At 41.6% G+C, this 288358-nt stretch overlaps 2 protein-coding genes across 2 annotated transcripts; one reads left to right on the forward strand and one right to left on the reverse strand.

Annotated features, from left to right (window-relative positions):
- Window positions 1-106615: 106615 nt before the first annotated feature.
- Sh3bgrl2 (SH3 domain binding glutamate rich protein like 2) lies at window positions 106616-215855 on the reverse strand. The gene is made up of 6 exons (XM_051201206.1): window positions 215793-215855; window positions 207108-207230; window positions 159050-159427; window positions 127483-127668; window positions 111866-111946; window positions 106616-109121 (listed from the first exon to the last, which is right to left on the reverse strand). The coding sequence occupies exons 1-6, from the start codon at window positions 215853-215855 to the stop codon at window positions 109110-109112; spliced, it is 843 nt and encodes a 280-aa protein (XP_051057163.1). The 3' UTR covers window positions 106616-109109.
- Window positions 215856-250941: 35086 nt separating this feature from the next.
- Window positions 250942-278961, forward strand: Lca5 (lebercilin LCA5). The gene is made up of 7 exons (XM_051207891.1): window positions 250942-251183; window positions 254207-254736; window positions 271403-271540; window positions 272261-272357; window positions 273271-273413; window positions 274516-274645; window positions 276275-278961. Exons 1-7 carry the CDS (start codon window positions 250985-250987, stop codon window positions 277129-277131), a joined length of 2094 nt encoding a protein of 697 aa, XP_051063848.1. The 5' UTR covers window positions 250942-250984; the 3' UTR covers window positions 277132-278961.
- Window positions 278962-288358: the final 9397 nt, after the last annotated feature.

Consider the following 288358-nt stretch of genomic DNA (forward strand, 5'->3'; position numbering starts at 1 on the left):
AGACATGTAGCTGGAGTTCACAGTTTAGCTACCCTGATTCCTGCTCTAATACCTATGCTGCCACCTCTGAGGGCTCTCAGAAAGTGGTCAGGGTGAGCGTGTCTAGAAATGATTGGAAAGGCTGGATCCAGGGCTTGGCCAGCGGACCTTGCAGCAGTGCAGACCCATGCTCACGGGTGCTGCAAAGGACATATGTGTTTATCCTGAGCTACCCATTTCTCAGAGGCCAATGATCTATGCTGAGCCACACACACATCTGAAAAATGACCCTTGCAAACCTCCTGTGGCTGGGACAGGATGATGAGGGAGAAATGAGCATGTCAACGGCTCGAATCAGCTTCTTGTAGCAGGGCATCTTCCTGAGGTACCACCAGTTTTGAGTTTTGTGTATGACCTTCATTGTCCCCGTCCTCACCATGCTCATGGCTCTTCTCAGGGCAGACTCCTGCATATTACTTTAACACTGGGTTTTTTTTCCTCTCTGCTCAGTGAGCCTCTCAGGATCTAGAGGAGTGGTACCCAACCTGTGGACTACGAACCCTTCGTGGGCAAATATCACTTTCACGGGGATTACCCAAGATTCTGATACAATATAATTACAATATAATTCATAGCAGCAGCAAAATAAAAGTTATGAAGTAGCAACAAAATAATTTGTGGTTGGGGTGAGCACAACATGAGGAAACTGTATTAAAGGGTCGCAGCATTAGGAAGGTTGAGAACTGCTGATGCTTGTGGCATCACAGCATTTTTTTTTTTCTGGTGACAACATAGATACTGATGAGAGATAGTAAGGAGATAGTAAGGTGGACAGAATGACATGCTTCTTATTGAATAAACCTATGGAGAATTTTCAATGCACAATGAAATTGCAGCTTCGACTAACTGAGATCAGGAAGGCAGGAAGGTGGGCTGGAAATAGAGAATATCTCAGATGCTAAACATCTCAGGCTGTCCTATGTGTCAGACAGGGATAACAGCATCAAATCAATCATGGGGCTGCCTGCAACCTCCTCTTCTCATTCCTTGTTCTTTACTAGTGAGCTTGGAAACAGGGACACCGTTCTTTACTGATGTGCTGGAAGAGAGAGCAGGTCTTTCTTGAATTGCTGTACCTCAAAACAGCCTGTCAAATTGTGGTACATGAGCAAAAGACAACACTAAGGCATCTTGATGGCATGGATGGGGCACAAGTCTTCTAGTGGATCTCAGCTCTTCCAGCTTCTCCTGGCTAGGTAGTCTCTGTACCAGTGTCAAGTATCATACCCAGCACCCTTAGCATGCATTCCAACATCAAATGCTCTCTAGGAATCTCCCCGTCCTAGACTCTCCCTCAATTTGCTCATAAAAATCTTTAATTATAACGATTATTTTTAAAAATCTTAGAACCAATTATTGGCTAAGAAGACTGACACTAGGATTCATTTTGAGGAAACTCTACCCCCTCGACCCCAATCTTTGTCTGATGTATGATTCTAGCCAAACTAAAGACAGGCTTAATTTTGAGGCAACAGACACACTAACAACTCAGAAGCAGTCAACATAAGCTTCATCTTTCATTCATGTTCAGCCTCGGCTCCATCGGGGAGCTCTCTAAATCACATAGATTCCATCTTAGGCCCTAAGATGGCTGTGACCAGAAAAGGGAAGCTGTAGAGCTATGGGGGGGAACTCTGTGGTCTGCATAGATCCATAAGAGCCCACTAGCAGGAACTGAGTGCCCTCTACTAGCCCTAGGGAGCCCGGGGCATAAGTGTTCTTGGCGAACCTAGGAGGGAATGCCATCATGAACACCCAGGAGTGGCTGTGCTGTTTCTCTTTGATCTATTTCTCAAGGCTGTAGCTAATCCAGCTGCAGTTGCACAGTGAGAGGCATATTTATGGCCCAGCCCACATGGGTTGTACCAGTACCATTGCTTCACACAGTCTCATGATCAAACTCTTAAAACACTTCTAGAGCAGTCTTTCTCCAGGGTGATTTCCATTCTTAAGGAATATACAGTTGAAGCAGACACTCTGCTTCTTTCATGACACAGGTTTGTTGTGTAGCCCAGGCTAGTCTTAAACTTATAATCCTTCTGCTTCTGTGTCTAGAGATTTTAACCCAAAGAGCTTGTTCAGTTGTTTCTCAACAAAAGACAACTTTTTACTGAAATTGAATGATAAAATGTACTGTAGGGAGAAAAAACAACCAAGAATTTAAAATGTTTGTTTCCCGGATTGTAAGAAAAATTAGCATACTCTACTAAGAGTTGATAAAAGTAAGAACTACTGGCCTGAAACTCCTGCTTTGGAGGAACATGGCAGCAAGAATTTTCCTGAGAGAATGACTTTGTTGATGAATTAAGAACAGAAATTATGGAGGAAGAAATGATCTCCCAAGAAGAGACATTGTGCAGCTGTGTCCCTGGATGCCCTATCATTCAGGAAAGCTCCTTTTGTAGTCTGTGCTGGAGTTAGGAAATCTTGCTGACATTTCTATAGCACTTGTTTGTCTACAGTGACTTTTGCTTTATTAATCCCAGACTTTTTCAGCATTCTTGCCTAGAGAAATCCTACTCTGTTGACTACCAGCATCTCTGTGCAAGATGGGTCTTTTGACCCTAGATAATCATTCCACAGCATTGTCCTGTAGACCTATCTCATGGTATAATTCACTGTTTCATATTGCAATAGGGTTTTTGTTTTTTGTTTGTTTGGTTGGTTTCTCTCAGTCACATCTCTAGTTTAGTACCTGGCATCACACTTGGCAAAGAGAAGTTCTACAATGCTCATCAACTGTGTGACAGCTATAGGCATCATTGATACCCTGTCATGCCTCGGGTAGAGTGAACAGTATTGTGTTGTAGGAGTGTAAATTATAGTTATATGCACATGGGGTCATGTATAAGGGTACAGCACTGAGCCTATTAAAATAGTTCATGCATTAAGACATACAATATGTCTGAGGACTGTTTGTATTGGCAATTCCACAATAAAAGGGAAATTTGAGGTTCTCAGTTGCTGTGGTGGTTTGAATGAGAAGCCCTCACCATGGGATCATATATTTGCATGCTTAATCCCCAGCTGATGAACTGCTTGGAAGGAGTGGGGCGGGGTGTGTGTCCTTGTTGGAGGAAGTATGTCACAGGGAGTAGGCTTTGAGTAAAACTTTCAGCCACTGCTCCAGCACCATGCTTATCTGCCCTCACACTACCTGCCATGGTGAAATGGACTAACCCTCTGAAATTGTAAGCAGACCCCAAATAAATTAAATGCTTTCTTTTATAAGAGCCGCCTTTGTCATGGTGTCACTTCCCAGCGATTGCCTCATACAACCTGGCACACAGCATAGCCGTACCCCTTGTTTACTTCTGGACCATCTCCTAATACTTAAAACCAGACAATTTATAACTTCCTGTTAAGACACCTAACACAAGATTGTATCCTCAAATTGAGATAGTCAGTCTATAGTATGTTGGGTGCAAAATGAAGGACATTAAATTTTTTTCTGCCAAAGTTTTAAAGCTATATAATAAACTAGAATTTCAAGTAAATTTATTAATTTGAATTCTTTTTTTTTTTTCTGATTTGACACCTGTTTTAAATGTAAGGTAAGTATAGGCCTATTAAAAACAAAGAAAGGGGAGGAAGGAGAAGATTTTAATTGAATATTGCAGACTCTCACTCTACCATCCCCTTTTGTTATCAACAATGGTATTTTGTCATTTGTCAAGTTCCCGTGAATATATTTTTTCTTTTTATTCTATAAGTCAAAAAGGAAGTCTTCTTCAGGGCATACAGGGTAAGCTGTAATAACACATTTGATAGCTCTAAATAATTCTCTCTGTCAGTGCACACACAAGAGAATGTTATTCATGGGAAATTCTTTGTATGGGCCCTGAAAATAGCCAATAATTCAGCCTGTCAACTTTTGATAACTCCACATTTCAGTTCTACATGAAGAAATATAGGACAGAGTTTCAAAAGCGATGAATGAAGACGATAAACTCTCGTCGTTCTGGCAATGAGACCGCAAATGATTATAGAAACACTTGCTTCTAATCGTGTCATGCCAATTTATGTCTCAGCTGCCTGGTGCTAGATGTATTTGTCTAAGAATTAGATGATAATTTAACGACAACTTCAGAGCTCCAGACTCAATTTCAGGGACAACTGAATCTTGGGCCATCTGCTGAGTGACAATGCTTCTCACAGGATGCCTATACTTTCTTGTCTCCTCATTTTCGTACTTTCCAAGTTGAATCCTAAACACCTTTAGGTGTTTGAGGATGGGTCTTTGTATGACGCCTATATGTGCTAGAGTGGTTGTCACTTGCAATGGCTTTTGTTTGTCCTCTTCTTCCATGATTATTTCCTTCAAGTCTTTTGTGAGCTGCCCCCACACCACTTCCTGCAGAGTAGTAAGTACCCTTTGTTGGTGTGACTGAAATGACCCAGGTGTCCTCAGAGATCCCAGCCTTAGGAGACAGTGATTTGAAGCTCTGCAAAATTGCCAAATTAAATGCACAACTTGCATAGCTTGGATGATGCTCCCATCCCAAAAGGCTTCCAATTCCTGCTACCATGCTTTGGTGGTCCCTTGCTCTTTCCCAGCTTCAGCCACCCTCACACATATGGGAACATTCCTCTCCATGTAGGATACCTCTCCAAGGCACAGTTAAATTTTCAGGAACTGTGGGTGGGTTCATGTTTCTGTGTCCCCCCCCATCTTGTATTTCCTTCTTAGTCTAATCTCTAGTGTAATGCCAATGAATGCCATAGATGGTGGGTTCAACTACAGGTTCCTTGGAGGCTGGTGCTTATGCTATGTTTCACCACATCCAGACAACCTAGCATGGTGGTGGAATGTACTTAATCAATATCCTTGAATTTATTCTCAAATAACCAAAAAATTATGGACACCAGGATTAGTGAAATGTTATCTTGGACATTTCTTCTCAGATTTTGTAGATTCTTATTCTTTGTTTCTCTCTCTGTGTGTGTGTCTCTCTTTCTCTCTCCTCTCTCTCTCTCTCTCTCTCTCTCTCTCTCTCTCACACACACACACACACACACACACACACGGGGGGGTATCTCACTGTATAGCCCAAATTGGGCTTAAACTTGGACTCCGCTGCCTCTAACTCCTGAGTGCTGGGATTATAAGTGTATGGCACCACACACAGGTGGGTTTCTTCCACCTACTTCCCACTGAGCCAATTTTCTAGAAGTCAGTTCTGATGTAAATAGAAGGCCTTTCCCTGAAGGTCAAACACTATAGCTAGAACCACTGATGCTCTGGCTCACATTAATTTATATGTTTGACGTGAGTCCTACATGGTCACTCAGCATTGCACAGAGGTGATGGCTAGAGGTATATCATTCTGTGGTATTTCCATCTTATAACTACAGAGGAAGAACTTTATCTAAAGAGTAGATAATTGTAAAATACATTAATATTACTTTTATTTTGATGAATTATTTAATTGTAAATAATACATTATATAATTATTAGTTTGAAAAATGTCTGAGAATCTAGTACTTTTCTGGCACCGCACTAGAAAAGATTCCTTTACTCAAGATGCCTTCAGTACTCTCTCCTAGCTTCCTCTCCACCTAGCTTCCACTTGAGTCAGAAACCCTACAGCCATGCCTTGCCAGAATCTGCAAGCACATGTGTCCACTGTTTGATTGAAACCACTGTTACAAGTAGGTTTCCTGCCAGTCTGGTCCCACACAGAGACTCTGTATTTGATATAATGCTGTTGGCTAGTTACTAGTTTCTTATCAGCTTGCTTTGTCTTAAATATTAACCCATTTCTATCAATCTAAGTATTTCCACGTGGTCTCATCTTACAGGAGAGAGGGGCTGGCATTCTGCTCTCTCTGTTCTTCATCTTGAATCTCCTCCCTACCAATTCCTCGAATCCTCCTTGTCTCCTAGTCCCACCTATCTTGCTTTCCTATTGGCCAACAGTGCTTTATTCATTAACCAATAAGAGAAACATATTTACAGAATGGCATCTCCCATCAAACTGCTAACTGCTTTGCTTAATGGTAGTGAACTGCAAGAGTTTGTAAGAAACGGGAGATAAAGGTCCAGAAGGCCACAATGCTCTCTGTGTCCAGCAGACTGTCTGGCAGACTCTTCCATGAAGCAGGAACTCTGTAACAATGTCCATCTTCAATCAGCAGTCACTTTTCTGTGGGTCCTGCATGTCCTGTTTATACAGCATAAAGTCAAACAGTCCAGACAAGAGCAGTATCATGCCCAAATGGCTAGTCTTGCTATATTGAAAGTAAATTCCATAACGAGTTTCTTCAATGTCCATTTTCCTTTGTGACCCAAGTGGTGTTGCCAGGAGCAGTTGTGCCTCACTGTTAAGAAAAACCCTAAACCATTTTAAATGCCATATCCTGGAAGTCTTTGAAAGGTTTGAAGAATGCCTATCCATCTCAAATACATCTTTGTATATCTAGCAAACCTAACTCACTTAACTATAAGTTTTGACTATTATAGGTAACTTTCTACAATCTCTACTATATTACACATTACATTTTTAAATGAGCTATTTAAACACAATACCTAAACAAGAGGAGAAATATACACATCACAAAATTGACCTTAAATTTGTATTGATAAATGAAAATCCATTTCAAAACAAAGAATTTATTTCTATACCATAGTCCCCTTTCTATGAGGTTGTGATCATTAACCATTTATATCCAACCTCATTTAAATGAAAACAAATATTTATAGACAATGTTTGGAAATTTGAGTGTCATTCTTTCCAAACTGCTTCCTGCTGGTAGGGGACACTGTCTTGGGGATCCTAAGATGTAGAAATCCTGGCTGTAGTTGTCTGCAAGACTGCTTTGTCTCAGCTGTTTGAATGTTGGATCACCTGGGACACTGTTTCAGGAGGTCTTACTGATCAAACCATGTTAGTCTGGAAGGAATCCATAACTTTTCATTTTCTGTGGAAACAGAAATAGAAATTCTTTTCCCCAGTAACTTTTCCCTAGACTTAAATTTTGAAGTCAAAGCTTTTTTAAAATGTATAAATTGGATTAATCCAGCAGCATTTCTTTTAACAGTTGTTCCTATTTCCTCAATAGTCAAACAATACAAAGACAGCACAATATCATACTTGTGCTTTTCATCTTCATGTGGCTTTTTTTATTACTCTTTTCTATTTCTTCTTCTTTTTTTTTTTAATTTGTTGAGACAAGGTTTAAACTTTTGCCTGTCCTGGAATTAACTCTGTATACCAGGTTCACTTTGAAATCACAGAGATTTGCTTGCCTCTGCCTCCTGAGTGCTGGAATTAAAGGCATGAGCCACCACACTCAGCTACTCTCTTTCTATTTTTTTAAAACCACTTTATCCTGTACCTTTTTTTTCTCTCTCAAGCCCAAGTATATTTTAAAACAGACAGTAAACCTTTAGAGGTTTTCCTTAATCTGAATCTGTCTTTGCTATAAATCTTTATCTTTTTCTGGCCAAGAGTCTTTTATCTGCTAAACAACATTGTTAAAATTAAAGCCACAGCTATTTTTAGCCAAGATCTATCCAAGATGCTGGGTCTATCACCAGCAGTGAGAGCTGTGCTCATGGCCTTCGTCTACGCTGCCATCCAGCAGCATGCTGCTGGCTTGGAGATGTGATCACTGCCATTGCCAGCTGTGGTACACCCCATGCAATTGTTACCAGGGTTTGCCGCTTATGCTGAGTCAGGAAACCTCCCTTAAAGGAGGTGCAAAAATCTCTGCTTGTTTCTAGCAAAACAGAGTTCACCTGAGAAAAATGCTGCTACTGAGAAGACATGCTTGCCTCTGTTTTTTTTTTTTTTCTAAAATCCCCTTTTAAGCATTTGTCAAGTATTAAGTGGAAGTTCTTAGCCTGCTGTTTCTGTCCTCGCTGCACCTTTTAGAAGCTGCCCATCTGCACTTCCTGCCTACCCTAGTATTGTTATCTTCCTTCTCAGGCCTTTGATGAGGTTGAAGATTAGACTATCACAATTATTATTTTCTCTTCATAGATAGAAATATTAGTACTAGACTTAAGCTTTCCAGCTTAGGACAACTCTGTTGTAAATCTCTGTTGTCTTCACCCTGGGACTAGATATGTAGGTCTTAAGTTTGTATGTTCTTGATTTTCCTTTTCTTAGAGCATACTTGATATCCACTGTCTTTGTATATAGTTTTGTAGTCTTGTAAGTATATGACACATAAACAAATTCCTATTCCTCTATGCACCAAGAGTAGGAAACAGTTCTTCAGTCATCTCCTTGAAAACAGAAACAGCCATCAGACCATTTATAACTTGTGAGTCTTCATCAGTTGTAATCTTTGGACTCCAGATGCTCATCAATGTACTTTCTAAACTCTTTCTTGAATAGCTCAGTGTTGAGAACGTTCAATATTGACATGCTCCCAAGTTCGTTTCTGCATTTTGCCCAAGCATGCACATATACTTGGAGCGAGGCTGATCCCACTATAAGCAGTGGGAGCAAGTGTGTTTGGCTCAGGAAAGAACGGGTTGTGAGACTGCAGTGGAGGAAACTCTTCTGGAGAGAGGTTCTTTCTGGTTTTTAACAAAAGTTTTTATGGAGCTTCAGAGCGCCCTCTGCCCTTTCATAAGAGCACACATATCATTTCCTCTCCTGTTTTCTCTGTTCTTAAACACCTGACCCCACTTAGTTCACTTAATTAACAGTTCTCTAAATAGATTGCTTTCACCACCTTAAAGGTGAGACGCAGAGAGCCTGAGTCTCCTGGCAGAGTGGCGGAGGAGGTGTCACGTCACGTGCTTATGCTGGAGAAGTGGAACAGACTCAAGTGCAAATGACAGGCCAGAGGTGAGGGGAGAGGGGTAGGGAGGTGGTGAGGCCCCCTCCTCCACAACAGAAAGGCTGGTTGTAGGAAGCCTATGTGAGACTGCCAGCCAGGGATACAGATCCAGCCAGTTCAGAAACCAGAACAACTGACCATCTGACTATCTTACTGGAAAAAAAATTTTTTTTTTTTTTTGAGACAGGGTCTCTCTGTGTAGCTCTGGCTATCCTAGAAATAATTCACTCTGTCACTCTGTAGACCATGCTGGCCTCAAACTCACAGAGATCTCTCAACCTCTGCTGGGATTAAAAGAGTGTGCAACCACCACCTGGCCTTACTGGAAGTTTTTAAAGCAACTTTTCAGCTGGTTGACATGTAAGTGTCCAGCCCATGAGCATTGGAAGTATGAATTATATAGGCATTTTTCCCCAAGAAAAATCAAGTATGTCAACTGAGGATGACAAAAGCCTTCAAAGGTGCCTGTGGTAGCATAATCTTATCTATGGAACCAGCAGTAGGTTTCTAAGGATGCCGCTGCCCATGTTAATTCCTACGAAGCAGAGCAAGAGGGGCAAAGGTTTCTGGAGATCTTACTGAACTAGCTGGCCATGTGCTTTTGGAGAACAGTTACATATTTCATGCAGTTGATATAAATCACAGATTTGATAAACTATTTACATTCTCTCTCTATCTCATCCTTGACCAACAAGAGCCAATTGGAGGGGAAAAGAATATATTTTTAAAGGTCGATTCCACCATTGGAAAGACCATTGACCAACCTCTGGATGTGGCATTAAGATTCCTTGCTCTCATCATGGTGGTCTCTAAAAGCATGGTGGTAAGAGTGCTTCAGTTCTGACTCTTGCCCAGGGACAGGGCAGCCTGGGATGATTTAACCTCCAGTTATTTACTAGCCACCTGCGGCAGAACAAGTCTAATGCCGTATAAGGTATCACCACCTAAAACAAGCACAGAGCTTTGACTGGAAACAGAGAACAGTAACAACATGAAGACATGTGTTGCAATGTGGCCGAGAAGTACTGACTGGCTGAACAGCCCTGGGCTAAGAGCAGGGACTGTGGAAAATGGAGATCTTCACTTCATAGTGAAATAGTGGAATAGTAAAAGTGAGGTAGTTTCTTTTATGGTTTCTCAAAGCTGGGTGTCAGCCCAGAGAACAGCCTTGGTAGTCCCGAATACAAGACCCTCCATCTCTCTCCTTGCAGTCAGGAGGGTTCAGTCTTCCGTATCCTCTAGGTGAGTGGCTCTCAACCTTCCTAATGCTGCAACCTCTTTAGTACAGTTCCTCACATTGTGGTGACCACCAATCATAAAATTATTTCATTGCTACTTCATAAGTGAAATTTTGCTACTGTTATGAATCTTAATGTAAATATCTGATATTCAGGGTATCCGATAGGTGAACACCCCTCCAAGGGGGTTGCCACCCAGAGGTTAGTGCTGGTCTAGCTCTTAGCTTTCCTTCTGTTGCTTATTTTTGTCTTCTCAACAAAAATTAGCTTGGGTTTATCTTCATGTTTTACATCCTGTTTTTTATGCCCTTGAAGCCAAGCTTGGCTGTTGATGGATTTGTACTCTAAACGTATAATTGGATGCATGTGTGTGTTGGGGGGGAGAGATAAGCACAGCAGAGTTGGGGAGGCCAATAGAATAGGAGATAAGCAGGCATTAGTAGGCTCTAGTGTTTTCTGTTCACTTGTAGGTGACCCAAGCTGTCTCAAGGCACCTTTGAAAATGGTCATCAGATTTTATTTCTTACAGGATCGAGAAACAGAAACATTGTTTGTTTTTTTTTTTTTTTTTTTTTTTTTTTTTTTTTGGCTCACCAGTGGTTTTTCTTTCTGAATTAAGTCAATGTTTTAAGTTAGGAGATACACACAGAAAATTCAAGTGTCTGCAGTCTCCTGAAAAATCAGGAAGTCTGGGCCACAATCTCCTGGATCCCAATAAAGCCCTTTAAATGGGCAGAGTTCATCCAGTTCAAGACCATCCTCCCCATCCCACAGTGAATATTTGGTTCAGTCACACCTACCTGCCAAGCACTAAGAAGGATGCCACCTTAGAACTGCCTGGAGGTGTTTTCTTGGAGACTCTGCTAGTGGCTGTGAGATCCTGAGCAAGTTGCTTGTCTTCTGTGTAACTGTTTTGATATCTCTATAATGGAGATGAAAATAGATACCTATCTCTCAGTATTATGTGTTACATAGCAAAGTGTCTGACATGGGTGAGCGATAACAACAAATTTATTAATTACAGTATAAGTTGTGCATCCCTTATCTGAAATGCTTCCGATTTTTACATCTTTTCAAGTCTGAATATTCAAATTTGCTTAACTAATTCATGTGGTATATATAAGTGTAGTGGATGCACATGTGTGTTGGGGGGGGGATGTCCCTACCTGTAGAAGCATATATGGAAGACAGAGGAAGACTTCCTGTAGGTGTCTACCTTATTCTCTATCACTGAACCTAGAGCTGGGCTGGGAGTCAGCAAGCCACAGGCATCCTCTTGGTCCACCCTCTACAGTGCTGAGGGTATAGGATGTTACATGGATGCCAAGATCCTAACTCGGGACTTCCTTCTTAGCCAGTGTGCACCCTTACCCACCAAGCCACCCTTCTGGCCCCTTCAGTATTTGAATTTAAATAATGAGATATCTTGGATATGAAACCTGAGAATTCTTTCTGGAGAGCAGTTATTGAAATACCACACACAGCTGCAGTGTCTGCTTAGGAAGCTCCATGTTTTATAAACCTTGTTGCATGGAGGTATCCATCAGCCCGTCGGGTGCCCCTGGACCTGACAACACTTCAAGACAAAACAGAATTGACACTGAAAAAGGAAAAAAATGGATACTGAAAGCTGCACACATAGTGCCTGAATTGCAACCAAATGGCCCAAGGAAAACACCATTTCTGTGGCCAAATTCCTACCAATCCATTGATGGCCAGTGCACGTGCTCCTGGAGCAGTTTGAATGGTATTTACACATCTCTGTACAGTATGAGAGCAATTTAAGGATGCAGTTTTGTACATTAAATTAGGACCAATTTTGAATATTTCCCCCAGATTATTAAATGCGGCAATATTTAAATAAGATTGAAATAAGAAGAAAAATGACTCTGTAGTGGCTTCATGATAAGAAAACTCTCTCATCACAGTACAGGGAGATGTCTCTTGAACAAAGTGATGAGGTAAAGACGATGATAAAATGATTAAAATCAAATGAAGCAATGAAGATGACTGGGGATAAATAAGTAGATAAAGTTGTGCTGGGCTGAGCTAGTTTGCAGCCGTGATGGACTGAGCACTGTGAGCCTGGAACCAGGCTTTCCTTGGCCGTATCAGTGGAAAACAAACCCAAGCCAACTGGTATCCAAAGGGCACACAGAATCCCAGCATCATCTAAAGCCTGGTATTTTGGTGTATTTTCTTTCCTAATCCTTGTACATTTAACTGTAAATATGTTGAATACATTTTACGTCTAGTCAATTTTGTTAACAGTTTTACACTTTGGATTTTAAGAGTTAAAATGAAATCAAAACTTCTCCTAAAGTGTTCATAACACAATATTCTCCGTGAGAATTTAATATTCTATTATAATTGTTCTGAACTTCATCTTTAAATTAACTTGAGAATTTTGAAAAGGTGAAGAGACCTAAAGCCAAGAAATTTAAAAATTACTTTATATATGTTACCAAAGTCAAAGAATCTTGAAATGATCAAATAACTAATTTGATGGGGGTTTTATTTTTGTTGTTTTTTGTTTTGTTTTGTTTTTGTTTGTTTTGGTTTTTTTGTACATTTGTTAAGCTAGGGTGAAGTTAAAATAAGGAGACAGTGAAAATATGCAACACAGTAGCAACACACAGGGGTGCCTGAGTCAGTCAAGAAAAGGTAACTGAAGGTTTTTTGTTTGATTGATTGTTTGTTTGTTTTACGAGTCCTTTGGTTTTTGCCAGGATTTGGGTCCTGGAGTCCCAGCCTAGCTGTGTCCTGCCTCTCCCACCTCTCAGCCCCTCGTTGGTCTTGGCATGCTCACTAGCGGACATTCTGGCTTTGCTCTGTAGCCACAGTTCAAATGCCACTGGCTCAAGAAACTGTAGGTTTTACATTATGAATCGAGATGTGTTAGAAGCAGTAACCTTCAGAAGAAATCAGGGGAACGAATGGCCATCTTTTTCCCATCTCCTTTACAAATCAACTCTCGGAGTCTGCCATTTTCTTACAAGTTCAAGCTTTTGGAAATTAGGATAGCAGTTTATCTTGGTTAATGAGTAGTATTGGTTTAATATCTTTAAAAAATGTTAAGTGCATAGCACTTTGCAAGATTTGTTTTGTTTTGTAAGCAGAGATGCAAGTAGACTTCATGTCTATATACCTGGGTGTGTCTTTCATCACAGCCATCTTCCCTACAGCTTCAGCAAGTACTGGCCATCCAGGTCTACCTGGCAATGTCCCCACATCACAGTAATAGGAATATCAGTTTTGATGCCTGCTCATTACAAACCCCAGAATGCCCTTGTTTAACTAGTCTGCTGGCAAAGGGTTATATTCTGATTCTTTATTTTCCTTTGTTGCTAGCCACTAGATTTGTTTCTTAGCTTAATAAGATTCGGGAAACGGAATTAGAGAACAAGAGTTTTTCACATGTAGGACAGGCAAGAAGCATGCAGAGTGGAAGCAATTTAGACCCAATGCCCAATGAGGTGAGGAGCTGGGAGATCTGGGGGTGGCAGCCTTCTCTTTTCTCCATTGTTTATTTCTCAGATGAAGGAATCAATACACTCACATGGAATTGAAGTGGAATAATATGGCTCCCTCATTACATTCAGAATAGCCTCCTGAGGATTTGCCATTAAATACAGACCTTTTGTCCCATAAATAAAAATTAATCAGACTGTTCATCAGTTTCTCCACAAGTGTCTAATTTTTTTCTCAGAGCATTATCTTACACAGAAATAAAATGGTTTTCTAGTTCCTAAACTTACGATGTTCAGCAAAACTCCCAAAGTACTCACACACACACACACACACACACACACACACACACACACACACACACTTCCCCTTGAGCAATCTTTTTGACCAGTGCCCCTCCCCCACCTCACTTCCAGGCCCTCAAATATAAAGTCATTGATTTTCATCTCAGCAGGGACCAGGCACAGCAAATCTGTCTATCAGCTTTTCTCAGTTTTCCTGTTGAGTTAAAATTTCCCAGATTTAATGAAGTCGGTGACATTGTTGTGCTGGTATCTGAAATCTGAACAGATTATTTGTTTTGTATGATAATTCTGAACAATCTTAACTAATTATCAAAGTAAAATGGAACAAGAGAAAATTAAACATAAAATGAAAACCACTGGAGGTCATCCTTTGGTCTAGAGGTAACCTTGGTTAATGTGGCTATGTGTGTGCTTATAAGCTTTCCCCAAACTGCCTGAGATTTGAGCATGTGATATTGCACTGAGTATGGTTCATATCTGGATGGGATTTTGGTCAATGCCTTTTTTCCTTTAAGAGTTGTTTATTTCAGTTTTGTGAGTATGAATGTTTGAGTGCATGTATGTATGTGTAGTACATGCATGCTGTGTTTGTGGAAACTGGAAAAGGCTATCCATGGAGTTCCTGGAGCTATCCTTTTGATGGATATGAGTTCTCTGCCATGTGAATGCTGGGAGCAGAACATGGGTCCTCTGTAACAGCTGCCAGTCTTGACCACCAAGTCATCTCCTCAGCCCCAGATCAAGCACGTGTGTTTTCAGTTTCCCATGAGGCTGTTTACTTAGTTTGATTTACTACCAGACCCTTTACAACCCATCTTCCAGGTACAGAGGACCAGATGCTGTTAACAATTGCAGCATCTCCTCCTTCCAGGACCCAAGAATTCAGGATGGTTGCTAACATTCTGTATCCACCCGGTGGATCCCGCAGGACATAGACTGAGGAACTTACTTTTAGGGCTCTAAAAAAAGGGGTTACCTGGGTCCAAAAATTGGAAAATGAGCATAAGAGAGGCAATTGACCTTGAACTCATCTCTCTACATTTTATTCAAGATCATGGACCCAAGAGGAAGTGGGGTACTGTGTTTGTTACCTGTTCCGACTGAACTGTGTGATTACTGTCATGTTCTCTGACTTTTTTTTTTTTTTTTTTTTATCTTACTTCAAGATGAGGCTGAGCTCACTGGTGAATAGCACTCATCTCTCTTGCACAAGACTCAGGTTTGGTTCCAAGCACTCATGGTGGACAGCGCACAATTATCTGTAACCCCATTGTCGGGGGATCCTATGCCTACTCTTCTAGTCTCCACAGGCACCTGCACACATGTGCTGCTCAAAAACTCATGCAGGCACACACACAAATACACTTAAAGGTCAAAGAACAAGTGAAAGAGAGAATGGGTAGACAGAGCTCACACACTGCGCGTGTAGTGGGAACTCAGTTACACATATCTGCATCCAAAGCTTTATAGATTGCGTTTCTAATCCACTGCCACAGCTTAGAAGAAAAGGTCTTTGAGTCAGAATTTCCCTGGGACATTAATAGGGCTGAGCTAGTTCTAATGAGGGAAAACAAAATAAAACAAGGTTACCAAGGAGAAAAAACAAACAGCAACAACCCCCGCCCAAGAACTCAAATATGAACAACTGTAGGAAAGAGATAAAAAGTAAGCCAGGAATTGATGTCGTAAATGCACAGATGAGGTTTCTATAAATAAAGGTTTGGGAAACCAGGCTGGTGAGATGGGCTCAGGAAATAAAAGCACCTGCTGCCAATACCGCCAGGTCTCACATGGTGGACTGGGAAACTGGCTCCTGGAAGTTGTCCTCTGGTCTGGACAGGTGCTCAGCAGTGTGTGTGTACCCACACACTTACACACATAGGCACAAAATAAATTTTTAAAATGCAACAAACATGAATTAACAAGGATGAAACCAATGGACATGCTAAAGTGGATGGAGAAAAGCCCAGGAGGCCGAGAGAGGCTGGGAGTGGGTGAGGGAGTCCTCTGCAGGGAAGAGCACACGGATTGTCTGCTGCCAAATGGCCAGCTCTGGAAACACACAGGTGAGTATGGTTATATTTAGGAATATATGTGCAAATACATATGTGCATGTAATAACAACTGATTAAAAAAGAGGCCATGACTCTGAAAGAGCAAGAAAGGGTTAATGGGAAGGTTTGGATGAAGGAAAAGAGAGAAATGTAATTATATTATAATCTTAGAAATAAGAGAATGAGATAAAAACCAAATTGCAAGAGTTTTAAAGTTTACATTCCACTTGGTCATGTCTCTCATTAATTATTTTTCCTATTGTGTATTTGTCAATCTTGTATTTCTTTTTCCTACTGTGTGGGCGTTTTAATTAATAAATAGTCCTTTATCCTTTTATTTTCCATCACTGGTTTGGAAAGTACAAATTATGTTTCTAGTTTTCAGTGATTTCTCTTAAAATGTTTTGTGGAAATGCATTTAATAAAAGCCAATAGTTATTTAGTGAAAAACCACAAGGAAATCAAAGATAAATAAACAAATGGAATAATAGCCCATGCTTTACACACACAAATAAACAAACTTGAAATGAGTGAGCCCAAGGCATCTTAAAGTGTATGCTTAAAAGATTAACACCAAGGTTTACAAATTAATGGATCTAGAATTAATGTTCAATGAAGACATTAGCATTTCATTAAGAATTCTTCTTAATGTTCTACACAAGACAACTCTGAGTTCAAACAAATGCCAAAATATGCACCATTATTAATTTTTAAATATATTTTTAATTTATGTATGTAAGTGTTTGCCTATCTGATGCCCTAGCAGGCCATAAGGCAGTGTCAGATCCTCCAGAACTGAAGTTATAGAGGGTATAACTTATAATATAGACAGTTGTAAGCTGTCATGTGGGTGCTAGGGATCAAACCCAAGACCTCTGTAAGAGCAGCAAATCCTCTTAATTGCTGAGGCATCTCTCCAGCCCCTAAAGTTTTTAATTATTTTCAGAGCTTTATTTTATTTTTAAGTATGCTTGTGTGTGTGTGTGTGTGTGTGTGTGTGTGTGTGTGTGTATGAAAAAGAGAGAGAGAGGGAGAGAGAAAGAGGAGTGTGTGTGTGTAAAGATGACCTTGGAGGTACAGCCAGTTTGAGCCACCTGATGATATAGGTGATGGGAACTGAACTCTGGTCTTCCATGAGAGTATCAATCACTTAATTGCTCTCCAGGCCTGTCCAATTTTCTTATTAAAAGCATCATGGTCCAGCCCACTTAGAACTTTTTTGAAGTTCATAAAGACAATTCTTCATTTGTACAGCAGCTTCTGTGTTCATGTCACAGGAGTTGGGACAATTTTCTGTATGTGCACTTACTCTTCTCAGTTTATATCATGACCTGTGACATATGATAAAGAGTTTGTCTCCTTTGGAGTAGTGACACTAGCATTCACGAATTCACCTGTTACTTGTCAGCCAGGTGACCCCTTCCTCTGATTGTCAGAGCCCAGGTACACCTGGAAGGTTCTATTGTTGTTTAGCTTTGGGAAGATATTTTCTGCATGAAAATTTATGTGTCAAACCAAAATAAATTTTTTTCTAGATGTATTTTTAGTATGTATGTGGGTGTTTTGTCTGCATGGTTTGCACACCACAAGAGGGCATTGGGGCCCGTGGGGATACAGTTGTAGACAGTTGTGAGCCACCATGTGGATGCTGGAAATTGAATCCAGGACCTCTGGGTTCAATTCATCATATGTTTATATATGATAGCCAGAAGTTTTGGTTGAGTTCTTGACTTTGGTCTTGTGTCTGGGAACAGGTTTCTACTCTCTCTTGGTAGGACTTCTTGCCAATCTCTTTGCCCAAGTAATTCAGATCTGTAATGCTCAAAATTAGGTCCCTGGGATCCATCAGCTCCTGTCTCTGCCTAAAACCGATTACTTTGCACCTCATCTTGAATAATTAGTAGGCATGCTAAACCAAGTCTGTGCAAAACACAGTTTGTTACTATCCTTTCCACTCGACTTGCTTCTCCATCTGTTTATCTTAGCAAAAGGTACCACCCTTCACCCAGCTGCTCAAAACCAAAACCCCTGAGTGTCACCCATGATTCTGTTCTGTTCTTACTTCATCTACTATAAAGAAACCAGTACCTGAAATTAGCCTTAAGATATTCATTTTTCTCCATGTTGACTCCTACTGCCTTGACTTCCTTTGGCCATAGCTCCCTTCTTCCCTACTGACCCCCCCATTGTTTTTTGCTTTTTTCTATTAAGCAAACATATTCTTTTCAAAAATCAGATCATGTTCCATCTCTGCTATCATCTTCAATTGGCTCAAACTTTTGCCTTCACCATTTTTAGGAGGCTAGACTATTGTTAAAAGGCATTATAAAAAGCCTATTGAAGATGGATCTTTCCTCATAATGAACTTTGGACTCTACCATTTCCCCTTGTGATACTAGAAAGAGAATTATCAGCTTTCCCCCCTTAAAGTTTAAAATATTATAGGAAAGGAAGGAGGATGGAGGTATCAGGCTTTGTTGTGTCCCATTATAGGAATACTTCTCCCTCTTACACAAAAATATTAGAATCTGTGTTCTAGCTCCACCTCTGGGTGGAGACATACTATTTTAAGCTGCTTAAAACATTACATACTACTGTCCCCTCCCTGAAGAATTAGCATAACTAGGCGTATCAATGACATGACAGGAGATCACCCCTCAGAAAGAGCCTCAGGAACAGAAAGAACCAGAAACTTCCTGCTTTGCAGAGATATATTGATGCCAGACAGTTTTGCAATCAGGATTTGGGCATTGCTTGGTGCAGCTGTCATTTGGACCATACAAGAGGGTTTTTGAGAGCTGTTTGCCTTATGTCTCTTATTTGGAACTTAACAAAATGTGTTTTGGGTTACCCTGCTCCAATATCCCTAGGGGGAGGGGGTGAGAAGATGCAGCACCAATGACTCGGGCACTGGAAGTCAGTGAGCAACAGAACACGCTGAAGACTCATTTATTAAGGAAGTTAGACCTGCCTTTATTACCCCCCCAAGGTCCTATGGCTCAAGAGGATGACTTTGCTGCATTGTCCTTTCCTCATTGATGTCTCTGGGTCAGGTGTCTCTTCATCAGAAGTCTGTGTGCATAGAAGCAGGCTTGGCTCAGGGAGAAAGTGCCTGTCATGCATGCTCATGAGTGTTGGCCTGGGCACCAGGGGGGAACTACGGCTTGGGTAGGCTGGTTGCACTTTCTCCTACAAAAATTATGAATAATTTAAATAAAATAGTAATTTCTTCTATCAAGCAAAATAATGACCACTTTTGAAAAACAATGATTTGTGAGGCTACTTTCTCCAATGTATTTATGTCTTTCTTGACACTGCCCTGAGACAATATATGAAGTTCTCACAGGAATACTCCTCCTTTTGTTACTGAGAAATGGGGGCTGACTTCTGTGGATGCTTAGGCTTGTGTATAAAAGAACTTAGAAATGGACTCATGAGGAATCTCAAGGACCAGTTATTAGAGTTTGGAAGAAAAACACTAGACCAAAAAAGCTATAAATCCCTGTACTGTCTGGAGGGGGAAATTGGCCGGAGAGATGGGGGTAGAAAGAGAGAGATGCATGGCTATGGAGTAGAGCCCAGAAGTCAGCAAACAGCTATAGAAAGGGGGCTGCCCAAGGTCTTCAGAGAAAGAGTGAGAAAGTTCAGGGTCAGGAAAGCCTGCTTAGGTTCTTGTCCAGTGTAAGAAAGTGAGACAGAGAAGAAGAAAAAATGAGTTTTTTAAAAGTTACAACTCAGAAAAGTAAGCTTAGCTTTGAAGATCTGCAAGCAACTGTCCAAGGAAGGGGCTTCCCAGAAGGATCGACCCGTTTTCTCATTAAGAGAATAATTATTCCACCCACCTCCTTAGCGTATCTTCAGGTAGATTAACTTTTCTGAGGGGTGGTCTCCTGACCAAGTGATTGACAGGCCCAGCTGTATTCATTTTTTAAGGGAAGGTGCAATTCTATGTAATGTTTTGAGCAGCTTAAAATGCCATGTCTCCTCCCAGGATTTGGGGTAAAACTCAGACTCCATCTTTTTGAGTGGGAGGAAATAGTTTTGCTTTAGTGGGCCTCAACAAAGCCTAACAGCACTGTCTTTCCACACATCGCTTTAACTGCTAAGGAGGAGCATCCCTTTCTAGTGTTACCAAGGAAAAAGGTCGTGGAATCCAATACTGATTATAAGGAAGGGGTCCATCCCCAAATGTCTCCGAGCCTGCCAACGCCTGTCTAGCTGCCTAACATTTTGACAAACTCACACTGTTCCTATGCTCCATAATGACATATAAGTTCTAGACAGATGGCTAGGACCTCTCACAAGCCTCAGAGGTTATTCAATTTTGCTTTACCTTGTAAACTTTGTTACTTTTGAAACGCTGAGTATTTACAAGAAAAAAAAAAGATTTATAATACTTTTTAATCTTTTAATTTATGTAAAAGCTCCTATTTAAATTTATAAATATTTTCAAACAGTAGGTTCTAGGAAGTGCCCCCTTCCTTGTAAGCAAGAGTATAACTACAGTGGACAATAGAAAAGAAGGAAAGGAGGAAAGGCAAACTCTGACGTTAAGACTTCACCCCAAGTTCAGAAAATCCATGTCAACTGGGTTCGTCTTCAAAGAGGCATCTGAGGACTGGGGTCTGAGACTGAGGCGAAAGGAAGGCACAGGCACTCCACGGGGCCCAGTTTCTTCCTGCTCCTCTGCTTCTCTCGCAGCAGCGTGATGACTTGGTTTCCAGCCCATTCTTGGCTGAACTTGGATGACTTCCAAGGCGCACTGCGTTTTTACCACTGATTGTGTGCATGGAAAACAGCACACACCTCTTCCTCACCTATCCTGGTGACCTGCTAGTGGATCTTAGTGGCTGTCCCTGGGGGTCACTGCAGCCTGAGGGACCCAAGAAACTTCCGTTGCAGAGAAGTAATCCGGCCTCTTGACTGAAGCTCAGCTCCTGGTAAGCGCGCCATCTAGCGGTACAGGACAAGGTGTGATCCCCCCTCCCAGTTCCTTTATCTCTTGGAACCTCATTTCTTCATGAATAAAAAAAAAAATTATTATTTAAAGATTTTTTAAATGCAGCTTTTAGTACTTGTGAGGACTAAATTCCTAAAAGAACAGTAGCTGGGAAAACAAATGAATTCTTTATTGCTGGTCTGGCTTTTGTCACTGAATAAGTAACAATAAGCACTCTTACCGCTAGATGGCAATCATGTGACAAGAGGTAAGAAATAGTCTTTTAAGCAAGCAATTAAGAATTGGCAGTAGCACCCATTAACAGGTGCTGAAAAGTGTGGAGACCCGAGTCCAGTTCCTGCTGTCCAGAAACCAGACTGTGACCCTCTGATCAAAGCTTGGATCGATCTGGAAATAGTCTGGATTTCTTCAAGCGAAACTGAAGGCCAAGTTTGCATTTGGCTTAATATACTTTGTTCGTGCTATTCTATAAAGACAGTCTTCTGTTTTATAATAATTGTGACTGTAATCTCAAAGCTCCAAACTGCCCCCAAATTGCTGGCTGTTAATATACACCGTTTAAAAATACAGCTGCGCGAGGCATAATCCATTCATTTATTCCTAAATTGTAGCCACCGTGGGGGACCTGAAGGGGGTTCGTGTAATTTTGCAAGGTGATTAATGGGCCTGCAGAGACACTCGAGTTATATCCGACTTAAGAAATCCTCCTCTGGGGCATATAATTTGGAAACCTCACTATTTGAAAAAAAAAAAAAAAAGTCGTACAGAGAGCAAGCTTTAAAAGTATTTCTCGGTCATATAATTATGTCCTTAATGCTCAAAATAACTTGGAAAAGAAGCCACTTGGAAGACTCCAGGTCCAAAATATTAGCAATATCTGGGACACTGAACCCATTAGGAAATCATGATGTTTAGTTAGGTTTAAGGATGGACACGAGGACTCTGCATGAATTGAACCTTAAGGGCACAGTTGAAAGAGAAAAATGTGGTACAAGTTAGCATTCATATTGCATAGTTTGAGGAAATACTGTATTTTCTTAAAACAGGAGACCTTGTTACTCCAAAATTCTGCTTTGTGCTGTTTTAAGCTCATTTAATAGAAAGGCCCTTGTACACGGGGCTACCCAAGTCGTATACCAGGGCTGCCCACACATTCCTCATCTCGTGTCTGCACACTGGTCTTTATTTCTCAGCCTGCTCTTTTCTTGGGATAAATCCTCCTGGATTCTTACAACTGGAACATAGAGGTAAGGATTTGCAGGTGAGGTGCGGAGCTCTCCTAGAGTTCTCAGGGTTCCCTGCATCAGGCCTAAATCCAGGCTGGGCTTCACTGAGTGTCTCATGAAAGGTGATGGGTAGTCATTAAGTCACGCAGGTACTGAATGAGAACTGTTTTGTTTTTCTATTTCTATTATCTCTCCACCATTTAATACTTTTGAAATTATAGTTATTTTCATGCCTATGGGTGTTCTGCCTGTATTGGTCTGTATTGGCTTTGAATGTATCGGATCCCCTGGAACTGGCTTTACAGACAGCTGGGCACTAGAATGTGAACCCAGCAGTCTCTCAGGTGAAGAGACTGGGCTATGCTCAGCTGAGAACTGGCTTGCCCATTCTTGGTTCACAATCTCCTCAAATGAAGCCTTAGTTAGCAAAGATCTGCATACTAGTGGACGGACTGAGCCTTGTTATTCAGGGCAACAACTAAGATTTTCAGATTTTATGACCACCCAGGGAAAAGGACAGGTAGGATTGAGTTTCTGACTAATTCAAATGGAATGAAGGTGGCAGACAGATTTAATGTGATCTGAACTAAATCAAGTATTTCTTTCCTACCCAACTTGGAGCAGATGCCGCCTTGATAAACCAGAAATGCAGGTTTCTGGTTTATCACAAGCAGTCTGAATATGAACTGTCCCCTACAGGTTCACATGCTGAGTGATTGGTCCCAGCTGGTGGTGCTGTGTGTAAGAGGTGCTTGATAGGTCTCCAGTCTCACTCTCTCTTCTCCCTGTCCCTGCTTCCTGTCTCCTATGATGTGAAGTGAAGATGTTCCTCTAACGCGTGCTGTCATCATGAGGCCAAGGAACCAAGAGCTGAATCCCCAGAGATCATATGCTACATAAGCCCTTCCTCCCTGAGGCTGTTGCTTATGCCAAGTGTTTGGTCACAGTGATAAGATTAAGTAACACACACACACACAAAGAGCACACACCACACACACACACATACCCACAGAGAGCACATACTACATACACAGAGCACAGCACAGACACACACACACACATACCACATACACACAGAGAGCACATACCACACATACACAGAGCACATACCACACACATACATACCCACAGAGAGCACATACCTCATACACAGAGCACAGCACACACACACACACACACACACACACGGGGGGGGGGGGAGAGCACATACCACACACACAGAGAGCATGCACCATACACACATGCACACACACATGCCACACACTACACACACACACACTCTCTATTGATGCCTGTGACTTGAAACCAGGTCTGTTCCTGCCACAGCTCCATGTTCCCTTGAGAGGGCCAGGCAGGATTTCCAACTTGCTAGTTGTCCAGATATCTTCCTGCCCGGTAGACTCTGAATGTGAAGACTGAAGCCAGTCAGGCTGAAGGACACAAAGACTTCCTCTAATATTCTCATGGTTACATTTCGTCTCTGCACCTCGTTGCCATGCTGGAATGTGCTCCACTTCAGACATTGTTTTGTTGGTGTTCACAGGTTTTTACTCCTTACCACCATAGGTGCCATGCCCACACATCCTGCTGCATGCAAGTACTCTGTAAAACGATTTATTATTTTTAAATTGTGTATATATGCATTGTGAATGAGGGTTTGTGCATGTTAGTCCAGGTGTCGTGAAAGCCAGAGGTGTCAGATCACATGGAATTGGAGTTCTAGGTGGGTGTGAGGCACCCACTGTGGGTGCTGGACACTCATCTTCGGTCTTCAGCAAGACTCACCACAGCCATCTCTTCAGCTCTGCTGTCTGTGTGAACACTTGTGAGCTAGCTGACATTTGGTTTTCTTCAGCTGACTTTTTCTCACGGAAAGTCTGCCAGCTGGAAACATGTGTGAGCTGAGAATCTTTGTCCCATTTTCTACAAGTGCAAAGACTTCTGGGAGTATTCAGGCCACTGCTCCAAGGTGTTCAGTAGCCCATGCAGATTGCCCAGATACACCATCTTGAGTAAATGGGAGAAAATGTGAAGGACAATAAGTGAAAATTTACCAAGGCTTTCCTTTTGGGTGGAAATGGCTACACACATCGTGCAGTGCCCAGTGACCTAGACTACATCAGGGCTCTGTGTCCTCAGGGTTGGACACAGCATTCTGGAAGATAGAGAACTGTCAAGGATTAGCTTGTCTCTCAGAATCATAGTTCTGTCCAGGCCCCCTTGACACATCTCCTCCCCTTCTGCTCTTCTGCACTGGCAACTAGCTGGGATTCAGGGTCAGTCAAATTGTCTCCAAGCCTCGGGCAGGGCTGGACAGGCTTTGGGGAATCACAGGGAAATAAGTGTCACTGGAATTTGTCTTCCCAGACATCTGATTTCACTATGATTTTCATGCTTAACTTGTCATTGGGACAATAAAGCTATCTGGGACTATAAAACTCATCTGTAAAAGGCTCTGTCTTCCCTTAGTAAGTACAGGAGAAGAACTGCTCTCAGTCCTCCAAGAGAACCTCTACAACAGTGGTTCTCAACCTGTGGTCACGGCCCCTTTGAAGATGGAATGACCTCACAGGCATTGCATATCACATTCTAGCTTATCGGATGTTTACATTACGATTCATAACAGAACAAAAGCAGTTGTGAAGTGGCAACAAAATGATTTTATGGTTGCCAGTCAGCACAACATGAGAAACCTCATTAAATCAGGAAGGTTGAGGACCAGGGCTCTCCAGGGAGTCTACTGAAGTGCTTACATTCAGGACACTTGGTGTCATTCGAAACTATGTTGCAACACCAGGACATGCACTGTCTTCCCCCTGGACAAGGAGAGGCCCCGGGGCATCTCCTCAGAAGGCTTCGCACAGCAGCCCTCATTCTCAGGCCATTATGATGGCAGGAGGCCAAAGGAGGGGCCTGCACTTGCCACTGCAAAGAACCGTTAAATCTCTGACCTAGTTTCTGGAAATATTCAAGGAGAAAGCAGGGACACACAGGCCGGCTGCAGCTCACTTCAGTGAGCCCTCCTTTCTCTCCCCATTTCCTCGTAGCTGCATTTGTTTGAGCAGCAGGTGAGTGAAGCGCCTTTCAAAAGACAGTCATCTCGGAGGGAAGTCATCTGTTTTACATTAATTGTCCATTAGTCTCCAAGCCTCCATCCATTAACATCCTCAGCCACTCATTATGGATATTGTGCCCGGGTCCCGCTGTCAGCTTTTCAATGTGGGGCTGTTTTCCCACATCTGACTTAATTGCTCTAAGTGCCTGTTTCTTTGAGCGTGTACCAATTAATGCAGGCTTTCTTCTTGTGCTAGCTTGGACAGAAATGCTAAGGTGAGAAGGATATTTCAGCGGCTATTTACTCTGAATTATTAGACCTTGCCGCCTTAAGCTCCTACAGTGAGTATTTTGCATCCATAGCATGGTAGTTGCCTGACAGATTTCTAGGAACACTATTTTGTACGGACCTAGCTTTCGATCGTAAAAGGACTCTGTAGATATATAGTTCACCCACGTTATTATGATGAGGGGTTTGCATTCCCTTCGCCCCTGATTAATTTAAACATGTAATTTTTAAGTGCATGCGGCTCTCAGCACAACAGCTTGGATGAAATTGGTGTGGTGGATGGGGAAAAACAAAAAACAAAAAAAAAAAAAAAAAAAAAAAAAAAACCCGAAGCTTTAATCTTTAAAATTACGCTGCTGGGGTAGCAACACACTTTAATTGCTGTAGCTCATCTACCTCCAGCCCCATGGCTGCCTTTTGAAAAATAAAAACACATTTAAATGGAAGAGGATTAATTGAAAAAAAATATTAAAGGTAAAGAAAGAACTGTCGTGTTTCCAGAAAGTTTTTGTAGACATGGAGCCAAATGAAATTAATAGATTTCAGTCAGGTTGTCAGTCATGCCTTAAAAGCACTAGAAAGAAAATAATTCTGATTGATAAATCTTAAAATTTGTACCATATTACATATGTCGGTAGTGAATTTTGGATTTTTCAAATCAATCCTAAAAGTACTCTGTTAATATGGATTCCTTTCAAGATTTCATGATAATGAGTCTATGAAATCAGGCTTACATAGTAACATCTGACGTCGATTGAATTTGTTATGATTTTAAAACGTTGGTCAGGGTTTGGTTCCATCTTGTAAGTGAATTTGTTACTAAATGGCCCTGTTGGTATATGGGCAAATATTGTCCATTTGCTTGATTTTTCCCCCCTAATAAGCACTCCTCCTTCACATCCAAGTCATTAACGAAAGCTAATGCACCAGACTGCTTTGTTACATGATAAAGACAGAGTTTAGAGGGCTTTAGCTCTTGATAATTATTTGGAAAATATTCACTTTTGCCATAAAAATTATCTGGACCAAAAATGAGCAACCCCACTGGGAAACACTTGAAATAGGTCACCTCTGTCTCTGAGGCCCTTTGTCTTTTTTCCAACTGGTCCCTAACCTACTCCTGCCTTCTGACTGGGCCCAGTCCTGCAGTCCAGATTAAATGGCTCTGGTCAGTAAAAGGATGTACAAACAGCTGTTGAGATTAAAGATTTTGACCTTTTTGGCAAGGCCGTCATTATCTTCACTTCTTTTCCCCTTGAGAGTAGACAGTGTGTAGGATGTAGGGGTGTCATTGGAATCATCTTTCTCCACCCATGAGATCACATTAGTCCTCTTGATGAATCAGTCACCCTGATTACTTCCACAGGTGTTCTGCAACATGAACAGAGTTACCTCATCAGTGATTCCCTGGGGGAAATTCTGTGTTAGTCAAATTATAGATTGGTTTTGTTTCTTCAAAGTTCCTGTGACATCCCATCATAGCTTTTTTTTTTTTTCTTCTTCTTCTTCTTCTTCTTTCCAGAAAGAGAAACTAGGGAACTAGTATGATACAGTCCAGCAAATTCAAAGATAAACGCTGAGGACTGAAAAACCTCATTCACACCCATTCCCCTGGGCTACTTCTTAACCTTAGCTGGCATTTACAGTGCATGTGCCTTGATGACTGGGCTAGAGGTGATGCACCCACCACACCAACCAGGAGCAGAGGTAAGGGTGCTGTGCAGTTTCATCTTCACTCCAGGACCATCTTTGTCTCTGTCGCACTTACCCTGAACTAACAATCCTTCTGTATTTCTACTTCTGAGTTGACCACAGTGCCTTGGTTGAACATTTAGAACATTGCTGATACAAGAAGGATCTAGCCAGGGGGTTCTTTCTGGATTTGTATTTATAGGTTTGATCATGTACCTTTGCTAACTCCCAGTGTTATTGCATTAACTCCCTTGTGCTTATGGCTAGATTTGTCCCAATGCGCAGCAGACACACCCCAGGATGACTTGATGCATCCTCCCATAATCCCCTCACCACGTGCAAACTGTGATTTGCTTCTCACTGAGAATTATGGCAAAGATGATCTTATTGTTTACAGGAGAGATGGGAAGGGTTTTGTGGATATAATTACATTCCTTAATCAATGGACTTTTAAACAAAAGTCTACAGCAACAACAAAAGAGGCATCTTGCCTGTGTCTGGCCTAAATCACCCTTTAAAAAGGAGATCCTGGAGCTGGGCATTGGTGGCACATGCCTTTAGTCCCAGCACTCAGGAGGCAGAAGCAGGCAGATCTCTGTGAGTTTGAGGCCAGCCTGGTCTACAGAGCTAGTTCCAAGACAGGCTCCAAAGCAATACAGAGAAACCCTGTCTCAAAAAAACAAACCAAACCAAAAACAAAACAAAACAAAAAAACAAAAAGGAGATCCTGACCTTCCATAAAGCAAGCTGACTTTGTCCTAGGCTGTGTCAGAACTCAGCAGCCATGATGAAAAAATGGATTCTAACAACAACAGCACATCCAGTTAAGCCTCCAGGATGCTCACGGCCAGTTTCTTCTGAGCCTGACCCACAATGCAGGGAGACAATAGTAGTTTTGTAGTGTAATTGGTATTGTGTCACTATTTGTTATGTGGAGACAGGAAACTAACATACCAGCCTTTGCAATAAAGATGTTTGGTTTTATGACTCTGTCACTGTTGCATTATTCACACACGGAAATCATTATGCAAGAACTATGCACAAGGGGCTTCTTGTTCTCTGTAGCAAGAAAACTTGACCAACTTATGCCTCGGGTGCCAGATGTGACTTAATTGAGAAGCTCCACACTTCCTGTAGACTTTTTCTTTCATGTAACCTGAAGGGAAAGTCAATGTCTAGAACAAGTGAACAGCCTTGTCTCCATTCCCAAGTCTTCCTGCAATGCTGGAGTTACAGACACCTGTAACCAAGCCTGGCTTTTTATATAGGTCCTGAAGATTTGAACTCAGGCCCTCATGTTACACAGCAAGTGTTTTTATCTGATGACTTATCTTCCCACCTGCATATTCCATTTTGTATTTTCTAGCAAGATGAGTTTAGGAAATCATGAATATAATAATCCTGAAAAGCCATAACTCAAAAGCTTGATGAGGTCCTGAAGTAAATAAACTTATGTAACCTAAAATTTCCCTAACACAGTCAGCCAACAGCCACTGTTTTGTTCTTTATTTGTTTGTGCAAACAGTCTAGTAATGTCTAGAAGACTCTGGGCCAGATCATACTGGGGCTTTCAGCTCTGAGAAGGCTATACCCTTTAGGAAGGTGTCTTAGGTTTGTTTCTGATGTGGGTAACATTTGCTGACTGTTCTACAATATTGAAGTCTAAGGACCAGCAGACTAATGGAATTGCGTTGCTACATTCCCTGAGCTGCCTCTCTGTCCCCCGATTTCTTGTTAGTGAAGTAGCTCTTATCAAAATCAGGCCTGAAACTAGAATTCTGAAAGCAACTGCATTCAAATTTACAGTGTTATGGTACAGATGTTAAATGTCCCCAGAAGCCTGTGGTGCCATTGGGAGGTGGCGGTATCAGTGATACTGCATAATAAGGTGTGAGTCCTGCAGACATGCCTGAGAGAGCTGTGCTTGTCAAGAACAACACAACTCTGGCAGGCCCCAGAATCTCTCCTAGCTTCCTGTCACAGTCCCTGTCTTTTTTGATCAGTCTCCTAAGAAACCAATGTACATAATCACTATTTTATATAACTTGTGACTGTTTGAAGGTAGAAGTTATCTGCTTCATACACAGCACATTGAAGTGTGTATCTTGAGCTTTATAAATACCTCCCACTTACTAATAGCCCTTCCTTTTCTATAGTGAATGAAGGGCATGAGAAAATGAGTCTTTTGCCCTTGTTACTTCTTTAAAAATGCATTCATTTATTTTATGTATTTGTATGTATTTGATATCTTGTTTGCATGTATGTACATGTACCACTTTTGAGCCTGGTACACATAATGGTCTGGATAGGGTGCTGGGTCCCCTGGGACTGGAGTTATGGATGGTTGTTTGCTATCATGTAGGTGCTGGAGATTGAACCCATGTCTTCTGCAAGAGCAACACGTACTTTTAGCCACTGAGCCATCTCTCCAGTCCTCTTCCTTATTTCTTAATGATACAAATCCCAGCATCGGACATCCATCCCACACCAACACAACACCAAGAGAGGTTTTAGCTCAAGCGTGAGGGTTAAGTTCTGGTGTAACCAGACTGTACTCACCAGTTCTTTCTCATGATAGGGTTAGTGTTGAGCTTTTGACACTCTCTAGCCAATGGGACATGTTCTTACGGACAGCTTAGTACAGTGGCACTCATAGTAAAGTCCTTATTTCTGGAAAAACAAGCTTCAGAGGTTGTGCTCCTTTTGAGCACTCCTGTTTTGTCTGGGGAACCTGCAATCATCCTGTTTATATGAGAATGGCCTCATGACAGAACTGGTACCACTAAATGACAACAGAATTGAGCAGGGAGGACCCTACGTAGGTGGCATCACTGCACCAACATTCCTTGTAACTCAAGCCAACTTAACACAGTATGTCCTGTCTTTTGAAATGCAAATCTTTTCAACTGACAGATGCCACTGAAGCGCAGTTATGGCCATTATTTTCATCTCTGAGATACCGTGGATGTGCAGCAGTGACAGGAAGGTAAAACTACAGCCCTTTGCTCACAGCCCCACCGCCTGCTGAGTATTTCCTAATCAAGTAGCAGGTTTTGGAACAAAAAGAACATTCCACATTCCTCACTGAGGGGGAAAAACTTTTAGTTATTGCACTTGCATGGTATATGCATGACCAGAATTCCATTTGGGCTCATGTAAAGGTAGAGACTTTGTCTATGTCATGGACCCCTTCCATACCACATTGGAACACATGTTATCTCATTCAGTCAGGGCTTTCTTGTTGACTAATAGCCCTGCCTTTTCACTTAGAAGGAAAAAAAGGCATGAGAAAATGAATTCCTTGCCTCTAGATCAGTAAGGATTACCAAAAAAAAAAAAAAAAAAAAAAAAAGAGTGCATTCTAAAAATTTTTAAGTACTTTTAATTTACTTATTTTTGTTTCTTTTGAGGATGAGCCTAGACTGGCTTTGCCCAGATTGGTCTCAACCTCATGTGGACCCCCCTGCCTCAGTCTTCCAAATGCTGGAATTACAGACGTTAACCACCACATGTGACAATTTAATTGAGTTAGTCAATAAATAGGTTTATTATGTAGCCCAGACTGGCCTCAGACTTGTGAGTCCAGATAAGTAAGTGTGTGTGTGTGTGTGTGTGTGTGTGTGTGTGTGTGTGTGTTGTTGGAGCTCAAATCTAGCTCCCAGAGTGTTTAGGGCAAATGCTCTATCACGACCATTAGAGGCTGAGTGAGTAAAGAGTAGAAGAAACCCAGAAGTGTGAATTTCTCAAGGGCCTCTGAAGCTGCTGATGTACTTCTTCGACTGCTCAAACCCGGCTTTCCCAGGAAGGTCTCCCAGGCAACCAGACATCTCACTCACTGCCCACAGCCGGCATCAGAGAAAGATGGCTTTTCCTCCTTCTTCACTGTGAACAGCTCCCGGGTGCCTCTCCCTGGTCAAATCTACCCTGGAAAGAACATGGACAAACAACAGCGAAACAGGTTCCTAGTGATAGGGGCGGGAAGACCTTACCCCCCAGTGTGGAGCTTCCCATCTGTAATGGGGTTCTCTTTAAGGAAGGAAACCCAGGTTTCAAGGAGAAAGGGTGGGAACGAGACTTAAAAACAAAACAAAACAACAACAACAAAAAACAGATCAACAAATAAACGAACAAAAGGGCCACAGAAGCCACTATTTTTAACAGTGAGAGACCCCAGAGGGCACAAGCAGATACAAGGCTGCCACCTGTGGACTGTCATAGCAACTAGAACAAGGGATGCTACCTTTTTTTTATATATATAGTTCTTTGCTTATTGGTTGAATGCAGTGAAGAGATACACCCAATCAAGGCTAAGCTGGTCCTTGGTAAGCCTGGTAGTCCTCAGGAAAAGGCTTCTGGCTGGTCAGGGAGCTCACTCCTACCTACTCTGCTAACCAACAGCTGCTGGCAGGAGCTCGCTCCCGACTCCCCCACCAGAGCTCTGAGACTCTACTGTTCAATAGCTGCAAGACACAGCAAACCTGTTCCTGCCACTCACATCCTGACCTGCAGATTTGCTCTGCAAAGGACTGCCCTCAGCTGGCACCCAAAGCCCCTGCGGCGGCTTTCAGCTCTAACTCTTCCCACAGCTGTAACATTGCCCTGGAGCTTCCCGTTGCTACCACTGCTGCCGAGAGGTCAAACTTGTGTCACCTAAATCTCTCATGACTGACAATAAAGTACCTCCTGCCTGTTCTGTTTGCAGTCTGCCCACTCTGTTCTTGGAGAGGGTATGGACAAGAACATAGTCATGGAAAGACAATGTCTACCCAAGGTTTTACATGGTTTTCCTCTAAGTTAGAGAGAAAATTATTGATGGTATGTCACGATGTGGCTGTGTTGTCAACAGACTACCCAGGCCCTCTGCCCCTCCCATGTACAAATAGAAAAGATCACCCTGACCAAAAAAAAAAAAAAAAAAAAAAAAAAAAAGTGGAGTGTTTACTAGGCAGAAGGGGAGACTTTCCTCTATTAGTTATCACTACATAATGCACTCAGGCTCCTGTGATATGATGCTCCAGCCAGGTGAGGCAGCAGTCTCAGTGGAAGGCTGTTTGGAAGCCCAAGATCTGCTGAGGCTTGCTGAAACCTTCAGCTCTGAAAACCGAAGAGTGCAGTAAACACCTACACACTTGTTCACCACAGTATCAAGCACAGACTAAGACGACAGAAATGATCTCAACCGAAAAAAGCAGATATTTCACCCTTTGTGAATTAAGAGGGAATAAGTTATTCTGGAGCCGAGTGGCGATGCTTCTAAATGTACCCCCCCACACACACACACACAGACACGCTCTATGCTCCTAACGATTGTGGAGTTTGCAACTAGCCTTTCTGAGGTGGAGAGAGAACAGCTAATTGACCAAAGGCTAAATACGGCATGTCAGAACTCATGTGCTGTTTAGCTTGATTGCCATGATATTCAGGGAAGCCAGAAGCCTCTGTGGAAAAGGAGCCCTAGTAATGGCCTCAGCCATCTGAAGACCCTTCAAAATAGAAGTTCTGGACACTCGCTAGTTGCTTGTCACCCAGCAGCAAACATATCAGTGCCAAAGCCCTGGGAAGGCAGAAGCCCCTGACAGCACATTTGTGTACAGCATAAAACTTCATTTACCAGCCCCTGGTGTAATAACTGAGTCTGGGGAACAAGGGAAATATTCAAGTAGAGGAATAGTCAACAACTCATTTCCTCATCCCCCTCAAAAAATTAGTAGAGATGATGGATAAAGAACTTCCCTGTATTTATGGATTCAGCAGTAGGTTTAGAAGTAGCTAATGGCATCTGCTTCATAAATGAGGCCAAGCATATGGCCATACAGGTAAGCAGCTGGACAGCACTATAGCCAGGTCACATCAAATCTGGGCTCTGCTCATCAAGGCATCTGAGCTTTCTTACATCTGTGCAAAACTGTTTTGCTCAGCCAGCACCTTCCTCCATCCCTCCTGTATCTCTAGCACTATTGTGATTCCCTCTGCTGCCCTTCCCCCAGGAATAGAACAGGCCACCTCATGTGAGATGAGGCTGGTCTGTGCTTCTGTGCTCCCTAAGGAGTCCTGTCCTCCCAAGTTAACTCACATAAAATGACTCAGGCATCCTACAGCATTGTAGATCCTACACACCATCCACATGCCAGTTGCCAGGGCTCATTTGCTTGTATTAGATGATGAGGACCTGGCTGGGGTGGAGCCCAGTGATACAGCAGTTGCTTATTCCGTATGAACACACTGGTGCTCATACTATAGAGTAACAGATTAAAATGTGTCCCCTAGAGTTGCCACTTCAGGGCTCTCTGTCTATGATACCATTTTCTCTTTTGAGTAGAAGGGTTCTGTGCACAGAAACAAATGCTTCAGCACTGAAAGGCTCCGCGAAGTCTTGAGTTCAGTGAGTTGTCTACCTCTCAGGAAAAATCACTGAGAACACGACTGCACAGCGTCCTCACAATTCCGATGTGTGATGAATTGAATTGTGTATATCAGTCTCACACTTGCAAATGTTAAGTCTTCTTTTGCTGAAAGAGACCACTCTAAGTATGACTACAGGCTTTAAATGTACCAGCAAACATGTTTTATTTGTTGGGAAAATATTAGATCTGCCAAAAGAAGAAATTCAGTTGTGGCAAAAATAGTCATACAGTAACTGCTGTTTTTGACTATCAGTTACCTGCATTACTGTCATTGCTTTGACTTGTAAACATGCTGCTATGAGAATAGGCAAAAGTATGTATTTTTGTGTTATCCTGTCAGTGTTCACATCTGGCTGCTGGCATTTGGCATGTGCTCTGCAATGCTTTTAAGGCCAGGTTATTAATTGGGGCCCCGAATGAGTCAAATCTTACCACATAGTAACTATGTATTAAATACTGGTTGGCTTTATAATTCTCTCCCACTGTTCAAACAGGGGCCATTGTCCATGCTAATAACAAGATGACTAGCATAGTGCAAGGGCAACAACCATGCACACCTCTTCTGTGAGCTGCAATGACAAATACACTCATCAGTGTATTTGTGTGAAATGTGTGAAATGATCACAAGAGAATGTAGGTTGAGTGTCAGCTCCCTCAGTCACCACTTGCATGTTGGCCCTTCCCCTGGAAGGGGTCATGACTGAGAGCTGAAGAAGTCACAGACCAGGCACTATCCAGTGCTTTCATAAATGCATGGGGACTCTCACAACCAAGTCACTGTTGGTTACAAGGAACACAGGTGGCTGGAGCCTGAATCCTACACCCTTGAGGTGTTCCTGTGTGACCGACTTTAAGGGAATTATGCATCATCGCATCATCTCTGTTTTTCAGTTTTCTTCACTCACAAAAGGGGGCAACAATAACACCTAATGGGGTTGATCTATGAAAAATGGCTGGTGCCTGATTTAACACAGCATATGTTAAAGACTCATTACTACTTTATCTGTGAATAGTTCCCTCCACAAGAGTTCATGTGAGGAGAGAAGCCCATGAGTCATTTATTGCGGTAAATAAGGATCAGGATAAACAAATAGGCCGAATAGATGTTTATTCAGGGAGAAATAACTTACAACCTAGACAGATGAACACCAGGAAATTCAACCCGATCCTCTCCTGTCCGAGTCACGCCAGAAAGAGAGCGCCTTCCTGGCCCCCTCCGACCTCCTTCCTCAGGTCACCTCCGCCCATCGCTCCACCCCCCAATGGGCGTGGTCAGTGCTACAGAAGGACTACCTCACTACAGTCATTTTGAGGATAAAGTCTTCTACAGAGCACAAGACCCAGAATAAGAAAAAGAAAGGAGGAATACTTCAACTGTTTTGAACATTCTTTTCAGGGAGAGTAGGACTTGGCTTGAGCTTTTGCAAATGGAAGGGAGGTAAAGAGACAGAAAAGGAGAAGATCCAATGTTCTAAAAGGAATGGGGAGAGAGAGAGAGAATGAATTATGTTAAAGAAAGGGGATAAGAGAGTGGAACAAACACTAGCCAGAGAGAAGTAGGGAAATTATACTCAAGGGGATGAAGAAGCATAAACCAGGGTTCTGAACTTGTCTGTCTCTAGTGTTCTCCAAGGGGATCCAAAAGGATGCTGTAGTGCTGTGGTTCTCACTACGTGATGCAATTGTTATCACCTGGAGTGAGGTGAGGGGCAGACACTAAGGATGCAACCTAGGTAGGGCCTTGCTCCTAGTAGGCAATCGAACTATATTCCAGCCCTGAGATTGTATTTAGAAATGAGAACTCTTGGGCTCTATTCCAGTCAGACTCACTGCCTCAGAAGCTGTGGGGGTGGTCTTCTCCATGGGATTCTGATATACATACGAAATCTGAGGACCACTGACTGGTGCGGTGAATGCAAAATTCCATGTTCCTGCCTCATTCTTCCCACCTAGACAAATACTGTCATCTATGATAGCCTTAGCATGGGTGGTAGAAGTCAGCAGCCCAGACACATTTCCTATAGATGGAAGGGAAATCCCCAATGGATAAGCAGAGAGGAGAGAGCAAGTTCCTCCTCACCTCTCAGGAGCCTTTTAGGTATCCCATTCTCATGTCTGTAGTGGGATCTACAGGACTTATGCCTTTGCTATGCTGCAGAGCTGATCTTGGGCAGTAGACCCAGATGAAGGAGTCAGGCTGATATCTTTCATATGGAGTTTAGTAAGTACATAATTTTCTTTGAAGGTCTATTTAGGAAGTGTTATCACAGGAAACAATGAAATAATTTAGGTTATTTCAGAACAGAAATTTCTTCTGTACTATAGTCCCTAACCTAATTTAATCCACTTAAGAAATTGACACTGCAGTGATTTTTTTTTAACCATTCTGATTCCATCAGCCTCACTCACTGGCTTTCAGTCTTTATTAGATTCTGGGCTTCCATAGTTAGCCTAAGGAGGCCGGAGTGTGCTATTTGCTGCTAAGAGCAAACAAATGGCTCTTTGGTACAAAGAGGAATGTTTGAGAGAGGCAGAGAGGAGAGTACTAGCATGTTTGCTAATGTGCCCATGAACATGTTTTTGGAAAGACAGACAATGGAATGGATGAATTGAATTTGCTGACTCGCTTAAATCCCTTTATAGACTTGTTTGATAGGTGCATAAGAAATATAGACAAGTCTAAATTCAGCCACAAGTCCACTAATTCCAAAATAATTCCAGAGGATGTTAAACTTTTCCCCATTTTTTCTGATGCATGAAGTGTCTCATATTAGACACAGTTGCTTGTGTTTCATAAGAGCATAAGGACAGGGGCTGGGGGAGCCAAAGAATTGGGAAGCAATTTCTATTCCCATCACTTGGGTAGGTGAAGAAAATTAGTCTACAGTAGAAAGCATTCTCTCAAATTCCTAGAAGGAATCACAGACACTCTTGTGCTATCTTGCCCAACAGCCATTCATTTGTACAGCATGGAGATCTATACACATTGACAGACAAGAAATTAAAGCAGTCATCTGAAGCCAGACTCTGAAAGTCTTGATTTTCTATTTAAAATGCTGCCTAACAGGCAGGGGAGAATGTGAAGTTGTAATTTGTCAGTTAATGAAAATTGTAACTAGTATAGTACGTAGCCAGGGTATGTTTTTCTATTTAGGATGGGAAAATGAGAATATGGAGGAAAAGGTAGATAGAACTTTTTTTTCTTTTCAAAGAGGAAAAATGTATTTAGGTTCACAGATTTAGAACTTTCAACCCATGGTCCCCTGGCCTTCATAGCCTCAGCTCCATGACAAGGCAGGAGTATCCTGGGGGAATGATGAAGCAGGAAAACTTCTCACCCCATGACAGATGGAGGGGAAAGAAAGGCTGCTATATGATGCACCATCTACATTCTCTATCTAGGCTTCCCCTCCTAATAGCATCCACTAGCTAGGAATGCATCAATGACTGAATCCATTGATAAGATCAATACCTTTTTGATCCAATTATCTTACAGCAGTACCACCTGTGTAAGGGCAATCTTGCAACAAATAAGTCTTTAAAGATATTTTATATCCACACTATAACATTCTGTTCATATTTCCTTAAGAGTTATGTCCACTTCATAATGCAAAATGCACTATCCCCATAAGTTCCCTCCAAGGTTCATCATCATCAGCATTGCTCTAAAATCCAAGTTTAATGTGTCCTAACTCATAAGTATGAGGCTCTGTAAATTAAAAAGGCAAGTTATATGCTTGTCACATACAAGTATGAGGCAGGAGACTTCTTCCCATCTCAAAGGGAAGAATGGGAAACTAGCAAGTCAAAATGAGACCAATCATGGAAAACATTAAATCTTCAACCTTTAGTTCTGGTATCTAAGGTACATGCAGTAAAATGTGAGCTTCAAAGGGCTAAGGAAAAACCATCTCCACAGCTTTGTTTGGGCTGCCCCTGCCCTTTGTTTTCCATGTTCCTTGACAGACTTTCCACAGTTCTGGCTTCTCCTACTTGATGTAGTCTTCATTGCATCTTTAGCAATGTGAGGGTGAATCACCATCTCCCATATCGACCTCTAAGAAGGCGCCTGCTGGGATCCTGGCCCAAACACACATTACAAGCCCCTTAAGCCTTCTTTGGAATCTTAATGGAAGCTTCTCCAAGCCCTCAACTTCTGTTTTCTGGATTCTTGAAAAAACAGTACCACACAGATGGTACCAATGACTGCTAGCAACTCAGGTAACTGAATCCCTTGGATATAGTGACTTCAGAATGCCTGGGCTATAGAACATGGAGAAACACTTTCCTAGAAAGCCCTTTGCAACCAGGGCACCCTGAAGGTCTCTTCTCAAAACAAAGCATTTGAAATGAGTTACAAGTTTATACCTGGAGTATATAATGAGTAATGTCTAGTCAATTCCTGAGATGACCTCCAGCCACTGTTCCTTTTGTCTAAGGGCAAAGTGTTTGCCTCGTTTTAAAAATGATAATAATTTCTTCAGCTATCATACTTTTCTTAGTCCCAACTTAAAAATATATTATTGTGGGTGGATAGCAACTGCAGGTTTTTCAAATTTTTCCACTCTGCTTTGTGTGTGTGTGTTGGCAGCGGGGTTGGTTGGGGGGGGAAGTTCTAATTCCCACTATAAATCCTATTGAACAGGTGGCAATACCCATATCACACCCCGAATGATGGCATGCCTTGACATTTCCTCCACCAGATTAATTAATTTTCCACCTGTAAACTCAGACTCCCACAATCTCAGGATATGAACAAAATGTAGACATGACTTTTTTTTTTTTTCAGAGTATAACAGAAATGGATGCTAGTTCAACTCCTAATAGTCTTTGTTCCCACTGGAAAGCTCATGGGCAGTCATTATTGTCCACACGCTTGTCAGCATTCTAATCTTTTGAGCTAATACCAGAGCTGTCTAGTCTGCGAAGCCCTGCTTACAGCATTCTATCCCATGCTTCCACTTCCTCCCTAAATTCTTTCACAAGACAGTCAGTCCCTACAGCTTCTCAACCGTATTGTCAGACATAGTCAGGGCGCAGTCCCATTTCTCGGTATCCGTTTTCTGTGTTAGTACTTTTGTCACCATGACAAAATAAATTATGGAGAGAAGCATTCCTTTGGGTCTTGTTTTCAGAGCTGTTGGTTGACCAGCTGGCTCTATTGCTCTTAGGTCCCCTGCAAGACAGAAATATGATAAACAGGCACGGTGACAGAAAACTTGCTCACTTTGCGGCGGATAGAAGGAAGAGAGGAAGCATGGCCTTTTTGTTTTGTTCGTTTTCATGTTAATGTTTTGGTGTAGAAAACAGTAGGTTTCTATGGCATTTTCACTGTACTTTATATTATCCCTGTACAGCTCTCTATACCATCCTCCTTCCCGCTGGTTTCCCTCCTTACCACAGTAATTCTGTTTCTACTTCCATGTCATTTGTGTATTCCTGCATGTGTGTGCATGCTTCCATATGTAAGAGAAAATGTAATGTTTTGTCATGTTTAAGCCTCCTATGAAAGAAAACCTGTAACACTTGTCCTTTTGAATCTGGCTTATTTCACTTAACATAGTGATCTTCACTAGATGGGAGATGTCATTCTATAAGTATGTTTTTCATACTGGTTAATGAATAAAGCACTGTTGGCCAATAGGAAAGCAAGATAAGTGGGACTAGGAGACAAGGAGGATTCGAGGAAGTAGTGGGGAGGAGTCAGGATGAGGAGACTGGAGAGAACAGAGGTCCGGGCCCACTCTCCGGTAAGATGAGACCACGTGGAAATACTTAGATTAATAGAAATGGGTTAATACTTAAGACTGAGCTAGCCGATAAGAAACTAGTAACTGGCCAACAGCATTATATCAAATACAGAGTCTCTGTGTGTTATTTGGGGCTGGTGCCGTGGTGGGTCCAGGCCAGTGGAAAAACCTTACTCATAACATTCACTTCCTTCTTTTCCTTGCAATTGGTGTAATTCCATTCTTCTTCACAGCTGAATAAAGTTTCATTAGAGACAAAGCTTTTTTATTGTGGTGCTCATTTATGCATACCAGATCTGGCTAAAGGCCTAACTGTGTGAGGTCTGCTTTTTGACATTGACGCTTCTATGTCATAATGGTAATGGTTCTTGCTTTATTTTCTGGACACCTTGACTAGTCACTCAAAGACTATGGCAACAGTTGATTAAACAGCCTTTCAGTTCCCAGTCTTCCCTCATCCCTAGTTCATACAGTTTATACCTACTGGATCAGTTGTCCTAACAGTTCCTATGACCCTGTATTACCTTGAAGATGAATGGTATGACTATATATATATATATATATATATATATATATATGTATGTATGTATGTATGTATGTATGTATAATGTTTATATATGTGTTGTACAATCTCCCCAGAAAACTGGGGGTTTTCTATAGGAAGAATCACTCTGTGTCATAACTCTCAACTATACTATGCTTCTCACCTTGGTCCTATAGAATATTTAAAAATTAAACCCTGCTCATCACTGGAGTGAGTCGCGTCTCTAACTGCATTTCCTTTGTCTGCCTCACAGGACTTGAATGAAGTAGACTAGAAGACTCCAGGCCTAAAGAATTTTGTATTAGTTTGTTTTGCTGTTACCTTTCTCTATCTATGCCAAAGTTAGATGGGCAAACACTAAGTTTTTCTTTACATCCTAGCTTGGGCAGGAAGGAAAAGTCTTTCCTATCACTCTTATCAGTTCATGCTGAGCCTCTATAACAAAAGATGGTCACAGGAAAGAAATTAATAAATTTGTTTCATGTTTTATTTTTTTAAAGGAAAATCTAAGGAAACAATTAAGCTTGAGTGTTTCAGGTATGAAGTGGGTTTGATGAAGTGTGGACATTCTGAGAAGTATAATAAGATATAGTGTAGCAAAGTGGGAGAAATTTGACAAGACCTGTTTGCTTAGACTCCTTTCTGTGTCCCTTCATCTTCAGAAAAAAGAGTGCAGGATCCTCTTCCTGACTCTAATGAGGGAACTTTTCACCTTCCAGCAGTCATTAGTTGTCTGTAGTTTTTTGTGTAGGGGTTTGATCTACTGAAATTCCCCCTTTTTGTGTTAATATGTCTGTTGTAAGGTAATATTTTTGTACAATTTAAAGATGTATCTCTGCCAAGGCACCTTCTGATTTGTGTAATAAAGAGTTGAATGGCCAATAGCTAGGAAGGAGAGGAGAAGTGGGGCTTCCAGGCAGAGAAAGGAACTCTGGGAAGAAGAGAGGTGGGATTCACCAGCAAGATGTAGAGGAAATCGGATGTACAGAATGGAGGAGGGGTAATGAGCCATGTGGCAGAATATAGATTAATATAAATGGGTTAATTTAAGTTTTAAGAGCTAGTTGGGAACAATCCTAAGCTAAAGCCAAGCTTTCATAATTAATAAGTCGTTGAGTCATTATTCAGGAGCTGGCTGTCCAAAGAAAGCCCAACTACTTATGCCCATTGAAGTTGTTGTTTTGGTCTTGTTTATGCAGCCTTTTCTAGCAGACGCTGTTTCCCAGGGGTGAGCCCCTTATTGGTAGTCCAATGCAAAGTAGCCAATATTGAAATCATATACACACAAACAGCAAAAACAGAATCTAGTACTAATGAGTTAATAGACATGGTTTCTTGGACTTTGAACTAACAGTAAAACTGTGATGAAATCAATTCAAGTGAGAAATCTCTACAGCTTAGATATAAGGGAAAAGGTCTATGAATCAAGCCATAGTGTGTCTTCACTTTTGATTTACTTATCTTAATTATCAAATTATTCAACTAATAAATCTTGAGTACTACTATATATTGGATGTTCTGAGGACACAAATGTTTAATTCAATAATAACTCTTTTTCCAGATCACACATTTACCCAATCAAATGATGGGTTCTACAACATATCTTGGATAAACTGCTAAGAGAATTCAGCCTGGAGAGGGAGCTAGGAGAAAGAGAAGGGGAGGAGAGGGGAGTAGAGGGGAGGAGAGGAAAGCATTGGGACTAGGAAGATTGAGTCAGGGGAGGAATAGACAAGAGGGAAAAAAAAAAGGGAGAGATACCATAAAAGAGGGAGCCATTATAGATTTGAGGAGAAAACTGACTCTAGGCCCAGAGACCTACAAGACTGATCCCAACTAACAATTTGGGCAACAGTGGAAAGGCTACCATAAATGCCCTTCCCTTATAATGAGATTGATGACTAATTTATCCACCATCATAGAGCCCTCATCTAGTAGCTGATGGAAACAGAAGCAGACACCCACAGCTAAACACTGAGCCGAACTCCTGGAATCCAGATGCAGAGAGGGAGGACAAGACCAGGTTGCAGAAACACATAGAGACAGCTTGCCTGAACAAGAAGGAGCTAATAGTCCCCCAGACTGATAACTGGGACTGACTCAGACCCTCTGAACATGGGTCTTAGTTAGAAGGACTGGGCAGTCTAAGGGACCTCAGACAGTGGAACCAAGATGTATCCCTGGCACACAAAAGGACTTTGGGAGCACATTCCCCATGGAGGGATACTCCCTTAACCTAGAGGTAGGAAGGAGGGCCTAGTCTCTACCCCAAATGACTCGACAAATTTTGTTGATCCCTTCTGGAAGGCATCACCCTCCCTGTGGAGTGGGGGTGGGGTGGGGAATAGGAGGGTGGTCAGGAGGCATGGGAAGGAGGGAGGGAGGAAAGGAAGGAGAAGGAACTGGGAACTGGGATCGATATGTAAAATAAGGAAAATAAATTAAAAAAAAAAAGAATTTGGCCTTTGAACAATTAATTCCTTTTTTTTTTTTTTTTTTGCTTTGGAGACTGTTTTGGAACTAGCTTTGTAGACCAGGCTGGCCTTGAACTCACAGAGATCTGTCTGCCTCTGCCGAGTGCTGAGATTAAAGGCTTGTGCCACCAATGCCCAACCAATTAATTCTTCTTAACAAGGAAAGAGGTGTCAGGGAATAACTCATAAGAAGGAAAAACACAAACAAATTTGGAAGGATGAGCAGAAATTGTCCAATAAACATCACTGTCTTCCAACTCTATACTGATACAAGATTTCTTGAATTCCCATTAACCTTGACTGTATCACCGGTTTACAACCTCCTGCACTTTGCCCCAGTGACTTGTGACCTTACATTTGCACACAGTAAATAAAGCTATAACTTTGCTGATGGTTGGTAATGACCTTTATCCCCATTTTTCTCAAGACAGGAAGTCATAAGCCCTTGGGAATATTGCTTAATATTAATGTTTTGGGTTTTTGTTTTTAACTGAGGACTTTAAAATTTGGTGAATGTGAACCAAGAGGTGTGCTTGGTTACAACATAGCACCCATGTGAGTCTCAAATGCAAGGCTGCAGATAGATTATCTTCTCACAATGCATAGTCTTGAACAATATCTGGATACTTTGTGAATTTTAGAAAGTTATACAAAGCTTAAGATATTATTTTAAGGAAAAACTGTGATATTTTTGGTTGATCTGGAACTCATGATCCTTTTGCCTCAGTCTCCTGATTGACGGGATTATAGACACACACCACTATTCTTGGCTCCTCTGTGGCTGAGGCTAGGTTTAGAACTCACTATGGATCCCAGGCTATTCTCCTCTCTGTGCCGCTCAAGCTCTAGGATTACAGGCAAGGACCATCAAGCATGGATTTAAGGTTTCTTTCCTTAAGATTTTGTTAACTGTAAATATAAATAACATAATTCCTGGAAACTAGTACATTTCATTTGTAGATGTTGAAACATACAAGCTTAGCTTTGCTACACTTTGGAAGTATAAAATTGTGGTCTGTTCATTGTATAAGTCTGCTGTGGTCCAGCCAGGGAGAATCTATGCTTTAGAGCCACTTACCGGTGCAAAGAGACCAGCCCCCAATAGCAGATACCTTGCATGCCAAGTGCTCCCTCGTGAATGATGCTGCCACTAGGAAGCAACTCACATTCCACAAAGATCTTTGCTGGCTGCCACGAAATGTGGGCAACTTGATAATATAGACACACTGTGATACTGTAACTCTCTTTCAAAGTATGGGACACAAGGTCACATGACTGTGATCTTCTATTACTATTATGTAATGGGCTCTTCCTCCTCCCCTACAGTCCCTTTCTTTCTCTCTCTCTCTCTCTCTCTCTCTCTCTCTCTCTCTCTCTCTCTCTCTCTCTCAGCAAAGTAACATAAGTACAAATAATTATTTATTGATTTGTCAACTGTTCTAGTCAAAACAGACTGTCATGTGTTGTTTTTCTTGCCCCATTTGGAATTTAAATTTGTTAATTCTTTCAATTAAATCTGGGTCCTACAATATGTTTCTTGGACTCCATTTAGTTATTAGTGGAAAAATATGTTGTTATACAGCTGAATGAATTTATTGTTTTATAAACTTTGGTGTTTATTAATAAAGATTAACAACCATAATGAGGTAGTAATTTGGGGCTTTATTGAGACTATGCATTACACTTTTTTGTAGAAATGCTTGATTTTCCCTCTAGTATGGTTTAAGGTAAAACAAGAAACATAAAAATTTCACTTCTCAAATTACATTTAAGTGTTTTGTGAGGGCACGGGGACATAGACGCTCTTGATGCTGGTGCTGGTAGACTCTTTCTGAGTGGCAGCTGAACAAAATCATTCCAGATTTAAACTCTATAAAGTGTTAAGTAAGGCTAAAAAGGCAAGAGTGGAAATGAGACCATTGGGGTAGTCTGAACAGGGTAAGGGGAGGTGCATTCAAGACATATACTATTGGAGTCCAAGCAGGGTGAGAAGGGAGCTAGAGCCGGTGGACCGCGGTAACAGCTGCCCACTATAGGACATGAGAGTCCAATTGGAATGAGGAAGGCATCCATGGAGTGTGGAGGTACTTGGCAGGGTCCCAGAGTCAAGTAAGACAAGGGTGTCTTTGGGATTGACCCAGAACAAGGCTCAAAACCACACAGAAGTCAGGCAGGGAAGCATGGGCTTATAGTCCCAGTTCTGTAGTCTGTGAGGGGGAAGAGTAAGTGGGCCTGAGTCCATGGAGAGCCTTAACAACAACACCCCATCTCAAGTAAGTAAGCAAGAAGGAAGCAAATACAAGAGTGGACATTTTAAGGTTTCAGAGCCCTAGAAATGGTTTCTACACAGTCAGTAGGGAAATGTTAGCTGGATTGTGTAGAGAACAGTAGCATGCTGCAGGTTTTGATCACATTAGTAAACAAATGGAGGATACTGTGAGACATGGTTCTTATAGCTGAAGAATAAAGTTGTAGACACTGGAAGAAGCCAGAATAAACCTCATGTATTTGAACTGGAGTTTGGAATACTGCCGTGAACTCAGCATTTCAATTTTTTTTACCAATAGTTATAGGAATAAGTAAATGTAGAATTTACATGTGTGTAAATGTGTTGTGTGACAAAACTTTTCCTGGGGAGATTCAACACACATGTTTACTCACCCCAGATAGGGAGCCTATCATACACCCAAGTACAGATGCCACCAAAGTCCAACTTGGTGAACTATGAGTTTTATTTGAGTTAGTTACAGGAATATAGGTGACAGATGACTTACAGAAGCAGAAATGACTCAAAGACAGCTGTATCACTAAAATCCACCTCAGCGTGGGCAGCAGTTCATCAAAGCATGCAGCCAGCTCAATAGGTTAAAGAGTGTGCCTTCTAAGTGACTCCTGCCTAAACCTCTTCCAGGAAGTTCCACTGGTCTCTACCTCAGACTGAAAGAATGATCTGGCTAGTCCCACGAATCCTCAGATTGCAATACTAGACTGCTGCCTCTCTTCAACGTGGCTGTAGACTAAATCTCTCTTGAGACCCTTTGCTTCTTCCTTAGTCCTGGGATTAAAGTCATGTGATACTAAGTGCTGAGATCATCTTTGTGTGAGCTGTTTCTCTTTAGGACTGGATCAATTTCATGTAGTTCAGTGTGTCCTTGAACTAACAGGGATCCATCTGCTTGAGTTCTGGGATTAAAGAAGTATGTCACCTTTGCCTGCTCTATGGCTTGTGGCTAGCTTTGCATCCTGAATCCTCAGGCAAGCTTTATTAAATCAGAAATAATACATCATCACACTTTATAGCTTACTCCATCAGGGAAGGGGCCTAATGACTCTAGTCATTTTCAGGCACTTCCTGAAGCTACTTTGAATTCTTTACCTTCCTGCTAACAGGGCTCTGCCCCATGGAATGCTTCAATCTCTGAGGAAACTCACACAGCAGCACGTAAATGCATGCATGCATGTGTGTGTGTGCATACATGTACACTTGTCTATTTATAGATTCACCATCGATTCACTCTTTCTGTTCATTAAGAACTCAGAAAACCCTGCAATATAAGTAGCAATGATCATACCTAGCATGTAGATTGTGGCTTATAAATACCTTTCAGTACTAAAAGGACCAAAGATCATTATATAAATGGTGTCTGATCTGGGGCAAGAAGGTAGAAACCAAGCCTGAATTATCTTACTATGACAAAATCAAGAAGTGGTCAAAAATGAAAGTAGTGTATACAGAACACAATGGCATCTTGGGCAGGTTGAACAGGACTGGGGTAGCCAATATATTGAAATACGTTATAGGCTAGAGAGATGACTAAGTGGTTAAGAGCCCTTATAGCTCTTACAGAGGACTCAAAATTAGTTCTCAGCACCCACATGGCTACTTACAACTGCCTGTAGCTTCAGTTCTACGGGGTCTAATATGTTCTTCTGACCTCCTGGAGCTCCTTCATGCACATGATGCCCATAAGCTCACACGGGCATACACACACACACACACACACACACACACACTAAAGAAATGTAAAAATAATGAATTATAATCTACTGAATCCAGGAGTTTGTAGTGATATGAGTGAATGAATGAATGAATTTGAAGTTTGACAAAAAATGAAATAATGTATGATTTCAAAATACCTTCCCACAAAATCCTTATTAGTTACAGTGGGGAAAGAGTTGCTTTAGAATAAAGAGACATGATCTGTAGGGAGCCGTCCCAGCATTCTCCATTACAAAATGGCGCCTGCATCCGGCTGGCGTTGAGAGTAAACAAGTCAGTGCACGCACGCAGGTGCAGGGTGATTTTCCCTCCCTTGGCCTCTGCCTCTCCCGTGGCGTCATAAGGGCCGATAGGCTGTAGCCAATCAGGAGGTGACACGTCCGAGGTGAAGATTGTAAACCTATATAAGGGTTGGGTTTTGGATGTTTGGGGTCTCCACTCTGTAAGCTTATGCTCTCCCTCTCAAGATGCATTAAAGCTTTACTGCAGAAGGATCCTGAGTGTGCTGCGTCGTTCTTGCTGGCGAGACGGTAGCGCGGGACAATGATCAACATCCCTTAATCAGGCAAAGTTAGCAGAGTGACTGACAGCACAGGCTGAAATCATGTACCACCCGATAGGACCCAGAAACCACAGACAGGACTTCTGAAATGTGTGTAATGCTGCACCTTGACTCCAATTACAAGGCAATATCAGGTGAACCCCAGGCCAGAGACAATCTATCAAATAATCGACCTTTAATGCAGCAAGTTCACACAGGTGAAGAAGGCCCAAGGCACTCCATCATAAACAAGGCTAAAGAGAAAATTCACTGCACTCTGTGGCTCCAGCCTGAATCCTTTAGATATTTGGGGCATTTGAATCAATTCATGGAATGTGAGCTGAATGGTGCACCAAAGTTAACTTTCTTGTTTTGATGGCTATGTTTGTGGATAGGAAGGAGAATGTCTAATAAATACTTGGGGGCTGGAGCTGAAGCATCGTGTCAGCCACTCACTTTCATATGACTCGGTATGGAATCATTTGTCTATTCTGATTCTTTGTGTGACAATCAAAACTGTGTTCTATGGGACACTCCCGGTAACTGTGTATGGGTGCATGTGGGTGTGTGTATGTGATGGGCATGCATCCATGTTTACATGTGTGGGAACATGTGTGTGGTGGTCGGGGTACTCATGTATATATTCTCATCTGGAGACCCAAGGTTGACATTAAAAGTCTTCTTTAGTTCTCTGTCATCTCTCTGAGGAGGCAGACAGATCTCTGTCTCTCTGTCTCCTCTCTCTTTCTCTTTCTCTCTCTCTCTCTCATTCTTCTCTCTCCATTACTTCACATCCTTCCCTTACCCAATAAAAGTTCCTTCTGATGTGAAGGAGGAGGAGAAGTCTATTGACTGAGTCAGGGCCCCTCAGTTGAACACAGTGCTCACCAATAGGCTGGTCTGGCTGGCCAGCTTACTCTAGGGTTTCTGTCTGTTCTTTTCCAGCATTGAATATATCGACAGTCTCAGGACCCACATTGCATTTATGTGGGTTCTGGTGATCCAAACATTGGTTCTTACTGGGATAGGCAGCAAAAAATTTAACCACTGTGCCATCTTCCCAGACAATGGATTCCTGTTAATTGAGATATAAACTGAATCTCACATCATCTCCATTTGGCCTCTACTCTCTGTGTAGAGGAGCCAGGAATGCCTACACACCAGCTGGAAACCCAAAACATTCCCATACATCGCTCAGAGTGCCCAGGGAGACAAGGTTGGACTTAGATGGGGTCTGCCCCTTCAAAGAGGAACCCAACTTTGGGAAGTCAATGTTTTTTTAACATACCACACTGAAATAACCAGAAATGGGCATTAATTTTTAAGTTTCCTCTGAAATCCACAACATGAGGTTTTACGGTATGCAAAATTTAAAATAATCAGAATTCCTACCAATAAAGTGTTGATTTAAATAATCATGGCATGGTTCCAGGACAGAATACTGTACAGAATTTACATCTCCAGGGCAAACTTGCTTTCAGAATGTTACACTCTAGACCAGCCTCATTGCTGAGGAAGCCAGGCAGACAATAAGGCATGGGATAACCAAGTATATCAGGTGTGCTGTTTCTAGGTCAGCACAATAAGAAGTCCAGCTCCGTGCATCACCTATGACTTCCCCTCAGCAGCAACAACAGTGTTCATGCCTTCAGCTGAAGGAACGTGGCCTGGAATGAGAGCACCTGGGTTCCTGAGTCACCTCGTGGAGAAGAGATGTAGGGGATAGCCACCCTGTCCACAATAGCATTTGCATTATCATGGTATACAAAAACAAACTCTTTTTCCTTTTTTTTTTTTAATATGGGAATGGTGTACGTGTATGTATGCATGTTTGCATTATGAAGGTATACATGTGTATAGGCATATGGTGTGTGTGTGTGTGTGTGTGTGTGTGTGTGTGTGTGTGTGTGTGTGTACCTGAGCTTGATGTTGGGAATCTTCCAGATTCCTCTTCCACTGTATGTTTTGAAGCAAAGTCTCTCAGTCAAACCCAGAGCTCCCCTTGTATGAACAGTTTTACTAGCCAACTTGCTTTTAGGACCCTGACTCCATCTTGTGAGAATGGGATGACAGATGAGTGGGTCCCCACATCCACCTCCATCTACACAGCTTCTGGAGATGGAACTCTCGTCCTCTTGCTCTGGGGTCAGTTGCTTTAACTGCTGAGCCATCTTCCCTAGGACCCCCCAACTGAATGCAACTTGTAGTCGCCAGATGCCAAGGTTTATTTGTTACTCCTGTGTAGTTTTCCCAGCTGGCACACATAGTCACACTCACAAGGGTCCATTGAAAGCCAAATGCGAACAGAGGATACATTTCAGTGGTGGGCTTAGTGCTGATTTATTTATACCATTCATTTGGAAAAAGATTTACCGAGCCCATCAGCTCCTGCAGCACTGTAAAAATGGATCCAATGATGAGTGTGTGTTAGCATCCCCTGGGGAAGGCTTACAATTCTTTCATGGCAGAAGACACCAAGGGCAGTCAGTATACTCCATGTAAACGTTGAAGGAAAAAAAAAAAAAAAAAAAAAAAAAAAGACAAAAAAGGTTTTAAACATTGAGAAGAGAGATTTCTACGTTGGTGGCCCAAAGAAAGAGAAACGCCGAGGCCAGCCCCTTCATGCACCCCTTGCTGCGCGTATTTCATAGAATCGCAGAACCTCGTTTGTACCAAGGTTTAAAATCCAAAGCTGCAGAATGCCGTGTCGTGGTGGAGCAAACCCCGTTGTGAATGTAGTTTGAGAAAAGAGATTTCATTAGACTTTTAGGCCCTCCCCTCCCCAAAGTGTCGCCTGTGTTTAGGACTTGCTGCCTGTAATCTTTCTGCTCGATTTGCTGCATGAACGTTTGTTATTTTAGATCAAAGAAAACGGAGGAAGCCGCTCATCCACTTCCCCAGTGTCTCTCTCATTAAAAGTAATTATTTCCCCAGTTCAGTCCTCTTTGTTCACAGTCGCGTCCAGTGAGGAAACGGGTCTTAAGAAACCCAATTATGTCTGAGGCGGTTTCAGAATCCGATAAAAGGATTGGGGGCTGGGGCTTCAGAGCGGCCTGGCAGGGAAGAGCTTGGGATTTCCAGCACCCCGCCACATTAAGAATTCTGCTCTCTATGACTGGCTTGGAAAGCACTTGGCCTTAAATAGAGAAATTTTCTAGTTTTAATGTCTAAAGCTGAAAATAATGAATTCCATTAAAAACGAATGAACTCATTTTCTGTATTACTTTACAGAATATGATTTAATTACTGCACCAGCCAATGACGAATCACAATTCATTCTTGCTTTATTTAATGAATCTGTAAAAGACATTTAAGTGATTCCTTCACATTGAGGGATTTGATTCCCAGTTCATAATGGAACAAATATATCAATTATTACCAACCAAGTCCAATTAAAGGTTTCTATACAAATAATTTTACAGAAGGGATCCTAGAGTCTAGTCTAACATAATTTTTGCTACTTCCTTAATTATTTGTAGAAAATAAAATACAAAATAAAAAAAAGCTTTGTGTCTTGAAGACAAAAAAATAATGTGTTTAAAATTTTAAAGGAATAGTGAAAATTAAACATAAAACAAAAATACCAACCCATCTCTTACTTACAGAAAAGAGCATGTGGACCTTGGGTAGAATCTGAGTCCTAGAAGGCACTGGGCACAAAGTCCATGTTCCATTTTCTGTACTGACACATTTTCATGATTGCTACAGACACACGGTTTTGTGTTGCTTGCTGTTCACACACACCTGGAAAACAGCCATAGCTCCCTCCCTTGGATGTGGCTCTAAGAACTTGGCAACAGCCAATGCAAAGGACCAACCCTCTCCGCAGGAAGGGGATGAGCTAAGTCTGATTCTTGTTTACTTTTTAATGTTTTACTGTTACTTAAAGTTTATTATTTTCATGACCACAGGCTGTAAGTTTGAAACATAAGAGAAAATTCAGCCCACATAGAGCCAAATCATAAGTAGATGATGCCACTTAGCATCGGTGATGCCTAACTGTCTTTTTCAAGTGCAAGCACACAGAGTCAATACCATAAAAAACACAACTGGCTCTAAGACATTAGACCTACACCAACAGCATGAAGAATGGATATAGCCATGTAACATACATACTGTAACACTGAGGAATGTATTTGAATGAAAGATAAACGTCTGTACGATCTATCTCACCATCATAAAATGGAGGGTACAAGTATTACACTCAAATTCTGTAGTTATACGTTATAAGTACTTTATATTTTCCATGGTTTTCTTAAGTTAAAAAATGTTTGTTCTCTCAGTGCAAAAGAAAGACCAATTTACGAGTATTGCTTCATAGGGATGGAGTTTAGAGTGAAACTGTCTTGTTTACTAAAAGTACAAAAAAGCTAATAGTCAGGAAAGTCACTCTATCGCGGTAAATAAGGATCAGGATAAACAAATAGGCCGAATAGATGTTTATTCAGGGAGAAATAACTTACAACCTAGACAGATGAACACCAGGAAATTCAACCCGATCCTCTCCTGTCCGAGTCACGCCAGAAAGAGAGCGCCTTTCCTGGCCCCCTCCGACCTCCTTCCTCAGGTCACCTCCACCCATGGCTCCACCCCCCAATGGGCGTGGTCAGTGCCACAGAACTATCTCACTACATCACTCTATCTGAATGATATGTGGAATGGCTATGGTCGGGAACCACCATTTAAAGATTAAATGAATTAGGATATTTTGGTATTTATTTATAGGTTAGGCAGTACATTACTCTGATAAAGATGAATCAATATCACCTTGGCATGGTGACTCCAGAGAATTTTAATTAGTTTTGAGGGTACTTAAAAAAAAAAAAAAAAAAAAAAAAAGGTCTTGGTATCCATGTCATTCAGCACATCATGTCTAGAAAATAAATTGTTCTACAATGTTCAACCTCTTCACACCCTGGTCTAAATCCCACTTTTCTTCTAGGTCAGAATAACAGAAAATGAGCTTCTGATATAAGAAGAATGCTAATAACATGGAAAATTCTTTTTTTTCTACCTGACAATTAAAAAAGCAGTAAATGTTTTCTCTCTTGCTACTCTTATAGGTAAAAATGAGCAAGACAGAAGATGAACAGTTTTAGAGCAAAGGTGAACATGGACAATACAAGCCCCTTTCTTTTGCATTTACTGGAAGTTTTTAACCATTCAAATGGTTGAAGTGCCTTCTAGTTCTAGCTTTGAAGAAAGTTCAAGAATAAGCCTGTCCACAACTGAAAAGGGTAGTGGTACCATAAAGGCCGCAAGTCTGCCTTACCCTACCGCAAAGGCCGGAAATCTGCCTTACCCTGTTCTGATGGGTGTGTTTTGTGATTAAATTCTCTCCACTCTCCAGGATGAAAATGCACATTTACCAGCTTTGTTTGTAAGAAGCTGGGTTTGTAAACAGCAAACACAAAAAAAGGTATACGATGACCTGAACGTCTTTAAATCCTGAAGAAAATGGCTTTTGTTTTTTTCTTTTAAAATATATTTCCATGGCTGAGGAAATGGCTCAGTGGGCTCAGTGGTGTTTGCTGTGCAAGCATGAGGACCCAAGTCCAGATCGCGAACATTCTGGTAAAAAGCAGATATAGTAGCGTGGATCTGTAATCCCAGTGTTCTGTAGAAAGACAAGAGGAGAGGTCAGGACATTCCTGGAAACTAGCCTGAGGTACAGGGTGGTGAAGCACAGGAGACCCTGTCTCAAGCAAGGTAAAAGATGGAGACTGACATCAAAGGTGTCCTCTGAGCCCCACTTGTGCTATGGCATGAGAACATCCACACACACAAACATGCACCCTCATCATAAAATAAGAAAATGTAAATCTATTTCACATAGGAGGCTGTGGTGCTTTAACTCAAAATGGCCTCCCTTTAGGGAGTGGCGTTATTTGAAGGGATTAGGACATGTGACCTTGTGGGGTAGGTATGGCTTAGTTGGAGGAAGTGTGGCCCAGGGTGTGGGCTTTGAGGTTCCCAATGTTCCAACCAGGCCCAGTGTCACTCTCTTCCTGCTGCCTGCTGATGCAGATGTAGAGCTCTCGGCTACCTCTCCAGCACCATGATAGCCCGCACGATACGCTGCACGCCACCACGCTCTCCGCAGTGAGGACAATGGACTAAACCTCAGAAATATAAGCCAGCTCCAATTAAACACTCTGTTTTTATAAGAGTTGCTGTGGTCATGGTATCTCTTCACAGTGACAAAACCCTAGCTAAGACAGAGGCTTCCACAATTGCTTTTAAATTTTAATCTGATGCTATCATGGTTCAGTCAAATGCAATTTTTAGTAGAACAATTGAGCTGCACATGATATTCTCTTTGTAGCTAACGCTCAAGTTATACTGGAGTACAGCACAGTAGTAGAGTGCTTGAGTGTGCAAGAGACCCTAGGTTCAATTCCCAGTACTGCAAAAACAAACAAAACAAAACAAAAACAACAACAAAAACATACAGAGCTTCAACCAGCCAATATGCTGTGGCTATTAAAAAAAAAAAAAAAAAAAAAAAAAAAGCTGGATTCTTTCCCTCCTTAAAACCAGAGGGGAATACTGAAGACCTTAAGAATCCCACAGAATAATTCCAGAACAAGGGTAGTACTGGCTGATACTACTTCCTCTATTCCAGAAGGAATTAGCTTGGGTGTTGTAACTTTACAAGTCAATGTAGCAAAAAAACTAACAGTAAATGCATGCCAGAGCAGGGGCCCAGGTGAGAATGTGTTACTGCTTTTAGAGGAAAAATAAAATTTCCAATAGTTTTTTAAAAATCAATACTGCTATTGATGTTTTTAGGAATTAAAAAACTTATATTCTCATGCTTATAGGTGGTTATTTATTATTATTATTATTGTTGTTGTTGTTATATGTATGGGTGTTTTGCCTGTATGTATGTCTGTACAGCACTTGCATACAGAGCCTACAGAGGCCAGAGGAAAGCATCAGATGCCCTGGAACTGGAGTTCTGAGCCACCATGTGGGTGCTGGGAACTCATCAAGATCCTCTAGAAGAGCAGAACAGTGTGCTGGCCCATCTTTTTAACTCCTGACTGGTAGTTTTGATGTACGTGGTAAGTAGGCCATGTTCAGGAAGAAGCGTATTGTATTGTAGTCAAAGGACAAGAGAATTCTTCATGTTTTTGATAGCTCACAACAGCCAGTTCTAATCCTCTTTTCTTGATGATTCATCCTCTGCTTTTCTGTCACTCAGATTTCCTCCTTCCCATTAAAACATACCTTCCTCAAAACCAAACACTGAAGGTAGAGAAATTGCTTGAGTTAGTCTATGCATTAGTAATAGCAATAAAAGTTGCTGGATGGATCCCCAAACTTACCAGGAGCTTTTACTTTGGAGTCATTTGTCTGGGAAAGGCTGGAATCAACCACTCCATTTAAAATGATCAGAAGAGGGGCTTGAAGAGAATGCTCAGCAACTAAGAGCACTTGCTACTCTTGAAGAGGACCCAGATTCCATTCCTAGAAGCCTTATCAGGAGGCTTGAAACCTCCTGTAACTCCAGGTCTGGTGCCCTCTACTGGCCTCCTCAGGCACCTGCACACATATACTCCACGCACACATATATACACAAAGAAACTTTTTTAAAAGGAGGGGAACATAAGAATCCCATTTGTTGATAAACACTTTCTCAGATAGAGGGAACAGGTCTTGATGCTCTAACCTTTGGTGGCAGTACTGTGGTCCATCTTCAATCTAGCTGATGCATCTTCACACACATTTGTTTTAACAATCATCTTTCTGACAGCTCAAGGAAACTGGAGGAAGAGGATTTGCATTGCTGCCTTTTGCAATGTGGTAAAGGCATTTTGATGCAGCTAGCCTTCTGCTTGTACAGCTCATTAAGGTGTTCCTGTGCTTGCTGCTCTGGGTCAGGTCTTAGCTGGTGCTGGGATCATCTCTGGACTAACCATTCAAGGGGGACCAGCGCTCTCTATTAATTCTTGATTAAGTGAAAAAAATCCAAGACAGGATAATTCCTTTAAAAACTTCCCACAGTGCTTTGTGACACAGAATACCCAAAGGCAGATGAGCAAAGGGAGGCAACCTGTTTTCAGGAAGGTTCCATAAATGATGGTTCAGACCCAAATCCATTCACATCTTTATTGGTGTCTATGTAGATTTAGTTACTTTCCAGTTTTCTTCACAGGATACATCCTACAGTTTTCTCTTGGAAGGTGGTGCTGGGTCAGACATGGTTCTTTTCTCCAGTGTACAGCATGACAAAAACATGGCAACAGCAAAGTCATCCATCCCTGTCAAGCTTTCCATCAGGGGTTGGCAACACTCCACACTCTTCTAGGGGATTCCATGAGCACATAGAGATGAGTAACTCAGGTTCCAGTGTATCACCAGGTAAAAAGCCATCTGCTGAACTTAAACTGTCAACATTTGCAATGTGTTGGCCTTATTTTCAGAGTTTACAATATGTGGGGGCTTAGCTGCAGAGGCCTTGTTGGTGCAGACCACTGGAACCCTGAGATGTGAGTAGAGGAAATGCCAGGCTGTTGGTGGATTTTAAATTCCATTGGTGAGGATACAGTTGACTTGCTTGTCATTACACTTCCTCTACCTGATGTGTCCGTGCCTCATAGAAATTGCCTCATAGTTCCTTCATGAATGAGCAAATAATCAAGTAAGTGAGGATACAGGGGTTTTGTTGTTGTTATAGTTTTCCGGCATGCCATTGACAATATTTAGGAAAAAAATGAAAGAAACAGAAATAATCACATATATAAAAAAGACACGTTTTTCTTGGTGTGTGTGTGTGTATGGTGTATTTGTATGTCCATGAATACATGAACAGAGAGAGCAACAGCAGATGCCTTCCTCTACAATCTTGACCTTATTTCTTGAGACAATCTCTCATGGGAACTGGAGCTCATAGGTTGGCCAGACGGCAGGCTGCTGTGTCCCAGGGATCCCCTGTCTCTACCTCCCAGCAATGGCATTATAGGTTTGTGTTGCCACACTTGGCTTTTCACATGAGAGCTGGGGATCTGTGACTCAATTCCCCATACTTACCTAGCAAGTACTTTGCCCACTGAGTCCTCTCCAAACCCCCAAGTATTTAACTGCTATACACAGTTGAAACAAAAAAAAAAAAAAACTACAACATGAGGAAAGAATACTTATAGCTATTTAAAAGGAAAAAGATTTCAAACACAGTCCCAATTCTACAAAGAATTTTTCTAATCAGAGGAGAACCCAGGGAACAGAAAATATCAAAGTACTTCGCTGGATAACTGATAAAAGAAGAAAGCCACACAGTTAATTTCTAAAGGGAAAAAAGGAGACAATAGAGACATGCAAATGAAAATAACATGAGCTATTGCTCAGACCAATCAGATTGGGCTATTATGTATAGAGGCAATCCAGAAATATGGATCAAATTTCATGCTGAGCTGATTAGTTGATGTAGCCATTCTGCTTCTAGTCATTTGGCCTTAATTTTATCTTTATCTTAATTTAAATATTTGATTTAATCTTGAAATAATTACTTAGGCATATACATTTAGAAGAAACTAATAAAGCAAACCACCGGGGAGCCATCTGCTTGCATCAATCATTTGTGTTGCTTTTGCAAGTCATCCTGAGGCTTCTCTTTTTTTTTCTATTCCTGATTCTTTTCTTTTTTCCTTTGACCACAAATAAAGAGAGAGAGAAAGCTAATTGCAAGCCCTGATGGATGGTGGTGGAGGATGGTGGGTTAGTTGCTGTTTGCATTCCTTTAATCATGCTAATAATTCATGTTTACATTTCCACATTCTGTGGGAAAATTGGACCCATCAGTGCCTCTTCACTGAGATCGGACTAAGATCTCTTCTTTCAGTGCCTAGGGGAGATCCCCCACACCTCCCCCATGCCCTACCCCACTCCCCACTCCACCCCCACCTGGCACACACAAATGGTGCTGGTGATGGCCTCTTACAGCCAGCCAGAAAGGGGGGGAAATGAACATTCTGGAATCCAAGTACAGGCCACGCGAAGAAGGGAACACACATATCAGACAATACACGTATCAGGCAGCACATGTATTGGGCAGCACAAGTATCTTGACCCTTTTCTAACTTTGGAATGCTTTTTCCTCCCTCCCTCCCCCCTCCCTCTCTCCCTCCCTTCTTTCTTTCTTTCTGTCAGCCCAGGCTCTCCTTTTGTATAGACAGGGTTGTTGCCCTGCTGGCTCCCCTGCCTCAGCCACCCAAGCAGCTGGAATTACAGGCGTGTGCTCCCTTCCCTGGCTTTACTCTTACCTCAGGAAGCTCTGCTTTCTTGTTTGTCACAGGCAGCCTTGCAAATTATGTGATCAGTCCTGCTGAGGTGTTTTCTGTTTTGTGTTGTCTCTTTTCAGGAAGTGGTCCCCTCTTTCCTGTCCTTTCAATCAGCATTCTTACCCCTGAGGAGATTCATGGAACTGAGTAGTAGTTGAGTTCAGGTCCACAGCCAGATGGTGTTCCACGCTCTGTTCCAAGTATCCTGACATGATGACAAGCATCCCTATTCCTACCTCTCCTCCACCATGTGGGACTAGCTAAAGAAGGTGTTCAGGGTCCCACCACTGAGACTGGGAAGCCAGTGTTCAGTCCCTGGGCTGGTTCCTACAGCCTGTACTCCATCCACACTATTCCCCTAACACTCTTCTGAGGCCTAAAGGTGTAAAATGTAGACTTTCAGACACCGTGTTACTTACTGTTCCATGAAGCCAGCAAAGACCAACTCTGTGGGCCCTGAACTCTGCGATATTTACCCCCATTCTCTTTTCTACACATGGCTCATTCCACTTACCACCAGATTTCATGTTCTCTCTTTCTGTCAGACTTTCAGAGTTTGACATCTTGACCCTTTACCACAGTCACTCCAGCCCTAGCCACTGTCGTAGAAGGACAGCCCAGCCCTCTGTGGAACCAGGTCACCTTCCCAGTGTAGGTACCATTGGGTCTCCTGTCTGTCCAATGCTTCCCAACTCATCAAGGGAAAGTCCTTACTGTCTGTGGACAGCACAGTCCTCTACGACACAGCCTCAAGTCTCCCTTACCTCTTACCTTGTTAGTTATTTCTTTCCGTTGTTTTCCAGGACAAAACCAAACTTCTAGAAGCACTCTACTCCAGATATCCACTGATGCACCAACCATTGCTTTGTGCTCACAAGTTACTTTGCACAAAGAATTTTTATTAGCTTCTTTTCCTCTCAGGTGACAAGATACCCAAGAAAAGCAGCTTGGGGGGGGTTTACTTCAACTCATAGCTCCAGCGTGCAGCCCATCGTGGAAGGGAAGTCATGGCAGCAAGAACGTGACATTACAAATCATCTGGGGATATTACAAGCAATGATGGCCTCTGCTCCATTTCTTTCTGGACCCTACCCCATGGAACAATGCTGCCCACTGTTAGTGTGGGTCTTCCTACCACAATTAGCCTATTCTAGATTCTTCTCCACAAATAATGGCAAGAGGTTGGTTTTCACTGTGGTTTCAAATCCTGTCAAGTTGACAATCAGTATTAACTATAAAGGGCCTTTTCTGACAGTAATCTAAAACAGAGCCCACCTCCATTGCTGACTCCTTACCCAGCGATATTTTTCTGCCAGATCTCTGTGGTGTTAGATTAGTAAACTGAAGGCAACCACTGTGTCCTGACTCCTAGCTATCGGTTGCACTTAATACCTCAGGTTTAAATCTCACAGCTTGAATGTTCACTGAAGCACAACCTCAAATTTTTAAATACTCAATCACATTTATTTATTTATTTGGTTTTTCAAGACCAGGTTTCTCTGTAGTCTTGGAGCCTGTCCTGACTCACTCTGTAGACCAGGCTGTCCTTAAATACACAGAGATCTGCCTGCTTCTGCCTCCCTAGTGCTGGGATTAAGGTGGGTACCACAACTACTCAGCCTTCGATCATGTTTTTAAAGCTTATCTTCAGCCATAGAGCACCTGACTACTTTTGTAACCCTGCCAAGAGGTCACACTACAACTGTTTCTCAGGGATAAACCTAGATTCTACACTCTTGTGCGTTCTCTGATTCAGAGGTCATGTTCCTGAAATTCATTGTAGACTCCATAAGCATGCCTACTGACCTACCTCTCCTTTGCCCTGCCCCTTGCCCTAACCTCAGGGTAGCTTTGCCCTGTGAAGTCTCCTTTCAGATGTCACCAAGCTGTTGTGTTTCTTCCTATTTTAGGGTTTCTCTCACTGTGATGAAACATCACGGCCATAAGCAGCTTGAGACAGAGTTTATTTCACCTTACATTCTCAGGTCACATTCTGTTGTTACTGAGGGGAGTCAGGGCAAGAATTCAAGGCAGGAGCCTGGAGGCAGGAACTGAAGTAAAGGCCATACAGAAATGATGCTTGCCGGGCTGGTACCTCATGACTGATTCAGCTGGCTTTCTTATACAAGTCAGGACCACCTGCTTTGGCCTCCATGGAGCCTGTCACATCAGCTGTTAGTCAAATTCATCAAGAAAACACACTACAGACTTGCCTACAGGAAATCTGATGGAGGCCTTTCTCAACAGACATTCATCTTCTCAGATAATTTAGTTGTGTCAAGTTGGCAAACAAACAAAAACAGGATGGCACTGCCTCTATGGTCAGATTGTTAGCATAACCCTACAATATACACTCTTGACATCCTTTCTCTCTCCTTTTAAGTACCAAAGAGCAGGAATCTGTTCTGTGCACTGACACAGCCCTAACATCTGGAACACTGCTGCACATGCTAGAGCATACCTGATATAGACATCCACAGTTTATGATAGTTACAAGCAGGTTTTCCCTGCCGGTCTGGGCCCTCTGCCGCACCAGCCACAAATATAACACACAGAGACACTGTATTTGATATAAAGCTGTTGGTCTCTTACTAGTTTCTTATTGGCTAGCTCTGTCTTAAATATTAACCCATTTCTACTAATCTAAGTATTTCCACGTGGTCTTATCTTACTGGAGAGAGAGCCCAGCATACTATCCTGTAGGTTCTCCATCTTGAATCTCCTCCCTACTCCTTCCAGAATCTTCCTTGTCTCCTAGTCCTGCCTATCTTGCTTTCCTATTGGCCAACAGTGTTTTATTCATTAACCAATACGAGAAACATATTTACAGAATGACATCTCCCATCAAGCCCCAGGTTTCCCACAGTGTGAAAGTGATACACAGTCAGGAGACACTTCTTCAATGCCAAGTTTTGTTCTTCTTTCCGAATTGCAATAAGTACTGTCTTAAGGGAGATTGAGCAGCAGTAGAGAGCTGATGCTTGCAGAAGTCGCAACAGCAGGAGGAAAACACTGGGTACTCTCCAGTGTACTATAGTCCAAGAGATGCATGCCTGAATCAATGCTTTGTTATAAACAGGGCAGGCTGGAGAGATGGCTCAGTGGTTAAGGGCACTTTCTGTTCTTCCAAAGGACACAAGTTCAGGTCTCAATAACCGTACTGGGCAGATCTCAACTGCCTGTGACTGAAGCTCCAGGGGATCTGATGCCCTCTTCTGGCCTCTTTGGGCACCTACACACTTGTGGAACATGGTCATATAGACATACACACATACACATAAGCAAAATAAAAGACTTAATTAAAAAGTGAGTACAATGGGCTTTGCTTTAGATGACTTTCCCCCACTGCATGTTAATGAAAGTGCCCTCCCCACAGCTGTTTAAGGAAGACTCGGTGGATCTGTGAGGCTTGATATGACAAATGCAATTTAAACCCATAACTGTTCAGTCTGAAATGGGTTCATTGAGGTGTAAACCCTACCGTGAGTCAAGGAAACCTCGAATATATTCACTGTTGAAACAAATGAGTAACTGAATCATCTCTGTGCTTTACTTCCCTTCTCCCGGCAACATTTTTCTTTTTCCAAAAAGAAGTCCTATTTCACAAGATAGGAAAGTATTACACGGGAAAAGAAAGGGATCCTGAAATCAGGAAGCCACTCCCAGATAAGGAAGCTAGAGGAGTCTCTTACTTAGATTTCCACCCTGTACCTTCCCACTCCCAGCACGCCCTCCCTTAGATGCATGAGTCACCAGAAGAGACAGGGAGGCTGCATAAGTTATTCCTGCCACCCCTGGCCTGCTTTCAACCTCAGAAGACCCACACTGCCTCTCAATAAGACCCACACAGAACAGAGAGGTCTTGCACTCCTAGGGAACAATAGACTGTGCCCACGCTTAGAGAAGCGCAGTGTTGGTGAGGCCCTTGTGGGCACAGTTCTGTGTCCTGTGACATTGGCCAGCAGCCATGCATGCATTCTTGGCAGCCTTTAGAAGAGCATTGGATCCTGTTTTGTGCTCCTTGCTTGGCCACAGGTGTGTGTGGGAGGGAAAGGAAGGGTCAGGGGAGGAGGGGACAATCTTCTTGACCATTTTCCAGGGTTCCCTTCCTAGGCCACAGCGTTATTGTCACATTTTACTTAAGCCAGAGTATAGGAAAACCTGGCTTGCCCTCCGTGTCCTCTGGCTCTGCCAACTCCTGATAAACCTCTGTTCCTCTTCATCGAGACCTCCCAGTTCTTTCCACATTCCTAGTGCTCCAGGCCAGGTGATGACCAGTGCCTTCCCGTCTCCCCCAAGCTACCCTCTGCTACATAGGTGTCCACTGCTTGCCCATAGCTCTGCCCTTCTCTTCCCTCCCTCACTACTGTAGTTCTAGCATCCATAGGCTCTGGAAAGAGTCAGCACAAGGACCCTCCTGCTCACCTATATCCATCCTGGCTCCTACATGCTCACCCATACTCCAGCTGTCCCCTCTACCCAGGTGCTTACCACTCCATAGCACAGGACAAACCACACCACTTCCTTCAGGTCTCTGGTGTCTCTGGCCTTTGAGCTTAAATTTGAAGTGTCTTCCTCTCTGGCACTTTAAGTCACAACCCCCTTCCAGCCATATCTGCATTTTTCATCTTGATCTGTTTCTGTAGGACTTTACATCTAATCAATCACATTCATCCTTTGTCATTGGCCTTTCTCCTTAACTAGACTTTTTCTCAGAATCGTGTACTTTTCCCTCCTCTGTTATTTTTCAACAGAATGATGCTCAAGAAGTATCTATTTTATATGCTAATGTCACATGGTTCCTTGCACCAGGCTCAGCCAGGTGACCTCTCCCTCTGCGGGTTTCTTTGTTGCCTCCCTCACTTATTTATTCTCTTCCTCACTTTAAGGTCCGACGTCTGATTTTGCTTCTTGATACAAGTATGGAAGAATATTTGCCCCGGACCTCCAGAATTCTCTTTCCTGAGTCTTCAGGCTCCTCTGTCTCAGACGTGGAGACCCCGTGCCCTCCTCCTTCCAATGCTTACGATCTCTTTCCCCTGGTTTCTGAGGAGGGAAAGTGTAGTGGTTTTCTGATAGACTCATGAGCTCTGCGCCCTGAGGCAGACTCTGTTCTTTATCAGCAGAAATGAAGAGGCCTTCCTGCACTCCGAAACTGGAGAAAAGGGAAGAGCAAAGATGGCTCAGGGTGCTACTGATCAAGGCTAGAGGCACCGCACCACAGAGATTCCCAACGCCTGTCTGGGCCAGGGACAAAAGCTGGAGAGCTTAGAAGCAGGGAGCTCAGACATAGAAAGAGGCAGCTGCCGCCGTGGGTGGACATCAGGGAAGAGAGAGACTATGAGAAGAGCAAGCCAAGGTGAGGTTTTTTTGGGAAGGGGCAGGTTCCGAACCTATGGTTCCCACCTTCCTTACTGGAGTTTGTTGTGCCTTTGCAGCACCAACCAAGGTGTGTACGGTGGCAGCCACCACAGAATCAGCGCCACCTTGTGACCACCAAAGATGCTGCAGCAGAGGGGTTCCTGGTAGTTTGCTTGATCTAAGTAGACAGAAACATTCTCCTTGAAGGTTTGACAGAAGATGACAGTAGTTGTAGCTTAAGTAAATGCTATACTCTGAAATGCCACACACACATGCACGCACGCATGCACGCACGCACTCACGCATGCACACGTACACAGACAATGCCTGGCTGTGGTTGTGTTTACACACAGCTGTCTAGATCAGAGATGTTTTGTCTGTCATGTGATGGGATGCAGCAGAGGGATTTTGAGGAGGCTTTCCCTAAGCCGGACTCCCTTGCTTCTCACTCTCCTGCAGGGCCCACCATCGTCTGCTGAGGTGCGGTGACAAGTGACACCAGCTAAGCCGACTCTATTTTAATAAGTAGCTTGAGGTGACCAGCTGCTGGTGCTTCACTGTGACCTCGTTTCAGAGAGGCACTCCAAGCATTCTGTGATTTGTCAGTAAGATTAGCAAAACAGCTCAGGACAGAGTAGCACTGTGGGGCTTTGGCTCTTGGTTGGTTTAACTCACTAGGACTGTAGAGCAACTGAGTCATCATATCAAAAAGAAAATAAAATAAGCAAGCCAACAAAATCCATCCCAAACACATTTGAAAGAAACCAGTGCTGTCCTAAGTAGTTCAGCCAGGCATCATTTCAAAGATCTCTCTCTCTCTCTCTCTCTCTCTCTCTCTCTCTGTCTGTCTGTCTCTCTCTGTCTGTCTGTCTGTCTCTCTCTTCTGTGTGTGTCTGTGTCTCTCTCTTTCTATCTGTCTCTCTCTGTTTCTCTCTCTCTCTCTCTCTCTCTCTCTCTCTCTCTCTCACACACACACACACACACACACACACATGAATGAACCATCTGGCTTTGGGGGGCTATTAAGGGTGACATGGACTATTCCCAGAGCTGCCCAGGCAGCCACCGGCTGCATCCTCAGAGGACAAGAGGCTGTTTGGAGCAAAGGCCAGCTGCACTCACATTAAAATCCTTAGCACCTAGCCTGGCATGTCACAGGAACCCAATTATTGAATCAGCTGGTGAACGTATAAGCTATAAAATATGCTGTGTTTCTCAAGGGAAGATCAACAGAATCCATTTAGCTGGGTTCCTCGGTCTAAAATTGCCTAAAAGCCATTTTCTTAATTTCTATTTAAGTGTTCTTTGGATATCTAAACAAAGGGATTAAGTGGTTATTTAGTTGAGAACTTGGAGTTTTAAGTAAAACAGCTCAAGCTAGATATTTTTTCCTGACTGGCTCCGTTAGCTTCCCGACATGCATCTCTGTCCTTGTGTGTCTAATGAAGCCATGTTCACAGTTAATTAAAATGCAGTGTCTTTATGAAGAGCCAGGGCAATTTTCCTTATGTGTTATTTTCATTGCAAACTAGACAGGACAGGTTTGAATTTGTTCAGTGACAAATGTGAAATCAGGATCTTTTTGGTATCATCTTTAACCATTCCATGACCATGGCAAAAGAAAAAGCCAATATCCGGGACTAACAACATGGCTCAAGGGAAAAAGCTCTTGCTGCAAAGCTTTTTGATCCAGAGTCAATCCTAGGAACCCCATGGTGAAGGAAAGAACAGAACCAACTCTTGCAGACTACCATCTGACCTCCATGTATGTACTGTGGCATAAATAAATAAATAAATACTTGGATTGTTCATCTCTCCTCCACTCAGGAGGGAGGAAAGGCTGGAGATGAAGTTAATCTCTGGAAGGCTAACGATTTAAGCAACTGCCCTTGTGTAATGATTGCTTTATGAGAACTTATTTATTTATAAGACTTCTTTTCAGATGCAATGGTCTCTAAGAACACGATACGCTTTGGAAAATTCTAAACTATCATTTTTGAACTGGGAGGGGACCTTCCAGACTCTTGTCCCATCTGGAACATCCGATAAGACCTGGAGACCCAAGAATTAAAGTTCCCTGTCTGCCAAAAGACACCAAGGAAGAGGAGCAGCGGTGCACCGTCCAGGCCTTCCCTGCCATCTTCTGTACTCACCCACGACTGTCTTGGTAGAAGTTGTTACAGGTGTTCTTCTGTAAAATCTCCTCACCAACCAACCATGTGCCACAATTCAATCTCCATGCCCCCCATCCCATACCTACAAGGCCCTTCCTCAGGTTAGGACTCCGTCCGTTTACCTCCTTATTCATCAACTTGGTTTTCTCCTTTGGTTTTTAGAGTTGGATGCAGTTAGAAGCCACTACCCACAATAGGGTAGCTTGGCATCTCAGAACACAGCAGACCCTGAGGAGGGGTCACTCTTGCCCTCTCCCTCACTATTTGCTCCAAGCAAATCACACAACTCTCACAAAGAGGTACCAGCTCTATATCAGGGAAAAATATAAAAAAGCAGGGCTGAAAGCTCACTGGAAATCCTCTCTCTCCCTCTCTGTTCTCCCCTGAGCAAGTGAGCAGACTCTGCTGGAAAGACACACACCCTATATGCAGAGAAAAATGGCATCTGTGAAGACACAGGTTCCAAAAGCCTGGATGAACAGGACCTGTTTGTCATCTTCTGCACACACACCATTATATCATAGCCTTCTCCACGTCTCCATGTCTCTACACTCTTGATGGAGCTTCAGAACAAAAAAACAAATTTGAACTGGGGAGACAGCTTAATTTGTAAAGTCTTTGTCATGTAAACACAAAGACATGAGTTCAAATCCCAGAGTCCATGTTAAAAAGCTGGGCATGAAGGGGTGTGTTTGTAACCATCCCAGCATGGTAAAAGCAGGGGTAGGTGGACTCCTGGGCCAGCTGGCTGATCCAATTGGTCTATGAGGGATTCTGTTTCTGAAAATCAAGTTGTGTAGTTTATGAGGAAGTACACCATTAAGGATGTCAATGTCCTCTGATCTCCATTTGCATGCAAACACCCCCACCCTCCCCATGTAAATACACGTTTAAGGCTTTCATTTCCCTAGGAATGCTCCTTGTGATATAAAAACGTAAGTAAATATGTGGGCTTTTCTTTTGTCTTCTGTTTCGAATGCCTCAGCCATGAACCTAGTAGTGGGGGCGAAAAAAGGGATATTTTTCCGTTCTTGAGATTTCAGGTTAAGAATTTTTAGCTAGAGTGGACACACTGGTTTCCAGCTTCTTACACACTACAGTAAGAATCAGCACTTCTTCCTTTTGTGAGTGAATTTTACTGTATGTATGTAGTGTATTTTCTTTATCCTTTTATCAGCTGCTAGGCATCCTCTGGCTTCCAACATTTGACTACTGTTACTATTGCTACTATCATGAACATTTAAATTCAGTACAAGAAAACTGTATTGAGGTATTTTGGATATATACTTAGGAGACCTTGGGTTGTGTGACCCAATGAAGGCTTAGTGCCTTACTGGTATTTTAGCAGAGTTTTCATACATTTGTTTTTAAAATGTCTATATATTTTTGATAGAAAAAGGAGTAGTTACTAATTATGTATGCTGAAGGAAAATTCAATTCATTACAAATTATCTGGGAGCTGTGCGCACCACTCCAGCTGTGGAGAATCAGTTCTGCTCAGGAAAAAAAAAAAAAAAACAAGCCCTGGCTTCTCTGTGAAAATGGAGCCGTTTAAAATCATATGCAAATGTACACATTCCTGCAAGCGGATGGTTATTTACGTGCAAACAGTATGCATAGCCAGAGCTTTCCAGGAAGCAATCCATTTGCTATAGACTGCAAGACCATATCTCACACTTTTTTATATTTTTTTCAGCACTCTGCTTAAAGCTAGTTCTTCTTCAGTTGCCAGGTGACAATAACACGCAAACCCTTTAAATGAAACGCGATGCACAGACAGCACACTGTTAATTAAGTCATATCTGCATTTTTTGAAACCACTTTCATTCTCAGAGCAAGAGAACTCCAATGTGCCCATGCCCTCCCCCTAAGAGGGCATGAGCATGTCAATGCTTTTTCTTCTCTTCTTTGCCAGCAGATGCGGCTTCCATCCTGGCTATTGGAGTTACTGAGCATAACCACATGACAGGACATGTAGACTCCTGAGGGCTCAGCTGGAAAAAAAGCAAAATTAAAAGAACCAGGCTGTAGTTTCTGTGATGGAAGAAGGCAGACGCTGGGGTCTGCAAGTGAAGCTCACTCTGGGGAACACTCAGACAAGCCAGCATCCTGATACTAAGGTCCAAAGATGGGGAGGTTTACACATCTAAGAACATGTTTGATTTTGTTTGCTATTCCACTTTGTTTAAGATGCATAAAATTTGCTGTCCTTGTGTGTATGGGTGTGGGTGGGGTCAATTTGAAGTCCTCTTATCCTTCATCTCCTACCTTAATTTCCTCCTGAGAGTCATGGGGTCAGTGCACCTATTTTTATAATTCCTAATGCATTCTCAAGGAACATGGCTAGAATATTATTGTCTTCCTGCCTCTTTAAATTTGCATGAATGCTATGACCCATGTTTGTCTTGCTTTCTAGCTTTTCTGTCAACAAGGAAGTATGTTTTCTTCACTCAACATCGCTTTTGAATCTGAATGTCAGTTGTGAATGTTAAAAGGACATGTGGCTGCAGACACCTGAAGCCGTGAATGGCATCCGTGCACGGAAAGAAATTCTAGACAAGTAGTTTTTATTTGAACTCATTCTGAAGAATTCTCTGAGGCACTCTAGCCAGTCCAGTCCTTGGCACACCTGTAACTTTGGTCAGAATGTGGCACTATGCCAGTTCCTTTCATACACAGGTATGCCATCAAGCGCAGTGGCTATGCAAATCATCATGAAATAAGAAAACAGTGCCCTCTCTACATAAGCCCACAGACCTTGCCAATTCTCTTGCCTAGAGAATTAGTCCAGACCAGTGGGGCACCAAGTAGTGAACCAAGGAGAGGGTGATGATAGCGTCTCACCTGAAGGCAAAGGGCGATGAAGAGTCCGCAGAAAACCAAGTATGAATCAGTCTAATTTTTTTTATTATCACTATGTAGCAACAACTTTGTAAAACTTTTTTTCTACAAACATCCTTTGTTGGTCTATCATCTAAAGAGCTATTGTGTACTATTACCATGTACATTAGTGTTCCAACTTTTATTACATATTTGTTAATAAAAATGTATTCTTCATAATAACTACCTTAAAGAAATTTCCATTAATTAGCTCCCATCATACAAGGATTCACAGTACCTTTCTGTTTTGTTCTTCTGTCATTGTTGATATTGTTAATGTTTATTGTTGTTTTGTTGTGTTTTTTAGTCAGGGTCTCATGTAGGCCAGGTTGATACTGAATTCTTTATTCTTCTGCCTTCACTTGGTGAGTGCTAGGATTATAGGTGTGTATAACTTGTATTCTATATGAAAGATAAGTTCACAAAGAGTCTGGCCCTCACTGACGCCACTCTAAAGGCAGCAGGATCCAGGAGAATAAAGCAGATAATTGAGACAGACTACAGTCTCATATGATAGCCAACTCTATTCAGAAGCCCAGATCATTTATAGTCTGAGGGCTAAGATGGGTCATGAGTGAAGTCCTCATGAGTTCAAGCTGCACACAAGGACAAGCCACATGTGGCAAGAACAGGTTTGCCATAGAGGCATAAACATTTAACTGAACAACAACAGGAAGTAATAATGAGTAGGCTGAAATAAACTCACCCCTATCTGCTACACCTGTAAGGAACCCAAAAACACCCCAAGAGACTGACATCACCAGACTCCCGTTTTCTTTGGAGTGTTCTTAATATGCACTCCATTCCAGGACTGTGTTCTGACACCCTACCATTATGGATTGATTCTCCCTCCGGAACAGTAAGCCAAAATAAACATTCTTTAAAAAAAAAAAAAATATTTGGTTTAGACCTAACCACTGTGGTCTCTCTTTTAAACAGATTTGTAGAGAAAAGAAAAAGAAGAAATCTTCAATTCTGTTGTTCTGTTTGGCCACTGGGAGATTCTGTTTTTAAGAGAGTAAAACAGTGCAAAAATGTCAGACCTGGGTTTTTCAATTGGTCCATGCAAACTTATGAGGTTTTACTGAATTTGAGTAATTATTTTCCAGGAGTGAGTCCAACTAATTTTTAAAAATTGCAAACTAAAGGATAATTCAAGTAAAATGAACACTAAATCAGTGGTACTGTGCCAGGCACTTGCAACAAAACAAAACACAGTACTTAAGAATTTGTTTGGTCCACACTCTCCATGGCTTACTCACCAATCAAATGACAAAGTGGTCAGATACGCCCAGATAAGGCCAATAACGTTGAAATAAAGGACTCAGTTTTGAGTGCCTTCAGGATTTCTGGAAGACTGTCATAGGACTGGAGAAGAGACACTGAAACAGCCAAATGATGAGAGACAGGCACAGTAGTCTGTAGTGTTCAAACCTACAACAAAGCCACAGCTATGCAGGATGCATTTGTGTCAGACGAGTCAAAGGGCTCACAACCCTCATGCACACCTAACTAGACCTTCTTGCGCAGGTTCTGCACTTCAGGCCTAAGAAAGGGGCTGCTTTTCGTACAGCTCTTTTGGAAATTTGTGGAAAGTTTCCATTCATCTAATTCGTACTTTATTAGCAGGAAAAAGCCCGGCAGAACATGTTGGTAATAGTAAAAAGCTTGCCTCATTATGGAGCTGCACAATCCAGAGAAGTTTGAAAAGTCAATTGCAAAGCCCTCTCCAATCAAAACAACAATGGGAACCCAAGAGAATCACGGTAAAGTTCCTCTCTTTCTTTCGATGATGTTTTTCTTTTCTAATTTATCATATGTGTCAGTTTCAGCTGAGGCTGTTAAGCCACCCAAATATTTGTAAGCAGTCAAAATCAGGCTTGAAGAGTTAATAGTGAGGTAAGCCTTAAAACTATTTCATAAATATCAAGACACAGAAAATCTGAGCACTAATTGTGTCACATGCCATCAGGGAAACTAAAATCCCACCAAATGGCATCTGAGTACATTTTATCCACTGATTCATGTCCCCAGCTCCAAACAAGGCTTTTGAAATCAAACTTAGTAAAAAGTGTTTCTACATCAACCATGAGTGGACATGGGTTGACAAACCTGCCTATTGAACCACTGAAAATGGATATATGAAGAGCCATCGTGACAAACGAGAGCTTGAAGACGGAAGCTGCAATACACTCATTACTATACTGTTACTCATTAGTGTAACAGACTGATCTAAAGGCATAATTTTCCCCCATTTTTCAAAATGCAAAATGCTCATTAAAATTTCACAATATAGGACATTTTTCTTTTTCTGAAACTCTTTGTTAATTTTCTTTCTTTTTTGTTGATGTGATCATATTGCATACGTTGTCCACTGTTTATATGTTATTTCTGTCCATCATTGTGACTTCTTTCTGGACATGACAGTGGTGGTCCTTTTCTAAACACAAAACCATCTGGACACAGCTCACAAGCGTTTGCTTCTGGGGACAGTATCTGTGCATACCTGGATGGCAGGGACTATGCCAGTCCTTTCCCTGACTCCACCCACTTTTTGACCCTTTTTCCTGGAACAAAGCCATGCAGTATAACGCATTAGAAAACTAGAACTTTTAAGCAGGAGCAACTTTAAAATGTGCATACCACAATAGAAACATTTGATTTAGAAGGAGCACAGATATGTTTTATCAAGGTTTAAAATTTATTAATTTCCTCCCAGGCTGAAATAGTTGTGTTGAATACAGAGGAAGGGTAGGAAACAATAATGAATTTGTCTTCTACATTCTCTAGGTCAGCTTATAGGAAGGGGTACTGATTTTAGGGTGCCCCTCTCCTCATAACCTCTCCTCTTAAACCTGATCTTTTCCCTCATCCATCCTCCTTCCTGAACATCCTGTGTCAACCAGGATGCTTGCAGGAAAAACTGGCAAACTCTTAGACCAATGGTTCTCAATTTGTGGGTCATGACCCCTGGGAGTAGAATGACCTTTTCATAGGGGTTGCCTAAGATTGGCAGAAAACACCAATATTTATGATTCTTAACAGTATCAAATTTACAGTTATGAAATAGCAACAAAAATAATTATGGCTGGGGGTCACCATCACATGAGGAACTATATTAAAGGGTTTGCAGCATTAGGAAGGTTGCTAGACACGCCTCTAATCATTCTTTGTACTTAGTACCTTAAGTCTCAGATTCCAGTGAACAGGACAGATTTTTGATCAGCTTCCCATACCACACAGTTTAGAACAGCCAACATATCATCCTGGTATCATCTTCTGCTTCGTCTAATGGCCCCTGGTGGACATGGCTTTGTGGAAAGCAGTGATTTCAGGTCAGTAGATAATTTCAAATTTTTCTCTAATGACATTTTTTCTTTTTTTGTTTGTGTATGTGTATGTGCATGCATGTGGGTGGCTAGGGGTTGATGTCAGGTGTCTTCCTCAATTACAATCCACCTTATTTTTTGAGACAAGGGACAAGGTCTCTCTGTCCCTGATTCAGCTAGGCTGTCTGAGGAGCAAGCCCCATGGATCCTCCTGTCTTTGTCTTCCCAGGATTGGGATTCCAGTGTGCATCACATGCCCAGCTTTTTGAATGGGTGCTGGGAATCCAAACTCAAGTCTTCATATTTGCAAGGTAAGCACTTGACTAACAGAGCACAGATCAATCTTTCTGAGTTTCTAACAGCAATTTTATTTTTATTTATTTATTTATTTATTTATCTTTTGAGACAGGGTTTCTCTGTATTGCTTTGGCGCCAGTCCTGGAACTAGCTCTGTAGACCGGGCTGGTTTTGAACTCACAGAGATCCGCCTGCCTCTGCCTCTCGAGTGCTGGGACTAAAGGCATGCACCACTAACACTCAGCCCTCTAACAGCAAATTTTAAAAAGACTTCCTTTAAGTATCATGCAACCTTTGATTCAATTTAAAGTCTTACCATAGAATAGAGAGGACCTGTAAAAAAATAGGTGAATGGTATAACCTTAATGAACAATGGGTAAGACAAGATGAATTTACTGTTTATTTCCCAGCTAATGCAGTATCAGAGCAATGTCAGTAATCCATTGGGTGTGTCTTTGTTTTCAGCTAGAAAGATGGAATGGTGCTTATATGCACAGTACTACTTTGAAGCTATGTACTTATTAAATCAGGTTTGCAGACTTAAAACTCCACATCATAAACCCCTTCTGAAATGGTTCCAAATTGCTATTGGCAAGTCATACTCCAATTTCTTCATCTGCCTTTGCTTCCCTAGGCTAAGGAGTTTGAGGGTGACTTCGTATGGTCCCCTCTCAGGGAGAAGTCATCGAGGCAGCCCTGCAAATGAGCTGTGCCAGCTGTGTTCCTGTGCTGATGACCCAGAAGGAAGCCTGAGCAAATGGAAGCCTGCTCTCAGATTTCCCTTTCCTTCTGTTACTGCTGGCAATTTGGGCACATGAGATCAGGGAGTAGCTAGTTTGCTCTGTCTAAGCTGACCCTGCAATAAATGAAGGAAGGAGAGCGAGACACCATGAGACTCCTGTGGCTTTTGATTTGGAAGGAGGCTTAGGCTTTGTGTGATGGTTTCTTTATAACATACACTGCATGAAAAGAAAAACTGAAGGTCGTGTATATCTTCTTTCCATTTAAAGAGAGTGCTGGTTCTCATTTGCTGACACAGAAACAGGAAAATTAGTGAGGAGAATCCAATCGCGATGGCTGAGGCTCCCTCGGAGCATCTTAGACATTTTGCATCCTTTAAAAAGAGGCTATCTAGAGTTGATGGAGTGGGGACCTTAGAACATGTAGGGGACACAGCACAGTCCTCATTTACACAACAATGTCCTTTAACTTGAGCTCTACCCACAGCACAGGCCAGCTCCCTTTGCTCATTTCAGAACATCAGTTCTTTAGTGCATGCCCTGGAGGCTTCCTGATCTATACATCACAGACCCCTTGGATGGAATGCTTCAAAATCTGTTTTTAATCCCTTCCAACTGCCTTTGAAATTAATGCTTGCCCCAGTATAAAGAAACTATAGTGCTATTAATTAACTGATACATGCTATTACTGACACTGTTTTTCTTTTGTTACAGTTCAGACACTTGCATTAGTTTTCATTAATGTGTGGCTAGGGTAGTTGACTAAGCCACTACTGGATTCCATCCACATAAGCTGTCCATTTTTTTTCAAAACCAATGCTGGTCTTGGGTCACAGTGGTGGGAGGAGAGGATCTTAGTGCTTCATTGTTTGATTCTTTGATTAATTAGTGACTGAATAAGGCAGTGGTTCTCAACCTTCCTAACGCTTTGATAACCTCATGTGTGGTGACCCCAACCCATAAAGTTATTTTCATTGCTACTTCATAACTATAATCTTGTGACTGTTATGAATCACACTGTAAATATCTATGTTTTCTGACAGTCATGGGAGATCCTGTGTGAAAGGATTGTTTGACCCCAAAGGAGTTGAGCCTTACAGGTTGAGAACTGCTGGATTATAGGGCATGTATGGCTGGATGAGGCAATTACAGCCTTCCCTGGAGATGGTAAATGAACCCCTGTTGAAAAAGTTCTCTCTTCCCAGCCAGGCCTCTAAATTGGGACTACAGAGGACAGGCTCACGCTGTATGGAGATCAGTAGGGGGAGGTGACCAAGCACGGAAGACTTGAAAGTGGCAGAAAAAGAACTAAAAGCACAGTGATCTCCAGATCCCCCTGGCCTCATTCCAATTGTCACCTGGGAGGAGATGACTGCCGATCTGTGCAACGACTTACCTTTTCTTCCACTAAAAATCTTCCGTTATACTTTCTACAGTTTGAAGTTTTCAATATCATTTTTAAGCTCTTAGGGTTTTGTAACTTCTTTTTCAGTTGCATTAGTTGTGTTAGCTTTGGCAAGCTCATAGAAATGTTCAAGAGTCCCAGGGGAAAGATATACACCGGGCCTGTACCCTTTTCAGCCATCTTCTGCATTCACCCTGCACCCCTGGGAACAATGAATTTTTCCATCCCAATAGTTCTGCCTTTTCTAGAATGTTCTGTAAAGGGAACCATACAGCATGTGGCTTTTGGCACTGGACCCCTTCATTAAACACAGGGATTAGCAAACTTCTGTGATGGTCGAGTAGTAGATATGTCAGTGTTGAAGGACATATGGTTGCTTTTGCCTCTATTCAATTCTGTCATCACAGCATGAATGCAGTCACCAGCAATCTGTACATAGGTGTGGTGGGATTCAGCTCGCAAGACAAATAGTTTAGCAAGCCCTGGGTAAACACAAAGCAGTGGTGATCCATCCACATTTGACCTGGATGAAGTTTATTTCCTTGATGGCTGAATAATATCCTACACTATGGCTGTATTACTCGTGCTGTGGAATAACCCTTTGGTACACTGTGAATATGCATTACTCCCATTGGTTAATTAAAAGCTAACAGGCTGGTAGCCAAAGACAGAGGACTCTGGGAGGAGGAAGGGCAGAGATGCCAGCCATCCAGCCACTGGCCACCATGTCCTATTTGCACTTGTTTTGGATAGCAGTATCTAAGTTCCAATGAAAACACAGTAAGCTATTAACAATAGAGATATAGTACGGGACCAATAATGGGTTTCTTCAGGAAATCTGATGACAAAATTCCCAAACATTCAATACTCACCTGAATTTCCAACTGTCTCAGCTTCTCTGTCTCAAGAAACATCAAATAGCACAGGTAAGAGAGAGAGCAAGTCGAACTCTGTTGGCTTGATCCACAACACATCTTTCTCTAAAGTCCCAGCCTTCAAAGCACAAAGCAAGAGGGATGCTGGGTATCACCCCTGCAATCCCAGCACGGCAGGAGGTAATGACAGCAGGGTCCTGAGGCCTGAGCTATACAGTGAGACTTATATCTTGTCAAAACAAGTGGGGGAGGGGAGAGAGACAGACAGAGAGAGACAGTGGGAGAGGGAAAACTTCAGTCTTGTTCCTACCATTTAGTGATTGGGATACTTTTAATGATTTCCACTTGTTAAGTGAAGTCATGAACAACTTTTACCAGTTTCAATGTTCTATGAACACATAAGGAAGAAATTGAAAATAGACTGTAGTAAATGTGAAACCTGAGTAGGGACTAGGGGGTCATTCATCTGTTATAGCATTAAGCATATTAAGTAGGTAGATAACTTGACTTCCAATTTGTTAAAAAAAAAAAAAAAAAAAAAAAAAGCAATAATCACTGAGTAATTCACCCAGTACCTTGGAAAGTCAGTGGCTGTCCAAACTCAATTATGATTTGCAATTAAGTGAAAGCCCATGCTTGAATAACTCGGAGTTTATGACTGAGTTGGCACCTCTGTGCTGTGCCAAAAGTGAGACTGGGGAGTTGCAGATTTAAGGGCTGAGAACAGACTGCTATCCCTGGAATACGGAAGGGACTGCTAAAGGTTAAAAGCCCCTGCTAGAGAATTTCAAATTAAAAATCAGAAGAAAGTGGAAAATCAGCCCAATACTAGATAAGCACATAGAGAATTGTGAAATCCCCTAAGCTTCTGTAGGAAAAAATCAGAGAAGTCTGAGAAGTTGCAACAAATGGAGAATTACCAATACACAGCAATATGAACTTAAAGGTATTGGTTTTGTCCATTTCGGCTTCTCCTCTCCTTGCCCTCCATGCTTAAACACATGAAACATTATAGATAAATTTCATTATAAAGGTACATAGCTTGCCCCTTGAACTTCTGCAGTAAATAGTTATATCAACTCAGTCACATAACATACTCTGTTAGTTACTATTGAAAAATTGTTCAAACATCTATTTACACACCTTCCTTGTGGTGAATTTATATTGTTTACTGACAGGGTATTACCAACATTGATGGCTTGTTTGTATTTTCTATTTGCCTTTACTGTGACCCTGTTATTTCTTTCATTTTTTTCCTTTCCAATCCCAGATAGTTTAGAAGCTCTATATTGTATTTTACACAATGAACATTACCCTTAACTTTCTAGATATTGCACTATTTTCTTTTGTAAGTGCTTGAAGGTTTTTTAAGTATTTTCATCTTCATCTCTTGTAGGACACAAACCTTATAATAATGTAGCTATTCATTCAACATTTTATGTTGCTTTGTTGGTGGTTTTTCAAGATAGGGTTTCTGGGTAGCTTTGAGGCCTGTCCTGGGACTTGCTCTGTAGACCAAGCTGGCCTCAACCTCACAGAGTTCTGCCTGTCTCCAATTCCTGGGTGCTGTTATCAAAGATGTGAGCCCCCACCACCCAGCTCTTCTTTTATTTTTAAAAATTTGGTTTTAGATAGAAATTTTATTTCAACACACACTCGAGTATACACATACACACACACACACACACACACACACACACATAGAGATGCTCACACTCACACACACGTGGGGTTGGAGAGACAGCTCAATTGGTAAAGAACTTGCCATGTAATCATGAAGACTTGAGCAGCCCCTGGCACCTGTGCAAAAATTGTAAGCCCAACACTGGAGAGGTAGAGACAGAAATATTCCTGGAACTTTCTGGCCAGCTATCCCAACAGAATTGGCAAGCTCCAAATTCAGTGACAGAAGTTATCTCTAAATATAATGTGGAAACAGTTAAAGATAGCCAATGTCAACCTCTGAGTTCCACATGTACATGTTGGTAGGCACAAACACATACACATACAAAACTTGAAAAAGTGGTACTTATACATTCAGTGCATACTCAGTAACATTTTAAACATCTTTTTTTTATGACATTAATTTCCTATAATGCAGCCTTATAAATTAATGTATTTGTTTTATTTTTAGGGTTAAATATAGTTTGAAAGATTTTAAAATAATGTATTATCAATTCTTTGAGAATTTCATATACCTCCCCGATCTACTCTCTCCATTCTTACCCACTGAACTTGAGTTGCCGCCATTCCCCATTCCTTCTTTAAACACGTCTAGTCCAGTTTGTGCTGCCCACATAGGACTGGCAGTGGGGCTTTCCCTGGAGTGTGGTTGACTATCCATGGGTAACACCATGGAATAAAAATGACTGCACTCCCTCAAAACCTACTACATACCAACAGCTCCTCAGCCAGTGGTGGGATTGTTGTGCCTACATCCCTCCCACTCCATGCTGGTGCTTTGTTTGGCTTGAGCTTGAAGGTCTTGTGTATGCTACCATAATCACCATAAGTTCACGCATGCAACTGCCTTGGTGTATGCAGAAAACATTGTTTTCTTGGAGTCATCCTTTATCCCACCTCTGCATCTTATAGTCCGAATAGCTGTCCCATGTTCCAAGGAAATTACTGAGCTTTGGGGAGTGACTTCCCTCCTCCCTCCCTCCCTCCCTCCCTCTCTCTCTCTCTCTCTCTCTCTCTCTCTCTCTCTCTCTCTCTCTTTCTCACTCACTCACTCTCTCTCTCTCTCTCACACACACACACACAACACACCTCTCCCCCACCTCTCTCTCTCTCTGTGTGTGTGTGTGTGTGTGTGTGTGTGTGTGTGTGTAATAATGGGTAGACAATAACCCAATTAGACACCATATGCTAGTGAATAAAAAACAAAACCAAAGTAACAAACCAACCCAGTGCCAGGAAAGGTTACCTCTTTTTAGGTTGTTGGCCAGTGGGTCTATAAATTTTACAGGACATTGTCAAAGCTCTTGGTTACCCTCCAGAACTTGACAGCAAGACACCATTGCTGAAGACATTAAACACTTGAGCCATAGCACATGACTCCCTGGCAACTATATCTTGCCTAGCTAGCATTCATAGTGCTGGGAGAGGCTCTTCATACTACCAGAGAATAGTAGCCATCTGTCTTACTCAGTTGTGAACTGTGTTCTGACTTAGTCTAAGGCCTGTAAATGTTTTTAGCTTTAATCTAAAAATATCTTTTAATCCCAGCCTTCCATAACAATTTACCTAGACAGCAAAATTGGATAGTTATTGTCCCTTTAGTCTGTAAAGGATATTAGTGTTTCGCTCTCTGTTGTTTACTGTACCAGTGGCAGCTCAGTTGTCATCCTTTGTCACGATTCTAGCTATTTCTGAGTGTCCAGGGTATCTTAGTGTGCTAAGTACAAGATCTGACTCCTTTGAGACCTCATAACTACCCTGAGGTTGGGGTTCATGTTTCTGCTTGGTAGATGATGAAATCAGAACACCCAGGGTTGAATTTGTTTTTTTTTTTTTTTTTTTTTTTTAAGATTTATATTGTTTCCATCATATATGTATCTTTATGTCTACATGTGCAAATGAGTACCAGGTGCCCAGTGGAGGCCTGAGACACCAGATCCCCTTGAGGCGTAGTTAGGGGCAGTTGTGGGTTACCTGGCTTGTGTGCTGGGAAGCAAACTCAGGTCCTATGCAAGAGCAATGCATGCCCATAACCACTGAGCCATTGCTCTGCAGACAATGTCCATAGCATTTTGTGGCAGAACCAGAAGTTTGAATTAATCTTCCTGATGCTTGGTACTCTCAGGGTGCTTTGGAGCCAGCGAATCTCATTTTTCAGTTAGTTTACACATCCTCTGGCTTTCCACTATTCTGATTATTTTCATCAAACTCCTCTGTGGCAAGAGTTATGTGTGTAGTTGTAGAGATAGCACACTACAAAGTTCTGGGGAACCCCTTATTTTTTCATCTTAATTTCTGTCAATTCACCCAGGGACAATTTCATCAGTCATGAAAGAATTGTTTAAGTGAGGAAATTTCAACCACACATTTGTTAAGTAGCTGGTATATACCACCGCCTCAGGGATGAAGGTTGTTGCCGTATTAGTCTGTGAAGTGTTTCAGGTTGATCCCAGCTTCAGAACAATAAAGACAATAATAACACCTGCTCCCCCTGTGTCCTACTCAACTGTCTGAAGCAGATTCCTGCACATTCTTTAACATGATTGTCCCCTTTATTATGTCTGTGGCATGTCTGTGGAGGGGAGAGGTTCGTTTTTGTGATTATTAACTGATGTGAGAGAGCCCAGGCCACCATGGATGATGCAGTCCCTGGGCTGTGTGAGTCAAAAGAAACAAGCCAGTAAGCATCAGTAGTCCGTGGTTTCAGTTCCTGCCTCACCTTCCCTGGATTATGGACTATGATTTGTAAGCCAAGTGAACCCTTTTCTCCCCAAGCTGCTTTTGGCTGGGATGATTATCACAGCAACAGAAGGCAAACTAGGAAGGGACTTCACTCTCAAACTATAACATTCTCCATCACTAATTCTCCCATTTGCCTTGTCTGCCTGCATCTATGCATCCTGTGAGCCCTAGAGAATAGAGACCAGTTCTGTTCTGTCTGGGTAGCTATAGTTCTTAGGACAGGACTTGGCCCATTCTTGGGGCATTTGATTTTGTGGTTTTTTTTTTTGTTGTTGTTGTTTTGTTTTGTTTTTGCAAATAAACAATTAAAATAAGTACTTTCAGACACCTTTTATGAGGTTCGAAATTTTCAAGGCACTTTTATGACAGCACCTAACTTTTTACTTTCAAGTTCTCCCAAAACAGTAGATTCTCCATTAATATCTGTCAAATGAATAGGCAAAGAATTGACTTGTGAATGAGCTAGCAGGTCATAGAGAGGAAATACTGCACTACTTCCATATGTGGGGCCTAATAATAACTGCTGTCACTTTAAAATTTAATGTAGTTAGTTCCATGTGCAATCCCTACCTTTATTGGCACTTAAATCTATAAGCTCTCACACTTAATCCTTAAAATTAATGCAATGTAATAAGCTTAAAATCTGTCAAGGAATCAGAGTGAAAAGGTGTGAGAAACTATAATTCACCATGTTACATATTGATTTCATCATTTCTGACCCAGGAAAATAGAATCAATGTTTATGATGTTAGTTGATGAGGAGCGGTGGGGGTTAAATGGGCTTCAAGAGTATTCACGGGGGTGAGTGAAACAAAGGGATGCACTGGGCGAATTGCATCTCTCGTGAACTTGATTAAACCTGAGTGCATATGACTGAAACACTGTTGTGTGCAGGTTGAGTTGCCCTGAAGATATCTGTGCCTGGCGGGAGCAGCAGGCAGAGGCTTTCGCTACGCCGGGTGATTTCATTGCATATATACAGTTCCAGACAAATGCAACTGAAAGCACTTGGACTCTGGGCAGCACAACAGAGGCAGCCAGGGCATAAATGTCAAAATGGCTGTTTCAGAGAACCCTCACACAAGAAACAGTGGGCTTTGACAAGCACAGAGAAAGCAGCCACAGCATCAGGCAGTCCGTTAGGTTGTCAAGGCGAGAGTGGAGAGAATCCTGTCTCTTTGTTGGTTTTGCAAGCAGGCAAGGGAGAGGAAATATACACAGGTATTCAAGGAGAGGAAAATTGTAAGTGTGCTGTTTTCACAGCTGGTCTGAGTACACCATGTATTATGGAGGAATTTAAGAGCGTTGGGGGAGGTACTCCTGCATGATAGAAAATGTCAGCATGTGGTTATTTGTGTGTCCTACTTCCCTGCTCCATCCAGCAAATATTCGGAGTTCCTGCTGGGATACATAAAGGATGTAAAGGACACAAGTCAGATCTGGGCTCGGGGAACCTTGTTTGACTAAAATGCACATTACCATTATCAATTAGACTGCAGTTGGGAGCTACAGTAAGGAGCATTTGGTGCATTGCTCCACCCACCACCTTCAATAGAGTCCAGAGGGTTCTCAGCCATACAGACGGGATTCCAGCACTGTTGCTTTCACACAGACACTTATTCGTGAAGGGTTTAGTATCTTTGTTCATAGGAATGCAGTTTAAGAAAAATGAATCTTTCAAGTCCTTTCATTTAAGTATATATGTATTTTTAGCAAAGAGCAACATTGAAGGTGTTTTATTTAATGTTCACATTCAGAAATGTACTTACTTCCAAAGATCTTTATTAATTAATCTGGTGCTTTTTCACATAGTTTTGGAAATCTAGCTTTACTGATATAAAAACGGAGAAGCAAAGCAAACATTGCTAATATACTAACCACAATGGAAAGTTATTAACCAGGATTAATGGTTACAAATTTTACTTTCTGATGGCTGGACATACACTGCCAGGCAGGGGACCCCTTTTAACACAAGATCCTGGAAAAAACATCAAAAGGCCCTTGAAAATAGAAAAAAGGGAATATAGGAACTGGAGCTCTAAATCGTACACAGATTTGGGGGTTCAATGTGGGCCTTAGCCATATACAACTATGTAACACCTGTGTAGTTAGGTATGTCTTTTCCTAGGGCCTCAGGAGCAAATGTCTGTTTATCCCAGAAAACACCCTAATGACAGATCAAAGATACAGTTCCATCCTGGTGGTTATTCTTTAGGTATGGCAAAGCTCACAGATCAAGAGACAACTTCCACCGAAAGAAACAGATTTTTATATTAGGAGTATAGCTCAGTAGTAGAGCACTTGCCTGGAATGTACAAGACAAGTTCAATCCCCAGCATGAGGGCTGAAAAAGAGAATTAGTATTTTTGTGCTGGGACGAATATCTGATGTATTTAAGTTTGTCTTCCATGCCCCTGATTTGGACCTCAAGGCATATGTCTGTGTGATATGGTAATCATTTATTAAAAGAAACAAATAAGGTTGAAAGCAACCTTATAAAACAAATATCCACCATAAATGTTGGAATCAAGGTGGATATGGGTTGATCAATCTGTGTGAGGTGCTATTTGTTATCTGGCTGGCTCACCCGCTCAATAAAGCTCCATCCCTTGTAAAGCTCAAAGATTTCTTTAAAGAGTTCTTCATTCCTTCCCCTATGTGACACTTTCTCTGCTGTTCAATAAATACGGAGCAAAAACCTTTTGTCAGAGACATACATACAGAAACAGAGACAGACAGGTTCCCAAGACAGCACAGGCAGACACAAAGTCAGATTCCTATAACAGACAGATTACACAGACGGGGATGGCAGAAGACTCAGGAAGAGAGAAGTAGAGAATTCCAGTCTGGGCTTGCTCTTGGTAATGCTTTGATTTCTTTCCCTGAACATGACACTGACACATTTTGGGTACTGTGAGGTTATTACTAATGCATTTAGCCAACACAAAATGTCTCTGTAATTTAAGTGTCAATGTTCATGAAGTTTCCATTGGCACAGACAGAATGACTTCATTAGGTACCGTAATCACTACAACAGCAATGTTGGCCTGCTCAGGCAGGTACATCACCTGAAATGCTGAAAGTACCTGCATTCTGAACCTTACAGACAATGTTTGTCAGCCCTCATATGTGTCATTAATACAGAGTGAGTGGATTTGCATACTAGCTATTACAAATCATGGAGGCTTCTACTGGGCATTGCGGTATGACTCTGTTGTGGGAATCCAGGACACAGCAGGCTTAGAAGATGAAGTATAATGGGAGGAGGAGAGAATTACTCATCAGTGAAATGTCCTTTGCATCAAAATGTCCTCTGCATCAAATGTGCACTATTAAGTTTTTTTGTTTGTTTTTTGTTGTTGTTGTTGATGAAATTGAACAAATGAACAGAAAACTCTGTGAATTAAGATAATCATCTCACCATTCTGAGGACAGTTCAAATCAATTATTCTTCATATTTTAAAGTTATTTTGAAGTTCAAGTGCAAATCCATATGCAGTTGTTCGTAAGAGTGTGTGATATGAGTCCTACTGATCAAAAGTGTGCTTAAGTTGGGTGCGTATCATAGGCGACAAGATGAAGAGCAGTATTCCACTGTGGAGGCAGAAGGACAAGATTGCCCAAGGGTTATCACAGAGCAGCAGCCTGGACCAGGAACTCTCCCAACAGCAAGCACAGTCAAAGTATGAGAAACATTCAAGGGCATCTGCCCTGGATGCTCTCTACCTCCAGCCTGAGGAAAGAACCAGCCCTCTGCTGGTCAGCAGGCACATGTCCATCTCTATATGGAGTCATTGACCGCCAGATGCTGCAGGTCATTTGTACAATAACTGCTTACTTAGCACCTTTCATGGGAAGGAGACTCTGTATTCAAGCCACTGGGAAGGAAGACAGAAGGACAGAATTGTGGTTCCTCATCTCCAAATGTGTTACATCGCAGGGAGACAAATTATCAATGATAAGAAGCAACAACTAATAGAACTACTCAGAAAAGAAAGCTGAAATTCAGCTCAAGGAGTCAGGAACCACCCACCCCACCCCCTGCTGCCGCTTCCACCACCAAAGGAGGAGGAAGAAGGGCATCATGAGTGGGGAGTCTGGCAAGTTCAGCATAGGCTAGCAGACAGGCACATTCCTATCGTGGTTTAATAAGGGTCAGGATAAACAAATAGGCCGAATAGGAAGAAATAACTTACAACCTAGACAGATGAACACCAGCAAGTTCCACCGGATGCTCTCCTCTCTGCATCTCAAAAGCAAGAAAGTGCTCCCAGGCTCCTCCTGAGACCTAGTTCCACAGGTCACTTCCACCCCTAGCTCCACCCCCAATGGGCGTGGTCAGTGCCTTAGAAGCAGACAAAGTATCTCACTACACATTCCAAAGAATTAGATTGAAACACATGAGAATGAAGGGGGTGTGTGGAGGGGGTGGGATTAGGGATAAAGGCAGACAGGGAAGGCAGCCCTTGGGATGAGGGAAGTTTCTACAGGATGAACGTTTTGTCCATTAGACAATGAGTGTACACAGTGTGTTCAAATAAAGATGAAGAATAGTAAATTGATATTTATTTCAAAGCAACCAATAGCAGAACACAGGGCTGGATAATCACAGAGGAAACCAAAAAGTAGATGAGATGGTGTTCCTGTAGCAAAGACATGAGCAGTGAGAAACTGTACATCTTTGCCCTTACAAGATAAAATAGAATGTTTCTAATTGGCATACACATCATATAGAGCCCCAGAGAATAAACATGTTAAGGAACTAAAAGCAAAGATGGAAACTCAGCCAGTGCCATGAACTGGGCGCACATCACACCGTGGCCACACACTGGCTGCCATTGCTATGAAATGAGTGTCTGTGGCCCTCAAAGTGCACATGCTGAAATCCTTATGTCCAACAACAGTATAGGAGGCAGCTCTTGTGGGAGGTAATTAGGTCATGAGGATGAAGCCCTGATAGATGGGGTCTGTGCCTTTATAAGAGAGACCCCAAAGAACTGCCTTACCCCTTCCATTATTTGAGGACAAAGATGCCATCCATAAATCAGAAAGGGCTCTCACAGAAACCAAGACAACAGGTCATTTTGAAAATTTCAGCATCCACAACTGTGAGAAATAAACGTCTGTTGTTCGTAGGTTATCTAGCCTAAGGTATTTTGCTACAGCAGTGTGAATGAGCAAAGACACGCATTAGCCACAAATGGAAGAGAGGCTGAGCTTTGGGGTTGGTCTCTTAGTAATACTGCCCTCATTAATCACAGTCTTTCCTCCTTCCCTTCCATCCCCTTCCTTCACTTCTCCTAGTCCTTTCATTTCTTTCTTCTTTTTGTCCATGGGTAATATTGAAGAACAATCCTCAGAGCCCTGAACCCAGAGTTGGCAGTCATCAGGGCCATTTGCTGTCCACGTAAAGGTCCGTGGGCATCTACCCATATACATGTTACAAAGAGACAGGTAACTGCCATTTAGAAATGTCTCTAAAAAATAACTAATAGCAGGTAACACCTTCTTGATGTCACCCTTGAAAGCTAAGATTTTTTTTCATTCATTCAATGACCACATCTATGATTTTTGACTCACACAATAGAGAAAATTGGCTTCTTTTTTTTTTTTTTAAGCGAAATCGCAATCTTTTAGCTTTGTCAATGGACTGAGCACTAAATATGGATTCTATTCTAAGTCATGAAATCCTTAGTGATGTACCAAGCGTCTTTCATAACTACAGAAGTGACCCATGATTTAAGTAAAGTAAAAGGAGTCTGGGATGCATAGCCCAAAGCTCAGTGTTGTCTGTGCAGGCTTCCTGTCAGCACCAGCCAAAATGTGCTTATAGCTCATTTAAGAATAACACCTTAAAATAAAAAATAGAATAACATGTCTGGGGGCTTGGAAGACAGCTCAGCAGTTAAGAGCACTTGCTATTCTTGTGTAGGACTCTAGTTAGCTAGCTCCCAGTCCCCATGTCAGGAAACTCTTGACTGTCTTTAACTCCAGCTCCAGAGTGTCTGTGGGCACTCACACACGTATCATGTGTAAGTGCGCACGCATGCGTGTGCACACACACACATCTTAAAAAAGAATAACACTTCTTCTAGAGAAAAATAATTAAAAGCAGCCCTTGATTAAGATGACCCCTGGAGGCATAAAACAGAAAGTATCCATTATTGCATGATTAAAAAAAAAAAAAAAACTCTTGTAATAAACAAATGAATAAAATCTAATAAAAACTTCAAGCCAAGCTGAAGGTATAGATCTGGGGCATGAAGTAGTGCAGAATGGTCTCCATTCTGGATTCAATCCCAGCACCAAAACATGAAACAGCCACAAGGAAAACCTTGAAATGCTACTTGTTGGAGAACTTAATGAGTCTCCACGTGAAGAGATTCTGTACGGATGGTGAGAAGTAGGAACCTTCCAGCTTTATATTTCAGAAGATGCTCCTGGTTTTCTGCTCGTTAGTCCACAAATACACTAGTAACTAGGATGGCCAGATCCTGATAGCACTGATATGGAAACGCTGTCCTAGGTCAACTTTGATAGACTGGATGAATATACCTGTAGATGAAGTAAATCCTATGAAGAGTAAAGATGACAGTGATCCAATAGTGTAAGATTCATTTTGCCAACACACACACACACACACACACACACACACACACACAGAGAGAGAGAGAGAGAGAGAGAGAGAGAGAGAGAGAGAGAGAGAGAAGGAAAATGGATACAACCAGAAATAAAATTTAATTGGTTTGTTGGGGAAAGTAAACATAAAAGCTTTCCTACTAAAAACAAACAAAACTTCCAGGGTCAATGCTTTCTATTAAATTTGAATGTGATACTTTAGGCAATTAAAATTAGATTACAGAAAATTCTAGAACATGCTTCCAAAAGTAAGGAAAACAATAAAACTTTATAATAAAAGACAAATTACCACCTTGAAAAACTGCACCTTTCACATGAAAATTAAACACATTCAAATGTCGAAGTGCTTAAGGAGATTATTTTTAAGACTGTGATGCTCAGGTCAGTTATTGCAGTGAATACTAATAAATTGTGAATAGTTATTCTGGTGCTTTCTCCAACAGCATAAATTCAACACTGGCATAATGTGAAAGACAGAAAAGGAATAAAAACTCATAGGCTAAAAGCCAACTTTCTGAATCCAAATCAGAGAGCAAACATACATCTTTTTTCCGCTAGCCAAGCTAGTGGATGTGAGCAGTTATAAGGTCCAAACACAGGCCTTCATGTGAAAAGGAGTGCTTATGGGGGTAGTTGCTAGTTTTGATGACTCAACGTTTCTTTCTTCTTTCAGTTGAACTGCTCCTACTGAAATGCTTATTTTCAAGAAAGGAGGAATAAAGGCGCAGGTAGCAAAACTCAGTTGTGAAAGTATTCCAGTAGTTGGAACTGAAACGAATATAATTTATTGAATGTGCATCCTTTGCTTCAAAAGAAGACCAGCATGAAGGACAAGCTCAAGTAGCAAGTGTTTGGAAACAAATAAGAGGTCCATCTGGTGCTATCAGAGAATACGGCACCACTGCCCATCAGGATTTACAGCAGCATGGGCCATGTGGCTCCCTGGGCTGCAAGTGTTGACTCAGAGGTCATTGGTTTAGGAGCCTTTGCTCACTATGTCAAAAGAAAGCTTCTGGCAGAGATTAGACTGTTCCCTTGCACATCATTAAAATGGTGATTTTTAGCAGCAGAATACCCCAAGGTACACATTTGCCTTGAACCCTGGGAGCCCAAGTTCTAGGGCATTGAGAGAAGTGCCTGCAGGTACAAGATGTGCCATCTCCAAACACCAGCATCGCAGCGACACATCACCAAGGAGGCTTTGCTTTTTTGAGAAAATAGGCTGTTTGTACTTAGTTGAATTGATCAAGATAGTTTTCTAGTGTTCAGGAATGAGTTCAAATTTTATGAGACCTGGAGTTTATTCAAAATTAAGAAAACAAGATTAGACATGCTAACTTGAATCACTCTCAAGTCTTTCCCCATTTCGTTCATACTTGGCTACATTGGACTCACCTGTCTACCCCACCAGATATGGAATTCAATCTGTCTTTTTGCAGGATAAAGTGGACTTTAGAAAGAATTCTGTGGAAGGACTTTGGGATTTCTTTATTCCAAAAGGGAAATTTCAGCAAACTTTGAAGCCAAAGCAAACTTTGAAGACAAAGCTTCAAGGAGACAGACTATGAATCAGAGAGGAATGCAGTCTCATGTCAAGACAGGGCTTTTGAAGCCCTTGGCACAAAGTACACCTTGCCATTAACAACTGAAAAGGGAGGAGGAAAAAGAAAGGAGGAGGAGGGAGGGGCTGATGGGATGGCTCAGCAGGTAAAGGCACTTGCCCCTAGGCTTAGGACCTGAGTTCTCTGTATGCAGAACCCACACAGCAGAAGGAGAGAACTAAGTCTTGCAAGTTGTCCTCTGAGCTCTTTATACATGTATTGGAGCAGACACGTGAACATGTACACCCAGAGATATACACACACACACACACACACACACACTAAAACAAAGAAAAAGACAAAACAAAAAAGTTTATAATGTGTAATGCATAAAGTTATAAAAATGTCATGCTATGTAATCTTGCTTATATTCCAACCTGAGAGAACTTTTCTTTTGATGAGGCAAATGGAAGAACTGGTCTACATACTGATTGCAGGGAGGATTTCCCACAGAATAGGTATGGCGCTGGTGTTCTGTAATATAAGCCTTTCCTGTTTTTTACCCTTATCTGCCTCCATGGCAGCTGGCATTCAGATGGTCATGTCATGAGTCCTTTAGGCCCTGCATCATTGTGTCACTGATGTCACTGACATTGAGGGTTGGCACCACTGGCAAAGAGGGTATTCCTGAAGCTCACCATACCCGGGCAGTTACGATCCCAAGGCAGAAAATGATGGTGTGCCAGACAGTTCTTAAAGTATCCTCAATCCTCTTAGCTAAACTTGGCACACAGAAAACCCAACACTCGACGTAACAGAAATGGTGACAGAGGCAGTAGTCTTAGTTGATCTTGTAATTAATTTTATGCAAACGTGTTGCTGTAGTCTGGATCTTAAGAGACTCCTAAAGATCCATATGTTAAATGCTTGGTTTCCAGCCTGTGATGCCACTGAGAGGCAGCAGAACCTCTGGGAAGTGGGCCTAGTGGGAGGAAGTTAGTTCATTGGGGGCATGTCCCTGAAGGGGATATTAGGACGCTTTCCCCTCTTCCTCTTTCTTCTCTCTCCTTCCTAGACACCATGCCGTGAGCAGTTTCCTCTACCATAGGTTCCCCTATTATAGGCTCAAAGCAATGGGGCCACCTAACCATGAACTCACACCTCTGAGACTGTGAGCCAAGGTAAGTCTTTCCAGCTCATGCTATGTCAGGTCTTTTTCAGTGACAGAAAGAGGATCAAGACATTTAAGCTCACACAAGCACATTGTTAGGGCTCATCTGATAGTCTGGGAAGGGTCTACATAGATCAGGGGCCCTGGTGCTTTTAACTGTCTTGACTGCATTCACTTGGCCTAATTTGTTAAGAGTAAGGTTTTCCTGCCGGTCTGGTCCCGCCGGTCTCACCGCCATGCAAGCCCCAATTAACACACTGAGACTCTGTATTTGATATTATGCTGTTGGCCTGTTACTAGTTTCTTATCGGCTAGCTCTGTCTTAATTATTAACCCATTTCTATTAATCTAAGATGAGACCACATAGTCTCATCTTACTGGAAAGTGGGCCCGGACCTCTGCTCTCTCCAGTCTCTCCATGTTGACTCCTCCCTACTACTTCCTCGAATCCTCCTTGTCTCCTAGTCCTGCCTATCTTGCTTTCCTATTGGCCAACAGTGCTTTATTCATTAGCCAGTATGAGAAACATATTTACACAATGACATCTCCCATCATCTCCTCTTTTCTGTCTACATAAAAAGAAGGGTTTTAACCTTAACAAAGCAAAATATATAACACAACACTTATCAAGTAAAAATCACAGTTAACAATATTTAGTCCATTAACATTTAGCAAGATTTGAAGAAAATATTTCATCATCTATCCTATCTTTGTGTGTCTAAAGTCTATGTAACTTATCTTTAATCCTAACTAAGGAAAACTATAACCATAACTATCTGTCTTCAACTCCCTCAAAGACTACAGAAGGATAGTATATAAACTCTAGAAATGACAGAGGCAACTCACCGCCTGGTCAGTCACCCGAAGTTTCTCTACAAATTCCATCTTCAGCCTATAGGCCATAGTGTGTCTGGCAGACTCCTCAGCAAAGAAGGAAACTTTAAACTGCCCACCTGTATTGGCAGTCATTTTTTTGGTGTTCATCAGTGTTGTGAGTCATTTCTCCCTGAATAAACATCTATTCAGCCTATTTGTTTCTCCTGATCCTTATTAAACATCAATACTAGTAGTCATACATACCTTGGATTCTGTAGGATACTTGGCACAGTGGAACTGAGAGCAGAATGCTATTACTAAATATGAAGGACCTCTCCCAAGGTGTTCTGAACTAAAACCAAAGTTACATATGCTCAGAATAGCATGGGCAACTCAGAAACATTAAACTTCATTTAGTCATTTGAGTTGTGGTGCTACAATTTCAGGCAGACAAATTTGTGTAATCACTATGTTGGAAAAGGCATACTCAAGAAACTCCATGTAATCCCTTACCAGTTATTTCACAAAATATCTCTAGATAGTTTCAGGGCTGCTGTATTGTGTAAACCAGTGCAACTGGGCTGTCTAAGCATTTGCAGCCCACACTAGCTCAACCCAAGAGAGGGTGGTATGAGGATCCTCTGGGAGAGCTTTGTTAAGTCTCCTCTTCCTCCATCCCATTCCCTTCTGTTAAAAGGCCCCTGCTATGGACTTGCCATGGATAAAGGGGAGTAGAAAGAGAGAACACTGATGTGGTATCTATTTCAGTGACACCTACTATCTTAAAACTTTGTGGCTTTAAACAATAACATTTTATTATTATTATTATTATTGTTGTTGTTGTTGTTGTTATTTATGATTCTGTAAGCTAAGTTAGCAAGTTGGCTCAGCAGCCTTACATAGCATTGGTCTGGATCTCACATGTTGCTATATTTGCCAGGCTCAGCTAGAGGTTGGCTAAGCTTCACTGCATGGTCTATCATTATTGAACAGTCTGGCTCTAGGTTCTTTGAGTCCAGCTAGAGCCCAACAGGAGCCCAAGGAGTGAGAGCAGAACCTGGTGCTGTGCTTTGCAAGTGCTCCCTGACTCCCTGCCAGACACCAGCCTCTCTTACATATCCATTTGCTCAGCCCCCAGAGAGCACAGAAGATGTTGAGGATGAGCAGTTGCTTGCACTCCTAGACTAGGCCATGTGCAGTGGAGCAAACTGTGGTAGCCATGTAGCAGGGTGCAGTCTTTGGTGGGATCAGACTCCTAACTAAAACTGAACGAACCTGACTACACAAACACCCCCTCCCTCCTCATTGTGACAGACCTACTGATTCAAAATTCAAAATCAGATAGTAATTCAGAATATTTGTGCTTTCTAATTAGCATATCCTTTGTTAGAAATTAGGCAGTCTGTTCAAACAGGCAGGCAGATTATTTCTCGTGTCGCTCAGACCACCAATCAGACTGGAGGTATTAGATGATTTCAGTGTGAAGCCCTTCTGCAATGCCTGGAGGAAGCATCTGCCAAGTAGGCACGCAGCCGGGCTACAAGTCCGCACACTAAATCAACCCCACTGTACACAAACGGCAAGCTAAGACTGTCCATTCTCTAGGGGTTAAGAAAACAAAGAGAAATACATGACAGAGGCCACACAGAGCCCACGAAGCTTAAAATATTTATTATCTGGACCATTGCAGAGAAAGCATCAAGAGCCTTGAATCAACAGTAAATTATATGAGGGAAGACACTCAATTTTTTTCTTGTACAGTGTTTACAAACTGCATGTCACCAGTGACAGTGGGCTGTGACATTAACTTTCTGATGGAAATCAAGGTGGTACAACACCATTATCTCGACCAAAACTTAGACACTGAAAGCGTGACCTTCGGTGCCTTGGAACGTCTCTGTCTGTGGATAGATAGAGCCTTATATGCCGTCCTGTCCCTGACCCTGCTGACAGAAGCTTTGCTTCCTACAAAGTCTGATTAGGTCCAGGTTAGGATTTACAGGCTTCGGGTTATGATTAAATGAGGTCATTCAGGTGGATCTTAATCTAGTATAACTAAAGTCCTTACCAGAGGGATGACCATGTGAAGACCCAGGGAGAAGGTGCCATCTGCAAGCCAAGGAAAGGGTCTTGGAAGAAACCAACCCTGCTGACACCTTGCCCTCAGGGCTTTCAGAACATCAATATGCACAGATTTTAGAAATATGAGAAGGACTAAATAGGAAATGTCCATGAACGCTGTATAATGAAAGAATATTAATAATTAAATTATATAGTGTGTACTTAGTCTTATTTTCCATATGGCTCTTAGTAAAAAACAAAACAAAACAAAAAACCTGGACAGGTACTGGATGTATTAGCTCAGACTATCTGCATTACCCTACCAGGGTTCCTACTGGAGTCACTGACAAATTTTATTCTTTATTGCTCTTGGTCTGTAATGACTACTGTCTGTCTATTGTTACTGCTTCTGATCTGATGCTGTGATCTTCTCTTACACCATCATGTCCCAGACTTTGCACGAAGCTGTTTTTTCTAAGGTAGAATTTCACTTTGCTTTGATTTGCATGCTCAAAATGTCTCCAAATGGCTGATTTGATTACTGGTTTTGATGCAGTAGACGTCTGCCCTTTTCATCTGAGCAACCTAGCTTCCATCTCCAGGAAATAACCCTCCACTTTCTTTTAGGGAATCAGTTCTGGCCATCTGTCCCATGGAACAGGCACATGACACAGACTGGTGAAGGGTCTTCCCTGATGCTTGGTGCATGGTTCTTCGCTTTAACTACTGGGAAAACTTGGAGCCAGTTTTCATTCCATATAGAAGGTCCTCCCTGTGGGGCAAAGCTCAGCTATTCTTGGGCTTTCCATGAACTGCTGATGGGGTGATCTTCAGGCTAGGCCTTAATGTATGGGCTTAAGAGGTTGGAAGGTGGACTCAGCACCAGGTGAATGAAAGGAAAAAGGGAACTGTAAACATTGTTAAAGGACTGCATGCCACATATAAGAAGCCTCCCTGTAGGGCCAATAATGGAACTAAATCAATTAGTTGTCAATTAAAAGAAAATATTTCAAACATATTAATTTAGCGGACTTATTGTATATAATGAGTGAATAGAAATAAGGATTCCTACAAACACAGCAATTATTCTCTTAGTTTAATTTTAATAAAGAAAAAGTAGGAGGGCAAAATATCATGGGCATAAAAGGGTGTTTTCAAATCCAGGTTCATTGCATTCATAGCATTAGATTCATCTGGTCACTCGAATGTCTATGAGGGTTTGCCACTTGTCTGTGTCAAAATTTCCCCAAGCTTTGCTTGCTACATAGATATGAGCCCAAGAAGCAAATGGGTGGGTTTTCTTCCCCCAAGGTACAAAAAACAAACAACCCCCCCAAAGAAACCTTATTAAAAACAGCATTCTGTAGCCCAGAGAATAGGATAACTTTAAGACTATATTTAATTAAGACCTTGAAGCCCTTCTAGTCTCTAGTGCACTAGGAGATTATACTTAGGAATGAAATTCAAAGAGGAACAGGATTGTACAGAATGCTTCCAGCTCATGGCATAGCATGACTGAGAGGGTATTCGCTATCTAAGCCAACGGAAAGGCTTAACAGCACACACTCGCCATCAGGAAGCCTGTGCAAAGCCAGGATTGCTCTTAAGGATGCAGCCACTCCCCCATCAGCTATTCTAACATGCTCCTTTGCCTTCCTTCTGGAAACATGTTCACAGGTCTGCTAGTGCCTCTGCCTTCCATGTTCTGACACTTCACTTTCTTTTCTGGGTTCCTCTTGTTTCTGCTGGGCACATTAATGGGTCTATTTCATTTCTTTTTACTATTGCTGGACTTCAGGAAACTAAAGGATTTGACCTAAAACGTTTAGGAAGTCCAAGGTTGTGTCCTTGTGTTTGCTTGCCCTGACTTTTGGTTGACATTTCTCTCTCCCTTGGCTTTTCCTATGGTAGGTTTCTACTGGTTTCTCAGGTTGGCTTATACCTACTTTTCTGCCCTCTGGGACTTCCTGGGCAAATTCATTGCAGCCACTGGGATGCCAAGGGGAGAACTTGTCTGGTTATGCTAGTCATTTCACTGCTTCTCTAATGGAGACAAGTCTAAAAACAGCCTATTTCTCTACCTTGGCTAATGTTTGCGTGCCTTTCTTTCTCTTACTCCTGGAGAATAAACAAGGTTATCTCCATGGCCATGAGCACAGCTGAAGCCTTTATCCCTGAGGTAACTTTCTGACTGCTCTATAGACCTCTTCATCCTCATATCACCTCCACTCTGCCCCCACCACCATCACTGCCACCAGTTATCTCCTTAAAACACATACATGATTATTTGACACACTCAGTTTCAATCCGTCACTGTTTCCCTAAGCCAATAATAGTAATTCTCACATATTCACACAGGCTGGAATCACCCAAGAATCTTGTTAAAATAGGATTTTGACTGGCGTAGTATCCACAGGATGCTCTGGCCCTTGGACCACACTTGCAGGAGCCTGTGTTTAAAGATTCAAATCTCATACTATGAAATCCCAAGCTCCGTATGACAGTGTGTTCAGGACACACTGTTGCCTGCACTTGTTCTAAACCTTTATTCCATATTAGGCCTGTGCACATGGTACCATTGCTGACCGATGCCCTTCTCCTGGGAAACTCCCTTCTATGGATCATGATTTTAACTTTCAAATAACCTCCTTTAACAAGGTATTTCTGCCAGTCTGTCCATCACAAAACTGGGTTTAAAAGCCTTCCATATGTTTCTTATAGCACTGTTATTCTGAACATTTTTTGCTTTGTTTTGTTTTTGATGCATGCTAGTGGACCACTTTTGATGTAATCAGGATAGCAGAATGATTCACACACATTTGTCTCCCATGTAGCATGTAGTTGGTCTGTGGTTCCCTTAGGTGAACTGTATTAGTCAGTGTTCTCTCAAGGAATAGAACTGGTAAAATTAATATATAGGCCAAGAATTAGTATAATACAAAACTCAAGAACTTGGTAGTTGTTCAGTCCATGAGGCAGGATGTCTCAGCAGTTCCAATCTGGTACTGGATGCCTAGAGAGCTGCTGGCCATCATCCTCTCTTAGAATCCTGAAGAAGTAGGATTTAACTGCATCAAAGGAGTTCTTCATGATCAGGATCAATGAACTTTCCAATAAGAGCGTGCCAGATGGTGGTACACACCTTTAATCCCAGCACTTAGGAGGTAGAGACAGTCAGATTTCTGAGTTGCAGTCACTGTTCACCCCTCTTTCTTTGAGGAAAACTTCTCCACGGGCCATGGAGCAAAAGATCTACTAGATCAACAAACAGTTCAGTTCTGTGAGCCTTCCAGCCTTCTAGCCACATTTCTCATCCCTTTTGATACACACCACCTGTGGATTAGGCCACATTCGGAAGAATCAAATATATTCTCCACATTAGTAGAGAATAGAAGCTTCACAAGCTGTTCAGTGTGAAATGATTCAATAATATCACATTTGTTTCACATTTCTTAACAACTCACCTTTGGGTCTTTAGCGGGAGATTTTTTTCTTAATGAAAATCTCACTAAAGTTTTCATGAGACCAGTGGTGAAGAGAACAGAACTGTGTAAGAGCCTCATGAAAAGTATATTATACATCTTACTCTGAAAATGTTCTTTTAATGTTTTCATTGGCTCATCAGTTGCTTATCGTCATTCTAGCTTTATGGTTTTATCATTAGAAGTAGCTAATAAAGAGGTAGATTAAAATATATTTGAAATATTTGACTGTTTGGACAGGTTGTGCAATCTTCTACACAACTGGGATGTACAGTTTTTGTGAGAAATCATTCTCCTTCCCTTTTCTTTCTTCTCCCCTCCCCTCTCCCCTGAGGGAGAATAATCTCTCATAATATAGATAAACCTCATCAGCCACTTCCAGCAGGTGCTCTGTTTAAAAGCCGTTCATTTGGCTAAGACTTCCTAATCATTCAGACACTGAACTAATAGCCTTAGCAGAACTGACCAGTGATGGCATGTCCCGAGCCATCAAACCAGCTCCTGGTTCTCAATATGTACAATCTTTTCCTGCTGGAATTCTGATAGATTTGCAGGATCCACACCCTCCCTCCTTATGGCCAGGGAGATCATAGGGTTAGCACATCCAATGCTTGTGGTAAACAGGATAATGTCCTCTGCAGAGATGGTGTGGGAATGCCCCGTTTTACACTGGCAGCAGCAGGCTTGCCAGTGGAAGGTTCTGGAGACAAGAGGTTACGCTGGATTATTATGTGTGGTGACCCAAGGTAATCGCAGGGTACTTTCAAGAAGGAGGAGGAGTGTCTGAGCTAGAGGAAGAGATGGGAAGTGGCACATTAGTGTGTGAGATGCGACTGTCAACCAGGCAGCCTCACTGAGGGGCTGAGGAGACAAGGCAGCTCATTTTCTTCTGGACCCAACAGAAGTCACCCCATTTGACACTTGCCACCAGCCTGTTCAACCTCTAACCTGAATTCCACATGTATCTGAGTTTTAAACCACCACATCCAGATGGTTTTTCAGCTGCAGGGAACCACTGCAGTGTTCAATTAATGCTGCCATGCAGATTGCAACAGATCCTGTAGCCATCTTCTCTCCTTCCCCGTGTTGTAAGTCCTCTTCTTGAACAGCAAGTGAAGGACTGACCAAGGTAGCATGCAGGCTGACAGTGGCTCGGCTCTCAGCCTTCTGCTGGCCCAGCACTGGGGGCTGTGTGGCTTCCCCCAAAGCCTACATTGAAGATTTTCTATGCAAAGTGGTACAAGATCCAGTGGTTGGTGACATGGGAAATCTGACTTGTTCTGTGATTTAGATGCATTGACAGGGGATTTTGCAGGAGATAAACTTAGGCAGCCCTGCTGCACACAGTCTTGTCTCCCTCCTCCACAGGAACACACCCTCCTCCTGTCACAGCGTTTCCTGACCTTCATAGGTAAAGTACTGTGAAGATTTGCACACTGCAAAGGGCTTTTTAAAAGGCAGATTTCTCTGGATCGGCCATTTCAGGGCTCTTCTTTATTCTGGTTTTGATTAAAATTAAAAAGACTTGACTTGTATCCAGACACCAGGCCTCTAGGTGTCGCCACTGCCCAAGCCGTTGTTACACTGGCTGGGCACACACTGCTTTCTCAAGATTATCCTGTGTGTGTGTGTGTGTGTGTGTGTGTGTGTGTGTGTGTGTGTGACAGAACATTATCACTTTCTCCTTTTCTGTATAAAACTAAAGAGACTAAATAATATATATGGTTACCTGTAAATGTCATTCCTTTGTTCTATGTTCCTCCTTAGCAACTAGAAACCCAAGCTCTTTTTGTTAGACAGGTCTTGCAGATCTGTTCAAGTGGCTTCAAATTCTTAATGCTACTGCCTCAGGCTCCCAAATAGCTGAGATTGCAGGTATGTGCCACCATGCCAGCCTGGATTTATTATTTAAATGTCTCTTTATTAAAAGTATACCCATCCATATTCATACACGACTAGCTTTCCTTGTACAGAGTTCTTCAGGATTTTCTCTTCCACTAGCTTTATCTGCAGTTTTAGAAGCAGCTGTGAGTAGCTTTGTTTTTCAAGGTAGAGGAAAGTAGCAGACATTGAGGAGTGCATTAGAGATCTGGAGATGCCATGACCAAAAGGGATTCACAGGGATGCCCAGTCTAGGATTTTGTTCATTATAAATTATTTTGAAATAAGAGTACTACATAGAACTTAAAAGGCATTAGTTCTAATTTGGTTTCTATTTCTGTGACAAACACCATGACCCAAAGCAACCTGGGAAGAAAAGGTTGTACTTTATATGACAGCTTTCAGTCCCTCATGAAGGGAGGTCAGGTCAGGAACCTGGAGGCAGGAACCGAAGTAGATCTGTGGAGGAGAGCTGCACAGGGACTTGTGCCTCATAGCTCACTTGGCCTGCTTTCTCTACACCACACCGGCTCATCTGACCAATGGCAGTACTGACCTCAGTGGGCCAGGACCTCCCACAGCAGTCACCAATCAAGAAAACGTCTCACAGGTGTGGCTACCAGCCACTCTGATGGAGGCAATGTCTCAACTGAGGTTCCTTCTGCCCTGTGACTAGTTTGTGTCAAGTTGACAAAAACTGACTAGCATGGCCTTAGAAGAAGGATGAAGCCTGATGTAAGGAACAAGCCTGTCCCTTAGGACTGCCTTTCTTCCATATGATCAGACGCAGAGATGCTGTCTTCATTTTAAAATGTGGCACAGTTTTTCCAAAACTGGTGGCTGAGCATTTTCCCTTTTGATGTTAGCATTACTTAATGGCCAGGCGGTGGTGGCACACACCTTTAATCCTAGCACCCAGGAGGCAGAGACAGGTGCATCTCTGTGAGTTCGAGGCCAGCCTGGTTTACAGAGTGAATTCCAGGCCAGTCTCCAAAACTTAAGAGAAATCCTATCTCAAAACAACAATTAAAAAAAAGTATTTTAGCTGAGCAGTGGTGGCACACACCTCTAATCCCAGCACTTAGGAGACAGAGGCAAGTGGATTTCTGAGATCAAGGCCAACCTGGGGTCTCCAGAGGGAGTGAGTTCCAAGACAGCCAAGGGTACAGAGAAACTCTATCACAAAACAAAACAAAACAACTTAGAAAGTGCAGGTGTCCATGGCATCGGGGCATTGGATCTCCCTGGAGCTGGAGTTTCAGGAAGTGTGAGCTGCAGATGTAGAGAAGTAAATGTGTAGCGAACTGACTTTGGGTCTTTTGTAAGAACAGCTCTCCTACCTGGTGAGACATCTTTCTAGTTCCACACCATTGCCACACTGGTGTCACTCTTTTCACTTATGCAAGCTTTGTAGCTTAATGCTGCTGAAGGTCACACTTCATGGCCTAGGCCAACGCTAACACTGACTAAATCGTATGCCCATGCTGTTGAAAGAGACTTCTTGGCCTTCTCTCTGCATATTAGTAGAACTAAACTTGAGACAAATAGCTACTAAGATATGCATAACGATACACACATATATAGCCAATAATTATACTATATATACATCTCAATCAAAACATGAGAGCTTCCTCAACCTTGCATTTTACATATCTATGCAATCATTTCCCAACAGTTCTTGTTGTATGCAAAGCTGTTATTAGGCAAAGAACTTCACTTTGACTATAATCGCAGTTACTGGAAGACAAGAGAACATGCTGTTTTTACCATCCACCCACTTGTTCTACCTAAGAAAAATACTGAACAGCAGTCAGCTCATATATTAAGAGATACATCTAGTAACTGCTAAACTGCCAGGCTTCTGTTCTGGTGTGCTTCCACTAGCAATTTATATTCATTTCTGACTTTAGAACTGAGGCTAGTAAAAAACCCAGCAAGGCCAGAGTTTTGGTTTTTTTTTTTGTTTTGTTTTTTTGTTTTTTGTTTTTCTGGGCCAGAGGAACAACTCAAAAGTTGTTAGTGTCTAAACTGACTGGCTAGTTAGTAAGGATTACAAAATATGCATAAAACTAAATGAAATTTGATCATACTTAAAAGCTAGATTATACAGAAAAGTATCAGGATCTATTTGTACAGTAAAGACAGATAGCCTTTGTCAGCTATTGTAAAAAAAATAAAAAAATAAAAAAGATCAGGCTGTTTTGTTTGGTTAAATAATGTATTGCTGTATTGCTATACGGCTGACACTGTAGTTAATGTGTGAGAAATTCTGGGCTTTTGGACGAAGGTAGTCAGTTTCTAGAACCAACAGCAGTGCTAAGCATTGCCTTGTAGACATCCACATAATCCACACTCCAGAGCCTACTGATGCAGAGGACCTAGCATACATCCTCCCTAAAGCATCCTCTCTGAGGAAGACTGGCCTGTACAATGGTAAGAGAGAGCACCATAACAAGCCACCTTGGGAGTTACTTCTATGTGCCTATTGAGGTACAAAATGGTACTGGCATTCTGAATAGCAACCAGCAGATTGCCATTGCTATTACTCTTGACTTGGTTAATATGTCTTGATGGCACCCAAACCATCAAGGGACTCATGAACAAATCAAAACATAAACCAGGCATATACCGAGGCTCAAATACAGAGATGACAGTAGCATTGGTCAGGAATAAATATCCTGGGCCAGGCATCACTCAAAGCCAATTATGTTGTCAGTAAAATAATTTTTCTCTGACTTTGTACTTCATTGGTATTAATAAAAGAGGGTCTGTGGCAGGATCGCTGATCTAACCGTCTAACCATCCATCGACTTGATGGATTTCTTGAGAGTCAGGGTGCCTGTCATTACAGGAACTGGCACCTGCCATTCCCTCATGAGACCTGCTGGACCTTTCAGTTCAGGTATGATTTGTTTATTTGCTGCAGAAGTAGATGGGGAAGATTAGAACACACAAGTATGCCCAGGCATGTGCCCTAATAACCAGCCCCTTAGACATTACAGAAATACTGGGTTCTTCATGTTTCCTGTTTTGGAATTCAGAGACTAGGATAAGGCCAAAGCTCTAAAAACAAGTTAGTGCTTATCATGAATACCTGATTACATGAGAAAATTACATTTAAAATTTTATATACATATATCCTCATAGTATTTCCTTTTTTCCTACTTAAAATAAATATAGGTTGGATTTTGATTTGTAGCCCAACCTGACCTTGAACTTTTAATCCTCCTGCCCCAGCCTTCCAAGCTCTGGGAGCTCATGTGTGTGAACATACACAGGTTGAAATTAAATTTCAACAGCTTGATGAAACAGTGTACACAATCAAAATAAGGATTGATCAAGCCTGAACCAGAGTATCTTTTCCGGATATACTTGTATTTGCAACAGCCATTCCTCAGCTTAGTTAATTACTGAATCACTAGCTCTCCAATGAGGTCAACCAGCAAGGCATATGTATTCCCAATAAGACATTTTTACTTAAGTTACCCAGGTTTTACAGAACACCGGCAATCTCTTACCAAACACAGCTGACTCCAGATGACACTAAGAGATCCCTTTTATAGAAACCCCTTGATGACATGTCTTAGTTCCATTTATTTTATTTTAGTTCCCAATTCACTTTTCAATGGCTGCTCTGCGGCAACAGAATTCCATTAAGTACTGTCCTCTTGAAGAGTCACGGTGCTAGCTGGACTTCTCAGTAAAGGGTACTGGAAGGACACTGGTGAGAAGGGGCTCTCCTACTGTGACTGACTGCTGCACAGTAGGTCAGAAGTGTGGGCAGCTTGCACAATACACGGTCCGTTAGTGACCCCGCACCTTTGGCCTGACCTGTGGTAACCCCTTTGGCAGGGACACAGCTTGTGCTAGGCCTCCTTTTGGCAATACCGCCAGCTCCTTCTATAAGACCCTAGCTGTACTCCATGGATTGCTTCCTGCTTGCCCAGCAAACTTCCTGCCATTCAGGGAATGCAACTGGCTCTCTTCCAAAGGCATCTGAAGGGCAGCCTCCCTTCATGTTTTCCCTTCTTGGGTATTCTCCACCACTCCCAGGGGTTTCTTATATCTGACAGGCTTTTTTTAAATTTAATATATATTATATATATAAATATATAAAATATATTTTAAATCAGAGCTCAGCAATTCCTTATACTTGTCTAAATCACTATGTGATTCTTATCTCCTAATTGGTCTTAGACTAACATATTTCAAACTTATAGTTGTCTGCAGGAGGAAAAGAGGGATAAGGAATAAAAGTTTCAGTGATAAAGTAAGAAAAACTCGGACTTCTTAGTGCACTTCTTAGTGTACAGTGAATTATCAATCAGACCGTTGCATACACTAATACTGCACACATTTCATCTGACAGCCAGCTTTGTGAAAATTTATGGCCTGCAAGTGAAAAGAAGACACAAAAGTAATGGCTCTCTTAGTCAGAAAGCAGAACTAAGGAAAATTAAACACACTGGGGAAGCAACGTGTGAGATGTACAGCCACCACTTATACACCCAGGTAGGTTAGCAAAGGCACTAAGCGTTCTTTAACAACAGCGGGCAAACAGGGCATTCAGCCTGCTGCCAGCACACTCCACAAATGACCCTAGAAGAGTGGGGTCGGGTCTTTTGACTGATGCAACTGGGCATGAACTGGTGATTATGCTGTTATGGAAAAAGGAAAGGTTTGTCTGATTTTCCCCACCTTTCTCAGAAGTCTGACAACTTAAAGCCAAGGTACAAAACAAAACAAAAGAAGTCTTTAAAGACAGGCACATAGTGGCAGGAATGCTAACTTAGCATGTATAAAGCCCTGGCTGAACCATAGCCAGGTACACAGAAAAAAAGGAGAGAGGGAGGGAGGGAGAGGGAGATCTAGAACAGATTCTCAGGGTTTAGCTGAACAGCTCATTTGAAGTATTTTTTCCCTCTGCCATGTCATACAAATTACCACATGATACCAATCCCACAGGTAAATCACCAGAATGTAAATTATAACAACGTAATTGAAAATACTACCAACTAGAGTCACTAGTGAGCAGTTGTTATTAATGGAGAAAACAGACCATGACCAACATCTATCCTCTGCACTTGGCTGAAGGCTGTCTCCAAGATACGTAAGCATCAGCTGGGCAGCCTTCTTGTAGCTGCCTAGATTCCAGCAGATTTTGTTTGCACTAGTGCAGATGTAACTATTTGCACACTAGTGCTGCCTAGGAAAGCTGGTCACACTAGCCTCTGGTCACATTAGCCTCTCCTTCTCTGAGAGGCGCCATGGTGGCCTGGGCAAGTCATGCCTGGGGAAGGAGTTTCTTGCTTTTGTTCAGAAGTTGTTCACAACTGTGAATGTTGTAGTCATTTTAGCAGCTAAAATCCTGTTTGACAACCCACCTGTTGGGCAGGCGGACTAACCTGCCAATATTCAGTTCCTCGCCTATGTGCAGTGCTAGAGCACACCTGCTAGGGCACCTGAGTTTGGGTTGGGGAAGGGGTGTGGGGGAGGGGGGAACACCTGGTGGGGGGTGGGGGGGTGGGGAGAGGGAGCTGCAGCTGCACCAGGCTCCCAGATGGGAGAGCTGCTCTTTCACATCTGGTCACCCTCGATAACTGGTGCCCACATTTCCGAGAGCACATCAAGAGTGGTTTACCACAAAAATGGGAAGAGACAGAAGAAAGGGTACGCCTTCTTGCTGTCACACTGCTGGCCCTTCAGGGATGGCTGTTGTCCTTGGCATCCATCACGGAGCCAAGCTTTGGACTCTCCTAGACCCCCAATTATTAATATCTAGCTAGAGTACATGCTATGAAACAAATTGGTAGGGAGAAAAATCAGAGAAGTTAAACAGATAAAAGAAATGGGATAATAACATTAATACCACAAATCAGATTAGCCATAATGTTTACCTTGAACATGGTGCTCCCCCACTTAAGAAAGTGAAATCTTACACAAGTATGCAATTCATCCACAGGCAAATTCTGTGCCCTAAAGCAACAGAATTAGGAACCGAATGCAATGCAAATGACTGGCATCTCAACTAATTCACTCTCACTACAAGGAAGATTCCCAAAGTAATAAAAAGAAGAAAATCCTTCACTCAATTATTTTAATGGCATGAGTACTATAAGCTTACCTCAAAATTAGCATTCTAAGAGAATAGCAAAATGTTCTTTAAAACCCTAGGCAGCCTGTTTTAATCTTTGGCAATATGATCAGAAAGAGATGTTCAAAAGACAGAATATATATATGTATATCTTCCTTCCTTCCTTCCTTTCTTTCATGAGCTTTGGAGATAACTGAGGATTTGAGGGCTAAGTACCAGGAACATTTACCACAGTTCTGCAAATAATAGCTGGCACCTGTGTGCGTCACTACTTCCTCATTGAAAACAGAAAATACAAGACCTAGTTCAGACACTGGGCAACTCTAGACATGAGCGCTGTAAGATGGCGGGTGGAGGTGTTGGGGCTTTGGGACACAGGGGGAACAGATGTCTGGACAGAGATGTCAAGCATTCTGACAACCCACGGCACTGCTGGTGTCCAGAATAGACTCTCCCGTCACTACAAGTGCTTCAAGCTATGGGGGGGAGGCAGAATGAGAAAAGGTCATTTTGGCAGCTATATCAGAAATTTACATTCCCCAAAATGTTCGAATTTTCTTTCAGTATTATAAAGAAGGAATTTTAGGAAATATTTCTCCATCATAAATTCAAGCAAAAAGACTGATATAAAGCAGTGCTGTCGGCAGGAAAACCATGAAAACCACACATGTAATCTACAATAGCCCAGTGGCCACACTTACAGGTGCAAACGATCATCTTATTTTTCAACTTAATATATTCAGGATATTATTTTAATGTGTAACCAATACAAAATTGATTCATGAGTTCATTTAAATATTCATACTAGTGTAAAACCTGAAATATCTTTGCACTCAGACCATGTCACAAACCCAAGCGGGCACATTTCAGGGGCTCAGTGTTTCACGTGGCTCGCTGGGACAGTGGATGACACCATTCTGAACTGTACAGCTTCCCTCTGTGTGACGCGTACACAGACACTTGCTCTAAAGCTTCTTCAGAGGAAGGTTTGGTTATGATTTTATTATTACAGGGCCCCATGCTATGCTTAATAATGTAGTGGTCTGTTTTTATAATGAGTTCTTGAGTTTTATCCTATTCACTGTAACAAGCTTTGTTAATATAACACATTTGTTAATACACTTTAAGACATCAGTGTCCACAGCCTGTGTCCTGGTTCCTTGTAGTTCACCGCAGGTTCAGACTGTTGCCACTGTCATTTGCTGGTTTATGCTCAACATCACTTGGATCGTCTTTACTCAGCCTAGGGATTACCCAAGTCTGAGCCCAACTCCAATGCAAGCCCCTATGACTTAGCAAAGTTTTCTTTTTCCCCCTGTTCATTTGTTCTTTTAAGTGTCAAATCATGTTTGGCCCACTGGTACAGGCCCACTTTCTGTTGACATCCTAAGCAAACATTCACACATGATTATAAAGTCTGCATAAAGATTTCCTTCTGGTGAAATCTGGGAAAGCAAATGGAATGATAGCATTAATGACATTGATTTCCTGCCAAATAACAAACTGATGAGCCTCAAGACACTTTCAGAGAGGAATGCCTCCTAGAGCAGAGACGTCCCTGTGCACATCTCACGGCTAGTAGACAGGATATATCAGCACACTTGCCTTTATTTCCTGAAAACAGAATAATCACTCACATGCATTTCATATTGCTGGAAATAGCTTTAGAAGACTGTTTACTCCTGGATTCTCTTCACTTTAAGAGCTAACTCTTGTATTTTTTGGTTGTGAGCCTAGCCTTTAACAGCTGAGCCATCTCATGACCCCAACTAACAATCTGAACAACAGTGGAGTCCACCTTAAATGCCCTTCCCTGATAATGAGATAACTAACTTCTATGCCATCCTAGAACCTTCATGTAGTAGCTGTTGGAAACAGAAGCAGACACCCACAGCTAAACACTGAGCTGAAATCCTGGAATCCAGTGGCAGAGAGGGAGGAGTGATAAGCAAAGGGGTCAAGACCAGGCTACAGAAACCCAGAGACAGCTGACCTGAATAAGGGGGAGCTCATGGACCCCCAGACTGATAGCTGGGAAATCAGCATTGGACCGACTCAGATCTCCTGAACATGGGTTAGAAGGCCTGGGCAGTCTACAGGACCTTTGATAGTGGAACCAGGATGGATCCCTGGTGCAGGAATGGACTTTGGGAACACATTCCCCATGGAGGGATACTCTCTTAGCCTAGAGACAGGAGGGAGGGCCTAGACCCTACTCCAAATGACTTGACAAATTTTGTTGACCCCTCCTAGAAGGCCTCACCCTCTCTGTGGGGTGGGTAGGAATGGGGTGGGAGGGGTTTCAGGGGGCATGGGAGGGAGGAAGGGAATTGGGATTGATATGTAAGAATGTTAAAATATATTTAAATTTTAAAAAAATTATGCAAACTAAAAGAGCTAACTCATGGGTTAGAGGAATGCCTCGGTGGTAGAATGCTTACTTAGCATGTGGAAGGTCCTGGGTTTAATCCCCAATGATACAAACAGAACACTTAATACTAAAAACATACCTAAATATCCAAAAAGTTTGACACAGGAATCCCATAACAAACATTACAATTTACTACTGATTTTTTAAAAAGCCAAATCCATTTACACTATACACTTGGCACAAATCTGACTAACAATCACACAGATTGGTTCGGATCAGTAGTCCTAAAAATGTTAGCATTCTTGTAACTGGTACTATAGCTTGAGAAGCCCATCTGACTCCGTCCTTAAGGCTGGTGTGTGTTCTCACTGCACAGACAGCTCTCCGCTTACAGCCTGTACAAAAGAATCCTCAAGGCAATGGTCAATGGTCAGCAACTGGAGGAAAAAAAATAGATATTCATCTAGTAGAATAATTTTTAATAAAGTTCTCATTGCAATGGACATTAAAAGGAGGAAGCCAGAAAAAAAAAATAAAGGCTGTATCTGGTTTAGTTCTGTTTATTTTCTTTATGGATACATACATGGAGACAAACCACTGAAGGGTAGAAAGGCTTCGATTCACACAAATACAGGGCGAGGTTCCCTTTCTTCAATAGGGAAGAAGATAAAGCCAGGGAGGGGCACATGGGGTGCCTAGGAGGAAAGGCAATAAGGCAGGCAGCAGGCATATAGGGGTTATTATTATTACTCTTTATACTTCGGTAGATTATGTGTGTACCTGGGCATGTAGTCGCTGTATGTAGAAAATCTATAAAGTCAGGATGGTTTTAATAAGAAAAAAAACATTTACATCTCTGATGACAAGCTGCAGCCTCCAGTACTGACAACTTACCTGGCCTGCCACTGACTGCTGCTATACTTCTATTCCCCTCATCCTCCTGCTCACACAGGACCCATCACATTGTGAGGGCCTGATACGTGCTGCCACAAAAGACAGCCATGCTAATCTCGCCTGTTTGTCTAGAACCGGTGGAATTGGGGTCACACGCAGGCAGAGCTATTTGCTGATTTGGTTTCACGAGCTGACACATTTCTGCCTGCTCAGAGCTTGTCGCCTTTGACCGCTCCTCCACCCTCCATCAGTTGTTTCTTGGTGAGCTCAGCCTCAGCCCCTGCCTTCAGGAACATTTTCTTTTGCTTCCAAATGTGGCTCAAAGGGAGCCCAAGTGAGGGAAGTCATGAGTGTTTTGTGCAGCCAGTATGGGACAAACTACTAGAGTGGATAAGGTGTCCCTTCAAGGAGACCACAGAATATACCTAGACTAGCCTCAGCCCTGGTCTGCTGGCAGTGGGGGGGTGGTGGAGGTGGTGGAGTGGGGAGGTGGGTGTGTTTGCCTCCTAGTGTGCCCAGAAAAACATGTATCCTTCTCAAGTGAGTGGCTGTATGAGCTCTGTACTGGTAACAGTCAAACCCTTCATGGTCGGCAGCAGAAACAGAAAGGATCCAGACAATTCCAGAATCAAAGTTGGAAAACTTTGACTAGGAAGAAACAACTCCAGTTTGAGAATGCCATGTTTTCTGGAATTTATTCTCCTTCAGTGAAGAATATAAAATCTGAGATTCCCCCAATGCTTGAGAGACAAATACAAACAAGCTGAAATCAAAACAAGCACACAGGCTAAAGCAGACCCAGACACTCAGGGACAAATCTATATTAAAGTATTTCTAGAAAAAAACAAACAAACCCCACAAGAAAATCAAACAAACCAAACAAAACACAAAAAGCCTTTGGTACCTTTCAATAACAAAAGGAAAATATTTAGATGGTTAAATTCACACAATATAAAAATGTAAATGTTGGGTTAACTTTATAAAACCAAAAATTAAAAAAAAAAAAACCTAAAATATATTAGCATCTAAAGGCCAACTATCTTGTTTTTCTCCTTAGATTTTACTAAACCGCCAGGATTTGGCAAAGTATTTCCTGAACTAAATGGTCTGCAGGCACCTAGCAGTATGGCATTCCATGTTCTCCTGCCGTTAAAATGGCACATTTGGTTCTCAGCAGCTCAATTCTGCTGTCCCACACGGAAATCAACACTGCCTTGAAAGCCTCTGGCATTGCAGCCATGCTTGTACTTCTTGGCTAAGCTTTGAAGACGTTGGTGACCAAATCCAGAGACAGCCAATTAAGGGAACAAGAAGAACACTATTTCAGCCAAGTATGTAATCCTAGCACTTGGGAGGCAGAAGTTGGTTCCAGGTCCACATAGCAAGACTGTGTCTCCAGCAACAACCAACAGAAAGAGGGAAAGGAAGACAGAAGGAGGAAAATCATCGTCAGGCAGACTGGGAGGCATTTAAGTAAAGACGCAGAATGTGCTACACATACCACTGCCAGGCAACTCCATAGCCTGGGCTTCTACCACTAATCTCATGTCTTCTTAGCTGACTCTCCAGTGTTCCTGCAAAAGAATCATGGCAAGAAAATGCTATGTGACTGTGATAGTAATTCTAGGCACACCATCTGGTCAGTGTGTTTAACATGGTCATGGTAGGTACAACATGGCCAATCAAAAAGTTACATGACAAATCTTGGTAGCTCTCTGTGTCTCACAAGCATGATGTTGCTCCTACAATCCAAAACATGCTAAGACTTCACTTTGCCAAACTGGTTCTTGGCACTCGTTGGCAAAAATTGACTCAATCAATGTAAGCTGTGCTGACTTCATAATTCTTTAAATTGCTCTATTTAATAGAAATGTGTCTCGTTAGAAGACTCACAAACTCAAGCACAATATCCAGTTAGAAGAGAAAACAAACAAACAAACAAAAACCACAAAAAACCCTTGGAAGTCCCTGGGATTTATCAAATGGAATTTGACCTGGATCTTGTTTAATACCAACTAGCTCGTAATATCCATGACTTGACAAGCTTTCCCTGGAAAGAACATCTTGGGTTGAGATCTCAACTTCAGCATTCAAAACAAATATGCCACAGAACAGTCAATGTTGATCAAAGCTTGTGGTGGGGAGGTGGGGGGGGGTGGCAGAGAGGGCCACTAGTTTGCTCTTTCCATTTCTCAAACATTTCCTTCTCAGAGTCAGAGTGAAATGTCATATCATGTTGCTAAGGGCAGGTGATTTCACTCAGCCCCAAGTTTATCCCACTCAAGGCTAGCCCTGTTTGAGAACTGTTCAGTGTCCACCCAAAGGGAGCAGGGATTTTGTGTCTTAAGAATGACTCAGGACTACTGTCTACACAGCTCCTTTCTTGTCTCTGCTGTTCTGAGATCTCACTTGTACTCATACACACCCAAGAATGTGTGCCTGTGTTATTCTGAAGAGTCTGAGATTGTGAATTGGTCTGAATATGAACAAGGGGAATAAAGAGACAATGGTAAGACACTAGCTGGCAGTGCTGGTGTCTGTTTTTCCTTTCCATGGTACTGGAGCTGAGCACAACAGCTTGAGTGTGCTATGCAAGTATTGTACTGTTAAGCCCAGCCCCCGCAGCACTGATGCCTTCTATCATACTTCATGAACAGTTCACAAAATATATCTAACCAAGCACTTCCTTTCTCCAAAAATATAATCCCATTACAAAATAGAACAAGCAGCTGTTACTCAGGGGAGCTGCATTTAAAAATATATGTGCATGTGTGTGTAAGTAAACTACAAGAGCTGAAAATGCCTTTGCATATGGACAGAGCAAGCTTTCTATTAACTTACTATCTAAGTAGTGCACTTCCTAGTATTTCTCAAGCAGTCTTATGCATACAGTGAAACTTCCTCCTTTCAAGAGATAAAGAAGGAAATGTTTTCCATCAGCAATTCTTTCTATCCTGCAACTTGGCTATGATAGTGCATTATTGCAATGGTGGTTCTGGAAGCACCTGTTGTAGGAGCATGGAGAATTTATAGAGGTGAGGGTTTCTATAACAGAAAGGAGTCGAGAGCATCTAACTTCTCCAGCAGGTGTTATTACAAAGTACCAGAATAGTGGCATTTGTGATTCTGCAGTAAGAACCTTCAGTCTCCTTTGTCAACTTGCATTGTTTTTCTTCTTCCTGATTCAAAGATGTAACCATCCTGGCAAATGGGTTTCATGGATGTGATGCAGGCAGCATAAAGAGGAACGGAGTTATGCAATACTGGTGACCTCCAGTCATTAAAGAAGCAGACTACAGCAGGTGACATTACTTTCGGGTGATCCAGGCAACCGCAAACAGAGGAGGAAGTAAGATAACCCACCACCGGAGCCCTGATTAGCTTAGAACAATCATGCAGTCCCCATTATTCCAGTGTCCACCAAAAACAACTCTTCCAGGTCAAGCAAAGTTTCCGATTGTGCATGTGGCTTTGTCACAGTGATGCATCAGGTAAGCAGGTATGTGTTGAGTACCAGGGGTGCTCCAAATTGCAACTCCATCACCTTCTCTTTCTTCTAAGGTTCGGCCTATTAAACAGAACAGGGAGAAAGACACAGTTATTACGCTGTGTTGACCAGAAGATTTGCCTTTGGCAGTGTTTTGTTTTGTTCTTATGCTGGGAACAGAGATGGGGATGAGAAACCCTCTGTGGCTGACAGGAGCAAGTCCTGACTTTTAAGTCAGAGCCTCGATTTCAATCAGACCCATCCAACCTGCAAACACATCAGGAAAAGCCTCATTTCTCAGCAGTACCGAATCTCCTTCCTCTGAACACTGCTGTGGCCTCTCAGGGGCACAAAGAGGTGCTGGTTAAGGGTGAGGCTGGGTGAGTGACATCATCAGAATGGCCATGTCATGCATAAAGCATCATCATCCTAACTGTCCAGGTACCACTCTGTCTGTCCCTATGACCTAATTACACAAGTCTCACCAAGAAGCAAAGAGCATGTGGAACAATCAATTGTTATGCATTTTGGAAATCACTCCTAGTGGTAGGGACCTGGATGCAGAAATTTCTGTAACAGGATCTGCTTGGAGCCTGTTAGAATTAAATGAACTTTGTGCCTTTTTAACCTGAAAATTGCCGGTGATTGGGCCCCCTTTCCTCAGTCAGGGAGACAGCGTGGAAGCCAGTCACTGCTGACTCCTGTCACTCAGTTTTTCCTTCCTGGTACTTCATCTCTCCCAGATTAAGGGAAGTGGAAAACCTTAGTTTTACATTCTAGCAGATACACAATGTGCCGTGAGCCAGTGCGGCTGTTAGCCCTTCCTCCACTCTGTCCACTCTGGAGAGTAGCCCAGTCGAGCCAGGCCTGCCTGTGGCCATCAGTATACTCCACCTACTGCGGGAGGCAACTACAGATGCTAATGGGGCCTCTGTGCTTCCTGGCTTTGTCTTCTGTGTGTGCCTGCTGCAGGTGGTGGGAGAGAGGGCACGGTCACTTCTGCTTATCACATCTATGACCATTTTGTCCAAGCTGTCAACTGCGCTTTACATGAATGACAACCAGTGTGAAAAGTTACTGTTCTGGGCTAGGGCCTTGCTGCAGAACCCAGGATGACCTTTAATTTTCAATCCCCACTGCCCCTTCCACCTCTGCGGGTTAGCATTAACGGGGTGCTGTACTCTGCTCAGCTTTGCCAGTGCTGAGAATCAAACCTGGATGTCATGCATGCTAAGCAAGCCTGTAATGACTGAACGACAACCTCAGCCTCATTGTCTAATGGCAAAAAAGAAGGAGAAAAAAAAAAAAAAAAAAAAACAAAACAACAAACAGGTAAAAGCCTGCTACATATCCAAGGAATCTGTACCTTTGGAGGACATGAGACCAAGGATGGCAGGCACACAGCCTTTTCTATGAGACTTTTGACACAGACAATAGTTCCAACTGCCATCTGGTAACCCTTGTCCCAGTGTGCCCCCACCCCCACCCTGTCCCAGTTCTTTGAAGATAAATCTGGATTATTTAATATCTTTGGGTGAAATATTTCATACAAATAACCTAATTCTCCTAACAAATATTCAAACGTCTGACTTGTGTAAAAATAGCTTTAAGAACCCGTAAATACTTTCTGTGCAGGCGAGCCTCTGTAAGAAGCATGTGCACAGGAACCACCCACAACCCATCTGCAGGCTTGCTGATGCTAAAGCAAAGTGCATTTTCACAGCAGCTCTGCTCCCCAGGTGCTGCTGGAGGAGTTCTATTATCGAAGGCCTCCGCCTTCCTCCCACAGGTGCTCCAGAGACTGTACCTATCCCAGGCAGCCTCAAAGGACCTGCTACAAAGTTCCCATAATGCACTGTGGTTCAGCTGTGTTAAAAACAGACACTCCAGAATGAGACCCAACTTGAGTTAAGGCTCAATTACTGTGTTTATACAGACTGTAAAGATAAAATGGAAAAGTGTCACTGTGGTCAGTTCTGGGTAATGATTGTAATATTTTATTTTATACATATTTACACCTTTCCCATTTTAAAAAATAGGCCTAAGTTAATTTTCTAATCACACCACACACACACACACACACACACACACACACACACACACACACACACTAGAATTCTCTAGTCTCTGCAGTACACAGCTCCTGCAATTCACCCACGTATATCTGCCCATATGGGAATGCTATGCGCAACAGATAAATTTACACAAACAAATCTTATGCCACATTATTTAAGACATAAGGAAAGGAAGGCCCAGTGTTTGGGAGGTAGAGGCAGGAGGATCTCTGTGACTTCAAGGCTAGTTTGATCGCCATAATGAGTTCCAGAATAGAATAGACCCTGTCTCAAAACAAACAAATAACAAACAGCGATAAGGACAGGAGAAAGCTGTACATGTTCACTACAGATATAATATTTTTTTCAAATATTTTCAATCTGAGACCAAATCAATAACAAATGTTAGATCCAGACAGAGAGTAAAATGCAATGTGAATTTATAATTTAAATAGAAACCACCTACTTTTCTATCTTAAATTCCTCTTCCAAGTATAGTGTATAAATTAAAAGTAAACTAATATTCTGATTTAAAGAAGTTAAAAATTAGAGGGAGGAGTTTAAAGGAGTTAAACATTTTGTGTTTAACTCTACAGTCTGTATTTACCCGAGAGACTCAAAAGTTTAGGAGAGAAGATGTGCACCCTTCTCACCCACCCTTAAGTTCCACTCGAGCAAGCTAAGCTCTGAAGCACAGAGGGTTCACTACAGTGGCCACAGAAGCAGGAGTACAGAGGGTTAGCCTACCCTGACTACAGAAGGTTAACCTACCGTGGACGCTGGCCGAGGCTTCAGGCCTAAGAATGAAAAGACTGTGTTGCTCTCCTTTGATTCAAAAAAACTGTCATAATCCTAGAAAAAAGAAGAAGAGAAAATAAAACCAGTGAGCAACAGCAAACAATTATCTTAATAGTTAATGCTGTCAAAAAAAAAAAAAAAAAAAATCCTAACTGAAGTAAGAAAGCAAAGTATGATTGTTCTGTCAAGGTCAAGGAAGACCTACATGCAACGAGTGGGTTCAACGTGCTAGAGTTGAAAGGGCATACCCTTGTGTAAGAACACAGATGCCACGAGCTTTTTAATCCATAACTAGGACAGCATTAAAATTTGGCAGCAGAGATAAAGGAGCAATCACATTCCTTTCTCTTCATGTGTCAAACTGGAATTTATTTGCATGGACTGGCTTTTTACCTCAGATTATACTCTAGATGCTAATAAGGGAAGCCGCCTCTCAATGGCATGCTCGATACTTTGCTATCCAAGATTTAAAAACAAAACCAACCAAACACAAAACACTGGTCAACAGGAAAGTCACAGGTGTCTGCAGGTGTCAGTGTGTTAGAATTCGAAGGCTTCTATCCTGTCTTTGAAGTTTCCTGTGGACAGGCTCGGAGAAAAGAAATGCAGGGCGGTTCCTACCTAAGTGTGGCAGCTAGTAAAGTGGGAGAGTGGGCACCTGCCTCCCCTGCACGACCCTTGAACTTTATATGCTCTTTGCACTTTATATTGCTCTTTGTACAGTATCAGCCCAGGAGGAAATGGGACATGGACACACACATCCTGGTCACTGTGCACCATGAATTTCTCGCCAAAATGAACTCCTTGCCAAGCTGAACTGATGTTATCATAAATTTTAAATGCATCTGAAATCTAACTAGAAGTTTTGTTCTCATAAAGTGCCATTTGATTAAGAATGTGTGAGTTATCGTATTTGGTTCTGTGAACCTGTTATCAGCAGGTTGAGTCTGGTGGCCTTAAAGGTAACTGTGGCTCTGACCTGTAGTCATCCTGGCTTCAGGTTTACAGTAGCTACTCCTTCTGTCACTTATGGACCAAACCACGGAGTAACATGTTAAGTTAATAGTCTCATGGGTAAATAGAGTTTGCCCATGACAAGGACATTGAGAACAAGGACAGCGTAGGAAAGCAGGGAATTGGCAGGCCCTGGCACCATGTATTCTGGGGTTTGTATAATTTTCCCTTAAACACAAAGGAAACAGGTTTTGAAATGGGGAACAAAATGATCTCACTTCTTCTATAATAACACTCAATAGGCATGTGGAGAATGTCTCAGAAAAGGGGGAGCATTGGGAAAACTAGTTAAGAGGGTCCTTGGTGATTCAGACCAGGAATGGACCCAGTCAGGACCAGAGTAGAGGCAGTGGGCAGGGGCACAGGCAGAAGACACATCCCGAGAGCAGAAACTGATGGTTGGTTTGGGACTGGACATGCAGATGAGGGACAATGGAGAACTAAAGTGAGTCCGGCTTTATTTTGATGGGAATATTGGCAGAAAAGATTAGTGGGGGAAATTGGAGTTGACTTGAGCACGTTTGAGAATCATAAGACACCTGACTGAAGCAGATTTTCTTCTCCCAAGGCAGCTTTGGCTGTCTTAGAACTTAACTTTGCAGACCAGGCTGGCCTCGAACTCACAGAGACCCTCCTGCCTTTGCCTCCTACGTGCTGGGATTACAAGTGTGCTTGAAGAAGATCTTGATGGGGGGGGGGGGGTCAAAGGTTGCTAGTGGCAGTAGGACATTACACATTTTATTAAAAAGTTGCTCATCTAGAAAATATGAGCCAAACAATATAACACATAAGTCTACGTCTGTGCAAAATGCCCAGAACATGGCCACATAATTTGTTGCAAAGCTTTTTACTGGAAGGTAAGCACTGCTTCACTGTTCCAGGCTCAATGCCCCTGTCCAATGTGCATTCCCTCTGATAATCCACTGGCTACACACCTGCAGGCAGACAAGGGCAAGGGCTACATTACAGCTGGATTTAACCCAGTCAGTTATGTCACCCACTGCAGGAAATTCAATGTATCTGACTCTTTCTTTCTCCACCATGTCCTGCCTCTGCCCTGTCTACGTTCTTTTCTGAGGGCATCTCCTCTAATGGAATTCACTTCTAGCTCTGATCTCTGCTACGTTCAAGATCCATGCTGCAAGCTATTTAGCACAAGCAAACCCCAGTTCCTGATCTTCACTCTCCAATATGCACATCTCAGAAGATGGCCATACTCTAATGAGCACTGCATGTCTTCCAGAAGCACTGTATGTTTTATAGACATGAGCACTCCACACCTTACACACATGACCACTGCACACCCTAACAAGTGAGCACTGCATGTCCTAACAAATGAGTACTACACATCTTTCTTACACAAGTCAACAGTCCATGTCTTACACAAATCAGTACTGCATGTCTTGTATGAGGCATCACAGGTCTTTTCTTTTCCCACCACTTAATATCCCTGAAGCCTCCCAGTTCTCTGTATTTGTCTTCAGCAGCCTAACCCAAGCTGAACTTTTACCACAGCGACTCATTATCAGCCTTGCCCAATCCCACCTATTTATATCCAATGTTGAGGAGGACACATTGATTTTTGAGCAATGCAAATTTGACCCTATCACCCTGTGTTCACATCTTTTCTTGCAGACTTTGGGTGCTCATACAGTATAGCCTAGGATCCTCAACAGGGCCTTGAAGGCCCTGCATATCCTGACCCGCCCAGCCCTTCAGCAGGAGGATGAAGGGCCCTTTAGCCAAGCCTGCACGGACACTATTGACAGATTCATTTCTAGAAGACTGCTAAGAGATGTGCTTAGTCGTGGCCAGTGGTGGGCACAATACACGTCAGGGTCACAAACTTGGGTGGCCCTTGACATCTCCCCAGCTGTCTTCCTCGGATCACATGCTACTGAAGTCACTGCATCTACAGTCTCCTAGGAAATAATGGAGAAGCCACGAGAGCTGCCAGAAGCAGCTGAAGCTGTATCCAGGGGCAAGGCCCACTTGGGCTCTGCTATGGTTACAGGTGACTATTGGAAAAGCTGGCCTCTTTTTTCTGCTTTCCAAAGAGCTCAGTGGTAACATGGAAATATGATGCAAAACAGTAAAAGGGCTTACAATGAAACTTACTGTTTATAATCAGGTAATACTTGTAAGCCTCAAAAATGATCATAATTTCCCAAACCACAAATTTAAATGTAAAGCAAACTTTCATGCAATTTCCAATTAACACCTAAAAATATCTGTAGGCAGGGGAAAAAAAAAAAAACACGTAACATCAATAACCCATTTATCCACATTGAAATGAAGTTGTTCTTACAAGTGTACAAGTGTTAGTCACCAACAAAGGTATCTGCAAATGTCAGATATTTAGAAATCTCAGGGTAATTTTTTAATTTATAAAAAGAAAAAAATTCTCCTACACTATATTTCTTCACAAAAATAATAAGCATTATTTTATTCAATCAATGTTGAGCTCAATGCCATGTAGCTAAGGCTAGGGGGCTTCTGGTTAGACTCACCAAGACCTCAGACATTTTCATTAAAGTAATTCACCCCCAAGAGAAAGAGACACATATCGAAGTTAGGTTAATTATAAAAGCAGCCATTTAGTTAGGTTAATTATAATGTACAGCCATTGAAAACTCTATGTATTAGTATTCTGTATATGATATGTATAGGTGTGCAGGAGGTGTAGTCACACCATTGCATGGCAATGATCTGTATGCTCTGTATATGATATGTATAGGTGTGCAGGAGGTGTAGTCACACCATTGCATGGCACTTGGAGAAAGTCAGAGGGAGGACAGCTCTGGGAAGTCAGCTTCTGGGGACCACACTCTGGTGGTCAGGCCTATACGGTCATCAAGCTCTCTAGACATGCCCAGGCAGCCAACCAGCCCAGAAAGTCATTCTTTAAGTCAATGTCTGGCTAGTAACAGACACATATCGGATTATCAATAAAACCTAAGTCAAATAGGCAGATCAATTGTGTTTGTTAATTATTGACTGGTGTGTCATGTGTTAGCATTTTACCCATTTGAACAGTTTAAAAACATTTGCTTTCTGGCATCCCGCTGAATCCTAAATGTATACAAAACTAAATGTTTTGGTTGTATTTGGACAAAGTGAATTACTGAAAACTTGAAGTCTAGAACCTTTTAATATTCCATTCAGATTTAAGCTATATGCTATGAAAATCATTTAAGAGTAACACCATCGTAGAATTCTAAAAATAATTTCCTCTTAAAATATAGTTTCTTAATGACCATAGACCAAAATGTGTTCCAATAAGAGAAAAATAATTACTGTTTTCTTATCAACTGTGTTTCACTTGTGTGTGTGTGTGTGTGTGTGTGTGTGTGTGTGTGAGAGAGAGAGAGAGAGAGAGAGAGAGAGAGAGAGAGAATGTGTCCTCCCAAAGGTGAAGAGTATTACAGTTTACAAATCCATACAAGGCTTCTAAAACAGACCGACTGAATCCCCACAGTTGAAGGCACTCTTTGAAGCTGCTGTCTGTAAATGCATGTCTGCAGGCTGTACTGCATACTGCAGAAAAATCTGCTCTGTGACTTCAGGCTACAAAGATCAGTTCATACTAACTCTGCAAAGGACACAAACACAGAAATCATATTCAAGGTTAAAGTGCTGGGTTTCAACAGCCGGTACATTTTCATTACAGTTAAGACAAAGGATGGAATGGCAGTCATAGCTTCTAATGGCAGCTACAGAACAAAGTTTGGGCTTCACAGACCAAGCATAACCTGGCCCCTCTCATCCACCAAGAGAATAACTATCTAATGCCTTTAAAAGAAGAATAAAGCTAAGAAGCCATAGAGGTGTTTTAAGAAATGTGTGTGTGTGTGGGGGGGGAGACTGCCATTGCCTATACTTCTGTTTGCGTTCAAGTGAACTTGAAGTTGGAGACATTTATAGGCCCGTGATAAAATCTGCAGCAGGTAGCATTAACAATAGCCTCATTCTTCCACAAAGCCCAGGATGGACATTGCCCGTCTGCTCTGACTAGAGTACTATGGACTAAGCAGCCAGTGGAGACAAAGATCTTCAAGTTCTCTGCCTTTTCAGTGTTCCCATGAGAGCAGTTAGGAAAGCCCACAGCAGCTACTCTCAGAGGCTGTGGCCTCTCCTGGCTCAGCTAATGGCAAGTAAGTGACAGACCCATATTCTTTCCACATGCCAAAGGCACAGCTAAACAGAAGGCTGCTGGGAACACAATATACAGACAAGGAAATAGGCATGGGTCAAAGGAAAAGTTGGTTGGTCTGAATGGAAGACATTTTTAAAAATACAACTCTCAAAGGCAACTGGAGCTGCTGCTGCTGCTGCTGCTGCTGCCTAAGATGGACAGTAACTCCTGCTTCATTTTCTCTGGAGCCTGAGGGTAGCCTGTGAGCAGAATTTCTAGATGTTTGGACTAAGGACTATTAACGCTGTATTCTATTTTATGAAATCTTGGTATGGAAAGAAAAAGAAAAAAAAATAGTTTGCAGACCCAATCCTGGCAGGGAAGAGGGTAAGGGGTGAATATCTTAAAACAGTTTCACTTAGCAATTCCTATGTCAGACACTAAGGCTGCCCAGTTCTGAAATCATGTTTAATATTTCCGACCAAACTGGTTCAGTATACAGTGCAGGCACGTGCCTCACCTCCTGTCTTGGCTGGATGCCATGCGAAAGGAGATGGGGTAAGAACATGACAGAGTTATGCTTAAGAAGACATAGACCAGACCAGCAATAACATTTAATCAACACCTAAAATACAAATACGACTGGACTGGCAGAGAAAACCCGTGGTGGTGGTGGTGGGGAGGACTAAACCACAAAGAACACAGTGCTGAGGGAAAGAGGTGATGGCAAAGACCAAAGCGGTGAGAAGTATTTGCAAGGGCTCAGGCAGTCTGTCCATCCTGGTGCTGCTGAAGTTGGGATTCTCAGGGGAACACTGACTCCCACCTGCTGCAGGTCCTACCAAGGCTACAGAGGCCAGAAAGGCCAAGTGGTCACTCTTGACACAGGGATGGAAAGGCTTATCCCGAAAGGGCAACGCTGGCCTTCATTCTTTTGTAATTCTCTCTTTTGCTAGCAGTCCAGAGGGATCAACCCTCTACAATCTCCTTTGCTCTCCTACTCAAAGCAAACAGGCCTGTGCAAGTGGTGGTGGGGGGGGGCAGGGGAGATGGGGGTTGCCCAGCTCCTGAAAGAAAATGTAAAAAACCAACAGCCAGAATCAACCCTGGAAAGGAAAGGTATAGGCCACAGAAGAAAACCTTTATACCATGTTACTTCAAATCAAAATCCTTTACAAGATTTAAGACGCTGCATCCATAAAACAAGACATTATTTTTAAAAGAGAAAATAACAGCAAAGGGATCCTAGAAATTAAGTCTGATTGCTAAATAAAAAAATGTAGAAACAGAATGATGTAGATTTGGAAAAAAAAAATCCATTCAGCCAGTGACCTAGACAAGAAACTCAAGAATGCCATGCATCAAGATCAAGACATGCAATTAATTGTTTGTTTTTTGTTTTTTTTTTTAAAGGTAAACCACTGAACAAATGAAACTAAATCCTGCAAGAGATATGGAAACTTCCCCAAAGGAGGTAGACTGATTTTCACATTGAAAAGTCCTTCCAGTTGCTGAGCACAAGGTTCTTAGACTGCAGATTCCAGAACCCAGGACCAAAGAAACAACTAATGCAATGCCTTTGAGCAACAGAGTAAAGCCACCTAGTCCAGCAGACACAAACACCTCAGAAGTCAAGAAAGAAAGAAAACAAACAAACAAAAACCACGAAGTCTTGCAGAGAGTCAGGCCAACCTAAGAACAGGCTGCAGCACACAAAGTTCTTCCATCCAGAGCAGGGAACGCAGTAAAAGAAAACCAAACCAAACCAAACTAAACCAAAAACCTAAAAACCTATCTTGGTAGGATATAATTTTAAATCTGTGGCCAAGGAAACTATCCAGTAAGAATGAAAGTTAAAGGAAACAAAGCAAAAAACTAACAACATCAGAATCTTTTTTTATACAGAAGTCTATGCGAATACAAATATAAGAAAAAGAACATTCCTTGCGGTTTTGACAAAGAAGTGGGAGTGAGTGAGTGTGCAGCTTTCTTGGGAATATCCCTTGATGCTGACATCTGCATCGTTGTCTATAAGCTGAGGGGACTTACATATATAAGACAGGATTATAGGTCCTTCCCTGTGGCTGCTCAAACAGCTAAACAAATAGTATTTACAGAATTACATCCATCTAAGCCACATTTATGCAGCAGCTATAGCTGGAGAAGAGCAGGTAACAACCTTCAGAAGCATCTCGTGCAAATGTGTATTTATGCATCAAAACGGAGAAGGAACGAGAAACTATAAGAAAGCCAGTTTCCCTTCATCTTTCAGAGAAAAAATATAAACACCGTCCAAATCTGAAAATCGAAGACTATAGACGAGTAAAGCAGAAAGCAAGGAGGCCAAGCTTTGTGAGGAGGTGGCACCAGAAACAGGCTTTGATCTCTCAACGCTGACGTAAATGTGCCCTTCTTGTCGGCATGGCTTTACTTTCTTCATTGCCTTTAGTTGCAAATGGTGCAGAAGAATAAAATAAACAGAAAGGAAACCAGCTGCCTGGACATGAGTTCAGACAACTGCAACAAGGGTGGCCTCAAACCTCCAGGATGAAGGCTCTGGGCAGTCACAGCACGGTTCACCGTCTTCATGACAGTCACATCCCAGGGACTCATCACTGTACAGTTTTGAGGCAAACATCTCAGCGAGGTGAAAATGGGGGATTAAACATTTATAGACAGCAGAATAAACTATGGTTAGAAAAGAGGGAGCTGCAAGGAATACCAACACTGGCTGCTGAGAATCAAATCACACACCTTCTCCCCCTCTGCTTCCCACTAAATGTGGAAGGATATCACATAAGAATGTTTGCAGCCCAGCAGCTGATGAAGAACATTCTCTTTGATTAGGTAACTGGTCTTTCACACAGACGGTGCTGAAATACAACAGGATTTTAAACTATTATAAAGTTTCCCAGGAAAATATGTGTGAGACGGGTGAGCTTTTAATGGTGGCAATTCTAAGGGATTTCTCTGTAAAAGTTTACAGGTAGACTTGCTTTTAATGCATTGGGCTTTGAGCTGTATAAAATGGAAATGCAGCCTGGTCTTGCAGTGATACTGTACTTGAGAACCACCGTAGCTGAGGATATAGGTGTGTGCAGCTAGTCAGTCCAGGCTCACCTCCTTTTATAGGCAAGAAAAGGGAGGCAAGGGATAACATCCACACCAACTGCTGGACAGTGGAGGAACTTTCTGTTCCTCCAGAAAAACAGCTGAGCCAGGCTCAACCAGCCTTTGGTAGTTGTCACCTGGCGCCAATCGCTAATGCACTATGTGGGAAGGAGGCCACAGTGGGCCCCAAGTCATTCCTGAAACAAACTAGGAAATAGCTTATCACCCCTGATTGCTTAGCAATGTGCCCAATGCTTAGGCACACATTTGACATTATAAATACCAAAATACTAAAAGAGTGTAATAAAAAGTCAACACTTTTTAAACATGAATGACCTTTAAACTGTCTAATGGGAAAGGCCAGTTTGTCTTTCATTTAAGAAGACCACCGTCTGTATCTCAGGTGGGCTGTCCTGTGATGTTAAAACCTGACATGAACAAAGGACTTTACTCTTGAGTAACTAGAAGTGTTTTACACCCACTCCATATCTCCACTGTCCACTGATGCCTGACTGAGCAATGGCATCTGCAGCCAGACCTTGACAAATATGTCTTGACTACCAAATATTACATGTATTTCTTATTCTTTGATGGTTAATCCACACATCCATTACTGTGATGTGAATCCTAAATGAATTCCTAAGTGCTAGGGATTTTTGTTTTTTTAAGGAAAAACTAGAAATGAATTCAGCAAAGTCACATGACATAAAATCAGCACAAAAGGTCAGCTGCATTTGTACATAGGAGTCAGCTGCATTTCTATACAGCAAAAATGGAAGGCTGGTAAAGAAGGCTGAGAAGAATATAGTGTGTTTCCCAATGGACCTAGCCTGGAAGCTGAAGACTTGTACACTGAAAACTACAGCATGCAATGAGAGCAACACAGGAACTGCAAATCCCTGACTTCACAGACTGGAACACTTCATTTTGTTAAGGTTTGAATATTACCGTAAACTAGTAATGGAGTAAAATCCCTACTAAAATCCCAAAAGTAGTTTTTTTTTTTTTTTCCTCCCTAGAAATTACTGTGAAAGGTGCAGAAACAGCCAACACATTTAGAAAAAGATACTTCCTGAACAAACTATTTTGCAAAGCTGAGGTAATCAAAACAGTATGACATTGGTGGGAAGAAAAATTATATTAGCTATATTAGCTGGTGGCAAATAACAGAGGTAAAAAAGAAACCCTGAATATATGCTCTAAAGACAGAAACATGCCACTCAGTAGGGAAAGGATGGTTTCCTAAATAAGAGTACTAGAAAGACTGGGTGTCTTTGTGAAACAAAAGTAAAATTAGACCCCAACATTCCAGTACAGACAAAATTAGCTCAGAACAATAAAGGTCTAATTTAACCTATGACCCCAAACTATGGGCCACTGTAAGAAAGCCCGGGGAGGAACTATACATCTGTGCAGATGACAAATTCAAAAAACAGCCAATTGGTACATCAAAGTGGAAAACTTTCACTCACTGAAGAACACAATCAACAATGTGAAAAGGTAAAGTTGATAAGCAGATCAGGAACTGCTGAAGGACCATGATCCATAACACATAAAGAGTACCACCAACTCAACAACAATATCCAGTAATGACTGAAAGATAGGAAAAGGCATTGAACAGATGTTCCTCAAAAGAGAATCTGCAAATAGAGAGTATGGACAACATCAACAGTAAAGGATTCATAAGTGATGCAAATCAAATCCACAGTGGGGTTATCATCTCACATCCACAAGAATATTCACAATTAAAACTCACTAAAAATGAGACATGCTGGTAAGAATATGGAAAAGCTGGAGCTTCCTGGCACTATTGGTGTAATAGTTATGGAAAGGGGATTCTCTGGCTAGTCCCTAAAATAAATAAATAAAATAAATAAATAAATAAATAAATAAATCCAAAGCTACTATATAGTCTAGCAACCCCACTCCCAGTCGTTGACCAAAGCAGCTGAAAGCAGAATCTGAAAAGACTATTTGAGAGCTTGTGCTCATAGCAGCACTGTCAAAATGACATGGAGTAAACAAAACATGGGATATAAACATAATTTGATACAGCCTTTAGACAGGATGGTTTAACATGGGTGAACTTGGAGGACATTGCACCAAGTGAAAGAAGCCAGTCAGATACAAGCAAACACTGTATAATCCCACTTGCATAAGTGTTCTAACATAGCCAAATTCACAGACACAGAAGAATGGCAGTTACCAGGCCTAGAGGAGAGTCACAAAGAGGAGTTGCTGCCTAAGAGATTTAAAATTCCAATTCTGCAAGGCACAACATCCCAGGATCGAGTTCACAACAATGTGACTCAATTCAATAATGAACTGCACACCTTAAAATGTCTGATGGGGTACGTTTTATGTGTTTCACCACATACAAGAAAGTTTCTAACAGGGAACTTGTTAGAAATATATGTGATGATCTAAACCATCCGTGTGCCCACAGAGAGGGAAGAGATGAATGAATGAAAGGGAAATGTCCCCTTCTGTAGCGAGGCATGCTCATTTTAGTGCATTCCACACAGGTAGGTACAAGAAGAGAGAAAGGCTTAAAACATGAGGTCTAAACTTTCCAGAATCCAAAACAGACATTAGAACATATCAGAAGAGGTTGAGAGGTTCAGGAAGGCTAGGTCCCATTACCAGATTCCTGCCTCACAGTGAGATACTGAAGAGAACCAGGCTGGTTAACAGAGCTGCCTCAGTTTGGAGTCTTGGTTGCAAATACTTGACAAGGATGCTTGGCTGCTGGGAGGAATTTATGAACATGTAACACCAGCTGGGAGAAAACCCCATTACTGCTGGAGAAACAGTTTAAACACCAGGAGGAATTACCGAGCCTCAGCCACTAAGAACATTTTCAGGCCACACCCTAGGATTAGCTATAAAAGCCCCAGCTAAGCCAGGCCCCAATCCCTCCTACACAGACACTATTATAATGAGCCTTCAACCATTCCCATGTTTCTCCATCATTCCCTCAATTCCAGGGAGGAAGTAACTGTTGTGGGAGCTTGTTTGAACAGCTGGGAGTCCCAGGAGACAGGACATCCACACCCTAAACAGGGGAGGCACATGTCCACACTGGTTACCGTGGCTTAGGAGGTGCTCACTCTAGGTTTTATCCAGCTTAAAACAAAGTAGGGCATTGCCAAGTAATCCTGGCTACAGGCTCTAGACTGTTGAGATCCTGTCACTTGCCAACCAGATGAGACCTTCATAAACCACCACAGGGAAACAAGGGGCACACAAGAAGGTAGAGAGATGAAATGAAGCCCAGTGTCAGCTGCGTCTCTTATGCTCTGTTATTTGACCTTGGATAAGAACAGAATCATCTTTACCACTACTAGCTCCTAGGAGTCAGATGATAGACACTAGGCAACAGCTGCTGCCACCTCCACCTGGGACGTTTGTTGCTGAGGTGGAGGAGCAGTCATTGTTCTGGCACAGGTTAATCAAGATGGAAGCCAGCTCCCACACAGTCTACCTAAAGAAGGGCTTAGATATTGGAAAGAGGTGAAAGGAAGGATTAAGTTAACACTTTACATTCCAGTCTTTTATTCACCAGTACACACCCCTGTTCTAAACGCTGTGCCAGGACAGCAGCAATGTTACCTACCTCTTTTCTCTCAAAAGGTCAACAAAACAAGCAGTTTAAAACCAGAAACAGAAGCTCATTTTTGACACAGCTAGAAGCATCAACAACCTAAAGCTCAACGCAGGCAAGCGATGACTGCAGAGATGGGGATGGGTGTGAGCACAGAGAAGAGCGATGGATGGCATCGCCAGCAGAAGCCAGCCAAAGTGGATACACTGTGAAGGGCCTGAGCAGTGGCTATGAAGACTACATCAACAGCAGCTCGGTTCCCGAGGCGCCTCTCTCTCCTCAAAGGAGTTAGAAGGTATAATGAACAGACACGGCTTCTGGAAGCAAGAGCTCCACAAACGTGGACACTGAAGAGAGTGAGCTGGAAGGAGAGTTGATATAAAATGAAGACAGAGACTGTCCCACTCCCTCGCTCTGCTGGTTCAAAATCATTGTGAACAGGATGATGCTACCACAATGAGAGACTGAGGGGCCACTCTCTGATAGTGTCATCTGAGAAAAAAACCTACAGATGCTGCACCAGAACCCACAGGAAGTAGGCTGATGGCTGCCCTGTCATTCTACATCACGGCTCAGCAGGAAGCAACCTGTATTCACACACAGACACACAAGCAGCTTTCTATATATGAACAGAAAGGTTTGCATATGAACTAAGCACTGGGACATAAACAAACAAGCTGATGGGGGAGGGGGCGGAGCATGCACATATCAATCACAGACCCAGGAAGTGCAAGGCCCTCAGCCCAATCCAAGCACCAAGACACAAGAGAGAGGACAAGTAAAAGGAGGAGGAGGAAAAAAGAAAAAGAATGAGAGGGGGAGGGAGAGAGGGCAAAAAGGGAAGGGAGAAGGAAACAGGAGAGAGGAAGTGGGCAGCAGCAAGGAGGAAGGGAAAAGCAATCGGTGTAGACAAGGAAAAGGGTGCTACAAACAAAACTTCAAAGAAATTATACTGAGTGTCCTCACTGAGTTATGGCCTTGCACTCATAGCACAAGACATACCACTTAAAAGGGCGGGAAACCAAACAAAAAGGAGGTGTGTGTGAAACAATATACCCTAAAAAGATGAAGATAGAAACTAAAGAACCCTCCCTCAGAAAACACGAAGTTAAAGACCATAGAAAGAAAATATAAAAAAATATTACAAAGCCAATCTTAAAAGCCCAATGCCCAAGTGAATGGTCACTCGGAAAACTGGAACAAGGAGAAAGTTTTCAAAGGAAATACTACAAGAACATATAAGTCACACTTACAATCTCTTCAGCACTCAGTAATAAACTTTAGAAGATACTTATTTCACTGGTGACTCACCAAGCAACCTTGGATTGCACATGTGTGTAACAAACCTTCAAATATGGCATTGCAGAAACTGACAAACACCCACAGGACCCCAGAAATGACATTTGACATCTGAGTTACGTCCCTGGAAACCAGATGATAATGAATCAACAGTCACAATTCTTCCCCACCTAGAATTCTATGCCTAGAAATGACTCCACAAAAAAGCCAAACAAACGAAACAAAGGCCTTTTCATACCAGCAACATCACAGGGAAAGACAGCCACTCGATTTTGTGTTAGGCTTTCTGACATAGTATTTTACTGGGCTGGTGCAAAAAATAAAAAAAAAAAAAAAAAAATCACTGCAGTTTTTACAGTGCTACAATTTGTCATTTGATATTGAAACATATTTTTAAATAAGTGTGGTTATGTTATACATAACTTTAATGCCCATTTCTTCCTTCTTCTCTTTTGCTAATGGTTTATTATTGGATGTCTATTGTACTTGTATTATATAGACAAAAAGCAAATTCAGGTGATTTCTTCAGTTCAAAATGGATGATTAAGGAGTAGAGACAACTCCTAACACGGCAGACACATTTTTCCGGGAACTGCTAGTGAACAGACAGTTCGGTGATGTTTCAATCAAGCTTGAAGATAGGAAGCACAGGAAGACAGGAAGAGAGTGACCACAGGAGTTGACAATGACCAGTTGAAAGTGAGTGTTAAAGCTGATCCTCATATGATCACAGAGAGGTCAGTGTGGACCACTTGGCGGCCATTTGGCACTGAAGCACACAGGAAACAAGCAGATGCTCATGAACTGATCAGAGAAAGAAAAATGAGCCATTCCGACCCACTGTCCTCTCTCACTCTGAAATCACAACACACCAGCCGTTTCCTGGCTGAACTGTGGTGTGTAATGAAGTGGACTATACACCAGTGGTGCAGCCAGCTTAGCATTTTGACTGAAAAGCTCTAAAACAAGTTCCAAAGTCAAGGTTACAGCAGAAGGAAAGGGGCCACGGTCACTGTTCATGGTCTCTGTCCACCTGATCCACTACAGCAGAGTACTGTGGGGCCTTTACCCCTGAAAGGTAGCGCTGCAAACGGATGAGATGCATGGCGAGCTGCAAGGCTTTCCCACACTGTCCCCAGGCTGAAGGACCCCGCCACCTGCCACAACCAGTGCTTCAGAAGAACAGACTGAGCTCATCTGTCACATCAGCTTGACTCTCACCTACCAAGCATCACTTCAAGGACGCTGACAACTTCTTACAGGGAACGGCAGGGTAAGGGAAGTTTTCAGAGAATCCGCTGGATCCCGAGGACCAGACTGCTACATCACGGGAGGAGGCAAACATTTCTTACTGGGAAAAAGAGTCAGTTAAGTGGTTTTTGAGTAATAAAGATGTACTTGAGCTCCAGCCACAGCCCAGCTGGAGTGTAGCCCTGTGCACCTGAAGAAGGGAGGGACTCCTGGGACTATACTAAAAAACAGAATGGCAGCATACACCTGTAGTCCCACCACCTGGAGGTGGGCAAGATCAGGAGTTCAGTAGTTTAAGGATCAGAAGATGGAGGCTTAAGGCGGTAAGAAACTTCCCTCAGGTGCCACGGACAACACGAGGCAGACAAGTGTGATGGGTGCAGCTCATCACACTGCTGAGATGGCTGTGCACACACAACCTTTTGTTCTGGTTTCCCACTCTCTTCTATGCCCCTACAGCCACCAAACACACTATCCCTCCTTTCTCCACCCTAATGACAAGCCAGCCACTTACCAGCATCAGCACTGTAGCTCCTTGAGAGAGCTGCATTCCCAAAATAAACACCGTGTGTGGAGTTTAAAGCTGTGGTAAAAAACAAACCCCAACCTACTCTGTAGAAGGAAGTTTCTCAGATTTTTTTTGTCTTAACCTAAGAAATAAGGAAATAAGCTAAGCGGATAACTAGACAAAAACCAACTTCGATTTCTCATATACCACCCAGCAGGAAGTCACCAAAACAGGGCTTAACTATTCACAGCAATCCCTCTGTTGGTAATCTTTTTTGAATATGAATTCTGTTTTCTAATCAGCTATCCATGGGGAATAATGATTCAAGAATAATTACCTCTTCAGTCTGGCCCACAAATGTTTTAATGGAGAGACATGCTTAAAAAGTCAGAACACAACAAACACACCATACTCTCCCCTTCCAGGGCAACGAAAGGGACAGGATGAATGACTGACAGACACTCTTGAGCTCCCTTACACACTACACAGTTCTCCAGCAAGCCCGTCTGTGATGCTGAATTCCTAACTGCTCAGAGCTTCACCTTCTTCAAGGCCTATGACCCTGAAAGGTGCTGCAGGAAGCTACTGCCTTTACTGTGAAGGATGCAAACACACTCTGGGTTACCGTGCTACGGGTCACAAAGTGTGGGAGCAGTCCAGCCACTTACTCCACAGTATCGGTCGCCGTTAAATATCTGAGGTGGCAGAGGGTTGCCCTGCGCAGGCTTTTTCTCGGGGGGGATGTTCTTGTACATCCACTGCCTCTGTTCTTCTGACATGGTGATGTCCACTTCCTCGAACTCTATCTTGTTGGCTTCCAGAAATCTAACCACATCCTGCTGCTTCTTCTTGATCTAGACAGGAGATAAACAGAGAGAAATGTTTACCTGATGCAGTCAGCATGCATTTGCAGATTAACCCATTCTAGAATCCCCAGGGTCAGAGGGGATGCGCACAGCTGCCCTCACTGTACATCTAGGCGGCCAGGACTGAGCCAGCTCCATGCAGTGATTCCTACACCCAGACATCCCAGAAGGCTGACACTCCACTCCGACTGCCTGCCAAGGGCAGAGGATGGGGTGACAGGAGAGGCAAGACACTCACTTAGCTCTCTGCAAGCCATGGCCAGCCCCTGTCTCCCACCCTGCTAGAACGTGACATTTACATCAGTAAAGTTCCCCCTGCTCAGGACCATTTGTGAGCATGTCTATCTTGCCTGAGATGGACGCTTGGGTGACCAGTGAGGGCAGCATCTTCATTCCTCTCAGATATTCCACAGCTAGAATCACAACTGGGAAATAATCTGTCATCAGTTTGGTTTGCATGAGGAAATGCTGCTCCTCACTTCCAGGTGAGACTAACCCACAAGCATCTCTCAGTCTTAAGCCTTTTTATTCCTCTGACCCTCCAGGTTCCCTCCCCAGTCAATAGGGGTCAGGTGTGCTCCTCAGCAGGTTGAGTGGTATCAAATGTTAGCCACCTTCTCAATGTATGTATCCACTAATTTACGTGGAACACTAGTATTCAATGTCTTAAACACGGTGTGTTAAACATAAAACACATAAAACACGGTTGCCTTTTCTAAGTGACTGGAGAAGATGCATTTTGTAAAATGCAAAGAGTGAACAGCACAAAGCCTGAAGAACAAACGTTTGCTCACACAGATTCCCCACACCAAATACCTCTTAAAAAATCACCAGTGTATCTGACTCTGAGGTTGGCCAGCTGTAATATGCTGTAAGCAAATAGCTCTATCATTGGGTCCATAAATGCTAACAGGACAGTGAGGTTACACAGACAGATAAAATGCTGGCAAAACAGCACATCGCTAAGCTCAGGTGTGAGGATTTGAGAACTACTGTGTGGTGTTATAAATCCAAAAGATAATGACTTCTCGGTTTCTTCACTGAAACCATCTTTCATTTCTGAAAAGGGTGGCTGTTTTCCCTCACATTGGCTACATCATTTCAGAAAAGTGCTTATATTATCCTGAAACTTCAACTGGGGTGGGGGGAATTACTCATACTGCTTGAAAACTAAGATGATTTTATTGTTTCTGCCTTACAGTTAAGAATATTTCCCCAGTGTTCGATCAAGGTCTAACAGCTGATGTGCATTCTATTAAAACACTCAGTACCACCCCCTGCCTTATATCCTTCTTTTGTAACCCCCACCCCACCCCCCGCAGCCCTGAGGGACTATGCACACTTCTGGGCAGGCACACTCATGATCCAGCTTCTTGGTTACAAAAAGGTTCGTGCTTTGAGACCATAAAGCAGTGGCCTTTAATCCTATTAACTCAGGTGACTTATGCTAAAGTCCAGAAGACAGGAATAGAGCCCAACATCCTGAAAGAGACCTAACCCCCATATGTGGCCCCATAACTGATTGTCTGGGGTAGAGGAATAGGAGTGACAAAAAAAAAAAAAAAAAAAAAAAAGTAAAAGGTTTTGAACTCAAGAACCCAACATATGACTATGACGAAGCTGAGACGTTCCTGATAGCATTGACTCTTGAGGTCAATGTCATCACTGTGTGACTTCACTACGGCCTGGGTTGTGCTCTGGGGATGCTCTGTGAAGGCCATCATAGCACTAGACACCAACAGATGCTGCCTGGAGCACTTTGGCTGGACACTACTGTGTGTCATGAGTTGCAGCATTTTATATTCTGTTCAGGTAATGTACTTAGGCACATTATCATGTTGGTTTTTTTTTTTTTTTTTTTTCCTTCCCCTTTGGTCCATTTGTAACTTTTGCTGCTAGAACAGCACCCTGTGATGAACATTGAACTCCTGTCTCAGTCTGTTTGTTACAGTTGCTATAATGAAATGCCACAGACTGGGTGACTTATGAAAAAGGGGAGTTCCTTTCTCACCATTATGGAAGCTGTGAAGGCCAGGGTTAGAGCATTATGGAACAGGTATCTGGCCAGTGCCCCTTTCCTGGGTCACAGATGGAAGCCTTTCCTATGACTGCTCCCTGGGGTCTCATCATGAAGGTCACTAATCTCAACTCCCAAGAGCTTTCTCCTAATTCCATCACATTAGGCATCAGATTTAAACACACACATTTGAGGGGGACGCACGTAGTTAGACCACAGCGGCATCTTTGTAAGTGTTCCCAGTGTATCTCTCTATACCACTACAGGTTAAAGTCCTATGAGTCCTCCTGCCTCTGCCTCTGCCTCTGCCTCTTGAATGCACCCCACTGGCATGCACTAACACAACGGGCTCTATGGTGAAACTCAACTGTCAAACTGAACAGGTTCATAATGGACCCATGCTAACCTGCTTTCAACAAGGCCACAGCGGTTTACAGGTAGGACTATGAGTACTGTCCAGAGTGTCTAGGTCCCAACACCCTCCATCTTTATGTCCAAGGCCTCAAGGCTGTGAGAAAATGACTCGGAATACTAAAACTCGGGGATATCATTAATGCTGGCAATGCTCAGAAAAGAAGGGAGAGCTCCCAGGCAACAGTGATGACCCACAAAATGCTGTGTAGAATAAAAGGTAAGAGAGAGTGCCTTGGTTAGGGTTGTGTGCTGATGACACACCACGAACAATAGCAACCTGGGGTGAAAAGGGTTCATTTCACTCAGTTTTGTATGACAGTTAATCACCAAAGGCTCGAGGGCAGGAACTCATGCAGGGCAGGAACGTGGAGGCAGGAGCTGATGTAAAGGCCATGGAGGGGTGCCATTTACTGGTTTGTCCACCCTAATTTCTTAAAGAACCCAGAGGTGGCCCCACCTGCAATGGGCTGGACCCTCCCACATCAATTGCTAATTAAGAAAATGCCCTACAGGCTTGCCTACAGCCTGATCCTGATCGGATGGAGGTATTTCTCTGTAGGAAGGAGGTTCCTTCCTCTGGTGGCTGTAGTGTGTGTCAAACACCCACATAAAACTAACCAGCACAGACTGCACAGAGACGATCTGTATTTTTAAAGAGGCACAGCCAAGCTTGTGCTTCAAGGAGACAGATTTTGTACTGTGCAGCTTAAATACAAGCAGGAACAGAAACAGAAGCAGCTCTGTGTTAGAAACTGTTAACACAGTTCTGGAAAGATCTATGAGACTGATTAATAGGTTTAAAAAAGTGTAGATCAGGCTCATTTTTTAAAAACAAAAACAATGAAGAAAACTGGGAACATATTTGTTACATTGAAAAGAACTCTTGAAGGTCATGTAAGAAACTAACAGAAGTACTAGGCCACTGAGGACCAAATGAGGAGACCCGTGGGAAGTGGGGGTGGGGGCTGGAGATTAAAAACCCAGTGGGAGCCAGGGCTTTACTCTAAAATTTAAAAAGGTTAATGATTTAAAAAGTTAATGAGAGAAATATGTTTTAAGAGAAAGTCGGGAGTCACACAGAGAACTGCCTGAGGGAACAGGAAAGTGTCCCCAACTAACAGGAAGACAGCTCAAAGCCTGTTGTCACTGATCTCTAGATTACTTTCACTAACATGAAACGGGTTGAGGGAGACCACAGAAGGTTAGCCAACACTCCAGTGAGTTAACCGGGGAACTCTAACCACGGGACCATGTATCCCAGTGGACCATGTATCCCAGAGGATGTGACATGGGCTGCAGGAAGGAAGATGAGTAACAGCACACTGACTGTTTATAAGCTTTGGAGTGTGGTCTGGAACTTTGGAGCCCAGACTTGAATGGGAGGCAGGGCACAGTCTAATGGGTGGGCCCCAGGTGACAGCAGGATATTCTGGACAGGACCCTAGACTACAAATGTAAACAGCATTCGAGATCATTTCCTCCACAAGAAGCATTTTGTTCTCTCCAAGCTTCAAAGCACACCTTACGTACAGTATTTTTTTTTTTTTTTCTTTTCATTACTGGGGTTAACTGTGGGACCACAATCAGTGACTCCATCTATATCAATTCACCCACATGCAGCTCACACTTGTTTTTACCCAAACACACTTAGAAGCCATTGCACACAACAGCAATTTATCCATAACCAATCCCACCGAGAGTGCCCTTGCTCAGCTACTGAAACCGGTTCTTCCCAGCGTCTCTGGAGCAGGAAGTTATCCCCAACACAGTTCTGGAGACAAATCTGGTCACAAATTAGAGACAAACCCCAGCTAGGTGTGGCTGTGTGCGGGTGCCAGGTGCCAGCCCAGCACGCAGGGGGCTGAGAAAGGAGGACTGAGTGTTCTTCCTTGCAGAACTGCTGATGTGGGTAGCTGGGGATGCAGAAAGTCTTTCACAAGTGTGAAAACAAGCACCATCTGCTGGGAATGATGAAGAGGAAAGCAGGAGCCTCTGTCCCTGATGACATCTTACAGCTGCCACCCCAACCTTTTCTTTGCCCTGAACCTCCCTTATTCGACAAACAAGCCCCTAATATAATAAGGTAAGCCACTCAGCATTTGAGTGAGAGAGGGAAGAAGATTGTGGCAAATAATTTGAGGATAGACTGGTCTATATAAAGAATTCTAGGCTGGCCAGAACTACATGAGACTGTCTCAAAAAAAAAAAAAAAATCAAAATACCAAATAAATTTAATTTTTTGGCTCACTTTCTCAGTGAGCCCTCCTCACCCAGACATTCTAGAATTTTCTGTTTTTAACCAGACATTCTAGAATTTTCTACTCCCTTTCAAATCCTTCATTTTATTCTCTACAGCTGGCACTTGTTTTATGTCTGCACATTTGTTCCCCCACATGGAATAAAAACTCCCTAAAGAGGCAATTTTGCCTGTTCTGTCCACAGCAAGTCACATGATGCCCGGAACAGAGTGGACACGTGATGCACATTTGTTAATGAACACACAAAGTTTTCACAGGCAGCTGGAAGCAAACGCCTCAGAGTAGCAACATCAGCCCCTTGGGCATCAGCCCTCTCTGACCACATCTTTCATAATCCGCATGCATGTACTAGCTACTACATGCTACATACATCTGCTGTTTCTTTACAGCTGTTCTCACCTCTCTCCACAGTGCAGACTCTATAAGCACACAGGTGGTCCTCAGGGAGAATTTCCCTACTCAAGCTCTGTATAAGGAGAAGCTATTCAAACCAAAACAGCAATCAAGTTTAACTGAGTCAACCCAGTGAAATGTAGTCCAGACAGTCTGATTTCTCCATTTTCAAGCCATATAAATTTAGAGGCAGAGCATCAGGCTCTTCTACTTACCTGTAAACAGCTGCAATGATTTGAAGCAATCCAAACTCACTGCTTCTAACTGGCAATTACCGAAGAAGCCAGTCTTAACTACATAGCATTCCTACTGTTATACTTTTAAACTCAAGAACATAATCTGGATCTGCAGATTGATACTAACTGAAAATCAAGCATGTTTTGTTGTGCCTGCTTCTCACTGGTACCCTTGACTAGATTCCCCTTTTATTCCACATTTATTCCACAAATGCTTCTAGACTCTGAAGCAAACTCCTCAGACGTTAATGGACAGCAACCTTCCTAATGACTGCATGGCAAACCTTTCCCTTTCAGTTAGACACTCCCAGGTCTGCTGAGGACCCTACCACCTGCACCTCAGTGTTAACGACACAGCCCAGACAGCAACGCGCTGTCTGGACCTGTACTGCAGGCTTTGCTGATGGGCATGGTTATTAAATGACCCGGGGAAATCTAAGTGAACATGCTTGTGGCTTTCACAGGCCCCAGCAACCTCTAGGGAGTAGATCAGAAGACAGGCTAAATAAATCACTCTGTACTGAACTCAGGCTTAGACCTCCAAATACTTCCGTACCTCCACTCTCTTGTAGGGTCACTTCTTTCCCAGGAGGGTTGCTGGTTAATTCATACGGTTAAGCAGCCCTGTCAGAGCCAGTCCATAGGCTTCCAGACATGCCACCTCTTGCTTAAATTCCCAGTGCGCACAGCTGATGTGGGGCCTTGTAAATGAGGAGGCATAATCAATTTGAGTGATATGTGGGTTTTGTTTTTTAAATTGAGATTTAATATGTACAATTGTGGATAAGCAGGTTTAATTAGGGACAAACTGAGCACACATAGAGGACAGGGAGGAAACCTGGAGGTGGCAGGGCAGGCCCAGACTGGCCTGGTTGTAATGGGAGTCCTGTGGGGTGGGAGTCTTAGGAAAATTACTTAGCTTCTCTAACCCAGCCTCGGTTGCCTGAAGTGTGAGATGAGTCTAGGACCTCTGCTATGGGTTCCCTGGGGATTGAAGAGGGTGATACAGTTAAGACTGCTGGACTGGTTCTTTACTCAAGCACGCCTTGCTTTCTTCTCTTTACCCTAGACGTAACCATGTGCAAAACCATCAAGTGACTTCTAGATGCCTTCAAAGGCTGCAGGTATTTGATTTGATGAAACGGGTCTTTATTTCACCACCTTCCACGGTTCGAACACATAGCTTCCTTTCCCCTAGCCTGGATGGATGCTTGACTGATCAAGGTCTTTTTATGAATCTCATGTTGGAGTCAGGGCAGCAGGCTGGGAGAACACCCACTGCTGTGTGTTTGTAATGGTGCAGAGCCAGGAGAAAAAGAAGCACAGAAGAGAAACTAAAGCAGAATTTGACAAAAAAAAAAAAAAAAAAAAAGAAGGCTCTCAGCTCTGTGCTACAGCAGCAGACAGATTGTCAAACAAAACCTGATACAAACGTCACCCTTTTTTTTTACACAGAGGGGCTGGAAATTCACTTGTTTTCTAATCAAAACACTACTGTGTACTCATAAATAAAAAAAAAAAACTTACTCTGCAGCTATATCTCATGAATAAATAAAAGAATTTTAAGAATTTTTTCATTTTAACTATTTCAGTATCAAAAGTATGTTTTATTAACTTGTTATACACTACAGTAAGTTAAAAAAACAAAACAGTAAGTCCATAAATCTTCCCTCCGTATCTCAACACAAATAATACAAAACCACAAAAACCACAGCTCCTCCCGGCTGAGGAGGTGTCTATCTTCCCCTTCAATCTGCTTTGGTCATGTGACTTTCTTTGGCCAATGGGACACTGGCAAGCCTGACATCCACAGTCCAGAAAAGCACTTGTGGCCTGTGTTTTTGATGCTATGAAGAGAACTGGGAGCCTACCTGACCTAAGAAGCTAGTTCCACAAGACACAGGCCACTCCAGTATCCCATTGTCCCAGGGCACCCACCGGCCAAGCGCCATACAAGTTGCTGATGCTGCCCATCCTTGTGGCCTCAGGTCACTCTTGCTTAAGCCTCTCTCAATTGCTCCTGCACATGCCCACTCTATGACTCTCTTTCCTGAGACTGCACAACTGCATCACAAGTTATCTTAAAGCTTCCCACAAGGAGACAGAGGCAAGCAAAGTTTCAAGTTCAAGGGCAGCCTGGAAAAAGACAAAACCAAACCAAAACAGAATCTTCACCCCACATGAATTTACTGGCCCAGGGCCTTTCAGGGACTGCTTGGATGTCAGAACGAAGTTCCTGTTCTAAGATTGATAACTGACGCCCATCACATATCTATCCCAACTGACTTTGACATGTACAGGCTTCTCTCTTGCCCATCTTACTCCCACAACTCCTTGTCTTCTTTTCCCCTTTGTTTCAAATGCTCTCCTACCTTCCCAGTATTACTCTCCCTATGAGGCCCGACAAAGGGCTCCCTCTAATATGGCACTGCCCTAGCCTAGAACCCTCTCCACTGACATCCTGTGAGCTGTTCAAGAATAAGAACACACTACACCGTTCACCCTGCGACTGTGCAAAAGCCACAGGTGTTATTACATACATTACTTCAAATTCTGGAGAGCGGGTTACAGCTGCTATGCCCATTTGATCCTAAGTGCCTTGCACACTACACTTCTGCATATGATGAATCTGCAGAAACAATGGCTACGAAATTGCCAAGACCTGGACCACAACCCCCAAACCAGCCATTCATCCTACACCTACAGCATTCCACCACATATCACCTCTCTCATCTGACAAGAAAATAAGACAGAGAGGCTACTAATGCAATTTACCAGAAATAACTCAGCATGTGAGTGATAGCTGAGGCAGGACTAGAACCCATATCTTCTGAAAAGCTAAGAACCACTTCCCTATACCATGTGAAGATACAAAGTCTAAAAGCATCATGTATCACTCCAAGGAATTAGTTTTGAGACAGTAGCAAGGAAGAAGTAAGTATTCAAAAGTTAAATAACTGTGTCCAGGAAATGCACAAAGCCTCCTTAACCAGAGTTATGAGGCCAACAGGGAGGAGTGGGCGATGAGAGTGACCTCACAAGCATATCAGACTGAAATCACCAGACACAGAACAAAAATAAGTATCTCCGATATGACCGGGTAAAGAGAGGGAGGAAGGTGACTGAAGAGATCAAAACTCTACCAGAACAGATAAATACAGTAAAACTGTGGTATACTATACCAACATACACAAACAAAAACATTATTACTGGCTCTATGCCACGCCTCCTTTTCATACAGTCCAGGATCTCAGCCCAGGGAGTAGTATCACCCACAGCAAACACAAAAGACAAGAGTCAAATATTGGTGAAATGTGCCGAAAAGGAAATCCTCTAAGGCCCATGAGAGGGATGTGAATCAGCACAGCCACTATGGAAGACAGCAAAAAACCAAATTAGCATGGATAGCTCCCCTTTGGGGGACATATACAAAGGAAATAAAATCATATGCCAGAGAGAGGAATGCACTCCCGTGCCCATTCACTACTTGAGACAGCCAAGAGAGGGAACAGCTTACATATGTTAGACCATGGGCCCGCCCCTTTAAGGGTGCCAGTCACTCTAAGACCAGATCCATCCGGTAGCCTGGAGAAATAAGGCCACACATGGCCCCTGCAGTTCTCTCTCTGGGACAGTTAAAAGCCAGAGCTGTGCTGTGCCTTGCAGACCCTCATCCTGGAAACTACAAGGTCCTGCATGATGCCTGGCTCTTGCTGCATAGGCTATGTCAGACTAAATGATGCAGTGTGACACTTCCCACCAGAACCCTGCCAAAACTTATAAATGCCAGAATATCTCCTCTGTTCCCAGGATTTTCTGAGGTGTTTTTTCCCCTCTCCTTTCAGAACCCCCCTCCCCAGACTATTATGTGCACTGCCTGTCTTGCTTACTTTAATTTTACGCTCTCTCTCTCTCTTAATGAAGTTCCTCTCCCAGCACTGAAGAAAAACCTCTCTTTAAGGCTTCATCACATTGTGTGTCTCCAATACAATCCTCTGTCCCTCCTAATCATGCCTCCATCTCAAGTCTGGATCACAGTTCCCATGTCTAGGAGGCTTTTCCCCCTAATAAAGCTTGTTGGGGCTTGTAATTGCATGCCAGCTCCTTCCCAAACCTGCCACTCTGATTTCTAACAGGGTGTACATCAGTGGGTGAATGGATAATGAAAATGGGGTATATGAACACAATAGTATACAACTGTGCCACACAAAGGGACGGACTCCTGTCACTTCAACAACATGCCTCAGTGGAGGTTACTATATTACAAGAAATAACCAAGGCACAGAAGAAAAAGCACCACATAGCCTCACTGGATAGGCTCTTAAAAAGCTGCCTGCACACAAGCCAAGAGCAGAAAAGTAACTGCCAGAAGCTTGGGCAGCTGATGTGAGAGGGATGGGGAAAGGCCGGGCAATGGGTGCCCTATAAGATCTAGGTAGAAAGTAGATGTAAGTTCTAGTGTCCCATTGCATGTTGGTGAGAAGGGACAGTGCTGGCCACCAGAAGAGAATGATGATGTGGGAAGACACAGGTTTTCAAGTACAGTACCCAGCCTGCTGTCCTGGAATATCACATGGCTCCCCCAAATAATAATAGAGTCCTTTCAATTTCATCATCTGGGTGATGTTATTGTTCACTCCATCTGTGTGCTGAAGGCCCATCAAACCCAGAGCTTTGAGCGTGCAGGGCAAGCGCTCTACAACTGGGCTAAAGCTCTAGCCCCATAGTTTTCTTTTGACTCTGAGTCACATTTTCTCTCTTACACCTAGAAGTTCGTGTTGCATATTCAAAACTGTAACTGCTTGTTCTACAGTGTTTGAAGCCACTGTTACCTTCATTTTATTTTCCTTTGAACTGAATCTATTACCTACTATATTTATTCTATTATTTTGTTTGCAGAGTTTTGTTAAAGATCTGGCTTTGTAGCCCAGGCTCTCTCAAACTCCTGAGTCCTGGCATTACAGGATAATGTCACCAGGTCTGTCTTGGGTTTGTTTCTGAAGTTTTCCATCCTATTAATCTCTGATTTGGTTCCAAACTCTAACAGTACTACATTTTGTTCTAGAAGAAAAAGTAGCAGATGACTGTGGTTTAGGGAGAAAGGAAGAAAAGAAAAAAAAGTCATAGGTGGCACCTTTGTAACATAAGCACCCCAAAGACTAGTTCAGGTCTACCCTACCCCTACAAGCCAGGCTAAGCAATCTGATGCTACAGCCAGTCTAGGAATGAAGAAAAAAAATAAAATAACATTTTTCCCCTCACAGAGAATACAAACAAACAAAAATGCTGTAGCTGTCATTGCAGTTACTGTGTGTCAAATAAAAGGTGTTTCCAACCTCAGGGAGCAAGGACACACCCAACACAGAGTGACACTTATGCTCTAAAATGTATAAACCACACCCTACACAGAGTGACACTTACGCTCTAAAATGTATAAACCACCGAAAATATATAAACCACCTTTTCAAACGGGCAGTTACTCAAAGTCAAGACTTACAGTCCAAGAGAAAGCAACCAGAAACTGTTCCTAGGGAGAAGGCTCAGTGGATAAAGAGTGCTTACACAAACTCAAGGAACTGAGTTCAGGTCCACAGCATCAACATAAACAAGCTAGGCGTGGCTGCACATGCCTGTAACCCCAGTGCATTGGTGGACAAAGGAGGAGGATCATTGGAGCTAGGAGCTAGCTGGTCACCAGACTAGTCCTAAACAACAATCTCTGGGATCAATGAGAGACCCTGTCTCCAGGGAATAGAGAGATAGAGCCCACCCAAAGTGCTACTTTGGTGTCAGTAAGTAGACTTGCATATATAAGTGCATATGCATGTATAACACACACACACACACACACACACACACACACACACACACACACACACACTTTAAAAAAAAACTGCCATAAGGTCTAGCATGCACAAGGTCCTATGTTCAAGTCCCAGCACACAGGACTAGAAGTGAATAAGAAGAATAAATCAGAAAAAAAGGATACTATGTAGATATATTAAGACAACCAAAACTTTCAAACCAGAGATCCATTAACTGACATTATGAACCTTTTAAAAGTCATCGTCAAAATGACACCAAAAGACCCTTTCTTTTTCCTCTGCTTGGAGGTTTCCCAGGCATTTACGCATCCTAAAAACATTTACTAGAACATGTGGTAAAATATGTGCCAAGCCCTTGAATGATCTAGGACACCACTCCAACTTCTGGCTCCACCTGGGCCAGACCGCGCCCATCTTCCTTCCTTCCTGCACACCTAAGACTGTCTCAGTGATAGAGGACCAGTTTGATGGTGCTAATGTTTGAGTGCTCCCATATGCCACACAAAAACACTTAACAACAAGGAAAAGAAAATCTAGAAATATAAAGCAATAAACAACACCCAGTAGAAGCTGACAGTTTCTATCACTTCAGCAGAGAAACGTAGAACTACCCTATAGCGTTGCTGTGTGAGTTTCCAAATGATTCTCCTCAGCTGCCATATTTAACTACCCTCATCCACACCTCTGGCGGGGGGGGGGGGGCTGTTCAGACATTCCTCTGGGTCTCTCTTTGGGTGTTGGTTTCTAACTATACTCTGTCCCTCATCCTACTCTTTTAGTACCATCTACTTATTCTTCGTGGTTCAGCCCCAAATGTACCAGGTCCCTCAGGAGGTCCCACTGCATGGCTCTAGATGTCCTTATCCTTGAAGAGACATGTGGTGATGTCCAGAGGAATTCTACTTGTCATAAATGCTGTACGTACAGGTTAGTCCCCCCCCCAAAGAACTCCCAAGCCTAAAGTTCAACAGTGCTGAGGGTGAAACCCTGGCTTATGCTGACTCTATGCACTAGTTCACTTCCTTCATCAAACTCCTATTGCAACCACAGTCACCATGACCTGGCATTTGATGGCAGGCAGTCTTACTGCTGAACAACAGCATTGTGCTTCCAGCCCTTTCCCCAATTTAACCATGAAAATACTCTGGATGATGGAGTTAACAGTATCACCTGTGCATCCTGTGGGTCTCTGGATGGTGACTTTAGTCACCATACCTGGCAGCTAGGTATCTCTTTTGTCACCTCTCCGCTGCAATGTGCTGGCTCTAACTAGTTTCTAGGTGCTTGGTATCCACTTTCTCTGAAACCTGGATCACATGGTGATGAGACATTAGCAGTACCAGAGAAAAGATGTGGGTGGGCTGGCTTTTACTGTTTTTACATTTTCTGTCAAGATTACATGTTTACTTCCTAAAGAAAAAAGTCAGCCAAGCATAAAATATAAATTTGCGATGCCACTATTTGGCGAGATTCTCTCTGTAAATTATATACAACTCATACATGTGCTTCCTGTTAATTAGAGGATACTGTGTGGAAGAGCTGTTCCAGCAAAATCTGCTAAAAGCCTCAGAACCCTGCCATCAGGAGGAAATCCTGCTGACGATGGTATTTTCCACAGCATGCTACAAGACTGCTGACCAAGGCCGTGCCTTCAAAGGCTTGAGGTGTGACTCTGCAATGTTCCCACCTCTCCATCAGTCAACTGGCAACTGTGTGAAGAGTGACTGAAGAGCTGATTAACAACTACTTCTATTTACAGCTAAAAGATAACATGGGGGACAGCAGATCATTTTCATAATTATATTTTATATACAGTAATTATGGACTATGATCTGCTCACATTTCCACAACAGGAATAAATTAACACACCGAAGTGTAGATGCTCTAGCCTGCACTGTACAGACCTGGCTTCTGTCCTGGATTGGCCACCATCAGCTTATGAGTTTCTTTCTCCCTCAGTCCTCGGGTCATTCTGTGTGTGTGTGTGTGTGTGTGTGTGTGTGTGTGTGTGTGTGTGTGTGTGTCTGTCTGTCTGTCTGTCTGTCTCAAAGGAGCCCAGTCTGACTTGGATTCAACATTCTCCTGCCTCAGTCTTCAGATTGGTGGTATCAGAGGCCAGCATCACCATACCCAGCTAGCTCACAACCATCAACTTCAACTGGACACCAGATGTTTCATTCCTAAGAAAGTTGCCCAGTTCAAATCTTCATAGGAACCTGCTCTGCCCACAGACAACTCTTCTGCATCCCAGGTGAATATGGTAACCAACTTTAACTTAGAAGTGATTCTGAATTCTGCTCTCTACCTCAAATTCCTCTAGATCTTCAGCCTTAGAATTTTCCATCACATTTTCACTCAAAAGAGTAGAGAAGTTAAAATTAATGAGAGAGAGAGAGAGAGAGAGAGAGAGAGAGAGAGAGAGAGAGGGGAGGGGAGGGGGTAGAGAAGAAAAGCTCATGTCTTCAGAATCCAGACATCCATGGTTGTTGATGAGCTCCTAGGATATGCTATTTGTTGCTCTACGAAGGAAAGAAAATTCAAACACAAAAACAAAACCTCAATCAAGTAGAGTACAAATCCAACAAGGCTCACTGACCTGTATGGCCAGCCAGCCAAAAGACAAATAACTTATGGAGAAAGTACATGAGAGAGCCTAAAGCCAGTGATGTGTGAGCAAAAAACACAAGCTCCACGCCCAGCATCAGAAACACAGAAAGAAGCAGCTCAAATCAACAGCCCCTGGACAAAGACAGCGTGTCTACAGACTTTATAACAGAAGGTTAAAAGGAGGCTCAACCGTGGCTGAGTCAAGGACAAACTAGATACTTTCCTCTGTCATCACACTCACTCATTTAACCACAGAGATACTGTCCTATTTCACTCTGAACACTCAGTTTAAAAGAATCTTTCCAAAACGCACCACATATGTTCTCTATTGTTGAGCCAAGTGTGTTGAACCTAAATATACCCAGCCTGATTTAATCTGCCCTGGAATGGGCAGGATCATGACACTTGTTTTTATATTTTGGTGGGGCATGCTGACATTCTCAGAGGCCGTTTGTTGTAGAACAATCCTTTTGTACACTGTGAAGATGTGTCTTTGCCAAGGCTTTAATAAAAAGCTAACTGGCTACTAGGGAGGCAGGAGGTATAGGTGGGCAGCCAGACACAGAGGATGCTGGGAGGAAGAAAGGTGGAGTCACCAGCCAGACATGGAGGAAGCAGGAAAGCCGCAGCATGGGCAGTATGAAGTAAAGGTAATAAAGCCGCGAGGCAGAAAGCAAATTAATAGAAATGGGTTCATTTACGTTGTAAGAGCTGGTTAGAAATAAGCCTAAGCTATCTATCAGCTGAGCTTTCACAATTAATAAAAAAGTCTCTGTGGTTATCTGGGAGCTGGCTACCAGGACAGAAAAATCAGCCTACAGCCATTTATTTATATGTTTAAAAAATCTGTTTTTTTTTTTAATATGCACACTAGCCTAGAACCATTCCCTAGAATTCTACATATCTGCAGCTTCAGTTCTCAGTGACTATCTGACTCAGCAGTAGCCTGAAGACTGTCACTGTAGTGTAAGCCAGAACATTCTCCTGGGCAGCTCAGCAGGCAGGCCTGAGGGCACTGAAGTCAACTCCCTCCCTTCCAGGCCTCCCACTTTACCCTGCACAGGGGTTCTGGAAGACTGGTACTCAAACAGAAGTAATAATGTAGTAAGCTGTCTTCACAACACATATTCTTCAAGCCATTTATTTAAGACACCCTGAGACAAGTCATGTCTCCAAAGCTTTTATGTTTCAAAGCAGACTCTACTTGCAAATTCATTCCTGTTGTTCTTTGGTTAGCTTTTTATCCATAATATTTGTCTCAGAAACAATTTCCTTGTATCCACTCAAATGCCAATAGAAAAATCTGCAATAACAAGAGATATAGGCCAGTCTCTGACCTGGAAGAACCACAGGTATGAGGAGCTGAGAATCACCCCACAAGGCAGGCTGAGTTTGGAGAGGAAGGGAGGGAGGCAAACCAGCCCTGCCCTAGGCTTTGAAGAACGGAGGGACTGGGACTGTCAGAGGGAGTTCACAGACAAGGAGAGGACCACAGGGGCTGCCAGAGTGGAGGAGGAGCCTGGTCCAACTACCACAGAGCAGACAGCCCAGAGCAGCCAAGCATGCAGGCCTAACTATCAAGCACTGAGGTCACTGGGTCTTTGCCAGGCTTTCTGAACCTAATACAGAGACTTCCTCTCATTAACAGGACGACTTTCTCTTTTAAATGGAAACAGAACTCGAAGGGTAAATTATTAATCATCTCACATCTGTTAATTATCTCTTAGAAGCAGGTACTCACTGGTAAAAGGTCAACATGAGACAAAGCACACAGTGCCCACCCACCTCGCTCTTAACATACAGAATACAAGCAGAAAGAGGGTCTCGGGTCTAAAGCCCAGGGCAGTGAGGCAGGCAATTCACACCATCTCTATAGCCAACAGCACCAGTCCAGTTCACAGGCTGGTAGGAAATATTTGGGGGAAGAAAAAGTTCTAGATTTCTACCGGAATCTTCTATCTAGACATTTCAAGACTCTTAAAAACAGCTGGGATCATAACTCAAGAGATGCAATTTTCTGTGTGGCTGTCAATAAACACATCTGGCCCTGTGACTTACCTATGGGACAGGAAAATTTAGTTTTACTTTCCACTTGATCCCATGTTGCCCCTGCTCCTTGGTCTCTTTTCTCTACAATCAGACCATGAGTTGCTCAAGGGGAAGGATCATGAACTTCAGGAAATAAGAGGACTCGTAAACACAAAGGAACTCAGTAGCTCAAGTAATTTCCAAAATACAGATCTCGTAAGGGTCTGATCCATTATTCACAATGGTTTATGTGGAATGGAAGAAGACTGTCTTCAATGCATGATCTGTCAGGCATGTTGAACCTGTCTTCTTGGGCCACAGGCTCTCCAACCCAGGACAGCTGTGACTATGGCCCAACACAAAATTGTTAGTTTACTGAGAACATGAACATTTCTATGATTTATTTTTAATTTGATTTTGTGGTTCTTGAGTGTGAACTCTGTAGATGACAACCTGATGTTACAGTATCAAAAGAGTAGACATGACTGGCAGTTTAAGGCCAGCTTGGGCTATAGGAGACCTTGTCCCAAGAAAAAGAAAAGACGACAACTGAGAACTAGGGTTGGTAAGGATGCAGAGATGGGAACTCCCTCCATTGCCAATGCAAATCTGAAATGGAGTGATTTTGGAAAAGAATTTGGCAGTGCCTGAAAAACAAACACACAGTCATCTTAGAAACCACTAATTTTTTATTAATTAATTTATTTATTTATTCATTTTTGGTTTTTCGAGACAGGGTTTCTCTGTCCTCAAACTCACAGAGATCTACTTGCCTCTGCCTCCCAAGTGCTGAGATTAAAGGTGTGCACCACCACCCATATACCACAAATATTCACATAAGAACTTACACACAAATGTTCATAGAGGCATTATTCATAATAGCCAAAAAGTGAAAACAGCCCAAATATCCATCAACTGGTGAACAGAAAGAAACAATGTTATATATTCAGCAACAGAAAGTCAGCTATTAAAAGAATGCTGATATATTCTACAACATGGACAAAGCTTGAACACACTGTGCTAAGTGAAATAGCCAGACACAATGGGTTCATACTGCGTGATTGTATCCGCACAAAATGTCAGAAAAGACTCACGGGGAGCTAGAAAGCAGGTCAGTAATTGCTAGATGCAAGAGGAAGAAGGGAATGACTAGTAAAGGACAAGAGCTATCTTTCCAGGTGATAAAGTGATCTGGAATTAAAGAGTTGTAACATAAATAGTATAATGTGTTACCACTTAAATATTCAATTTTAAAAGGCAAATTTTGCATTATGTTTGTTACATCTCAATGAAAACAACAATGATAATACAACAAGAAATCTAAGCTTAGAGGAGTTAAGTATCTTGTTCAAGACTGAGCTAACTAAAGGAAATCACTAGACCTACGACTGACCTAGTAGCCTACAGCAGCCTCTACAAGAGCCAGGGCAATTCGATGAGCTGGAAAGTCACACTCAACTCCTCAGACTTCTCTTTTCTTCCCTTCTTTCTTTGTGAGATACAGTCTCTCTATTAAGTCTGGTAACCCAGGCCATGTTCAAACTCAAGATCCCCCTGCCTCTGCCTCTGCCTCTGCCTCTGCCTCTGCCATGCTGGGATAATGATGATGGGGAGCATCACTGAGGCCAGCTTGCTCACTAGACAATCCGAGTCCTCTACGTTGTGATGTCACTGTCTACTCTGTGCTATTATTGGCAGAGCCATGCTTCTCAACTAAGGGTACTTTTACCTCACAGGACATTCAGTATGTCTGGAAACATGTTAGCTCTAGGAACTGGGGCTGAGGGTGACCCAACAGGTAGAGTCCATGTACTCTGCTATGTCACATGGGAAAGAACCACCCAGCCCAAAATATCAGTAGCGCCACAGTGAAGGCTCAGATGAAGGTCTAATCAAAGTGTCTGTCCTTGAGTGTAACAATCTCAGAGCAGCAGTTCTGTGACTGTGAGACTAGCACCCAACTAAGCCATGCTCAGAGCACTCACTTGTATTCTCCTAACAGCCCACACAGACTATCTGGACATACCGCTTCTGTTTACATGCTCACAGGTGCCAGGCAGTTAAGACGCAAGGAAGCCATCAACATCTAACAAGCATTAGAGACTATTATTTCTTTCCCTTACAAAATGACCCTCCTTGGTGTCCATCTTCATAAAACATACACAACTATCCCTGTAGTCTTGGGTTTCCCAATTTTGACAGACATGCATGCTCACTTCTAATGTTAAAAACAAAATAAAACAAGCACTTCCCCCACCCCCAAAAAAACCCCACAAGCTCAATGGCCAACAGCTCACAGTTGGGAAAACATGGAAATAACAGGAAGCTGTGAAGACCTCAAGGGTATAATCCCTGATGAAGGAACCACCCACACAGCTCTGGGGGACCTCAGGAAGAGAGGCCACCCTGATTGTGTTTTTGTGACAGATATCTTACAGCACCTAAAATACACTTGCTCAATATTTTCAAAACCTTGCTAACTCAACAAGAGGTTTTCAGACTACAATCCAATCCACGTCAGTTTTAATAAGCAGCGTCAGCTGCAGATCTTCCTAAGGCTGGCTGGATCCCAATTCAGGATCCATTATCTGATTCTCACAGTAATTCTTTCCTTAGTTGACTCTTAATAGTTCATTTAAACTTGAAGAGTCACAAAGACAGAGAACAGTTTTATTGCATGAAACTTAAATGACACCCATACTAATAACAATGGCTACGACTACAACAAGCTTCAACAATTACAAGTGGAACTGTGAGCTACAGGGAGATAAGGACCCACTCAGCCTCCTTGCCTGTTGGGGTACTAGAGCCAAAACCCAACCCAGGTCTTTCTATTCCTAAAGCCCATCTTCTTCCCAGGCATCATCATCTTGCTTCATCTTTTCTCAGGCTTAGGGAGTTCTGAGAATAAATTACATGTAAAGAACCTGATCATAGAGAAATGGCTGGCCACAAAAGCAGAGAATCATGCACAGTTAAATGACAGGGAGCATTCCTGCCACCTTCCTGCCTTCCCAGGTGTGCGGGCCATGTCTTTCCTCCTGCACTAGAAGTCTGCCCATACCCCTCCAGGCCTTCTCTCACTTTCTACTCGCACTGAACTCCCCCTGCAGGCTGCCATATACGGATGAACTCTGCCCCTTGACTGTTTGGTAGAGTAGTGAGCAGGCCATGGGAATTCGTTCTCCCAAGAACAGAAGGGCCAGGGTAGAAAAGAGGAGGGTACCGACCTATACCACCACCTGACCCAGCAGACCTCCTGGCCCAGAGGGCTCCATGTGTCAAATATCCTCTGCCCTTGACCTCCCATCAATCTCTCTTCTCCCTTTTTTACCCTATTCCCCTCCATCCCATTCCCACCCCCTTCTATGTGACACATGAAGTCAGTTCTAGATCGTGTCACACACACCCGTACAACCACATTTTAGGCAAACCACACAGTTTCAGGTCACTCAACAAAAGATTAAGCCATCCCTAAAGCTATTCTCCCTTCCCTTGAATCTGATTTAATCTTTCTCTGGGGATAGGGACAGGAAATACGAATATGACTACTACATCTCATTACTTCAAGGGATATAAGCAATAAACACAAACTATCCCTGGTCCTTCCTACACGTGGTATAAATGGTACCACTATTACTGTTATGAAATTTTACCTTTCCATTTCAAACCATATTGCTTTCAGCACCTGCCAGTTTTGCAGAAACAGTCATTGCTTTCTCCTGCCCTACAGACTCTATAATTATCTGCTGAGCAGCAAAGCGGGGACTTTGAAGCTGCTGTTCCTTGAGAATGCTGCCCATCCCACTGTAAAGTTCAAGCTTGCACACTCTAGTTGTTCTGGTCAGCTCAATGGTTTAACATAACACATGTTCTCCCAGTGTCCAGCCAGGGGGCAACATGGAACAATGGGAAAAGCACAGAACTCAAAACTAAAGGACAAGGCTTAAAACCTAAGCACCGACCCCCACCCCCAGTGAGGTGAATGATCTCAGCATAGGTGACCACTCTGAGTCTTGATATTCTTATCTATAAAATGGGCATAACAAATCACAGTTTAGAGGATGTTTATAAGGACTAAATAGAAAAAAAAAATACCACATTGCTGGGTACAGGTAAAAAGTAATTGTTCACCCACCCTTTAAACACTATGAGCTCAGCACAGAAGGGCACCTACCTATTCCAGGTATCTCTTTCTCCTGTTTTCATGGCATTTTCCACAAAGCCCTCTACCCATCACCTCTTTTAGCATCACCTGCTGCCTGCCCTTCTGACAGGACTGAAAGTATCCACCCTAAATAACAAAAGCATTTCAACTTCAGAGTCAGAACTGTGGAAAATGTCAATGTGGGTGTGACAAGTACTGTTGCAACTAATCCATCAGTTCTACCTGGTGCCTCGTTTCTCTTCCCTGTTACTGCCAGATTTGAACTTCTCTGTATTGGATTACACAGTTCTCAAAAACAGTAAAATGCAGCCTAAGACCAGAGAATAAGAACACAGTGGCCAGCCTGGATCCTCCTTCCTCTGATGCCTGTGCAGGACCAATCAGCAATCATCCATCCTGCTCTTCTCAGACATGTCTGTTTAGGGAACAATGGCATGTCCAAATCATGTTCTTATTAACACCTACATTACTGGAAAACTCTGCTAAAATTATCTCAAAATGCACCTCAGCCTTCCCCTTCCCAGGTATGCTGACCACATCTTTCCTCGTACATTAGTACACCATTTGGGAGGTGGTTAAGGCTCTCATATGATTTGGGATCATGGTTATTGTTGCACATTTTATGCCCTTGCTTCCGATGGCAAAACCAACAGGAACAACAGTGACCACTGTGCATCACCCTGGCACTGTGTGGGCCACCTCTCACAGCAGCAATCTCATCCATCACCAACCCTTCTCATCATCTCACATTTACACACGATCGGCTGAGGTTACTCAACCACAGTAACTTGCTTTCTATTGCTGTGAGAAAACTCTGACCAACATAGGGAGGGAAGGGTTAGGTTTCATCTCTCACAACTTCTGGGTCATAATCTTTCACTGACAGAAGACAGGGCAGGAACTCAAGACAGGAACTGAAGCCGAAACCCTGCTTGCTAGCTTGCTTCTTTGGACTTGCCCAACTTTTATACAGCTCAGGCCCACCCGCTTGAGTGAGCTGGCCCCTCCTACTTCAATTAGCTCCACAACCAATCCTCAATCGAGGCTCCCTCTTCCCAGGTGACACTAATTTGTATCATGTTGACAAAAACTAACCAGTACATTGGTCCCTCATCAGTGGTACCTAAGAGTCTGATAGCCATTGCTTTAACCATGTTGTGTGCAGTCTGTCAATGACACATTTCCCATGTATGAATACAGGTACCTGAGTGCAGGGACTGCACATAAAGCCAATCAAAATCAAGTGAGCTGACATGTACTCAACAGAAATGCGTACTCTTTTTTTATACAGTAAGCATTAGGAAAGTGTAGGGCTGGGAAGTTAGCTCAGTTGGCCAAGTGCCTAGTGTGCAAACCTGAGAGTTGAGGTTCGATTCCCAGACCCTATTGAAAAAGCCTCAGTTGTGGTGCATACTTGTAAACCTTGGCCCTAGCACGACAGAGAAAGGTGGCTCCCTGGGGGCTGGCCATCTGCTTTGCCTGCTCAGAGAGATCCAGGCAGTGAGAGGCCCTAGTACAGAAAACCAAAAATAAAATGGAGATTGATGGTCCTGGGGAATGACTGAAGGTCGGTCTCCAGCCTCCAAATGCACAGGCATACACATGTATGCCCATATGAACACATACATACACATACAAACTCATATCCCCCGTCCTGTCCCTCTTATGGAGGAGTCAATTCTCACTCAAAGAAACACAGCCATTAAAGCTAAGCAGTGAGCGGCTGCTGGGCTGCTGGGCTGCTGGGCTGCTGGGCTGCTGGGCTGCTGGGCTGCTGGGCTGCTGGGCTGCTGGGCTGCAGGCCACAGGGGAATGCCATGAATTAAGGAACCCGCATCCCACTCCCGTGCTGGGCTATGTCAGCTATGCTGACTGCTGCTGTTTCCTTTGCTTGGTTTTTAATTTCAGGCTGGAATGCAGCAGCAGCTGTAAAGCTGCCTTGCATATGACATTTACCAAATGCTGCTGATCTGACCTGTCAGGCAGGTTAACTTAACTGGGTCTTTTATTCTCAACCTTCCACTCCAAGACCCAAGCGTGGGCCACTACCCAGTGAGAAGAAGGAGACACACCCTTACACAGTCAGAATCGGTAGTTTCAGTCACAGCCAATACTGCGCTGCTGTTCCGGGAGATTCATCCTGATACTGGCCAGGGGCCTTCGAGGTCCACAACAATAGTGACACACCCTGATGCACACCTCGCTCTGTGCCTGACCAGCGGGGCTCAATTCCAGGACACCCCTCCTGAAATTCTGCCAGACACTAAGCCAGTCCTGAAAAGATGGATTCCCTCTGGAATAAGCTGTCAGTGGTGACAGGGGCACCAAGGAAACTGTCAGATGGGGTGGGGACAGCACACGATGACACAGGCTCCCAGATGCCTCTGCCTGTAATTCAGCTTTCCTTCCCACTGCAAACTTGTCATGAGTCCAGAAAGGAAACATGTAAGTAAATGCTTTTCTGAGTTGGATTTCTTTTTTAGAGTTTGGGGAGAGGAAAGCAACCTGTTACACAAGAGATAACACCTCTAACCCTTCCAGTTATGACAGTCCGTTCCTAAGTCAGCAGCAGGGAGGGCACAGATAAGCCTACTCAGGGAGGAGAGTGCCGAAGCTGCAGGGACACAGATTACCCAGTGTAGGCCAGTCTCTTCTCCGCAGTTCCCATGCCACCTCTCCAGACACCATAGCCGCTAAAACTCAGGTCATGGCCCATGCTGATCACTGTCCCAGATCACTGACCACAAAGTTCAACGGCAGGTCCATCTGTCCTTTCTGTCTTTCTTTTTTCTGTTTTTTGTTTGTTTTGTTTTTTGTTGTTTCTTGTTTTGTTTTTTATTTTATTTATTTATTTTGAGATAGGGTTTCTCTGTAGATCTGGCTGTCCTGGAACTTGCTTTATAGACCAGGCTATCCTAAAACTCGAAGAGATCAGCCTGCCTCTGGCTACTGAAGCTTGGGATTAAAGGCATGCGCTAATGACAGATTCTTAAACTATAACTAGGAAGAATATCCCCTCCCTCAAGGCAAATGTCCCTTAAATGTTAATTTACTGCTTTGTATATGTATTAGTCCATTTCTCATTGTTAGAGCAAAGTATCTGTGTGTGTGTATGTGTGTGTGTGTTTGAAGGTTTAAGGCTTAAAGTTCAACTTCAGGCAGCTCCAACAGTTCAGTGTCCTGTAATGAGGCCCACTTCACTCTGACACATCATGGCAGACTTGAGAGTATTCATATGGCAAAGACAGGAAGCCACAGCTCATGAACAAACTGAGGTCCTAGGATAACTACCTTCATCCCTTCCCCATTTAACCCCTTCCCCACTAAGCCTCACCACCCCTGGCAGCCTTTCAGGGATAAATCACCTTCCAAACCACAGCAACAGCAACGCCCAGAAAGCAGGTGTTCACCAAATTTCTAATTTGGGAAGTTAAAGTCCTCTTCTGTGTAACAGATAAGCAAGGTGAGATTAATCCAAGGAAAGTAATGAATACAGAGCATGACCGGAATCAGAATGTTGGTAACCCTAATCCCAGGAGAGCAGTTCTCTCCAAAGGACTGACTGCCAAGGCCAGGAGGGTCCCCTTCCAGCTAGGAGTCACAAACTGGCTGTTTTGTTGTTGCCGTTTACCAGTGTTCTAAGATCATTTTAAAATTTGAAAGGACAGAGTAGTTATCTGAAAAAAAAAAATGAAAATTTGAAAGACAGAGTAGTTATCTGAAAAAAGAAACAAGTGGACTTTTTATCATGTACTTCTATTAGGAAGGAGAGTAAAGGAGGATCTGGGGATAGAAAAGCTGATACAAACTTTGACAAATTAAAATCAAAGGCCAAACACATAAATGGGACAGGTATGACATGTATATGTATATGTATATGTATATGTGTGTGTGTGTGTGTGTGTGTATGTATGTATGTGTATGTGTATGTGTATATGTATATGTATATGTATATGATATGTATATGATATGTATATGTATATGTATATGATATGTATATGATATGTATATGTATATGTACATGTACATGTACATGTACATGTACATGTACATGTATATGTATATGTATATGTATATGGACAGTGAGTGCAAGCTGGGACATAGTTCTTGTTCTCAAACCTGCAGGGCTGTAATGGGCCTATATGTTCTGTGTGTGGCCAGACAGTAATTTGTTTTTTAATTTTTAAATATTTTAATTTATTATTTTCCAGTTTTATCATGTATTTAACACATCTGCTCATAGGCACCCTCCATGACCCTCACTTATCCCTGCTCACTCCTGCTGAACCCCTTCTTCTTCCCAAGTGTTCTCTTCCTGCTTTAGTGTGATGTGTGCACACATATGTATGCTTGTATGTGAATGTATGTACTATGTGTGTATGTGTGAGGTGTGTGTGTGTGTGTGTGTGTTTTCCTGGGTTTCATAAGGGCTTCTTGAATGAGCAGGTAGGAGATTATTTCCAACACATGGGCCTCTAACATGCAGCTATACCTGTTGTAGTTTTAAAATGCAGCACAAGAGAGAAAGATGCCATTAGACAGAGCTTGGGTGGAGAGGTTTATTATTGGGGACAATGAATGGGAAAAGAGGGGAGAGGAGAAGGCAGACAAGCCTCTGGGGGTAGGAGCAGTAGAAGAAAAGGGGGGAAGAAGAGACAGACAGGCAGAGAAGGAGAGAGAAAGAGGAAGAGGGAGAGGGGAGAGAGGGGAAGAGAGAGCAATGGGAGATGGGCGGGGCCTTTTAAAAGCGAATGTAGTAAATGTGCACAGGGGGTGCTCTTAGTGGCTGCAGCTGAGGGCGTATCCTGTCAGAACCCGAAGGACAGGCCAGTACAGATGCCTGAATGCTAACAATACCACTGAAGTAAAGGACTCCTTTTCCTGTAATAGTATGCTGAGATTTTAGAAATTGACTTTTAGATAATTTCTTGATCTCATTTTTAAAATCTACATTTCAAAATATAATACTTAACATTTCTGTATATGTAATTATCAGTAAATCAGGCCAATTTTTAATTTTAAGCAGAGAAACCTCATGATAAATATAGACTTTCTATTCTGTCATGCTGTTCTAATCCAAGAAAAGTATATTCATTTCAAAACTTTTTATAAACTAAACATTAAAAACCCTACACAGGCGATAGCGCTGTGCTGAAGAAATGACTCAGTGGGACAAGTGCTTCCTGGGCACATATGAGGGTCTGAGTTTACATCTCCAGTTAAAACAAAACCAAAAATGCCAGCCATGTGGACTTCTCCTGTGATCCTAGTACAGGTAGAGACAAAAGGAGACAGGAAGATCTCGAGCCCTCCCAGGTCAGGCTAGCCAATCAGTGAGCTCCAAGTTCAGGAAGAGATTCTCTCCCAAAAACTGTGGTGGAAAGTGATAAACGCCCAACATCAACCTGAGGCCTCTACAACACACACACACACACACACACACACACGAAAGCCCCTTTACTTAGGAGCTCACATGACTTCCCAATAGACTTTGGAGTCTTTCTCACATCAGTAGCTCTCCTTTTCTGTATTTTATTTTTTGAAATTGAAAAACAAAACAGAAAATTCATGTAGTCTTACATTCTGCCTGGGGTGAGGAACCCACCCTGAACTTTGTATCACAAATACTTATCAAGATGTAGTTTACCCAGATGGTTTGAAATGCTGACTTAAAGTGTCTAAACATAAACTGACTTTTTAAAAGTCCCTAATTTCACAAAGGAATCCATATTGGTTATTATATCCATATTATATCTATGTTGGCAAATTTAAATGTTTTTGTAGAAAGGAAAGAAGTGTCAAGATTGAAAAACATTAAAATGTACTAGAAAAACTAAAGCCAGGGCTTCCCTTTCAATGTTAACAAATAAAATAAAATAAATAAAAATTAAAAAAGCAAGCAAGCAAGTCTCACCCACAGACTATCTGTTCATACAATTTATTCTCTATGTGGTACCTTTAAATTGAAAGAAAGAAACCTGCTCAGAATCCTCCAGCTAAAGAGAAAATTCTACTATAAGACTGTATAGTTCAACCCTCAGACTGGACATGACTCTAGATTGCATTACAAGCACCTCAAAGATACCGAACTGCCAACTTTTGGTACTTGTGAATGTGAACTCATTTGGAAGCAGGATCTTTGCAGATGCTCTTTAGGACGATGTCGTTAGAGTAGGCCCTACTACAACTAGCAAAAAAAAAAAAAAAAAAAAAAAAAAAAAAGGTCATTTTAAGCACCAAAGACAGACATAGACAGGCACATAGGTTGAAAAATGCCACATAAACACAAGGCTTTCTACAAGCCAAGACATGCCTATAGTTGCCAACAGATCCCAGGAGCAAATTCTCCCTCACAGTTCCCAGAATGCTAACCCTTGGATCTCCAGTCTCCAGCAGCAAGAAGAGTAAGACCTATTTCTGATAGTTAAGCCCCACAGCCCTAGGAAACAAACACACAGTCTCTACTAACCTCCATGCCCTTGGGCCCTCAAGTTATTCCTGCCTCGTCTGATCACTTCTTGCACAACCTCATCCTGAAGCTTGCTCCTCAGTTATCCTCCAGTGCCCTGTGGTACTGCTGGCCAGGGAGCCACTGGCCTATAGGGCAGCTCTTGTGCAAATAAATCTATAAACTGCAGGATGGCAGTATCCCTGCAACACATACACTGTACCTGAGGACAGACACCAAAGTGAGAACTTCTGCTCTAGCTTAGGAGCCAGCTGTCATCTAGGGCTTGAATGCAGGTCAGGGCACCAACTGAACATGATCTGGTTTCAGACAGTTCTCTCCAGCCTCTTCATCTGTGACATGGCAATAACTATCTTGCCAAAGAACAATAAAGATAAGTAAAGGTTCCTGAGAGCCCAAGCATCTGCTCTCTCTTGTCAGAGTCAAGCAACTTAGCACAGAGTCCTGCTACTATATATGAACAACTCCTGCCTTTGCTGCTTTCAAACTCTCCTAAGGGTTTCTTACAGAAGGGCATCACTGAGTACTCTACAGGGAAGCAACAGCTTGAACTGGTAATTGCATGTTTAAAATAATAACCAGTTGTGCACATCAACAAGGACACACTGCACAGCTGCAAAGAGCAATGCATCCCTGAGCAGTGTTTCTCTCCTTCACACCCACAATCACCTTAACACACAATGTAGGCCATAGCAAGCTCTCCACTTCCCAGCTTTCCTTCCAACGTCTGCATCTCCTTTGTTCCCAAATGGTGACTATCCAACATTCAGAGATGTATAATACTGGTATTGTCTAGCCTATTTCCCCCTGGTTCATGAAAGCATTCCTCAAGCCTCTGTAAGGAGTCACCCACCAGCCAGCTCCCAAATAACAACATGGAGACGAAAGCTCGGTCTTAGCTTAGGCTTGTTTCTAACTAGCTTTTATAACTTAAATTAACCTGTTTATATTAATCTACATGCTGCCACGTGGCTCATGCCTTTTACCTCCCTTCCTGCATGTCCTACTTCCTTTGCATCCAGGCAGCAACTCCTCATTTCTTCTTTACACAATGTAATCAAATTCTAGCAACTAGCCACCATCAGTCCTCCTTGTCTATATGGTTGTCATGCTAAGTTTCCAAGCTTGATGAAGATAGCAATGATTTGGTCCATGTTTGTTTTCCTGGCCATCCTAGCATGTAGCACCTAACACCACCTAACTCGGTATTAGGGTTAGGGCTCAGAGGGTAACAGTGTTTGCTGTACAAGCCATTAGGACCTGGGTTTCAATTTCAATACCTACCTAAAGAGCCAGAGGAAGCCATGCACATACCTGTAATCCCAGTGCTATGAGCAGCAGAGATAGGAGGGTTGCTGATCACCAGCCTAACTCCAAGGTCAGTGGAAGACCCTGTCCCAAAGAAATAAGGTGGAGAATGACACAGCAGGACATCTGATGTCCTCCTCTGGTCTCTGCAGGCCAGTGTGCACATACACACATACACATACAGCATACATACACATACAAACACATACAGCACACACATAAAACATACAGGAGGGAGAAAGAGCCTGACCCTTGGTTTTCAATGTTTAAAACAAGCACATGCATCAGTCAATGCAGGAACGTGGCTTCCAATTACATCTCACTGAGCACTGACAACATAACGACAGTAGGTCAAACCACTTCACCTCTATGCACAAGTTCCCTTCTGTGTGAAACTGTGTGGGTGGACTTCACGTATATACTTTTAGGTTCCCCTCCAACTCTCAACTGAGCCACAACACATTAATGAATGGCAAAGGATATATCCACGCAAAAGCACAGCTCTCATCTCAATGAAGACTTTATTCCCTTTTTGAGACTTTTAATCCAAGGCAAGGAGGAAGGAAGTCGTCTAGAATCTCAGACCTGAAGTCCACCCTTGAAGGATGGTACCCTGCTACCTGAAGGACAAAAGGCTCCGAGCAGCAGACAATTCATAGATACAGAAAACATCTCCAAGATGCAGAGCACTGTGGAATATGAATTTGCAGGGTTCCTTTGGGGACTTGAAGAGTCACCCAAAGAGGTCCACAGGGGCATCTGTTGCTCACCGCTCCTCCCCGAGCACCTCTACATCCAGTCTTTAAAAATGGGCTCAGGAGCACTCTCCCACACCCCTCTCCCTGATGGCTGCCTCCAAATGCATATTTTATGACTCTAGCATATTTCCTCCATATCTTACAACCAGCAAGGCGTCACTCTGCTGCCTGTAGTATTTCTGCCTGATAAGTGTTCCCTTAGGAGGCTTGTCCTTGAGCTGCAGGTTATTACTGAATGTTTTACTACCTTTCCTAGCAGACTCCATACCTGGTCTGTGCGCTCCAAGAGACCACACCCTGTATTCTCCTAGGATTCTCTGAAAAACCAAGGACAGCGCTGGGCAGGGTCCAGGCAGACCAAAGTAAATTCTGTTAAATACATCATTGAACAAAAACCTTTTAAAATTAAAGCCACATAAACGTATTTCCCAGACAAAGGTTATCGAGGCCTCTGCTATTGGTACATAGGAATAATAAATTAATATTTTAAATGACCTTTTTATGGTGATTTTCTTAAAGCTGAATAAAATATCCTCACTCTAACAGTAACATGGATGGTATAATGCAGTGTACTTTTTATTTCCTAGTAACAGCAGGCCTCACTTGGAGCTGGGAAAGATGAGCAGGCACCCACCCCTTCACATTAGTCACCACTCAAGGGAACCACGAGATAGGAGATTTTTTTTTCTTTTTTCTAAACAGTATGCTTAAATGTCCTGCCAACTGGACTTACTTAGCTAGGTCTAATTCTGGTCCCATTCCTTCCTTGTGGTTTAATACACCTTGGTTAAAACCAAACTGACTCGGGAATAACATTGTTAGTTTTCCATATACTTGCTGGATACAGATGGGTACAGAATAAACACCACCAATTGTTAACCTGACATTGCTATAAGGAAAATGCAGCATTCCCCCAAAACCTTAACAGAGCTTAATGTTGTAAGTACACTAGCCTCCCCAACCAAGAGTTCACCTACACACCTTCATTATGGCTAAGAAATCAATATCCTTGCAGATAAGCATCAACTTTATATAACCTAAAACGCCAGTGTCAAAGAAAACTGCACATGAAGTAGGAGATATTACAAACACAATGAGGAGACTCTAAGAGTTTTTCTGAGACCTGAAAAGAGTAAGTTTTCAAACAGCAGACTGAAACGAATAATTAGTGTTTACAGGCTGTGTCTGTGTGGTGACTGGATGTAACCTCCCAATCAAATGAAACCACATCAGACCACGGGCATCTGAGACACAGTAAAAAAAAAAAAAAAAAAAAAAAAAACAAAGTGGGAAACTCCCCTTTGAAGTAAGCTGTTAGCAGCATTCCCCGACATCTGCTCACCTGACAGAACCAAGGCATTTTTAAAGTGCAGTACATTTGTGAATGCCTCAGTATCAGCCAGGGTACAGGAGAGGAACTCCGGCAGAGCAGGGGCACTGCTGGCCCCACTCCACTAGTCAGGGCACTAACACTCCTTTCCTCGATTCCATCCCATGTACAAATCATTAAATCTAAAACTTAAGTCCCACAGTAGGCAGGCAATAAACACATGTACTAATGGAATTGATGAAATCACGATACAGGATGGATAAGACAACAGACGGTGACTTTCCCAACACAGCCGCAGATCAGCACTATAGCACCTCCCTTCCACATGCATAAAGTGCTTTTGAAATAATTACTGAAGCAGGTAAGTTCATGGCAAGACCAAAAGTTCTACAGTTAGGAATACATTTAAAAACAAATCTACCTGGGAAACGGTACATGCTTCACAAGGCTCAGCTTTAAGCCAGGAAAAAAGAAAAAAAAAAAAACTCTGTCAAAGTCACCTATGACTAAGCAATAGAAAAAATAATTGAAAATGTGAGGCGTTTGAGAACCACAACATGCAGACTACACATACAGGTAAGCTAGCATTTCCCCATCTATTGTGTCTGGTGAAAATGGGGGTAGTTAAAAAGGAGGGTTAAATTAAAAGTTTCAGTGGTTTACAGGGGCTTTTCAAGCAGTATTTTATTCCATCTCTACCCCACCCATTTATATTCTAGGACAATCAATCTGCCAACTGGGCAGGCAACCAGCCAAACTAAACTTTGAACAATCATGCTTGCACTTTCTTCTATATCTGATTAAGTATCTCACAAAGCAGACTTTTAAAGCCATAACATAAGTCTTAACTGGGGAAATCGGGTTTAATAATCACAGTGAACCCCTGCACCATGTTCACTGCAGTCAGTGGACTGTCCAGCGTACATGTGCATTTTCCTTAAATGATAGCATCTGCAGCTATTTCATTTCTTTAATAAAAATAAAAAACTTCCTAAAAGAAGTCAACACTCTACAAACAGAATAGCCAACAACAGAAAACACAATTTATAGATTCCTAAAATGAAATTTACCACAGCACTGAGGGAGCTGGGAAAGGACACATGCACCCAGGTTTACTTACAAAAGTATTTGTAACGCCCTAGGCTAAAAAGCGACAGTGAAAACAAATTACTACGATCTAACAGGACAAGAGTGCCTTACTGTTCTCTGTGCTCAGGTGTAGTACTAAAGAAATGGACTTGCGGGGGACGAGAGCATGAAGAGCAATAGCTTTAAACGTGTTTCCTTCAGACGCCAGGTCAGCAAATCAAAGTAGTCTAAACTCCCATAAAAAACATATGCCGACAAAGTGTCCCAAGTCGGGAACCTATAAACTCAGGAAAGGGGCCCCTTGAGCGGGCAGCGGCGGCAGGGGACTGGCTCTCCCGGTCTCCCTCGCTAGCTGCCAGCGCACGCGTGCGACCCCTGCGCATCCACCGGGTCCAAGCCTGGCAGTCACCTGCCCGCGCGTCTCTCACGGGCGCGCGCCGCGCGTCTGCCGCGTTCCCGCCCCGCTCACCGCCACGAAGCCCGAGGACGAGGCGACGAACACGCGGACCACCATCTCTCGCTGCACCGGGAAACGCCTCTGAGGCGGACGCAGAAGCTGAAGGCGGCTGAGGCTGCTGCCGACCCTGTGATTGTCCGAGACGACCGGGAGATGCGTCTTGTTCCCGCCGCTTCGCGGATGAAAGCCCAGCGCCTCCGCCGCGGGCTGAGCGGGAGGCGGGGTGGGGCCGAGTGGCCGCGGGGCCTGATGGGAGCTGTAGTTCCCGCGACTCCCAGCGTGGCCAAGCACTGCGCTCCCTCCACCTAGCACCTGCTTCTTGTAAATTATTCGTACACATAGGTGATTTAGGAAGGACCCAGAGACGCCAGAGTACAAGGGAAAAGCAAACTAGACAAAGGAGTTCAAGCTTGGGTTTTGCATGCGGTGGAGATGGGTGGAGCATCCTCAGCCCTAAACAACCTCAGAGCCGCTGAGATCCACTATTTGAAAGCTGCCTTTCTCTAGAAACCTGGGCTGGTGGCAGTGAGTTGAGCTGTTTTGTTTGTTTGTTTGTTTGTTTTATTTTTTGCAGTCCTGGAAACTGTGGAAACATGCTTTTTCCCCCCTCATGGAAGTGATTTTATTGTTAGCCCAGGCTTGCCCAAAATTCACTACCTTCCTGCTTCCGCCTCACCAGTACTGGGATTACAAGCAAGTATCACCAGGCCCAGTTTGCAAAGGGAATTTCTTAGGTACATGAAAGAGGCTTTCGTCTTTATTCTAAAGACACTGAAAACTGGAAACCCAGATCAGAGCATGACCCGTATTTTATTTTCTTAGCAAAACTGTAATTGTAGTAGGAAAAAAATGAGTACGGAGAGAAATTAAAATCCTTCTATCGACACTGGGAATCAAAAGCCACCCACACCACCCCCTACCCTGCACAATGCTTTGCCTCTGTGCACCTACTGATATTTACAATTGAGCCAAATCTGTGTCTTTTTCAAAATCGCTGGGCATTCCAGCGCGGTATCCCAGGAGGATACCATTATAGGGAAAGCTTTCTTGTAGTGACTAATAGGTTACAATAGTTCTCCAGCAGGTTGTTTTTACTTGGCTAATGCCCAAGCTGCTCAGTTTTGTGGAAGTGAACCAGTTTTCTTCACAGTACTGTATTTACTTTTTCCCTTTCAACGGGGGACTTTAGCAGAGTTCTGCGAATGCTGCTAATTAATTCTAGAGAGAAGGAAATCATGTCATAAAAGTCTCCCTCGTTTCCAAGTTTCTAGCACAAATAGTTCCTTAAAGGACTTTTATTTTGAAGTTTATAGATAGTTTGAATTTCTACTCTTCCTTGTTGCTTATGTTTTAAACAGTCTTATTTGCATTTATTTATTTATTTTGTGTGTGTGCACATCTGTTCAGCCCAGCACACTTGTGGAGGTCAGGGTACAAATGTGAGAGTCACCCCTTCCACCATATGAGCCAGCAAATGTCTTCACACAGTTAATCATCCCATGGGCCCTTCTACTGATTATTTTAATTCACTTTTGTGATAGATCTTCTTAAATTTAGTGGAGTAAAAGAGCACACGGTGCTAATGGTACTCTATTTCTCTTTAGTGTCAAAACTTAATATATAAGCTATTCAGTAGTTCATAACACCCTGTAAATGGTCTTTAATTTTGCTATCATGAACATGCAAATGCATGCTTATAAAACATGAGATAATTTTCATAGTAGTAGATAAATATTTCCTGCTTAAGCCTGGGTCTTTACAAAAGGCACCATTTCCTGCCGTGTGGAATTAATGTAGCGATGAAGATGAATAGCTTAACAGATGAACTCAGAACCATCTTGAGCAAAATGGATTTTTAAAAAATTGTCTGTGTCATTTCCTCAGTCAGCACATCCTGGAATTGGGACAGGGAAGTCAGGCAGCATGAAGTTGTGACATAGAACTTGTAGCTTTGAGGAGTTGTGTTAGTCATCTTCCTGTTGCTGACAAATCACCTGGGATAACTTAACAAGATGTGGTAGCACAGGCCTGTTATTCCACCGCCTGGAAGACCAAAGCAGGAGAAGGAGAAGGTGAGGCCACTCACTTCATGGCACCAGAAAGCAAAGGAAGAGAAAGGGGGCTGGAACCCAGCGTGCTTCCAAAGCTCAAGCTCCTGGCTTAGCTTCCCTCCATTAGGCCTCGCCTCCTGAAAGTCCCACCATGTTCTCATAGAGCCTCCCAGACTGGAGACTAAGCCTTCCATGCATGAGCCTTAGGAGATATTCGAAATGCTAGCTGTAAATGAAGCCATGTCTGGTTGTCTGGTTTAAAAGAGCCAGAGAAGCTAAAGGAGCAAGCCACTAAGAAGGGGATAGTAAAGCAGACAGAGAATTACAGATGCTTCAGAAAACAACCCTGGCCTTGCTGTAAGTTATGGGGTCTTCAACCTACAGCCTGTCAAATTGGCCATCTGTCCATTTTACAAATACAGTTCCATTGGCTCACATTCCACAGATTTTATGGAAGAATACAAAAGACTCCATGGTGCTCTTGCCCTTTACAGAGAAAGCTTGCCAATCTATTTCTGGTTTAACCTGTTCTGCTATCACTGACTGGAGGGTGATGTCACACCTGTCTCCATATCATAAATTCTCTGACTTGCTTAAGCCTTCACAAATGACTTTCATTTTACACAAAGGCAAGAAGCCAAACAATTTCATACTTAATCTGTAATGTTCCAAGAACTATTTGAAGATTTTTGTAATAATAACTGTTTATTTTTCACCCTGGTTAAAACAAATTGATTTCTAGAGATTATATGCAACACTAAATATATTCTCATTCCAGGAACCAAGTGAGGAAAGTAGAGACCCAGCACTGGAGAACAAATTGGAGGAGTGCCTTGGAGCTACTTAAATTTTGATCTATAGATAGAGCAGGAAGGTAAAGCTTGATGACAAGACTAGTGGGTCAAAGTTGCTGCCTTGTCACATTGGGCTTGCTCTCCCCCCAGAGATCAAGCTACACCATCTGTCAAGATCCTTAGAATTTCAGGGAGAAAATCAGGGCCCTTTAACACTATAATGAAGTCGACAGATCCTTTCTTAAAAAGCAATGTTCTTAATGGCATACCAGAAATCAAAATCAGACTACAAAGGAAGCCTTTCTATCACAAAAAATTATCAAAATCTTAAGCTCATATTGGTACGGGTATGTGCTTCCTTCTAACTGCATTCTGGACAGATCAGATTGCCTCCATGGGTTTGAAGTAATAATGGGGAAATTTTTTAAGACATTTACAACAATCTGAAAACATGAGATTATTGTGACTTCTAATAGTGACAAACCAAGAATGTTGCTACTATAGACTGCTCAGATGTATAAGACAAGGAACTGATGTCTTTTAGTTAGCATTCAACGATAGCACAAAGATGTGATCTTTGTTTTCTTCAATCATGTTCATGAACCTTCTAACTTCCACCTATACGGCCCTTAGGCTGCAGTGGGAAGACACTCCAGACATCCTAGGTGGAGAAGTCCTGGTGTATAACTATATTCAAATGTGTAGAAGCCTATGATTTAGCAAAAGAAGAAAGTATACAAGGGGACAGGAGAATTGGAAAAAGAAAAAGGCATCAAAAAGCATGAGGCAAAGCACAATCAGAACAGTATGAAAGTGAGACTAAAGTAGCACAGAACCCAGTTTTAGAACTGGGTTCTAAGTTTTAGAAAGGTAACAATAGCTAAAGGACATCCAATAACGAAAAGAAACAGACAGTAGACAATCACTATTCATCTGCCTAGTCACTTGTGTTGGCCCAACGATGACCTATTATGGCTTGAATCCCACTTATGGCATAGATGGCAGGGCTTGACAGTACATCCTGGTGCACCAAGTTCCTCATTCAGATGTTATAGTAGGGTATTGCAAAAGTGGTAGAAATGTAATGGAAGATGCGACACAATGAGGGAATGAGAAGTCGTATGCAAGTTGGGGCAATAAAAGATCTAAAACAATGGGCAAGGAAAGGAAGTTGGTCCAGGGTGGGAGCCACTGTGACTAAGAGAGAGACCTGAGCTAAGAGATTTGCATGGCCTCACTTGCAGTCTTCATTCTCATGAACCTGTGTCTGTCAATGCCTACCCATGCTTTGCTGCTTCCCGACCCCTCCCCTTTTTCTTGCACTGGTGTGAGCAGGTCCCTGTCCTAGCAGCTACGAAACTGAACAGGACTCACAGGGCAGCATGGCCACTCCTTTGGGACTCTGCCAGTGACATAAACAGAGGAGGTGAATGAAGCAGGGCCAAATGGACATATTTTCACATAGCCTTAGTGACAGGTAGCGTGAGGATAGGAGCAATGTGCACAGAATGTCTAATTTGCGCCACACTTGTCTGAAATGTTCTGATTTTTTTAAGTCATCTTGATTTTTACTGACACACTGTAACTCCACCCTCTGCCTTCATCAAGCTCTTACATAGGCACACACCCACACGCAGTCATATGACTGCAGATAAAAATAGTCTCCTAAAATTGATTATTGCTTAAATAGTTCTATGCAACACAGACTATAGAAGTTTTTAATATTGATTTTAGTTAACTAGTTTACTACCTTGTAAACACTTGCCATGTTACAAAAAACATTAAATTTTGCATTTAGGTTCTAGTTGAACTCAAAGTATTTTTGATTCCACAGAAATACATTGTTAATGGTTTTTCTGAATTCAATTTAACTTCTCATTATTCCGGGCTTATAAGGCCATTTATGACAATTGCAGCAGCAAAAATATAAGATGTTTATATAGAGACAAAATTATAGAAAATCAAATTATTGCAGCAATTATATTTTATTGTTTCTTATGAAGTGTTGAAAGACCTACTAGATGAAAAATTATGAACATTTGTTGTTAGTGCTTTTTTTCTTTCTTTTTTTTTTTTAAATCCAGAGTCACATATAGCCTGGGCTGGTTTCAAACTGATGCTCTAGTCTCTAGCCCTCCCAGTGCTAGAATTTCAGGAATGTATCACTATTCCTCTTTTTTAGTGCTTTTTAATACTAGAAGACATAAGATTATGGAAAGAATAACAAGGTCTTCTTTTAATTCCTGACACTTTCCTAAAAGTAAAACCACAAGGGTAAATTAGAACAAAGAACAATTCGACATGACTTCATTGTGGGAATTCATTCCACCAATAGTTTTGGGGTACTGGCCTTAGGGCGTGGCTTCTGTGTGAGAACATGTGCTCTTATAAGGGAAAGGCTCTCATTTAGTCTCTTGGGAGGTTGGAACAGAAAAAGGCCTTGTGGTTGTTCATATCTCCCCTGGGCAGAACAACACCACAGGGCAGCTGGATCCAAGTCAAGTCAGTTTCTACCTTGTCCTATATTTCTCAAGTCTGTATTTCCTGTTGAATCCCATTATAAAGGCTTTCATAAATTCTTTCAAAATGAGCTCCTCATTCCTCCTCAGTCCTTGCTATCTGCCTCTAGCCAATCATTCAGGGGCAGCTTACATTGCAGGTAGCACTGTGCACTGCGCAGTACTCCCTACACTGCGGCCAGAGCTTTGGGGTTAAAAACTGCATTCTTCAAAGGGAATGGTTTCTGCATCTTGTGGAATTCCTTTAACACTGAAATCTGAGGAAGGCTTCTCTGAGCAGCTCTGCTCTGACCAGGTGTCACTGATTCCTTGATAAGATGAAACACTCATTAATGGAGGGTAGGCCATCTGGTGCTAATCGCTCTCTTTCTGTAATTCAGACATATTTGAAAATTTTTATTAAAGTCTTCAGAGAACAGCATAGTAAAATAAATGCATTGTCATTGTTTTCAGTTGACAATTTCTGGAAATATACCACTTTTAAAAGCCCATTTGGTTTAGTTTGAATTATTTGTCGCATGCTTGTTCCCCATTAGTAACCCATCAAACTCCTCTCTTCAGCAAGTGTTAATAATTTTCAGGTCTGGAAAAATGTTAATAATGTTTCTGCTTTCTTATCAAAAATTCAAGCAGACTGTGGTTCCCTTTAAGAGAATCTTTGTTCTCTTAAAGCAAAAGTTACTAGCAGGAATGTCACGGTTGGGACATTTTAATAACCCCAATGTCTGCTTCCTTCTGTTTGCTACACTTTGTTCATTTGTGAGGAGGAGCTTAGCTAGTCGTGCTTGCCTGCCAGGGAGTCAAGGTCAGAGGCCGGCCAGTGCTGGTGTTGGCATTTAGTACTGAGTAGTACCTGTCACTCTTAAAGACAGGCTTCTCTGCTTCCCCAGTCCACCTCCGCTCCACATCAGCTTGACTTGGTCAAATCTGACAAACTTCCAGCAATAGTAGTGGAGTTATTTCATTCACAAAAATAACAATGTGTACAGGAAGATGCAAAGAGCAGGAATTTATTTCTCATAGTTCTGCAGACTGGAAGGTTCCAATCAGAGCACCAGCAGCCTCTGTGTCCAGTGAAGGTCTGTTTCCTGCCTCCTGATGAGGTGCTATCACTTTGACCTAATGTAGAAGGGGCTCATGAGCTGCCCAACTACTACTTCCTCCTCTTCCTTTCCTTCCTCCCCTCTTCTTTTTCTTCTGCCAGTCAAGAGAGTAAGTAGACAGTTCACTTGGTAATGTGTTCGCTACGTCCAAGACTGACTTCTAGCCTCCAAATGCCCATGCACAGGTTTCAATTTAATCTGCATTTTTAACAGCTCCATCTCCAAACAGTCACATCTAAGGTGCTGAAAGTTTAGAATTTCAACACATGAATTAGGGGGTTGGGAGACAACTCTACCCATTATATTGACTGTGTAAGATGAGTTAGTAATTACAAGTTGTTTGTGTCTACACTGAAATGGCTGATGTTAGCTAACTATGAGGAAAAGATCGATATTAAATGCACAGGTCTGGACGTTCCACGGTGTTCATTGTACCAGCTCTGCTAAGTCCTCGTGGTGGATGGCACCAGAGTACAAGATCTCATGAGCAGGAGACTGCATGATAAAACACCCTGAAGAGACAGGTCTTCCATAGCCTCTTCATAACACATGCCCCCAGGAGCTCTACCATTGAGCCACATTCCTGGCCCAGTCTCCTAACAGCCTGTCCTCAATGCTGCCACCCTGAAATCTAGCACATAAACCCTGGAGAACCCACATCCAAGCCAGAGTGACGTGGTATTAGCACGAGTCTCTCTAAGAGTACAGACTGTTTTGAGTTCAGCTGCTTTTATTGCCTTGTCTAATCTTTTGCTCTATGATTCTGAGAAAGCTATAGACTCTCATCACACATCAATTTCTTTCACTGTAACAAAACAATAAGATGATGTTTCCCTATTAAAAAAGGAAAAACACTAAACACCAAAAGCAAAACCCAAAGGTGGTATTAAACTCCAGGGTGCAAGGGACACTGCAGGGAGAGGAAAGCGGGGAGTTGTGTGCTGCAAGCTTTGAAAAACAGCATGGAAAAGTCGCCTAGAGAGAGCACTGATAAGCATGTAACAAATGCTATTCTGAGAAACTGGAAACATTTGCTTTGAAAATGGGAGTTTCAGCTTCATCGTGTGATATAAATCCTCCCTCCCTTTGGAACTTCTGAACATCAGTGAAATTCTATGGGTCTTTGTCTTTTTCTTAAATTGCCCTGAAGATAGCCTAAGAGGAAAACATTTCCCATCTGTGCCTTCTAATGGCCACCTCAAAGCCCCAACCCTCCCCTCATGTTTCCATTTAAACAGGGCACCATCCTGAGGGTGAAAACCGGCAGAGAGCAAAGCAGCGGCAGCTGGGACCTTATCTGCCCTATCTCCTCTAAGGCTAAGTGATGCTGGCAGGAGGCATCCTGTAGGCCTCAGCCATACCTGGCATTTCCTGCTCAGCTCATCTGGAAAGCTTTAGCTGGAGGTCAGACCTCGGGTGTCTGAGAGGACGAGAGGGGAAAAATATAAACCAAAGGTCCACAGCAAAGTGATAGGAGCTGAGCTGATTGGTTCACAGACTGGCAATAATACCAAACTGCTGAGCCTTGGTGCAATAGCAGAAAGACAGGCATGCACTGTTAAAACACACACATAAATGTGAAAAAAAGGAAGGAATGGGGGTGATGAGGGAGGGGGGAAGAGGGGAGGGAAACTGTAGGTTTAGAACAATGGCTTCTTTTGTTTGTTTGTTTGTTTTTCTTTCATTTTTCAAGACAGAGTTTTTCTGTGTAGCCTTGGCTGTCCTTGAATGAACTCACAGAGATCTGCCTGTTTCTGTCTCCCAAGTGCTGGGTTAAAGGCATGTGCCACTACTGCCCTGTGGTAGAACAACTCTTGGCACCTTTAGCACCGAAAGGAAATGACACAAGGCAGGTATTACCTGTGTTGTCTGATATTTGATCACACTTTGACACACACCCCCCCCCATAGAGTTTTCATTAATTAAATAAAAACTTGGGTCAGGAGGTGGAACCAGCAACTAGTTGTCAGAAAGTAAGCATAGGGAGTAGTAGGAAGGGGCTTTGTCTTTTTTGGTTTGGGGCATGGAAGGGAATTCTCTTGCTGGGTCTCCAGTTAAGGAGGAAGGACAGCTGATTGCTTCCGGGCCTCTCTGAGCTAGCAGGTTTTCACCCCAGTATCTGACTCTGGAGTCTTTGTTGGTAAAATAGAATGATGGATACTTAATTAAAAACTACAAGGCAGAGAGTTCCCATCGGGTCTCAGCCTGACTGCAGGACAGTGATCACGGAGCCAAACTCAGCTGAAGCAGCAGTAGTTTAAGGGGCATTTACTGTGTACATAAAACAACATACCTGTTTTTAAATGGATGCACCTGTGTGACTGACAAGCCATTCAGAGTCAAGCAGGAGTCTGGTCTGAAACAAAGAAGATACACAGAAATGAAGACATCCATGCCAGGCTGTCTGTCTCTCTGCTTTTCTTACCATGTGGGCCCAAGGGAGGCATCATTTGCTTATAGCAAAACCAGCTTATTAGTGTCTATTATAACCCATGATGAAATTGTCAGGGGTGCAGTTTCAGGGTGTCTATTACTTGATGTAAAAAAAATGGACTTGATAATTAAAGAATACAAATGTACCAATGAATCAAACTGATATTCTCATAATCAAACACCAGATAAAAATTCACATACAAAACAGAGTCAGAGATACGATCTGGCTCCCAGCAAATAAAGTCTATGCATTTCTCTTTTTTCCTTTCCTGAATCACTGAGTAGAGCTCCTGGAAGTGACAAGGTGGCATGTGAAGGGTGGAAGGGAGTGTGGTGATCATATTCTGTCACCTCAGAATCGCTCGCCACATGGGAGGAGAGCCAGTCCCCAAACACTGAGGTTATTAGAGAGTTTGGCCCAGCTTCCTTGAGGCTTTGTTCTTCCCAAGAGGAGACTGAGCTCCAGGATGAGAAAGTCACAGATGCAAAGCCTTTCTGTGCATCATGGGCAAGGCAATCAATGCCACTGAGGTGTGTCTTCCTCATCAGTTAACGAGGGGAGTAGGCAATTCTCACACAGCCATCACTGGAAAGTAAACGTGTACCATGGACTTGGAGGAGGTCTGCCAGGATGTCTGGCCTTATAACTGGTCCCCAGGGCCTCTGCAACCTCTCTGTATTTTTCTGCCTCTGTGGTTTTTCTACAAATGACCTTTTCCGAATCCTTTTCACTGGAGTATACAGGAGGAATGCCATGTAAATGAGCTCCAGTCTCTACTGTGTTCTCCTGCCATCTGATGGGAGCCATGCTGAGCCATTCTGCTGAGGAAAAATGTACCAACAGCTGTTCAGGGTCCTGCTGCCTTCCAAGCACAACAGAAGGAGGTGGCTGCAGCCCACGTTACCATCAAATAAAACCCTGAAGAAATCAAGGGTGTTTAGAAAATGTATTTCTCCCCTCCCCCCATGCAAATGCAAAGGATCAGGAAATATAAACCCAGGGGAAAAAATTGACATTTAGTGTACTGAGAGCTGCAACCCACACAGGAAGAGCCAAAGGCTTAGGAAGTTCAGAATAATTTATCAAATGTTTAATGAGTGTCAGAAACTAGAGTAGGCTCTCTGCTGGTGCCTTCACACTTAATCCTGATGACAACCCTTTGAGGGATACTTTTCCTTCTCACAAGGCAGTTTGAAACATAAACAGATTTGGAAGGTTTTTAAAGACGAGAGAACATTTTTGTATGTAGCTAGACTATCTCAGTACATGGAGTGTTTTATGTGTTCCCTTTAGTCACCTCATTCTCTGAAGATGCCCTTCAGTGCCTCTGTCTGTCTGGTTTCCTCTCTTCCTGGAAATTGCCTGTTTTCTCTACTTTTTATGGTTTTGCCTAAAGCTATCCAAATACAGTTCCTCATGTTGTGGTGACACCCCCCCCATCATAAAAGTATTTTCATTGCTACTTTCACAACTGTAATTTTGCTACTGTTATGAATTGGAATATCAAATAAGTGATATTCAGATGGTCTTAGGTGGCCCCTGTAAAAAGGGCATTTGACCCCAAAGGGGCCTTGACCCGCAGGTTGAGATCCACTGACCTAAACTATGTCATGCCAGCAGCCAGGCTTTCTTCAATACTTGCCTCAAGTGTCACTTGGGGTAATCAAGTTGATTTAAATGTCTTTTGTGGCACCCTCGAAGTCCATGCTGAGTCTGTGTCATTATCTCTTACATCATAAACTATTGGACTGGGATTTCCTTTAGTATAGATATTAGACTCACTTATTTTTGTATGTCCAATCTCATTCCCCTTCAATATTAGGTCTATATAGAGGACAGAAGGAGAGTGAGTGAATGAATAAATGGGTGGATGGATGGATAAATGAATATGGAGAATGAAGGCTACCCTTGCTTTACCTTTTGATAACATGAGTTGGAGAAGGATGACCACTACCAGCAATGGTTTGAATGACTATGAACTACTAATTGGTTAGTTTGGTTTGATCTAACACTTATCTAAGATGCTTATCCAAGGGTTTGTCACTGAATCCAATAACTGGCCCATGCCATGAAAGTCAATGAACTAGAGACCTGAGCTTTGTCTTGCTTTTCCTCACGTTTCTCTGTAATTGTTTCCTGTGTGACCTTGACTAGTTATTTGAATTGTAATTTGGATAACACTTTTTAAAACTTGGACCCAACTTAATGGGTCAAAACAAATACTAAATTATGAATTAGAATAAGTAACAAACAAGGGCCCGTTAGATTGGTCAGCAAATAAAGGTGCCTGTCACCAAGCCTGATGACCTGAGTTGGACCCCTGGGACCACTTGAAAAAGACAACTTGAATCTACAAGTTGTTCTCTGACCTTCATAGTCACCCTCTGGGACATGTGCCCTGCATCTTCATACACACAAAATAAGTAAAAATGCATTTTTAAAAAAAAGATAACAACAAGCCAGAGAATACATAGAAATTAGGGTCAGATCTTGGCATGTGAAAGGTCATATATAGATGTTTTTCTTCCTGTGCATCATAGTGGAAAAGCTTAAAACACTTCTCTTTAGAACCTTCTAGCTCCAAAATTCAAGAAGTGTAGAATGTTTGCAGCTCCTCTTTTCAAATCTGAAGTGAAAATGAGCAGGAAATGATATTTAAAGGGAAAAGGTATCCACACCAACAACTAGTAACATCAGATTCTGTGGATGAGGCACTTACGATGAATTCCTCAAGACTGCTCACAACAGGGCAATAGCAGGCATATCATTCACATTTTCCAGGGTGACATGGTACCTCATATGCTGAGGCTATAGGAGGTCCTCCGGGGCCTCGGTGTCCGTGTGCTCTGAGAGCAGAAGCTCCTTGTCAAATGTAGCACATTTTCCAAGGCAAGAAAAGGAGACTGGGAGAAGTGGGGGGGGGGGGTGGCTTAGTCAGTGATTTGTAACATGAGTAATATAAACCCAGAGACAGATACTGAGGTTCAAGCTGAAGATCAGAAAAACCAAGTGGCCAGTCGCTGGAGAGTTCTTACCTCTACCAATGCTCAGACCGAAGGGGCAGTCCTTTCCTCAGAGTGCATCTCCAGACCTCGCTGCTCCCCACCCAGCCTCGGAATCCTACGCTACCTTCTGAGACTGTATTGAGCTCTAGTGCTGGGATTAAAAGCATCAGCTGTTTCTCTTTTAGACTGATTCACCCTAATGTAACCTCAGGTGCCTTAAACTCACCGAGATCCATCTGCCTCTCTCTCCCAAGTGCTGGGTGGGATTAAAGGTGTGTGCCACCACTGCCCAGCTTCTATAGCTAACTAGTGTGGCTGGCTTTGCATTCTGATCCTTCCAGCAATCCTTATTGAATCATAAATAATATATCACCAGAGTGCTTGCCACACCAGCATGAGGACCTAAGTGGGTTCCTATCGCTCACATAAAGTGCCAGTTGTGGAGACTCAGCAGTGGGGTGGCAGACACAGATGATGCTCTGTGGCTTCCCTGCCAGCCAGCCAGCTCAGCCAAATTGGCATGCTCCAGGTCCAGAGACTAAGCCTGACTCAAATCAGTAAGTAAGGTGGAGAGTGAATGAGGAAGTAAGCCAGCATTGCCCTCGGTCTCCAAGGTTACGCACACTCCTCCCTTACCACGAATACACAAACCCAGAGAGGAGGCAGAGAAGGCAAAAGGGGAAAGGAAAAAGAAGAAGAAAATGGGGGAGGGGTTATGATTCTGTAGATTTTCCCTTCCTGCTGTGTACCATGAGAAATGTAGTCCTCCTTAAAGCCCCAATTATTATAAAGTAATAGTGTGGCACTAAAATACACTGAAATGAAGTTCTAGCAGGTCTAACAGTTGACTCCCACAGGAAGCACAAATTCACATCTCAGCTCTCAGGGTCATAAAGCGATCCCTTCCCATAACAGATTGCATCCCAAAGGCTCTGCTTCCTAAGACAGTGGATGAGTCGGTGTGTGGCTTCAACATGCTGTGTCAATTTTGCAGGAACATGAATATTCCATCCACAGTGTTCTAGGAGCCTCACAGTGAGGGAAGTCTGGAGACTCTACACCTGCCACATGAGGCTGTCTCCAGGAGAAGCACCTACAGTCACCCTCCTGAGGCCTGGCCCTTCCTCATAAGGGCCTACTGTGTACTTTGTCCCTCTGGGTAAAGACCCAAGAAACTCTAACACAGGAAAGGTCAGATCTTTTTGATTGGGTGGCTCTCCTTCCTATGTCTCCCGGCCCTATGACTATCCTTACAATGGTTCTCTTCTGCCCATCACATCCTGTATCTCCCTGGAGCAATAATGAGGTACAGAGAATACTTGCAGTGGAAAAGCATAACCTACAAGCTGGGCCTGTGCTCACCCTGAGTATCATGTATGCACAGAGCACCTTTCTTGGGTACCACAGCAGTGTTTGCCCTCTCATTGCTGTGCCCACTTCCTTCCCTACTCCCCCCCTCTGGAGCCAAAGCTCAAGTAAGAAAGGACCCTGCAGCTTTACATTACTTAAATGTTCTGAGTGGTGTTTCTTCAGTGAAAGGATACATCACATAGGTACCCCGCCCCGCCTCCAGGAGTAACTGCAGGTAGGGGTTCCAAAGTCCATGCAAACATTGTCTCAAGTTTACAAAAGAGCCTGACCTCCAGGGACAAATACTATCAGATGTGGAGAATGACTTTAACCTTCTCTCCACACAGTTTCCCTGAAATACACCCAGAAAGTAAAGGCTGCAATATATACTCCAAACAACCAGATATTAGTTTAAAATGAGTCTGTGTTACCCAGTATAGAAGGTAAAAAGAGTTGCTGTCCTGTCCTTTACTTCACTCTTAACTTTTCAAGCACTTAAAGAATGGCGCTTCAGATTCTTGAACAGATAGATTTTGATACGAGGTTTTGAAAACATAGGTATAAAGATTTCACTAGACCCAAGAAAAATGATAAATGAGTGTTTACTGTGGAACACTTATACAGATAATAATAAAGAACCTCGGGAATGTTTCTCTGCCCTTCCTCTCTGGTGACCCAAAAGAAAACATCCTGGGCAAGGAGATCACCTCAAGCTTCCCTCTTTCCTCTTCCGTCTGCCTGAAGCCACGCCTACAGGGGTGTCGCCACCATTACAGGTTTACCAGCAAGACATTGCTACAATGTTTGGTGCTGGGATAAGAACAAAGCAGAGCTTCAAAACATTCCTTTTCTCTTTCTTCTCTCTCTCTCTCTCTCTCTCTCTCTCTCTCTCTCTCTCTCTCTCTCTCTCTCTCTCTCTCTCTCTCTCCTCCCTCTCTCCCTCCTTCCCTCTTTCTCTCTCTCTCTCTTTCTTTTCTGAGTGATAGATTGCTTTCCTTTCTGACTGTGGAAGTCACTGTCAGCTGTATGTCACTTGCTTTGGTGGTTAACTATCCCTGCTGAGCTATCCACCCCCCACTTCTAAGTTAAAAAATGTCCTAGACACACTGGCTGTCCACTGACGTTACCAGAACCTCTTCCCACAACTGCCACGAGTTGTACTTTAAATGTCTCCCAAAGACACATGTCTTAGAGACTTGTTCCCCAGCCTAGCAAAGTGGCAGGGAATTTAAGAATAGGGTCCAGGGAGAATTTATTAGGTTGCTGTGGACAAGTCCTTGGATGGAGTATAAGAATCCTGGCCTCATCCTCTTTCGTGGCCATGAGGCAAGTGACTCTGCACTCTCACTGTGATGTGCTATCTTGCCAGAACAACAGAGCTGAGCAGACAGATAAACTGAAACTTCTAGAACTAAGAGCCAAAGTAAACCTTTGCTCTCCATAACTTAACTGTCTCAGGTACTTTTGCAACAATGGAATGATAAGAGCCAGTAACCCCGAAGTCTAACCACATATCCCTGTTGGCCAGGAATATCCTGGTGGGTGAGGCCGGCCAGTGTCTGCTAAGAACACAGACTCAATAATCTCCAGCAAATCTTGCTCAGTGACTAGACAAATTCTGATTAGATACATTGTGTGGATTGCTGGAGAATTTGTGTGACAAATGTGCAGTAGTGAACATAGTGGCCTTCTCTGAAATTCAGTAGGCTTTGAGCTGCCTCTTCCTGCTTTATAATGATGTGAGCTCAAGGGATGGGAACTGATTTTACCCTAGACAGCAATTAGAGACAAAATTTGTTGCCAAACATCTCAGAGATTCTAGTTAGTTTTTCGTCAATTTAACAGAAGCTAGAGCTATCTAGAAACAGGAACTGCAGTTAAGAAAATGCCTCCACGCTGGGTGTTGGTGGTGCATGCCTTTAATTCCAGCACTCGAGAGGCAGAAGCAGGCTAATCTCTGTGAATTCCAGGCCAGCCTGGTTTACAGAGCAAGTTCAAGGACAGGTTCCAAAGCAATGCAGAGAAAAGCCTGTCTTGAAAAAGTCTGCAGGCTGCTATTATAATTATTATTACTATTATTACTATTGCTAATGATTGATGTGGGAGATCCCAGCTCTTGGTAAGTAGTGCCACCCTCAGCAGTGTCCCTGGATTGCATATGGAAGCAGGCTGAGCAAACCATGAGTGACAAACAAGTAAGCAGTGTTCCTCCAGAATCTCTGCTTCAGTCCTTCCTCCAAGCTCCTGTTCTGCTTCTGTCAGTGATGAAGTGTGACCCAGGATTTGTAAGCTCAAATAAAACCTGTCCTCCCAAAGTCACTTTTGATCATGGTGTTTTATCGCAGGAGTAGAAACCCTTACTACATCAAGTTTCAGTTTGAAGATCAAAAAGAATGGTTTCTGTGTTGTGCAATGGCCTACATTACACAGGAGCTTGTATTTGATAGCATCATCACTGGAAGCAGGCTCCAGTGGCCATCCTTTCTCTCAAAACATGTTTCCCACCCATATATTATCAGATACCTGATAATGGGGAGTTCCCAGGTAAAGGTGGGGAATGCTGACTATGACTACTATAAATAGGAAAGAGCACACATGGATGCTCTTTCCCAGAGGTGAAGTTACAAAACCCAGTGTCTCACTTGTCTAACACCGTGAATTTATGAAGTTTTGGTTCCTTCAGGCATTTCTCTGGCAAATTCTTTACCTATATTAAATCCTATGGTGAACCAAAGATGCAATTAATTTTTCAATATGTCAATGTGTGATATGCAAGTGTGTGTATGTGATATGTGTGTATATATGTTCCTGTGTGTGACAGAGCACCTACATGGCATGCATGGCATGTGTGTAGAGATCAGATAACAACCTTTGGGTGTCAGTCCTTGCTTTTCTACTTTAAGGCAAGGTCTCCTTGCACTGCATAAACAAAACTAGCTGGTCTGTACATTTCTAGAGATTCTCCTAGCTCTGTCTCTCACTCCTCCATAAATATACTGAGAGCACAAATACTTATGCTATTATGCTGGACTTTTGTGTGTGTTCCGAGGATCAGGACTCAGGTTATCAGATTTTCATGGGTGGTGATGTAACCCTCTGAGGCATCTTCCCAGTAAAATGCTTCATATTCTAATAGAAGAGGCTAGGGGTTCTGAATAGTGGTGTGACCCATCTGAGATTACACAGGAGTAAGTAGCTGAGCTGCCACTGGCATTTGGATTTGCTCAATATTGACGTCAATAAGAACTATTTTTAGATTGGAGATTTAAGTTATTTACTGTAGTTAATTGGAGGCAAATTGATTGAGCAGTTAGAGGGAAAACTGTCACCTAGCAGTGAAAGTAACAATGACTGTCATTTGTTGAGTGCTTCTGAAGGTTTTCTAGGTATCTCACATCCTATTTCACTTAAGCCACAGGACAATTCTTGCTGTTATTAACCTTTACAAACAAGGACACTAAGCAGAGAGGATACGTACCCCTGTTTTACAGAGCAGTTGGGGCAGGGGTTGGCCTCTCTCAGGAAAATTGGTCTTAGGATCCAAGTTGAAGCTAAAACTAGGATAAATAATATTTTTGAGCCAAAGGGATTGTCAAGGTGACCCATCCTAACACTCCTTTTTAAAAAACATTATCATGTATTTACACAGTGTTCTGCCTGCAAGTATGCCTGTGCACCAGAAGATGGCACAAGATCTCATTATAGATGGTTGTGAGCCACCATGTGGTTGCTGGGATTGAACTCAAGACCTCTGGTAGAGCAGCCAGTGCTCTTAACCTCACAACCATCTCTCCAGCCCCAACACTCCCACTTTTATGTGGGGAGAAACAGGTTAAAATATTGCCCTCACACATTATCTAGCAAGATGTGAATCCAAACTAGAATACAGACTCAATTAAGTGAATAATTCTTACTTGACTACCTAGCATGTGCCATGATAGCCAAGTCTTCTGTTCCCCAGACAGATCTTGAACAAGAGGCAGGACAAAGATGACAGTCAAGCAGTCAGCACAGGAGACCTAAACCAGGTATGGACCACAATAAGAAAACTGTTTGGCCTGCGCTGAAGCCAGAGGGAGAAGCCAGAGTGAATCAGCTATTGCCTGATCCCAATTATGAATGTAAACAATGCCATGCTAAGTTACCTTAGGAGTGATTGTCTTGCATGAAATGATGTTCAGCCTGTTTGATTCAATCCTCACTGCACATAAGAATGATTTATCTTAATGTCATTAATAAGACTATTGAGGGCCACATTTGTCATGTGCCTAACTTATGACCCACTCTGAGTATTCATGAAAACAAAGAATATGCCCCACTCTGCATCAGGCAGGCTTAGGGTGCAACTACCCCATTGGCTTCAAGGGTGTCACACTGCCACTGTCTCTCCAAGCTGAAGCCATGAGCTCATAACTTGAGGATTTTCTAGCTGTAAAAATCTACACACTTTAAAGGTTTCTTTTTATTATTTTTAATTATGTATATCTGTGTGTGTCAATGTGGGAGCGTGGATGTGAGTGCAGGTGCCTGGAGAGGCCAGATACATCAGCTCCCCATGGAGCTGGAGTTATAGAAGTTGGAAGCTGTCCAGTGGCTGCTGGGAGCTGATCTTGGTTCCTCAGTAAGGCTATAAGCACTCTTAACCACTGAGCGATCTTTCTAGCCCCTCAAAAAAAAAAAAAAAAGATTTATTCTGCTTTTAATTTGTATAGTTTCAAGAAATGCACAGAGAATTAGAGAGACGTATGATTGCAACAGGTGAGTTAAGTGAAAATGAGTTAAGTGAAAATGCAGAATTTGTCAACTGATTCACAGCACTCTTGAACTTGCATCCTGTAACACAATACATAAAAGACTTGGAGGCAGATATTGGGGTTCAAACTTCAAGCTGAAAAATCAGAAAAGCAAAGCAGCCAGTCACTAGATCTTACTCTACCTCAGACTGAAAGGTGATCCTGGCTCCACCCAACTTCAGACTGATGCCTCTCCTTGGTGTGGCCGGAGAATCCTGAGACTTCAATGCCTTCCTATTCTCAATGTGGCTGGAGAATGAATCCCTGATACTGACTACTGAAGACCCTGTTCTATCTTTTATACCCATCTAGTGCTGGGATTATAGGGGTGTGATCCCAGGTGCTGAGATCATCTTTGTGTTCTGCTTCTCTTTAGGACTGGATCAATCTTATGTGGATCTGGGTGGACTTGGACTCACAGAGATCTGTCTATCTTTTAACCTTGAATCCCAGGATTAAAAGTGTGTATCACCACCTCCTAGCTTGTGGCTGCTGGGATTAAAGGTGTGTATCACCACTGCCTGGTGTCTATAGCTTGAAGCTGACTTTGCTTTCTGAATCTTCAGGCAAGGTATAATAAATCATAATACTATATCACCACATTGTTTTGTTTGCTGTCATGAAAATATTGACAAAAAGTAACTTGGGGTAAAAGATTTTACATGGGTGGTGAATGCAGGCCACAAACCATCACTGACTGAGGAAAGACCAAACTGTTAGACACAATCACTCAGTCTGATTTCTATTTTTTTAATTTAATTTTTTAATTCCCCCCCTTGCCACAAAGGACTTTATCATCCTGCTTTTCTTCTTTGTAGAATATAAATGACAGTAAATGCCTTGCAATCTCTGAAGAAGTAAATGTAAAGCCAGGGTATAGGAAAGCAAACATTATCCCTAAAATGGATTGGATAATGATATTTCTACAGTTCTCTAATTTGACATTAGAAATGCACTTTCCATGTGCAGAAATGCAATCATGCTTCTATTTGCTGGAGTACATGAGAAATGGCCCTGGAATAGCCTGCCTTCTTTAGTCAATAAATGGATAAGCTTTTAGCCAGCCTCTTGTAGCTCTGTGTCCACAGTATATTTGCTGCATTGGGAGAAAACAAGACTGTCTTTGTAATACAGGCAATCAGGATGACACATGACTGGGTCTGACTTTGAAATCTTGACTGATAATGGGACTGGAGCTATGTGGCTGCTTCAATCAATGTGGCTGCTAGATCAACTCTGTGAATGAACCATTAATAATTGTCACAGGGAAAAAAATCTGCTAACTCTGATGCCTTAACCATGCTATGTACCAGGGGTGGATAAAGCTGGACAGACACTTGAGAAACAAAGAACAAAGGAAAACACTCTTCTGATTGAGAAAGCCCCTAAGAGTGGGGAGGGGACAGGGCAGGTGGACATCCAGGGGAGAGGTTGGGGCAGTGATAGGTCTAAACCCAGGTCTGGAAAGGGAGAACCAGTTCTGGAATTAAAGCTGGCATTGAGTGTGATATTTTCTTTTCTGGTCAGTCATTTAGACACATCAGCAATAATGCTGGGAGGTAAAGGGAGACTTTTCAAGTATTTCCAGCATCCTTTCCTTCCCTTTACACTCACTTTTATTTTGTTCTCATAGAACTTTTTTCTTTTTTTTTTTTTTTTACAGACAATGCAAATTAGATACATAGACAATCAAATACATATGCTGAAATGTCATGTCCTACATGAAAAAGGCGTTATTCAATGTGTGGAAACGCATGTTCAGTCTAAATGAGTGAGGAATCCTTGATCTCCCTCATTTCAGCCCCCACAGGAAGCACAGTTTTAACCCCTTGCAATGCTGCACCCTCAGCTTTCCCAGTGGTTTAGCAGAGTGGGAGAATTAGTTTTGCCCTCTCTTAGCACTGGCCACTTCCTTTCAATGTTCTGTGAGGGCACTCCATGGAGACCTTACAGGTGTGAGGCCATAGCATTGGCCACACACGCGTTATTTTCCACTAGAAACTATTATGAAATAAGTCTAAATTTGTGACGCAGGAAACTAAGTGGGGGGGGGGCTATGGTTTGAACAGACACTCCAAACTGGACCTGGTATCTGCAATCTGTGCTACTCAGGAAGCTGAGGTAGAATCACAGCTTCAAGGCCTGCTGGAGCTACAGGGTGAGTTCTGGGAATGCTTGGATAACTTAGAGTGGTCTCTCTTTTCAGACTGAGAGTTCCTGTCTGAAAAGAAAATGAAAGAGGGTTGAAGTTTGGGATACAGCTCAGTGGTAGAGCATGTGTACAGCATAGGAAGCTCTGGGTTCAATGCTCACTATTGGGAAAAAAAAAAAAAAAAAACTACAAACAAAACCCTTAGACACTCTGTATGGTTCTGAGATATGTTTAAGAGAGAAGTCAGCTTCCTGGGTTAAATTTTCTGTTTAAGTCTCAAACCCTGGGACAAATGGCTGAGGCGCCTATTTAACAAATCAAAGTGGTCGCTGGCCGCCAGGTTCCCCCAGCAACCCTCTGCACCTACCTGTTACAGGGTCCTCTTGGTTAGCATACCCTACCCCTACCCTAAACTCTCCAACCCAGGTGGCTGGGCTGTTCTGCCACATAGAATCCAGCCATGTAGGTTACCTGGCCTTTTGTATTTTTGGTGCCCTTTTTGTATCTTTGGCGCCCTGGCTGCTGTACCTAATTCCCCTTTCTCCTCTTGGCTCCGCTCCTCCTTTCCCTCTCGGCTCCTCACAGGGCCCAGCTCAGTCTGGTCATGTCTACTCCATATTCTTCCAGATGTCTATGCCTCTGGGTACACTCTCCTTGTATCTACAATAAACTCTCTCCTCTGCCATACTTAGGAGCAGTCATGTCCTCTTTTTATTTCTTTATGTTGTTATTAATTTTCAAGTGCACGCACACACACATACACCCCTTTATATATTAGACATACCCCCAGAATAATACCTGCTGAGACCTTCTATAAATATCTACAAAACTACTGTCACAATGCCTCACATCACTGCCCGGGGTTTAAATTGCTATCTTTTTGGAGGACTCTCTAGATCCAATCAAGTCAGAATTTCTCAAAAGAAGAGAGTGGGGGAGGATATAATCAGGATATTGTATGAGAAAAGAACCTATCTTCCAATAGAAAGAAGGAAAGTTTTGGAAAGACAAGCAGAGCCATTTGCAGCTCAGAAAGGGGAAGTCTGCGTTCTGCCGGGTAATTTGGAAGTGCGCCAGTGTGGTGTGCAGTGCAGTTTGAAGTAATACTATAGGCTCTGCAGCCCTGCCTGACAGGTGGCTCATCTTCTCATTCCTTCCTACTCAACAGCAAAGCCAGAGCTCTGCTGCTGGTGTTCAAAGCCACAGTCATCAGAACAGAGCAGGTAGTGTCTTAGTCACTGCTCTATTGCTATAGAGACACCATGACCACAGAAACTTACAGAGAAAGCATTAGTCCACTATCATCACGGCAGGGAGCATGGTGGCATGCATGGTTCAGGAGCTGTAGCTGACAGCTACATCCTGATCTGCAGGCTCTTGAAAACCCCAAAACCCACCCCTAGTGACACAGTTCCTCCAACAAGGCCACACCTCCTAATCTGTGTAATTCTTGCAAATATTTCCACTTCATGATAATTAAGCATTCAAATATATGAGCCTATGGAGGCCATTCTTATTTAAACCATCACAGGAAGGTAGTTCTAGCTGAAGAAATTTCAGCTAAGCCAAACTGCATGAGCAGAGTCCACAATGCAACTAGAAGCCACAGACTCAAGTACAAAGGTCACTTACATTCTCACACATTAGCAAGAAGCAAAGTGGTAGAGGGGTGGTTCTCATAGTAAAGTTAACAATGAGTCTCTTCCAAAGGTCCAACAGAGTCCAAAAATATCCTGGGAGGGGTGTTTGTTTCCATTTTAATGAAAAGGCAAAGTATGTTTTACTTTAAACAACAGGAAGGAATGTTTGTCTAACTTTAAACTGGAGTCTTACGTTTAATTATGAAAATGATACCAAAAAGCAGAAATAGTTTTCTTTTAAAAAATCGAAAGGATGCATTGCTGACAACATTATTTACAAAATGTGTATCTTTAGCAGAACTCCCCATTACAACTGTAGCACATAAGTAAATGAAAAAAAGTTGTTAACTTACATAAACTCACTCCTGGGCTTAAATAACAAAAACTACAGTATCAACTGAAAAGGAAGAATGTAGGTTTCTCCTTTCTGAACAGACAAAGATCAAATGCCCTGGGCAGAGTAGCCTGTGACATTTTAATACTAATAATAAACCCAGTGGTTTCTCAGGAATCTGCCAGCGCCAAGTGGTCAGGCTGTTTTCCTTTTTATGAGGAACCAATCAGTGTCAGTCCCAGAACCAGGAGCCAGTTGTGTTCATTGTTGGGACTGAAATGTGTTCTAAGTGTGATTGTGGCAGCAGAAAGGTCTAAATTTTACCAGAAACGACATCTTACACTGAACATGTAGAAAGTGAGTTCCCAGAGACCTGACAACACAAAAGAGATGGCTATATAAAGATACAGTGTACATTACCACAAAGAGGAAAACCACAAGACATTTCTCACTGCCCCACTGCTGTGTAAGCATTTTTCTGCAGGCCTTAAGCACACCAGGAACTTTTCCTTTCCTTCAGTAGAAAGGCTGACATAGACCAGGAGGTTTGTGGAATTCCTTCAGGTTTGTGGAATCCCTTCAGCCGGCCGCTCTGACTGATTTCCACTCTGGAACATCCCATGCAGCCCCTCAGCATTACTTCTCAGGCTCCCATGGCCAGTAAATCTCTTATTGGTCTACAGAGGATGACAAAATGTCATCATAGTGTTGTTTATTTTATTTATTACTTCCTTTACATTTATTTTTGAGGCAGGGCGCAGCTATGTCCCAGGGTACACAGGGAGGCCAGAGAACAACCTGCAGGAAGCACAGTTTTTTTCCTTCCCATCTTGTAGATCCAAGTTGGGCTATTAGGTTTGGCTGAAAAACCCTTTATTGGCTGAAACCTCTGTTGTTTAAGTCAGCCTCTGGATGCTTCACATTTGGAATTGAAATATACTGATAAAATGGAACCTTCTGGAAAAAGTAGCCAAAGTTAAAAAACAACAACAACAACAACAAAAAATTCCAATTCTATGTCCAGGTAAAATTTGCTTACTGGTGACTGACTACTATAAATCCTTCAGATATTTGTTTGTTTCTTTATTCACTCGGCAGGAATACTTTAGCATTTGGTGTGTCTAATTAAATTGACATGTTCAAAGTCTCTGTGAGACTCACATTTTGACTCCCATGTATTGAATGCTATACCAACAGTTCCTGCCTAATAGAAATGCTTATTTGGCTAGTTGAATTCGCATACATTTCATATTGGAACTTAGTTTGACTTTGTAATATTCATTGGATTAACTCCTCCCATTTAAAAATTTACTATGACTATTACATACAGATTTTCCATAACTTTGGAAATTCAAGATGGCTTTAGATACATAGATACACTGTGGCAAAAGTTATGCTTTCTTACTTTGCTTTTGCTTGCTTTTTTTTTTTTGAAACTGGGTCTCACTATGTAGCCCTGGCTGTTCTAGAACTTGCTATGTAGACCAGTCTGACCTGGAACTCACAGAGACCTGCTTACTTCCACATACTGAATGTTAGGTTTAAGCAAGTTATGATCTTAATATTTGTCTCACCACTCCCTGATGCAGCTTCAAGGACAGGAAAAAAGACTGGAACCAGATTATAAAGGTATTCATTTGCAGGGCTAGCACCACAGTTTATTATTTTTCCTACAGTTATATTGGTTGTCAGGAGGACTCTATGTTGATCTCTTTCATCATCATGAGCTCCATCCCTGTGGCAGATTGGGACCTGAGTTCAGTTGGGACTGTGAGCCATAGTATTGTGATATTATTGCATGTGGCCACCCCCAAATAAGCAGCATGAGCTAGCTGACAGTAAGGTGGCCTGAAGCAGTGTCCTAGGTTGTTGTTGGGTTTGTTTTTGTTTTTGAGAAGGAGTTGCTGGGAATTGAACTCAGGGCCTAAAACATGCTAGGCAAGTACTCTACTACCAAGATGTATTCCTAGTCCCTTTTCCTTTAAGACCATTTCTGATCAAGGTACCCAGTCTGGCCTTAAATTACAACCTGCAATCACAGGCTCATGTCACCAGATCTGGTAAAACAGTATTCTTAAAAGAATGACTCCGAGATTGCTTTAGAATCTATTAAACCAAAGCTTTGAGAGCTACATTATTGGTGCTACTTTTTTTTAAAATTCATCCAAGCAACTCAGTAAGCCAGCCCAGATTCAAAGAGAAAGAAAAGCGAGTCCATGTCTTAAGGGGAAGAGAGAGATCCACACTGCCAAAGGCCTATGGGATGGTTGGTTTCAAAGGGATCATTAAAACAGATTCTCTAGGAAGACCGGGAAGAGGTCTGGTTGAAATGGCTAAAACCCAATGTCTACCCAGTTCTGTCTGATGGTTGGAAGCTGTTTATTTGAGACCAGGCAGTTCTAGCATGCCGTATAGGCCATAGTTATGGGCACTGCAGGGTTGAACTTTCTGTCAGGCATGATTCTACAATTCTTATCACAATTCCTGTGAACCTGGACAAGAAGACTCTGTTTCTAGCGAGCAGTGTGGGTTTAGAGTGTTCTTTTCTGTGCATTCCGACATCTGAGGGAAATTAGGTTTGCCTTTAATTGGTGGAGGTCCCCCTGCTTTGTTCAGGGCAGCTTTTGTTTTATATTGCCTTTGGCTTAATGTTATATCAACTGCATGGGAAGCATATTAGTGCATCAAGTGTTGTAGCATTGCTTAGTTATCAGGTAAATAAAAGTAGTAGCCTTGAAGGGTTGGGAAACGAAGGCCTTTGTGGGACTTCAGCCTTTTCTTGAGACCCTCAAAGGTAGTATCCCTGCATCCTGCCTTGCTCTCAGAGTGGACTTTTTTAAAAAGAGTTTTATGGTACTGTGTTTTGACTTTGAGATACCCTTTCAGAAACAAGGAAACAACCTCTTTCACTGCTAAGGGCCACTTTAATATTTAGCTGACTATTAGGTCACACACCCATTAGGTGTAGACTGGGTAGAGAGCAGAGGGTATGGAGTTTCCATAGCAACAAGATTTAAGCTTGTTTCTGCCTGTCAGTTTTTTTCAACATCATACCCTTTTTAATCTCTCTCTCTCTCTCTCTCTCTCTCCTTTCTACTGATCCCTCACCCCTCCTAATCTCTGTTTATTAAAGAAAAAATAAATTGGTTTCCAATAACTTTTTTGTGTTTATAATCCTTAAATCATATAAATCTTAAATATCAATATGCACTCTGTTCTAATCATGTAACTATGCTTTACTTGTCTCTCTTAAGTAGGATATGTGGGGCAATTATAAAGCCAAATTTTACCCATGTGTGACTAATTTTCTTAACCTTTGAATGGAGGTAAGGTCATGGAGGCCCAAGTGGGTATTCGCAATATTAAGGATTAGAAACATCTGTCAGTTTCTTGAGAAAACTTCAACTTCTGGCCACACTGGTATTTAAAGTGTTCCTTGATAGTTCTCACCCAGGGCCTCATCCTGGGTCACTGGTTAAAAACTGAGGCTTTGATAACAAAACTGTCTCTTTGTTCCCATCTATGACCTTACTCAACAAGGTATCTGACAAATGAATTTTGGGCCCTGCACTTGAGAGTCGTCTTGTGTGGGAGCTCTGCCAAAACCTTATCCCTTCCCCTCCCTACCCAAGAGGCCTTTACAGGCCTATACCTCCCTTTAAAATTTTTTTCATTGTTGGTAGCACCATTCTTTAGGAAGGGGCCTGGACAGTGTAAAAGAGAAGAAAGCTAGCTGTGAACAGCAAGCAGCTTGTGTATTCGCTCTTTGGTCTTGGCTATGTATGAGATGTGACCAGCTGCTTGAGTTCCTGCCTTGACTGCCCTTCAATAATGGTCTGTGACCTGGAATTGTATTGTGTAACAGTTTCCTCTTAGATCGAAACCTTTCATTTCGAAACCTTTCATTTCAGAGGCAAGCTTGTTAAAGCAAGCAATGATTAAGCAAATGATTAAGGGGAGGTGAAACCCCTGGAGCTCAGGAAGTAGACTACTCAAAGGCATCAGGAAGTTCCTGAAACTGACCAGATGCACCAAATCCCTCTAATTCCTAAACATATAATAGCCATAAGGAGTGTGAGAGACACTGTCAAATAAACTCGGCTGTCTGAAAGTAGCAGAGACTGCCTGGAAGAGTCTCAGACCAATGGTCTCTGGAGAGGACATTCTCCAACCTGTTGAGCTGCCTGTAGGTTGCATAGTACGCTCCAGGCTTCCAGGCTTTTATGAACTGTCATCTATGTCGGCGGGGAGGGGAGTTAGGGGTGGGGGACTTTTGTGGTTCAGCACTCTTTGAGTCATTTCTGTGCCTATAAATAACTTCTTATCCATATTCTTGTAAGCTGGTACCCTTTGCTCTGTCATAAGTTCCTTGTCTAGGGTAAATAAACACAGGAATAGTGTCAAATAACAAGCAAATTGTTCTCTAGGTAAACTTTTTTCCTCCTCTAAGCTGCTTTTTGTCAGGATATTTTCACCATGGCAACAGATATGAATTAAAACCATGTAGTTTTCTTTTCCTTTATTATTGTACTTTCATTATTTTATATTTATCATGTTGTAAGGTATCTTACTTCTTAAAAGCAAGGAACACATAATGTACTAACCACGAAAGACATAGCAAAATAATATTTCAGAAATTCTGTAGACAGAATGATGATGTATAGTGTAGAAGGTTAACTGTTAATATTGACAAGAATGGTGACCAGGAAAAAAAAAAAGACCTTAAGCAGTAGGTTTCAAGGTATTTGGTGTGAATATATATATACATATATATATATATGTATATATATATGTGTATATATATATATGCACACACACACACATACCTGTGTGTGTGTGTGTGTGTGTGTGTTCATCAATAGAACAATTTAACTTTGTTTTAAAGTGTAGCATCCACTGAATTACTGGTACCACTACCCCTCCCGAATACTCTTGCAGGCCCTATTCACCTTTCTCTTTGTGGCCTATAGATTCCCCGCTGCCCTTTTATAAAGAAGGAAAACACATAAAAACCCTGACTCGTGGGTTTTACCACCTTAGGCAAACACTATTGCCACATGACCCACATTTGCAGAGTCAGGACATGAAAGCCTTCAGCTGACACAGAAGCTGTTTGTCATGGACGGTGGGGAGGGCTTTGGGAAGGACACCCGAGACTTAAAAGGTATGTGGCTGTAGGGAGGCAGCAACTGAGTGACATCAGTGTCACCTGGGAGGATGGTGAGACATAAGAAGGCTTATTAATAGAAGGGCAACTGGAACAGTGTCATACTCGGTGAATAATTCAGTGGCAGAAGAAGCTGGAGCCTATTTCAGATGAAAGCACTTTCCCCAGCAGCAGAGGAAGGGGGCAGCTCTAGTTTCTTTGCCTAACCAAAAGTGGAAGGCAGGGGATGAATTTGATTTTCTTTCCTGGTCCATGGTGAGCTGGTGGACAGAGGTTATGAGGACAAATGCAGATTCTGAGAGGGAAGGATCCAGTGACTTCTGTCCTTGGTTCTGGATTAGGACCTGTCCCTGTTCTGTCTGGATCAGGGGGTGGGGTGGGGTGGTGGTGGTGTTGTGTGTGTGTGTGTGTCTGAGGTCTGTGTGTGACGAGGGGACAGATGGAGAACTATCTACCCTCTATTTACCCTTCCATTTCTTATGCACATAGAAAGGAGTAGAAGGTTCTTCTTCTCACAGTCCCATCCTTAGGGTGATGCTTCATCTTCAATGTCAGTCTGGCTGGATTCAGAATGACCTAGGAGACAAACTTCTGTTTGAAGCTGAAGGTATTTCCAGAGAGGTCTAACTGTGAAAGGAAGACCCACATAAACTGAATAAAAATGAAAAAAGGAGAAAAAGAGATGAACACAACCATTCATCTCTCTCTCTCTGCTTCCTAGCTATAGATGTAGGGTAACCAGCTGCCTCACACTCCAAACTGATGTGGCTTCCCTGACACAACCTACTGACAGAACTATGAGCCTAAATGAACCCTTCCTTTCTCTTTTGTTTTCCTTTACATTTTGAGACAGGATCTTATTGTGTAGCCTTGGGTAGCTTGGAACCTACTATGTAGATCAGGCTGGTCTTGCTCTCATGGATATTCCATTTGCTTCTGCCTCCCAAGTCTGGGATTGAAGGTATACATCACCATATACAGCCCAAACCCTTTCTTTCTTAAACTGCTTTGGACACGAGTTTATCACACCAATGAGAAAGTAATATGTGTAAAAAAAAAAATCCAGTCAGAAGACTCCCATTTTCTCATTCTTTCTTCCTATGAATATAGGCTTAGGAATGGGATAATAATAGGATTTTTTTCCAGTTTGAATGGTCAGAACAAATTGAGTGAAATCAAACAAAAAATTATGTGTTAGATTGGTGGTGGTAGTTGCTTAGGGGCCACTTTTTTGTGTTTTTTAATAAATAACACCTAATTTTTGTTTTCACAATATCTTTTCCTGTTGGGGGCAATTTTGATGGGGCAATCTGTGAGGTGTATGCTCCGTTCCTACCAGTGGAAATCTATCCATAGTTGATGAACATTTGGAGAACCTTGCCTCTTGGAAATATTACATTTCTACTCATTGACTGGTGCTAGACTGCAAGAGAAGAAATTACCTGGGTTGGCTTAATAACACTCTGAGAGACTGTTCTCCAACCCTGGGCTTCCAGTTCACACAGCCAGTGCAGCAAATGATACCTCTCATTGCTCAGCAATCAAGCTTGCTGTTTCCATTTTCTAAAACTTAAAATCTTCCTGCCTGCCTGCAGCAAAACTCTTTATAACTATGACTCTGATTTGTCAGTTTATGCAGCTTCAGGATATTTTCATCATCCTCACGGAGACGCAGCATCTACCCACTAGCAGTCATTAATTATCTTCCCCAAAGTATCTCAGCCCTGATGACTTTTTGAAGTTATAGATTACTTCCTCTTGGTGATATATATATTTGGATAAGGTGTGATGTTTTGTAGGTGGCTTCTTCTACTTAGCATGTTTTCAAAATTTATCCACATTGTAGTTTATCTATCAATACTTTGAGGCTTTTGTTCGTTTGTTTTGTTTTTTTTGTATTGGTGAATAATGTTTCTATGTGATCTGGTATGTCACACTTCATTTGCCCATTTGCTAGCAGCAACTGTATGTTTCTGTCCTTTGGCTATTATGAGTAATGCTTCCATGGATATTTACATGTGTGTTGTCCCATGGACATACACTTTAGTTCTTGTATATACAGCTGTATTACTTACATTTCTGCTGCTTTGATAAACGCCATGACCAAAAGCAAGAGTGTATTTGGACTTACAGTTCTAGAAGGATAACAGTCCATCACCACAGAGAAGGCAAGTCATGGGCATAGAAGAAGCAGAAAGATCACATTTCCTTAACACACAGGAAACAGAGATCTATAACAGGAAGTCACAGCCTCAGCGTAGTGATGACCCTCCTCAAGAAGGACTCCACCTTCTAGAGGTTCCATGTCCTTCCCAAACACCACTATTAAATAGGGACGGCGTTTTCAAATACATGAGCCTGTGTGGAGCATTTCTCATTCAAACCACTGTGAGAGTAGAAATGCTGAGGCGTGGGATAACTCTGTGCTCACATTTTGAGGAAGCTGCCAGATGGTTTAAGCTCCTTTCTGTACACAGGGTGTAAAGGTTACAATTCCTCCACATCTCAGCTGGTGTGTTATCTGTCTTCCTTTTAGTTGTCCTTATAGATGTAAAGCAGTATTTCAATTTGGTTTTTATTTGCATTTCCCTGTGACTGATGTTGTTGGGTGCCTTTTCACATGTCTGCCATACCTTTGCGTATTTTTCTCTGCACAGACATTCATGCAGGGAACTCATTCCACTTTAAAGTTAGCTTGTTTGTCTATTTTAAATGGTGCAGTAGTAAGAGTTTGTTACTGTATTCTACATGGAAGTCTCCTATCAGACACAATAGTTGCAAAAAATAACCCACGACTCCATCCCTTCCTGGCCTTTCCACTCCCACTTCCGATGAGCAGATGTTACGGGTTTCAGTGCTGTTTCGCCTCTGTTGCTTGAGGTGTGGTCACACCCGAGAGCTCACTGCCTCCATCAAGGTCAGGCGGACTCACTGTTCTTTGTTTTTCTTTTTTCTTTTTCTTTTCTTTTCTTTTCTTTTTTTTTTTTTTTTTTTTTTTTTTTTTTGTCAAGGTGTCATTTCAGCCCAGTTAGTAGGTCCACCTCGGGTTAGATTTGCACGCTGTCTGATTTCCTTGTTGTTCATGTGGTTATGCAGTTCTCCCAGCACCATTTCTTGAAAAATATGCAGTTTTCTCCCTATTGAATTGTTTTGACAATCTTGCTGAAAACCAACCACACCGCCACCCCCCACCCCCGAACGTGGAAGTTTACTTCTGGACTCTCAATTCAATTCCCCATGATCTGTATGGTGTTCTTGTCCTGTACCACAGTTCCGTGTTTTCATATCTTTTTATCATTTAAAGGTGTGATTCCTCTACTCATCTCTTGTTTTTTACAAGACTGTTGTGCCTACCCAGGGTCTTGTGAATTTCCATATGCGTTTTGAGTTGAACTTGTCAGTTTCTATAATGAAGTCAGCTGGGATTTTTGATGGGTATTGCATTAAATCTGTAGGTTCATTTATTTTGGATTACTGTCTATCATCATTACAGTATTAAATCTTTCCTTCTGTGAACGCAGGTGGCTTTTTTCTACTTATTTAGATAGTTGGTTTCTTTCAAAAGCTTTTGTAATTGCTGGAGCTTAAGTTTCAAACTTTTGTCAATTTATTCCTTAGTGTTAATAGTTTCTAAATAAAAGATAAAGTCATCTAAAAATAGTAGTTTTACCTCTTCCTTCCCAGCCTTTTATGCTTTTTGTGTCATTTGCTCTGGGTAGATTATTGACACAGTATTGCATAGAACTAGCAAAGCAGACATATTTTTCTTGTTTTTGATAAGAAGAAAGTAACTAGGCAGAAGCTGTAATTCTTATCCATAAATATTTTTAATCAGATTATAGAATTGTCCTTGTTTCTAAATTACTGAGATGAAGGATGTTGAACTTAAGCAAATGCTTTTTCTGCATCTACTGAGACAATTATATGCTCTTTGTTCTATATTCTGTACTATGGTGTATTTCATTAACTGATTTCAGATGTTCAGTTTGAGCATTTTAAATTATACTCACAATACATTTTCATTATTCTCCCAGGTACTAGTCATATTGTGTGCCCATTTTTTTTCTATTGAATCATTCCTTCTTTTCTAGCTAATTTATAAACAAAAACATTTTTATACAAGCATAGATAATGTTCATTTAGGTTGGGCCTGGTACCAGGTCTTAGTGGTCTCACAAGAACAGGCTCACCAGGGCCATGTTGGACCTGGCATCTCCACGAAGCACGTAAAGACAGCTGACAGATTTGGCAGCAGCTACAGAAGCCAAGGAGTTCCTTAGGAGCTGTGTTAGAGCTGTGGAGCTGCCTAGTGGGAGTGTCTGAGTTTAGGAAATGCATTAATTGTGTCCAGAATTATAAGACTGTAAGACCCTCAGAATGAGGAGTCTTCCAGGTTCGGTCGATACCCCAAGAACTCAATGTCCAGTCCAGTTGCTGCAAAACGCAAGAGGCTTTAATGAACAGGAAACGTTTGCGCAAACGGGCTCCTCCAGCACACAGGCTAGGGAGAAGCCCCCTCCCTTGGGCCCAGGTGTTTTTAAAGGCAAACCCACAAGCTTAGGGAGGGGTGGGACCCTCTGTCCATTGAGTACGTGACCCTTGGTGGCCGGATGGTCTGCTCTTAGGGTCAGCAGACCTTAGGGCCTCAGGTGTGCTAATTAATCTTGTCTGGGCAAACCAGAGTTACAGCTATCTCTTGACCCTATTTACCACCTGTTGACTCACAGGAAAGGAGGGGCAGTGTGAATTGTTCTTATCTCAGGGCCCTGTGAGAGGAAGCTAGCAAATTCCAAGGAACAGATATTGGTTTCTAGGTTAGTCCATCATTAACATTACTTTTTAGGTCTTTCAGGACATTCATAAGGGACATCTGCTCCTTAAACAACTCCTAGTAGAGTGTAGATTGAACTGAATACGAAAACTTTTTTTTTTTTTTTTTTTTTTTTTTTTTTTGAGAAATATACTTCCCTCCGGGGGGATTCTGTGTGACAGCTCTGACTGTCTTGGAACTTACTTTGTAGACAAGGCTGGTCTTGAACTCACAGATGCCTACCTGCCACAGCCTCCTGAGTGCTGGGATTAAAAGCATGTACCACTGCTGCCTGGCTTGCCTCAACTCTATTGCTGAAGCTGTTAAGGTAGAAAACAGATGAGAAGAATCCTGCCCTAGAGAAGGGGTAGAGAGGCTTGTGTTACCCTCCCCTCCATCCCTACCCTCTAACTAGAAGCTTCTGTTTCATCTGGAGCCTCTATGAGATTCTATTTTGTGTGATACAGTGGTGTACTTCCTGTCTCAAGTTTTCTAGTATTTTCACTATTTTAGTTTTAAAAGTCATTGGTTGACTCAGTCTGAGAAGTACATCCAGAAGTTCAATATGTGTAGACTCAACCACATCCAAAGTGAAAGTGAGTGTGTTAAACAAGAGGTTTCTTCCTTTCCCCAAACAGTAGAGTGTAACCACTGTTTACATAACACTTACCGTTCTATTAAGTATTATAAGTGACCTAAACATAATTCAAACTATATAGAGTGAGCATATGTTACATGTTAATGTAATACCACTTTATGAAAGTTACATGACCATCTGCAGATTTGGGCATCTACAGGAGTCCCGTAACCAGTCTGGATTCAAGATGACTCTATGTTGTTATTTTTAAATTTTCAGTAGTCGCCAACAAGTTTACATAAGATTTTTTAATAATATTAGTCTTTTTGTTTTTATGGAAAAATAAAAATATCCAGTGAGAACAAGAATTCCTGGAAAGAAGCAGTGTCTGTCCAGGCTGATTGACAGGTAGGACTGCAATGACTGTGTCTGTCCAGGCTGATTGATGGACAGGACTGCAATGACTGTGTCTGTCCAGGCTGATTGACAGGTAGGACTGCAATGACTGTGTCTGTCCAGGCTGATTGATGGACAGACTGCAATGACTGTGTCTGTCCAGGCTGATTGATGGACAGACTGCAATGACTGTGTCTGTCCAGGCTGATTGATGGACAGGACTGCAATGACTGTGTCTGTCCAGGCTGATTGATGGACAGACTGCAATGACTGTGTCTGTCCAGGCTGATTGACAGGTAGGACTACAATAACTGTGTCTGTCCAGGCTAATTGATGGACAGGACTGCAATGACTGTGTCTGTCCAGGCTGATTGATGGACAGGACTGCAATGACTGTGTCTGTCCAGGCTGATTGATAGGTAGGACTGCAATGATTAGAGAGAAGGCAGGAATGTTCCAGGTCCAGAGCCTAAGTATAATTTATTTTGAGCTATCTTTAGCTTCCTAAATAGCAATTGCTTGCTCGCCTGTGTTAGAGCTACCATCCAATGACTAACAGAAAAAAAGTAAAATAAACAAAACAAAACAAACAAACAAAAATACCCTTAAACCCCAAGCTCTTGGAATATATTAACAAACCAGTAGTTTCTACCAACCCAAGAGGCTGAGTCACCAAGCAGCTTCTGAGGCCTGTAGCTGACATTTATCTGCAGGCTGTAACTGCCACTTAATGTTTTCGGTGATGTATTTTTAAAGTGACTTAATTCATTACTTTCTTTGTTCTGTTACAAGAACTTCATGAAATCGCCTCCATGTTGGAGTGTGAAGTAGCCTAAATCTTTGTTTCTGGTCACTCATATTTGATTCCAGAATAAATTATGTCATGTCTTTGGAAGTAAGAGCTGTGTTTTTCATCAACATCATAAATACTGAGCTTGCAGTCTCTCCTGGAGCTGGATATGAATAGGTGCTGGTGTCTCCTGCTCCTCTCTGGCTTATAACCTGCTCTTTACTGCCACACACAGCTAGCTGTGCTGTGCAAGAACCCTTTTGTACACTGTGAAGATGTGTTGCTTTCCTTGGTTTAATAAAGAGCCAACTGGCCAATATCTAGGCAGGAAGAGGTTAGGCTAGGTGGGAAAGCCCAGACTGAGAGCACATGGTGAAGAGGCCAGAGTTGCCAGGATATTCAGAGAGAAGGAAGATGAACACGCCATGTTAAAGGTACTGAGCCACATGGTAGAGCATAGATAAGAAATATGGGTTAATTTAAGTTGTAAGAGCTAGTTAGTATCAATCCTAAGCTATTGGCCAAGCATTTATAATTAATGTGTGGTTATGTGGGAACTGACTAGAGGGAGAGAAACTTCTGCCCACACAGCTGTCCTCTGCTTGTATGTTTGATGGCATTTGAGCTTGTGATCCACACAACAAGAGTGGCCTGGAGTACTATGTCAGCTTCCTTTTGACTAGCCAGAGAAGCTCACTGACCTCAACTCCTGATACCTCTGTTTCCTTTTGTCCAATAGGAACTACAACAGTATTTACTTGGTATAGTTGTGATAAGCATTAACTGGAATTAACCATGACTTTTAATTCTACATTCAAAATTCTAAGTTGCCCCCCAGTCTTCCTGCTGGGTTCTTCAGCCTCATTTCTATCTGTGCTTTGCACTGTGTTTACATCTTTACGTCTTGCATTTGCAAGTGCATAGAATATTATTCTGTGACTGTCTTTTATACCACAAGTTCCAGCTCCTTACAGATACCTTCTGGGTGAACTCCACTACATACAAGATCTTTTTTTAAAAAAAAATTAACTTTATGTTCATTAGTGTGAGGGTGTCAGATCCCCTGGAACTGGAGTTACAGACAGTTGTGAGCTGCCATGTGGGTGTTGGGAATCAAACCCAGGTCCTCAGGAAGAGCAGCCAGTGTTCTTAAGAACTGAATCATCTCTCAAGACCCCCACTTTTTTCTACCTAAAGCTCTTGTATGAACTTTAGGAAGTTTGCTATGCTTTGAATTTCTTATTTTATACTGGCTTTCTTCTGTTGAGCTGGGATCTTGATAACAGAAGTCATCTCTGTCTTGTACATTCTCACATCACTGAGGCTTTTTTTTTTTTTCTTTTTTGAGACAGGTTTTTCCTGAATAGCTTTGGAGCTTGTCCTAAAACTAGCTCTTGTAGACCAGGCTGGTCTGGAGCTCACAGAGACTCACCTGCCTCTGCCTCCCAAGTGCTGGGTTAAATGTGTGCATCACCACCGCCCAGCCAAGCCAGCCAATTACAGAGCTATGCATAGAGAGACACTGGTGTGGCAGACCTATGGGTTCATGGGTTTGAGTCTTCTTAAATGTCCATTTCACATCTGTGTCATGATTATATAATAACATCAACTTAAGAACAATGTTTAGTTATCATGGAACTTAGCTGTGCTGTTACTGTTGCTGGTGATTCTAAGCTGGAATTTTGAGTAGGAAGTCTTCACAAAGGTAAACTACATATTAAATAAAATTAAGCTCTAGCTTTAATCTCCTTTAATCTGAAAAAATTCAGAAGACAATTTGAATAATGAGAGAAGGTAGAAGACTAAGTATGAAAAGTACCTTCCATTTTAAAAGGTGAAGAATAATCTTGAATTATTGAAAACAAAAAATTCACTGGTGACTCCTAAGTGTATAAGTTCAAACATATTTTGACACTGTAAAATTCTCTCAGTATACCTATCTGCTCACTGTGTAGCTTAATAATTTATACAGATAAGGAATTCAAGCTGTCTTGGAAATCAACAATTCAGCTGAAGCTAAATATCTAAAACTCTCTTTATTATTTGATGAACAAAATACTAGTGTCTAATTCTAACTCTAATATCGGTTTGTTCAATATGCATTCAAATTAAACTGTAATGATAACATAAAACCAAAACTGGGATTCAAACATCATTATGACTAGAGAGCTGTAATGCTTTTAGAGATACAGAAAAAATTGAAAGATATACCTAATAATATCCAGTAGAAATTCTACAGAGAATTACAAATACTGAAATATTTTATAGTAAAAAATGTTAGTTTTATACCATCAAAAATGTTATTCTACGGTCATGGCTTATTTATTTTTTTAATCACATATAATTAAAATATTCATAATAAAGACATTGAAGAATTGTGACTGCTTTGTGGCCATTTAAAGTTCTTTCTGTAGCCTGAACTCTTTCATTCAGCAAATGTATTAGAATAAATCATGGGGCTGGAGAGGTGGGTCAGTGTTTAAGAGCATGGGCTACTCCTGCAGAGGACCTGGAGTTTCATTCCTAGCACACAAACATGTCCCCTCACAACTATCTGTTACTCTGGTTCTAGGGTCCTAATGTCCTCTGTTGACATCTAATGGCACTGGAAGTGTATGCTGCACTTTTATGCACAGAGGCAAAACACATAAGTAAAATAAAAATGAGTAAGACTTAACAAATAGTTTCTAAAAAAATCCATTGCACCTCATAATAGGTTTTAGACATTTTGAACGATTAGTAATGACTATAAAGAACAGTGTACCTGGATTCACCACAAATCACCAAGAATATTTGAAAACTTTTGCCAAGTGATAACATCTAAGGAGAGAAGTTTTTAGTGACTGAATAAAATTTATGCGTTACTAAACTGGATTCAGAGTTATATTCCATAGTTGTTAGCAAATCATTCATTAACTTCCCTTTGTAATTTCCTTTTTTCAATTCTCTGACAGCTCTGAAGCTTGCTAGTAGCTATCGGGCCTGGTCCTCTGTCCACATGACTCTGGAGCTATCAATTGTCAACTGTGTTGGCTGATGAGAAGATCGTGGCTCCATCCCAGACATGACTCTGGGAGATACCCAAAACCAAGAGCAAAATCTTTTATTTACCTGTGGGTAAGAGAATGATTTGGTGCACATAACCTTAGGCTATTTGTGTGAGTTCATAGAACTTATTTTTATCTTCATAAAATATGATTTCTCTCTGGAAGTTTTGTGCATTCTAAACAATTAATGGTGAAGGGAATCAAATTACATAGTCTCAAAATCTGTCCTTTTAGCAAGTTCATTATTCTGAAAGTGACTGAACAACAACAGATGCAGGATGGTATTCCCAACCATGTACTTCCTCTCTCAAACTAGAATGTAAATTCAGGGAAAGAATGGAATCCTATGGACATCTTTACCAATAGACACAGGGAGTTGACACTGAAATAAATCTTGGGGTGGTTTTAATGAAGATGGTCCCCATAGGCTCATATGTTTGAATACTTGTCCCCAATTGGTAGAAATGTTTGGGAAGGATTAGAACATTAGCCTTTTTGGAGGATGCATGTCACTCGAGGCTGGCTTTGAGGTTTTGAAAGCCCATGCCATTCCAAGTTGGCTCTCTGCTTTGTTCTTGCTTGCTGCCATGCTCCCTGCCATGGTGGTCATGGATTCATACTTTTCCAAACTGTAAGCCCCCAGTAAATCCTTCTATAAGTTTCTCTTGCCATGGTGTCTTACCACAGCAATAGAAAAGAAACTAAGACAAATCCATAAAGGTAACCCTTATCTTTAATACCTTCTCCCCCATGTGTTACATTGCCACTCTTCCACAATTTACTGTCACCCACCCAAACTCTACTTATCCATTTCCACAATTTATTGTTAAGATAGCACACAAGTTTTCAGGTCTAGCAACTTCATTAAGTCCAGATGTTTAACAAAGGAACGTTCCTAGGTCATGTAAAACTACTAACTTCAGGATAGGTGGTTGTAGAACAGTCATAGTGTTATTTACCATGCACCAGAACAGACCACAAGATACACAACAAAACCCATTTAAGAGTTTTAGTAGTAAAGAGTTGGGAGAGGGGTGTGCACAAGCCTTTCTGGGAGAAATGTCGAGAGAGAGGGGAGGTGGGTGGGGAGTGTCTGCTTTTAAAGGTCACTTAGCACATGCCTAAGGGGGCTTATGTAGCCATGGCACACACATGCATGGATTACATGGCTACATAAGGCTCTGGGATGACTAGGCAGTTTGCTTGTAGGACCCTGGAAATGACAACGCATAGAATACTTGCCTAGTGTGTGGAAAGCCCTGGAGTTGATACCTAGCACTGCAGAAAGAAGGAGAGGGAGGGGGGAAAAGAGAGAGGGGAAGTCAGAGCAGGAACCTGGAGGCAAGAAGTGAAACAGAGACCACTGAGGAATACTGCCTACTGGCTTGTTTCCTTGCTCCCATTCAGTTCCCTTTTATGTACAGCCTAGGCCTATTTGTCTAGGAATAGTTCCATTTCCAGTTGGCTGGGCCCTCCCAAATCAATTAGTATCTTAGTTACTGTTCTATAACTGTGAGGAGACCCCACAACCAAGACAAGTTACAGAAGAAAGCACTTAGTTGGGGGCTTGCTTATAGTTTCAGAGCATAAGTTCATGATTGTCATGGTGGGGAGCATGGTGGCAGGCCATTGGGCATGGTGCTGGAGCCGTAGCTGAGAGCATATATCCTGACTTAAAATCAAAAGGCAGAGACAGCATCAGGCTTTTGAAACTTGAAGATGTACCCCCAGTAACACACCTCCAAGGCCATACTTCCTAATTCTGCCCAAGCAGTCCACCAACTGGGACCAGACATTCAAATGTATGAGCCTGGGGTGGGGGGGGGGGGATGCATTCTCCAAACCGCCACAATTGGCAATCAAGAAAATGCCTCACAGTCACACTCCCAGGCCATCTCATAGAAGAGATTCCTCAATTGAGGTTGCCTCTTCCCAGGATGTCTCTAGTTTGTACCAAGTTGATGAGAAACAATCAGCTCAAACCCCATTTACTAGCTCTCTCCTTCAATTTTTTAATAAGATAAAATTGTTTCACTTGATTGAAGTCAAAAGACCTAGTTCTTTCCCCCCACCCCCAGTGCAGCATTTCCCCATGCTCCATGACCCTTGTGTATTTCAGTGAGTGGGATGAGTTCCTGGGAGCAACAGAAATAGTGGATGAAAAACTAATGTTAGAGTCATTCTGGCCTCTCAGGCAACCTCTACCTACAATTGCTGCATACTCTCCTTCCTACATCCTTTCAAATAAATAGCCCCTTTTATACTAAAATTTCTCTCCATTTTAGAAAAGATACCGAACAATTTCCATGCCATATAATTTTCTGTCAGATAAGCTCCCTTGGAAAGGGATTACTATAATCACAGTAGAATTGAATAGGTAGAAAAATGCTGACAGTTCATGGAGGCTGTGGAAAACTCATGAGCACTGAGTATTAAGAGAGGTTTTGCTGAAGGAACCTTTGAGAAGTGTGGGTTTTTTGTTTGTTTGTTTGTTTTTAAAAGCATAGCCCAGACAGTAGCGAACCTTTGCTCCGAACTGTGATGATACAAGGTGAGTGGAGAGGACAAAGTAAAGAAGAGATGGAATTACAGGACCAATGGCTATCACCTCTTACCATGGTGTCCACTCACCTTCTGCATGTATGCCTTCTTGCCCTGATTTGATACCTACGGGAATGAAGGTCCACTGTAGAAGAGACATGGCAAGTGCGAGCATACTGGGCTCCTGGCAGAGGCCTGTGGTAGCTCTGACATTGACAGAGGGACCTTAACCTCTCTAATTTATCATCCATAAACTGAAATGCTACTTCCTGTTCTGCTGTCTCCCATGACTGAAAACTGTGACCACATGAATGAATGGGCACTTCTTTAAAAGCACCATCAGGTGAATTCTTTTATGATAATTTTCAACAATTGGTGATTTAAGTACTTTTGTCAGGACCACCTGGGGATTTAAATAAAAATGTGTGTTCCTCGATACCCAGAACGGCATCCCATTAAGATAGTTCTGACGGGCTCCCTAGTGTTTCTAATGCTAAGCCCAAGAAACTGCAGTACAGGTTGGCCCTACTGACACTGGGGAAAGCAGGGTCCTTGAGTGACAGCCTTTTTAGCCTCAGATGGGCTCAACTCAGGAGGCAGAGTGCTGGAAGCTCATGGTCACTCAAAACTTCCAGTGGTTCTGGGGTCTTGATTCAGAAATTAGAAGAATAAGTTTCAAGGACCATAGGGAGGGTGTGCTTTTAGAGAGGAAATTGTTATAGATTCATTGATGGAATCCTAAGAGAGAGAGAGAGAGAGAGAGAGAGAGAGAGAGAGAGAGAGAGAGAGAGAGAAAGTCCATGAGGGGTTGGGACATCTATATAGCAGAAGCAGAATTCAGAGATGGGTGTCACTTGAATAGATATTCTGGGGACCTTTCATGGGGCTTCTGGCAGGTATAATTGAGGCACCAGTTGGCCACTGTCACAGTTTGCCTTGTGTTGCTATAATAAACACCCTGACCAGAAGCAACACAGGAGGACAGAGTTTCCTCGGGGTTGTGGTTGCAGTTTATCACCTGGGGAAGCCAGGACAGAAGCTCATGGTGGGAGAGGAAATGAAGGAATGCTGCTTTTTTTCTGGTTTGTTCCTTCCTTTGTTCAGCTACCCACCTGCCTAGGCATTGCACTTCACATAACCAGCTGGGCCCTAATACATAAATTAGCACAAAAGAACATGCTTCCACAGATTTGGCCACAGGCCAGTTTGATGAAGACAATTCTTCAGTTGAGGTTCCTTCTCTCTAGGTGACTCTGGGTTGTGTTAGATCAACAGGTGAAGCTCACCATACCACCTGCTGACAATGTGTCCATCTGCCTTTCCATACCAATGGGTTGTAGCACACACTGGGCCTCTGGATGGAACGTTTCTGGCATGCCTGGCCTCTGGCCAGGGCAGAACCAAAACCAGGGTATGACTCTTCTCGGAAAGTTTCTGGCATTCCTGGCCAGAGACAAGAATCAAGACTGTGTGTGTTTCAAGTCCCTGCACCTGTCTGCCTGACCTGATTCTATCTCTTGTTCTCTCCATCCCGAGAGGTATCCCTTGCTACCTTTATGGATTTGTGGTAATGGCTGATCTGGGTTCTTTGAGTAGAGTTGGGTATTCTGGTGTGGCAGTTGGAGTACCTCTCCAGTGGTCCTATTGAAGGGACCTCAGAAGTGCACCCATGGTTGTGTTTGTATGAAAGCCCGGTGAAGGGAGGAAATAAAGTCTTTGTCTGGCTAGGGATATGTGGGATGATTAAGAGCTAGAAAAGAATCATGGAGAAGTGAAATTGAGACCTTTGGCAGAGATAATAAATCCATCCTGTCTGAAGCAAGAATGAGTTCATATAAAAGGTCAGCATTGCAACCCTAGTCAGAGAACCAGGAGAGTCCAGAACAAAAGATAATTTAAAATATCCAGAGCCCTTTAGAATCCCTTCGTAGGCTCTCAAGGACATTTGCCTGTGTCTGGCTTACCCAGAGCCTCCCCAGGTTTTTCCTTTCCTGGCCTCAAGTGTGACCAACTCAGGATTTACTTTAAGGCATTTCAAGCTGGTGAAATGGCTTGGGTCACTATATGAAGTTCCTCCCAGGTGGGTAGTAGGTTTTCTGCCCCCCACTCCCAATAGGTTTCTCTGCCAACACAGTAAACCAGATCAAGGAGAATTGATTGTGTTATTATACCTATAATAACACATATATTTGAACAGAGCAACTCTTCAATGATGTCTCCAATCCTGGAGATCAAGGCCAGGGAAGTTGTGCCCCCAAATGAAAGCAGGGGGATTTTATGAGTTGTAGGCCAGGGGTGATGTTGTGTCCACACAAACCATAGGGTTTGTGCTTAAGTACAGTCAAAAGCTGAGCACTTAGGTGAACACTTGGGTGGCTGGCAACTTCAGGGAAGGAAGCTGTAGTAGCCACCAAGAATGTTGAACTGGGATTTTTGATGTCTTTCCTCTGTCCAGAGGCTCTCTGAATGGTTGGGGTTTGAGAGACAGGGATGGGGCTTTCTAGATCATGCAGGAGTGAGCTAGAATTTCCAACCAAACAGTGAATTTTAGAGATAAGGAGATTTAACCATCATTCAGTCTCCAAGTTGGACCAATAATTGGTATATCTCTTCATTTAGGTCCCATGTAGGTGCTACAGTGTTGAAATTGAACCAAAGCTATGATGGTCTGTATCTGGGCAGCAGTTTATTGTAAGAAAAAAATCACTTGTGAGAAATGGTTTTCCATATAACATTTCAGATGGACTTAAACCTAATGTCTGGGGAATATGATTTCTCAGAATATTGACTATGCTTTCTTATTGGGTTTTGAAGACCATAGAGGTGACTCGTTTTACTCTTACTGTCAAGCTTGGTGGTGGTTGTTGATTTCAGAAATGACTTTGGATGTGAGAAGAGTTCCTGGGTCCTTTAAGATGTCCCTCTCTCACTTCTACCGTCTACTGAAATAAGTCAGGCTCCTTCTGACTGGGCCTCCCTTGGCAGCACTGAGGACACTTCCTTTCATGGTGACTCTTTTATTTGCAGAATTTACACTGGTAGAGTGCAACCTCTGGGTTTCCATGACTTCTCTGACCACAGGAACAGGTCATTTACCAGAGTTGCAGAGGTGCCAGTTCCCTGTGATCTATCCAGTTGATCCTTCAAGGCTATGGACCTAGCTATTGGCTCTCCTTTTAGTCCCCCTGTCCATATGAATCTTCCAGCTTTGGTAGTTGCATACACAAAAAGGGGAGTGACTGTGGTATTGAAGCACAAATCATGTTATAAAATTAGATACAGTTTTACTAAAAAGTGAATTAAGCATATTTCCTTCATCCTTCCTCATAACCTCAAGTCTCATGTCTTATTACAGGAGACAGAGTTAAAATGCTGTTCTTCCTGGGTGTAGCTATATTGAATAGATATCTTTTCTATTCTACCTCCCATCTGTATGGAATCTTGAGAATGGAGGTGACCCAGTCTGGTCTGTTGGAACCTCCTAGAGTCACATTTCTGCCTTCTGACACTGGTAAAACCATGGTAGAAAATTCTAGTGATGGAGCAAAGAGATTGAGTGGGGAAATGCAGAATCTATTAGATAGGAGTTACTCTGGAGTTTGTTTAGTCAGATTCATCTAAATTTCAGTTGCCAGTTGCTAGACAATTTTCCAGATGCAGAATCTAGAGGAAGTCTTTTCCTAAGAGAATCTTTGTTGTTTGTTTCATGAAAGGGAAAGCAAGCAAATGTCTCTCTCTTTCTCTCTGTCTCTGTCTCTTACTCTTTCTCTCTGTGTGTTTGTGTGTGTGAGATGTATGTGTATTCATGTTTGTGTATGTACACATGGGTACTCACTCAGGTATGTGAAGATCAGAAGTAGACATCAAGTGTCTTCTCTGATTTATTTTTGAGTCAGGGTCTGCATTAGCCAGGGTTCTCTACAGTGGCTGTCTCCTTACAGAAAGGCCAAGGATCTGGTATTTGTCTATTACATGAATCTGGGTGTCTCAGTGGTCTCAATTTGGCACTGGAGTCCCAGAGAAGTTCTCGAGAGCTGCTGGTTTTCAGTCTATACTGGAACCCTGAAGAAGTGGGTTTTAACACCAGCAAAGGGATATCTGGGGAACAGGACAGATGAAATTGCTAACCAAAGTGAGAGAAAGTAGGTAAAAAGCCAAAAGTTTCCTTCTGTATCCTTTTATGTGGGTTGCTACCAGGTGGGTCTTCTGATCTCAAATGATCCCCCGATTCAGGATGTGTCTCCTACTCTTTCTAATCTTACCAAGAAAAACCTTTCACACTTGTGCCCAGATGTCTGCATTTCAGTTCATTCCAGATGTACTGAAGTTGACAGCCAAGGTCCCTTTCAGAACCCCTATCACAGGTCCCTTTACAGAACCTAAAGTGCACTGATTCAACGAGACTATCTAGCTATGGGTTCTAGGATCCAGCCTATCCAAATGATGGGATTACAGGCATGAACCACACCCAGCCCTTACATGGGTTCTGGGGATCTGAATTTGATACTCATGACTATACAGCAAAGATTTTGTCCACTAAGTCATGTCCCCAGCCTCCTAATTACCATTGCTGGTGATACTATTTCTCAAGTGGTTTTGGCATGAATTGGAATAATTATATCCCAATTCAGCCTAATTTGAGATAATGCATCTTTAAGACTTTAAAGGTAATTTTCTTTCAACGAAGGAGTTTATTGGAAGGTAAAAAAAGAACAGGTCTTAGAAAATTGAGAAGGTAAGCTACTGGCTCACAGGTTATGCCTTTGATTTCTCTCAGAGCTATGAGAGTAGAAAAAGCAATAATGAATAGCAATAGTGGAGTCTTCAGAGAAGTCCATGTCAATGTTATGTCTACAGCTCTGTTTAGAGGAAGGTACACCCTAACTTAGCAGCACAATTATATATTACCCGGTAGGTATCACCCTATATTAAAGAACAATGAGTCTGTACCTTATAGAAATAGCTGGTAACTTTTTTTTCTGATTGTGCTAATCAAGCAGCCTGATCTACACTGGTTTTACTGAATAAGCCTCCTTTCATAAGGGCAAGCAGTGGACATTCGGGGGTTGACCACTGGATTTCTATTCTGTTTTCTGGCATCTTGAGAAGACTGGAAAGCTCACTGGTTTTGGAAAAGTTCTATAAGCAAATTCAGTCCATCAAGTTAGATACAACTTTTCTGACTTTGAGAAAGTGGAAATGAATAAGGTTTGTCACAGCAGTGTCCCAGTGCTCATCTTAAGGGAGTGGGTACTTTTATGTCAACTTGATACAAGTTAAAGTCATCAGAGAGGAGGGGACCTGTGGTAGTTTGAAAGAAAATGACCCCCATAGGGAGTGGCAATATTAGGGGGTATGGTATTGTTGGAGTAGGTATGGCTTTGTTGGAGGAAGTGTGCCACTGTGTGGGTGGGCTTTAAATCCCCTATGCTCAAGCTATGCACAGTGTGGCACTCAGTTCACTTTCTATTGCCTGTTTCTCAAGATGTAGAACTCTCAGCTCCTTCTCCAGTATTACGTTTGCCTACATGCCACCACCAGGAAGATGATGGACCAAACCTCTGAACTGTAAGGTAGCTCCAGTTAAATGTTTTCCTTTATGAGTTGTCTTGGTCATGGTGTCTCTTCACAGCAATAGAAACCCTAGGATAGAACCCCAATTAAGGAAATGTCTCCATGAGATAAGGCAACAGGCAAACCAGCAGGGCATTTTCTTAATTAGTGACTGTGGGGGAAGGGCCATCCCATTATGGATGGTGCCATCCTTTTGCTGATGGTCCCAGCTTCTATAAAAAGCAGGCTGAGTAAGCCATGGGGAGCAATCCAGTAAGCAGCACCTTCCATGGCTTCTGTATCAGCTCCAGCCTCCAGGTTCCTGCCCTGCTTGAGTTCCTGTCCTGACTTCCTTTGATGATGAACTATGTGGAAGCATAAGTTGAATAAGTCCTTTCTTCCCCAAGTTGCTGTGGTCATGATGTTTCATCACACACAACAGTAGTAACCTTAACTAAGATGGAGGTAGTGGATAAGAAATTATATTACCTGATCAAGACTTACTATAAAGCTACAGTAGGAAAGCTTAGAGCTAACCACATGGATCAATGGAATAAATAGAATGTTCAAAGCCATAAAGTCAATTTCCAAGGAATTTCATAGAACAAGATAATTTTGATTTTGATATTTTTTCCTTTAACAACTCTAGGCATTAGGCCGCAAATTGCAGAGAGAGATAGTAGATAGATAAATAGATATTATTCTGTTACATCAAATGTTCAGAAATGTAAAAGATAAGACTACAAACATTACTAGAAAATGTGCTTTGTTACTTGCAATAAAAAGGATGATTCTCAAGTACATTTTGGGATCAATAAAAGAAATATAAAATGATTGTATGTTTATAGAAAATTCTAGGAAAGTATATTCTAATTTACAGGTCTATAGAGGGAGAAATGAGGTTTGGGGTATGGTATACATTAGAAAAAAACAACAAATAAACATCTGGGTTATGAGGTTATTATAGATTACAGTTGTGATAGCTTGATGGGTTTATGGATTTTCAAAGTTTATCAACATGTATATTTAGTGAGGACATTTTATTGTATGTAAATTCAACCTCAATAAAGTCATTTTGACAAAATGAACAAAAATAAAAAGCTAAGAAAGTAGACTGTCAATTGTGTTGTAATTTATAAAAAGCAGTGTGAGAGACCTCACCTGGAGAACTTTTTTATTAGGGGGAAGAGAATGAGAAAAGGGGGAGGGGAGAGGGAAACAGGTCTCTGGAGACAGGAGTAGCAGAAGAGAAGAGAGAAGCAGAGGTGTGGGATCAGACAGGTACAGAGGCAGAGAGGGAGGAAAACAGAGAAAGACAGGGACCGAGAGTGATGGAGGATGGGCAGGGACCTTTTAAAGGGGAACATAGTGCGTATTCACAGGTGTTACTCTCAGTGGCTGCAGCTGAGGGTGTATCCTGTCAGAACCCCGAGGACAGGCCAGTGCAGATGCCTGAATACTAACAAATTGGACTTGGAAATGACTTTCCCATAACAGCTGAAGAAGACAGATGACAATAAACCATCCTCCAAGAGTGATGGTCTGCCCATAGAATCCTGTGTACTCACCTTCACTACCAAGGATGACTGATTGTAAACTTGTGCAAATGAGCAAAAAATCCTCACAGAAGCACACCTAAAAGATACATGCCAGGAAGAAGTAAATTGGATGCAGAGGAACACAGTGATGCAGAGTCAAGAAAGATTTAGGTTTCCACAGGACCTTAGAATATGTTCAAGCCTCAACAAAATGATTCATAAAACAATACTATTTGTGATGACTAATTTGGAGTTTGTTTTTTTAATGTAATCACACTAGACAAAAATAGCTTGCATAACACATAGTGCTCAGAGTTAAGATTTTAGAATCCTTGTATTAGAGAAGATACCTTGGTGCTTGATCTTGGCTTTCCTAGTTACACAGCTATGCTTCAAAACAATGAAGGGTGGAAGAGAATTTTTACTTCCTTGGTTTGAAAAGTATAAATATTTGAGAAATCTGCAAAATTAAAACAACAAACAAACAAACAAAAAACAGCAGCGTAAATGTAGCCTAAATGGAATGAAAGTGATGGAGATGAATCCAAACAGCCACAACATAAATGGAAATAAACTTAGTTCAATTAAACATAGGTGTGTTGAGAACATATATCAAAAAAGAGTTAGGATTCAGCTACATGGGTATTTTCTAAAACAAAAGGTAAAGTTATAATGGAATTAAGGCAAAAATTCAAAACAAAACAAAGCTGCTAAATTTATATTAATATACAAAAAAGGTAATTTTAAGTAAAAAGACATGATTTGAAAGGTCCCCAAATGATTTGTTTTCTAAGAGACATATTTGAGATCAGAATTACCTTTTTTTTTCCTTACAAGAAACCAAGAACAAACTGGAAAGGGGTGTAGTGGTGGTTCACCAGCTAAGAACAATAACTGTTCCTGCCAAGGACCTACATGGCAACTAACAACGATCTATAACTCTAGTTCTAGGGGATCCAATACCTTCTTCTGTTTTCTGAGGGTATCAGGCATGGCATGTACCACACAGATACACATACAGACAAAACATTCATATACACAAAATACAAATAAATAAATAAATACATCTAAAAATAGAATAAACTGGGAAAAGAAAAACTTATGGTTGGATGATATCATGCAACATGAGAAAGTACATCACATGGAAAAACTAAAGCATTCTAAATGAATATTCATCTATGAACCCCCCCTCCTCCCCTCTCTTCCTGTTAGCTCTCCATGAAGTCATCATTTTTGCAGCCTGGTGCCTTTCCTCCTGGCTGGCAGCCAGGAGGCCACATGATGCCTAATGTTACTGTAAAAGATGTTAACTAGCAGGAGTTCATAGGGGCTCTGGCAACCTTCTTCAAAAAGTTCAGGAAGCTGAAAGTCCCCAAATGGATGGACACAGTCAAGCTGGCTAAACATAAAGAGCTTGCCCCCTGTGCTGAGAACTGGATCTACACTCAAGCTGCTTCCACAGCATGGCACCTGTACCTCCGAGGTGGTGCCAGGGTTGGCTCCATGACCAAACTCTACAAAGGAGGGCAGAGAAATGGTGTCAGGCTCAGCCGTTTCAGCAGAGGCTCCAAGAGTGTGGACCATCATGTCCTCCAAGCCCTGGAGGGGATGAGGATGGTGGAAAAGGACCAAGATGGGAGCCACGACCTAACACCTCAGGGACAGAGAGATCTGGACAGGATTGCCTGACAGGTGGCAGTTCCCAACAAGAAGTATTATGACAAAGGATGCTGGATTAATACTTACATACATATACACACACACATATATATATTCACATATATAATGTATATACATATGAACATATATATATACATATATACATAAATATATACATACATACATACATACATACATACATACATACATACATTAACTTGGCAATGCTAAGAGCCAAAAAGCACTTGGAACAGTACGAAATTTCCAGTGTCTGGGACTACACTATGACAACCACTTTGAAGAACCCGTGATTTTAGAAAAGTCACACAGAGACACTAGATGCCACCAGGTATAATAATGAAAAGTTAGAAACAGGTTAAGTATTTATCAACATAAAAACGGAGACATACATTTTGGTGTAGGCATACAACACGGGGGGGGGGGGTGGCTGGGGGAGAGGAATTATCTCAGGGTAATTGGTACCCTAGGTTGGATTCTGTTCTGGGCAAAGTTGAGGGAATGGTGTACTAGAAATCTTTGCTTCATACTTTCCCCTGGCGTATAAAATTATTTCAAAATAAAAAATTTACTGTAAATAATAAGGACGACTGGGGCAATTTGCCTCATTATATAAAAATCTTACCGAATTTTGGAAAAGAGGAAATTGCAGATGTATATTAGTCAGTTCTCTATGCCTATTGTGAAATACTTATGACAATTTATATAGACAAAAATTTTACTTTGGGTCATGCTTATACAGGGTGCAGCCCATGGTCACATGACCCCTTGCTTTTAGGCCTCTCTGTGGTGAGGGCATGAGACAGCAAAGACAAACTTTTTACTTCATTGCCAGGAAGGAAAAGAGATAGAGGAAGTGGCTGGTATCCCATAACCCCCTTGTGTGCATACCTGCAATGATCTACTATCTCTCTGGGCCTTTCCTGCTACAGATCCACCCTCAGGACCACACCTAATTTAATGCACATTGTTCTAGGGACTTAAAACTGTAGTATTTCATAATCAGTTACAATCAGTTAGAAGCATTCAATGTTATGTCTTAATTAATGATGAATGGATATGTGCTGTAATCTAAAACATGTATTGTGAAAAGCATCTCAAAGTTCTGAATATCAATCCCATGGTGAAGGTGAAGGGCTGGTTACCAACATTTACAACTTGTTAAACATTGGTGACGTCTAACAGTTTGAGATGGGGTGATGCACTACATACACAGACATGATTACAATGTTCTTCTTTATTATGGAAATAGTTGATAATTTAGAAGTCAGTTTCTTCTAAAGACAAGAGGGAAGGATAAGGGAAAAGGAAAGCAGCACTAAGTATTAAAACCTTATTTTTTTTTATTGAATGAATGAATTTCAACTCTACTCTGTACCTTTCTCATTTCCTTCTGTCTCCCTTAAAACCTTTCTTCACAGCAATCCTCCCTCCTGCTTTCATGTCTTCCTATGTGTGTGGGCCACTGGGTTTAATTTCAATTTCTTGCCTGAGCACATGTGAGAAGCTATTTACCCTGAAAGAAAATGGTACCTCCCCAGGAAAAGGCGGAGCCTTACTGGCCCCTTTCATATCTGTGATGGAATGTTGAGGGGCCTAATCTTTTGTTTTTCAAAACAGGTGTAGCTCTGGTTTCCCTGGAATTCTCATTGTAGATCAGGCTGGCCTCGAACTCACAGAGAGCTGCCTGCCTTCTGGGGTTAAAGGCATGTGCCACCACCTGGAGGGGCCTAATCTTAAACCAATCTTGGGAGGATGAACACAGCTGCAAGGAGTTCATGTGTACGCCAGCTATGCATGTTCAGAGGACTGTTTACTCATATAAGTTCTTTATGTGAGTAGCACCATGTCTTTATTTGTTTTAGGTTCTGTGTATCAAGTGGCTCTTGCTCAGGATACCCTGAGCAGGAATTCGGAAGTGAAGGCATCTACATGATTTGCATCCCTCTGCACTATGAACCTGTCAACCATCTGGATGCTATGGACACCTGTGCTGGGATGATGTATCTAAGTGAACAAAATAAATCATGTAGGAGTGAGTACCACAGAAACTAATTACACTGAACTACAGTTACAAATTGTTAAATAAATTGGAAACATAACAAGATGTACTGTAGACAAAATAATTATCTAAATTAGAAAGTAGTGATCTATGTACATGATATTTGGCTGTGTTTGCCATACATTGTGAGAAAACAACTAGGCATGAGAAACAACTGAGGTCCACTATAGGCAAAGTCCCACATGTGGAGGTGGATTTAAAGGAGTCCACAAGACCCAGATAAATGATTAACAGGCATTTATTAGGGAAGCACTCACAATTATGGTCAATAACAGCCTCAGTCTTCCTGCTCTGGAAGATACATTCTCTGCTCTTCTGGATCTCTGACCACAGCCCAAGAGAGCAAGCCAACCCTTCCTCTTCCTTATGAGGGCTGCACACCCGAAGCCATACCCCTAGGATGCTGCCACCACCTCAAGTTCACTGGCGAAATAAGATGACACACATTAGTATGATTTGTTGCCTAAGTTCAAAGTTAAAGCAAATGCTGTTTCAATTAGAGGTACGTGAGGTAATGACAGCCCATAGTGACAACAGGCTGAGGTGTCCAAAGCAGCCAATTTAAGAGCAAAATTCATTAACTTCAATAATATTGTAATGTTACTTTGAAATAGGGTCTACTGGGCTGCTCAATCTGACCTGAACTCTTCGGCTCACGTGATCTTCCCGCCTCAGCCTCCATACTAGCTGGGACAGCAGGCATGCACCGTCACAGTCAGCCACCATAATATTTTAATACAATGTTTTCTTAAACCAAGGGGGAAAGTAATTTGTGATAGAAAAGGGTTTAAAACTTAAATTAAAACTCGAATGCCCTGGATTTTAACTACAGACTCACAGGAGTCTGCTTGTTAACTGCTTTAGATTAGGTAAGAGAGTCTCACTTTCCTACTTTCACACAGCATGATTTGTCATCAGAATCTGAATTTTATGCTTATACAGGGCAAAGAATACAACTAGTTATTCATGTTTATGTATTATTATATACATTTCTTAAAATGAAGTTTCAAGATCCAAGAAGTGTAATGCCAAAAAATGGTATCTATGGATGGCTATCCTAATTTGATGATGGTAATAATTTCACTGTGCCTACAGGTATCAAATGACATGAAATCATTACATTATACGCTTTGAGTGTATGCAATTTTTACTTGTCAATTATATCCCAATATAACCGGAGAAAAATGAAGTGTCTGAAGTTTTTGGCAGTGGTGACTAACAAAATATATTATGAATGGGAAAGGAAAATTTTACTTAAGAGCATTGTGCTTATAATTTACTTAAGATAAGCCCCCTTAAAATAATTCTGATTATTTCTCTTGTGAGGTAAGATATTCCTTATGCTAATAAATAAGTTCGTTCATGTCCCATAGGAAAGAGGTATACTCATGAGTCTGCTGACAGATTAACGGCATCTTCACCCACTCTTGCTGCTCCCTTAAAAAATAAAAAAATAAAAAATCAGAGACGGATGGCATCATGTGTCTTCATTCTCTGTGGCTGAGCATGCACTCCCGAGAGTCATCCCTAATAAACAAAGCATCTGTTCTATAGTCCGCTGTCCACTGTGCTGAGCAACGACAAACAGATCACTCTATAAGATGCTACGATTACTTATGGAAATTTTGAAGGACTTGATTTATTTTCAATTTGTTCATCCCTTTGTCGCCGCCAGTAGTGAGGCTCCACCTAGGGGCCGTCTCTAAAATTACATACGTATTCATAACAGCTGATCTCATCGCTGTTACACAAATAGGAGAACACTCACCCTGGCTAGTGTCTTGCACGTAAAAATTAGACTTGGTCACTCCCTCTTAGGGACTGAACAGTGTGGCGGTAAACCAGTGCGGGTTGCTGGCCAGGTAAGGATGTGGTTAATGTCTTAGTTCTTGGCCTTGGATCAACCTGCACCAATGCAATCAGGTGACCTTTTAAACAGGTGGTCCCTGCTCAGATGCGGCTGAAAGTGCAGAGGACGAACAGTAAACCTGTGTGTCCCTGGGAACCGTGGGAGAGACCTCATCAAGTGGAACAGAACGATCAAAGGGCAGCCACAGAATCAGAATTTGATTCTTTTTTTTTTTTTTTTTTTTTTTTTTTTTTTTTTTACTAGCTCTGGCTGGTCTCGAACTCACAGAGATCTGCCTGGTCTGCCTCCTGAGTGCTGCGACTAAAGGCGTGCGCCACCACCGCCAGGCCCAGAAATTTGGTTTCTAACGTGTCTTCCGTTTACATTTTGATTATGTGGGTTTCTGGTCTTTCCTCCTTGTTGAGTTGGCGGTGTGATTCTGCACATTAGGTCTCTGCAGCAGTAAGGCAGAGCACTTTGAATTGAACTAGCATCCCAGAGTGTTTTGACTCACACCAAGCGGCCCTCCTTCTCCTAAGTGATGATTTTTACTGGATACGGGAATTGGCAGCAGCAGTTGTTGTGTTAGGAGATTGTCGGATTCCCGGGTTTCTTTATTCTTGTCAGGATAGCAGCATGGCATATTAATGTTTCAGATATTCACATGGCTTTTTCTTAGAAATACCATATGTTCCTGAAGATACTTAATGTGGGGAGACTTGGGGTAAAAGAAGAGAAAGAGGAATTCTTTTTTAAATGCTATTCTAAAATTGCCACATGTAGGGAGGGCATTAGCACTCAACACAAAGCAGAGTGAAACTCTCCCAATTAACTTGCATTGTCAGCCCTCAGTTTTTGTGAGCAGGGTCCAGCTTTCTGCACTCCTTGTTGACAGTTAACTCTGTGCAATCTGGGTTAAATTCTGTCTGAATGAGGATAAAAGTGTAAAAAGCAGATTTCTTCTTGCATATGGCTATCAGAACTAAGCAAGTACTGTCCTCTAAATGACTAGAGCAGGTCAGCACCTAGACAGTATAGGTCTACTGCAGAATCAGAATAAAACCAGATGTGTAGTTATCCAACTAAACATCTAGTACACAACAACAGCAAGTTTAGTTTTGAATGTGTCAGCAGCACACACAGAAACACACACACACATACATATATGTTGCATGTATATATGTATATGTACACATGTGAATGCATGTATATAGATTATATAAATAATGTATATATCTACACATATACATTCATCATAGGTAAAAATTAAAATAATCCTGCTTAAGAGCAAAAAGTCTTATCATAAGTATACAATAAGTATATAATAAAATAAAATGAAAATACATTTACAACGATAGAATGCAACCATATTGCTGCCCTTTTCATCTTCATACCTGACCTGGCAACACCATCTGTTTCACTGTGTACTGCTCTCTTTACCCAAGTAACCATTCTCTTCAAGTATATGTAAGGACTCCTGATGGAAGATGTCATTCTGCAAATATGTTTCTCTTATTGGTTAATGAATAAAGCACTGTTGGCCAATAGGAAAGCAGGATAGGCAGGGCTAGGAGACTAGGAGGAGAGAGAAAGTATTAGGGAGGAGATTGAAGATGGAGGACACAGAGAGAAGAATGCCAGCCCCTCTCTCCAGTAAGATAAGACCACATGGATTAATAGAAATGGGTTAATATTTAAGACAGAGCTAGCTGATAAGAAATTAGTAACTGGCCAAACAGCTCTATATCTAATAAAACATCTCTGTTTGTTAATTGGGGCTGGCGTGGCGGTGGGACCAGACCGGCAGTGAAAATTCTACTCATAAGAGACTCCATTTTCTTTTCTTTCTTTCTTTTTTATATTTTACATTTATGTGTCTACTTTTGGAGCACCCACATGCCATGGTGCATCAATGGAGGTCAGAGGACAGTATGCATGAGTCGGTTCTCTCCTTCCTCTATGAAGGGTTTCAGATGGAACTCAGGTTGTCAGCCTTGACAGCCAGTGCCTCTAGTGACTGCACCACTCAACTGGGATTCTTCAAGTTTTCACTGTAGGCTTTTTTTTTTTTTTTTAAATGTATCCCTAAATCCCTTATTTCAATAGACTTGTATTTATCCTACACTTTATGGATTCTGCCTGTTTCCTTGTCTTAATAAATTCTTCTGAAATACATATGAAAATAAATATCTATTTTTTAAAAGTAATTTAAGAATATTACCTGTATTTAGTCAGAAATTGGTTTTGTTTATGGCATAGAAGCATATAAAATAAAAAACTAAAATCTGGCATTATTTATTAAACTGTCCATTCTTTTATATCAGGATGTTAATTGAAGGTGACCGTTTGAGTAACGTAAGGAATAGCTGAAGCATGGGATGACACTGGGGTGTGTCTGGATGTTCCCAGAGGTGAATCCTGGGCGCCCGATAAGGCAGATCTGCTTCAGTGTGGCCTCGGCCTCTGGTCATCCAGGGCACTGGAGAGGAACAAGTACAGAGAACAGGGAAATTTGCTTATCTATTCTGGAGCTTACAGCACTAGCCTCCTCGCTGGAGTCTCAGGCTTCTGGCTTCAGGCTGACAATAATATCAGCAGCTTTGTTGGTTCAGAGGCCTTTGGAGTTAATGCTGAGCCAAGCTGCTAGCATTCAAGGGGACTTGAGTTCACAGGAGGCCTACAGGGACTTCCAGCCTCTCTACCCATGTGAGTCAATTCCACTAATAAACTCCACTTATGTATGTTAGGTAGCCTATGATTTAACAGCAGCATAATCTTAGTGGGTGACCATTGCATATGTAGTCGTTATTCAGTGTATGGCTGTAATCTATCATATTGATCTGTTTCTCCGGAGTGTGTTGATACCCAAACTACCTTAAGTTGCAGCACTGACTTCCTTCATATGTGAGAGCATTGGTCTCTGGTTTTTGTTTCATCAGTGAGTGTGTTTATCCCCACAAGCAGTCCCATACTAGTGAAAATTTTAAGGAATACTAGAAATATGGTCGACAGCTTCTACCTTAATCTGAACATTTTTTTCCATTAGCATACTGATGCTTCTTTGTTCTCACTGACATTCTTGGCCGTTTTTTCTTTCATATGAATGCTGTTATTAGCTTTTCAGGTTCTACAAAAATAATTCAGCAATCATTTTCTGCAGACTCATTGTCTTTCATTATCATTTTCCCTGAAACATAAGCTGAGTTTATATAGATAAGAGTTAGAGAATTTTAAAGGAGTGTGTGGAAGTAAGAAATAACTCATGTAACATCAAACTTACAAAATTCATTTAGCAGGATCTCATTTTGTTTAAGAAGTGTGAATATCATAGTCTGTGGCAGAGTAGCTAACAATGAATGTTAACCAGGTATGTTCTACCTCATGAGGCTCATTCTGAGAAAAGCTAAGGTTTCAATAAAATCAGAATATGATCAATTACTATTAGTCCTGCTCTGTTATAGATGCTACAGAAAATATGTAAGTAGAATAAATTATGACTTCAGTTTTTCTAACTGTTTTGTTTGTTTGAGACAGGCTCTCACTATGTTGGTACTGGCTGGTCTGGAACTTGCTATTTAGGCCAGGCTGCCTTAAACTTACAGAGATCCTCCTGCCTCTGCCTCCTGAGCACTGAGATTAAAGCTGTGCATCATTACACCCGTCATGACTTCAGTTTCCTAATAATTAGTAGTGATTTGTGAAAATGAGCAACAGTAAAATTCCAAATTTCGAACTTCAAGGGCTCAAATAATGGAAAGGGCATCATGAGTTGACTCTTAAGAAAAACTCTTATTGTGGGATTTCTATCCATTTAGCCAATGACTTTTGGGGCAGCACGCCCAAGGGCGTGGTCTTTGCCTAGTGACAACATCTAAACTCTCTTGTTCGTGCATTCCCTTGGGTGGTCATAGTGCAGCAGGTAGCTTGCTCTTTACCCCTGGACAGAACACTGGATGAAGGTGGCTGGAACAGCCACTCTCAGTGAGTTTACCCCTATTTTATACCTAAGTAAATTCTTGAGAACCTTTAGTAGACTCTGGCGAATTCAAGCTACAAGTCCTAAGTAAATAGGATTTTTGAAAAGTAAAAGGATATAATGTTTCTGGCATGAATTTGACACTCAACAAATACCGATAAATTGAGTGACATCAAAGAATACTTTATATGTGGCTAAAGAGGTATTCACGATGGTCCAGTGGGAAACTCATTGCTATGCTCAATAGGAAGAGTGAATGCATCAAGGAGAAACTAGTCACACAGCAGTTGATTAGTTGAGTCTTAGAATAATAAGATCAAGGGGAATAAATGTCCCAACAACTTGTTCTGCAGAGGGAAAGCTGGAGACTTAACTGGGTAAAGTGCTTGCCTCACATGCACAAAGCCCTGGCTGCTACCCTTGTAAAACAGGGTGTGGTGTCACAAACCTGTTATCCTGCACTAGGAAAAACAGAAACAGAAAGACATTCAGGGTCACCCTAAGCTACACAGCAAATTGGAGCCCAGCCTACCCTGTCTTGAAAAATAAAGCATACATGCTTCATGAAACAGAATTGAGATTAAACCTGGTCCCCACCCTGCTCTCAATCTTTGCTTCCTGACCGCCAAGAGATAAGTAGTCACTGCCATAAGCTCCCATGGTTGCGATGTTCTGCCTCTTCAGCATGGGACCACGACTGTGAACTGAAATTTGTGATCAGGTGCACAGAAAATAGTTCTTCCTGCTGATGATTTATCACAGGTATTTTGTCACAGTGGCAAAAGTTCTGAGTAACCACCAGTCCTTCTATTTTCTAACACGTAAGGACACAGGTTTCCTCCCCCTTTGGAGGATGCCATTTTCACTGGACAGCTGATCCTTCTGCCACCTTGATCTTGGATTCTGCAGCCTCCAGAATGGTAAGAAATAAACTTTGGTTCTTTATAAATTCCCCAGCCTCAGGTATTTTGTCAGAGCAGTGCAAAACAAAGGTAAGGAGAAAGCCAATGAACACAAATCAGTTTGGAACAGTACAAGAATACAGACATTGAAGGCATGAAATGACAACATAGTCGAGACGTCAGCTAAGTTTTCAAAGGTAAAATTGAAGTAGAGACCACAGTCTGTTAATTTAAATAAGACTGTTTGGGTGGGGCATATCTGGGTGGAAAAACAAAAGTCCTGGGCTTTGACTAAATGCAGGATGCTTACCAAATAGGCTTAATTGTGTCCCAAGCTTTGGATGTTTGATAGCAACAGTAGCCAAGACACATTCCTCCAGTATTTCTGAGATGCTCTCGGAAAGAAAGGCCATCCTAAGATGAGTATAGACCATAGGGTCCAGGAGGAAGGCAGAATGCTTCCAACCTCATGCACCCTTCATTTCCATCCTTCTCACCACAAAACTCTAGTGGGAACAGCACCAGGAAAGCCTGGAAGACAGCTCTAGGAGCCCCACCCATGTGTTCTCTAGACTTCCCCGTAAGTTTACAGGGGAGAACTGGATCTCTCACGTTTGTACAGCTCCAATGTACATCCTCAGATGGAGACAATGTCTTACCCCCAAAGAGTGCTTGTAACTGTGGACTGGCATTTCTCCTCATGAGGGTGGTGCCACCCAACAGACACTCACTATGATGGTACCAGGTGCTAAGCAAATACACTGTCCATAGCAACACAAGGGTATCTTTTCTTCCACTGTACTGTTAGTATAGTGGCCCCATTAACAACCTGTGCAGTTTAATTACAAATAATTTATGAGTTTGCTATTAATACTCTTGCTTCTGCAATGTTCAAAGCATTTGGGCAGAGGCAGTGGCTTAATGGGTAAAGTACTTGCTGTGCAAGCAAGCATGAGGACCTGAGTTCATATCCCCAGAACGCATCTAAAAGCCAGACATCATAGCAGAAGCCTGCAACCTCAGTGCCAGAGGGAGGGTGAGAGAGGCAGGGCATAAGGGCTCTCAGGCCAGACACGTGAACTGAGTAAGTCCCAGGTTCAGTGAGATATTCTATCTCTGAAAATATGTGGTAGTCCTAGGGGAAGACACCTGAGGTTGGTCTCTGGCCACAACAAATACACAGGTAAGGGCACATACACACTCTCTCTCTCTCTCTCTCTCTCTCTCTCTCTCTCACACACACACACACACACACACATACACACACACACACACACACACACACTTAAAAATATGTACTTGATAAATGATAAATCACAAAACACATACTCTATTTCCTGAGAATTATTGTTCTAATAAAAGATCACAGACACAGTAAAAGACAGAATTTCCAAATCCAGAAAAGTACAAACCAATTTAAAATGTTCAAAACCTAAAAACTGAATAAAATACAGCATGGTTTTATATTATTAACATTTCTTCTGCCAAGCATAAAGGTCACAGAGAGGCTTAATTGCAGCTGAACTCATGTTTTTTTTAAAAGAGATAAGGACTTTTCTTTTCCATAGCCCAAGAGAATGGAGACTCAACTAGAAATTTAGAGAGTTAAGCATAGCATTCATCAACTACATTCTCCAATGCAGAGGAAAATAACACAAGTCATTCCAAAAGCAGAGATTTCCCTCCCCCCCTCATGCAGAGAGGAAAACAGAAACAAAAACCGATTGTCTTAACTGAATGTATTCCTCCCCTCCTGAGCAGGCTCAAAATCATTTTCTCCTGTTGCAAAAACAAACAAACCAACCAACCAACCAAACAAACAAACAAAAACTATTTATTCCTTGTTTTTATGCCAGGTAAATAATGTGGCATTAACCTAAGTGGAAATTTATGTTCTGATAATTTTCAGAATCAAAAAAAAAAAAAAAAAAAAAAAAAAAAAAAAAAAAAAAAGAAAAAGAAAGAAAGAAAGAAAGAAAGAAACACCAAAATCCAGAACAATAAGAAGATGCGAAACAGGGAGTAGCAGTAGTTCTTGGACAGTCGGGGAGGGGGGAGACGTTTTTGGACAGCACAGCAAGGGCAGCTGACTCTACTCCACCACAGAGGGACAGCAGACTCTACTCCAGTGGTTCTCAACCTGTGTGTCTCCACCCCTTTAGGAGTTGAACAACCCTTTCACAGGGGTCTCATATCAGATATTTGCATTACAGTTCATAACAGTAGCAACATTATAGTTATGAAGTAGCAATGAAAGTAATTTTATGGTTGGGGGGGGGTCACCACAACATGAGGAACTGTATTAAGGGAACATAGCATTAGGAAGGTTGAGAACCACTGATCTAGTCCCTCACATACAAAGCAACATTCTATTAACATCTTGGACATTAAGAAGATTCAGTCCTGTGAAATTCTTGTGTATTTTTTCAGGGATCATTAAACATGATTTTTAAGTTAAATCTCTGTACTAGTTCCTTTTCTGGTGCTGTGATAAAACACTATAACCAAAAGCAACTTAAGGAAAAGTTGACATAACATTTCTCACCGGAAGGAGGAAGGGAGGAAGACAGAAGAGGAGGGAGGAAGAGGGAGGGAGGGTGAGAACAAGTGACCTCCACCCAGTGACATACTTCCTCCAGCAAGGATGCATCTTCTAAAAGGCCCCTAGCCTTCCTGAATAGCATGGCCATCAACTGTGGACAAGTGTTCACACATAGGGGTCTATGGGAACATTCACATTCAGGCCACAGCCCTCACTTAACATGATACTTTGCAGCTCCATCCATTTTTCTTTCTGAAAATTTTGTAACTTCATTTTTTTTCCTTATGGCTGAATAATATCCTATTGTGTATGTGGACCATATTTTCATTATTCATCCATTAGTTGATGAGTATCCAGGCTGATTCTGTGCCCTTGCAGCAGGAAGATGTACAGACACCTATCAGTAGCATAGCGTCCCTTAGGTATATACCGTTGAGTGGTATAGGAACCTGAAGTGATAATAATTTTAGATATTAATATCTTATGTTTATGTTTGCATTTTACAAATAAAGGAAGTTTGGAGTACCTAATAATTTTCTCAAAGTCATACATTTAGTGACTAATCTAGGCTCTGAATCCACGCAGTAAGAAGACAGAGACCAGGACATTAGTGATACACACACACACACACACACACACACACACACACACACACACACTTATATATGATCAAGCCACGAGGAACAAGCCAGGAAGCAGTGTTCATCTGTGGCCTCTGCTTTAGTTTCTGCCACTTGGTTCCTGTCTTGAGTTTTCTGCCTCGACTTCCCTGGATACTTGGGCCACAAATTGTAATAGAAACTAAACACTTTGCTCCCCAAGGTGCTATTGGTTATGGTGATTTTTCAAGACAGTAGAAACCCTAACCAAGACATATATATATGTATATATATATATATATACACATATATATACATATATATGTGTGTGTGTGTGTGTGTGTGTGTGTGACTAATTGTAACATAGCAGATAATAGTAATTTAGAAGTACATAATAATATGCTCTATACAAGACATTATTATTAGTATGTATAAATTTCTAACAAAACAAACTACACATTTGTATTGCTCTGAACCTGTGATAACTTACAGAAACATACATTAAAAACTAATAAAAAGGAGTATTTACAAATAAGGAATAATACTACAGAAATAAATTACAGGAAATAACTAGACCTAATAGAAACAAGAGCATTGTTGGTCAACTTCCCTTTAATCTCAGCTCCTTTTCCACAGTCCTCTTAAGTTCTCCTTTTCTGTGCCTCCCATTTTCACATCTTTATGTAGGTCACTGGCACTCACTCAAACCTTCAGTACCCTGGACTAAACCACCCCTAATTTTTACCTTAACTTCCCTAGACAGGCAGAATCATACTAGTTCAATTTATGTCTTGTCCACAAGTGTTTTGAATGAATAAAAGATGGTTTTAGAAACTGCACACATGAACACACAGGCCCATTCCTTCTACATATCTTGTATGTGAAGGACAATTTAATGTCAGAATGCCAGTGTGGCCATCTTTGGAATGACAATGAAGCAAACCTGAAAATAATTTCTTCAATCGAGTCCAATGTAGTAAAAGCCTTATGGTGGTTTATTTGTATGCATGTTTGCTTTCAAGAATGTAGAGTGGAGAATAACAACAGTTTAAAGTAATTCCAAGATGTTTGAAGGTTTTAATTAGTAGTTTTGCTTTTTAATTGATTAATATGCTCATACACTATTTTAGAATTTAAAAATGTGTGATAATATATTAGTTTATTTTGCATAATGATAATGAAACATCTGAGGCAGGATAATTTTATAAAGTAAAGAAAGAAATCTATTTAACTCACAGTTCTGGAGGCTCAAAGGATGGTCCAGGGAGAAACTCATTATAGACAACATCCCAAGGCTGGGAGCATGTGGAAGTGGAAGAGATTGACACTTGAAAAACAGCCATAAAGCACATCAAGAGTTGAGAGCGCTTTTCTAATAATTCCTTTGGCAACTCAGGAAGTCTCAGAAGAACTGATTAAAAAGGCAGAGTCCCACTGATGCACAAGTCCACATGTAAAAAAAAAATCCTACCACCTTTCTCAGTGCAAGACTGAGGACCAAACTACTAACACATGAACTGCTGAGGAGACTATAAGAAATTCAAATCATCACACACACACACACACACACACACACACACACACACACACTGAGAGAGAGAGAGAGAGAGAGAGAGAGAGAGAGAGAGAGAGAGAGAGAGAGAGAGAGAGACGAGGGTCTGAAAATATAGATCAGGGCAAGTCCACTCACTGGACATGTAGTGTGAGCATCTGTAATCTCAGCACTCCTACAGGGAGATGGAAGGCAAAGACTAGAGATTCCTGGAAACTTGTGGGCCAGCTAGTCTTGCATATGTTGTGGGGTGGTGAGAAAGAGAAGAGAAGAAAAGAGAAGAGGAGAGGAGAGGAGAAGAGAGAAGAGAAATCCTGTCTTAAGCCTCCACTGAGGGAAGAAGTTTCAACACCCGAGGTTGTCACCCTCCATACACACCATGCCACACACATGCTCACATTCACACACACAGAAAACACGCATATATGTACACCATGCACACACGAAATACAAATGATTATGACTGTATGTCTCCAACTCTACCAGATGCAGAGAAGATATAATTCTTCCCTCTGTTTCCCACCATATGCTGCCAATCTATATGTTGACACTATTAAACATACTTTGGATATAGTTGGATAAATAAAATTTATGATTAAAATTCAATCTCATTCACTGCCCCCCCCAACACAACTAGAACAAAGTTTTAATCACACGTGTAATTTATATCCAGTTAGTGTTGGATAGTGCTACTTTATACCATTTTGAGTTGTATTTCTGTTCCCTGCAATTAAAAACTACTAATTATACATTTAAACTTAAAATATTCTAGTCTAAATCTCACAGGCTCCATCAGGCATACTCTTTGCTTTTCTTTTTCTCTTTCTGTATTTGATATGAGGTCTTGATATATATAATCCAGGCTAGTTTCAGAATTGCAATCCTTCTGCCTCAGACTCTGGGAATGAGATTGTAGATATGTGCTACTATACCCAGCAATTGCTGTTTGTATTTCTTTTGGTATTCTGCAGAATACCTTCTTATATCAGGACACCAGAACATGAAGGTGAAACTTATATGTACCTTTCCTTGTTCAATGAATTGCGTGGGTGTTATCTTCAGCAAAGAGACATTGTTGTCAGTTTGTGTAGAACAACCTATTGTCCTGAAAATTGTCTGGGTTGTTTGAAGATTTCCATGAGACCCTTTTGGTCAACAACTCAGTTGGATGTAACCCAGACCCAGTATTGGAAGCTTTGTTTGGTGACAAGAGATGGCCAATTAGAACTCCATCTTCCTCATTATTTGGAGATTTCATTTGAATCACCTAGGTTTCAATACCATACCTCAAATACCACTCATTTCAACCATTTATCTACCCCCCTTCTGACCTGATCCTTTGATTCTCACCCCCTGCCCCCAGTCCACCCATAACATCTATTCAATATTCCCCCAGTCCCTTTCTCTAAACATAACCTCTCTGAGTTACCAGTTATTGTTTATTTAATGGCTAATGTCCACATATAAGTGAATACATATCATATTAATCTTTCTGGGTCTGGATTATCTCACTCAGGATGTTTTTCCCAGTTCCATTCAGTTGCCTAGAAATTTTATGATGTCATTTTTTTTTTAACATCTGAGTAATAAGTACAGCTTGTAAATGAACCACATTTCTTTATCAATTCTTTTGTTGAGAGACATCTATGTTGTTTCCAGTTTCTGGCTATTGTGAATAGAGCAGCAATGAACATGGTTGAGCAGCTGTCCGTGGTAGTTCAATTCCCATCTTTCTAGGAGAACCTTTGGTCTACAATCTGTCCTGTCTACAATATACGCTAGGACAATGGCGGTACAAAGCTTGTGGGAATAACTAACCAATGTCTGATATGACACTCCACGAGATGGAACCCATACCAGACACTGCTTAGGTGACCAAGAACTGGGGACTAGATAACCCAGATACTTAGCTTAAAACCAAATACTTCTAGTCTTAAAAAACAAGAACAACCACCACCAAATAAAAAAACAAAACAATAAAATGACCCCTAATGATATTCTGCTCTACTAGAAGATGGGTGCCTCATTGGCCATCATCGGAGAGGGTGCACCCAGTTATCTCTGTTCACTCTGACATTATTACAAATCTAGTAACATGTACTAACAGGTTACTTCACCTTCCCAGCCTCACTCAACTCAGTTTAACTTTCACTAACCTGAATGTCTAACCTGCCTTCCTCCAGAGTTTATGTTTTTTGTCTAGTTACTATTAGGACATTACTTCTTGAGTTTGTAGTCCCTCAGTTTCCCAAGACAGAATCTACTTTTCCTGCTGGTTCCTCTAAAACATACCTTGACCCTAGCCTCCTTTACCTTTTATTTGGAAATAATTTCAAATCCAAAAAAAATAGCAAGAAAAAGAAAAATACATAGCCTATCCAATTGCTCAGATTTAACCATTGCTTATATTTAGCCCATTTGTTTTACCATTCATATGGTATGTATCTCTGTAAAATATCTTTTGCTTTTCCTCTAAGTGTGTTTTGTTTTTTAACTCGACACAAGCTGAAGTCATTTGTGAAGAAATCCCATTAAAAAATTTCCTCCACCAGATTGACTCAGAGGCAAGTCTGTGGGGGTCTTTTCTTGATGACCGATTGATATGGGAGCATCCAGGACATTGTAAGAGGTGCCACCCTGGGTAAGTGGTCCTGAATTGTATTAGAAGGCAGGCTGAGCAAGCCAGTAAGCAGCACTCCTCATGGCCTCTGCTTCTGTTCCTGCCTCCAGTTTCCTGCCTTGAGTTCCTGCCTTGACTTCCCCCAGTGACAGACCGTTGCTTGGGATTGTTGAACTGAATAAACCCTTTCCTCCCAAAGTTGTTTTTTGTCATGGTGTTTATTGTGTAAGAGAAGCAAATTCGACCATTAAACCATCTAAAACTGCACTCATCACATTCTTCAATCTAAATACCTTCATGTTTACTTCTGGAGGGTTTCTGTGGTTTGAACATGATTTGTCCCCACTAAAATTCATGATGAATTTTAATTTCTATTGTTCTACAGATGTGATCTTTAATAAATGATTGATTGCATAGTTAAAATGGTTAATGCCTTTCTCACAGGACTGGGTTAATGCTTAATTGATGACTTAGTTCTCTCTGTGTTAGATTGATTATTGAGAAAGCAGGTTGTTAGGATGGCCTTCTTCTTCTTCTTTTTTTTTTTGTTCTTTTCATATGCTCACCATGTTAAGATGCAACACAAGACTCTCCCCAAAGCTGAGAAGGTTGTAGTAGCATGACTCCTGATGAATTAGCCTCCAGATCCATGAGCCGACATAACCCCTTTTCTTAATAAACCATCCAGACTAAACCAGTGGTACCCTCATATATATATATATATATATATGTATATATATGAATGAGAATATATATATAGATATATATATATAATTCATTATATTTATCATTGTTGACATTTTGTTTTGTTTTCTGTGTTTGTCTGTAGCATGTGTGTTCATATATGTAGAGTTGTTTACACTTGCACATGTGTGAAGGCTCAGAGCTGGTGTCAGCAGTCTTCTGTATGCATCTCATTCCTTTGAGGCAAGGTCTCAGAGCTTGCCTATAAGGGCTAGCCTTGTTAGCCAAACTTTTTCTGGAACTTCTCTCCTTTCAAGGCTGAAATTACAGGTAGACTCCATGTCTACTAAGCATTTACATGAGTTCTGGGGTATCAAATTCCATTCCCCTTGTTAAATGGCAAGAGTTCTAACTGCTGAGTCATCTCCCTCAATGGAGACTTTTTCTTTTTTGAGAAGGTGTCTTGCTTTGCTGCCCTAGCTGGTACTGAAACCATGTGTTCAAGTAATCCTCCTGCCTCAGTTCCCCAACTAGCTAGGACTAAGAATAGGCATTTCTACTCAACTTGATTAGATAGAGTGCTTTCATTCTTGCATTCTGCTGTGTCAGTTAACTTGGTTACATCTTTTAAAGCATTTGCATTCCTTCTAGTTAAAGATTAATTCTGATATCAGGCATTGCATTTGGTTGTCACCTCTTTATTTTCTATTCTGAAAAAGACATTTCCATGGCTTGTTTTTTATCCTCAGTGCTGACAACTTTAAAACACATAATGCCTTGTCTTCTAATAGATTTCTCATTTGGGGTTTGCCTAAAGTTTCATCATGGTGAGATTTCTGTCAACAATGCTCAGCCTGATAGCACTTGTGTAATGCAGCATCATATTCAGGTGCCACATCACAAGCTGATAATAATTTCGAATCTCCAGTGTGTCCCCATAGTCAACAATCAGCACTCAGCCATTTTACTGTATGAAAGTATCCCTTTTGTGGGTCTGTGTGTGTTTGTGTATGGTTGTCTCTGTGTGTTTATGGACTGGTGTATGTGTGTGTTTATGGGTAAGTGCATGTGTGTTATTGATAAAATCTCATGGGTTCCTATAAATAAGGTTTTTTATTCATTATTATACTTAGCTATTTTAGTGCTCAAATTGTCCCATATTTGGCAAGTGGGCCTCCCTTCAGCCTAGCTTCCTTGTCTTTTATTGACTCACAACCCCCTCCTCTCCTTCCTTTGTTTCTTTCTCTCTGCTCCTATCTCCTTCATCCTTCCTCCTCTTGTAGAATATCTTGCATTCTGAGCTACCTGTTTTCTGGTATATCCCAGTGTTTCAGATCGGTGTTCTATCTTCTGCCCACTTGGCTCAAGTTCAGCAGTCATCCATCCATCCCCCCTAGAACATTCAGTTTCCTGCTTTCAGGGAAAAGCTTTGGAGAGCCATACCTCAGAGCCCCTGGGCATGCTTATGTTGCCCGAATGCCTTTGATTCCAGACACTTCTGCCCATGAGTTGATCTCTGTCTCTTTCTCAACAGTAGCTGTCTTCTTTCATTTACATAGTTACCCTTAGATACTTCGGAGTTGTTTCATCGTGCTTGCCTTCTTTTTATATGAGCAACACAAGCTTATCAGTTGCTTCTTGTTTCTGATTCGCTCACTTACAGAACCCATCCAATGGGGTTCTCTCTTACACTTTGGAAAGTTAGTACACATTGTTCCTTTTTTTTTTTTTCTTTTCAGCCCATCAAAGTTGATTAATCTATTTTTCTTCTTTCTAATACTTTTGTAAGTGTAGAGTGAGTGTATGATGTGTTCTAATTTATGAGTTCATGTATCCGTTGCTCTATTATTTAGATCTAGAAATAGTTTCCCATCAGCTTTAGCCCCTTTTCTCTCCTCTTAGAATACTGTGAACTATTTTTTTCCCCTCTTGATTTTAAATTTGCTAATCCTGTCATTTACTCATCTGTTTACTGGTCTTGTGTCAAATACTATGATAGAAGAAACAGTCACACCCTGTAATGTCACTTTAAATTAAGTCTGTGCCATCAAAAAAATCACAATTGTTTTCATTTGGTGATAGCATAGAGATTTATTATGCTATTTTGTGGTGCATCTGCTTGAGTAGTTTCATGAATAACAGTTAAATTTGAAAATACCCACTGGGCTAAGTTCTATAGATTCCCCTTTGTCATCAGAATCTGTGGTTGAACAACAGCTGTCACTGCTGGTCTGCTGGCCTCTTAGGGTACTGGTATGGTGCACTGTTCTTATCTTACAATAGACTTATATAAAGTATGCATTATTTACAAGTAAAATATGATTATATTAATTAATGTGACTGATTTAATTACACTCAAATAAGGTCTACCATTTTCAAAAGTATGGTGAAATTTACACATGCCTGGTGTATTTATGAAACCATGCAGAGCTGGGCTTGAGGCCAGGCTCTTCCACTATCCGTATTAGGCAGTAGCCTAAGCAACTGCCTCCTCATCTTACAGTGGATGGCCCTTCTGTGTGCAGACAGCCTGTGCCCTAGCTGTGGTCTCTGTAATCCATTTCTGCAGCCCATACTGCACGCGCGTACTCTGGCAGGAGTTTATATCCCTAGTCTCACCTTTTTGTTCTTTCCCCGTTGGCAGTGTCCCGACTCCTTCCTTTTATCTCTTAGTCATGAGAAATTTATTTGACTCCTATAGCTGAAATGTTCAAATTACTTTTCTCTCTTAGGAGAGTCTCATTTATAATATTAATTTGCATGGTAAACATTTCCTTCCATGATAGCCCTAAGGAAAGCAATAGCCCAGTTGGGTTTGAACAATCTCAAGTCCCTAAATCAGTGAGGTTCAAAACAATAAACTGTAATATGCATAATAGCTCGTCTATTCCAGCGTGATGAATTCCAAACTTCCTGTAATTAGTATAACTTTTCTACCAGAATGGCATGATGGAAAAAGTTCCATCTGCCAAGTGAGACATATAAATGAACAATTATCTCATAAAATATTAAAATTTACTTAGGGAAAAGGCATTCTTGGGCGCATGTAATGTTTCCTGGCTGAAGCGAGGGTGGCTCCTAGCAAGCTTACTGATGGCAATGCACTTTCTGCTGGTGCTCATTTAGTACAAATGTAAATATCCTAACACAGTTACCCCTGACGGCTAGTGCCCTGGCAATGGTTGCTACAGCCCAGGAGCATTCCCCGGGGAAGGCACTCCAGTCCTCTCATTTCTCTGGTAAGAGCTCCTGACTTCCTCTTTTCATTTTACAGTTGCTCTTTGACTACTCATGACCGTGTGCTTTTTGTCATTGTGTAAGAGTTAAAAAGTTTTTACTTTTCAGTACAGTTACATGAGTGACTTAAATAATAACGAATTAAAAAGACAAACACTAGAAATAGGTTAGGTCTGATTTTTAATAAAATTAAATGTGACTCATAATTATTATGTGGTTTCTTTCTCCAGTCATGCCATTATCACTGCTTAATTTTGAAATGGTCTATGAGATGCTGCAAGAACACATGTTGCAGATATATTTTAAACATGCTGCTTAAAAGCCCAAAACCTTTATATGTTTTCATCAGGATTTGTTGATGGGTATATGATGCTATCCGACTCCACAGCTAGGCATCATTTTCTGTGCAGGTGTCAGGGAAGAACCATAAAATGACCATCGCTATACTCTCCATCTCTCACATGGGCAGAAAAGCAGGTCATGTAGAAGTCAGCATACATTTCTTTTTGTATTTTTTAATTTAAATTTGAAACAAGCTTGTTTTACATGTCAATCCCAGTTCCCTCTCCCTCCTCTCCTCTCCTGCCCCCCTCAATCTCTATCCCATCCCCTTTCTGCTCCCCAGGAAGGGTGAGGACTCCCATGGGGGATCTTCAAAGTCTGTCATATTATTTGGAGCAGGGCCTAGGCCCTCCCCCATGTATCTATGTGGAATGGGCTCCCAAAGTCCATTCATATACTAAGGATAAATACTTATCCACTACCAGAGGCCCCATAGACTTCCCAGTCCTCCTAACTAATAACCACAGAGTTGGTCTTCTTTTTAGTCATAAAACATGTTTATGATCAGGACATGTATCATTAAAGAAAAAAAAACACAGTTCTTTCATCCAAAGACAGAGTAATGTTTCTGCATGTTTTCTACTCCTATGCCCAAATTTCAATTTCAAATATATATTATTTAATTGCTACATCATTATACATTCATGTCCATACCATTTCCCTCAAACTAGGTGGATAAACATAAGAGATATGTTTTTAAACTGAAAAATAATTGTGAGGAGAGATATACCATGTTCAAACATTAAAATATAATATGAAGAAATTTAAAAGATATTATTTTCAAAAAATATATGATAAAGAGAAAATATTGCTCATCTTATGGTCTCAGAAAGTGCCCCCTGTGGCTAAAGCAGTCTGTGCTTACATGCTGTAGCTCCCATCATTTTATCATGTCACACGAACCTAAAATCTAAGTAGAAAAATTCCAAATATAAAAATGTTTGGCAAGATAAAAATAAAAATCAGTAAAACAGTTCGCACACCCTCAAAAGACTTGATAAAGTTGATACTTGAATTACAATTTCTGTCGTAGAAATGATAGAGACGTGCCTAACATACATGAAGCTTGACTTCAATTCCCAGGACCAAAAACAATTACAGTTTCTGTTCAGGATAAAGTAGGAGATGCACTCAAGTTTCTCCTTTGTCATCCATTCTGTATTTCAAGAGTGTAAATACTGACTGTTGATACAAATGTAAACCAAGGGCTCTTCTCACATTCTTCCTGAGTAGAAATTGGCTTAAATAATTTTGTTTCTAGTCTATAGAAAAGTCTTAAAGCCAATGCGTCCTAAGCTGCAGTATTTCCATTTTTATAATTTTTGTTCTCAAAGGTATTCATTCATTCATTCAGTCAGTCAGTCATTCATTCAGTCATTCAGTCAGTCAGTCAGTCAGTCAGTCAGTCAGTCATTTGGCTTTTGAAGACAGGGTTTCACTGTGCAGTCCTGGCTGTACCGGAACACCGTAGACCAGAGTGGTCTTGAATTCACAGTGATCTGTCTGCCTCCCCAGTGTTGGGATTAAAGGTATGTGCCACCACCACCCAGCTTAATTCATTTTTTAAAAGACTATAATATTCAGACATAAAATTCTCACAAAGTTCTTTATAAAAGGAAATAGAAACTCAATTAATAGCAATGTGATTAAATTGCATGTCATGATAATTTTGAAATAATTTAATGAAATGTTTTTGTGATATTAATATTAGCTTATAAATCAATTTGAGGATATCTGACCTTTTTAAGAACATGAAATAATTTTAACTTTTGCTTATGTAGGTCACAGGATGTGGCTACTGTACAAAGATGTCTTTTTCTTTTATATCATCTACAGAAACACTGCTAACTACAAGAAAGTTTCTGTAATAGCAATGTTTACCTTACAATAACCTTTGGCTCACATTCTTTAACTATGGTTCAGTTCATGAAAATATTAGTGTCTTAAGAAATTACCCAATTTTATGTTTAAAATAGCCAACGAAGTGGATGTTATGTTTTTCATTTCTGGGACAAGGGACTATAGTTGGAGAGATGGCTTTTCCTTTAAAGGCTATGCTCACACACATAAAGGTGATTGAGGGGATTTGCAACTTCTGAGTGACAGCCAGATCTTTCTGACTTACAACTTCAAATCTCTTAACTACACCACTCTGAAATGTAAAAAGCTATTGAATCTTATGTCTCAAACTTACATTCCAATATACTGAACTTTAGGATTTAGAGAAAAATACATTTGAATTACAAATTTTAAATCAGCATTCTTTATTTCATCTTGCAGACTTCCCAATAAAGCCTCTATTGAATTTTAAAGACTACTTCAGAAACAAGAACTCTCAAACGATTGTCAGTAGTATTTGTCAAGAGAAAATCAGCAAGGGTTTATTAATATTTTTGAATACATTATGTCTTTAAACACAGATTTTGTGGCTTAAAAGTCATGTTTTCCTATTCCTCAGATTTCTTATAATAAAAGGATTCCAGAGCTGGAAAGATGGTCAGAGGACAACTTTGTAGCATAGGTTGTCTCTTTGCAGTTTTATTTGCTTCCAGGGATAGAACTCAGGTTGCAGGCTTGTGCAACACACTTTTTATCCATTGAGCCATCTTACTGGCCTCAGGAATTCTGTTTTAACTGTTGAGAATTTTCCCAAGGCAAGTTTAGATTCCCTTAAATCGGTGCTTTCCAAAGTTCTCTAAGCCTATGAACTGACAGAAGTGAACATCCTAATTTTGTAGGTATGGGTTGGGCCCTAAGCATTAGGCTGTTATGTGACTGTTGTAGGTGTGAGTTGGGGCCTGAGCATCAGGCTGCTAGGTGGATGTTGAGAGGACCTCAGTTGAAAAGACATCAGGAGACTTCTTTCTTATTTATGGGAGTTCTTTTAAGGAGGCAGCATCTTACTGCATAACCATGCCCATCCTCCTGTCTCTGCTAGGATTACAGGCCTGAGCTTTTTATAAGGGCAATTGCCACACCTGCATGGCTCCCAATAATTTCTCCTGTACATTAATGATGAGGCTTTGGATATTCTTTAAAGTGGTTTTTTTTTTTTTTGTAGCCTGCACTGGAAAAATCCCAGGAGAAGAATTAAAACAGCCTTTAAAGATCTAATAAAAAATTTCTCTAAAAAACCAGCGCTTCTGGGTCTGGAGAGACAGCTTGGTTAGTGAAGTGTTTGCTGAAGAATGGAGTTCAGTTGCCCATTGCCCACAGAGAAAGCCAGGCAAGATGGTGTGTAACTGTCAGGCTAATGCTGAAAGGCGCAGGCAGAAGCACCCCTGATGTATGCTGGTCAGCCACTCTTGACAAATCAGTGAGTTCCCAGGTTCATGGAGAGACCCCATTACTAAAGACAAGGTGGAGGTTTGCGATGGCTCAGTGGTTAAGAACACTGGTTGTTCATCCACAGAACCTAGTTTCAGTTCCCAGCACCCACATCTAGCCCAAGTTTCAGAGGATCTGACACCCTTTCTGGTTTCTCTCTCTGGTAATTTTGTTAGCAGCAGGTGCAATGCCAGCCTTCCCTTCTATCCTCTTCATTCTCCTCCCTTCAGCTTAACTAAATATTATTTTAAACGCTTCATTTGTATGTATGGTACTTGACAGCAAGCTCATACCATGACATCTTCTTAATAACATTTTCTCCCCAACATACATAATGGAGACAAGGAACTGGGAAAATGTAGAACCTTAGAAAACAACCAAAGCTCTTCCTCTTTCATAATCCTGCTACCAACACATTAGTGCATTTCCTTATGTTTTCTTTCAGTCGTCATTTAGAAGTCCATTTGTTTTGTTAAAGAAATATGAAAACAGAAAATGTCTTAAATCATACACACGTGTCTATGCAACACTCCCATCTCCATTTTCCAGCTCCTACCCAGACACAATCACCATCACCATGCCTACTGAATTTTACTTTTTTGTGTTTTTACTTTTGGTTTTCAAGACAGGATTTCTCTGCATAGTCCTGGCTGTCCTGAAACTTGCTCTGTAAACTGAGTTTGCCTAAAAATCAGAAATCTGCCTGCCTCTGTCTCCTGAGAGCCAGGATAGTAGTGTACCACCATCACCTTGCCTGCATGGTCTTAAAGTTCTCTTGTTTGTGTTCGTGGTTACATCTTCCTTCCTTCCTTCCTTCCTTCCTTCCTTCCTTCCTTCCTTTCCTTTCCTTTCCTTTCCTTCTTCTTCTTCCTTCCTTTCCTTCTTCTTCCTTCTTTCCTTCCCCCCTCCTTTCCTTTCTCCCTCCTTCCCTTCTTCTTTTTCCTCTATTCCTCCCTCCTTCCTTCCCTCCCTCCCTCCCTTCCTTCCTTTCCTTTCCTTCTTCTTCCTTCTTTCCTTCCTCCCTCCTTTCCTTTATTCCTCCTTCCCTTCTTCTTTTTCCTCTATTCCTCCCTCCCTCCCTTCCTCCCTCCCTCCCTCCCTTCCTCCCTCCCTCCCTTTCTTCCTTCCTTTCTTCTTCTTCTTATCATCATCATCATCATTATTATTATTATCCTTTTTGAGACAGGGTTTCTCTGTGTAACCAGGGCTAGCCTAGAATTTGCTTTGTAGATCAGGCTGGCTTTGAACTCACATCAATCCACTTGCCTCTGCCTCCTCAGTGCTGGGATTAAGGTTATGTGCCAACACCGCTAAGCTTGGTGGTTACTCTTAAACTGTAATAAAATATTTTTTATGGACTTCTTGTCTTAGTAATTGTGGACCATACCACCCAGTCTTCTGAAAGATGAGGGTGTCTTAGTTGTATAGATACTGCCAATGTTCCTCCTTTCCTAGGTTTGACAATTTCTTTAATTATTAAAATCTGTAATGCTGATGTTTGTTTCCTAGATATAACTGCCTCTTTGGTCCTGTGTTTATAAACTTCATATGGAAATGTGAAACTTCAGGGAAAGATGGGAAGGAGGGTGAGGAGGATGCAAATGGATGAGCTAGCACTTTAATTTTGCTGATAATGGCCCCTTCTTGAATAACTTTTGAAGACATTGCTTCTGAACTTGAAATTTCCTGGTGTGTCCTTTGGAAAGATTCCTGACTCCTCTGAAGTTTGGGGTTGTCACTTTTCCTCATTTAATCCCTTAGTGTGATTCTATTTTATTTCTATTGTTTTCCAGAATTTCCTCAAATTCATTCCATGCTTCCCACCATTGATAGCCTTCAATCTTTTAAACACTCAATTTAACCGCTTCTTTAAAAATTTTCTGGAATTGTGGGAGGTAAAAGCCTACACGTACAGGTCAGGACACGATATATCAACACCCTGAATGCTTGGTTTGGGGCCTTTTGTGATAAGTTTGGTTTTTATCAGTTAGACTAATTAATTTAGATCGTTTGAGGAACAAAGATCAGATCACTGAGTGATGATGTAGCTCACTGGTAAACAGTTACTTAGGTACATGTATGAGAGAACTGAAAGTGTCTTTTATAATTTGTTTCCCTATAGAATCTTATTTCTAAAACTGCATTCCATATAGTTTTAATTAGCAATATAAAAATTTCACGTGCTGAGGTTAAAGGGAAAAAAGGTTAAATTTATTAAGGCAGGCCAACAGTTAAAAAGGTAAGGGAGAAAATTATGTTGGTTTATTCCCAGATTTCATTCATCTGAACGCTTTGGTTGGAAATCTCCTGAGAAATAAATCATGCATCGTTTTAAAGGGTAAAAGACCAAATGACTGCAAGGCTGCTGTCTTTTCTTGAATGGCTGCGGATGGGCAGGGCGGCTGATGCATCCATCAGGCATCACAGGCATGACCAGGTCCTGAGCCCAGCGGGATGCTGCGCCACAAAGAGCCGCAGCGATGGAGGGAGGAGGAGGGAAAGGCAGCGTCACGGTCAAGGCTCAGATGACTCGGAGGTTCAGGTGGGAGACTTAAATACGGGGAGACCCGCGCCGTGGCGACCTTGGCATTGTGTTCACCGTCCTTTCCATCACCTTCTAAACCACAAATAGAACACAAGGGAGGCCGAGACAAGGTAGATCAGACCACTTGCTCTGCAGGCGGCACTTTCGACAGGCGCTCCATCATTTAATGCTCGGGCTTTAGTTTTAAGCCACTCGAAACGTGTATGATCTTAAACATGTAAAAATTAATTCTTAGAGTTTTTACTTAACTAGATTGCATATTATTAAAAACGAATCCTCAAAATAATCCCCTGCTTTAAGTAATGCCCTGTATCGGAGGAACCGGTCATCCACTGACCATAGAAAATGACATCCATAGAAAATGACATATACCACCGAGAAAAATTGCTTTTTTTTTTTTTTTTTGCGGGGATGGGGGTGGGGTGATAAGTTCTAATTCACGAACAGCACAGTTCTATTGGGCTTTACTGTTTTATTTATTAACTTAAATTTTTGTTTCCTATCCATGTGCAACACGACCTTCCTCAGGTTGCTTCAGGAGTAGAATGAGCTCACTCTGGGCTCTTTGGATTAAGAAGTGTGCTGATAAGGGTTAACTACTGGTTCTGGGGGAGAAATTCTGATTTGTGGCTTTTTGCTTGTTTGTTTATTTCTGTGGCATGAAATTATCCACCGTGTCTGATCTGGGACCAGTGTGAGGTCAGTTGCTTTATCAAATTGCTGCCAGTTCAACCTTGCGCCTTGGGGAGCCAGTACCCTGCTCTGGCCAGGGGCTGCACCCATCCTGGTTCTCATACCAGCTACATACAGGTGGATTTGAACACCTCACTAGATGATGGTTGGGTTGGAGCTGCCCTTTGTTTGCACTTTGCTTTGCTATATGATTGAGGGAATTCTGGAGGGCCATCGTAATGGGGAGATGCTGAATTGCTAGGACCCACACCTTTTTTTCCCCAGGTTTTTAGGTCAAGGAAGGCCTGGTTAACAGGACTGGTACCCCAGCACCCAGGAGACTGAGACTGGAGACTGCTGCCAATTAGAGGCCGGTCTGGACTTCAGAGTGAGATTTTGTCTCAAAATACAAACCAAGCAAAAAAAAGTAAACACACACACACACACACACACACACACACACACACACACACGGTGGGGTGGGGAGAGGGGGAGGAAGGAGGGAGAGACCAACAGAGAGAAGAGATTAATTCCCAGGCAGGCAGTCTTGATTTCAGATTTAGAATTTTGTACAGGATATCGTTTGAAGAAAAAGGCCTAGTACAGAGGAGAAGACAACATTAGAAACTATTTGAATGGCCGAATTTACCTGTTCATTTATAAAAATATGATGATGCTATGAAACTATAAATGTGAATCAAACACCAACATACCAGTCCATGGACAGCACTGAACTTACAGTACTTTCCCTCCCATTCTTGATTAAATACTAATTCTGGCTAAAAGAGACAAGCATGTCTGAGTGGAATTGTATCCATGTAACCACAGACTTTTTAAAATGAGAAGGACCTTAGATATGGTTTCTCCCCACAAGAAGTTTTAGAATAGCAAGTTCATTAGAAATCCCCTAGAAAGTGTGGGGAGAGGGATGGAGGGAGGAAAACAGAGAGAGAGACAGAGAAAGAGAGCGATGGAGCCCTTCCTGCCATGTACCATACTATGCTGCTCATAGAAAGCAGTTCATTGGTGGAAATCTGCTTCCTGCTGTGTTTTAAATATGCGGCTTTCATTTCAGAAGATAGTGCTGGCAACTGATATTGCCATTTGCTTTCCCAAAAATAAAACAAAACTGAAAAACAAGCAAACAAAAAGATATTAAACTTTAGTGACAACTTTGTCACTGGTCCTGAAGCTAGTAAGAGGAAAGTCAGATTTAGAATTAAGGATGTAAGCTGCTAGTCCAGCATCCCTTTCCTTTTCAGAATCCAGCTACCCATCATTACTTGCCATTACCTCTATGTAGTCCAATTATGTGCTGACCTGTGAGGCACTATGGCAGCCATGAACCATGAACACATAAGATATGTAGTTCTCAATTGAAATGTGTCAAAGGATCAAAAATTGAGTTGAATTTTCTGGTTGTTCAGACTGGATAAATTTAGAATTATGTGCTCCTCTTACACTTAAAAAGAATCCTCCAGATTGGTCTATAAAAATATGCAAGTGAAATTCAACTTTTTATATAGGCTTTTTAAAAAAATTTAATACAAATGCAAACCCTTCCACACCCCCCAGTTGAAATAAACTCTACAAAATGCAGATGCTATCAATGGTTCACCCTTCAATATGAAAAGAAGTTATAAGTGAATGTATAAGTGGTTCAATTTTTTTCCACTAGCACAATAAATCACTCAAAAATGTTATTGAGTATTCAACAATTAATTCTTCATACAGTATAATAATCAAGGGCCCTGAGTCCCACAAAGATGGAAAATGATAATCATATTGAAATTAGTTGTTCTTAGAAGAGCAGAAGAGCAGCCAAGTTCTAGATTGGAAGCTGCCCTGAACCTTATCCTGAATTCATTTTTCCTTAAGCCATTCAGTTTCTTCATAATAGCTTTTATAGATGTTCTTTAAAACTTAATGTTCTGTTAGATGCACATACTAGAAAATAGTTCCATACCCCAAACTATTTGAGTAGTACAAAAATTTGAGTAGGAAAGTTAATAAAGAGACAAAAGAGAAGTTGTTAGTGAATATGCAAGTGGGGGTGAACTTGGGAGGAGTTGGGGGAAGGGAATGAAAGTGACCAAAATACACCATATGAAAGTCTCTAAGGACAAAAATATACTTTTTAAATTTAATTTTTATTTAAACAATTTTTAAATTTTATTTTAAAAAACCTTAATGCTAACAACCTATTTACCCAGTAAGCAAATTGGTAAGTTTAAATATGAACAACAAAAGGTACCATTTTTGTCAAACTCTGTTACTTATCATATATTTAGGTAAACCATAAAAATTGTGACAGATTTTTTTTAAATACAGGATCTTGTTGTGTATATGGCCAAGGATAGAAGTTGATATATTCCTGCCTGAGCCTCATAAATGTTGGGATTTTAGGTATCTGTCACACACAACTTTTTAAAAGAATGGCATTTAATGAGGAACTAAACACTTGCTAAGGATGACATAGATGATATCTCCCCTTTTTTAAAACTGTGATCATTGAAACTCCTATATTGTTTGATGGCAGAAAGGCTAAATATTCTTCTAGCTAGTGAATGGTTTGTATGTTCTAACAAATCCTTTCGACACTGTAGCAGTAGTTACAAGAAAACTGGGATAATTCTATTAGAAAACATTTGTAGGGTAAGTTTAATATTCTTGGTGCCATTGCTGCAGAGCATTAAGCATGGCCAAGTCCTGCAGAAAAATGGCCATCCATTAGCCAACTGTTTCTGAAATCACTGCAGTAACAGAGGGATCCCCGTGAGACTAAAAATGCAACCCAGAGTGCCCAATGGTGAGAGTGTTCATCTCCAAACACAATCTAGAAACCACAAAATTGGATGCTGTTAAATGTTTTCAGTTAGTAAAAATATTAGCATGTGGTTGGTAGCTTCATTTCCTCTTTTTCCTGGAAAGCTATATCCTATGTAGTACACAATGAAGTGATGCTATAACCAGAAAATTCCAGTCCTGACAAAATGACAGATCAAAACCGTATCATGCAGAAAGTTATCACACACTTGGGATAGCCCTTTAAAAAGTCAATTCATAAAACTGGCTTTTACTTTTGGAGTTCTATTAATTCTTTTGGTCTTTTATTTCTTTCCGATGTCAATAAAGCAAGTGTTATCACTAATAGAATAGGAGGAATATTGCATGCTTTAATAAGGGCACTGAAAATATTACACATAATTAGTCTTTTTGTTTGGGGAATTTCTGAGTTTGTAGATACTTCTCGACTCGTCAGTAATTCTATTACCCCATTATAGAAACACTCCAAAGCTTCTAAAGTTGGAATTTAATGATATTGTGGTTCTATCCAGATCTTACCATGTACTATTATTCCCTGAATCTATTTTCTGGAGTACAAATGTTGAAACACAATAGGATGTTACAGCCTAGGACATTCTGAGTGCTCACTTAGTCACAGTGCTAGCTTTCCCTGAGTGCCACATCCTCCTCTGGAGATGGTGGGAGGCAGTTGTCCAGGGAAATTGCATGTTTTTCAACTTTCCACCAGCATTCCTTCTTTCAAAGTAGTCCACCCATGATAGTTAAACCACTTTCTATTAATTCTGTCAATAAGGGTGAGCTATTTTGACAGAGAAGTATCAGATTTACTTAAGTGATGTGAAGTATTTCATAGCAGTTTGAGAGTCCTCAGTTTATTTTCACTAAAGGACAACTGATATCTCCTATGATACATTGCGTATACATAAAATTATATTTACAATTTTTAGGCAGGTTAGTCTGCTACTTGAAGGAAAATATGTCAATGGAAGCTTTGAAATAGTGCACAAGTGGAAAAAGGAAGCAAGGTGAGAAATGGTGATCTTTACTGGGCAAAGGGTTAGAATATATTTGTGTCCAAGAATTCAATTGTATGCACATGGAGGCTGAAATCCAGAGACACTCATAGTCTCAAATCAGGAATTAGGTAGTCTTGAATCATCTGGATTACAAGGCTCAGAGAGCTTCAGAGTCCCCGTGAAAAAGATTATTTTCCTTCTAGCTTCTTTGCCTACTGTAATTCATGCTGTTTAGTGTGCACTGTCAACTTTAAAAAGTTCCCATCCAGCTGCCCTTAGCCCACTAACATGCACTTCGGAATATTCCTTAAAAAATAAAAAATTAAAAAAAATCCGGCTATTCTTCATTCCAAAATTCTCTCCAGAACCTAAAATCGGGCTCAAACCATATATATTCAAGATGCGTTCATAAAGGCAGGAGCATCATTAATGTATCAAGCCCACACCCTCCTGCAGATCAATTTTAGCGGAGGCCGCAAAGTACATTATGATTTCCTTATAATGAACCTCAAATTATCCAGAAAGATATCAGGCAGCTTCCAAGGAGTTTGTGCAGCAGCCAGTTTCATCGATACTGTCCAGGGCGGAGGCCCCTCCTCGGAAAGGTTGGCATCCTTTCGGTCGCCCTGGGCTGTCGGCTTCGCGCAGCTACAGTCCTCGCGGATCTCAGTCCCGCCTCAGCGGCCAACCAATGGCTGATGTCTCTCGCCCTGCCACCCCGCCCTCCGGTGTCACACTAGCCAATAGAAATGGCCGCATGGAGTCAGGAGCCAATGGTAACTGGGGGAGGCGGAGGCCGGTCCTCCCGCGGTGCAAGCTGGGCCTCCGCTCCGTTGCCCGGGAGCCCAGGCCGCCGAGCCACCGTCTACAGCCGCGGTCCCTTACAGTGAGTTCAAACTCCCCGCAGCCGCAATTAGCAGCGTCCCGGAATCCCTCGCCTCGGGCCGCAGCTGTCTGTCGGACTCGGAGATTGGGTGGGCGACCCAGGCAGGAGCGGGCAGCGCCGGCTTGGAGGGTAAGGGGCGGGCCGAAGCCAAGAGGTCTGCTGCCGGGGGATGGACGCGATGGGGCGGGGCGGGGCGGCTGATGCGGCACTGGGGCGGAGCAGGAGCAAGTTCGGATCGTTTGTGAGCACCGAAAAGCGGGAGGAAAGTGCGGTGCAGGCGGATCCAGAGAAGGGCGAAGTTGCCAGAAAGGAACCTCTGGAGGCTGGTAGAGATCCGGATGGGTGGGTGTGGAGCCGTTCAGAGGCTCTGGAACAGCGTCTTATTATTACACTGTCATTAAAGGGGACAGGCACTTTGGCCCAGGCTGTGAATTACTTTTATATATCCTTGAGGGATGGAATGAGACGAATAAAGGTAGTTAGCAAAATCTACCTGTTGACATAGCTGCGTTGGGGCGGACACACACGCTTTGCTTCGCTGCCACCAGCAGCTGTATTGTGTTGTATTATTGTTCCTCCTCTTGGCTCCCAGTTTGTTAATGTGAAGGAATTTCTAACTTACTCAACGTACAATGCCTGTCATTTGGTGGGTGTTGAACAAGTGTCTTGTGGATGGATGGAGGAACATTCTGTGGTGTTGTCATTTGATTGACTAAACTTTGGGAATACATACTACAGTTGTGCTTTCATTGGCTTTTTTTGTTTTTAAGAAGCTGATTGTGCCAGAGATGACAAGGCTAGCATTGTCTGTGGTCTGACTGATCATATTAAAACCATTCTTTTAAAAGATCCAATGTAGTTTAAAAGTTTTTAGTACTTTAAAGTTTTGTTTTAGTCAAATATAGTTTTGATATTTTGTGCAAATAAAGCAAGTTTCTTTTCTAGATATATGCAGAAGCATGAGAACAAGGTGAGGAAACTATGGGTTTTCATGTTCTTTTAAATCTTTTAACATTCTCTATAGAATTTGCAGTTGTAGCTTGAAAGCAGCACAGTGACTCTCTACCTTCATTCCATACTCTTCCTTTCTGAGGAGACAGAGCACCTTAATTCCAAATGTTGCTCTTAATTTCTTATAATTTTCTTGTCCTGTTGCCCACCAGCAGCAGAGGTAACCAGGGAGCAATGTTTTATACACAGAAACTCAGCACAGACTTGTGTTAGGGAATTGAGCTGGGCAATCACTGTGGTAATGTGTATACACAGCGACCTCTGTAGATTCAGCTTACTTTACCATCAATGAGAGCCTGGCTATCCAGAAGGCATTCCAGCAATGAAGGAGGCCCCTGTTATTTCCTGACCAGTTAGGTATAACCTGCATTGTTGGGGATTGTCATTAAAGAAACTTACTTTGGAATAAAAAAAAAATGAAATATTTGGGGATTGCTGGCATTGCTGTGGTAGTGCTCTTTGTCATTTTTAGAAAAGTAATTATTCTTAGAAAATGAATTAGCAACACACACACACACACTTTTTAGCTAGTTAACTTTTTATCTAATGAAATGTGTAAACCACTCCATCCCACCCCTCATGACAGGAGACAGATAAAACACCTGTTAGCTGATTCATTCCTGTTCACAATGACTAGTTTAAATGAATAGGAAACCTACACATGGAACATAAATCTTCAGGGTTCTGTCAAATTACACATTTTTTTTTTGCTTTAATGGACACTAGATATTTTTCATACAATATATTGATTATGTTTTTCCCTCCCCCAATTCCTTCTCCATCTTTTCCCCCATCCAAACCCACACCCTTTCTTTCTCTAATTATAAAACAAATGGTCATCTAATAATAAAGTAAGATAAAAACAAAATGAAACAAACAAGAATAGGGAAAAACAAACAGAAGAAAAGGAGTCATAGAAAAAGCACAAGAAACACATATAGATGCAGAGACACACTCACACACAGAGAGAAATCCCATAAACACATAGAGATGCAGAGACCCACACATTCACACACACACAGAGAAATCCCATAAACACATAGAGATGCAGAGACACACATTCTCACACACACACACACACACACACACACACACACACACACACAGAAATCCCATAAACACACAGAGATGCAGAGACACACATTGACACACAGGATGCAGAGACACACATTCACACACAGAGAGAAATCCCATAAACACACAGAAATACAGAGACACACACTTTCACACATAGAGAAAAATCCCATAAAAATGCAAAACTGGAAGAAAACATAATATATATGCAAAAGACCCACAAGGTAAACCAACAAAAACCCAAAAGCCCCAAGAAAGCATTATGAGACAGAGGAACTCCAAAGATGCCATTGGGTTTGTTTTCTGTTGGTTACCTACTGTTGATAATTGGGCCTGCCCTCATGAGTGGTTTGTATACACAGTGAAACTCTGTTAGGGAACTATTTTTTCCTTTATGAGCAGGTATCAGTTAGAGAAAGCTCCTGGGTTAGGAATAGGACTGTGTCCACATACCCTCTCAGTGCAGGGACCCTGTCAGGCCCAGGCCTGTTGTTAGGGCCCGTGCATGCTGCCACAGTCTCTGTGAGTTCACATATGCTTTGCTCCTGTTGTGTTTAGAAGGCCTGGTTTCCTTGGTGTTCTCCATCCCCTCTGCCTCTTACAATTGTCTGCCTCCTCTTCCACGGTGTTTCCTAAGCTGTGGGAGTTTCTGATGGAGACAGCGCCTTTCACTCTGCATATGGTCCAGCATGGGCCTCTGTATTTGTTCCCATCTACTGCAGGAACAAGCTCCTCTGAGGATGACTGAGTATATAAGAATGCCATTGGGAGTATTTTATTGCTATGCTTCTGTAAGTTACACATTTTTTAAGAGGAGTAATTACATTCGTTTCATTTACCAGTATATCTAGGCCAGCTATGTGGATCACATGTAATCCCATCACTTGGGAGGCAGCAGTAGGGATCAAAGCCAGCATCAGCTCTCTAGTGAGTTGCTGACCAGCCTGGGCTACCCAAGAGCCTGTCTCCAAACCAAAAGTATTAGTCAAGTACAAATTATCGATATAAATGCAGGTGAACCTCACTTTGTCTAAAGCATTATTAGATTTCTCAGTTATTTAAAATAAACCCATAAAAATTTCTGACAGTAAATAGAGTATTTCCAGTGCTAATAGGCCTATACAGACAGTAAAACAGACCAATAGAATAGAGTGATGGGGCTCACTGTAATAGAATTCAGACCCAAGTGTTTTTCAGAAGATGGCCTTTGTGCTGAGATCAGGGTGAGGGGGCCACCCTGGGTGGAGAATGAAGCAGATACAATGTTTAGCGGGGGGGGGGGGCAGAAGCTGTGTAGCCTGGGGAAGAGATAGAGCCATGGCATTACAAGCTGGGGCAGGAAGCAGAGAGTGCTAAGTTTTGCACAGGTTTGACCTTACAGTAATCTAATGGTTTTAGGAAGTCATTGAAGTGGATTGAGCAGGGAAGCCCTGCTGTATAATCTCCGCACGCGGGTGCTATTGCTGGCAGCTGTGTAAAGAATTAACTGTGGGAATGAAGGTAGGCTGTGAGTGCAGCAGTCCAACTGAGAGAAGATGGTGACTCAGCCCAGGGCAGCAGCAACACAGATGGCAAGAAGCAGGTAGATCTGCAATACACTGTTTGGAGGTTAAACCGTTAGGTTTTGTACATGACTTAGGGAATGTGACGAGAGAACCACCCGGGATGATCTTAGATTTGTAACTTGAGTCATTTAATAGAGAGAAGTCCCCTTGATGAGGTCAGGAAAATAGGAAAGGGTCAGGGGTGGGATGGAGACTAATTTTAATGATTTTGAACATGTGAATTTGAAACGGCCAGTACAATAGGAAGAGGGGATATATGAGTCTGAAAGTTGGACTTAGAGATGACCTAAGAGGGGAGTAAAGGTAAAGGGGAGGAAGCCAATGTGGCTGGTACACTGGGTGTTTAAACATTTGTGCATCAGGCGGAAAAGAGAATGCTTTTTGAAGGAAGGCAGCAATGCTGTGAGGTCAAGTGGGTGTGGGATAGAAATTGGCTATTGGAAGATGATGGCTATTTGTCTTAGTTAGGGTTAGTATTTCTGTGAAGAGACACCATGGCCATGGCAACTCTTACAAAGGAAGCATTAGTTTTGGGTGTTCACTTATAGTTCAGAGGTTCAGTCCATTACTATCATTGTGGGGAACATGGTGGCGTGCAGGCAGGCATGTTATTGGAGAAATAGCTGAGTGTCCTACATCTTGCAGGCAACAGGAAGTTGACTGAATGTCATTCTGAGTGAAATTTAAGAAAAGACTTCAAAGTCTGCCCCCCACAGTGACATACTTCCTCCAAGCAGACTACACCTACTCTAACAAGGCTACACCATGTCCCTTTGGGGGACATTTTCTTTCAAACCACCACACTTTTATTGATGATCTTGATAAAAGTTGTCTTGGGAAAACCTGACTAGTGTAGGTTTCAAAGCAAACAGTTGGGAGCAGAGATAACATTCCAGATTACAGATGACCCTCTGTAAACTTTACATAGAACTCCACATAGAGCTTCCCCTCCTCAGCTGTACAGCCCCTTTAAGGACATGGACCAGTAAATGATTATGGAAACTAATAAAGATGACCCCACGGGCTAGAGGATCTAGCGCGGACTCTGATGATGCCATAAGTACGGTAGTGTATCAGCGTTAGAAGAATGGAGTAGATTCACACTATTGACAGCATAAAAGCTGGTGTTAGAGATACAGTAACAAGCATGCTTTTTCAGAACTCTCAGCCAGAAAAAGCCAATTAGATATTCTAAAATAAAAGGCTGTGAAATTAGCATGTAGCTGAATGTTGTGGCCATCTAAAATGAAGAGTGGGTTAAATCCTAGTAGTATAAAGATAGTAATTCAGGAAATAGCATATAGTAGCCCCCCCATCCCTTAGCCCCCACCCCTGTCCTTTGGGAATATGTTCTTCAGCTCCCATTAGATAACTGGAATTGAGGATGGTGTAACGCTCTGTATTATCTATGTTTTTGCCTGGTTTATATGCCTAGGATAAAGTATACCTTATGAGCTAGGCATTATGATTAGCAATATTAACTAGAACAATTATAAAACATTATAATAAAATTATGTAACTGTAGTGTTTTTCTTGAAATGTCTTGTAAGGTAACTTTTAGTTTATAAGGGTCTTTTTCTCCCCTTTATGAAAAACTTTCAGGCTGGAGAGATGGCTGAGCAGTTAAGAATACTGGCTACTCTTCCAGAGGGCCTGGGTTCAATTCCCAGCATCCACATAGCAGCGCATAACAGCCTGTAACTCCAGTTCCAGGGGAACTAATACCCTCACACCAATGCACATAAAATAAAATTAAATAATTAAAAAAAAGAACTTTCAACTTTTCCACTTACCAGTAGATTGTTATCTTTTTATACATTCAGAATGCAGCATCACTGCTATTGAGATTTGGGACCCTTGCTAAATAAAGTACAGGTTGCATTGTGGTTCACAGGATGTATCCCTAGTGCAGGAAAGGATTCCAGGAGCCCATTCCCTATGGAGGGATAATCCCTTAGCCTAGAGACACGGAGGAGACCCTAGACCCTACCCCAAATGATTTGATAGAGTTTGATGATCCCTCATGGAAGGCCTCACCCTCCCTCGGGAGTGGATGGGGGATGGGATGGGGGGTCTATGGGAGGGGTATGGGAGGATGAGAGGGAGAGGGAACTGGGATCGATATATAAAATAAGAAAAGTATTTTAAAAAAAAGCATTGTGGTTCAGTGGAGCTGACCTAATAACCTAGCTGGCTATTACATGAGGAATGGTCAGGTAGACTATGCAGTGTGGATTCTCTGGGTAGACAGGTGATTCACGTCCCAAACTGAATGGTGTGGAAGGATACAAGATGTTATCATGGTGCTATGAACACTGTGCAATTTAGAAGTTGTATGTTGCTTATTTCTGCAAGCTTCCATGTAATAATTTGGACCCTCTTGGCTATGGATGAAGGGAAACTAAACATAAAAGCTTAAACATTCTAAATACTTCTGGGGAGTGGAAGTTGGATAAGGCATGTAGGAAGTTCGTGTGGTTTAACCCTAAGTACTTGGAGGCGGGAAGAGCGCTGTTTTGTATATTCTTCCCCTTTGCCAAGAACAGACTGCTGGCTCCTTGATGGTCTAGATGGGTGAGGTCAGGCAGCTACTTCTGGTTTGCATCCTTATCTTACATAATCAACTTTAACAACATTAGCATTGAAATGGGATGTTCTTAATTGTGTGATAGTTACTGAATTACTCATTTATTTCCCAAAACAGATCTCTAGTACTTGTTATTAATAGTCTCACTCCAAGGATGGCAGAGGGGACGAATCAGGCTGCTATTTATTTATTTTTGGTGTGTATACACTGTAGGGACTGGAGGTTGACATGGTAATTTGCTTTGTTTGAGAACCTGGAGCTCACCAGTTTGGTTATGCTGCTACCCAGTAGGCCTCAGGGACCCTCCTGACCCTGTAACTCCAGTGTTCAGGTGTCAGAATGGTCCAAGAATGGAGCTGAGAGAGAATTCTAAGTGCTTGTGAGAAAACTCTAAGAAAACAAGAGTCTTATGACCTCAGTTTCTTCAAAACTTGGAATTGTTGCTGAAATGTGTTTTTGTGCTCCTTCCAGGCATAGCAGATAGTGAGTTTACTTCAGATTATTCATTACAATATGTTGTTATTTGTTTATATGCCTCTATGGAGAAATGTTTGTGTCATGTACAGCTTGTTCTTGTGATTTACACTTAGGTGATTCTTCTTAACCCTCAGAGTATAAATTGTCTGATACTCTGAATAAAACTGGATATTGAATGGCTTTACTTTGCCTTGTTTTAGCCAATTGGAGAGGCAGACACTGGGGTAACTGAGATGTCTGCCACTGCAGCCAGACTCAGGTCATCATACTTGCACGGCGAGCCCTTTTTCTGACCGAGACTTCTCTCTAGACTTGATTTGTGTTTTGTTTTTCTAAGTATTAATACTTTGCCATTAGAACTGTTGATTTCAGTCCATTAATGAGTTTTTTAACAACCTGAGATTGGCAGACATTAATGCACCAGATTAAGTTCAAAGTGTTACGTTTTCAGTGGAAGGATAGTGGTAGAGTATGTACTTACCATGTGTAAGGACCTGCATTGGACCCCAAGGGTCTCTCTCCCTCTCTCTCCCTCTCCCTAAACATTCAGAGAAGCAGAGGTAACAGGATAATGAAGATGTTTTTCTTCATCACCTCATTCATACAGTTGCCAACTCTTAGTGACTTCTCATCTCTATCCTTCTCTGGGATATTTTGAACTAAACCTCAGACATCACTTAATTTTATTTTGAAGTAATTGAACAAATACCTTTAAAAGGTAAATATTCATAACAAATACAAACTGCACAATTGCCACAGTAATTCCTTAATATTTAATACCCAGCCTGTGTTAAGTTTGCTCAGTTGTCTTATGTTCCCTTATAGAAGTTGAGTTACAATAGAGATGGCATGCACAGGTTGCAATCTGTTGTTTCTTTAGATTCAATACACAGACAACTTCTTCAGCATAGTTTGTTTTCCTTGCAGTTTGTTTGTGAAGGTGTTTTATTGTATAGCCTATGTTTTCTGTAGATTGCATTGTATTGGAGGCTTGGCCAGATTCAGATTTAATGCTGGGGACGGGAGGACAGACTATTTCAGAGTTGTGACCTTCCAGGAGGTGCGTGTCTGCATGTTTCTTTCCTGTTGTATTGCCACCATTAATGATAATTGCTTTGTTTCCTTTTTTATTGGTTATTGTAAAGTGACACACTTCTAATCTTGCATTTTAATATTTTTGTTTCTGCTATTTGCTAAAAAATAATACTATAAAGAAGTGTCTTATCTCTTGTTAGTTTGAGATACAGCTTTGGCCGCATAGACAAAGTACATGCTAGTCCCCCCACTGGAGTATCTTTCAGAGGTTATTAGTTCATGAATTTGTGTGTTTAATTCTATTTCATGTTTTAAAATCCCTTGCTTATGTGATCCTTGTAAATGGTGTTCAGTCTTTGACCACTAAGAGCTTCTTGTAGTTGGCCCATAAGCCCTTTCCAGAGTCTCTCAGCATCATCTTATGACCTCTGTTTTCTAAAATAACCAAACCTCTGGATTCTTCAGTTCATCTGCATGCCTCCACCTTCAGACATGGTATCCGACATTCTATAAGGAAGTGATATTTAGATATAATGCGTAGGTGTGCCTGCCTGTTTTGTTTCCAGGATTTCTCAGTGGACATAGATATAAAACTTTTTTATTCCTTTGGGAAAAATTAAAAGATAAGTCACCATGCATTCATATTGAAGCTCCTGACTTAGATTTTGGGCTAAGGAGTGTTAGAGCTCAGCTGCTGGTAGTGGCACTTGCCTTTAGTCTCAGCAGAGGCAGGCGGATCTCTGTTAGGCCAAGGCCAGCCTCGTCTATAGAGTGGGTTCCTGGACAGCCAAGGATATACAGAGAAACCCTGTCCAAAAAAAATTAAGAGAAAAGAAAAGGATGTTAGAGCTCATATAAGCAGAGTTTTGTTTTTTCCATATTGAAAATTCTAGTGCTCAAGTAGTGCAGCAGCTGCCCACTTGCCTTGTCCCTGGTGTACATGTATTAGTCTGAGAATAAGGATACCAACAGAGATTACCTAAAGCAGCCTTTAACACATTTGTTATTTTGTTCTGTTACATATTTAAAGCATTTTACTCTGTGCTTACTGTGGTGTGTGTGTGTGTGTGTGTGTGTGTGTGTGTGTGTGTGTGTGATGATCAGAGGACAGCCTCAGGTGCCAGTCCTTGCCTTCCACCCTGCAAGCCGTGTTTAAAAGTATTTTGCTTTATGTTTCTGTCACCATCTCAATATTAGTTGCCTCATTTGTTTAATTTCTCCTGATTTTTAGGAATTGCTTACAAAACAATTAAATTCTCCCAAATTATAGTTACTGAAGTCGAGTCTATAAACAGGTACAATAGAGGTTAGTGTCCACGTCTGATCCTGAATTCTGTTCTCTCACTTCCCTACTATTTTTTAGGAATAGAACACAAGCACATGTTGCTTTTCAAATTTCAGTTCATTAAAACTAAATAAGCATTTGCTCTTCAGTTGCACCAGTGACATTTTAAGCGCTGTTACACAGATAGTTGTTGACCTCATAGAACACAGACTGTAGAACTGTCATGATTGAGAGTTCTCTGAGCCCTATCCTCAGAGAACCCATTTCTTTAAACATTTTCTTTATCCTTGTCCTTTTTTGTTAAGTATAAGGCTATATACTTTTTTTCTGTCATGTCACAAAATACGCAAAGCTGAGTATTTACAAAGAAGAAAGGTTTATTTCGCTCCCAGTTTAGATACTGGGAGCTCAAGATTGGGCAGCTGCAGTTCTTTGATCTCCTGTGTTGACCTCATGGCAGATGATGGAAGCCCTCCATGGTGGTGATCACACGGTGAGACAAGAAACAGTAGGGGTTCTGGGATCAGACCTGATCCATGGCCCCCACCTGAATATAAGGTCTCTGTTTTCTATGTTAGAGAAGCTCTGGACCACTGAGTTGTACCCACCTCTTTGTTATACTTTGAGAATGAGCCTTCCCCAATTGCCCAGGCTGCTCCTCAACTCATGATCCTCCTGCTTCATTCTTTCTTATAGCTGGAATTATAGGTGCGTGAAATCATTCATGGTCTAGGCTTGCTTTTGTATAAACAACACACTATTTCAAGAACTCATTGTGGGAGACCAGGGTTAATTCCTTCAAATGTAATACTCTCATGACCTAATTACTTTGTATAAATCTTGTTCTCTTAAAGACACTATCAACCTGAGCATAGCCCTTCCAGGGACAAAGCTTCCTATCTATTCCTACTGCATACTTCCTGTGCTGCTGCGGTTGGTGCTTTCCTATGCACCCCAAAGCTTACACATGCTGTTTAGTCTAGGCCAGTGGTGAGCTTCTGATCAATGCCCTCACTCCATGTTTTTCTTAGTATATCCTGGAGGTTTTCCCAGACTGTAGAGCAAATACAGCATCCTCATTACTTCAGTAGCTTACAGTCAGTTAGGCGGCCAGCTCCTGCCTGTGGCATTTTTGGCCGTTGTAGTTTATCATGGTGTCGTGAGTAGTAGTAACTGCCTTGTGAATACATCTTTCCATGTATTAGGAAACACTCTACTATTAATAATAACTTCATCAATAAGGCCCTGTATTCCAAATATGAAGAGAGGAATTATTCTCATTGTAAAAGTAACCCTTTTCTCTTGCATTAGCAACACAAATATTTTGGGAGAGAAAGAGACAGAGAGAGATTATGAATCATCTATAATGCATTTGCTCCAGCCAGCTCTGTTTGGATGTTGACTCATCTCTATTGTTTTGAGTTCCTGAGTTTGGATGGGAAGAATGTTCAGTATTTCCTTATCTTTTCAATGGATGTGTGCATTTGAGATTGGTGACATGAACTAGTTGTGTGTTTCTTTACCATAATAAGTGCAAACATTTCCTTGAACACAAATTTTTTTATGTTCCCAAGGATGTATATGGTATTGATTTTCCAGTCCTTTTCTTAAGCTGTGATAAATTAGGTAGCTTCCAGTTTAAAAAGTTGCATTGTAAGCTGGGAATGGTGGCATGCATCTTTAATCCAGCACTTGGGAGCTGGGAGGCAAAGGTCAGGGTCAGTGGATCTCTTAGTTTGAGAACCTCCTGGCCAGCCAAGGTTACAGTGAGGCCCTGTCTCAAAATGCAAAACAAACACCTCCCCAACCAAAAACTGCATGTATAATATTACATGAAACATTTTTACTTTTCCTCATATTTAGATTTTTTATGGGGGACCTATAAGTAGAATTATTAAATTTAAATATCAAAAGCATAAATAAGATGGGCATTATGTCTTTTGCCTATAATCTCATCAGTTAAGAGGTCAAGACAGGAGGCTTGCTGTGAGTTTAAGCCATCCATGGTTACAAACCTTTCTCAAAAATCCAAAGTCAGTTAATTTCTGGAAACCATAAATAAAATAAATATGTCTTGTCAAATTTCTCCTCTCAGAATCTTCTGATTGTAGCCCTAGTCACATTGTTACTATTTTGAAGCATCTTTGGTAATAGAATAGCTTAAAAATGTATATTGCCTTTTTGGGAGTATTATCTAGTTTTCTCACTTAATTTTTTTACCTCATTTTTTTATGGAGTACTATGAGGTAATTATGTACTAAGGATGATTTTTTCCCCCATCAGATATGTTTTAAACTTTAAAAACTTAATTTTGTTTTACATTTATATAATCAATCTTAGGTATTTTTCTCACCCCCCCCCCCTTCTTGTTTTTCAAGACAGAGTTTCTCTGTACAGCTCTCACTCTGTAGACCAGGCTGGCCTTGAACTCAGAGATCTGCCTGCCTCTGCCTCCAAAGTTCTGGGATTAACAGTGTGTGCTAGTGCCACCTAACTAGGTATTTTTTTTTTTTTTTTAATTAGGGCTGGGTTTTTTTTTTTTTTTTTTTTTTTGTTTTGTTTTGTTTTGTTTTGTTTTTAAGTCACACCCCACATAGAACAATACTGGTGATTTGATCATTATTGTCTCATAATTTCCAGCGTTGTGTTTATAATTCTCAGGATTAAAGGAAAATCAAAATCAGTTGACCTTATGCAGAAGGAATGTTATTTTCTGGGTTATTGCGAATGTGTCTTATTGCAAATATGTAAGTTAACTATAAAAATAAATGACAGCCTCTTCCTTATCCTGGGATGCTGTGAAGTATGTTTGACTTTAGTCACTCTCATTTTGATTATTTTATGACCCTTTGATGAGTCTGCTTTCTCTTTCCTCAATGTAGGTAGTAAAATATCTTGTGTTTACTGATGCAGACCACAGATATACTGTGAAGGGAACAAGCTGCACATAAGACTACAAAAATACTTTCCAGGGTTTTCATGAATTTGTAAAATTATGTGACAAGAGGTCATTTTTACAAACAATGGGGGAAAGAGCCAGAAGTCCAGATACCGATGAAGAAAGAAAATCAGGCAAACACCATTACTCTCACTATTCGTCTGACTTTGGGTCTTCATCACAGTCTTCTGGCCATTCATCACCTGTCAGTCGGCCTTCATGTTCAAGTACTAAGGAGAAGAATCCAAAAAGACAGTTGTCAGACAACCAGGTGTATCATCAAGGTAAGTATCTACTGTAAAAGGTCCCAGACACCCAGATTCTCGGGACAGTGTGGCAAAAACCCACATGAATTAAGCTTTTCTGCTAGCATATGTTGCTGTGTGCATAGAGTGGGCTGATATTCATTTCATATAGGCTTTGTTTCCATAAATGAGGCATTGTTTGTATGTATATCTTACCATTTTTATGTTCAAAGTTATGCAGAGGAGAGCACAGAAGACTGCTCATTTTCTCTCTTCCTAAGGAAATGTCTTTCTTGTAATCTCAGAGGCACTTACTGTAAAGGCAAAATCTGCAAAACAATTCCACTTTCTCTATCATTTTTTTTAAAAAAGTAACTACAAGTAGTGATATAAAGTGGACATGATTCTTTGACAGCGCTGATGACCTTAGGAGGTTAGCACAGTGGTCACTGAAAACATTCAGCTTAACCTGGCTTAGGACTTGAAATCATCATCCAATTTGTTTGCCATTCACTGACTCAAAAGACGACTAGAATATTATTAAACAGTTTTTGTTATTAGATTGTTACTATACTGGAAAATCATAGCTGTATAGTTGTGTACTGTTACATAATTCTCTTCATTTTAATAAATCTCTAGAGTTAGGAAAATCTCATTTCCTGGAGCAGCAGAATGCGTAAGATCTGTAGCTTATAAAAATGGCCTAGAACAATAGGTTATAGCAAGTAAGGTAATCGTGACACATTGATGCATGTAGCACAGTTATGACACCACTGCAGGTAACAGACTTCCTGATGCCAGCCACATCTGATGGTAACAGCCTATACTCATTATTTTTGTGGGCGACACCTGTTGGATTGACTTAAGAAAGGGTGTAGTTAAATTTACATTAAAAATATTACCTTGAAAAGTAATGTTTACACATTAAAAACTACAAAGAGGATCAGCCAGGTGGCTCAGCCTCAGGTTAAACGTACTTGTTCCTTGTTCCTCAAGTCTGATCATGCGATTTTGACTCAGAAACCATGGAGGAAGGAGAAACCCAACTCCACAAACACCAGCTTCACTCTTTGATCTACAACACACACACACACACACACACACACACACACACACACACACACACACAGCCTGCAATGATGATGATGATGATAACAACATTGAAGAAGAAGAGACTCGCAAAGGATGTGTATCTGCATGAGGGTGACCTGTTCATGGACCCCAGTCCAGTGCCTCAGGGTGCCCATCTGTTGACAACTGAGTGCTTTTCTTCTTTGATTGCCATTCTTTTTAGGCTTCTTTTTCTTTTTTTCTTCTTCTAAGCATCATCTTTGTTTTCAGCCTTCCTCTGAATATGCTTCTTGTAATTTGTTGAGAATATGTTCTCCAGCTTCTATACACATCTCTTGTCAAGTGGAACCTTAGAAAATACCTGGTATTCCCAAGGATAATTTACATATCTAGGGTATTGTTGGCAAGAAGCACATTAGTTTTCTGTTCCTCTCCTGGAAGTTCCCCAGAATTTTGTGAGCCTTACCTTACTTGAGAAAACTGTTAAGAACAATCAGATCCGTGAAAAACAATTCCAACAACAGTCGGAAATTTTCAATTATTATCTCCCCTCTGCCTTGCATGGCTTTCTGCTCTGTGATGTCTTGAATTAAAGTCTGAGGGCATTTGTCTGCCTTATACCAAACAACAGGACCAAACTGAATTCATTTCTTGTCTTAGTTACTGTTCTATTGCTGTAGAGACACGATGGCTTATAAAAGGAAGCATTACAGTTTTAGAGGGTTAGCCAGTGATCATCATGGCAGGGAGTATGGTGGCAGGCGGGCAGGCAGGTGAGAGAGAGAGAGAGACAGAGAGAGAGACAGAGAGATTGACCTGGTGACACACTTCTTCCAACAAAGTCACATTTCCCAATTCTTCCCAAACAGTTCCACTAACTGGTGACCAAGCTTTCAAACATACGAGGCTATGGGGACCATTCTGACACTAACCACCCTACTCCCACTCCTGATACCAACTTCTGTCATGGTTATTGTTCTTTTACTATGAGGCAGTATGGCCAAGGCAACTCTTACAGAAGAAAGCATTTAATGGGGGCCGGCTTACAGAGGGTTAGTATATTTATCGTCGTGGTGGTGGAGAAGTTGATGGAGAGCTTTACATTCTGTTCCATGGGCAGCAGGCAGAGAATGAGATGGCTTGGTGTGGGCTTTTGACTTAGGTCCTTTGTTTGTTTTTGTATTTTAACCTTTTGATAGGATTTTAGATCCCTTTTTTAAAGAGTAGATGTGATATCCTGAAGCTTACGCTCAATACAATTTACTGAAAATACTTTAAACTTTTTGGGAAATGTTATGATTTAATATGTATATTTTAAGAATTTTATGTGTTGTAAAGTGACATTGGTTTTATGTATGTGTGTATGTCTTTGTGTGTGTATATATGTGTGTATCATGTATGTGTGTGTACGTGGAGGGTAGAAGATAACCTTGGGTGTCGTTTCTCTGGAATTATCTGTCTTGTATTTTAAGACAGTAACCCTTCATGGGTGTATAGCTTGCCCAGGTAGGCAGACTGGCTGGCTGGTAAACTCCAGGATCTTTGTCCTCAACCTCACAGTGCTGGGATCACACCATCACACCCAGTTTTACCATGCCTGGCTAGGTTTTTCATATGGCTTGTGGAGAGCAAACTCGGGTCTTTGTGCTTGTGTGACACATATTTTGAGAACTGAGCTAACTCTTACCCCAGAACCTCTTTAAAGAGAAACATATCAAGATATTAAAACATTCCTGCTATTTGATTTTTACATAGCTCTGGAACTTGCTGTGCATACCAGGCTGGCTTTGAACTCAGAGACCCACCCACATGCCTCTGCCTCCCAAATGCTGGATTAAAGGTGTGTGTCACCACACCTAGCCTCTAAAATCATTTTTTTTTTAAAGAAAAAAAAAAAAAAAACTAAAAATTATGTAGGTCCACGTGATCTGAGTAGATAAATAGTAACATGGGTATAGCCTTCACTCACATTGTTACCGTTTCTTTTTTAGCCCTTAAGAAGATTAGCCCTAAGGCTATACCCAGCAAAAAGGGAACCCGAATGGGATTTCGATCCCAAAGCCTCAACAGAGAGCCACTGCGGAGAGATCCAGATATTGTTACAAAGCGGGTTCTGTCTGCCAGGCTTCTGAAAATCAATGAGCTGCAGAACGAAGTGTCTGAACTGCAGTCCAAGCTAGCCCATCTGCTCAAAGAAAACAAGGCTTTGAAGAATCTTCAGTATCGTCAGGAGAAAGCCCTGACCAAGTTTGAAGATGCAGAGAGTGAAATCTCACAACTTATACAGCGTCACAACAATGAGATTTCTGCACTCAAAGAACGCTTAAGAAAATCTCAGGAGAAAGAACGGGCAACAGAGAAAAGGGTAAAAGACACCGAAGGTGAATTATTCAGGACGAAGTTTTCCTTACAGAAACTGAAAAAGATCTCTGAGGCCAGACATCTCCCAGAACGAGATGACTTGGCCAAGAAACTGGTTACAGCAGAGTTAAAATTAGATGACACCGAGAGAAAAATTAAGGTAAAATTGTACGCTTCACATCGTGTCCCATGGCTGGTGCTCACTGGGCATTTGAGGGCTCTGATTAAGCAGCCCTTTGCAGTTTGGCCTTTGCTTAGACCTGAAAGTGCATTTTAATGTTATTTTTCTTGCATAGAAATCAAGGACAGATCCAGGCTGGTGGTTCGGGCTTTTAGTTCTAGAACTCAAGATGCCAGGGCATCTTGGTGAGTTTGAGGCCAGCCTGGTCTGCTTTCTAGACCAGCTAGTGCTGCATAGTGATACCCTGTCTCAAGCAACAACAGAACCACAGAAGAACTCAAGGACAATTAAGGATGTATATTTAGGGGCTGGGGAGAGAACTTAGTTGGTAAAGAGTTGCTCTACAGCCATGAGGACCTGAGCTCCACCCTTAGCACTTGCATAAAAATGGCTGGGTGTGGTAGGTGGTGGTGAGCACTTGTAATTTCAGTGCCAGGGAGGGGAGATGCAGGCTGGCATCTATGGGGCTCACTGAGCAGCTAGCCTGGTCTACTTAGCTGAGTTCCAGGTACCAGGGAGAGACAGCTGCTAGGAATGAAACCCAAGATTGATCTCTGGCCTCCATTCATACACATCCATGTAGGCATACCCACACTTACACAAAAGAACATGTATTTAAGACCTAGATGTCGAAGATTGTATATATTATTAGTAAGCCATATGCAGATGGATGAGTTTGAATCTTAGTAATTTCTGGAAATGTTGTGTTTGGCTATTTGATTGTCTTTGATGTATAGTAACCACCCTGTACAAAACATCCCTTTCTCTGAAGCTAGAAATTGATGAGAGAGGAGAAGGCTGATAAAGGGGCAGAGGGTCATGCAATATCATGTCAAAAAAGCAAAAGTAAAAAGGGGACTACCTGGGGGCAAAGAAGAGAGTCACATGACTTAAGGAACATGGGGGGCAGTGGGAGGGGGGGACAAATGAGAAGTGTGATGGCCCATGGGTGTGAAATGGTTTTAGTGAAACTGTGCAGGGCCCTTTGTATAAGAAACCTGCATGGAGAACAGTCTGTGTGGGGCGGGGTGAGGCAGACACAGGCCTGGTGTGGTGGCATGTGCATGTAACCTGGACATTTGGGAAGCTGAGGAGGGACTGTGAATTTAAAGCCAACCTTGACCATAAAGCCAGACTCTGCCTCTTATAAATAAGGGAACTGGCTTCTTCATTTGTTTTGCCTTTTTACCTATTTTGAGTCATTGTAGAAAGATAGGCATTAATAGAAAGTTTATGGAAACCATTATGCATTAATAGAAACCATATTCTAAAATAGGGCTTTCCCCATATTTTATGATCATTCTACAATATTAAAGTTGGTTCTGATACAGTGAAATGATCCAGCAAACTCCTCAGCCTTCCCTGACTTTATTTGTACGCATATGTGTGTTTGATTACGTGCATGGTTTTTGTGACTGTGGTTCAGGTCAAGATACAGATCAGCGATACCTTTTATCCTTCCCTCTCTAACCTGAGGCATTCACTACTAGGCATCTCTATAATTCTGTGATTTCAAGGAGTTGCTTACTGTATAGACTTGATGCTGGGATACATCACTTACACTCTAATGCTAGCTGTCGGATGAGTAAACAGCTTTGATTTCTGAGTAGTACTTGACAGTGTGCTAACAGAGTGTCATGGTATAGCCAATTGAAGGATATTACCTTTCAGGTTTTTGTACTAAGCAATAAAGCTGCTAAGAGTGCTCACGTACAGATTTTATGTATGAACATGACTTTGATTTCTCTGGGATGTGTACCTGGAAGTACCTGTGCTGCCTCCTAGAATGTCTGCTTGTCTTTGTCAGAGCTTCCCCCCACACCCCCTCTCACCCCCCCCCTTGCTAGAGTAGCAGTGCCAGTGGGTGTCCATCAGCAGTGCCTGGCTGCTCTGGCCCTCCGCTCTATCAGCATGGCAGCCTTTGCTATTAACCGCTTTTAACCGGTTCTCACAGGCCTGCAGCAACCCTTCCTGTGCTGCTCAACTAGGCTTTCTCTTTTGGGGGTTTTCCCTTCACATTAGGAAAGCGAATTCTCTCTCTCTCTCTCTCTCTCTCTCTCTCTCTCTCTCTCTCTGTTTTCTGTTGGTTTTTGACAGTTCTTTATTTTTCCTGATATAAACTTTTTTTTTTAATGTATGCTTTGCAGATCTTTTCTCACCATCTTCACAGATGGAAAGATATTTCAAGAGGGAAAGGTTTTAATTTCATTGTGATCCACGTGACAAGATTTTTCTTTGATCTATTGTGCTTTGGTATCAAGTCTAAGAATGGCTCACCTCTTGTCCTTTGCTTATGTCGTAAAGATCACCTCAGTGTTGTGACCAAAATTATTTTCTTTCCTTTATTGAGGGATAAGTGACAAAAATATTTATATTTAATTATATAGCTCAGTGTTTCATAAACACTTCTGTTTTATGTTAACGTAAGCTCCTAACAGTTAAGCCCATTTTGAGGTCTTTTTTGCAAAAGGTTGTGGTTAGGCCTCAATATCGGGTCTCGGTTACTCAAGTGCCGTGTGAAGTGACTCCCTCCATCACCTCCAGTTGCTTGGGTATCTTTTAAAATCACTTGGACATATTTTTGAGGGCTTCCTTTTAGCTTCTAATTTCTCCTGCTGATCTAAGTGTGCCTCTCCTGTCACAACACACCCTTGATCCTTAACACGGAGCAACAGTGACTTCTTACAGGTCTGAGATCTTTTTAATGTGTGTTAGATCTCCTGCCTGTTTTTAAAGATTTGTTTTATTTCTATGTGTGATTGTGTGTGTGTGTGATTGTGTGTATGTGTGATTGTGTGTGTGTGTGTAGGCAGTTTTGAGCTACCTGATTTGGATGCTAGGAACCCAACTCAGGTCTTTTGGAAGAGCAGCAAGCCTTCTTAACTGCTGAGGCATCACTCCAGCCTCTCCATGTGTTACTAAAATGAGCTTATGTGTGTGTGCAAACACATCCTGGAGCTTTGATAGGAACTGCTTTATGCACTGATTGATTTGTGACTGCCACCTATACTGCTGAGTTTCCTGGCTCTAAATGCAAGGTGTCTCCATTAATTTGACTCATTTTTGACTTCTAAATAGTCTCAAATTTTTCTCACATCACTTCTAAAGTTAAGTTTTTGAATTTCAAAGCTTATTTCTATGGTAAAAAAATAGGTTTTCAACGGAATAGTTTATGCACATAAAGGAGTGATGCAGTTTTAGAAATGACCCAGGTTTAGAATCGCTGATATGTGAACTCTGTCTCTCCACGTCTGAGGCCTGGACCGAGCTGCTTCTATGTAATTAAAATTGTGTTGTGGTCAGCGTTAAATATGCAGTCAGGGACCTTTTTGTGCTTAGTAATGTCACATCTGCCGCCACACCTTCTGAGTAGTGTCACTTCTGAAGCCCTCTGAGGAGAATTATTCTCTACCTTTTAGCTTATTCTTTATCCTTTCCAACACCTTTGACATCCAACTCAGTGTATATAATTATTTCCTTCATAATCTCACTTAAAATCAACATAGAACTTAACATATTTGCCATTGAGGTTTTAAGCCTCATTCGGCTTCTTAAATTTTGCCTCATCCACTCGATATTTATTTTTCCCTCTAGTTCAGTTGGTGATGGTTAAGTCCCATAATTGCTTAAGAGTCAGGGAGGAGCTCGATTGTGATGCTGTATTTTGCACACTCACTAAAACCCAAAGGTGGCCTGGCTGTGCCAGTAACTGTAGTCACCTCCCTGCAGTGTTCCAGCAGCTGCACACGTTCACCTCAGGCTGACTGGCTATGTTGTCCAGAGGGCATTTCATTTGTTTGATTTGCTGTTCCTTCCTTCCTTCCTCCCTTCCTTCCTTTCCTTTTTTAAAAATATGTTATCTGTGCTTGAACCAAATTTGTACTTTCAAAACAAAGATTTTATATCTTTCAGCTTGTATCACTTGACTTCCTTAAATCTTACTTTTAAATGCATTTATTGTGCATATTTAAAATACAGAACATGATGCATACACTAAAATGGTTAGTATAATAAACAAAATATCCATCATCTCAAACAGTTGCATGTATTTCTTCTCTGTGATATGAGCAGTTACCACGTACCCATGTAATTAAAACCCTGAACATATTACATCAATTAACCTGATTTTCATATTGCATACCACACCTTTGACATTTTTGAGGTTGTTTTTATATTCATTTTATTAGTTTTTAAGACTTTCATACATGAGTGCTGTATTTATATCATTGACTCCCCATACTCCTTTCCCTCTGACTTGTCCTTTGTGTCCCCTTCCACTCCCTCTCAAAGTACCGGCTTCTTCACCTATTACTGTTATGTAACTACAGCCTGCTGAGTCCACTTGGTGTTTACAATATGTATGCATGTTTGGGGATGACTGTTTGGAATTGGGCAATCAGTCCATCAGGGCGTTCAGTAGTGTAGGGGTGCAGTTGATAGTTTAGAAAGGGGTGTGTGTTTACAGAGCTAGTGAAATATTTCAATGGAGTCAGCTGCCTGACAGGTGTCCTCTCCCTTTAGGAATCAGCTCACCTATACTAGTCCAATCCCAGGACATACCAGGGTGAACTGCTTGATACAGTTATTCTTGCTAAACACAGTACAAAGGGCTGGCACCTAAATCAGATCGCATATTTAACCCTTATTTAAAATGATTGTACATCTTTATTTGGGGTTCTATATATGTGTATGTATTGCATGGAAACTTTCAAAATTCTTTCTCACAAGAAACTTAAATTTTTTTTCAGATGCATAGCTTGCTATTGTCTAATATTACCCTTCAGAGAAATGACACACTGTTGTCTGTTGTCACCCTTCTACATGACAGCTCCTTTTTGGCTGTAGTCATTGCTCTGTGTGGCAGCTCTGTGTTGGCTGTAGTCAACCCTTTGCATGACAGCTCTGTGTTGTCCTTTTTAGAAACTGTACTGTGCAACAGCACACATTATCAGTTTATTAAATAGTTTCCTCAAAATAGAAGTCCTGTTTTAATGTATATTCTTTAATAGATTAATACAAATTTTAGTACTTAAAATCTAATTTTGAAAGTAAAGAAGCATGCTGTAGTTATAGGATGCAGAGATTTGTCTACTGATGCTTGCCACATTAGGAATGAAAAGTTTAGAACATTTACAAATAAATATTCCTTAACACATCTAAACAGTGGTAAATCACTGGTTACATTGCATTATAAGATATCTCAGTATAAATGATAACTGAGTAGTTAAGAGCACTAGGTGTTCTTGCAGAGGACTGACCTGGTTTCAGTTCCCAGCTCCCATGGGACAGCTCACAACTATCTGTAACTCCAGGTCAGTGTCTTATTCTGGCCTCTACAGGTACCAGGTATATATATGAAGCACACACATATATGCAGGCACACAACGTAGACACATATAATAAAATGAATCGTTTTTTAAAAAAGCCCTTTAATAATATTTTTTTTCTGAACTTGAAGTAAATCAGATGAAAGTGGTTTGCTTTGTATATTTGTAAATAGCTTTAATGTCTGACTCAGTACAGGACAGCTGGGTTCTCATATCTGCTTCTGCACTCAATCTGTTGCAATATGTTGTTGTAATTGATACAGATACAGACAATCCAACCTCACACAGATGTTAACAGTAATTAGAAAATAGAGGCATGGTTAAATAGCACGTTAAGCAAGTAGATTTTTTTTTAATATTATTCTAAATCTCACATTATATTCTCCAGACTTTGAGTGCCTTCCTGACCAAGGTTCATCATAGATAGCAGTGTGTCCTGAAGCAAACATTGGGGCTTGTCACCATCATAGGAGTTAACAGCCATCAAACAGAAAATGGTCTTCCAGTCTTAATGAAAAGATAAAACTGTAGTTACAGTACACAGCAAGATGTACAGCAATCTGTAGGTGTGCATTTGGTGTATGAAAATCCACCTGCTTTGGAATAACAGGTTGGCACAGAGTAAGTTACTTTATCGAGAAAACATGATGAAACTATTGAGACTTTATCTTTTATCACCTGGTGAAAATTCAGGAAGCAGCTTGCAGTTGTGGGGCTCAGTATATGTGGTTGTAGAGGAGTCTGGGCAGACATCTCTTTTGGTAGATTTTCCTGTAAGAGACCATTACTCACTTTCCCAGACTCCAGGACTGCCCTCAAGCGGGAGTGCTTCTTTTGTTAAAATAGAACTGCCTCTCAAGTAAGTAGTCACCTGAAGCGAAGGTTAATTGAGCATGGTTTCCCTTCTCACTGGCTAGACACATCTGTTTCTCTCCCAGCCACACCATCCTCCAGAGGCCAGATTCTGTTCTCAGAGTGTTTGTCTTCTGATCCCCAAGTCCAGAAGCTCTGCTGTGGCCTCTGCTCCTTCTGTGCTATTTCTAACACAAGTGAATTAAGATAATAGTGGACCAACAGCTATCTCTGCTCTTGTCCCTATGTTTTCTGGTCTGTCTTAATCCCCAGGCTTTGGCTGGCACATCTGTGGAATTAAACACTAGGACTCCTGAGGTGCCTTTGAGCTCTGAAATCTGATAGGTCTAGGTCATACTTAAAATTTTTATTATCACATTATCTGTCTGTCTTTTTTGTATTGCATACACACAAGCATGCATGTGTGCATACATACATATGTCTTTGTGTCGTTATGTGTGTAGAATTGCACACTCATGGGCATCTTGTGGGTTTGTGTTCTCTTCTTCTTCCATGTGGACCCAGACATTGAATTAGGTCATCAGGCTTGATAACAGGCACCTTTGTCTTCTGAGCCCCTCAGTGGCCCAGAAGTCAGGATGTTCAAGCCCTTCATGTGCCTAAAATGTTTTTCACTTGGGAAACTGTTGGTTTCCCAAAGTTGAGGGTTTTTTTTTTTGGATATTACTTTTATAATTTCATGCATGTATATGTGTCAATGCAAGTGCCTGCAGAATCCAGAAGAGGCTATGGGATCCCACAGCACTGGAGTTACAGGCAGTTGTGAACCTTCCAATGTGGGTACTGGGAATTGAATTCTAGTCTTTTGTGAGAGCAGTAGATGTTCTTAACCGCTGAGCTATCCTTCCAGGACCTCACACTCTGAATTAGATTCTTATTGTATCTATTATCAAATGTTTCACAGATAAAAAGCTGTTAATGTTGAAAACATGAATGCTTGAAAACGAAAACTGAGGAACCTGCTAATTGTTACTGTAAAACAATCTCAAAATTGACTAGACCATATATATGTTAATGTAATTAAATATTATACTTCATGACTTCAGTAGTTATGTTTGGAGGGTCTGTGGAAACTTCTCACTTCATGGAACAATTATTTTGGTTTTGTGTTAATGTTTACATAAGAATTTTGTACTGAAGAGCTAACAGAGGCACTAAGAGGGGCTTTAATACTGTGAAGAGGTCGGCAGTGAAGTATGATTTCGTCTGTCTTTTTATAGGCAGCTCCTGAGAATCAGTCCCTGTTAGGAAGTAGTCTTTGCCTTGCAAGCCCCGAGCAGTGTATCAGTGTCATTCTATACCCTCTTACCACGGACAGGAGCATATTGTAACAATTTTTAGTACATTACTTTTCCACTGAAAAGTGCATTTTGGGTGCTAGGGATTCAAACTCCAGCCCTCATGCGTATGCAGCAAGGACTGTGCAAACTGAGCCATCTCCTCATCCCATCATGTTTGTTGTTTCACTGAAGAAAGTGAACTAATTGAAGGTAATGTTAGAAAGTTTTACAAATGCATGCGTACCTAAGCTTGGTATAGACAAGCTGCAGGGAACACGGAGAAGCGGTGCTTTGGGCATCATGTCAGGCCTCATCCCCTTTAGCTTTCAACTAACCAGGTTCCTAAAGGTCAGGAACCAGCCTGATTTGGTTTTGTGCTCACAATGTTGATATGCTGTCTGGAATATAATTAATGTTTCTGGAAAGAATGAGTGAATGGCTTGGATCCATGAAGCATTTGTGACAGGTTCACAAATGCAGAGGGTGGCTAGTTTGATGGTAAGATGACAATGGAATCTATCCCATCCCCACCTCAAAGTTTGGCTCCAAACAAACTCATAAAAGTTGATTAAAGTTAAATATTTTTTAAAAGTTGACTTTGTGGTTACCTATTGTGGAACCTCTGGTTAAATAGTTCGGATTCTAAAAACGATCATTTTTTTATTCGTTAAGATGGTGTTGCTGCTTAAAGTGTCAACACGGGGAAAGAGTTATTTAGAGGTAACACCTTGAGGTGTTAGCAGTATTGCTAACTCTAATTTTACTGCTCATATTACATGTAATAACATGCATAAAATATTAACAAGCTGACATGTAGAGAGAAATGGGATAGCTAGGAAGCGAAAACAACAGCAAACCTGTCATGCAAGACAACACACTAAAACAGAGCTGGTCTTTGAGATGGCTCAGCAGGTAAAGGTGCTTGCAGCCAAGTCTAATGACCTGAGTTCAACCCCAGGGATGCACTTGGTGGAACTGACTCCCTCAAGTTGTCCTCTGACCTCCACATGTGCTATGTGGCACAGGTACATGTGTGTGTGCGTGCGTGCGTGCACACACACACACACACACACACACACACGCACACACACAGAGTAATAATTTTTTTCTTTGCTTTTCTTCTTGTTTTTCAAGACAGGGTTTCTCTCCCTCTGTAGAACAGGCTGCCCTCGAACTCACAGAGATCTACCTGCTTCTGCCTCCTGAGTGCTAGGATTAAAGGTGTGAGCCACCAATGCCAGACACTAAAGTGATTTCTGTTTGTTTGTATGCTTTGTTTTGTTTTGTTTTGTTTTAATAAATGGAATAAATATGGAGGCATAGATCAGACTGAGGGGAAATGTCACTTCATTAATCAAAGGGCTGTGGCATGGAAGAAGAGAAATGCTACTTTTTGTGTTCTTGGAGCAGTACAACCCTGGTGAACATTACATAGAAACTGTGTCTACTCATTTGTAAAGAACTTCCTAATCACTGAATTTCCTGTCATGGACGCCATACTGTTGTGATTAGTGAGCTGTCTATACATGGAAGGACTTGAGTAGAGGCTGAGCTCATGTGGCAGGAACCCCCTAAGTGACATGCCTGTAGGGTGGGCTGTCAGGGTGAGACTTTGAATAGTGGTTAAGATAACATGAACACAGCCATTTAAACAAACTCGGTTGGTATTTAATAGTAGGAAGAGGAAATAAATGGAAAAAAAAAAAGTATCCTCGAGTGTGTTTGCACAGCTGTCAAACAGCAGCCACCTTTTGTCTGTCTCTCAAAAGAGTTAGCATTGTGGCACACTTCGCCTTGGGAAAAGTTAAGTGTTTAAGTTTTTGTTTCATTAAAATGTTTCTTTAAAGACATTTCAAAGTTTATTTTAAAGTAGTCCTACCAGCCAAAGATACTATTCCTAAGTTGTCCATTTAATTTCTTCAAATTTTGAAGGCAAATTATCCTTATGTAATAATGTAAACATAAGAGAATATCTGAAACATTCATGTTCTTATTTGATTTCTACTTTTGCCTTTGGTCCGATTTTGAAAAAGAAGACAAAGAAGGCAGTGTTAATAAAGTTCCGCCTTCCTCAGGACTTACTCTGCTGAAGCTATTGGGAGTGTTTCCTTTTATTTTCAAACTCGGTCATAGTGTTGCTCATTTAATTTTTAGAGCTTTTTTTCTTGTTCGTTTTTAAAAAGTGAAAAAAAATATGAAAACTAAAGATTCTTACCACCCAGATATCATAGCTTTCAGCATCCTTCTGGATCTTTCTCTGTGAGGGAAAATCATGCATAACAAGGAACATGGTACTGGGCTTTTGTTTTAAATAATAAACTGGATCTCATCAGATGCTTGGTATCTATGTCTACCAGAATGGTTAATGCATTCTTGTTTCATTAGTGTGATGCATTTAGGTACATTGGGGTTAATGCTACTTTGCACAATGCAGTTTTATATATTGCTTGATTCTTTATGCTAATACTGGGGAGCTTTCATGTACAACTTTATTTTATTTTAAGCTGCCCTCATGCAGTTTATAAAACTCAAGGCTATAGATATCTCTTCTAGAATGATGTGTGAGGTATCCCCTCCTTTTACTCTTCACTATACAGTTCACCTCTCAAGCCTGTGTACTTCTAAGTTTGTATTTGTCTTTTTCCCTGAGTATGTATTTTTGTTAATATTCATAGACTAATGATTTGTATTCCAGTTTTAGCTCCTTGGAGTAGTGTATATTTGTTCTTTTCATCTTGAAGTATCTATTTCTGGTAGAACATACAAATGTTAATGGATTCACTGTGGTATTCCCATACAAGCATATGACATGGATCACTATGGCTATCTACCCTTCTGTCACGCTCTCCTGCATCCATAGCCTTGCCCTTCCCTAGTGGTCACTATTATGGTTTTTTTTTTTTTTTTTCAATATGGGAAAGATGATACTTGTCTTCCTGTGTGAGGCTTATTTTGTTCAACATAATGACTTCCAATTCCATTGACTTTTCTGAAAATGATAGGACCTTATTCTTCTCAGATGATACTCTATGGTGTGTGTATGCATATATATGGTATATGTGTATGTGTGCATGTGATATGTATGTATGTATGCATATGGTATATGTACATGTATATATGGTATGTGTATGTATATTAATACATATACTTATGTATATGGTGTGTGTGCATACATGCATATGGGATGCATGTATGTGTTTATGATGTATGTATGTGTGCATATGCTATACATGTGTATATGGCATGTATACATGTGTAAATTGTATGTGAATGTACGTATATATTGTATGCATATACATGTATATATTGTATGTGTGTATAATGTATGTATATACATGTATTATGGTATGTGTGTATGTGTATGGTATGCTTGTTTGTGTATATGGTATGTATATGTATGTGTATATTATAGTGTGTATGTGTATATATGGTATGTGTGTATATTGTATGTGTGTTTGTGTTTCCTTTATATTTTTACCTGTTGAGCACCTAGTCCAATTCTTACTGTTAGGAATAGTGCCATGATACTCATGGGTAGGAGAAATTACTTCATTTGTTTAGAATATTCACTGGTCAGTATCCAGTTATGCCAGCACCATTTGTTGAAGATGCTTTCTTTTTTTCCAATGTATAGTTTTAGCTTCTTTGTCAAAAATCATGTGCTTGTAGGTGTGTGGGTTAATATCAGGGTTTTCAATTCAATTCCATTGGTCTTCCTGTTTATTTTTGCACCAATTCCAAGCTGTTTTTAGGACTGTAGCTCTATAATAGAGCTTTAAGTCAGGGTTGGTGATGCCTCCAGAAGTTTCTTTATTGTACAGGGTCTCTTGTTTTTCCATATAAAGTTGAGTATTGTTTTTTCAAGGTCTGTTAAGAATTGTGCTGGGATTTTGATGGGGATTACATTGAATCTGTACATTGCTTTTGGCATGATTGTCATTTTTACTATGTTGATCCTACCTATCTAAGAACATGGGAGCGCTTTCCATTTTCTGGTATGTTCTTTAATTTCTTTCTTTAAAGATTCAAAATTCTTATTATATTGGTCTTTCACTTGTTTGGTTAGTGTTACCCCAAGATATTTTATGTTGTTTGTGGCTATTGTAAAAGGTGATGTTTCTCTGATTTCTTTCTCAGTCCCTTTATTGTCTGTATATAGTAGGGCTACTGATTTTTTTTTTTTTTTTTGAGTTAATCTTGTATTCTGCCACTTAGCTGAAGGTGTTTATCAGCTGTAGGAGTTCCCTGGTAGAGTTTTTTCTGGTCACTTATGTAAACTATCATATCATCTGCAAATAGTGACAGTTTCACTTCCTTTCCAATTTGTTTCCCCTTGATCTCCTTGTGTTGTCTTATAGCATTAGCTAGAACTTGTAGTACAATAGTGAAGAGATATGGAGAGAGTGGACAGCCTTGTCTTGTTCCTGAATATACACTTAAAAGTAGCAACCACTGAGTCACATGGTAGTTCTGTTGTTAGTTTCTTTAGGACCCTCCATTTCCCATAGTGGCTGGACTAATTTATATTTTGTCATGTTAATACTGATTGTCAGCTTGTCAGGATCTGCTGTCACTTACGAAATGAACCTCTGTGAGTGTCTAGTTTCTAGGTCCAGTTAACTGAGGTGGGATGATCCTTTCTATGATCTGGAGTGCCAGACTGAAGAATGGTATACCAGCGTTTGTCTCTCTGTTGTGGGTGCATGTAACAGGCTGTGTTACAGTGCCCTGCCATGACGTGCCCATCAGGATGGACTCCACCCTGAACTGTGAGTTAGACCCTCCCTGCCTTTGTTGAGTTGCTTCTGTCAGGTGTGTTGTCACAGGAACAAGGAAAATCACCAGGATTTAGCAGTGACTACATCAGTACTGGCTTCTCCTTGTTGGGAAATAATTTCTCTGTGGTTCCTTTAAGGTAGACACATATTGCAGCAACCCCCCCCCCCCCCGAACTATCTAGAAAGTTGTTTGTTTTTTCATTAGATTCTAAGCAATTTCACCCTTTTCTTCAGTGGCTCAGTGATCATTCAACAGCTTATTGCTCAATATTTAAGTATTTGCATGTTTTCTTTTTACTCCTTTAGACATGTTTATCCTTTGGAAATCTCATGCATGTATATAATGTATCTTGATTATATCAACTTCCCACCCTTTCCCTCCAAGCCCCTTCATCTTATATTTCAGTATTTTTTTTCTTTCTGTGGTTTTTTATTGATTTATAATTTTAGTTCATTATGATAGAAGATGTATGAAAGTATTTCAGTTTTGAAATATTTGGTATGATTTCTTTTATGGCTTAAAATTGACCTATTTTGGAGACTAAACCCATGAACTTTTGAGAAGAAAGTATCTTCCCAGCTCTTATGCCCATTCCACAAATGTCTGTTAAGTCCAACTTGAATTTGAAGCTTTTCTGTCTTGATAATATGTTTATTGGTGAAAGTTAGTGTGTTGAGATCACTGTTGTTTTATCTAGACCTGTAGCACTTGTTTTAGGAAACCAGGTATAACACTGTGTGATACAAATATATTTATAACCATTGTATCCTATTGATGGATTGTTCCTTTTGTTATGAGTATGCTCTTCTCCCCCCCCATCCCCCCACTCCCTGCCCCAATAATGAATTGAAGTCTCTTATTCCCTATCAAACCCACCTGTTGCTGCTTGTTTACAGCTTCTGCATGCTGGGTAAATCCCTTTCCAGCCTTTCCATTTCAGTGTGTGTTATTTTTTGCCAGTGAGGTTGGATTTTGTGTGTCAGCTCCTATGCTAGTCTGCAGATTTTAGTTGGAGAGCTAAGAAGTGTAACATGAATTAATAAAAGACCCAGTGACTGATATTGGTGTTTAAACTTCAAGCAGAAGGTCAGTAAAGCAAAGTAATGGGTCAGTAGCTTCTACCACTACCTCAGGTTGAATGGGTGGCTGGAGAATCCTGAGACTGAGTGTCTTCTTATCCTCCTTGATACTGAGCCTGCCTGTCTTCAGTGTGGCTGGGGAATGAATGTCTCCTACTAACTCTTGCTTCTGTCTTATATAACTCCCTAATGCTGGAATTAAAGGCATGTGATCCCAGGTGTTGAGATCATCTTTGTGTGAGCTGTTTCTCTTTAGAACTGGATCAGTCTGGGTGTCCTTAGACTCAGAGATCTGTCTACTTCTTAGTCCTGAATCCTAGGATTAAAGGTGTATACCACCACCTCCTAGATTCCAGCTTCTGGGATTAAAGGCTGGGGTGATTGACTTTTCTTTCTGAATCCTCAGACAAGCTTTAATAAATCATAAGTAATACATCACCACAAACAACCACTTATTTAGGTTCAGGGTCAATATTGAGAGTTATGCTACTATAATTTTATTGAATTTTTTTCTTGGTTTATTTGTATACTTTTTGTTCTTTTCTCTCTTCCTTATTTATTTTAGGAATTTGCCAAATACTGAGTTAAATATGCTTGATTCTTTCCTTATTTTTCTATTCCTGTTATTAAATACCTTCTGTAGTGCTAGTTTAGCAGCCATGAGTTGCTTTAGTTTGGACTTATCCTGGAAAACATCTCTGTTGTATTAAAGGGTAGCTTTGGTCTGAGATATCATCTTGCACCTGTCAGAATGGCTAAGATAAAAAAACACCAATGGCAGTTTATGCTGGAGAGGATGTGGAGAAAGGGGAACACCCTCCACTGCTGGTGGGAGTGCAAACTTGTGTGGCCATTCTGGAAATCAATGATGGTTCCTCAGGAACTCTTTGGTTTAATGACTACTTCCTAATTTGCCTCACTATATTTACAGGCACAGTTTTCTTACTACCTGTTTTGTAGAAATATTTCAAGCTTACATAGAGTTGTGCATCTAAAATGCTACAATGAATACTGAACTAAATAGTTTACTCACCTATTGTAAACATTAACATGTTTGACTTATATTATGCAGTCATGGAATCCCATGTTCTTTCTCTGTTGTATGCAGACACACAGATTAACTTTCTGAGGGGAAGTTACATATATCATGCCCATTGATCCTCAATATACCAGTATTGTGATTTACATGTATATAGTGATTTCTTTTTGTCCACCGACTGATGGGAGATACGATTCTGTAAATATGTTTCTCATACTGGTTAATGAATAAAGCACTGTTGGCCAATAGGAAAGGAAGATAGGAGGGACTGGAGACAAGGAGGAAATAGGAAGTAAGAAGGAGAGTCAAGATGGAGAGTCTGGAGAAAGCAGTATGCCGGCCGGCTCCCCGGTGAGAGAAATACATAGATCAGCAGAAATGGGTTAATACTTGTACCTGGCCTATAGCATTGTATCAAATACAGAGTCTCTGTGCGTTATTTGGGGCTGGCGCGGCGGTGGGACAAGACCAGCGGCGGCAGGCGGAAAAACCGTACTCCTTACAACCGACCCTAGTAGTTTTCTTTTTCTTGTTGACACAATGTCTTTTATAGTACTTTCCTTCTGAAATACAGGATCCAATCTTCAGGAAATATGGTGCTGACCTGTGTAGGTCACTAGTCTTTTATATAGAACATTTTAACTTAGTACTATGTTATGATTTGGATTTTTTTTGGGAGGAGGAGAATCTTACTATGTAATCCAGGCTGGCTTCCATTCAGGCTCCTACTGCCTCAGCCTTCCCATATCTATGATTACAGAAGCCCACCACTAGGTTCAGGTTAGAGCATCCTTAACTTTGCACATAAGAGTGACCCCTGATGCATCAGTGTTACTAAACTAAGTGTATCCACTGTTGGTGCAACATTGAATAGCAATATTGATAACATTTCCTTCTTAAGATCTTTCTGGGGGCTGGTGATGTCTGTCCCTATTGGTGTGGTCATGCTGAGTAAATTGGTTTTCTCTGCTTTTCACCATTAACTATTGAGGAAGGTCACCAAGCCAGGCTAGTTGGCTTGCCCTGAAAACTGTGGCTACATTACATGTTATATCCCACTCAGAGTGCATGGACACCTGTCCATCCCCAAGAACCATTGTGGATTAGATTTCCTAGTTTTAGACATCCAAACAGATAGATAGTCTTACTTCATTGTGGCATCAGTTTGTATTTTCTTCACAAGGAAGGATACTGGAGCCTCATGCTTGGCACTTATTTGTCTCTGTCTTTGGTAAATCACTTGTTCAAATATTTCTTCTACTTTTTACTGAGATGTTTCGTTTCTTTGACTTTTGTGACTATTCTCTATATATCATGCATGTATGTGTGTTGATAAGTGATATAAATCAGAAAAGTTATTTCCCTCAAAAATGTTTTTTTTTTTTTCCTTTTTTTTTTTTTTTAATTCACTTTGTTTCTTTCGAAGACAGGTGTTCTTAATTTCAGTAAGATCCAAGAAGCTTCATTTCCTAGCATTGCCCTGGGGAAATAATCAGTTTATGTTTGAAGTTATTTATTCTGGAGTATTCACCCTGGGAAAAAGTGGAAGCACAGGAAAACTGGGGCAGCAGAATCTGCTTACATAAATTATGCTGCTCTCCTTTAAATGATTCCATTTTAAAGGATTGCGGGACAGAAGTCTGCTGCTTTCAGGTTTTTATGATAGTGAGGGGAAGCACAGAGAAGTCTCGAGTTGTACACTGAGATGCTGACAGTGATGATTACTGAGAAGTGATTATAACTACCATATGTTTTCCTTTTTTATATATGATCTCATGTTTTGTTTAGAAGACTATTTTGCCTGGAAGGTAGGCAAATGACTACTTATTTGAAAAGAAAGGTATTCTAATTTAAATTCTCCCTAACCTCGATGATACGTGTTCAGAGGCCACAGGAACAGCCCCCAGTTTCCTGAGAGGGTATCCCAGTGCACACATTGCACCTGTGCTGTTTGCTTTTAGCTACCTTGGTGTTTACTTCCAAGCACGGATTTCTGGAAGCTCCTCTCTTACCGTTCTATGTTTTGGTCCCTCAAGTGACAGTGAGCTGTAGGCAAATGTGTGAGGATTGACTATCCATCATCAGGAAAAGTAAGGGTGGAATCATGGAGCTAGGATCTTACTAACAGGGAGCCTGCTGCCTGGCTTATGATATGCACATGAACACTAAACTGAGCCTGGTTTTTAAGTCTGGTCAGTGCTACCAAGATGTAGCCCTGCACTTCCAAGTTCTGCGTTTGACTATTGGTGTTGTTGTTGTTACACAAAGGAGCTATCCAAAAACCTCGAGCTGAGTACCAACAGTTTCCAGCGGCAGTTGCTCGCTGAAAGGAAAAGGGCGTTTGAAGCTTACGATGAAAATAAACTTCTTCAAAAGGAGCTGCAGCGGCTCTATCACAAGCTAAAGGTAAGCATGCGCTTTTAGACCACACTGTTTCTCCTGTCACATACATTGCCTAGTATTTTTTTTTTTTAAAGCGGTCACTATTCATATTCTGGAAGAGAACCATGGAAATGAGCATGTGGGTCACACTCCTGAATGATCAGTATTCTTCATATGATCCCAGGATGCTTGCTTTTGTTTCAAGGAGACCAATTCACATTGAACATGTCTTCATTTTATGGAAGTCATTCATGGGTTGAAATTGTATTCAGAAGTCCACAAAATTATGCATAGCCTTATATAGTTTTCTCTTTGATGCTCAGGTTCTCATAAAAAGGTTATATTGTGAAGATCTCTTGTGTTGAACAACACAGTCTAATTTTTGTCACATACATAATACATACATAAGAAAGGTTCTGTTCTTGTCCCTGGGGCCAAGCCTAGATCACAGATAGGCATTACCAGATCTGTGGGGAGGAGGTGGATGTTGTGGTATTTGCTTCCTTCTCCCTATTCCCCACCCCTTTTCCCCCTTTTACCCTTCCACTCTGTATTCACCCTCTTCCTTTCCCCTTCCCTCCCACTCCTCCTAGGAGATATCTTTTCCTCTAGTTTGATAGTTACCGTAGAGAGCTGACCCGGAGATATTTCAGTTCAATAAAGAAGGTATTGGTTATCACACTGAAGGTATTTGTTTAATTTGAAACTAACTATCTTCCTTTCTTGTATTGGGTTTGTTTTCAGGAAAAGGAAAGAGAGTTGGATATAAAAAACATATATGCTAATCGTCTGCCGAAGTCCTCTCCAAAGAAAGACAAAGAGATTATTGCAAGAAAAAATGGTATAGTAGGGTTACTGCTGAAATTGGAGCTGTTAGTGATGATGGACTCTAAAGTAAAGAAAGTGAGGGAAGAGCCCTTGAGTATATGTGATCTCAGTTTTACAAGTCAGCGTTGATAATAACCATAGTCTTTCAACTTTTGTGTTTCTAAAGCGAGCTTGTTAAAATCGGGTTCTGGGGGAATGGAGAGATGGGCAGCAGGGTAAGAGAGGTTACTGATCTTCAGCTCGCAGTGACTTGCATGCAACTCCAGCACCAAGAAATATGATGTCCTCTTCTGGGCTTCTTGAGCACACACACATCACATACGTGGCATATATCATGTACAGAGACAACTCTTGCACATAAATAGAAAAATAGAATTTACAAAATTAAAAAATATATGTTTTATACAACCTTTGAAAAAAAATCTATATGTTCCTGTGTTGAAGCATTCCAAAATGTTGTTAGTATACAGCTTTTATGTTATCATTAAATAAACTTAATTTTAATAAATGTTGAAAACCTTCTTGTAATTTTGATGACATAAAATATGTCATTATTCACAAGTATTAAATACCTAGCTTTAACAATTTAATCCTTCATTGATGCTGTCTCATCCATTCCTTCTACTTTCTAGCGTATTTCACAGTGAATCCCAGATATCATATCACTTCACTTATACTCTGCATTACTGTGCAGTTTTACTTTTCTTGAACAGAATTATAACTCTCCTATGAATTACAGAAATTTTAAAGCATTAACTTTGGGAAAGATATTAGCATGTGTAGTATAGTTGTCCTCAAACCACCTAATTGCTAGTTAATCCTTCATGAAGAAAGTCTGCACTCTCATCTAGACTAATCTTGCCAATTGAATATATGTTGACATTGTTCAGTGGGGTTAGAAAACTTTTTTATGGTTTTCTTGGTAGTATCATGCCAGAGTGACTTTACAGACCTGTGTACGAAAGGAGTACAGACCATTGAAGACTTTGAGCTTGAAGAATTTCCCGGTACACCACAGACAGTTCTGTGTTATGAAAACAAATGGGATGAACCAGACTATCTTTCTTCGGTGAGTTTAACACGATGATTAAGAAATCTGTTTTCATAAATGTGGTCAGAAGTTCCACACATATGCCCCACCCCTCACTGGTCCTGTGTCCTCTGGAGAAGTGTGCTAGTTACCTTTCTTATTTCTGTGACCAAATATCTCATAAGATGCAGCCCAACAAAGAAAATGCTCCTTCTGGCTCTTGGTTTGAGAGGGTGTCATCCACTTTGGGGAGTGTGAGATAGCTGGTCATATTACATCCAGTCAGGAAGCAGAGATGAATGTGGCCACAAAACCGGCTCTTTCCTTTTTCCCTTTCAATCCCCAGCCAATAGAGTAGGTCCACACATAATTTATTGTGGGCCTTCCTCCTCAGTTTTCATTTTTCTTTTAAGATTTATTTATTTATTTTATGTACATGAGTACTCAGATACCATTACAGATGGTTGTGAGCCACCATGTGATTGCTGGGAATTGAACTCAGGACCCCTGAAGAGCAGTCATTGCCCTTAACTACTGAGCTATCTCTCCAGCCCCTCCTCATATCTTAGGAATACACTCAGATGTGTATCTCCTTAGACAACTGATTCTAAGCTGACAATGAAGATTGACTATCTTGGGGGTTAGCAGATAAGTTTATAACATTATTCTATTTGAATTCTACATAATTATTAATTAGAGGTTTAGACATAATGTATATTTGAAAGACTCAGTGTTGCCTGTCAATGCCTGTGCTCTGCAACTCAGCACTACCTTAGTTGGCTACTATATTTGGCTAATAGCCATTTCTGGTTAGGTGAGTCAATTAGATTGTGTTATAAAAGTACACAAACCAAAGCAAAGCTACTTTTACAGCTTATCTCATCATAATTTTATATAGGTTGTTGGTTCTATTTTCATTGTATTGGTTGGTTCTGATATATCTTATAACTGTCTTTAAAAATGTAGCTCAATTAAGGCATTATCCTTTTTGCAGCATCATTCAAAACATAGCAACTTGTCTTATTAAGTAAAGATCTGATTTAGTTTCTAACTTGGTAGTTACTCATAATGGCTGATCCACCATGCCTAAAGACTGTTTTCCCCTTTCTTTCTGTATGAATTTGTATTTTTGAAATAATAGTACCTGGAATACCAAGAGCAAAACGAGCGTGGAACAGAGATTCTAAATCAAGCTTTGGAAAAAGAAGAGAAGAGCAGTGAAGATCAGGAAGGCTGCTCTGGCAGACAGGAAGCGGGGAAGCCTGAGAGGGGTAAGGGTTTGTGTAAGCAGTTAGTGAGCTGTACGTGGTTGCAGGGGTGAAGGTGTGGTGGAAGCAGCAGAGGGTGGGAACCAGAGGACTCAGAACAATTGAATGAAGTTACCAAATAAAAGGAAGATGGAAAGTTGCTGCTGGGGCTTGGGAATAAGGAATAAATGAACTCCAGAGAATTTAGATGAAACAATGTTTAATCAAAGAGGGAAACTATTCGTGTTACTAAATGAAGAGTTAATCAAGAGAGCCCTTTACTCTACTGGCCTTGATCTCTGGGTCATGGAGTGGCTGAAACAGAAAAGTCAGTGATCTACAAGGCCCTGAGTATTTTTGCTTTACTTTATTTTGTAAGCCTTTAATAACATTGTTTATAAATTGGGAGAAACAGTTTGCATAGTTTAGATGATGTAGGCGAAGTTCATTTCCATCTGTATAGAATGTGCTATAGGACATCCCATACTAACTTCTGCAACTCATTAGTTCCATTGTAGCTGTGTCCAGTGAAACCTTTTGAGTTTGTTTGTTTTAAGCTGAAATTCATGGAACAGAAATTTGTGATCCAGTTGTTGCTTGAAGTTGTTAACATGCATATTGAATGGGGATGTTAACGTACTTATTGAATGTGAAATGCTATTTGTATCACTTTTGGCCAGAGGCGGAGCAGGATGCTTTCATGTGTTAAGCCACAGAATGGGAAATTGTTATGGTCAGCCCATCTTAGGGAGCAAAAGGAGAAATAAAATAACAGAAGACCATGGCTTGTCTCATAGGCTGTCTCCTTAAATATGTGGGTGATATCAGAATATATGCCATTTACTGAAATTATGATATTTTAATATTTTTAATTCTTTTACTTGAAAATGATTTCAAAACTATAGGAAACTTCCAAGGATGGCCAAAACAAACCAAACCATTTGAATGAATTCTGCACCTCATATCTGTACCCTTAAGAACTCGGCATGTGTTTCCTCCAAGCAGAGGCCTTCCCTCACAGCTCTCTATCAGGGTTCCACACTTTGGGAGCTCTCATGCTAACACATTTAGATCGGCTGTTGTCCATATTGTGATTTTTGTTGGTAAACACAAGATTGTTCCTTGAAGCATTTTCTTCTCTCAGAACATAATCATAAATTGTGTTTAATTCTCACTTCTAGGGTCATTTTTACTATGAAGTATTTTTGCTTATTTTTTTTACTCTATGCAATTAATATTTTTGATAAGTATATACCTTAAAAAAAAATAGAATGTTCTTCATTTGAGAATTAACTGAAATTTTCCTCTTGATTTGAGTCAGTGCATTTGCTGTGTGGGGGATGCTTTCTCAGGACAGTCAACACTTTATGTTTAAGGTCCCCGTTCTTTCTGTCTCACCGCCCACCATGAATTGTACAGTACTGCATGGAGAACCTTCCTGCTGCTTCACTGAGGAGCAGTGTGTGATGTGTGGGCTCTTAAGTGCAATCCACGTTAATTACTTTCTAATCCAGAATTTCAAATGTAGAAACAAACTATCATGATGTCCATTTGCCTATCTTAGAATGTCAAATGGAGATTAAAAGACTTTTTTTGCAAAAGATGATAGCTAAATTTTCCTATTTAACTCTTGTTAAATTTCATTTTCTACAGAGTGGGAAACAGAAGACCCTGATAAGGTCAAAGGTAAGGCGTCTCTGCTCTCAAGAGCAGAGAAGCCAGCATCGGAAGCTGGAAGGTTCCATGTGCAAACATATCAAACTCAGAATGCTGACAAGCTGGAAGACGAGGCAGAAAGACTCAAGACAGAAATGCTTCTCGCCAAACTGAATGAAATCAACAGAGAACTCCAAGACCCTCAGAACCTCAATCGGCCCCCTTTGCCATTGCTTCCCAACTTTGAATCAAAGCTGCATTCTCCAGACAGAAGCCCCAAGCCATACACACACTCTGAGTCTTCAGACAGATCCTTCAGTGGGCATCAATTGTCAGACGTGAGCTTTTTAACTGCCAGAGGAGAAGGCCGAAGTCCAGGACCCATTCGGAGTCCTGCCCCTCCAGATGACTTTTCATTTGGTAGCTATGTGCCTTCATTTGCAAAAATGTCAGGGAAGTCAAACCCACTTAGCCAAAAAAGTAGCCTTTTAGATTTTCCCAACAGCAGTTTGGAAAGCCTGAGTAAGGACAGTGCAGATTTAATTTCGAGAAAAGAGAAAAAAGCGAGCCTGATGGAGGAGCTGTTTGGCAACAGTGCCAGCAGTACCACCGTTTCCTCCAAGAGCAGTGACCCACATTTTCTGACTGCCGGCAGAGGAGACTTCCCTCTTAATTTCCCCTCTGGAGATAAAAGCAGCAGAGTTCGGGAGCCTGATGAAGATGAAGACTTCTTCCTCAGTGAAGGAAGAAGTTTTAATCCCAACAGACAGCGGCTGAAGCATACCAGCAATAAGCCAACGGTGACAGCTGTTGACTCTGTGGATGAGGACATTGAAGAGGTTACACTCAGATGACTGACTGGAGCACACACAGTGTATATATTTATATATATATTTCAATTGTAAATATTAAAGTATTTTAATACAGTATTTTATCATAAAAATTTAAGTTTTTAATGGTAAAATAGCCTTATTAGGGAGTAATTTTTAGCAGCTAAATATGGCACAATTAAACAAATAGCGCCATACCACATAGCCACGTTGCTAAGAATGCTCTTTTCTTTTGTTTTGAAATGAACCAAGAGGAGAGTTGTTGCTTACTTTTTCTGTTTTTATAGCTGGTCTCACTGAGCTGGCTGGCCGTGTGGGAAGTTTTACTTCACTGGAGTCTCTCACACTTCCTACTTTTATCTCTGTTTATTTTGGTCAAATCTCACTGAGCCTAAGTATTGTCTTTCTTCTGATGGTTAAACGGGAATTAAGGGTCTCCAGTGAAGACTTCAGATAGTGTTGAGCACTGGGACTTAGGAGCTGTGCCCTTGTCTGAGGTGACAAAGCCAATGTACTCCTGAGTGAGTGGTGGTGGCAACAACATTGAGACTACCTCTGGAAATACCCCCCCACACACACACACACAGGTATTTGGGGTATTTACTAAGGTGTGCACTGGGGCATTACCTCTGAGGAGTGCGTCCTCCTCAGTTAGAGTCCTGAAAGCACTCCCTGCTGCTGTGTGAGCACATAGGGGGCACTGGAAGACATTTTTGCTTTAGATGGTACCATCTGTGTGGCTGTAGGAGGCTTGGGCACAGAGTCATTCCTCCATTCCTGTACACTCTGTATTCTGGCGGAAGATTCCCTACCAATACAGGAAGCAGAAGAAACGACAGCTCAACACAGAGTGATTTTCAACTCAATTATGTTTCCAGAGTCCTAGTTTTGGAAAATTTTAATACATAATCTTAAGATTTGAACTTGTGCTCATACCCAGGAGACATAAGTGTAATACTTACTCTTAGGCTTACAGGATGGATGCGGAAGTAACCATGGATTAGAATTGGGGCACCTACCATGCCAAGGAAACTCAATAGTTTTCTGTAGAAAAGCCCAGCTTCTTTCTACTTAGTTCAAGGCAGATGCAGAGGCAGGTGCTGAGCAGGCCTGGTCTGCTGGAGTGACAGATGAGCTGAGGAGAAACGCTGTGTGTAGTGGAGTGACCAAGCATTGTAACCTGTTGTTCACAGTGTGGGTCTTATGCTGGGCTAGGCATTCATGCTGACTGGGGGCAGGAATTCCCACGGAATCTGGGGTTTTTCTAAATGTTGACTTGGGAATGCTGCTTGATATTTGATAAGACTTTACCTGGTTAGATCTCCCCATCACAGCTGCACAGTCTGTCGCCTCCTAGATCAGCTGCTTGTCATTTATTGGGAACAGAATCTCCTTAAAGTGCTAAATAATAATTAAAACTTTCCTCAAAGAGGATTTTAGATCTCCTGTAAATTAGCATTTACTATATTGCAAATCATTGTAATATAAGTAAACATGTTATTTGTGATACAGTTCTTGATAAAACATTATGTAATGTTAATTTTGTTCATGGCTGTAAATTTTCTACTGAAAGAAGTATTCTAAGGTTTTTAAAAATCTTTGCCAGAAAAATTTATTCATTGCATTAATTAGATTTATGCCTTTTTCTACATGAAAATTTGTTTAACTCAATGAGTAAGGAATTACTAAAATTAAAAAAAAATTAAGTTAAAAGCTTAAAAGCGTGATGTTTAGTATTAAAATTGGATATTAAAATGTATAGAATTTAGAGAGCAAATCAGTTTTTCTAAATGTCAAGTTAAATTTATTTGTACTCAGGAATCTTACTAATAAAAAAATTAAAGCACACCATGACTCTATCTAATGATCCTTTGTATTCAGGAGATGTGCAGTAAAGCAGGATCTGGAAGGTTCTTTCTTACCTCATCATTCGCTTATTTTATCCAGCAGTTTCAATGGAAGCACAGGAATTTGTACTAACTTAGGGTAGACAGTGTGGCAGTCTTATCAGATAATTATAGTTCCAATCAGTCTTTTCTACCTTAATGGCTATTATAATGACACATATTTCACATGGTAATAAAGAGAAGGTGCAGGCAGGGAGGATTAAATTGTATCATAAACACTGGCCTGCTTGCTGGCTGACCTGGTATTTCTTGACCATCTTCATTTCCTATTCCAGGCTGATGTCCCTGGCTGGTTAGGACACAGGGAAGGGAAATGTGCACCCTAGTAATGGTGTGAATGCTTTGCGAAATGTAGAAATCACTGTCACTTGGCAACAGTGACTATCCAGAAAGCCTTTTTCAGCTTCACAATATATACATACCCTTCTCACATTCAAGTCTGCTTTAAAAAAAAAAATCAATCGCAAGTGCTCTCCTCTCTCTCATTGGGAGTACCCTGCCTGTATGATGTGGGTAGAGAGGGTGGAGAATTACCCAACAGGCACTGTCTTGTATTACTCCTTGTGTCTGTGGACTACGCCTTCCTCAGTTCATAATGGTCTTGTGCAGTCCTTATGGTGGGTGTCCGTGAGTAAAATTCTGAGGTTGCTGCTCTGCCAAGTGCCCAGCACATCATAAGCACTTGATAAACAGCTCCTGTTATCATAGCTAATTATGAGTATCATGGAATAGTTGAAGAAATGGAACAAAGATGCATGTGCCTATGTGTGAGCATGTCATGTGCACGTGCGCGTGCACACACACACACATACAGGGCACACAAGACATAAGAAGATAAAGCTTCTAAGCCCCCAATTATAGAACATCAATAAAAATATGGTGTCTTTTCAGTACTACGAGCTCTTCCATAGAGCAGCAGAAAAAGAGCTAATGAAGAACTTTCTCAAGACAGGTTTTGTGCCATGGGACAAGGGGCATGCCTCACAGCAATTAAAAATCTGGATAATACTGGCCTACAGTTCCCTGGTCTAATTCACAACTCCACTTCTGCCACAGTGCATGTCTGGATAAGCGAGGAATCCCGAGTTTCCTTTGCTTCTCTGCAGAACAGTGCTATTGAGAGGGTCTACCTTGTGGGAGTTGCACAGGTTCGATGATTTGATTCACACACATGCTTAGAGCCAGGGCTGCTCACATCTTCCCTACTCGGCTGTTGTTACAGAAAAAGGAATTAAGAAAAGGGAAGAGCACATTTTTAAAATGCCAGAGATGGCAGTTACTGCTTTTGTGTCTTTTGGCTTATTTATTCCTCACAGAGGTTTTTCCTGAGTTGCTTGTATTTCATCAATCATTGTTCCTTTTATAGAATCAAGGCAAATATAACACATGTTACAATGTATATCCAGATCTTGAAAGTGGAATATTGCACTCAATACTAACAGCATAAGAAACCAAACTAAACAAAAACCAGTTGTGCATCAGTGTGTACTCTACAAAAATAGCTCAACACAAAATACATTACTTTTGCTATCTTGTTTTCAGGTATTCTTTCAGTAAGAACACTAACTTGGTAACTTCAGGCCTACATGATCCCTTCAAGCTGGCACTATCGCCCTAAAACGACTACAGACTGTCAGGAGTGTCACTGGCCCATGTGTGCTGTGATATGCACGCCCTCTGTGCTGGTTGCCTTGTGCAGGGGGGATTGAACTCCCTGCTCTTATTCTGGTCAGAAAAGGTCAGGGTTTCTGTGCAATGAGGAAGGCATGGTTCCACTGATGGAGCAATTTTAAACAGTTGATGGCTGCTGGGGAGAGTGTTTTGTTTTTTAAGAGTGTGGTGTCTGGTAGGTTGATTCTGATCCAGTGGTTGCCCCAACCCAACACCCATGAGTATGTGGGCTGGAGTAGATAATTTGTAGAAATGCAATCTGGCGGGGTTTGGGATTTGAGAGGAGTTGAGGGGAAGTGGAATGTTACCAAAATACATTGTATGTATTAAGTTCTAAAAGAATAAAAAAGCCTTTTCATTTAAAATTATAATAGTTTATTTCTGACATGTGCTTCTACATATGTGAATGTATCCAACCTGCTCCTAACACAATAAAAATTAGAAATAAGTCAAAACAGGATAGAAAAACATTTGACTTTGAGGTCAGGAAATAGGTTAGACTTGAGTGCTTACAAATTACAGTTTTCAATAAATAATTTGCCTATAAATTCTCCATATGTGAAATGGGATTGTTCGCATCTTTACATGCTTATGGGAATCAACTGAAGTGGTGTATTTTTAGGAAAAGAAAATAGTAGAGTGGAGCACATCATTAAGAGGGGCAGTATTGTTGGCTCTGAACTTGAGATACATGCTTGAGCTGGGGAGATGACTAAAGCAAAGTGGCTGTCTGCCTGTCATCTCTATGCTCAGGAGGCAGAGAGAAGGGACCTCTGGGGAAGGTTAGCTAGACACCCAAGTCAAATGGATGAGCTCAGGTTTGGGGAAAGACCTTGCTTCAATAGTTAAGACAGACAATGGTCAAGGAAGACACCTTATGTCAACTTGAGGCTTTCACGTGCACACGTGCATGCACATGCACACACACAGAGAGAGAGAGAGAGAGAGAGAGAGAGAGAGAGAGAAAGAGAGAGAGAGGAGGTATGTAGGTGCACAGTAAACATGAATGTGTGCACATATTATGCTCATACATTAACATCTCCATGCAAATGTTTTTTTAAACAGTAGAGACTTGTCAATATGAACATTTGAAAAGCTAGCCGTGTTCTTGGCCATCTTCAACTGAAGTGACTCCTCCTCCTTGACTCATGCAGAGGCTGCAGGCCTCCAGAGAAGGCATTTGCTGTTTCTGTGGAGGAGCAGCCGGTGGCTGGAGAAATCAAGTTTGTACAGAGCTTTGCTTTACTGCTGAACTCATGGAGAAACCAGGAGCCAAGACACTTATGCTCTCAGAATACAAAGTTTCTAGAGGAAGCCCCCCTCCCCAGCCAGCAGTGTTGGATGTCCCTGAATTTCAGGGCTGAAGAGAACTGTCTAGTAGGAATTGATTCTGACAAGGTACACTTTTCACACAATCTATTTAACAGGACATCGTTAATGTCCAATTTTTACTCTGATACGGATAGTAGAGTTCATATACAGATAGTCATGGATGTTGTCTTTCCTAGAAACATTCAAATTTATTTTCTCCTTTAAATTTTCTTCTAAAAATCTTAATTAGCTTCTTTATGAACCTCTAATCAATGTGATATGGGTAATATTTACTCTCCTAAACAGTTTCAGTGGGGCTCCTTCAAATGAGTACAAACCGGTATGCCACTTAAATAATTTCCAAAAGAGATGTAGAATCAAGAGAACCCAAAAGCACCAACCAGGAAAACAGTGGTGTATTCCCACCCCACAACTGCTTACAGCACTCAGAAGCTGGTGAAGATGCCTGGGTAGATAGGTTACAAACCTACTGTGTAGAGATAGCATCAGAGCTCATGTGTATTTCAATGAGCCCTCTGGCCATCCTGATACAGCTGCAGTAGGGAAAACAAAGGGGAAAGGGTGTTCTTTTATTATATAGGAATGTCCATAGGTTTTACAGGCTCAAATCCAGTGCTTGGAGCTTGTAATCCCAGTGTACAGATGGATATGTGGACTCTACACCTCTTACTGCATGTTCTCTAGAAACTCTTTTGAAGTTTTGTGTGTGTGTGTGTGTGTGTGTGTGTGTGTGTGGTATAGATAAGGGCACATGTGCTAATATACGCAGGGTGATAGTCCTGGCTTTTCTACTTTGAAACACAGTCCCTTTGCAGTGCTTAACTACACTAGCTGACCTGGTAGCTTCTGGAGATTCCTCTGTCTCTGTCTACCATAGGACTCAAGAATTACAGGCACTCCCATCGCTGCATACAAATTGTGTGGGTTCTGGGGATTCTGATCACCTGGTTTATATAGCAAGTGCTTTTAGTGGCTGAGCCATCTCCCTAGCCCTGCAATCATTATCTTTTCAATGGCTACAGCTAGTTGTGGTCTGTTACTGTCAGTTTTCTGGCTAGTATATCAGAAAATTTGAACTAGTTCTAAAAAAAAGGAAGAAAAAAAGATCATATTAAAACAACGAATGTCAGAACAACTGGGCAGTTCGTATAACATTTCTCTGCTACATCCTATAATCCTCAGATTTCCAGAAAAAAAAATAATTTGAAACAGGACTATTTAGTCGCTCAAGTTTGACATTCTATGTGAACATGACAGTTACTTTAGCAACTGGTCTCTTAAAATTTTAAGTTTTTTTGAAAGTTTAGAAAACTGGTGTGTATGTATGTGAGCATATTTGTGTATGTGTGTGTACATGTGTATCTGTGCATTTGTGTGTTTTTAATGATCCAACCAAAAACTTGTGAATGAGGCTTAATAAATACTAAAATTATCTAAAGATGAGTCTACATACAGGAGGTAGTTTAAGTAAAAGGAAAGCAGAGCTAAGTACTTAAACTCATGTATTCTTTGGCATCTGTGTATACATGTGTTGTTTATGGTCAACACCCATTGGGTTTTTATGAGTTGGGATTTTGATTGCAAATTTCCACATCTTCCATTCACTTCCTGGCTTACTATAAAGCCAAACAAACAAACCATTTCATCTTAAACAGACCTGTTTTGTGAAATCTGTTTACATGGGATTTGTTATTGTACCAAATAAGAAGCTGTATAAAACAAGCTAACAAACTACTGACAATGGAGGTGACATAGTTGTGGACAGTGGACGTAACTATTCCTGGTGATTCCTGATGTGTCCCAAGTATTTTCTCCCAAGCATAGGCTCCAGATAATATATATTGGGCAGGCCGGTGAAACTGTAATACAGTTACTAGTTTTGAACATATTTCTGAACGGTGGTTACCCCAATACAACTTTTGTCTTGGGACTAGCAGTCTCTTAAGTAATTAATACATTGGCTCTGGTCCTGCCACTGGACTCAGAACTTTGTTTACATCTTTTCCTGTTCTGTGTGCTCAGAAACATACTCTAGTGACCTCACTGGCTTGCGCTTCTCGTCTTTCTCCTCTTCCCCAGCCATTCTCATTGCAGCTGCAGCCTCATTTCTGTTTCTCTTTTTAAGTATCCTTTTTGATTAACTAGAAAGTTTGATGGAGTCCAGCAGCATAATTAAATCCATGAGCAGTGTCAGTTGGGTGTTCCTTAGCTGCAGGCATGTTGCTAGGATACTCTTAAAGACACAATTCTCTTGATTAACTGCACAAGCTAGATTGCCCAAGTAGCATTTTTATCATTCATAGAAATACAGGTCAGGTTGCATTTAAATTTATAGCAAGATGAGTGCTATCCAACTCTGAATGCTTTTAGCATCACAGAAATGTATTTAGGTATGCACACAAAGGATGTGTTTGGAATAATAATTTGGTGGCTGAGAATTCGTCATCTATTTTAGGGAGAGCTCAGTGTCCACAGATTTGAAGCTGAAAGAATTCTGCATTCCAATCGTCGGCAGACTCCATCTCCATCATGTGTGGAGCTCTGCAGAAATCCCACTGTGGTTGTTAGGAGTGTATTGTTTACTGGTGTATTTGATTCCAAAATTTCATACAAATTTCAATCATGGTCCTCGGCTGATTTAGTAAAATAAAATCAAGAAGCTTAAAAAGAAAAACAGAAATTCCTCGATCATAATTGATTTCATATGGACAGTTGTTTTTTGAGGTTAAGGACTGGCAAATAGTTTTATTTGGATGATGTTCTAACAATTATGTTATGGCTAATAAATATGAAAATGTTGGTGTCTGTGTCTATTCCCTGCCTATGATGCACTCGTTAATTGTTTTTATTCATTTAACAAGTGCTTTCAGGGCTTTTATCATATATAATGCAGTTGCTAGAAGCCATAAGAAGAGTTTTGAATGTCACTACAACATTGATTTTCATTTTGGAACCATCAATTCCATACTAATACAGAAGATGGATTGCACAACTCAGGAATTGCAGATAAGACGTAATGAAAGAGTCTGTGGGAATCCACTCCATAAATGAATACTAGAGTTATTTATGAGACAGCATTGACAGCTCTTGGTAATCAATTGGATGAGGGAGGAAGATGCCTGCAGTAACTAAGGAGGTGACAGTACCAGGAGCTGCCATGAAGACTATAAGAAGAACAGATTGGAGAGGAAGTGACAAGTAGCTTCATGGTAATTCACCTTTTTTGTCCATTTTGTTTAAGTCAAGATCGTTTACGTGGCTAAAGATGGCCTTGAGCTCTTAACTGTCTTCCCCTTCCTCTTTTTGTGCTGTGATTATAGGCATGCACCACTATGCCTGGCTTCTAGCTCTTTCTTAGGTATATCGAGTTGTTGAACGTGCATACAAACATGAGAACAGCAGACAGAAATCAAGTCTATAGCAAAGATGGAGATTTAGGGCTTTGTTACACACGATGACATTTATAGTAGGATCTGCACAAGGTTATTTAGTGTGCAAAACACGTGTTGAAACAGGGTTGTAGTAACACACTGTAATATTCTGATCATTTGCTTCTACCTTTAAAACAGTTTCCTTAAAAATAATTTCTCATTTTCACTCAAAGTCTCAAAAATATCTGAATTATGCAGTTAATGAAGTAACACACCCCCATCTCCCCATCTATTAATAGGAGAGGAGCTTGATTTTTGAAGATTTTTAGGCAGAAAGGGCATTCTTCTATTCTGAAAAGGCTTTGATCACTAATTGCTTGCTTCTTAAATGGAAGACAATTGAAATAGTTTTCCTGTAGCTACTGCAGAAGCCAGCCATTGGTAGATAGGCAAATAAGATGACGTCAACCTTTAGTTATACCAACCCATTTGAAGAACTGTTCTGATCATCTGTGTCTGTTTATTTTCTGACTTTGTGACTTGCTCTGATGATCCTATTTTTCCCATGTCAACACCATTTCACCCTCTTGAAAAAGCCCATTAACCTAGGTAGCCTAGGTTCCTAAGTTAAGATGGCAGGGAAAGACACACAGTAATTTCTTGTCCTTCTCCACAGTCCCCAATCTGAGTCACAAACACCTGTATCCGTAACTAAAGTCTTCCTGTTGATTTCCTAAGAATCCTTCCATAACATATGCAAATGGAAGCAACATGGGTTTTTGTCTTTACTAAATGAAAGATAGTGTGTTGTGTATATTGTGATATACTTAGGCTTATTTTCTCTTAGTCTCCTCCTCACTGTGGTGGTTGGTTGGGCTCTTGTGTCTGACTGACTGACTCATTTATTTAACCAAATTCTGATTTCTTTTTTTAATGTATTGTTTGAGAATTTCATAATGCATATAATGTATTTTGATCAACCCCCTGCCTTCCCTTTCAAGTTCTCCCCTGACCCCTGTAACCACTTTTTCCTAATGTAATGGAGGATGCCATGTGAAGATGGAGAAAGACTACCCTTATAACCACAAGCCAAGGGATCCTGAGAACTGCTATGACCTCCATGAGCAAGATAGAAGCCCAGGCAGATGCTTTTCAGGGCCCCCAGAGAGCACATGGTCATGCCAACACCTGGATTAAAACTTCTAATTTCCACAACTATAAGGACATATGTTTCTGTTGTCCAAAAGCCACATCAGTTACAGAAGTTTGCTGAGGCAGCCCCAGGAAACCAATCCAATGAGCATATCCTATCATTACATAGACAACACCTTCATTTTAAAAGAATAGCATCATGGTATTGCATGTATATATACACCCAGAGCTAATTGCCAGTTCTCTCTGGATGGGCGTTTGTGCTGCTATTATGGATAATGCTTTACCACTTGTCTATGTGCACCTGCCTCCCATTTGACTGTAGGTCAGAGTCTCAGGAGTAGAATGATCAGGCAAGAGGGGCATCACTGGTTGACAGTTACTATAATACTGCCCTCCAGGACTGTATCTAGTTTGCACAACCATTGGCCTATGCTGTCTTTCTAATGGGCATTTCAACACTGAGATGGTGGTATTTATTTATTTATTTATATTTTTTATGAGCTGGTATTTAAGCACCATTCATTTCTCAAATGCCTATCCAATGCCTGTTCAAATTCTTTCTGTTATCAGGTTATTGATCTCTCCTGTGTGATTGCCTTAGGAGACTCCCCTCCCCCAACTTGAGGCTGGAAAGATGGCTCAGAACTCAAGAACTGTGCTGCAATCACAGAGAATCAGTACCCACATTGAAGGGCATGCAACCAGCTGTAACTTCAGTTCCACAGCATCCAGTTCCTCCTCCTGGCCTCTGCAGGCACTGCATACAAGGGGTGCGCAAACATACATGCAGCAAAAACAATCATAGACATAAAAACACAAAACCTAATACATAAATAAATGTAAATGCAATAAAATAGAAACCCCTCCATTTTTTCTCCTTTTGATTTTGCCTTTCCTCATCATTTACCCTTTTAAAAGTTTTATCTGTAATTTATTTTTAATCATTCTAGAATCAAAAGAATTCTTCACATTCTACAAATTTATATTCATATATTCTGGGATGATACAGCAGACTTTTTTTTTTCTAAATGGCTATCAAACTCTCCTGACGCCACTTCTTAAAAGTCAATTTGAGGGTTCGAAGTTCAATTTCTACCTTAACAGCAACAACAACAAATTTAGGAGTTGGATTTGAAATCCTAATTTTTAAAGTATAATATTTTTTAGTTATTTGAGAATTTCAACATTGTATTTTGAAATTCCATCTTGATAACATACTAAATATTAAACACAATACTAAATTATTATGCACAGTAGCACCCATTTCAGATTCTGGTTCCATTTATTACCCTGCTCTTATTGGAAACCATGAAATTTACTAATTTATTTTAACGACTCTTTCACTGTTACAAACATTTGGTGCTTTACAGACTTGAAGGTTTGTTTTGTTTTTGAAACAGTTCTTATATGGGTTCTGATCCAGAACTTGTAAAACTAATGTCTCCACCTTCCAAGTGCTGGTATTACAGGCATGCATCCCCATGCTTGGCAAAGACTATGCTTTTCTCTCCTCAGGTGGGGCTCAAACCTAGGCCCTTGTACGTGCTAGGCAGACAATCAAACTAAGTTACATCCCAGGTTTAAAAAAAAAAATGTTTAACTTAAAGAAAAGACTTTGGGGTTGTTTTTAAATTTTAGTTAAAAGTGTCTGTGTGTGTATGTGTGTGTGTGTATGTGTGTGTGTGTGCGCGCGTGTGCGTGATCTTCGTGGTATATCTGTACACCACATGTGTGCAGTGTCTGTGGAAGCCAGAAGACGATTCTGATCCCCTAGAAATGGAGTTGCAGTGGATTGTGAGCCACCATGTGGGTGCT

Source organism: Phodopus roborovskii, unplaced genomic scaffold, assembly GCF_943737965.1.
Source record: "Phodopus roborovskii unplaced genomic scaffold, PHOROB, whole genome shotgun sequence".
NCBI classification, from domain to species: Eukaryota; Metazoa; Chordata; class Mammalia; order Rodentia; family Cricetidae; genus Phodopus; species Phodopus roborovskii.

Excerpts from the sequence above, each read along its gene's own strand:
- Sh3bgrl2 (XM_051201206.1), bottom strand. The coding sequence starts at position 215,855 with ATGGGAGCTTATGGCAGTGACTACTTATCTCTTGGCGGTCAGGAAGCA. Across the intron at positions 207,231-215,792 it reads AAGCAAAGATTGAGAGCAGG|GGCTTGGAGGACATGATGGT; the intron begins GTGGGGACCAGG and ends CATCCCCTCCAG. Across the intron at positions 111,947-127,482 it reads ACGGCGACCGATACTGTGGA|GATTATGACAGTTTTTTTGA; the intron begins GTAAGTGGCTGG and ends TCTTTTTTCTAG.
- Lca5 (XM_051207891.1), top strand. The coding sequence starts at position 250,985 with ATGGGGGAAAGAGCCAGAAGTCCAGATACCGATGAAGAAAGAAAATCA. Across the intron at positions 271,541-272,260 it reads GGCTCTATCACAAGCTAAAG|GAAAAGGAAAGAGAGTTGGA; the intron begins GTAAGCATGCGC and ends GTTTGTTTTCAG. Across the intron at positions 272,358-273,270 it reads GATTATTGCAAGAAAAAATG|TATCATGCCAGAGTGACTTT; the intron begins GTATAGTAGGGT and ends TTTTCTTGGTAG.